Source organism: Pseudophryne corroboree, chromosome 12 (assembly GCF_028390025.1).
Source record: "Pseudophryne corroboree isolate aPseCor3 chromosome 12, aPseCor3.hap2, whole genome shotgun sequence".
NCBI classification, from domain to species: domain Eukaryota; kingdom Metazoa; phylum Chordata; class Amphibia; order Anura; family Myobatrachidae; genus Pseudophryne; species Pseudophryne corroboree.
This window is the reverse complement of record NC_086455.1, coordinates 131,746,210-132,034,567: the sequence shown is the minus strand read 5'-3', so window position 1 is coordinate 132,034,567 and position 288,358 is coordinate 131,746,210. Positions and strand designations below refer to the sequence as shown.

At 47.9% G+C, this 288,358-nt stretch overlaps 1 protein-coding gene across 5 annotated transcripts; it reads left to right on the top strand.

The window, feature by feature from the left end:
• The first annotated feature begins 82,983 nt into the window (after positions 1-82,983).
• On the top strand, positions 82,984-271,895 carry ARHGAP11A (Rho GTPase activating protein 11A). Of its 5 annotated transcripts, XM_063948033.1 has the most exons (13): positions 82,985-83,780; positions 104,621-104,691; positions 105,896-105,992; positions 112,805-113,061; positions 159,262-159,422; positions 189,576-189,713; positions 215,560-215,634; positions 216,186-216,356; positions 229,118-229,256; positions 229,544-229,652; positions 232,401-232,523; positions 258,855-258,942; positions 269,932-270,019. In XM_063948033.1, the coding sequence occupies exons 1-12, from the start codon at positions 83,643-83,645 to the stop codon at positions 258,891-258,893; spliced, it is 1,518 nt and encodes a 505-aa protein (XP_063804103.1). In that variant the 5' UTR covers positions 82,985-83,642; the 3' UTR covers positions 258,894-258,942; positions 269,932-270,019. The 5 variants fall into 5 exon arrangements, with proteins under 5 accessions (XP_063804101.1, XP_063804103.1, XP_063804105.1 ...); XM_063948031.1 differs by lacking the exon at positions 258,855-258,942 and having other exon boundaries at positions 82,984-83,780; positions 232,401-232,533; positions 269,932-271,895; XM_063948035.1 differs by lacking the exon at positions 258,855-258,942 and having other exon boundaries at positions 82,986-83,780; positions 269,932-270,123.
• Positions 271,896-288,358: the final 16,463 nt, after the last annotated feature.

Sequence of the window (288,358 nt, the reverse complement as noted above, 5' to 3'; positions counted from 1 at the left end):
CGCGTCCCGTTGACTGCGCACAGAATGGAAGGTCAAGCCGCACGAGGCCTGACCACATAGGGGATTCCCTGCTTACCGTCAGTAACCGCCTGTTACTGACTCCACCCACTGCGCTGTGGGCGGGTTCTCGCTGCCACCACCAAACTCCTAACCTGCCGTGGCGTTTGGAACCACGGTTCTGCTCTGTATGTGCCGACGCACTGCTTTACCACACCTGTGTGGTGTTGACGAATCCCCTCTAGCCACTTGCTAGGCCTCTACCGGTAGCTGGCGGAAGGCGGAGCTTGGAGACGTCAGGTGCTTCCCTGGACAGCCGGAGGACGGGGCTAGGTTTGGCCTAACCCTGTTGGTCACAAGATGAAGCAGTCTTCTTGAGGCAAAGGTGTTTATTGCTCAAATAACCTTTAAAAAGGCTCCTCCCTATTGCTAGGGGCAACGGCATACAATCAAGATCTTTTCAGCAGAAGAAGATGTTACAATACACACTCCTATGGGCCAACTGCCCTCCTTTTATCCCTCTCCAAGACCCTCTACCACAGGGGGTAAGCCCGCCCTGTGGTGTACAACCAATCAATGTTTACCCATGAGCTGTGCATGCTCTGGACTCATGCACACCTAACATTGTCCCCAATGGACAGTGGGGAGTGGCCGGTCTCCTTTGTCTCTCCCATCTGGGAGAGCAGGCTACTCCCACGGTGCCGTTCAGTCTGGCTGGGGGGGAAGTTTTCCCTCCTAAACTGACTTCCAGAAACCTGCCCGGGACCCCTTCTCACTGCCTGCAGCCTGGATTTGGGCTCCAGAGCTGGGCAGCCTGGCTCCCCGGTCCAGGTCTCTGGTTCACTACGGCTGATCTCCATGGAGCTCCAAGAAACCCCTCAGCTTGTTCTATAGCTAAGCTGCTCCTCTTTCTCCCTGTCCCCATTGGAACTGTGAGGCTGGATGGGAAAGCATTCCGTTTTTAGGGAAAAGGTCTGGGAGAATCCATCAGCCTGCACAGCTATGGATTCCCCCCTCCTGGGACACACAATCAAGTAAGTGCATTTTATCTTTAAATACATTACATTTTTAAATCACACTGTACATTTCCCTTTGTTAAATATACACTGAGCCTGTGCCCTGCACAGGCTCTACATACTCAGGCACTGCAGTGCCTTCCCTAGCCCTGCAGCCTGGCTGCGAGGGCTCTCTGTGTGCTGGAGGTATGGGGCTGGCTTCCCCCATCCTCCAGCCTGCTTTTCTGCCTCTGGGGTTCCAGGGAGCTGGCTCTCCCTGTCCCCCCAGGGAGGCACTAATCAGTGGCCTCGCCGCACGCAGCGGCGCACCCCCCTGTACCGAAGTCCGGCGGACCGGGACACTTGTCCCGGCCGCCGTGACCCTGGCTTGTTTCAGCGCTGAGGCGCCGGGAGCGTAGCTCCCGGACCCCAGCGCTCACCATCCTGCTGGCCCGCCTAATGTGCCCACGCCGCTAGGGAGCCGGCTAGCCCGGTCCCCCCTGAGCGGTGCCTGTCTTGTGGCCTCGCTGCAGCGTCCGGCGGGGAGCCGGGCTGCAGCGCACCCCCCTCGCCGGCTAGCAGCCCGGGACGTCCGTCCCGGCTGCTGCGGCTGGCCACCCGTGCTGTGCTGAGGCGCTGGGAGCAGAGCTCCCGGCCCCCAGCGGCGGCTCTCACATAGAGCACTGCAGCGGGAGCCGAGCTCCCAGCCGCAGCGCTCACCCTTCTCCCCGGCGCGCACACTCCAGTGCGCCCGGGGCTACACTGACCGCTGCCGGGAGCGGAGCTCCCGGACTCCGGCGGTCAGCGGCTGCCTCCTCTCCCCCGGCGCGCACACTCTGCTGAGCGCGCCGGGGGCTGTCCTCCCTGCCGTGGTCTCCGGAGGGGTCCGGGACCACGGCGCATTCTAAGAAAATACATTTTTATCCATTTATAAAACACGGCGCCTAGCGCCCACATTATATTTCAAATTTGGCGCCAAGAGCCCCTTTGTCTTGGCAAATGGCGCCGGGCACTAGGGATTAACCCCTTCAGTGCCAGGGCGGCCATTTGCCTCGTGGCTGGGGGCTCTCCGGCCACAGGGTGCATGATCGGTAATTAGCCAGAATTCTCGCCCTAACAGGTAATACTTCAGCGGTTCCACTGCCCACTTAATCTCAAGCACTCCTTCTCAACAGTTGAGTACTTGCGTACTGTCACGTCTGTAGTTATTTGTGAATCCAAACTAGGACTAGATACTGAGTTTGGATTTAAGAGCTGAGGTTAGAATTGGTCAGGCTTGTGATATCTCCTACTCATGCAGATGTGGCAGGTTGGCTAACGAGTGTGGAGAGGAGTGTGATAGGTGACCAGCTATGTGGGTACTGGAACACTGGTGAATGGAATCGCCAGTGCAATGTATAGTTGGGATGTCACTGGGATGAGGAGATCAGTAACTGGGAGGATGATGGATGCTCAAGAGCAGGTTAATCAAAAACCTGGGATTGGCTTGACCAGCTATGCAGGTTTTCAGGATGTCGGGATTGGCTTTCCGATAAGTCAGGATTTCAGGAAGTCGGGATTGCCTTTTTGACAAGCCCGATTTTCAGGATGTCAGGATTGGCTTTCAGACAAGGCAGGTTTTCAGGATGTCGGTATTGGCTTTCCGACAAGGCAGGTTTTCAGAATGCTGAACGGAACCAACAAAGCAGGTATTCAAGATCCTGGATGGAACCAGGAAGGCAGGAGTTCTGGATGCTGGACGGAACCAGCAAGGCAGCAGATCCGGATGCTAGAAGGAACCAGCAAGGCAAGTCTTTGGAGTATTGGATGGAACCAGCAAGGCAGGAGTTCTGGAGGCTGGACGGAACCAGCAAAGCAGGTTTTCAGAAGTACTGGATGGGCTAAATCAGCACAGCAGGTTTTCAGAAGTGCTGGATGGGCTGAACCAGCACAGCAGGTTTTCAGAAGTACTGGATGGGCTGAACCAGCAAAGCAGGTTTTCTGGAATGCTCTACGGAACCAGCAATATACTAATGCCACAGAGAAGTTTAAGACAATCCTTTGGGAACACTGGGATGGGATTGCACAAGTGAATCTGGATAATGGGGGTCATTCCCAGTTGATCGCTAGCTGCCGTTGTTCGCAGCACAGCGATCAGGCTAAAAAATAAGATTTTACTTACCGATAAATCTATTTCTCGGAGTCCGTAGTGGATGCTGGGGTTCCTGAAAGGACCATGGGGAACAGCGGCTCCGCAGGAGACAGGGCACAAAAAGTAAAGCTTTTCCGATCAGGTGGTGTGCACTGGCTCCTCCCCCCATGACCCTCCTCCAGACTCCAGTCAGGTACTGTGCCCGGACGAGCGTACACAATAAGGGAGGATTTTGAATCCCGGGTAAGACTCATACCAGCCACACCAATCACACCGTACAACTTGTGATCTAAACCCAGTTAACAGTATGATAACAGCGGAGCCTCTGAAAGATGGCTTCCTTTAACAATAACCCGAATTAGTTAACAATAACTATGTACAACTTATGCAGATAATCCGCACTTGGGATGGGCGCCCAGCATCCACTACGGACTCCGAGAAATAGATTTATCGGTAAGTAAAATCTTATTTTCTCTATCGTCCTAGTGGATGCTGGGGTTCCTGAAAGGACCATGGGGATTATACCAAAGCTCCCAAACGGGCGGGAGAGTGCGGATGACTCTGCAGCACCGAATGAGAGAACTCCAGGTCCTCCTTAGCCAGAGTATCAAATTTGTAAAATTTTACAAACGTGTTCTCCCCTGACCACGTAGCTGCTCGGCAAAGTTGTAATGCCGAGACCCCTCGGGCAGCCGCCCAAGATGAGCCCACCTTCCTTGTGGAGTGGGCCTTTACAGATTTAGGCTGTGGCAAGCCTGCCACAGAATGTGCAAGTTGGATTGTGCTACAGATCCAACGAGCAATCGTCTGCTTAGACGCAGGAGCACCCATCTTGTTGGGTGCATACAATATAAACAACGAGTCAGATTTTCTGACTCCAGCTGTCCTTGCAATATATATTTTTAATGCTCTGACAACGTCCAGTAACTTGGAGTCCTCCAAGTCACTTGTAGCCGCAGGCACTACAATAGGCTGGTTCAGATGAAATGCTGACACCACCTTAGGGAGAAAATGCGGACGAGTCCGCAGTTCTGCCCTGTCCGAATGGAAAATCAGATATGGGCTTTTGTAAGATAAAGCTGCCAATTCTGACACTCTCCTGGCAGAAGCCAGGGCTAGAAGCATGGTCACTTTCCATGTGAGATATTTCAAATCCACCTTTTTTAGTGGTTCAAACCAATGAGATTTTAGGAAGTCCAAAACCACATTTAGATCCCACGGTGCCACTGGAGGCACCACAGGAGGCTGTATATGCAGCACTCCCTTAACAAAGGTCTGGACTTCAGGGACTGAAGCCAATTCTTTTTGAAAGAAAATCGACAGGGCCGAAATTTGAACCTTAATAGATCCCAATTTGAGACCCATTGACAATCCTGATTGCAGGAAATGTAGGAATCGACCCAGTTGAAATTCCTCCGTCGGAGCACTCCGATCTTCGCACCACGCAACATATTTTCGCCAAATTCGGTGATAATGTTGCACGGTTACTTCCTTCCTTGCTTTAATCAAAGTAGGAATGACTTCTTCCGGCATGCCTCTTTCCTTTAGGATCCGGCGTTCAACCGCCATGCCGTCAAACGCAGCCGCGGTAAGTCTTGAAACAGACAGGGACCCTGCTGAAGCAAGTCCCTCCTTAGAGGTAGAGGCCACGGATCTTCCGTGATCATCTCTTGAAGTTCCGGGTACCAAGTCCTCCTTGGCCAATCCGGAACCACTAGTATCGTTCTTACGCCTCTTTGCCGTATAATTCTCAATACTTTTGGTATGAGAGGCAGAGGAGGAAACACATACACCGACTGGTACACCCAAGGCGTTACCAGCGCGTCCACAGCTATTGCCTGCGGATCTCTTGACCTGGCGCAATACCTGTCCAGTTTTTTGTTGAGGCGAGACGCCATCATGTCCACCATTGGTCTTTCCCAACGGGTTACCAGCATGTGGAAGACTTCTGGATGAAGTCCCCACTCTCCCGGGTGAAGATCGTGTCTGCTGAGGAAGTCTGCTTCCCAGTTGTCCACTCCCGGGATGAACACTGCTGACAGTGCTATCACATGATTCTCTGCCCAGCGAAGAATCCTTGCAGCTTCTGCCATTGCCCTCCTGCTTCTTGTGCCGCCCTGTCTGTTCACATGGGCGACTGCCGTGATGTTGTCCGACTGGATCAATACCGGTTTTCCCTGAAGCAGAGGTTCTGCCTGGTTTAGAGCATTGTATATTGCTCTTAGTTCCAGAATGTTTATGTGAAGAGACGTTTCCAGGCTCGTCCATACTCCCTGGAAGTTTCTTCCTTGTGTGACTGCTCCCCAGCCTCTCAGGCTGGCGTCCGTGGTCACCAGGATCCAATCCTGTATGCCGAATCTGCGGCCCTCCAATAGATGAGCACTCTGCAACCACCACAGAAAAGACACCCTTGTCCTTGGAGACAGGGTTATCCGTAGGTGCATCTGAAGATGCGACCCTGACCATTTGTCCAACAGATCCCTTTGGAAAATTCTTGCGTGGAATCTGCCGAATGGAATTGCTTCGTAAGAAGCCACCATTTTTCCCAGGACTCTTGTGCATTGATGTACAGACACCTTTCCTGGTTTTAGGAGGTTCCTGACAAGCTCGGATAACTCCTTGGCTTTTTCCTCCGGGAGAAAAACCTTTTTCTGAACCGTGTCCAGAATCATCCCTAGGAACAGCAGACGAGTTGTCGGCATTAACTGGGATTTTGGAATATTCAGAATCCACCCGTGCTGTTTTAGCACTTCTTGAGACAGTGCTAATCCCATCTCTAGCTGTTCTCTGGACCTCGCCCTTATTAGGAGATCGTCCAAGTATGGGATAATTAATACGCCTTTTCTTCGAAGAAGAATCATCATCTCGGCCATTACCTTTGTAAAGATCCGAGGTGCCGTGGACAATCCGAACGGCAGCGTCTGAAACTGATAGTGACAGTTTTGTACAACGAACCTGAGGTACCCCTGGTGTGAGGGGTAAATTGGAACGTGGAGATACGCATCCTTGATGTCCAAGGATACCATAAAGTCCCCCTCTTCCAGGTTCGCTATCACTGCTCTGAGTGACTCCATTTTGAACTTGAACTTCTTTATGTACAGGTTCAAGGACTTCAGATTTAGAATAGGCCTTACCGAGCCATCCGGCTTCGGTACCACAAAAAGAGTGGAATAATACCCCTTCCCTTGTTGCAGAAGAGGTACCTTGACTATCACCTGCTGAGAGTACAGCTTGTGAATGGCTTCCAACACCGTCTCCCTTTCGGAGGGGGACGTTGGTAAAGCAGACCTCAGGAAACGGCGAGGTGGATCTGTCTCTAATTCCAACCTGTATCCCTGAGATATTATCTGCAGGATCCAGGGATCTACTTGCGAGTGAGCCCACTGCGCGCTGTAATTTTTGAGACGACCGCCCACCGTCCCCGAGTCCGCTTGAGAAGCCCCAGCGTCATGCTGAGGCTTTTGTAGAAGCCGGGGAGGGCTTCTGATCCTGGGAAGGAGCTGCGTGTTGCTGTCTCTTCCCTCGACCTTTGCCTCGTGGCAAATATGAATAGCCCTTTGCTCTCTTATTTTTAAAGGAACGAAAGGGCTGCGGTTGAAAAGTCGGTGCCTTTTTCTGTTGGGGAGTGACTTGAGGTAGAAAGGTGGATTTCCCGGCTGTAGCCGTGGCCACCAAATCTGATAGACCGACTCCAAATAACTCCTCCCCCTTATACGGCAAAACTTCCATATGCCGTTTTGAATCCGCATCGCCTGTCCACTGTCGCGTCCATAAAGCTCTTCTGGCCGAAATGGACATAGCACTTACCCGTGATGCCAGTGTGCATATATCCCTCTGTGCATCACGCATATAAAGAAATGCATCCTTTATTTGTTCTAACGACAGTAAAATATTGTCCCTGTCCAGGGTATCAATATTTTCAATCAGGGATTCTGACCAAACTACCCCCGCACTGCCCATCCAGGCAGTTGCTACAGCTGGTCGTAGTATAACACCTGCATGTGTGTATATACTTTTTTGGATATTTTCCATCCTCCTATCTGATGGATCTTTAAGTGCGGCCGTCTCAGGAGAGGGTAACGCCACTTGTTTAGATAAGCGTGTTAGCGCCTTGTCCACCCTAGGAGGTGTTTCCCAGCGCTCCCTAACCTCTGGCGGGAAAGGGTATAATGCCAATAATTTCTTTGAAATTATCAGCTTTTTATCAGGGGCAACCCACGCTTCATTACACACGTCATTTAGTTCTTCTGATTCAGGAAAAACTATAGGTAGTTTTTTCATACCCCACATAATACCCTGTTTAGTGGTACCTGTAGTATCAGCTAAATGTAACGCCTCCTTCATTGCCAAAATCATATAACGTGTGGCCCTACTGGAAAATACGGTTGATTCGTCACCGTCACCACTGGAGTCATCGCCTGTGTCTGGGTCTGTGTCGACCGACTGAGGCAAAGGGCGTTTCACAGCCCCTGACGGTGTTTGAGTCGCCTGGACAGGCACTAATTGATTGTCCGGCCGTCTCATGTCGTCAAACGACTGCTTTAGCGTGTTGACACTATCCCGTAGTTCCATAAATAAAGGCATCCATTCTGGTGTCGACCCCCTAGGAGGTGACATCCCCATATTTGGCAATTGCTCCGCCTCCACACCAATATCGTCCTCATACATGTCGACACACACGTACCGACACACAGCAGACACACAGGGAATGCTCCTAATGAAGACAGGACCCACTAGCCCTTTGGGGAGACAGAGGGAGAGTTTGCCAGCACACACCAAAAGCGCTATATATATATCAGGGATAGCCTTATAATAAGTGCTCCCCTATAGCTGCTTTGTTATATAAAAATATCGCCATAAATTTGCCCCCCCTCTCTGTTTTACCCTGTTTCTGTAGTGCAGTGCAGGGGAGAGACCTGGGAGCCGTCCTGACCAGCGGAGCTGTGAGAGGAAATGGCGCCGTGTGCTGAGGAGATAGGCCCCGCCCCTTTTCCGGCGGGCTCGTCTCCCGCTATTTTGAGAAATCAGGCAGGGGTTAAATATCTCCATATAGCCTCTAGGGCTATATGTGAGGTATTTTTAGCCTTTATAGGTACTCATTTTGCCTCCCAGGGCGCCCCCCTCCCAGCGCCCTGCACCCTCAGTGACTGCCGTGTGAAGTGTGCTGAGAGGAAAATGGCGCACAGCTGCAGTGCTGTGCGCTACCTTTAGAAGACTGCAGGAGTCTTCAGCCGCCGATTCTGGACCTCTTCTGTCTTCAGCATCTGCAAGGGGGCCGGCGGCGCGGCTCCGGTGACCATCCAGGCTGTACCTGTGATCGTCCCTCTGGAGCTTGATGTCCAGTAGCCAAGAAGCCAATCCATCCTGCACGCAGGTGAGTTGACTCCTTCTCCCCTCAGTCCCTCGCTGCAGTGATCCTGTTGCCAGCAGGAATCACTGTAACATAAAAAACCTAGCTAAACTTTCTCTAAGCAGCTCTTTAGGAGAGCCACCTAGATTGCACCCTTCTCGGCCGGGCACAAAAATCTAACTGGAGTCTGGAGGAGGGTCATGGGGGGAGGAGCCAGTGCACACCACCTGATCGGAAAAGCTTTACTTTTTGTGCCCTGTCTCCTGCGGAGCCGCTGTTCCCCATGGTCCTTTCAGGAACCCCAGCATCCACTAGGACGATAGAGAAAACTGCATTTCTGTGCATGCGTATGCCCCGCAATGCGCACGCACGACGTACGGGTACAAAGCCCGTTGTGGTTGTGCACAGGTTCTAGCAAAGTTTTCAGTCGCGCTGATGGCCGCTAGAAGATTGACAGGAAGGGGTCATTTCTGGGTGTCAACTGACCATTTTCAGGGAGGGTTTGCAAAAATGCAGGTGGGGGGGGGGGGGGGGGGGCGGCATATCATTTGCATGGCTGCTACAACTAGCCAGTGAGCAATCAACTCGGAATGACCCCCATGGTGCGGTGTTACTGCAGTAGTGGCCCTTTAAGATCATCCAGGGAGTCAGGTAGTGCTGGAGATGGATACTGCATTTTGTCTATACCAGCGAGAGATAATAGAGCTCACTACAGGCTGAGAGACAACAAAGCACTGACGGCTTGCCTGTGCTGGGACTGGGAACTTATACCCCATGCTAACTGCTGACTGGATGAGGGTTTCACATGACAAGGAAGTGATTCCAGATTGGGCCCAGTAAGGTCAGCTGACCAGGAACTATCATGGCAACGTCCATAGCTGGTTTTGGAGGGAACTCCGGTGTGGTGTGTGCATAGATGGACAGAGAGCACAGGGAGGTATCTGGTGACCACTGGACTTGTGGATGCATGAAGAGACTTGCTGAATTCAGCATTTACACAGAAGTTTAAACAACACAATTACATCTCGTTACCAACTCTCACTTTCCAAATAGAGAACTCAGCACTCAGGGAACTCATGGTAGTGGTAAGCTGCTTATCCCAGCCAGCAGAAAACAGGCAGGATACAGGACAGATGGCAGAGGTAAGTCACCAAATGATATGATTTTAGTCAGGATTGTGACTTGTGACAGTAAACGTCCCCCCCCACCCCCCGCCGCCCCCCATTGGCATACCTACAAATTTTTCTCCTCCAAGCCAAAAAATACCTCTGGCGCCCCCCTATAATTGTCACAAGTAAAGTGGTGAGTCTACGTGTGCCGGAAAAAGGGGGCGTGGCCTTGCAGAAATGGGCATGTCTTTGCATAAAGGGGCGTGGCATTGCAGGAAAGGACTAACTTATACCCCAATTTTGTAACCTGCACGCCCAGACGTTGGCCACCACAGGAAAAAAAAATAAGAATTTACTTATCTATAATTCTATTTTTCGTAGTCCGTAGTGGATGCTGGGGACTCCGTAAGGACCATGGGGAATAGCGGCTCCGCAGGAGACTGGGCACAAAAGTAAAGCTTTAGAACTACCTGGTGTGCACTGGCTCCTCCCCCTATGACCCTCCTCCAAGCCTCAGTTAGGATACTGTGCCCGGACGAGCGTACACAATAAGGAAGGATTTTGAATCCCGGGTAAGACTCATACCAGCCACACCAATCACACCGTACAACTCGTAATCTAAACCCAGTTAACAGCATGATAACAGAGGAGCCTCTAGAAAAGATGGCTCACTACAGCAATAACCCGATTTTTTTGGTAACAATAACTATGTACCAGTATTGCAGACAATCCGCACTTGGGATGGGCGCCCAGCATCCACTACGGACTACGAGAAATAGAATTATCGGTAAGTAAATTCTTATTTTCTCTAACGTCCTAAGTGGATGCTGGGGACTCCGTAAGGACCATGCGGATTATACCAAAGCTCCCAAACGGGCGGGAGAGTGCGGATGACTCTGCAGCACCAAATGAGAGAACTCCAGGTCCTCCTCAGCCAGGGTATCAATTTTGTAGAATTTTACAAACGTATTTGCTCCTGACCAAGTAGCTGCTCGGCAAAGTTGTAAAGCCGAGACCCCTCGGGCTGCCGCCCAAGATGAGCCCATCTTCCTTGTGGAGTGGGCATTTACAGATTTTTGGCTGTGGCAGGCCTGCCACAGAATGTGCAAGCTGAATTGTACTACAAATCCAACGAGCAATAGTCTGCTTAGAAGCAGGAGCACCCAGCTTGTTGGGTGCATACAGGATAAACAGCGAGTCAGATTTTCTGACTCCAGCCGTCCTGGAAACATATATTTTCAGGGCCCTGATAACGTCTAGCAACTTGGAGTCCTCCAAGTCCCTAGTAGCCGCAGGCACCACAATAGGTTGGTTCAGGTGAAACGCTGAAACCACCTTAGGGAGAAACTGAGGACGAGTCCTCAATTTCGCCCTGTCCGAATGGAAAATCAGATAATGGCTTTTACAGGATAAAGCCGCCAATTCTGACACGCGCCTGGCCCAGGCCAGGGCCAACAGCATGACCACTTTCCATGTGAGATATTTTAACTCCACAGATTTAAGTGGTTCAAACCAATGTGACTTTTGGAACCCAAAAACTACATTGAGATCTCAAGGTGCCACTGGAGGCACAAAAGGAGGCTGTATATGCAGTACCCCTTTTACAACGTCTGAACTTCAGGGACTGAAGCTAGTTCTTTTTGGAAGAAAATTGACAGGGCCGAAATTTGAACCTTAATGGACCCCAATTTCAGGCCCATAGACACTCCTGTTTGCAGGAAATGTAGGAATCGACCCAGTTGAATTTCCTCCGTCGGGCCTTACTGGCCTCGCACCACGCAACATATTTTCGCCAAATGCGGTGATAATGTTTTGCGGTTACATCCTTCCTGGCTTTGATCAGGATAGGGATGACTTCATCCGGAATGCCTTTTTTTCCTTCAGGATCCGGCGTTCAACCGCCATGCCGTCAAACGCAGCCGCGGTAAGTCTTGGAACAGACAGGGTCCTTGCTGGAGCAGGTCCCTTCTTAGAGGTAGAGGCCACGGATCCTCCGTGAGCATCTCTTGAAGTTCCGGTTACCAAGTCCTTCTTGGCCAATCCGGAGCCACGAATATAGTGCTTACTCCTCTCCATCTTATCAATCTCAGTACCTTGGGTATGAGAGGCAGATGAGGGAACACATACACTGACTGGTACACCCACGGTGTTACCAGAGCGTCTACAGCTATTGCCTGAGGGTCCCTTGACCTGGCGCAATATCTGTCGAGTTTTTCCCAACGGTTTATAATCATGTGGAAGACTTCTGGGTGAAGTCCCCACTCTCCCGGGTGGAGGTCGTGTCTGCTGAGGAAGTCTGCTTCCCAGTTGTCCACTCCCGGAATTGCTGACAGTGCTATCACATGATTTTCCGCCCAGCGAAGAATCCTTGCAGTTTCTGCCATTGCCCTCCTGCTTCTTGTGCCACCCTGTCTGTTTACGTGGGTGACTGCCGTGATGTTGTCCGACTGGATCAACACCGGCTGACCTTGAAGCAGAGGTCTTGCTAAGCTTAGAGCATTGTAAATGGCCCTTAGCTTCAGGATATTTATGTGAAGTGATGTCTCCAGGCTTGACCATAAGCCCTGGAAATTCCTTCCCTGTGTGACTGCTCCCCAGCCTCGCAGGCTGGCATCCGTGGTCACCAGGACCCAGTCCTGAATGCCGAATCTGCGGCCCTCTAGAAGATGAGCACTCTGCAACCAACACAGGAGGGACACCCTTGTTCTTGGTGACAGGGTTATCCGCTGATGCATCTGAAGATGCGACCCGGACCATTTGTCCAGCAGGTCCCACTGGAAAGTTCTTGCGTGGAATCTGCCGAATGGGATTGCTTCGTAGGAAGCCACCATTTTACCCAGAACCCTTGTGCATTGATGCACTGAGACTTGGCTCGGTTTTAGGAGGTTCCTGACTAGCTCGGATAACTCCCTGGCTTTCTCCTCCGGGAGAAACACCTTTTTCTGGACTGTGTCCAGGATCATCCCTAGGAACAGAAGACGAGTCGTCGGAACCAGCTGCGATTTTGGAATATTGAGAATCCAATCGTGCTGCCGCAACACTACCTGAGAAAGTGCTACACCGACCTCCAACTGTTCCCTGGATCTTACCCTTATCAGGGAATCGTCCAAGTAAGGGATAACTAAAATTCCCTTCCTTCGAAGGAATATCATCATTTCGGCCATTACCTTGGTAAAGACCCGGGGTGCCGTGGACCATCCATACGGCAGCGTCTGAACTGATAGTGACAGTTCTGTACCATAAACCTGAGGTACCCTTGGTGAGAAGGGTAAATTTGGACATGAAGGTAAGCATCCTCGATGTCCCGAGACATCATGTAGTCCCCTTCTTCCAGGTTCGCAATCACTGCTCTGAGTGACTCAATCTTGAATTTGAACCTCTGTATGTAAGTGTTCAAAGATTTTAGATTTAGAATCGGTCTCACCGAGCCGTCCGGCTTCGGTACCACAACAGTGTGGAATAATACCCCGTTCCCTGTTGCAGGAGGGGTACCTTGATTATCACCTGCTGGGAATAGAGCTTGTGAATGGCTTCCAAAACTGTCTCCCTGTCAGAAGGAGACATCGGTAAAGCCGACTTTAGGAAACGGCGAGGGGGAGACGTCTCGAATTCCAATTTGTACCCCTGAGATATCACCTGAAGGATCCAGGGGTCTACTTGCGAGTGAGCCCACTGCGCGCTGAAATTCATTGAGACGGGCCCCCCACCGTGCCTGATTCTGCTTGTAAAGCCCCAGTGTCATACTGAGGGCTTGGCAGAGGCGGGAAAGGGTTTCTGTTCCTGGGAACTGGCTGATTTCTGCAGCCTTTTTCCTCTCCCTCTGTCACGGGGCAGAAATGAGGAACCTTTTGCCCGCTTGTCCACGAAAAGACTGCGCCTGATAATACGGCGTCTTCTCATGTTGCTTCCAAATGCCGTTTGAAATCCGCATCACCTGACCACTGTCGTGTCCATAACCCTCTACTGGTAGAAATGGACAACGCACTTAGACTTGATGCCAGTCGGCAAATATTCCGCTGTGCATCACGCATATATAGAAATGCATCTTTTAAATGCTCTATAGGCAAAAATATACTGTCCCTATCTAGGGTATCAATATTTTCAGTCAGGGAATCCGACCACGCCAACCCAGCACTGCACATCCAGGCTGAGGCGATTGCTGGTCGCAGTATAACACCAGTATGTGTGTAAATACATTTTAGGATACCCTCCTGCTTTCTATCAGCAGGATCCTTAAGGGCGGCCATCTCAGGAGAGGGTAGAGCCCTTACAAGCGTGTGAGCGCTTTATCCACCCTAGGGGGTGTTTCCCAACACACCCTAACCTCTGGCGGGAAAGGATATAATGCCAATAACATTTTAGAAATTATCAGTTGTTATCGGGGGAAACCCACGCATCATCACACACCTCATTTAATTTCTCAGATTCAGGAAAACTACAGGTAGTTTTTCCTCACCGAACATAATACCCCTTTTTGGTGGTACTCGTATTATCAGAAATGTGTAAAACATTTTTCATTGCCTCCATCATGTAACGTGTGGCCCTACTGGAAGTCACATTTGTCTCTTCACCGTCGACACTGGAGTCAGTATCCGTGTCGGCGTCTATATCTGCCATCTGAGGTAACGGGCGCTTTTGAGCCCATGACGGCCTATGAGACGTCTGGACAGGCACAAGCTGAGTAGCCGGCTGTCACATGTCAACCACTGTCTTTTATACAGAGCTGACACTGTCACGTAATTCCTTCCAACAGTTCATCCACTCAGGTGTCGATCCCCTAGGGGGTGACATCACTATTACAGGCAATCTGCTCCGTCTCCACATCATTTTTCTCCTCATACATGTCGACACAAACGTACCGACATACAGCACACACACAGGGAATGCTCTGATAGAGGACAGGACCCCACTAGCCCTTTGGGGAGACAGAGGGAGAGTTTGCCAGCACACACCAGAGCGCTATATATATATACAGGGATAACCTTATATAAGTGTTTTTCCCCCTATAGCTGCTGTATCTTTAATACTGCGCGTAATTAGTGCCCCCCCTCTCTTTTTTAACCCTTTCTGTAGTGTAGTGACTGCAGGGGAGAGCCAGGGAGCTTCCCTCCAACGGAGCTGTGAGGGAAAATGGCGCCAGTGTGCTGAGGAGTTAGGCTCCGCCCCCTTCTCGGCGGCCTTATCTCCCGTTTTTCTATGTATTCTGGCAGGGGTTAAATGCATCCATATAGCCCAGGAGCTATATGTGATGCATTTTTTGCCATCCAAGGTGTTTTTATTGCGTCTCAGGGCGCCCCCCCCCCCAGCGCCCTGCACCCTCAGTGACCGGAGTGTGAAGTGTGCTGAGAGCAATGGCGCACAGCTGCAGTGCTGTGCGCTACCTTGTTGAAGACAGGACGTCTTCTGCCGCCGATTTTCCGGACCTCTTCTGTCTTCTGGCTCTGTAAGGGGGCCGGCGGCGCGGCTCTGGGACCCATCCATGGCTGGGCCTGTGATCGTCCCTCTGGAGCTAATGTCCAGTAGCCTAAGAAGCCCAATCCACTCTGCACGCAGGTGAGTTCGCTTCTTCTCCCCTTAGTCCCTCGATGCAGTGAGCCTGTTGCCAGCAGGTCTCACTGAAAATAAAAAACCTAAAACTAAACTTTTTTACTAAGCAGCTCAGGAGAGCCACCTAGTGTGCACCCTTCTCGTTCGGGCACAAAATCTTAACTGAGGCTTGGAGGAGGGTCATAGGGGGAGGAGCCAGTGCACACCAGGTAGTTCTAAAGCTTTACTTTTGTGCCCAGTCTCCTGCGGAGCCGCTATTCCCCATGGTCCTTACGGAGTCCCCAGCATCCACTTAGGACGTTAGAGAAATCCTGATTCATGCCCCTTACATTATTTGTCATTTTTCCTCCTTATAGTAATGCCCAGTATACATTATGCCACATACTGCAATGGCCCTTAGACATTATTCCACACATAATAATGCCCATGACACAATATGCCACACACTATAATGCCCCCGACACATTATGCCACACACCGTAATGCCTGTGACACATTATGACAGGCATCGCAATGTCTGTGATACATTATGCCACACACTGCAATGACCCTGAGACATTATACCACAATGCCCGTGATATAGTATACCACATACCGCAATGCCCGTTATACCTTATGCCGTACACCACAATGCCCGTTATACATTTTGCCACACACTGCAATGCCCCTGAGACATTATACCACATACCACAATGCCCGTGATATAGTATGCCACACACCGTAATGCCTGTGACACATACCGCAATGCCTGTTATACCCTATGCCACACACCGTAATGCCCATTATACATTATGCTACATATTGCAATGCCCCTGAGACATTATACCACATACCACAATGCCCGTGATATAGTATGCCACACACCGTAATGTCTGTGACACGACACACACCGCAATGTCCGTGATACATTATGCCACACACCGCAATGCCCATTACACATTAAGTCCTACCATAAGGCTTCTAATTACTTCTAAATTACCTGCTCATTGCTAGAGGTTTCATGCTCTTTGCTCCATGCACGGTGCCTGGGGTTTCATGCTCAGGGTGTCGTACTCAGTGCCAGGGGTTTCATGTGGTAGGTGTTATGCTTATTGCCAGAGGTATCATGTGCTGGGTTTCAAGCTTGTTGCCAGGGGGTAATATTCGTTGCCAGGGGTTTCATGCACTGGGTGTCATGCTCGTTCCTAGGGGGTAATGCTTGTTGCCAGGGATTTCATGAGATGGGTGTTGTGCTTGTAACCAGGGGGTAATGCTTGTTGCTAGGGCTGTGCTCCCAATGCCACATATGCCCCCAGTGCCAGATATTCCACCACAGTGCCAGGTACACATAAGCCCCCAGTGCCAAATATGCTCTCCCCCCAGTGCCAGGTACACATACACCCCCCAGTGCCAAATATGCTCCCCCAGTGCCATATATGCTCCCCTCGTGCCAACTATGCCCCCACCCAGTGGCAGATATGCTCTACCCCCCAGTGCCAAATATGCCTCGCCAAGTGCCAAATATGCTCTCCCTCCAGTGCCAGGTACAACACCCCCTCTCCGGGCTCCCCCGCTGCTGTGCTGGGAAGGAGGGACACGGAGGGCACAGCGCGCGCCTCTCCTGTGACCCTCCTTTATCTCTGGCGGCAGCAGCGTGTTGGTTTAATGAAGTGCCAGTTTGTGAGCCAATCAGAGCTCACGAACGGGCACTTCATTAAACTGACACGCTGCTGCCGCCGGAGACGAAGGAGGGACACAGGTTAGGCGCGCGCTGTGCCCTCCGTGTCCCTCCTTCCCAGCAGAGATCAGTGGCGGCTAGGGCGCCCCGCGCACCTCCAAGCACTCGCAGTGGCTGCGGACCCCTAGTTACGCCACTGACCCCCCCCCTCCTTTATGGATGGACTCCGGAGACTTGAAGAATAACTTGCACAGAAAAGTAGAAACCAGGAGAACGTGAAACAAAATCTAAACTGGATTCCTTAGAAATCTACCCGATCTTCATCTTCCGAACAGGTAGACCATTTATCATTGACAAAACTGAAATCTCCTTCATCTGAAAGGACAGAGGAATAAACTGCAGAGGGATCCTTTCTTGGATCTGAAGTGCGAAAAGATTGGGCTTTTGAAGCTAGCACTCCACTAAGGCTTAAATTAAATCTTGTCCTGAAGCAAGGTTCTTTCATACAAAGGTCTGTAGACTTTGTTGGTAACTCTTGAACCTCCTCATGCGAAAGAGCATAACTGGGAAGAACAGGACCTTTCCATAGCATGATCTAAGTTATCAAGAAATTCAGTGAACGAACAGAGTCAAAGTCCAAGTCTAAGGTTAGCATGGGTATCTTCTCCTCAGGAGTAATGACATCCAAGACATACGATGATTCAATGAACTTGGAGCTATGCAAGGATTCAGGAGTAGAGTCGAAGGAAGCATAAACAACTTTTAAATCAATAGCCTAATGTCTCTGAACTGTCTTTGAAGTCCTCCAATTCTTGTAATTCTTGAAATCTTTGATGTATTTATCCAACAGGGCTTGAGCTTGCTTAGAGAACCATGGATCGGAGAACTGATCAATGGGTGAAATTTCTGTAAGCTGAGGGAATGATGGACCCAAAGTATGGGTACTTACAGAAGGGCTTCAGGTTGATGGAGACAGAGTAGAATATGCAATTCTCAAGTCTGAGGCTAGAGAGTCCTGCTCAAGCAGTGATGCCGCAGAAGACGTAGCTGTAAGCGGGTTCCTGGTTGATTGAGGGAAATGTTTGGATGGTTCCAATCGGACTTACTTTGAAGCAAATTCTTGTTGAACTGCATTTAGGAAGGTTGGAAGATCATTTAATATTGGATATTTGGACTCTATGAGAGGATTAGCCCATGCCAAAGCTTTGCCTCTAAAGAAGAGTAGAAAATACTTAATTGCATTAGCAGGAGTTATACTTGTTGAAGATGCCAACTCTAACCCAGTGAGGTATTGGCGTGCTAATGCACAGAACTGAGTATAATTGCCATCGAAGTAAACAGGTGCTGGAGTATCCAGTGAACAGATTGACAGGAGTCCACTACTTGAATCACTAGATTGAGCAAGACCAGGTTCGGAGGAACTGGAATCGGTAGGAAACGAAGGAGACTTTGGACAGGCAGATGGAACCTGGATTTGTCCAGGGATACTTGGATCAGATTGAACTGAATGAGGCTTATCTGGACTGATGATTGGGACCAGATTTGGTCCAGAAATGCTTGAACCAGCTGGGACCTGAGAAGTATTCGGACTGATAGGTAGATTCAGTTTAGATTCGAATATGCTTGAATCGTCTGGAATCGAAGAAATCTTTGAACCGACGGATAAGACCAGATTGGATCTGCAGATACTTGGATCAGTAGAAGTAGAATCTGGGTGTTCTGGCAGCTCATCTTGAAACTGGACTGTGCTGGATGTACTTTTAGAAGATGATGGACCGAAGTTCATGTCTATATCTGGGGCCTTATGATTCCCACCTGGGAACTTGGCCCTGGATACCTCCCTTGGGGCTAAAACGCTGGAAATATCCCTTGGACCATGCAAATCCAGTGCCCCTTCCGGGGTTTACAGACTAGATCAGAGGTTCTCAAATGAGGTCCTCAAGGCTCCCCAATGGTCCAGGTTTTACAATTATCCATGCTTGGCCACAGGTGACTTAATTAGCACTTCAGTCAATTTGATTTAACCATCTGTGCTGAGCCATGGCTATACCTAAAACCTGGCCCGTTTGGGTGCCTTGATGACCGCGTTTGAGAACCTCTGGACTAGATGCTTCTCATGAGGTAGGAGACTCCGATGCCACTTCTTGAGCCTAAACAATGGATACCCCACCAAGGGACAACAGAATGGATACTTCCTCTGAAGCAACAAAGTCGAACGCCCCTCCTGGGGCTAAACCATGGAACACCCCTTCTGGGGTTAGAATATCAGATGCCTCACTTGAAACTACAGCGTCTATCACCCTTCTGGCTGCAAAAAGTTCAGATGACCCTCCTTGGACTGTAGGCACAGATACCCCATCATGGGCTGAACCCTTGGACACCTCTCCAGAGGCTGCAGGAACAGATGCCCCACTTGGGGCTATGGAGTCAGAGAACTCTTTAGTGAGAAGAGTTTTTAATGACTTTCTTCGGTGCCCGAATTGAAAATTGGGTCTTCCTGTTCTAGGACCCCAATCATAGATTTGAGCCTTTTTAAGGAGGACTTCCTAAATCCACTGTCCAGAACGGAGGACACTGAAGACGAAGAGAGCGCTTGAGCTGATTTGTGGACATGGACACAGCAAGATTGGGATGTGACCTCTTTCTTAGGTTTGCGAAGAGCACAGTCTTTAATGAAATAATAAGTGCTCCCACAATAGAAACAAAGACATAGCTGCCTGCGACGTTTGCGTTCCTCTTCAGAAAGTTTAGGTTGCAGGTTAGACTGGGACTTCTCACTCAATGCAGGTGGTGAAGTCTTCGTTCATCGCAGAAGGAGTAGCAGTTGTTCCCTTAGTGTGAGTGAGCATAGGAGATGTTTTCACTGAGGCAGGAGTGGAGGGGAGTTTTACCATATCAAAAGGGTCACAAAGAAGTTCATAAATATTCTGAATAATACTGAAGAGAAGGTATTGTAACTGCTTCAATGGTGGAATAAGAGTCTTTAATTGTTCATATTTACAGGAAAATTAAATCCGGGTAGGCGAGGAATGATCAAACGAAGGAGTCGACCCCTCTGAAGGAATGCTTCTAACAACAGCACTATAAAGTTCTTTCAGATCGTGTATCTGGATAAAAGGTTCAGATGATGCATCTGGAGTTGATGCTAGAGAACTCAGGCCAAAACATTTGGAGCCTTGAACTGCAGACTGTGGTGTCGACGTAGCCAGAGTTGCCTGGAACCAGTCTTGATGAGCAGAAAGATCCTGTAGGCCGTTTACTATCTTTTGCTGTACTGTCTCGAGTCCTTCCAGACGAGCTACTATAGCTTGCAGCAAGTCTGAACTTAACCCAGCACTGCCTGCCAGATCCATTTGGTCAGTGTTTACTGTCACGGCTGTAGTTATTTGTGAATATGGACTAGGACTAGATACTGGGTTTGGACTTGAGAGCTGGGGGCAGAATTGGGCAGGCTTGAGATATCTTTTACTCATGCAGACGTGGCAGGTTGACTAACGAGTCTGGAGAGGAGAGTGATAAGTGACCAGCTATCTTGGTACCAGAACACTGGTGAATGGAATCACCAGTGCAATGGATAGCTGGGATGTCACCGGTATCAGAATATCACTGGGATGAGGAGACTAGTGACTGGGTACGTGATGGATATTCAGGAGCAGGTTAATCAGAACGCTGGGATTGGCTTAACCAGAAAACCAGGTTTTCCGGATGTTGGGATTTGCTTTCCGATAAGGCAGGTTTTCAGGATGTTGGGATTTACTTTCCAACAAGGTAGGTTTTCAGGATGTAGGAATTGGCTTTCCGACAAGGCATGTTTTCAGGATGTCGGTATTGGCTTTCCGACAATGCAGGTTTTCAGAATGTTGGACAGAACAAGCAAGGCAGGTATTTAGGATGCTGGATGGAACCAGCAAGGCAGGAGTTCCGAATGCTGGACAGAACCAGCAAGGCAGGAGTTCCGGATGCTGGACGGAACCAGCAAGGCAGGAGTTCCGGATGCTGGACGGAACCAGCAAGGCAGGAGTTCCGGATGCTGGACGGAACCAGCAAGGCAGGAGTTCCGGATGCTGGACGGAACCAGTAAGGCAGGAGTTCCGGATGCTGGACGGAACCAGCAAGGCAGGAGTTCCGGATGCTGGACGGAACCAGCAAGGCAGGAGTTCCAGATGCTGGACGGAACCAGCTATTCAGGAGTTCACAGCATTCACACAGAAGTTTAAACAACACAAGTGCAGCTCGTTAGCAACTCTCACTTTAAGTGATCGCAAGTGCTGAGTAGGTTTTGAGCTACTCTGAAACGACACAATTTTTTTTTGCAGGCGCTCTGCGATAAAAACGTTTGCACTTCTGCTAAGCTAAAATACACTCCCAGTGGGCGGCGGTATAGCATTTGAACTGCTGCTAATAAATGCTAGCGAGCGATCAACTCGGAATGACCACCCTAGTCAGGGTTATATAGTACAAGTACCCTGTGCTATACATCCAGTATTTACTGTGCATTGATATATCTATTGATTGCATAGCTGTACTTAGTATTACTTTGTATTGCTAGTCCAGTGCAGTTTTATTGCATGTCATAATTTCTGCATTGTACATGTGACTCTGTGTGTGTGAATATACAGCTGCTGCGTGACTTCCATTTTGTGTATCTCACTCAGATTGCTATCCCTATATCCTGTACCCTGAGGGGGCTTGGTGCGTCAGGGTTATTGTTTAATATAGGTGTTTCACAGGATATACTTACTGTGTATTTTTCTATGTGATTTTCAGTCACCATATACCTCCTGAATTCTATGTCTGTGCTGATGCACTGCACAGGGGGTTCTTGTTAAGGTATTAGGCTGCAATTGTACTGGGTTTCCCGTGAATTGTACTTTCAGATATGTCAGCTGCAAGAGGCGACGGAGCTGGGGCTGATCCCACATTTCGTGGTGGTAATGCTACAGACACATTAGAGGAAAACATAGCAGCAGAGGGTTCAGGTTCTGGTGGTTCCCTGCTCCCCAGTGGAACTGTAGCAAGAGAGGTTCATAACGACCCACCTTGGGCTACTTTCTCCATGTTATTAAGTACGCTGGTAACTAGACTTACGCCCCCTATGGGACCTCATGTGCCGGTTCAACCGCTTATGGTCTCTGCGGTTAATCCGCCATGGGCAGATCATCTGTCCACTCAGTTACAGTAATTGAACCACTTACTGACTAAACAGAAATCTAACCCTCGCCCACCTAAGATGAAGGGGTCCTCTAAGCAGGCCATTATTTCCTCACAATCCACTCACGTCCCAGACACCTCGTCTGATGAGGATGGCGTATATACTGACCCCACAGACACTGATGCAGATACTACTGATAGGGGAATTGGTTTCTCAGATTAGGGCGCTTGTAACGGAGCATCATCCTGATCATACCCGGACCCCGGTGAGGACAGTGTGTCCGGAGTTCTAATATCTGAACTGCTGCTCACAGTCCCCACGCCCATAGTACAACATAGGGGTACTCCTTACAATCATTGGAAGTATTTACCATCGTCACCCGGATTCGGTTTACATCCCCCCCTCCAGGGCCGGTGCTAGGGTGTTCGGCGCCCTCCTGCAAAAAATGAATTTGCGCCCTTCCTCACACACGTAAAAGGGACAGATGCGCGCCTAAGGCACGCACAATTTTTTTTAGGGGTGTGGCTTAATGGGGAAGGGGCGTGGCCACAGAATAGTACCAATTCACATTACAACGCAAAATATAGTGTCCATCAGTCACATTACACAGTGTTACTTATACAATAAAATGAATTACTGAGTTAATAAAGGTCATTTACGACCAAACTGAGCGCTAGTATTTGCACAAATGCTCTGATCCCTTGAGGTGGCAGAGGCGCTATCACCATACTAGTAACTGGATGTATACTGCACTTTCCAATTGCACTTGATAAGCAGATTTCTGCGCACACCTGCACCAATGCAAACACATCATGATGTACCCAAATATCGAGTTCAACCGAATGTTAACAGCTAAAGAAGAGGTCCCAAAGTGAGAATAAGTCAGATTTGTTTTTCATTCTTTCCACCATTTTCAGGTGGACCCACAAACCACACGGGTGCGTCCAGGGGCAATGCCTGGATGCAACTTTGTACGACAGCACCTTTTTACACATTACGGCAGACAGCGTCCCCCTTTTTACACATTACGGCAGACAGCGTCCCCTTTTTACACATTACGGCAGACAGAATAGATAGATAGATAGATAGATACACAGAGATAGATAGATAGATAGATAGATAGATAGATAGATAGATAGATAGATAGATAGACAGACAGAATAGATGATACTTACCATCTCTCCGCGCTGGCACATGCAGTCAGGTTCCTCGTGCTGGCAGATCCCGGGCATGGGAGAAGGTGGAGGAGGGAGGGGTAGGAGGGAGCTGCAACAGTGCAGTGTAATTGGTAGTGGCGCCGCTGCAGCAGTCCCCTCTCCTTCCGCATTGGCTGGCCGCCGCCGCTGTGAATGCTGGGATGAGGGAAGCGCATCCTAGCATTCACAGCAGCACCAGCCAGCCAATGCGGAAGGAGAGGGACAGCTGCAGCGGCGCCACTACCAATTACATAGCGCTGCTGTGGCTCCAGTCCCCCTCCCTCCTTCTCCTCCGGGACCTCCCCTGACGCTGCTCCTCTTCTCCTCCGGTGGCGCACACAGCACAGGCGGCTTGTAATGAGTTCATTTGACTCATTACAAGACGCTGACATAGTTGCTGGCCGTTATCCAGCACGGCGCTTCCCTGCATTGCAGACCTTGCTGAGCGGGTAGCGCCGGCCCTGGTACTATCCCTGCCCCCCTTCCACGCATACTACACTGCAGCTGCTACCCTGAACCACACTCCCCACATACTACATCGCCGCTACCCTGCATCCGCCTCCCCGCACACATTAATATGAACCCTCACCGCAAGCACACATTAATAGGACACCCCCCCTCCCCCAGCACACATTAGTATGACCCCCCTCCTCAAGCACAGAATAGGGCACCCCTCCCCCTCCCACATTAATAGGATCCCCCCCAAGCACAGATTAATTGGACACCCCTCCCCAAGCGCAGAGTAATAGGACCCCCTTCCACAAGTAGATTAATGACCCCCCTCGCCAAGCATACATTAATAGGACGCCCCCAGCACACAGTAATAGGACTTCCTCACCCTCCACAGCACACAGTAACAGGACTCCCCCCTCCCCCTCCCAGCACACAGTAATAGGACCTCCTCACCCTCCACAGCACACAGTAATAGGACCCCACTCCCAGCACACAGTAATAGGACCCCACTCCCAGCACACAGTAATAGGACCCCTCCCCCTCCCAGCACACAGTAATAGGACTTCCTCACCCTCCACAGCACACAGTAACAGGACTCCCCCCCCCCTCCCCAGCACACAGTAATAGGACCTCCTCACCCTCCACAGCACACAGTAATAGGACCCCACTCCCAGCACACAGTAATAGGACCCCCCTCCCCCTCCCAGCACACAGTAATAGGACCCCCCCTCCCCCTCCTCAGCACACAGTAATAGGACCCCCCCTCCTCAGCACACAGTAATAGGACCCCCCCCCCCCTCCCCAGCACACAGTAATAGGACCCCCCTCCTCCCCCTCCCAGCACACAGTAATATATCCCCCCTCCCCCTCCCAGCACACAGTAATAGGACCTCCCTCCCCCTCCCAGCACACAGTAAAAGGACAGTCTCCCCCCTTTGTTTATCTGCTGCAGCTGCACTAACCTGAGCCACTGCTCCTCGTGTGGCTGGCTGTTAGTGCTGCGCTGCTCCTCTCCTCACGCTGCTTCCTCCTGAGGTCAGTGTGTATCACGTGATGGAGAGGGAGGGGAGAGAGCGGGCATGCTGGAGATTGCTGTGCTGTGTCTTCAGGGAGGAGTGAGCAGGAAGGGGGGAGGGCCCTATTGCAGGAGGAGATCCATCATCCGAGATTAAGATCCTCTGTACGGCCGGCGGCGCAGCAGCATGTTACAGTGAGGCAGGCGCTGCTCGTCAGTATGGTTGCGGAGCAGGGAGAGCGCCTCTCTAGCCCAGCGCCTCCCTGCTTTGCAGACCTTGCTGAGCGGGTAGCGCCGGGCCTGCCCCCCTCCCCCTTCCACCATCTGAGTACCGGACCAATAAAGACTAACACGTTTTGGAACTATTTAGGGGCTCCCTTCATTGCACAAGACACTTCATACACAGAGAGGTGGGGCGCCATCCTCTAGTAGACATAAGACTAATCACACTCCCTCTATAGGGACTACAAGTACCAGCAACCCCCCATCTTTTCTTTTTTCTTTTTCTCATTTAGTTCTTTCTATTGCAATTTTCCTATTTCTTTTATCAAGAGCCAACTGTGATTGTTATGTGATTTGTGACATCTAGAATTGTCCGTCTATAACGAACGTAGTAAATAATTTTTTTCCCTCTCTTACAAGTCTTCCAAGCACATCCATATATTCATTGCCTGACAGGCGCAGTTACAATCCATTTCACGGTTAGTATTTTATAGGGAGGTTTTGGGGAAGCCCCATCTTACAATCTTGCTGCCCACAACAATATGCCCGTTTCAGTGAGCGCGAAGTGATATCTTCTAGTCACATTAGTTACATTGCTTACCTGCCTTTATATCACCTGAGATGGTGACTTCTAGATCCCTTTCCTCCTCAATAGTTCCCAGTATAGTGCCATTAATACTATATTTATCCTTTATGTCACCTGAGATAGTGACTCCTAGATCCCTTTCCTCCTCAGTAGTTCCCAGTATAATGCCATTAATACAGGGGCGGATCCAGAAGAAAATGATAGGGGGGGCACCATGGAAGGGGCAAGTACATTTGCGTGCGGCTTCGGTGCATGTGGGGTGGCGCTTCTTATACAATGCCCACAGTTGTAGCGCTCATTATGCAATGTCCACTGTACTGGTAGTGCCCCTTATATAGACCCCCAAGTAGTGGTGCCCCTTTTGCAATGCTCGCATTGCCCCCAGTAGTAATGTTGCCTGTAGTAATGCCCCCAGTCATTATGCCCCCAGTGGTAATTCCCCTGCAGTCATGACCCCAGTAGTTTACCCCTGCCCCCTTTAGTTTAGCCTCCCAGTGGTAATGCCCCCAGTAGTTTAGCCACCAGTAGTAATGCCCCCCTGTAGTTTGCCCCATTGTAGTTTAGTCCCTGTAGTTATGCCCCCTTGTAGCTTAGCCTTCAGTAGTAATGCCCCCAGTAGTTTGGCCCCTGTAGTTATCCCCCAGTAGTTTGGCCCCTGTAGTTAAGCCCCCAGTTTTTTGGCCCCCCTGTAGTTTAGCCCCCAAGTAGTAATGCCCCTGTAGTTACGCCGCCAGTAGTTGGCACCTTTGTAGTTGGCCCCCAGTAATAGTCCCCCAGTAGTTTGCCCCCAGTAGATGCCACCCAGTAATAATGTCCCCCAGCAGTTTGCCCCCAGTAGATACCCCCCAGTAATAATGTCCTCCGGTAGTTTGCCCCCAGTAGTAATGCCCCTTATAAGTTTGCCCCCAATAGATGACCTCCCAGTAGTAATGCCCCCAGTAGATGCCCCCCAGTAATAATGCCCCCAGTAGATGCCCCCCAGTAAAAATGTCCCCCAGTAGCTGCCCCCAATAGATGACCCCCCTGTAGTAATGCCCCCAGTAGATGGCCCCCAGTAAAAATGTCCCCCAATAGATGACCCCTCAGTAGTGATGCTCCCAGTAGATGCCCCCCCAGTTATAATGCCCCCAGTAGTTTGCCCCCCCCAGTAGTAATGCCCCTTGTTGATGCCCCCCAGTAGTAATGTCCCCCGTAGTTTGCCCCCAGGAGATGCCCCCGCTGCATTAAGGAAGAAAAAAACATACTTACCGAGCCCCGTTCCCGCGCCGCTGCAGTCCTCCTCCTCCCTGGGCGTCCGCTCCTCAGCACTATGAGAGAGACGTCATGACTGACGTCTCTCCCATAGCGCACGGCGCACAGTGACAGCGCCGGAAGCCGGAGCTCAGTACTGAGCTTCTGCCTCCGGCTACCGCTGTGCAGGGAGACGAGCGCCCGCTGGTAACACAATCTCCCTGTGCGGCGCCGGGGGAGCGCAGGGGGAGAACGTGGTACGGAGGAGACGGAGGCCAGAAATGACAGGGGGGGCACGGGCCTGAGTGCCCCCCCCCCCCTGGATCCGCCACTGCATTAATACTATATTTATCCTTTATGTCACCTGAGATAGTGACTCCTAGATCCCTTTTCTCCTCAGTAGTTCCCAGTATAGTGCCATTAATACTATATTTATCCTTTATGTCACCTGAGATAGTGACTCCTAGCTCCCTTTCCTCCTCAGTAGTTCCCAGTATAATGCCATTAATACTATATTTAGCCTTTGTTACCTGAGATAGTGACTCCTAGATCCCTTTCCTCCTCAGTAGTTCCCAGTATAATGCCATTAATACTGTATTTCTCTTACGTCCTAGAGGATGCTGGGGTCCACATTAGTACCATGAGGTATAGACAGGTCTACCAGGAGCCATTGGCACTTTAAGAGTTTGAGAGTGTGGGCAGGTTCCTCCCTCTATGCCCCTCCTACCAGACTCAGTTTAGAAAATGTGCCCGGTGGAGCTAGTGGAGCTCTCAGGAGTTTCCCTAGAGAAGTTTTATTTAGAGTTTATTATTTTACAGGGAGGCTGCTGGCAACAGCCTCCCTGCTTCGTGGGACTAAGGGGGGGGGAGTAGTGTTCGCCCTACGGGGTCTGAGCCACTTACTCCGCTGACAGGACACTGAGCTCCTGAGGGGTCAGATCGCTCCCCGCCGCAGGGGATCGCTCGCCCCAGCAGCATGCCGCCCCCTTACAGAGATGAAGAATCGGCGGCGAGTGAGATACCGACCCCCCCCCCCCCTCTAGCAAGCGGGGTTCGGTGTGAAGATGGCGGTAGCAGGGTAGGAGCGCAGTATTAACTGCGCTCCAGGAGGCTCAGCGGTACATGGTGCGGCGCCGTGAGGGGCGCCCTGAGCCAGCGCTACACCCTACACTGGTCCCAAAGCCTGTTGGGGTCCTCGGATCTCAGCCAGCACTCAATCCTCAGCCAGTATAATCAGTGGAAGAGCGGGAAGACAGCGCCATTTTGGGGGCGGAGCTTCTCCTCAGAGCGGACCCAGCAGCGTTCAGTGCCATTTTCCTGCCTGCACAGCGCTGATCAGGAAAAACAGGTCCCTCCACAGCAACTCCAGATATCTGTAAACGGTACCAGGGGATTGTAGAAGGGGGGGAGGGGAGAGGCTGCAATACGACTGTGTATCCTATTAAGGTGCACAGTCAGCGCTGACAAGAGGTCTCCCTTTGGTTAGAAGCGCTGTGTGTGGGTTGGCTCCAATCTCTGTGTCTCTCTTGCCATTCTTGGGGGGGAAACTCTGTCTGCCCTCGTGTGTGTGTGTGTGTGTGTGTGTGTGTGTGTGTGTGTGTGTGTGTGTGTGTGTGTGTGTGTGTGTGTGTGTGGAGTGTTTAGTGGTCTCCTTTAGCTATGTCCAGGGACACTGTGTCATATGCTGCGGAGGATATGTCCTCCCAGGATGATCCCATTCCATGTAATCAGGATAGCACTGATGTAGCACAGATTCCAGCAAGGGAACCTGAATGGTTTTCCTCTTAAAATCTTGGATTTCTCAGATTTCAGACAGGGTTGCATCTGCAACCCAGGTATTACAGAACTCTATGGCAGTATGGCCTGATTCTGGTACCTTAGGAGGCTCTTCTATATACCCCCACAAACGTGCGCTTGTTCATGTCATGCAAGAAGACACGGATACAGATTCTGACACCACAGACGGTAATGGGGATGTGTTACGGGGGTCTGCCTCTCTTGCAAAGGGGGTGCAATTGATGATAGAGGCTATCAGGGATGTGTTGAATATTAATCCAGGAAAAGTGTGGAGGCCCTACCCTACACAGGTCAGGCTCTCTTTGGGGAAGCTTTGGATGCGTGGATATCCACGGCTACAGCGGGTAAGTCTCCGTTTCTTCCCTCAGCTGCACCTGCTCCTAAGAAATACTTCTCTTCATCAGCATCACAGTCCTTTCGGCCTAACAAGCCTAGAAAGGCCAAACTGTCTAATACCTTCTTTAGGGGAGGTCGAGTTAAATCCTAGAAATCCAGGAACAAAAGCCTGTTTCAGGTACGCCAAAGTCCTCCTCATGATGGTGGACCGCGCAGCCTGGAGGTGGGGCCAGTGAGAGCGAGACTCAGACGGTTTAGTCACGTCTGGGTATCATCTGGCCTGGATCCCTGGGTGATAGATATTGTGTCCCAGGAATACAGGCTGGAATTTCAAAATCTCCCTCCTCACTGATTTTTCAAATCAGGCTTGCCAGTTCTACTGGCAGACAGAACTGTCCTCAAGCGGCTTTCCAGAAGTTGGTGGAGGCACAGGTCATTGTGCCAGTTCCTCCTCATTTGCAAACCACAGGTTACTATTCGAACCTTTTTGTGGTACAGAAAAAGGATGGTTCGGTCAGGCCCATTCGGAACCTAAAATCACTGAACCCCTTTCTAAAGGAGTTCAAGTTCAAAATGGAGTCTCTACGGGCGGTGATATCAGGTTTGGAAGAGGAGGATTTCCCGATATCCCTGGATATCAAGGATGCGTACCTCCACATTCCGATTTGGCTGCCGCATCAGGCTTATCTCTGTTTTGTATTACTGGACTGTCATTTCCAGTTCCAGGCCCTGCCATTCGGCCTCTCAACAGCACTGAGGGTGTTCACCAAGGTGATGGCAGAGATGATGATTCTCCTCCGCAAACAACGGGTGAACATCATTCCATATCTAGACGATCTGCTGATAAAAAGCATCATCCAAGGAGAAGCTGTTTCAGTCAATTGTTCTCACAACCAACCTACTCAGAATCCACAGTTGGATTCTGAACCTTCCAAAATCACATTTGGATCCAACCCAGAGGTTGTCTTTTCTGGGGATGATCCTCGACACAGAAGTGCAGAGGGTATTTCTGCCGCAGGAAAAGGCGTTGGTGATACAAATAATGGTCCGGGATGTCCTGAAGCCAGCCCGGGTGTCGGTTCATCAATGCATTCACCTTTAGGGAAAGATGGTGGCCTCTTATGAGGCTCTCCAGTACAGGAGGTTCCATGCTCGGGCCTTTCAACTGGATCTCCTGGACAAGTGGTCAGGATCTCATCTCCACATGCACCAGAGGATTTGTCTGTCGCCAAAGTCCAGGATTTCACACCTCTGGTGGCTCCAATTGCCTCACCTTCTGGAGGGCCGCAGGTTGCGAGCCTTCGGGGCTGGTGCACAGTTACTCAAGGGGAAACCTTCAAAGGAAGGTGGTTAAGTCTGGAAGCCGGCCTGCCGATCAACCTCCTGGAACTAAGAGCCGTCTACAACGGTCTTCTTCAGGCGGCCCATCTTCTAAGAGATCAGGCCATTCAAGTACAGTCGGACAATGTAACGACAGTGGCTTACATAAACCGACAGGGCAGAACAAAGAGCAGAGCTGCAATGTCAGAGGTGACAAGAATCATCCTCTGGGCAGAAAGACACGCATTGGCGCTCTCAGCAATCTTCATTTTGGGAGTAGACAACTGGGAAGCAGACTTCCTCAGCAGACACGATCTCCATCCAGGGGAGTGGGGTCTCCATCTGGAGGTTTTCAAGGAAATAACAGACCTTTGGGGGTTACACCAAATAGATATGATGGCCTCTCGTCTCAACAAGAAGCTTCAACGCTATTGTTCCAGGTCGAGGGACCCACAAGCAGTGGCAGTGGACACCCTGGTGTCTCCGTGGGTGTTCCAGTCAGTGTACATGTTTCCACCACTTCCACTCATTCCAAGAGTTCTAAAGTTCGTTTGGAGAACAAGAGTTCAAGCGATCCTCATTGCCCCAGACTGGCCAAGGCGGGCTTGGTACGCGGACCTTCTGAATCTCTTGCAGGAAGAGCCGAGGCCTCTTCCTCTTCGGGAGGAGCTGTTGCAGCAGGGGCCATTCGCCTATCAAGACTTACCGTGGCTACGTTTGACGACATGGAAGTTGAGCGCCTGATACTTGCTTGGAAGGGCATTCCGAAGAAGGTAATTCCTACCCTGATACAGGCTAGGAAAGGGGTAACGTCTAAGCTTTACCATCGTATTTGGAAGAAATATGTCTCTTGGTGTGAGTCCAAGAAGTTTCTTACGGTGGAGTTTCAACTGGGATGTTTCCTCCTCTTCCTGCAAGCAGGTGTGGATATGGGCCTGAGGCTGGGATCTGTGAAGGTCCATATTTCGGCCCTGTCCATTTTCTATTAGAAACAATTGGCTGCCCTCCCTGAGGTTCAGACCTTTTTGAAGGGAGTTCTGCACATTCAACCTCCCTTTGTACCGTCTACGGCGCCTTGGGACCTTAACGTGGTGTTGCAGTTCCTCCAGTTGGACTGGTTTGAGCCTCTACAGGAGGTTGAGGTGAAATTTCTTACATGGAAGGCGGTCACATTGATGGCCTTAGCTTCTGCTAGATGTGGCTCAGAATTGGGGGCTTTGTCCTGTAAAAGCCCTTACTTGATATTCCACGAAGATAGAGCTGAGCTCCGAACATGTCGGCAGTTTCTTCCAAAGGTTGTGTCCGTATTTCATATCAACCAGCCTATTGTGGTGCCAGTGGATACTGACTCCTCAATTTCGTCAAAGTCCTTGGATGTTGTGAGGGCTTTGAAAATCTATGTGAAGAGGACTGCTCGTCACAGGAAATCAGACTCTTTGTTTGTCCTGTATAATCCCAAAAAGATTGGGTGTCCTGCTTCAAAGCAGACTATATCTCGCTGGATTAGGTTCACTCCCCAGCATGCTTATTCTATGGCAGAGTTGCAGTGTCCAAAATCTGTTACGGCCCACTTTACTCGTAAGGTGGGGCCTTCCTGGGCGTCTGCCCGGGGTGTCTTGGCATTACAGCTTTGCCGAGCGGCAACTTGGTCTGGGTCGAACACGTTTTCTAAGTTCCACAAGTTCGATACTTTGGCCTCTGATGATCTGAAGTTCAATCAATCTGTTTTGCAGGAGCCTCTGCGCTCTCCCTCCCGTTCTGGGAGCTTTGGTACATCCCTATGGTACTAATGTGGACCCCAGCATCCTCTAGGACGTAAGAGAAAATAGGAAAAATAGAGGATGCTGAGAGCCAGCCCAGCGCTTTGTTTTCCTGCAACCAGGGCCGGTGCTTCCACTAGGCCGCTTTAGGCAGCTGCCTAGGGGCGCCAGTACCTGAGGGGGCGGCCAGCTACAGCTATCTGAAAAAGGTAGTGTGGTCCTACCTTTCACAGCCGCCGTAATCCCCCCCGACACTCGTATCTTACAGTAGCTGTGACTGCCAAGTTCCCGTATTGCAGCCTCCAGCTCTTCCTCCACCCGGCACAGGCAGCAACTTTGACAGCTCCTGGAGTCCTGGCTGGGGGTGACATGCGGTGCTGCTCTTCATTCCAGCCTTTTTCCCGGACTACTCAGTCCCATCGCAGCCTGCAGGTAAGGTGGCTGCACAGTGCACTGCCTCCATTTGTTAAGGAAAGTGGGGGAGAGCAGCAGTGTGTGTGTGTGGGGGGGGGGGGGGGGGATGAGCAGCAGGCATGCACACAGATGGTGGGTGGGAATAGAACAGCAGACATTTAACAGAGATGGGGGGAGGGTGTGAGCAGCAGGCACCCACACAGACTGGGGAGATGGGGAGAAGAGAGCAGCCATGCAACAGACTGGGGGTGGGGGGAGACCAGCAGTATGCCATTCATCTGAACGGCGGGTAGGGGGAAGGGGCAATAGGCAGAAGTTTTGCCTAGGGTGCCGAGAAACCTTGCACCGGCCCTGCCTGCAACCATTATCTGGTTCAGTACAACTTTGTTTAGTTATGTACTGTATTGTTACTTGGTATGTAATGTTTCAGCAGTTGCTGAGTTTTTCAAGCTAGATAGCTTGTGGTGCCTTGTATGTGTGAGCTGGTATGAATCTCGCCACTATCTGTGTTACATCTTTCTCTTGAAGATGTCCGTCTCCTCGGGCACAGTTTCTAGACTGAGTCTGGTAGGAGGGGCATAGAGGGAGGAGCTAGCCCACACTCTCAAACTCTTAAAGTGCCAATGGCTCCTGGTATACCCCATGGTACTAATGTGGACCCCATCTTCCTCTACAGACTACAAGAAAAGGATTTACCGGTAGGTAACCAAAATCCTATTTTATCCTTTATATCACCTGAGATAGTGACTCCTAGATCCCTCTCCTCCTCTGTAGTTCCCAGTATAATGCCAATACTATATTTATCCTTTTATGTCACCTGAGATAGTGACTCCTAGATCCCTTTCCTCCTCAGTAGTTCCCAGTATAATGCCATTAATACTATATTTATCCTTTATGTCACCTGAGATAGTGACTCCTAGATCCCTTTCCTCCTCAGTAGTTCCCAGTATAATGCCATTAATACTATATTTAGCCTTTGTTACCTGAGATAGTGACTCCTGGATCCCTTTCCTCCTCAGTAGTTCCCAGTATAATGCCATTAATATTATATTTATCCTTTATGTCACCTGAGAAAGTGACTCCTAGATCCCTTTCCTCCTCAGTAGTTCCCAGTATAGTGCCATTAATACTATATTTATCCTTTATGTCACCTGAGATAGTGACTCCTAGATCCCTTTTTCTCCTCAGTAGTTCCCAGTATAATGCCATTAATACTATATTTAGCCTTTGTCACCTGAGATGGTGACTCCTAGATCCCTTTCCTCCTCAGTAGTTCCCAGTATAATGCCATTAATATTATATTTATCCTTTATGTCACCTGAGAAAGTGACTCCTAGATCCCTTTCCTCCTTTGTAGTTCCCAGTATAATGCCATTAATACTATATTTATTCTTTATGTCACCTGAGATAGTGACTCCTAGATCCCTTTCCTCCTCAGTAGTTCCCAGTATAATGCTATTAATACTATAATACTATATTTAGCCTTTGAATATTTGAGACCCAAGTGCATGATTTTGCATTTTTGGGCATTCAACTGTAATTGAGGAGGTAATGGAGAGAGGATGAGATGAGGAGGTGTAGGGTAAATGGGATTGGAGCAGCAGAAAGGGCAGTTGGGTATTAGAGGGGTAATGGAGGGAGAATTCTAGAATAGTTGTGTGGTAAATGGGATTGGAGAAGCAGAAAGGGCAGTGTGGTATGCTGATGACGGGATTGGAGCAGCAGAAAGGGCAGTGTGGTATGCTGATGACGGGATTGGAGCAACAGAAAGCGCAGTGTGGTATGCTGATGACACCCAAATCTATCTTTCCTCTCCAGACCTCTCCCCTGCTCTCCTCACTCGCATCTCCAACTGTCTCTCTGCTACCTCCTCCTGGATGTCCCAGCGCTTTCTTAAACTTAACATGTCTAAGACCGAGCTGATCATCTTCCCTCCCTCCCGCATAACCTCACCTCCTACAATCTCATTATCTATTGATGGCACTACTATCTCCTCTAGCCCCGAAGTGCGCTGTCTTGGAGTAATCCTTGACTCCTCCCTCTCCTTCATACCACACATTCAGCACCTCTCACAAACCTGCCGTTTTCATCTAAAAAATATTTCCAGGATCAGAACCTTTCTGACCCAGGATGCTACTAAGACTCTTATCCACTCACTGGTCATCTCCAGACTGGACTACTGTAATCTCCTCCTGACTGGCATTCCTGACAAACACCTCTCTCCACTCCAATCTATCCTCAATGCTGCTGCCCGGCTCATTTTCCTCACCAAATGCACTACGTCTACCTCTCCTCTCCTACTAGACCTTCACTGGCTCCCCTTCCCTTTCAGAATCCATTTCAAGCTTCTCACACTCGCTTACAAAGCCCTCACCCACTCCTCTCCTACCTACATCTCTAACCTTATCTCCCTTTACACTCCCACCCGTCCTCTTCGCCAGTGGCGTAAGTTCATTCCCGTCGCCCGGAGGCAAGTTAGAGTTTTATGCCCCCAACCTCGAAAAAAGTGCCAGGACAGAGGTGTCAGGGACAGTACTGAGATGAAAGGGAAAGTCCAGTCGGACCAGGGCAGACTAAGACGGAGGGGACAGGCACAGGACAGAGGTGACAGGGCCAGGACGGAACAGAGGGCCAGGAAAGATGGGTGACAGGACACGACAGAGGGGACAGGGAGAGTACAGGGATCAGTGGCGGTTCTTGCCACGGGCAAGCGGTACTTTTGCCCGGGGCGCCGCCTTCCGGAGGGCGCCGGCGCCATCCGGAGGGCGCCGCACCAGGGCAAGATCCGCCACTGCCCCCCGCAGTGCCCTGCTGTGCCCCCCCCGCTTTGAAGGGAACCAGACGCGTAGCGTCTAGTTTCCCTTCATTGAGAGGACTTTAGTTGTGCGGTGCGCGATGACGTCATCGCGCACCGCACAGCAAAGGTCCTCTCCATGAAGGGAAACTAGACGCTACGGTCTAGTTTCCCTTCATGTAGAGGACCTTTGCTGTACGATGCGCGATGACGTCCTCGCGCACCGCACAGCATAGTGGCACAGACACTAGGGGTCATAATTGACCTCTAGTGTCTATGCTGTTCTATGGGAGAGACGTAATAACGTCTCTCCCATAGATCGAGCGGCGCCGCCGGCGGATGGGGGTCTGGATCAGGAACGGGGATGGTAAGTATACGTTTTATTTATTTATTTTTTCTTTCAGCATCGTGACCACGCCCATTCAAAGCCACGCCCCCATATTTTGCCCGGGGCGCCACAATACTAAGAACCGGCCCTGACAGGGATGACAGGTCCATGACAGAATAGAAGGGACCGGAGAGAAGGGCGTCAGGGACAGGACAGAGGTGACTGGGCCAATACAGCAATGACAGGGACAGTCCAGTGGGGAACAACAAAAATGACGACCAAGATAGAGGTGACAGGGATAAGAGAGAGGTGATAGGACCAGGACATAGGTGACAGGACCAGGGCAGAGAGGACAGGGACAGGACAGGGGTGACATGGGCAGAACCAGGACAGAGGTACCAGGACAGAACTGAAGGGATAGGAGAGAGGGTTAACAGGGACAGGACAGAGTTAACAGGGTCAGACCAGGGATGGAAGGGACTGGACAGAGGGGACAGAATGGAAGTGTCAGCTGAGAGAGATGACAGGGCCAGTAAGAGGTGACAAGGACAGGACAGGGGTGATAGGAGAGAGGAGAGACAGGGCCAGCATTGAGGTGACAGAGATGGGAAAGAATAGGGTGACAGAGACGGGACAGGCATGATAGCCCAGCACAGAGGTGACAGGTACAGGACAATGCTGACAGGAGAGAGGGGAGACAGAGCCAGGCTTAGGCTTAGTTAAACGACCCTGTGAGCGGTGACAGCAGCAGGTGTTCTGTCTTCCCCCTCACATGTCCCCCCTCTCCCAAAAGGGCTTGTACTTACATCGCTCCTGACTGTGAAAGCCCCGCTTTCCCCGGTGCCACTCTCTCCGAGTCCTGGCGGCTGCTGCTATGTGTCCTGGCGGGCGGCGGCTCTGGGTCCCGGAAGGATGTCACGTGACACCCGTGACCCAGGCCTGAGAACAGCAGCAGAGAGCACAGAGAGAAGGAGCGAGCGCCGTTGATGCTGATAGGCGCTGCGCTCGCTCGTCGGCTCCTCTAGCAGCTCCTGCTGCACTACAGAAATTAATCATGTGGACGGAACGGGGGACAACGGAGCAGGTGCCGTGCCCCCTTCAGGGCCAGGAGCCCGGCAGCAACGGACTCCGTTGTCTCTGAGAGTTCCGCCCCTGCTCTTTGCTCTGCTAATGCACGACGACTCTCCTGCCTATGGATTACGTCCTCCCACTCCTACCTCCAAGATTTTTCACGTGCTGCACCACTTCTCTGGAATTCCCTACCTCTCCCCCTCAGACTCTCCACCTCTCTACAAAACTTCAAACGGGCTCTCAAGGCCCACTTCTTCACCAAACCCAGCCAAATCTCATCCTAAACCTCTGTTCCACATTCTCTATGTACACCATCTGTGTCACCCCTGTCTGTCTACCCCTCCCCTTTAGATTGTAAACTGTCACAAGCAGGGCCCTCTTCCCTCATGTGCTTATCCTTTGTCTTACTTTAATAATCTTCAACTGTACCACATCCAGCAGTCTTCTGCCACCTGATACTTATTCCAGTGTCATCTGCTGATGTAACTATGTTTATTTACCCTGTACCTGTCCTATACTGTCATCAACTGTAAGCTGCTGTTTTCCTGTTTGATTATTTATGTACTCTGTAATTGGGCGCTGCGGAACCCTTGTGGCACCATATAAATAAAGGATAATAATAATAATAAAGAGGGGTAATGGAGGGAGAATGATATAATAGTTGTGGGGTAAATGGGATTGGAGAAGCAGAAAGGGCAGTGGGGTATTAGATGGGTAATGGGGGGAGAATGATATAATAGGTGTGGGGTAAATGGGATTGGAGCAGCAGAAAGGGCAGTGGGGTATTAGATGGGTAATGGGGGGAGAATGATATAATAGGTGTGGGGTAAATGGGATTGGAGAAGCAGAAAGGGCAGTGTGGTATTAGAGGGGTAATGGGGGGAGAATGATATAATAGGTGTGGGGTAAATGGGATTGGAGCAGTAGTAGAAGGGAATTGGGCTCGGTAACATCAGGGAAGGGTAATGGAGGAACTAGAGAATGGGTCTTGGATTTTATGAAAGATGAATAAGGGAAATTGAGACAGCGGGACATAGGTGGTAAGAGTGGAGCCATGAGAGTATCAGAGGGAGTACATTGGGGTAATAGAGTAAGGCGGATGATGGTTTCCTGAGGGTGGGGGATAGGTGTCTGGAACAGGAATGGAGGTAATAAAGGATGAAGGGATAAGAGAAGGATGGGAGGTGTAGTGGAGTGGTAGAGGGTAATTACACTTTTGAGGTTAGTACAGGGGACAGGAGTGTAAAAGTAATGAAAATTGGGGTAATAGAGGGTGGGTGGATGAAGGAAGCAAACTGGCGATAATAGAGGGAGGGTGAGGTGATTGGTAGTGGGGTTGTTAGAGGGAGGGGAATGGGGGTGATTGCGGGTGGAAGGGAGAGCTGTCTGTGTACAATAGGTGGTCTGGAATGATAAGGGAGGAGAATGAGCGAACTAGAATAGGGGGCTGTGGGCTTAGTGAAAATGGAGGGAAGATAGCGGAACTGGAGCACCGGGAGGGTGAGAGTTGTACAGGGCAACAGTGCATGCTGGCGCTATATAACTGCATTGGGGGTCTGGGCTTGTGGCCCCCTATCTCTATTAGTTGTGGGGGGTTGTTCTGCTGAATAGTGGGTGCACTGTCCGTGTCCATCTGAAAAGCCCCAGCAATTCTGTGATATATGTATTACTACCTCCATACTATGTCCATGCTGCTCTCTGTGGGGCTTATATGATGTGATGTCCTGACGGCTGGTGTCTCTCTTCCAGGCATGCAGATGAAGAGCTCAGAGTGGAAGCAATGCAAGTCTAATGCTCAGGTGTGGAGAACCGGGGGTATGGAGGAGTCCCAGTGGAAAGTAAAGGGATCGGTGACTGACCAGTTCCATCCAGAAGGTTGGGACCATCCACTATCTGGGTGTGTAGGCTTGTCCATTACTCTGTATCTTCCTGTCCATTATACCTCCCTCTCTGCAGGCCTTTCCCTCTTCAGATTGGCTGCTTTATGTCATTATAGAGGTGTTCCCCGTAGCACCATAGGTGCTGTGACCATGTTATAGCATAAATCAGGGGGAATGCTTCAGTTACCTGCTTATTCCAGTTACCAAATTCTCCAATATGTGTTCATGAGAATACACCTACACCACCCTGACATGTGTCCCACGTACCTGTATATCCCGTACGGCACTGTCTGCAGTGCGTCACCTGTAATCCCAGCAATCTCACATATCATTGTACCGTGCCCCTCACATACCCATCACATACACAAGGTTCCAATATGTGTCAGTGAGAATACACCTGTACCCAGGGCCATAACTAGGTGTGTGCGTAGGGGGTAATTCTGAGTTGATCGCAGCAGCAAGTTTGTTAGCAATTGGGCAAAACCATGTGCACTGCAGGGGGGGCAGATATAACATTTGCAGAGATAGTTAGATTTGGGTGGGTTATTTTATTTCTGTGCAGGGTAAATACTGGCTGCTTTATTTTTACACTGCAATTTAGATTTCAGTTTGAATACACCCCACCCAAATCTAACTCTCTCTGCACATGTTATATCTGCCCCCCCTGCAGTGCACATGGGCCCTCATTCCGAGTTGATCGGTCGCAAGGCGAATTTAGCAGAGTTACACACGCTAAGCCGCCGCCTACTGGGAGTGAATCTTAGCTTCTTAAAAATGGCGACCGATGTATTCGCAATATTGCGATTACTAACTACTTAGCAGTTTCAGAGTAGCTTCAGACTTACTCTGCCTGTGCGATCATTTCAGTGCTTGTCGTTCCTGGTTGACGTCACAAACACACCCAGCGTTCGCCCAGGCACTCCCACCGTTTCCCCGGCCACTCCTGCGTTTTTTCCGGAAACGGTAGCGTTTTCAGCCACACGCCCCTGAAATGCCGTGTTTCCGCCCAGTAACACCCATTTCCTGTCAATCACATTACGATCGCCGGAGCGAAGAAAAAGCCGTGAGTAAAAATACTTTCTTCATAGTAAAGTTACTTGGCGCAGTCGCAGTGCGAACATTGCGCATGCGTACTAAGCGGATTTTCAATGCGATGCGATGAAAAATACCGAGCGAACAACTCGGAATGAGGGCCATGGTTTTGCCCAACTGCTAACAAATTTGCTGCTGCAATCAACTCAGAATTAGGCCCTTAGCGCTGCAGGGTAGGGGACGCTGTTGACAGCACTTATCAGTTATAAATGATCTAATTAATTTCACTTGCAGCTTCCACCCTTTTTGAAGCCCAGCATCTACTGACCGCCCTTGTCTCCTACCCCCCACCCCTATTGTCGCTGCTACCTATACAGCATTTATGGACTTGACTGGAGAGCTCCTTGTTGTTCAGTCGCACTGTCCTTTATTACATTTCAGGATGCTGATGTGCCCAGGATACAAACCCATTGCCTATGACATTGCAGTCAGACACACTATTCATTGAGCTATCTGCCCTTGCATAGAAAGCTAGAGAATTCCAAGCTGGAGAGTTCTAACAATTTGAAGCATACCTTGTACTTTTTGTAAAGGGGTGATAAGCGTTACCTGTAATCCCAGCAATCGCCCATATCATTGTACCATGCCCCTCACATACACATCACCCTGTCACCTTACCAGACCCCTGTATTTATACCCAAATAACATAGTGGCAATTGGAGCCTATACCAGCATACATGGTAGTAACGTCACAAAGCATAAACACACAAACACGATTGTAGTTGTTATTTTAGTTTATTGCTGTTATATAAGTTGTTATATTATAGTTGTATATAGATGTTGTTATAGTACAATATAGTATAGTACAACTTATAGATGTTATTTTTTGATGTTAAACAGTTGGTATATGAGGATGGTAAATAATAAGTCCGTTGTTACTTACATCTGGAAGATGGTGAGCTGATGTAAGTATCTCGCTGTAAGCGTGTTAGTCAGATCTCTTTGGTTTTCTGCCCAGCTTTGCTCTTATCCACTGGAAGACATTTCTCTTGGATGTTTTCTCTGTGCTGTGGGCATTCTCAGTGTCTTCCTTCTTACATCTCCTCCCCAGCTTGCTCTGTATCCAGGTCCTGACATTGTATTTGGCCTTATAATTTATAGCACCAGTGGTGGTTTTGTCAGGAGTGTGGCAGGTGCTTGTGTGCGGCTCGGCCTCTTCTATAATAGTGAGGCCGGGATGTCTTTTCTCACCTGGAGATGTTTTCTGGGTGGTAATGTAAGGACATTCATGGCAGATGAGATTAAGGCTGGAAGGCCTTCTCCAACCTAGAGACGTTTTCTGGGTGGTGTTATCCAGAACGTCATGCCAATCATTTATTTGTGGCTCAGTGTCTTTTATGTGAGTGAGGCCGGGAGGTCTTTTCTTGGCTGGAGATGTTCTCTTGTTGGTGTTATTCAGCCATCCATCCCACACATAAAATGTCACCTTAGGGTAGTAATAATCTGCCTCAATGAAGTCTTCCTCATCGCTGTCATCGAGTATGATAACGGTGTCACAGGTCTCAGTATTGCAGATGTCTTCTGCACTGGTGTCATCTGTATCCCCATCAGGTGTATCTTCCTCTCTGCCATCATCCTCATCATTATCATCACCAGTATAGATGGTTGGGTAATAATAATTATCGGAGCACGTCTCACTGGTGGCATCATCCTCCTCCTCTTCTTCCTCCCCATTGTAGTATACCACATTTGGGGCATCTTCCATTTCAGCACTGACATACGATGTTACAATTTTGCCGAACGTCACAGCGTGGTAAGTGACCATTTGTAAGTAAATGTCATCGTTCATGTCCGCCTCTTTTATTAGAGTGAGGCCGGGCGGTCTCCTCTCACCTAGAGACATCTTCAGTCTCAGGCTGATAATTCGCTATATTGAATTTCTCTCTCTCTCTTCAAAGCTCCTTCACCAAGCAACTCGTATTGAGAAGTGAGGTTCCAGAGGCAGCAGCAGCCGATTATACAGTGTTTGTGATGTCACAGTGTACTGGCTGACTGACATCATCACCAGCCATCAGCACCAGCCTGGAGAAATGTCCAGCTTGTTTATGTCATCAGTCCATACAGGTGAAGGTATCCGTTTTGATGCATAATTACATACAACCTTCCTACATCATATCCTTCTGGGAGATTTAAACAAAACCACATAAACCCAGTTTTAAGAATGATTAAGTATACAAATATATATATATATATATATATATATATATATTACACTTCATGAGTGTCCTGGTTTAAAGAGTTGTATGGTGGCCGATACATAGATATGAGTGAATTAGGTGTAAAACATGAAGTTTCTCTTCCCTGTAGCTGCTAACACTGTCTCTCCTTCACTGGAGGTCCTGCTGCCACTTAGATAAGCTCCGCCCCCAGACTGTACCGGGAGCTGCTGCTGCAGGAAGCCTGGCAAGTGTAATGGCTTCTTGATTAATGTATGTATACTGTTTGTGTGGTGTGTGTACTGCATGTATATGTGTGTACTGTGTGTGTGTGTGTGTGTGTGTGTGTGTGTGTGTGGTGGGTGTGTGTATAGTGTGTATTGTGTGTGCGCATGCATAGGTGGATCCAGGGGGGGGCACACGGGCCCGTGCCCCCCCTGTCATTTCTGACTTCTTTTTTTCAAAAGGAGAACAGCAGCTGCACTACTGCTATTTCCGTCAGTCAGATTTGATAAAAGAGCCGGCAGGCACTAGGACCCGCCACTGCTCTAACAGCAAGTCCGTGTGGTAACCAATGGGGAGGCTGGAGCTGCAGCTCCAGCGTCCCCCTGCTCACACTGCAACATACCACCCCCACAGCCAGCAAGCCAGAGTCTAGCCCAGACGCAGGGTTCAAATGCCAGCATCGAGTAAGACTGTTACTTATGATGGCGCAGAAGGCTTCATTAGCCCTCACTGCACCGCACAGTTTCCCAGCACTTCCTCCTCCACTTTCTTTACCACCATGCTAGGTGCAGACACACTCAGCCTCAGCTTTGAGAAGGTGGCCCGTGTGATTGTGACAGGGCTGTCCTGCAGATGTCTTATGCTGCTTGTTGGAGATCCAGCTGGCTGCTTCTGCTGATCAAAGATGGGCAGTTCGTGTCCTGTAGCCTGAGTCTCAGTGCAGTGCCCACATCAAGGTATCTGCCACCACCAACTAAAAACTATAATAATTATTTTGTGCTGGGGTGCCTTCCAGGCTCCCATAACTAATGGAACAGGTGACCAACATTTCAAGGCCCAATCAGCCTTTTCATCAGGGTGAAACATTGGCAATAAACCAGGATGCGCGCCTACAACCAATCATTACCTGATGGCGTATTTTGTGAGGCCACGCCCCCTGTGATACCACTCCTTTTATCTGGGAGCACGCGTGCCTTAGGTGCATGTAAATATAACTATTACCGTTCCTCTATCATGGTGCCCCCCCTTCCATTTTCTCCTGGATCTGCCCCTGTTCGCATGTATATATGTGGTGGTGGTGTGTGTGTGTGTGTGTGTGTGTTATGTATGTATGTATGTATGTGTGTATATGTGGTAGTGTTTGTGTATAGTGTGTACTGTGTGTGCGCGTGTGATTATATATGTGGTGTGTGTGTGTGTGTGTGTGTGTGTGTGTGTGTGTGTGTGTGTGTGTGCGGGGTGTGTGTGTATATTGTGGTGGTGTGTGTGTGTTTATATAGTGCGTACTATGTGTATATATGTGGTGGTAGTTGTGTGTATAGTGTGTACTGTGTGTGTGTATATATGTGGTGGTGTGTGTGTGTGTGTGTGTGTGTGTGTGTGTGTGTATATGTGGTATTGTTTGTGTATAGTGTGTACTGTGTGTGCGCGTGTGTTTATATATGTGGTGGTGTGTGTGTGTGGGGGGGGGGTGTATATTGTGGTGGTGTGTGTGTGTTTATATAGTGTGTACTGTGTGTATATATGTGGTGTTAGTTGTGTGTATAGTGTGTACTGTGTGTGTATATATGTGGTGGTGTTTGTGTGTACTGTATGTTTTTGTATATGTGGTGGTTGACGTGTGTACTTTGTGTGTAATGCATACTGTGTGTGTATATGTGGTGGTGTGTGTGTGTGTGTGTGTGTGTGTGTGTGTGTGTGTGTGTGTGTACTGTGTATGTGGAGGGGGTGTTTGTGTGTACTTTATGTGTGTGTATATGTGGTGGTGGAGATATGTGTGTATATATGTGGTGGTGAGGGTGTGTGTGTACTGTCTGTGTGTATATGTGATGGTGGGGGTTTGTGTGTGTATATGTGGTGGTGTGTGTGTGTGTGTGTGTGTGTGTGTGTGTGTGTGTATATGTGTTGGTGGCTGGGTGTGTGTGTACTTTGTGTGTGTATATATGTAAGGGGTATGCTGTGTGTGTATATGTGGTGGGTTTGGGTGTACTCTGTGTGTGTAGTTTGTATTGTGTGTGTGTATATGTGGTGGTGGAGATGTGTGTATGCGTATATATGTGGTGGTGAGGGTGTGTGTGTACTGTCTGTGTGTGTATATGTGATGGTGGGGGTTTGTGTGTGTATATGTGTTGGTGGGTGTGTGTGTGTATATGTGTTGGTGGGTGTGTGTGTGTACTTTGTGTGTATATATGTGGGGGTATATACTTTGCGTGTGTGTGTAGTGTGTACAGTGTGTGTATGTGGTGGGTTTGTGTGTGTGTGTGTGTGTGTACTTTGTGTGTGTAGTTTGTATTGTGTGTGTGTGTTTATCCCAGCCAGCAGAAAACATGCAGGTTACAGGACAGATGGCAAAGGTAAGTCACCAAATGATATGATTTTAGTCAGGATTGTGGCATGTTCTCTGGGCAGCAATTTCCAGCTAAGGGAGAGGATGGGTTTCTCTTTCCCATGTGTCTTACATTTAGGTTTAGGCAATATGAGGACCGCTTCTACCTTACTGGGCTGAGGTTTAACACTTTTCCTGGTTAGCGGTGAAGCTATGTGCTCGTAGGGACTGTGTCAGTTACTCTAACTTTAGAAGGTATGACTCCAAGTCCGCGCTAAAAAATAGGATTTTTATTACCTACTGGTAAATCCTTTTCTCATAGTACGTAGAGGATGCTGGGGTCCATTTTAGTACCATGGGGTATAGACGGTTCCGCAGGAGCCTTCGGCACTTTAAGACTTTAACAGTGTGAACTGGCTCCTCCCTCTATGCCCCTCCTCTAGACCCCAGTATAGGAACTGTGCCTGAGGAGACGGACAACTTTGAGAGAAGAATTTACATTAAACTAGTGGCGAGATTCACACCAGCTCACACCATACAAAACATGCCGCCTAACATGGCCTTTAACATAACCCATGCTAACGTGCATGCATAACGCAACAGCTGTGAACATCTTAATGAGAACCTGTGTAAAAAGATAAAATTTAATTCTGCAGGAAAAATGAGCACTGGGCGGGCGCCCAGCATCCTCTACGGACTACGAGAAAATAAGAATTTACTTACCGATAATTCTATTTCTCGTAGTCCGTAGTGGATGCTGGGGACTCCGTCAGGACCATGGGGATTAGCGGCTCCGCAGGAGACAGGGCACAAAAGTAAAAGCTTTAGGATCAGGTGGTGTGCACTGGCTCCTCCCCCTATGACCCTCCTCCAAGCCTCAGTTAGGATACTGTGCCCGGACGAGCGTACACAATAAGGAAGGATTTTGAATCCCGGGTAAGACTCATACCAGCCACACCAATCACACTGTACAACCTGTGATCTGAACCCAGTTAACAGCATGATAACAGCGGAGCCTCTGAAAAGATGGCTCACAACAATAATAACCCGATTTTTGTAACAATAACTATGTACAAGTATTGCAGACAATCCGCACTTGGGATGGGCGCCCAGCATCCACTACGGACTACGAGAAATAGAATTATCGGTAAGTAAATTCTTATTTTCTCTGACGTCCTAAGTGGATGCTGGGGACTCCGTCAGGACCATGGGGATTATACCAAAGCTCCCAAACGGGCGGGAGAGTGCGGATGACTCTGCAGCACCGAATGAGAGAACTCCAGGTCCTCCTCAGCCAGGGTGTGCCCCTGACCAAGTAGCAGCTCGGCAAAGTTGTAAAGCCGAGACCCCTCGGGCAGCCGCCCAAGATGAGCCCACCTTCCTTGTGGAATGGGCATTTACATATTTTGGCTGTGGCAGGCCTGCCACAGAATGTGCAAGCTGAATTGTACTACACATCCAACTAGCAATCGTCTGCTTAGAAGCAAGAGCACCCAGTTTTTTGGGTGCCTACAGGATAACAGCAAGTCAGTTTTCCTGACTCCAGCCGTCCTGGAAACCTATATTTTCAGGGCCCTGACAACATCTAGCAACTTGGAGTCCTCCAAGTCCCTAGTAGCCGCAGGTACCACAATAAGCTGGTGCAGGTGAAACGCTGACACCACCTTAGGGAGAAACTGGGGACGAGTCCGCAGCTCTGCCCTGTCCGAATGGACAATCAGATATGGGCTTTGTGAGACAAAGCCGCCAATTCTCACACTCGCCTGGCCGAGGCCAGGGCCAACAGCATGGTCACTTTTCATGTGAGATATTTCAAATCCACAGATTTGAGCGGTTTAAACCAATGTGATTTGAGGAATCCCAGAACTACGTTGAGATCCCACAGTGCCACTGGAGGCACAAAAGGGGGTTGTATATGCAGTACTCCCTTGACAAACTTCTGGACTTCAAGAACTGAAGCCAATTCTTTCTGGAAGAAAATTGACAGGGCCGAAATTTGAACCTTAATGGACCCCAATTTGAGGCCCATAGACACTCCTGTTTGCAGGAAATGCAGGAATCGACCGAGTTGAAATTTCTTCGTGGGGCCTTCCTGGCCTCACACCACGCAACATATTTTCGCCACATGTGGTGATAATGTTGTGCGGTCACCTCCTTCCTGGCTTTGACCAGGGTAGGAATGACCTCTTCCGGAATGCCTTTTTCCCTTAGGATCCGGCGTTCCACCGCCATGCCGTCAAACGCAGCCGCGGTAAGTCTTGGAACAGACATGGTACTTGCTGAAGCAAGTCCCTTCTTAGCGGCAGAGGCCATGAGTCCTCTGTGAGCATTTCTTGAAGTTCCGGGTACCAAGTCCTTCTTGGCCAATCCGGAGCCACGAGTATAGTTCTTACTCCTCTACGTCTTATAATTCTCAGTACCTTGGGTATGAGAAGCAGAGGAGGGAACACATACACCGACTGGTACACCCACGGTGTTACCAGAACGTCCACAGCTATTGCCTGAGGGTCTCTTGACCTGGCGCAATACCTGTCCAGTTTTTTGTTCAGGCGGGACGCCATCATGTCCACCTTTGGTCTTTCCCAACGGTTCACAATCATGTGGAAGACTTCCCGATGAAGTCCCCACTCTCCCGGGTGGAGGTCGTGCCTGCTGAGGAAGTCTGCTTCCCAGTTGTCCACTCCCGGAATGAACACTGCTGACAGTGCTATCACATGATTTTCCGCCCAGCGAAGAATCCTTGCAGTTTCTGCCATTGCCCTCCTGCTTCTTGTGCCGCCCTGTCTGTTTACGTGGGCGACTGCCGTGATGTTGTCCCACTGGATCAATACCGGCTGACCTTGAAGCAGAGGTCTTGCTAAGCTTAGAGCATTGTAAATTGTCCTTAGCTCCAGTATATTTATGTGGAGAGAAGTCTCCAGACTTGATCACACTCCCTGGAAATTTTTTCCCTGTGTGACTGCTCCCCCGCCTCTCAGGCTGGCATCCGTGGTTACCAGGACCCAGTCCTGAATGCCGAATCTGCGGCCCTTTAGTAGATGAGCACTCTGCAGCCACCGCAGAAGAAACACCCTTGTCCTTGGAGACAGGGTTATCCGCTGATGCATCTGAAGATGCGATCCGGACCATTTTTCCAGCAGATACCACTGAAAAGTTCTTGCGTGAAATCTGCCGAATGGAATCGCTTCGTAAGAAGCCACCATTTTTCCCAGGACCCTTGTGCAATGATGCACTGACACTTTTCCTGGTTTTAGGAGGTTCCTGACTAGCTCGGATAACTCCCTGGCTTTCTTCTCCGGGAGAAACACCCTTTTCTGGACTGTGTCCAGAATCATCCCTAGGAACAGCAGACGTGTCGTCGGAAACAGCTGCGATTTTGGAATATTTAGAATCCACCCGTGCTGTCGTAGAACTACTTGAGATAGTGCTACTCCGACCTCTAACTGTTCTCTGGACCTTGCCCTTATCAGGAGATCGTCCAAGTAAGGGATAATTAAGACGCCCTTTCTTCGAAGAAGAATCATCATTTCGGCCATTACCTTGGTAAAGACCCGGGGTGCCGTGGACAATCCAAACGGCAGCGTCTGGAACTGATAGTGACAGTTCTGTACCACGAACCTGAGGTACCCTTGGTGAGAAGGGCAAATTGGGACATGGAGGTAAGCATCCCTGATGTCCAGGGACACCATATAGTCCCCTTCTTCCTGGTTCGCTATCACTGCTCTGAGTGACTCCATCTTGATTTGAACCTTTGTATGTAAGTGTTCAAATATTTCAGATTTAGAATAGGTCTCACCGAGCCGTCTGGCTTCAGTACCACAATATAGTGTGGAATAATACCCCTTTCCTTGTTGTAGGAGGGGCACTTTGATTATCACCTGCTGGGAATACAGCTTGTGAATTGTTTCCAATACTGCCTCCCTGTCGGAGGGAGACGTTGGTAAAGCAGACTTCAGGAACCTGCGAGGGGGAGACGTCTCGAATTTCCAATCTGTACCCCTGGGATACTACTTGTAGGATCCAGGGGTCCACTTGCGAGTGAGGCCACTGCGTGCTGAAACTCTTGAGACGACCCCCCACCGCACCTGAGTCCGCTTGTACGGCCCCAGCGTCATGCTGAGGACTTGGCAGAAGCGGTGGAGGGCTTCTGTTCCTGGGAATGGGCTGCCTGCTGCAGTCTTCTTCCCTTTCCTCTATCCCTGGGCAGATATGACTGGCCTTTTGCCCGCTTGCCCTTATGGGGACGAAAGGACTGAGGCTGAAAAGACGGTGTCTTTTTCTGCTGAGATGTGACTTGGGGTAAAAAAGGTGGATTTTCCAGCTGTTGCCGTGGCCACCAGGTCCGATGGACCGACCCCAAATAACTCCTCCCCTTTATACGGCAATACTTCCATGTGCCGTTTGGAATCTGCATCACCTGACCACTGTCGTGTCCATAAACATCTTCTGGCAGATATGGACATCGCACTTACTCTTGATGCCAGAGTGCAAATATCCCTCTGTGCATCTCGCATATATAGAAATGCATCCTTTAAATGCTCTATAGTCAATAAAATACTGTCCCTGTCAAGGGTATCAATATTTTCAGTCAGGGAATCCGACCAAGCCACCCCAGCGCTGCACATCCAGGCTGAGGCGATCGCTGGTCGCAGTATAACACCAGTATGTGTGTATATACTTTTTAGGATATTTTCCAGCCTCCTATCAGTTGGCTCCTTGAGGGCGGCCGTATCTGGAGACGGTAACGCCACTTGATAAGCGTGTGAGCGTCTTATCCACCCTAAGGGGTGTTTCCCAACGCGCCCTAACTTCTGGCGGGAAAAGGTATACCGCCAATAATTTTCTATCGGGGGAAACCCACGCATCATCACACACTTCATTTAATTTATCTGATTCAGGAAAAACTACAGGTAGTTTTTTCACACCCCACATAATACCCTTTTTTGTGGTACTTGTAGTATCAGAAATATGTAACACCTCCTTCATTGCCCTTAACATGTAACGTGTGGCCCTAAAGGAAAATACGTTTGTTTCTTCACCGTCGACACTGGAGTCAGTGTCTGTGTCTGTGTCGACCGACTGAGGTAAATGGGCGTTTTAAAGCCCCTGACGGTGTTTGAGATGCCTGGACAGGTACTAATTTGTTTGCCGGCCGTCTCATGTCGTCAACCGACCTTGCAGCGTGTTGACATTATCACGTAATTCCCTAAATACGCCATCCATTCCGGTGTCGACTCCCTAGAGAGTGACATCACCATTACAGGCAATTTGCTTCGCCTCCTCACCAACATCGTCCTCATACATGTCGACACACACGTACCGACACACAGCACACACACAGGGAATGCTCTGATAGAGGACAGGACCCCACTAGCCCTTTGGGGAGACAGAGGGAGAGTTTGCCAGCACACACCAAAACGCTATAATTATACAGGGACAACCTTTATATAAGTGTTTTCCCTTATAGCATCTTAATATATAAGCATATCGCCAAATAAGTGCCCCCCCTCTCTGTTTTAACCCTGTTTCTGTAGTGCAGTGCAGGGGAGAGCCTGGGAGCCTTCCCACCAGCAGTTCTGTGAGGGAAAATGGCGCTGTGTGCTGAGGAGAATAGGCCCCGCCCCCTTTTCGGCGGGCTTCTTCTCCCGTTTTTCTGACAACCTGGCAGGGGTTAAATACATCCATATAGCCCCAGAGGCTATATGTGATGTATTTTTAGCCAGTATAGGTACTTTCATTGCTGCCCAGGGCGCCCCCCCCAGCGCCCTGCACCCTCAGTGACCGTTGGTGTGAAGTGTGCTGAGAGCAATGGCGCACAGCTGCAGTGCTGTGCGCTACCTCATGAAGACTGAGAAGTCTTCAGCCGCCGATTTCTGGACCTCTTCTCTCTTCAGCATCTGCAAGGGGGTCGGCGGCGCGGCTCCGGTGACCCATCCAGGCTGTACCTGTGATCGTCCCTCTGGAGCTAGTGTCCAGTAGCCTAAGAAGCCAATCCATCCTGCACGCAGGTGAGTTCACTTCTTCTCCCCTAAGTCCCTCGTTGCAGTGAGCCTGTTGCCAGCAGGACTCACTGAAAATAAAAAACCTAATAAAACTTTTACTCTAAGCAGCTCTTTAGGAGAGCCACCTAGATTGCACCCTTCTCGGCCGGGCACAAAAACCTAACTGAGGCTTGGAGGAGGGTCATAGGGGGAGGAGCCAGTGCACACCACCTGATCCTAAAGCTTTTACTTTTGTGCCCTGTCTCCTGCGGAGCCGCTAATCCCCATGGTCCTGACGGAGTCCCCAGCATCCACTTAGGACGTCAGAGAAAAGGATTTACCGGTAGGTAATTAAAATCCTATTTTCTCTTACGTCCTAGAGGATGCTCGGGTCCATTTTAGTACCATGGGGATGTACCAAAGCTCCCAGTATGGGCGGGAAAGTGCTAATGTTCCTGTAGAACTGACTGACCAAACTGAAGTTCGTCAGCAGCCAAGGTGTCAAACCTGTAAAATTTAGCAAACGTGTTTGCCCCTGACCAAGTAGCTGCTCGGCAAATTTGCAACGCCGAGACACCCCGGGCAGTCGCCCAGGAAGAACCCACTTTCCTTGTAGAGTGGGCCTATACAGAACTCGGTAACGGCAATCCTGCCGTGGAATAAGCGTGCTGAATGGTACCTCTGATCCAGCACGCAATAGTCTGCTTAGAAGCAGGACCCCCAATCTTGTTGGGGTCATAGAGGACAAACAAAGATTCTGTTTTCCTTATCCGAGCTGTTCTTGCAACATAAGTCCTCAACGCTCTGACAACATCCAAGGACTTTTGAAATGGCTGAGGTGTCAGAAGCCACTGGCACCACCACAGGTTGGTTGATATGGACACAACCTTTGGAAGAAAATGCTGACGCTTCCGCAGTTCAGCTCTATCTTTATGAAAAATCAAATAAGGACTCTTGTGTGACAGAGCCCCTAATTCAGGCACTCATCTGCCTGAGGCCAAGGCCAACAGCATGACCACTTTACAAGTGAGAAACTTCTACCTCTTGCAGAGGCTCAAACCAGTCCGATTTAAGGAACTGCAACACCACATTAAGATCCCATGGCGCCGCAGAAGGCACAAAGGGAGGTTGGATGCGCAGAACCCCCTTCACGAACGTCTGGACCTCAGGAAGAGAAGCCAACTGTTTCTGAAAGAAAATGGACAAGGCCGAAATTTGGACCTTGATAGACCCTGATCTCAAGCCAGCATCCACACCCGCCTGTAGAAATAGGAGAAGACTTCCTAATTTAAACTCCACCGCAGGAGACTTCTTGGATTCACACCAAGATACATATTTTCTCCAAATACGATGGTAATGTTTGGACGTTACCCCTTTCCTGGCCAGAATAAGTGTGGGAATTACTTCATTGGGAATACCCTTACGGGCTAGGATCTGGCACTCAGCCATGCCGTCAAACGCAGCCGCGGTAAGTCTTGATAACCAAACGGCCCCTGCTGAAGCAGGTCCTCACGAAGAGGAAGAGGATCTTCCAGTAACAACTCATGAAGATCTGGATACCAAGCCCTCCTTGGCCAGTCTGGAGCAATGAGAATTGCTCAAACCCTTGTTCTTCTGATAATCTTGAGAACTTTTGGTATTAGTGGAAGTGGAGGGAACAGATACACCGACTGAAACACCCACTGGGTCACCAGTGCATCCACTGCTATTGCTTGTGGGTCTTTTGACCTGGAACAATATTTCTGAAGCTTCTTGTTGAGACGTGATGTCATCATATCTACTTGAGGAATGCCCCAATGATCTTCTACCTCTGCAAAGACTTCTGGGTGGAGGCCCCATTCTCCTGTATCTTTGTCACCTCTGCCATTGCCGCCCTGCTTTTTGTTCCGCCCTGGCGGTTTATGTTAAGCTACTGCCGTTACATTGTCTGACTGGATCTGTATGGGACGACCTTGAAGAAGGTGTGCCGCTTGATGAAGGCTGTTGTACACAGCTCTCAATTCCAGAATGTTTATGTGAAGGAGTACTTCTTGACTTGACCATCGTCCTTGGAAGCTTTCCCCTTGTGTGACTGCTCCTCAACCTCGGAGGCTTGCATCTGTGGTAACCAGGATCCAAGTCTGAATCCCGAACCTGCGTCCCTCCAGGAGGTGAGAACTTTGAAGCCACCACAAGAGTGAAATTCCTGCTTTTGTTGACAGGATTATCCACCGGTGCATGTGTAGGTGCGATCCGGATCACTTGTCTAGTAGGTCCCATTGGAACACCCTGGCATGGAATTGGCCAAATTGTAGAGCCTCGTAGGCCGTTACCATCTTCCCCAGCAGGCGGATGCACTGATGAATCGATACGCGTGCTGGATTTAAAACTTGTTTGACCATCCTCTGGATCTCCAGAGCCTTTTCCACTGGTAGGAATACTTTCTGTGCTTCCGTGTCCAATATCATTCCCAGAAATGATAACCTCATTGTGGGTTCCAATTGTGATTTTGGAAGGTTTATGATCCAACCGTGCTGTTGAAGCACCGTCAGGGAAAGTGCAATGTTCTGCACTAGTTTCTCCCTGGATCTCGCTTTTATGAGGAGATCGTCCAAGTATGGGATGACTTTGACTCCTTTCTTGCGAAGAAGAACCATCATCTCCACCATCACCTTGGTGAATATTCTCGGAGCTGTGGAGAGCCCGAAAGGCAATGTTTGGAACTGGTAGTGGCAGTCCTGCACCGCAAACCTCAGGTATGCCCTATGCGGCGGGTAGGTGGGAACATGTAAATGAGCATCTTTGATGTCCATCGATACCAAAAATCCCTTTTCCTCCAAGCTGGAGATCACCGCTCTCAGGGATTCCATCTTGAATTTGAACCTTTTCAAATAAAGGTTCAGAGTCTTTAGGTTTAAAATCGGTCTGATCGAGCCATCCGGTTTCGGCACTACAAACAGGCTTGAATAAAGGAAATTACATTGTCTTGACATAATTTCTGTATTACGTTCAGCACTTTTGCTCTGTCCTGAACAGAAGCTGGTAAGGCTGATTTTAAAAATCGGCATGGTGGAAGGTCCTGAAATTCCAATTTGTACCCTTGGTGTCACAACTGAGGGCCTGAGCTGACGGGAGGCAGCCTCAGTTGTAGGGGCTGAGATGTACCGGAACCTGGGAGGTTGTATCAGACCCCTGGACATGTAAGTAACATGAATAATAACTGCCCGAAGGCGTGACCACGACAACTTGGATAAAAGTCAATGATGTTTATTATGACAACTCCGCAACACAGCAGCAGTAAAAGAAAACGTAAAAGTCAGCAAAGAATAAATACAGTTCCTGGGTACTACAGGATGGCAGGAGCCACAGGGCACTGGTAGTGTGAGATAGTTCTTATGATCTTCTAGATGGAAAGTCCTTACCAGGCCCGACTGTAGCAATGGAGATAACCCAGGATTGTGCCAGCTGGTGTTCCAGGAAAAGCTGGGTTGCTGAAGATAAAACAGCTGCTGTGGATACTGGCTGGAACCAGACTGTTGTTAGCACGGAGTGGATACTGGCTGGAACCAGTTAAATAATAAATGAACTTGGGAGCGATGAAATATGAACTGAAATGTAGAACTTGAGAGCGGAGAAATAATAATACCGGTGGAGAGTGGTAAAGTGTAGAAAGGACACCGGCCCTTTAAGGGAAGCTGTACTCTGCTGGAAGCTGAGCTGGAAGCAGGTAATGTTGTAGCTGGAAACAGATGAATCCACAATGGATTGGAGAGTCAGGCTACACCGCAGGTGGAATGCTGGTGCGGGTCTCTATGGTGGAAGTCTTGAGACAGGAGCTGGAACCTGGAAGACAATCACAGGAGAGAGACAAACAGGAACTAGGTTTGACAACCAAAGCACTGACGCCTTCCTTGCTCAGGCACAGTGTATTTATACCTGCAGCAAGGAAGGGATTGGCTAGGCAATTATGCAGATTATCAATACTGAGAACAGATTGGTGGAAATGATCAGCTGACAGAATCCAAGATGGCTGCGCCCATGCAGACACTTGGAGGGAAGTTTGGTTTGTAATCCATGTGGTAATGAAAACAGTAATGGCGGCGCCGGACACCGGAGACAGGAGGCGCCAGGCTGACAGATGCACATCCAACCACGCGGACACAGCGGAGGCCGCGGCTGACGTAATCGCCACTCAGACACTCTGCATGCAGAAGTTCAGGGACGGCGGCGGAGGCCGCGGGAGACGCCATGCCAGGTGTAATATGGCGTTTACTGTGACAGCGTCCCAGAGTGACAGGAGAGGATACAGGAATGTACACATCAGGATAACAGATGGGATCCGGTCCTGGAGCGCTGAGCCAGCCTTAGGAGGCATCTGATGGGTAAGAAATGGCGTCCAGATACTCGGATCGTGACAGCACCCCCCCCTTTAGGAGTGGCCCCAGGACACTTCTTTGGCTTTTGAGGAAACTTGGAATGGAATCTCCGGACCAAGGCAGGAGCATGGACATCAGAAGCATTGGTCCATGAACGTTCCTCAGGACCATAACCCTTCCAGTCAATAAGATATTGTAGTTGACCGTAACGGTGACGTGAGTCCAGGATCTTGGCCACTTCATACTCAACGCCTCGTTGAGTTTGGACTTTCGGAGTTGGAGGAAGTGAGGAATGAAACCGATTCAAGATCAGCGGTTTCAACAGGGAAACATGGAATGTCCTGGGTATTTTTAAGAAGGGAGGCAACTGGAGTCTGTAAGCAACAGGATTGATGACTTGTTCAATCTTGAAAGGACCGATATAGCGAGGTGCAAACTTCATACTGGGAACTCTTAACCTCAAATTCTTCGTGGATAACCATACCCGATCACCCACCTTGAGAGCAGGAACTGCTCGACGCTTCTTATCCGCAAACTTCTTGTACCTGAACGATGCCTTGAGCAGAGCTGATCGTACGCTCTTCCAGATATTGGCAAACTGATGCAAGGTGATATCCACTGCGGGAACAGAAGTTGCTGGAAGCGGTTGGAACTCAGGGACTTTAGGGTGGAATCCAAAGTTAGTGAAGAATGGTGTTGAAGCAGATGAAGAATGATACTGGTTGTTATGACAGAACTCGGCCCAGGGAAGTAATTGAACCCAGTCATCTTGAGAGGAGGACACATAGATGCGGAGGAAGGCCTCCAAGTCCTGATTCACCCTCTCGGTTTGACCATTGGTCTGAGGATGGTAAGCCGTGGAAAACTTTAGCTTGACTTGGAGGACTTGACATAAACTTCGCCAGAATTTGGCTGTGAATTGAACTCCTCGATCTGAGATAATTTCTTCAGGAAGACCGTGGAGTCGGAAGATCTCTTGTATGAATACTTGAGCCAACTTGGAAGCTGACGGAAGACCGGTGAGAGGAATGAAGTGTGCCATCTTGGTGAACCGGTCAACTACCACCCAGATGGTATTGAACTTGTTGCACATGGGTAAGTCTGTAATGAAATCCATCGACAAGTGGGTCCATGGTCGACGGGGAACGGATAGTGGAACCAGTTGCCCCGCAGGCGACTGGCGGGATACTTTATGTTGGGCACACTTTGGGCAAGATGCAATAAACTCCAAGACGTCCTTTTTCAGAGTTGGCCACCAATAGGACCTAGAGATAAACTCCAGGGTTTTTTGGATACCTGTATGTCCGGCAAAACGGGAAGCATGGGCCCAATGCATGAGCTTCTTCCTTAGCATCGGCTTCACAAAACTTTTCCCTGATGGGGGCGTAGAGTCCATCCCTACCGTGGAGAATGCCAACGGATTTATAATAGGATGCTTGTCTGAAGACTCTGACTCATTTTCTTGCTCCCATGAGCGGGAAAGGGCATCGGCCTTGCGATTCAGAGAGCCCGGACAGAACTGGAGTTTAAAGTCGAACCTGGAAAAGTGCCCATCTGGCCTGACGAGGGTTGAGACATTGTGCGCCCTTCAGGTATAAAAGGTTCTTGTGGTCTGTAAGTATGGTGATTGAATGAGAAGCTCCCTCCAACAGATACCTCCACTCTTCTAGAGCGAGCTTGATGGCTAGCAACTCCTGGTCGCCAATGGCATAGTTGCGCTCAGCTGGGGAGAACTTCCGGGAGAAGAAACTGCAAGGGTGTAAATGGCCATCTTTAGCCCTCTGAGATAACACCGCTCCTACTCCAACGGAGGAGGCATCCACCTCTAAGATGAAAGGAGAGTCGATGTCAGGCTGTTTCAGAACAGGCGCAGAGATGAACCTTTGTTTTAAAAGATGAAATGCTTGCATGGCTTCTTCAGACCACTTGGACGGGTTAGCACCCTTCTTAGTGAAAGCAGTAATAGGCGCCACAATGGTGGAAAAGTCTCGTATAAACTTTCGGTAATAGTTGGCGAACCCTAAGAACCTCTGGACCCCTTTGAGGGTTAAGGGTACCGGCCAATTTTGGATTGCTTGTAGTTTCTCAGGATCCATCTCTAGTCCGGAACCGGACACAATGTACCCTAGAAACGGAATGGACTTGACTTCAAAGACGCATTTTTCTAATTTGCAATAGAGATGATTGACACGGAGACGGGACAGAACCTCTTTAACCCAAAAACGATGTTCCTCTAAATCGTTGGCAAAAATGAGGATATCGTCTAGATAGACCACGACATGACGGTATAGAATGTCTCTGAAGATCTCATTGACAAAATGCTGGAAGACAGCTGGAGCATTGCTCAATCCGAAGGGCATGACGAGGTACTCATAATGTCCGTCACGGGTGTTAAAGGCGGTCTTCCACTCGTCACCCTCACGGATCCGGATGAGATTGTATGCACCTCGCAAGTCCAGCTTTGTAAAGATGGTAGCTCCGCTAACTCTGTCAAAGAGCTCAGTAATCAGGGGTAAAGGATAACGGTTCTTGATGGTAATGTCGTTCAAACCTCTGTAGTCGATGCACGGCCGCAGACCACCATCTTTCTTTTTTACAAAAAAGAAGCCTGCGCCGGCTGGAGAAGAAGAAGGTCGAATGAACCCCTTTGCTAGGTTCTCTTTAATATATTCCTCCATAGAATGCGTCTCAGGCAGAGACAACGGATAAGTTCGGCCTCGAGGTGGAACCTTCCCTGGAACGAGATCAATCGGACAGTCCCATTCTCTATGAGGAGGAAGGATATCAGCAGAAGCTTTACTGAACACATCCGTGAAATCTTGATATGGAGGAGGTGGAACATCAGACGACCTGGGGGAGGAAGAACAGACAGGCAATACTTTAAACAAACATGTCTCAGCACAGGAGGAACCCCATGCCAGGATTTGCGTAGTCGTCCAATCAATAGTAGGATTGTGAAGACGGAGCCATGGAAGGCCCAGGACCACAGGATGTGTGGCTCTTGGAATCACTAAAAAAGAAATAAGTTCGGAATGAAGAACTCCCACTCTCAGACGAACTGGTAGAGTCCTTAAAGAAATAACTGCATCAACGGCAGTTAAAGAAATGGACGAAGGAAGTCTCTCGGTGGGTAGGGACCACCGTTTAACATAGGCTTCGGTAATAAAGTTCCCAGCTGCTCCGGAATCAAGGAGGGCAATGACGTTCCGATAACGTTGAGCAACTTGAAGCGAGACTGGGAGATTACAACCTTGAGGAGATGGAGAGGAGATCATTACTCCTAGCCGGCCCTCTCCTTGGCGAGCTAGGATTTGGAGTTTCCCGGACGTTTGGGACAGGCATTAATGGTGTGAGACGGAGCTGCACAATAGAGACAGAGAAACTCGGAGAGACGTCTTCGGCGCTCAGCAGGAGTTAAACGGGAACGGCCAAGTTGCATGGGCTCATCTTTAGATGGTGACAGTTGACGAGGAGGAGGAGCAGAAGATTTTGGAGCAGATGATCTTCCACGCTCAGTTGCTCTCTCTCTGAAACGTAAATCAACTTTCGTGCAGAGTGAGATTAGCTCATCTAACTTAGAAGGTAAGTCTCTGGTAGCTAACTCATCTTTAATACGCTCAGATAAGCCATGCCAGAATGCAGCATACAGGGCCTCGTCGTTCCATGCCAGTTCGGATGCCAGGATCTGGAACTGTATCAGATATTGTCCTACAGTACGTGACCCCTGGCGTAAACGGAGAATCTCGGATGAAGCTGAGGTTACCCGGCCTGGCTCGTCGAAGATGCGCCTGAATGTTGACACGAAGGCAGTGTAGGAAGATAGCAGGGTGTCGGACCTCTCCCATAACGGTGATGCCCAATCAAGGGCTGAGCCACTGAGAAGAGAAATAATGTAGGCAATTTTTGTACGGTCACTGGGAAAATTGCCAGGTTGTAGCTCAAACTGAATCTCACACTGGTTGAGAAATCCCCTGCAGAATCTTGGAGATCCGTCAAATTTTGCTGGCGTTGGAAGATGAAGACGTGGAGCAGAAATGGGTAAGGTGGGTGGGGTTATAGCTGGAGTCACTGTGGTTGACGCACCAGACGCGCCTGATCCACGGAGAGTTGTCTGAATCCCATCCAGCCGAGTAGAGAGATCCTGGAGACAGCGGATGATGTGGCCCTGTGCAGCCTCCTGATGTTCTAGTCGGGCTGCCAGTTCTTGCATCGGCCTGGCCGCTTGATCCTGGTCTCCGGCTGGATTCATTAGGTCAGTGCTTACTGTCACAACTGAGGGCCTGAGCTGACGGGAGGCAGCCTCAGTTGTAGGGGCTGAGATGTACCGGAACCTGGGAGGTTGTATCAGACCCCTGGACATGTAAGTAACATGAATAATAACTGCCCGAAGGCGTGACCACGACAACTTGGATAAAAGTCAATGATGTTTATTATGACAACTCCGCAACACAGCAGCAGTAAAAGAAAACGTAAAAGTCAGCAAAGAATAAATACAGTTCCTGGGTACTACAGGATGGCAGGAGCCACAGGGCACTGGTAGTGTGAGATAGTTCTTATGATCTTCTAGATGGAAAGTCCTTACCAGGCCCGACTGTAGCAATGGAGATAACCCAGGATTGTGCCAGCTGGTGTTCCAGGAAAAGCTGGGTTGCTGAAGATAAAACAGCTGCTGTGGATACTGGCTGGAACCAGACTGTTGTTAGCACGGAGTGGATACTGGCTGGAACCAGTTAAATAATAAATGAACTTGGGAGCGATGAAATATGAACTGAAATGTAGAACTTGAGAGCGGAGAAATAATAATACCGGTGGAGAGTGGTAAAGTGTAGAAAGGACACCGGCCCTTTAAGGGAAGCTGTACTCTGCTGGAAGCTGAGCTGGAAGCAGGTAATGTTGTAGCTGGAAACAGATGAATCCACAATGGATTGGAGAGTCAGGCTACACCGCAGGTGGAATGCTGGTGCGGGTCTCTATGGTGGAAGTCTTGAGACAGGAGCTGGAACCTGGAAGACAATCACAGGAGAGAGACAAACAGGAACTAGGTTTGACAACCAAAGCACTGACGCCTTCCTTGCTCAGGCACAGTGTATTTATACCTGCAGCAAGGAAGGGATTGGCTAGGCAATTATGCAGATTATCAATACTGAGAACAGATTGGTGGAAATGATCAGCTGACAGAATCCAAGATGGCTGCGCCCATGCAGACACTTGGAGGGAAGTTTGGTTTGTAATCCATGTGGTAATGAAAACAGTAATGGCGGCGCCGGCCACCGGAGACAGGAGGCGCCAGGCTGACAGATGCACATCCAACCACGCGGACACAGCGGAGGCCGCGGCTGACGTAATCGCCACTCAGACACTCTGCATGCAGAAGTTCAGGGACGGCGGCGGAGGCCGCGGGAGACGCCATGCCAGGTGTAATATGGCGTTTACTGTGACAGCGTCCCAGAGTGACAGGAGAGGATACAGGAATGTACACATCAGGATAACAGATGGGATCCGGTCCTGGAGCGCTGAGCCAGCCTTAGGAGGCATCTGATGGGTAAGAAATGGCGTCCAGATACCCGGATCGTGACACTTGGGATACTATCTGCAATACCCAAGGATCCAGATCTGAGTAAACCCAGGACTGGCTGAAAGACAGTAGACTTGCCCCCACCCGATCGTACTGCCGCAGGTGAGCACCAGCATCATGCTGAGGTTTTAGCAGAAGTAGCTGTTGACTTCTGCTCCTGCGAGCCTGATGGTGTTGTAGATTTTTTTACCTCTTCCTCACCCTCTTCCTGCGAAGAAGGGGGTACCCTTTGCCTTTTTGGACTCGTTGGGCTGAAAGGATTGCATCGTATGATAATTAAATCCTTTCCTAGGTGGAGCAGCTGCGGAAGGCAGAAATGCTGACTTGCCTGATGTAGTTGTTGAAATCATGGCATCCAGCTTGTCTCCAAAGAGGGCTTCTCCATTGTAAGGAAGCGCCTCAATATTCTTTTTTGATTCCGCATCAGCATTCCATTGGCGGATCCACAGCGCCCTGCGGGCTGAAATCGCCATAGCGGAGGATCTTGAACTCAGCAACCCAATATCCTTCATAGCTTCAACTAAGTAACCTGCAGCATCTTTGATATGGCCGAGAGTTAGTACTATTTCATCCCTGTCAACTGTGTCTATGTTAACAAGCAAGTTGTCAGACCATTTTTCTATAGCGTTACACACCCATGCACAAGCAATGTTGGGCCTGAGCACCGTTCCATTAGCCGTATATATGGATTTCAGGGTTGTTTCTAATTTACGGTCAGCTGGATCTTTTAAGGTGGCTGAACCAGGGGCAGGCAAAATAATGTTCTTAGACAGCCAAGAAACTTAGGTGTCTATCATTGGGGGAGTCTCCCATTTGTGCCTGTCTTCCTCAGAGAAAGGGTACGCTACACGTATCCTTCTGGGAAGGGTAAATTTCTTCTCAGGGTTAGCCCAGGATTCTTCAAAGAATGCATTCAAATCCTTTGATGGAGGAAAAGTCACAACTTTTTTATTTAATTTAAAATAATCCTTTTCCTCAGGGACCAGTGTTGTTTCAGGAAACTCCAACACTTCCTTTATAGCAACTATCATACATTGTATGCTTTTGGCGTCTACCCCTCTCAAATCCCCAGTGTCGACGTCAGAGTCAGAATCTGTGTCTGTGTCCCCTTGCATTATCTGGGACAGAGACCTTTTCTGGGAACTGGATGGGACCCAAGTGGATGATATGGAGGGTCAGTAAACAGTAGTGATGTGCACCGGAAATTTTTCGGGTTTTGGTTTTGGATTTGGTTCCACGGCCGTGTTTTGGATTCGGACGCGTTTTGGCAAAACCTCCCTGAATTTTTTTTGTCTGATTCAGGTGTGTTTTGGATTCGGGTGTTTTTTTACAAAAAACCCTCAAAAACAGCTTAAATCATAGAATTTGGGGGTCATTTTGATGCCATAGTATTATTAACCTCAATAACCATAATTTCCACTCATTTCCAGTCTATTCTGAACACCTCAAATATTATTTTTAGTCCTAAAATTTGCACCGAGGTCGCTGGATGACTAAGCTAAGCGACACAAGTGGCCGACACAAACGCCTGGCCCATCTAGGAGTGGCACTGCAGTGTCAGACAGGATAGCACTTTAAAAAAATAGTCCCCAAACAGCACATGATGCAAAGAAAAAAAGAGTCGCAATGAGGTAGCTGTGTGACTAAGCTAAGTGACCCAAGTGGCCGAAACAAAGACCTGGCCCATCTAGGAGTGGCACTGCAGTGTCAGACAGGATGGCAGATTAAAAAAATAGTCCCCAAACAGCACATGATGCAAAGAAAAAAAGAGGCGCAATGAGGTTGCTGGATGACTAAGCTAAGTGACCCAAGTTGCCGACACAAACACCAGGCCTATCTAGGAGTGGCACTGCAGTGTCAGACAGGATGGCAGATTTAAAAAATAGTCCCCCAACAGCACATGATGTAAAGAATAAAAGAGGTGCACCAAGGTCGCTGGATGACTAAGCTAAGCGACCCAAGTGGCCGACACAAACACCTGGCCCATCTAGGAGTGGCACTGCAGTGTCAGACAGGATGGCAGATTAAAAAAAATAGTCCCCAAACAGCACATGATGCAAAGAAAAAAAGAGGCTCAATGAGGTAGCTGTGTGACTAAGCTAAGCGACCCAAGTGGCCGACACAAACACCTGGCCCATCTAGGAGTGGCACTGCAGTGTCAGACAGGATGGCACTTCCAAAAATAGTTCCCAAACAGCACATGATGCAAAGAAAAATGAAAGAAAAAAGAGGTGCAGGCATCGCAACCGACACAATTGGACTCTCCTTGGGGATTTGTGATTTAGAAAAACACACAGGCCCTCATTCCGAGTTGTTCGCTCGCAAGCTGCTTTTAGCAGCTTTGCACATGCTAAGCCGCCGCCTACTGGGAGTGAATCTTAGCATAGTAAAATTGCGAACGAAAGATTAGCAAATTTGCGAATAGACACTTCTTAGCAGTTTCTGAGTAGCTCCAGACTTACTCGGCATCTGCGATCAGTTCAGTGTTTGTCGTTCCTGGTTTGACGTCACAAACACACCCAGCGTTCGCCCAGACACTCCTCCGTTTCTCCGGCCACTCCCGCGTTTTTCCCAGAAACGTTAGCGTTTTTTCACACACTCCCATAAAACGACCAGTTTCCGCCCAGAAACACCCACTTCCTGTCAATCACATTACGATCACCAGAACGAAGAAAAAACCTCGTAATGCCGTGAGTAAAATACCTAACTGCATAGCAAATTTACTTGGCGCAGTCGCACTGCGGACATTGCGCATGCGCATTAGCGACTAATCGCTCCGTTGCGACAAAAAAATAACGAGCGAACAACTCGGAATGAGGGCCACAGTTCTTTGCTGTGCTTTTGCCATCTTAACTCTTTTAAGTTTTCTAGCAGGAGGATGAGTGCTTCCATCCTCATGTGAAGCTGAACCACTAGCCTTGAACATAGGCCAGGCCCTCAGCCGTTCCTTGCCACTCCGTGTCGTAAATGGCACATTGGCAAGTTTACGCTTCTCCTCAGACGATTTTGATTTAGATTTTTGGGTCATTTTACTGAGCTTTATTTTTTTGGATTTTACATGCTCTCTACTATGACCTTGGGCATCGGCCTTGGCAGACGACGTTAATGGCATTTCATCGTCTCGGCCATGACTAGTGGCAGCAGCTTCAGCACGAGGTGGAAGTGGATCTTGATCTTTCCCTATTTTACCCTCCACATTTTTGTTCTCCATTTTTTAATGTGTGGAATTATATGCCAGTAATATATCAATAGCAATGGCCTACTACTATATATACTGCGCACAACTGAAATGCACCACAGGTATGGATGGATAGTATACTTGACGACACAGAGGTAGGTAGAGCAGTGGCCTTCTGTACCGTACTGCTATATAGTATATACTGGTGGTCAGCAAACTGTGCAAAACTGAAATGCACCACACGTATGGATGGATAGTATACTTGACGACACAGAGGTAGGTAGAGCAGTGGACTACTGTACCGTACTCCTCAGGCACAGTTTCTATACTGAGTCTGGTAGGAGGGGTATAGAGGGAGGAGCTAGCCCACACTCTCAAACTCTTAAAGTGCCAATGGCTCCTGGTGGACCCATCTATACCCCATGGTACTAATGTGGACCCCAGCATCCTCTACAGACTACGAGAAAAGGATTTACCGGTAGGTAACCAAAATCCTATTTTATCCTTTATGTCACCTGAGATAGTGACTCCTAGATCCCTTTCCTCCTCTGTAGTTCCCAGTATAAAGCCATTAGATGAGGAGGTGTGGGGTAAATGGGATTGGAGCAGCAGAAAGGGCAGTGTGGTATTAGAGGGGTAATGTAGGGAGATTGATATAATAGGTGTGGGGTAAAGGGGGTTGTAGCAGTACTAGAAGGGAATTGGGCTCTGTAACGTCAAGGAAGGGTAATGGAGGAACTAGAGAATGGGTCTTGGATTTTATGAAAGATGAATAAGGGAAATTGAGACAGCGGGACGTAGGTGGTAAGAGTGGAGCCATGGGAGTATCAGAGGGGAGTACATTGAGGTAATAGAGTAAGGCGGATGATTGTTTCCTTAGGGTGGGGGATAGGTGTCTGGAACAGGAATGGAGGTAATAAAGGATGAAGAGATAAGAGAAGGATGGGAGGTGTAGTGGAGTGGTAGAGGGTAATTATACATTGAGGTTAGTACAGGGGACAGGAGTGTAAAAGTAATGAAAGGTGGGGTAATAGAGGGTGGGTGGATGAAGGAGGCAAACTGGCGATAATAGAGGGAGGGTGAGGTGGTTGGTAGTGGGGTTGTTAGAGGGAAAGGAATGGGGGTGATTGCGGGTGGAAGGGAGAGCTGTCTGTGTACAATAGGTGGTCTGGAATGATAAGGGAGGAGAATGAGCGAACTAGAGTAGGGGGCTGTGGCCTTAGTGATAATGGAGGGAAGTTAGCGGAACTGGAGCACCGGGAGGGTGAGAGCTGTACAGGGCAAAAGTGCATGCTGGTGCTATATATATCTGCATTGGGAATCTGGGCATGTGGCCCCTCTATCTCTATTAGTTGTGGGTTGTTCTACTGAATAGTGGGTGCACTGTCCGTGTCCATCTGAAAAGCCCCAGCAATTCTGTGATATATGTATTACTACCTCCATACTATGTCCATGCTGCTCTCTGTGGGGCTTATATGATGTGATGTCCTGACGGCTGGTGTCTCTCTTCCAGGCATGCAGATGAAGAGCTCAGAGTGGAAGCAATGCAAGTCTAATGCTCAGGTGTGGAGAACCGGGGGTATGGAGGAGTCCCAGTGGAAAGTAAAGGGATCGGTGACTGAGCAGTTCCATCCAGAAGGTTGGGACCATCCACTATCTGGGTGTGTAGGCTTGTCCATTACTCTGTATCTTCCTGTCCATTATACCTCCCTCTCTGCAGGCCTTTCCCTCTTCAGATTGGCTGCTTTATGTCATTATAGAGGTGTTCCCCGTAGCACCATAGGTGCTGTGACCATGTTATAGCATAAATCAGGGGGAATGCTTTAGTTACCTGCTTATTCCAGTTACCAAATTCTCCAATATGTGTTCATGAGAATACACCTACACCACCCTGACATGTGTCCCACGTACCTGTATATCCTGTACGGCACTGTCCGCAGTGCGTCACCTGTAATCCCAGCAATCTCCCATATCATTGTACCGTGCCCCTCACATACCCATCACATACACAAGGTTCCAATATGTGTCAGTGAGAATACACCTGTACCCAGGGCCATAACTAGGTGTGTGCGTAGGGGGTAATTCTGAGTTGATCGCAGCAGCAAGTTTGTTAGCAATTGGGCAAAACCATGTGCACTGCAGGGGGGGGCAGATATAACATTTGCAGAGATAGTTAGATTTGGGTGGGTTATTTTGTTTCTTTGCAGGGTAAATACTGGCTGCTTTATTTTTACACTGCAATTTAGATTTCAGTTTGAATACACCCCACCCAAATCTAACTCTCTCTGCACATGTTATATCTGCCCCCCCTGCAGTGCACATGGTTTTGCCCAACTGCTAACAAATTTGCTGCTGCAATCAACTCTGAATTAGGCCCTTAGCGCTGCAGGGTAGGGTTGACAGCACTTATCAGTTATAAATGATCTAATTAATTTCACTTGCAGCTTCCACCCTCTTTGAAGCCCAGCATCTACTGACCGCCCCTGTCTCCTACCCCCACCCCTATTGTCGCTAATACCTATACAGCATTTATGGACTTGACTTTAGAGCTCCTTGTTGTTCAGTCGCACTGTCCTTTATTACATTTCAGTATGCTGATGTGCCCAAGATACAAACCCATTGGCTATGACATTGCAGTCAGACACACTATTCATTGAGCTATCTGCCCTTGCATAGAAAGCTAGAGAATTCCAAGCTGGAGAGTTCTAACAATTTGAAGCATACCTTGTACTTTTTGTAAAGGGGTGATAAGCGTTACCTGTAATCCCAGCAATCGCCCATATCATTGTACCATGTCCCTCACATAATCATCACATACACATCACCCTGTCACCTTACCAGACCCCTGTATTTATACCCAAATAACATAGTGGCAATTGGAGCCTATACCAGCATACATGGTAGTAACGTCACAAAGTATAAACACTCAAACACGATTGTAGTTGTTATTTTAGTTTATTGCTGTTATATAAGTTGTTATATTATAGTTGTATATAGATGTTGTTATAGTACAATATAGTATAGTACAACTTATAGATGTTATTTTTTGATGTTAAACAGTTGGTATATGAGGATGGTAAATAATAAGTCCGTTCTTACTTACATCTGGAAGATAGTGAGCTGATGTAAGTATCTCGCTGTAAGCGGGTTAGTCAGATCTCTTTGGTTTTCTGCCCAGCTTTGCTCTTATCCACTGGAAGACATTTCTCTTGGATGTTTTCTCTGTGCTGTGGGCATTCTCAGTGTCTTCCTTCTTACATCTCCTCCCCAGCTTGCTCTGTATCCAGGTCCTGACATTGTATTTGGGCTTCTTATTTATAGCACCAGTGGTGGTTTTGTCAGGAGTGTGGCAGGCGCTTGTGCGTGGCTCGGCCTCTTCTATAATAGTGAGGTCGGGATGTCTTTTCTCACCTGGAGATGTTTTCTGGGTGGTGGTGTAAGGACATTCATGGCAGATGAGATTAAGGCTGGAAGGCCTTCTCCAACCTAGAGACGTTTTCTGGGTGGTGTTATCCAGAACGTCATGCCAATCATTTATTTGTGGCTCAGTGTCTTTTATGTGAGTGAGGCCGGGAGGTCTTTTCTTGGCTGGAGATGTTCTCTTGTTGGTGTTATTCAGCCATCCATCCCACACATAAAATGTCACCTTAGGGTAGTAATAATCTGCCTCAATGATGTCTTCCTCATCGCTGTCATCGAGTGTGATAACGGTATCAAAGGTCTCAGTATTGCAGATGTCTTCTTCTGCACTGGTGTCATCTGTATCCCCATCAGGTGTATCTGCCTCTCTGCCATCATCCTCATCATTATCATTATTATCATCATCACCAGTATAGACGGTTGGGTAATAATAACTATCGGAGCACGTCTCACTGGTGACATCATCCTCTTCTTCCTCCTCTTCTTCCTCCCCATTGTAGTATACCACATTTGGGGCATCTTCCATTTCAGCACCGACATATGATGTTACAATTGTGCCGAACGTCACAGCATGGTAAGTGACCATTTGTAAGTAAATGTCATCGTTCATGTCCGCCTCTTTTATTAGAGTGAGGCCGGGCGGTCTCCTCTCTCCTAGAGACATCTTCAGTCTCAGGCTGATAATTCGCTATATTGAATTTCTCTCTCTCTCTTTAAAGCTCCTTCACCAAGCAACTCGTATTGAGAAGTGAGGTTCCAGAGGCAGCAGCTGCCGATTATACAGTGTTTGTGATGTCACAGTGTACTGGCTGACTGACATCATCACCAGCCATCAGCACCAGCCTGGAGAAATGTCCAGCTTGTTTATGTCATCAGTCTATACAGGTGTAGGTATCCGTTTTGATGCATAATTACATACAACCTTCCTACATCATATCCTTCTGGGAGATTTAAACAAAACCACATAAACCCAGTTTTAAGAATGATTAAGTATACAAATATATATATATATATATATATATTACACTTCATGAGTGTCCTGGTTTAAAGAGTTGTATGGTGGCCGATACAAAGATATGAGTGAATTAGGTGTAAAGCATGAAGTTTCTCTTCCCTGCAGCTGCTAACACTGTCTCTCCTTCACTGGGGGTCCTGCTGCCACTTAGATAAGCTCCGCCCCCAGACTGTACGGGGAGCTGCTGCTGCAGGAAGCCTGGCAAGTGTAATGGCTTCTTGATTAATGTATGTATACTGTTTGTGTGGTGCGTGTACTGCATGTATATGTGGTGGTGTGTACTGTGTGTGTGTGTGTGTGTGTGTGTGTGTGTGTGTGTGTGTGTGTGTGTGTGTGGTGGTGGGTGTGTATGTGGTGGTGGTGGTGGGTGTGTGTATAGTGTGTATTGTGTGTGCGCATGCATAGGTGGATCCAGGGGGGGGGGCACTCGGGCCCATGCCCCCCCTTGTCATTTCTGACTTGTTTTTTTCAAAAGGAGAACAGCAGCTGCACTACTGCTATTTCCGTCAGTCAGATTTGATAAAAGAGCCGGCAGGCACTAGGACCCGCCACTGCTCTAACAGCAAGTCCGTGTGGTAACCAATGGGGAGGCTGGAGCTGCAGCTCCAGCGTCCCCCTGCTCACACTGCAACATACCACCCCCACAGCCAGCAAGCCAGAGTCTAGCCCAGACGCAGGGTTCAAATGCCAGCATCGAGTAAGACTGTTACTTATGATGGCGCAGAAGGCTTCATTAGCCCTCACTGCACCGCACAGTTTCCCAGCACTTCCTCCTCCACTTCCTTTACCACCATGCTAGGAGCAGTCACACTCAGCCTCAGCTTTGAGAAGGTGGCCTGTGTGATTGTGACAGGGCTGTCCTGCAGATGTCTTATGCTGCTTGTTGGAGATCCAGCTGGCTGCTTCTAATCAAAGATGGGCAGTTCGTGTCCTGCAGTCTGAGCACCAGTGCAGTGCCCAAAACAAGGTATGCTGCACCTGCCACCACCAACTAAAAACTATAATAATTATATTGCGCTGGGGTGCCTTCCAGGCTCCCATAACTAATGGAACAGGTGACCAACATTTCAAGGCCCAATCAGCCTTTTCATCATGGTGAAACATTGGCAATGAACCAGGATGCGCGCCTACAACCAATCATTACCTGATGGCGTATTCTGTGAGGCCACGCCCCCTGTGATACCACTCCTTTTATCTGGGAGCACGCGTGCCTTAGGTGCATGTAAATATAACTATTACCGTTCCTCTATCATGGTGCCCCCCCTTCCATTTTCTCCTGGATCTGCCCCTGTTCGCATGTATATATGTGGTGTGTGTGTGTGTGTGTGTGTGTGTGTGTGTGTGTGTGTGTGTGTGTGTGTGTGTGTTTATGTATGTATGTATGTATGTATGTATGTGTGTATATGTGGTAGTGTTTGTGTATAGTGTGTACTGTGTGTGCGCATGTGATTATATATGTGGTGGTGGTGTGTGTGTGTGTGTGTGTGTGTGTGTGTGTGTGTGTGTGTGTGTGTGTGTGTGTGTGTGGTGTGTGTGTATACTGTGGTGGTGTGTGTGTGTTTATATAGTGCGTACTATGTGTATATATGTGGTGGTAGTTGTGTGTATAGTGTGTACTGTGTGTGTGTATATATGTGGTGGTGTTTGTGTGTACTGTATGTTTGTGTATATGTGGTGGTTGACGTGTGTACTTTGTGTGTAGTGCATACTGTGTGTGTATATGTGGTGGTGTGTGTGTATAGTGTGTACTGTGTATGTGGAGGGGGTGTTTGTGTGTACTTTATGTGTGTGTATATGTGGTGGTGGAGATGTGTGTGTATATATGTGGTGGTGAGGGTGTGTGTGTACTGTCTGTGTGTATATGTGATGGTGGGGTGTTGTGTGTGTATATGTGGTGGTGGGTGTGTGTGTATATGTGTTGGTGGCTGGGTGTATGTGTACTTTGTGTGAGTATATATGTAAGGGGTATACTGTGTGTGTGTATATGGTGAGTTTGGGTGTACTCTGTGTGTGTAGTTTGTATTGTGTGTGTGTGTATATGTGGTGGTGGAGGTGTGTGTGTGTGTGTGTGTGTGTGTGTGTGTGTGTGTGTATGTATATATGTGGTGGTGAGGGTGTGTGTGTACTGTCTGTGTGTGTATATGTGATGGCGGGGGTTTGTGTGTGTATATGTGTTGGTGGGTGTGTGTGTACTTTGTGTGTATATATGTGGGGGTATATACTTTGTGTGTGTGTATAGTGTGTACAGTGTATGTATATGGTGGGTTTGTGTGTGTGTGTGTGTGTGTGTGTGTGTGTGTGTGTGTGTGTGTGTGTAGTTTGTATTGTGTGTGTTTATCCCAGCCATCAGAAAACATACAGGTTACAGGACAGATGGCAAAGGTAAGTCACCAAATGATCTGATTTTAGTCAGGATTGTGGCATGTTCTCTGGGCAGCAATTTCCAGCTAAGGGAGGGGATGTGTTTCTCTTTCCCATGTGTCTTACATTTAGGTTTAGGCAATATGAGGACCGCTTCTACCTTACTGAGCTGAGGTTTAACACTTTTCCTGGTTAGCGGTGAAGCTATGTGCTCGTAGGGACTGTGTCAGTTACTCTAACTTTAGAAGGTATGACTCCAAGTCCGCGCTAAAAAATAGGATTTTTATTACCTACTGGTAAATCCTTTTCTCGTAGTACGTAGAGGATGCTGGGGTCCATTTTAGTACCATGGGGTATAGACGGTTCCACAGGAGCCTTCGGCACTTTAAGACTTTAACAGTGTGAACTGGCTCCTCCCTCTATGCCCCTCCTCTAGACCCCAGTATAGGAACTGTGCCTGAGGAGACGGACAACTTTGAGAGAAGAATTTACATTAAACTAGTGGCGAGATTCACACCAGCTCACACCATACAAAACATGCCGCCTAACATGGCCTTTAACATAACCCATGCTAACGTGCATGCATAACGCAACAGCTGTGAACATCTTAATGAGAACCTGTGTAAAAAGATAAAATTTAATTCTGCAGGAAAAATGAGCACTGGGCGGGCGCCCAGCATCCTCTACGGACTACGAGAAAAGGATTTACCGGTAGGTAATTAAAGTCCTATTTTCTCTTACGTTCTAGAGGATGCTCGGGTCCATTTTAGTACCATGGGGATGTACCAAAGCTCCCAGTATGGGCGGGAAAGTGTTAATGTTCCTGTAGAACTGACTGACCAAACTGAAGTTCGTCAGCAGCCAAGGTGTCAAACCTGTAAAATTTAGCAAACGTGTTTGCCCCTGACCAAAAGCCGCCCAGGAAGAACCCACTTTCCTTGTAGAGTGGGCCTATACCGAACTCGGTAACGGCAATCCTGCCGTGGAATAAGCGTGCTGAATGATGCCTCTGATCCAGCACGCAATAGTCTGCTTAGAAGCAGGATCCCCAATCTTGTTGGGGTCATAGAGGACAAACAAAGATCCTGTTTTCCTTATCCGAGCCGTTCTTGCAACATAAGTCCTCAACGCTCTGACAACATCCAAGGACTTTTGAAACGGCTGAGGTGTCAGAAGCCACTGGCACCACCACAGGTTGGTTGATATGGACACAACCTTTGGAAGAAAATGCTGACGCTTCCGCAGTTCAGCTCTATCTTTATGAAAAATCAAATAAGGACTCTTGTGTGACAGAGCCCCTAATTCAGGCACTCATCTGCCTGAGGCCAAGGCCAACAGCATGACCACTTTACAAGTGAGAAACTTCTACCTCTTGCAGAGGCTCAAACCAGTCCGATTTAAGGAACTGCAACACCACATTAAGATCCCATGGCGCCGCAGGAGGCACAAAGGGAGGTTGGATGTGCAGAACCCCCTTCACGAACGTCTGGACCTCAGGAAGAGAAGCCAATTGTTTCTGAAAGAAAATGGACAAGGCCGAATTTGGACCTTGATAGACCCTGATCTCAAGCCAGCATCCACACCCGCCTGTAGAAATAGGAGAAGACGTCCTAATTTAAACTCCACCGCAGGAGACTTCTTGGATTCACACCAAGATACATATTTTCTCCATATACGATGGTAATGTTTGGACGTTACCCCTTTCCTGGCCAGAATAAGTGTGGGAATGACTTCATTGGGAATACCCTTACGGGCTAGGATCTGGCGCTCAGCCATGCCGTCAAACGCAGCCTCGGTAAGTCTTGATAACCAAACGGCCCCTGATGAAGCAGGTCCTCACGAAGAGGAAGAGGATCTTCCAGTAATAACTCCTGAAGATCTGGATACCAAGCCCTCCTTGGCCAGTCTGGAGCAATGAGAATTGCTCAAACCCTTGTTCTTCTGATAATCTTGAGAACTTTTGATATTAGTGGAAGTGGAGGGAACAGATACACCGACTGAAACACCCACTGGGTCACCAGTGCATCCACTGCTATTGCTTGTGGGTCTTTTGACCTGGAACAATATTTCTGAAGCTTCTTGTTGAGACGTGATGTCATCATATCTACTTGAGGAATGCCCCAATGATCTGCTACCTCTGCAAAGACTTCTGGGTGGAGGCCCCATTCTCCCGGATGGAGATAATGTCTGCTGAGGAAGTCTGCTTCCCAGTTGTCCACTCCTGGAATGAAAATTGCCGACAGAGCTTTTGCATGTCTTTCTGCCCAGAGGAGTATCTTTGTCACCTCTTCCTTTGCCGTCCTGCTTTTTGTTCCGCCCTGGTGGTTTATGTAAAGCTACTGCCGTTACATTGTCTGACTGGATCTGTATGGGACGACCTTGAAGAAGGTGTGCCGCTTGATGAAGGCTGTTGTACACAGCTCTCAATTCCAGAATGTTTATGTGAAGGAGTACTTCTTGACTTGACCATCGTCCTTGGAATCTTTCCCCTTGTGTGACTGCTCCTCAACCTCGGAGGCTTGCATCTGTGGTCACCAGGATCCAAGTCTGAATCCCGAACCTGCGTCCCTCCAGGAGGTGAGACTTTGAAGCCACCACAAGAGTGAAATTCCTGCTTTTGTTGACAGGATTATCCACCGGTGCATGTGTAGGTGAGATCCGGATCACTTGTCTAGTAGGTCCTATTGCAACACCCTGGCATGGAATTGGCCAAATTGTAGAGCCTCGTAGGCCGCTACCATCTTCCCCAGCAGGCAGATGCACTGATGAATCGATACGCTTGCTGGTTTTAAAACTTGTTTGACCATGCTCTGGATCTCCAGAGCCTTTTCCACCGGTAGGAATACTTTCTGTGCTTCCGTGTCCAATATCATTCCCAGAAATGATAACCTCATTGTGGGTTCCAATTGTGATTTTGGAAGGTTTATGATCCAACCGTGCTGTTGAAGCACCGTCAGGGAAAGTGCAATGTTCTGCACTAGTTTCTCCCTGGATATCGCTTTTATGAGGAGATCGTCCAAGTATGGGATGACTTTGACTCCTTTCTTGCGAAGAAGAACCATCATCTCTGCCATCACCTTGGTGAATATTCTCGGAGCTGTGGAAAGCCCGAAAGGCAATGTTTGGAACTGGTAGTGGCAGTCCTGCACCGCAAACCTCAGGTATGCCTTATGCGGTGGGTAGATGGGAACATGTAAATGAGCATCTTTGATGTCCATGGATACCAGAAATCCCTTTTCCTCCAAGCTGGAGATCACCGCTCTCAGGGATTCCATCTTGAATTTGAACCTTTTCAAATAAAGGTTCAGTCTTTAGGTTTAAAATCGGTTTCGGCACTACAAACAGGCTTGAATAAAGGAAATTACATTGTCTTGACATAATTTCTGTATTACGTTCAGCACTTTTGCTCTGTCCTGAACAGAAGCTGGTAAGGCTGATTTTAAAAATCGGCATGGTGGAAGGTCCTGAAATTCCAGTTTGTACCCTTGGGATACTATCTGCAATACCCAAGGATCCAGATCTGAGTAAACCCAGAACTGGCTGAAAGACAGTAGACTTGCCCCCACCCGATCGTACTCCCGCAGGTGAGCACCAGCATCATGCTGAGGTTTTAGCAGAAGTAGCTGTTGATTTCTGCTCCTGCGAGCCTGATGGTGTTGTAGATTTTTTACCTCTTCCTCGCCCTCTTCCTGCGGAGAAGGGGGTACCCTTTGCCTTTTTGGACTCGTTGGGCTGAAAGGATTGCATCGTATGATAATTAAATCCTTTCCTAGGTGGAGCAGCTGCGGAAGGCAGAAATGCTGACTTGCCTGATGTAGTTGTTGAAATCATGGCATCCAGCTTGTCTCCAAAGAGGGCTTCACCATTGTCAGGAAGCGCCTCAATATTATTTTTTTATTCCGCATCAGCATTCCATTGGCGGATCCACAGCGCTCTGCGGGCTGAAATCGCCATAGCGGAGGATCTTGAACTCAGCAACCCAATATCCTTCATAGCTTCAACTAAGTAACCTGCAGAATCTTTGATATGGCCGAGAGTTAGTACTATTTCATCCCTTTCAACTGTGTCTATGTTAACAAGCAAGTTGTCAGACCATTTTTCCACAGCGTTACACACCCACGCACAAGCAATGTTGGGCCTGAGCACCGTTCCATTAGCCGTATATATGGATTTCAGGGTTGTTTCTAATTTACGGTCAGCTGGATCTTTTAAAGGGGCTGAACCAGGGGCAGGCAAAATAATGTTCTTAGACAGCCAAGAAACTTAGGTGTCTATCATTGGGGGAGTCTCCCATTTGTGCCTGTCTTCCTCAGAGAAAGGGTACGCTACACGTATCCTTCTGGGAAGGGTAAATTTCTTCTCAGGGTTAGCCCAGGATTCTTCAAAGAACGCATTCAAATCCTTTGATGGAGGAAAAGTCACAACTTTTTTATTTAATTTAAAATAATCCTTTTCCTCAGGGACCAGTGTTGTTTCAGGAAACTCCAACACTTCCTTTATAGCAACTATCATACATTGTATGCTTTTGGCGTCTACCCCTCTCAAATCCCCAGTGTCGACGTCAGAGTCAGAATCTGTGTCTGTGTCCCCTTGCATTATCTGGTACAGAGACCTTTTCTGGGAACTGGATGGGACCCAAGTGGATGATATGGAGGGTCAGTAAACAGTAGTGATGTGCACCGGAAATTTTTCGGGTTTTGTGTTTTGGTTTTGGATTCGGTTCCATGGCCGTGTTTTGGATTCGGACACGTTTTGGCAAAACCTCCCTGAAAATTTTTTGTCGGATTCGGGTGTGTTTTGGATTCGGGTGTTTTTTTACAAAAAACCCTCAAAAACAGCTTAAATCATAGAATTTGGGGGTCATTTTGATGCCATAGTATTATTAACCTCAATTACCATAATTTCCACTCATTTCCAGTCTATTCTGAACACCTCACACCTCACAATATTATTTTTAGTCCTAAAATTTGCACCGAGGTCGCTGGATGACTAAGCTAAGCGACACAAGTGTCCGACACAAACACCTGGCCCATCTAGGAGTGGCACTGCAGTGTCAGACAGGATAGCACTTCAAAAAAATAGTCCCCAAACAGCACACGATGCAAAGAAAAAAAGAGGCGCAATGAGGTAGCTGTGTGACTAAGCTAAGCGACCCAAGTGGCCGAAACAAAGACCTGGCCCATCTAGGAGTGGCACTGCAGTGTCAGACAGGATGGCACTTCCAAAAAATAGTCCCCAAACAGCACATGATGCAAAGAAAAAAAGAGGCGCAATGAGGTCGCTGGATGACTAAGTGTTATGCACACCAGTGCCTGCAGGAATGTACTGGTGTCTGAACTGTTATGCACACCAGTGCCTGCAGGAATGTACTGGTGTCTGAACTGTTATGCACACCAGTGCCTGCAGGAATGTACTGGTGTCTGAACGGATAGGGATGCAAAACAAATGAAATCACAGACAGACTGGGGAATATGACATTACGTACACAGAAGGTGATAGGGTAACAAAATAAACACAAAGTGAACAGAGAAGCCCAGAGGCTAAGAAACTGGGTGTCTCCCTATTATTAGGAATGCTCAGATGAAAAAAGCAAGATGTTGTGTTTTAATACGTAGAGAACCCGAAATGCTGTTGCTAAGGGCAACAGCAAAACCCTAAAGGGTTACCAACGGGTGTGGCAGTAAACTCCTTGGTCAGAGATGGAATGATAGACACAAGGAGAGTCTCCACAATCCTAATCCTCACTTGCAGTGCACAGGTTCAACTTACTGCCACTAAACTGAATACCTGAACACCTTGCACAGTGAGACAGGATTTAGGCAGGCAGTCTGAGAATACAGCCGCAAACCTGCTAAGTTCACAGAGTAGCAAAAGAACCCCAGCAGGTTAAACGACTGACTCCAGTCTTACTGCTAGGTCTGGATTGGCAGAGTGTAGTACCAAATCCCCAGGCCTATTTGCAGTAAGCAACAACAAATACAAAGCTACACAGTACTGGCTAACTTTCAGGAACTGACTAACCAACAAAGATTCAGCAGCATCTGCTTAACCTGAGAAGAGGCCTTATAAAGCAGGTGCTGTCCACGCCCCACTCAGACCTCACAGACTGTGAGCACAAAAACCAGCACCGGATCCCCTGCCGTGCACAGAGCCTGTAACCACTGCACAGCAAAAGACCCGAACCGGAGTATCAGCTGCGCTCAGGTTACTCCGCTAGCACTTGTCTCCCGGTTGCCATGACGACGTGGCAGCACAGGGCAGGAGACCCTAACACTAAGCTAAGCGACCCAAGTTGCCGACACAAACACCAGGCCCATCTAGGAGTGGCACTGCAGTGTCAGACAGGATGGCAGATTTAAAAAATAGTCCCCAAACAGCACATGATGCAAAGAAAAAAAGAGGTGCACCAAAGTCGCTGGATGACTAAGCTAAGCGACCCAAGTGGCCGACACAAACACCTGGCCCATCTAGGAGTGGCACTGAAGTGTCAGACAGGATGGCAGATTAAAAAAAATAGTCCCCAAACAGCACATGATGCAAAGAAAAAAAGAGACTCAATGAGGTAGCTGTGTGACTAAGCTAAGCAACACAAGTGGCCGACACAAACACCTGGCCCATCTAGGAGTGGCACTGCAGTGTCAGACAGGATGGCACTTCCAAAAATAGTTCCCAAACAGCACATGATGCAAAGAAAAATGAAAGAAAAAAGAGGTGCAGGCATCGCAACCGACACAATTGGACTCTCCTTGGGGATTTGTGATTTAGAAGAACGCACAGGCCCTCATTCCGAGTTGTTCGCTCGCAAGCTGCTTTTAGCAGCTTTGCACACGCTAAGCCACCGCCTACTGGGAGTGAATCTTAGCATAGTAAAATTGCGAACGAAAGATTAGCAAATTTGCGAATAGACACTTCTTAGCAGTTTCTGAGTAGCTCCAGACTTACTCGGCATCTGCGATCAGTTCAGTGCTTGTCGTTCCTGGTTTGACATCACAAACACACCCAGCGTTCGCCCAGACACTCCTCCGTTTCTCCGGCCACACTCACACACTCCCATAAAACGACCAGTTTCCGCCCAGAAACACCCACTTCCTGTCAATCACATTACGATCACCAGAACGAAGAAAAAACCTTGTAATGCCGTGAGTAAAATACCTAACTGCATAGCAAATTTACTTGGCGCAGTCGCACTGCGGACATTGCGCATGCGCATTAGCGACTAATCGCTCCGTTGCGACAAAAAAATAACGAGCGAACAACTCGGAATGAGGGCCACAGTTCTTTGCTGTGCTTTTGCCATCTTAACTCTTTTAAGTTTTCTAGCAGGAGGATGAGTGCTTCCATCCTCATGTGAAGCTGAACCACTAGCCTTGAACATAGGCCAGGCCCTCAGCCGTTCCTTGCCACTCCGTGTCGTAAATGGCACATTGGCAAGTTTACGCTTCTCCTCAGACGATTTTGATTTAGATTTTTGGGTCATTTTACTGAGCTTTATTTTTTTGGATTTTACATGCTCTCTACTATGACATTGGGCATCAGCCTTAGCAGACGACGTTAATGGCATTTCATCGTCTCGGCCATGACTAGTGGCAGCAGCTTCAGCACGAGGTGGAAGTGGATCTTGATCTTTCCCTATTTTACCCTCCACATTTTTGTTCTCCATTTTTTAATGTGTGGAATTATATGCCAGTAATATATCAATAGCAATGGCCTACTACTATATATACTGCGCACAACTGAAATGCACCACAGGTATGGATGGATAGTATACTTGACGACACAGAGGTAGGTAGAGCAGTGGCCTTCTGTACCGTACTGCTATATAGTATATACTGGTGGTCAGCAAACTGTGCAAAACTGAAATGCACCACACGTATGGATGGATAGTATACTTGACGACACAGAGGTAGGTAGAGCAGTGGACTACTGTACCGTACTCCTCAGGCACAGTTTCTAGACTGAGTCTGGTAGGAGGGGTATAGAGGGAGGAGCTAGCGCACACTCTCAAACTCTTAAAATGCCAATGGCTCCTGGTGGACCCATCTATACTCCATGGTACTTGTGGTTTGTTCTACTTAATAGTGGGTGCACTGTCAGTGTCCATCTGAAAAGCCCCAGCAATTCTGTGACCTATCCGTTTGATAGATAGACAGTGTCTAGTTAGACAGTCAATAGATAGACACCATATATTAGACAGACATTAGGTCGACAGGGTCAAAAGGTCGACATGCAAAAGGTCGACAGGGTCAAAAGGTGGACATGAAAATGGTCGACATGAAAAAGGTAGACACCATGTTTTTTGCATTTTTGTGGTTTGTGTGGATAGTTTTGTCATCTGGGACCCCCAATTGTAGAAAGGCATACCCTCGCCACGCTTCAGGCATGGTGGCTTGCTGCGCTTGCCACAAGGTTTATAACCAACTCTATGCCGACATGGAGAGAGAAAGTATGAAATAGTCCAAAAACATGTTACATAAAAAAAAAAAATACTATATTTTTATGTCGACCTTTTGACCTGTCGACCTTTTGACCCTGTCGACCTCATGTCTGTCTAATATATGGTGTCTATCTATTGACTGTCTAACTAGACACTGTCTATCTATCAAACGGATAGGGAGATGGGGTAAGTTTCTGTAAGACCTAAAGTGCTGATAATGCTGATTTTGATTACCTTATAACCTTCACTATATATGGGTAAGAGACTAAGTACGCAATTGGCGTATGAGGTACCGTAAGGGTACGCACTTAGCGTAGCAGACGCTTAGCCGTGGTCGAGACGCACGAGCGGCACGTTCGCTCACGGCTTAATGCGTAGAGTCAAGCACGCTATAGGCGGGTGACTACCGCAATGCTACGTTACCAGCGTATCGGACGCTCAAGACCACGAGGAGATCACGAGCGGCGCAGATGCTCACAAGATTACAATCAGTAAACCTTGAATGTAACACACAGAAAGGATACTCTTATGCTGTAAACCTTGTACTGAAACACTGTAGCGATATAACGCTGCTTAACCTTGTTAATACTAAAGCTGTTTGAGCGATCGAGACGCTCCTATTACCCACTGCAATGTAATGAACACACGATACCGTGCTAAGGTTCCAACACCTTTACTAACAAGCTTTTAGTTATATCGAAAAGGGGAAACAGTTCACAAGTCATACACTACAAACTAACATATAATTCTAACAGAATATCTAGACAGAAATATACAATAGCGTCACAATCTTATACTATAACGGAGAGAGAGAGAGAATGGCCAATACAAACAAAGAGCGAGTTGATTACAGAGAATTACTTACACACACTGGGAACGATCGCTGTGCTAGTCCTGGTACCAGCTCCAAGTTAGTCAATATGAAAACCGTTTGTGGAGTGAGAGAGTGAGCTGTCCAGGCTGGCTGATCTTATATACACTGCATACAGTACACTACAAAGGGACCTATAATCTCATTGGTAATTGGACACAGGAATGTCTCCTCGCATCATAACAAAAGGTCATAGGTTAGTTTGAACAGGTGGGCTGTGGCTATTTCAAACAGCTCAGGTGGGAGGGAATCTCCGGATTCCCGCCGCATGGATAATGAACTGCAAATATAGGATATGTCCAGAAATTACTAATGGCCATAACTATACGCAGGAGCGTTTAATCTATACCTAACCAACACTGGATTGTTGCTATTAAAATACTCTTCGGTTAGGTACCAGACACCACTGTTCAACCTTAGACAGACCCCTTGTATCATGAAAAGAGGGATTCCCATGTCCATGAGCAAGTCACTTTAAACAAACTTACAGTTATCACTAAGGGGAACATTACCTATAAAACCTGCTATTTGGATTTATTATGTAGCGATTGAGTCGCTCGCTAGACGCACACAAACCCTACCGTAAATGCACACACCATGCGTTCAAGCGCACGCCCGTAGGGGCGCCGTCACGCAACTGCGAATATGTGCACGCACGCCAGAGAAAGTGCATGTGCAGCGGGCAAGCGCATGAGGTGAATATATGGCAACGTGTAGCATGATATTTTTCTGACTTTGACAGGGCCCTACACACTGGCCGATCCACCGCCGAGCTGCCCGACGGCGGATAAGGCCGACGAGCGACCCGGCGGCGGGGGCATTGACTGGGGGAGTGAAGTTTCTTCACTCCCCCCATCACGCGGCTCCATTGAAGTGCAGGCAAATATGGACGAGATCGTCCATATTGGCCTGCATGCACAGCCGACGGGGGACCAGCGATGAACGAGCGTGGGGCCGCGCATCGTTCATCGCTGGAGCCTCCACACTGAAAGATATGAACGAGTTCTCGTTCATATCTTTCAACAAATCGGCATGTGTGTAGGGCCTATTACACTCCTGCCCACCTCACCTTATTTCAGTCAATTCAGCATGCAGCAGCTGAATTTAAGTTTGCTGACCTTATATTGAAGTTCGCTGGCCTACAGCCAGCTCTGAAAAAACTTTCAACACCTCCTCCATATCACCTCGTTATTCCACTTCGTAGACAAACGAAGGTTTAATGAATGCTTTCTGTTGTGCCAGTTTGAGTAAAAAAGCAAACTAAGACAAATTCATCTGTGCACTTTTATCTCTCACTGGTCACTTCACCACAAATAACACACGTGATAAGACAGCTGCTTTCAAGTCACACAGGGAAAAAAAACTTTTAAAGCTTGTGACAAGCTGACAATTTACTTAAGCTGTTCCCTGAGCCATCTGTTGCGTAGCAATAGTGGTCCCTCTTCGGGTGCCAAATGTGAAAAGGTTCACAAAGGGGGGGGGGGGGGAACAGACAAGAGAAGCATCTCATCTGGATGCACTGGAACCACAATAATCAGTTTCAATTAACACTCTTTATTAAATACACGGTAAAATTATTTCTGAGACTGGTGAAATATTAAAATATAGTGTGACAAGAAAATAGTGTGATATTAAAACGACAAAAAAAAAACGTCAAAGTTTCTAAGGGGTCTATTCATGCAGCAGTGAAAAGCCCTGTTTTGCGTTAAACAGGGCTTTTCTCTGCCTACTGCAATGCACAGAACGGGTTACCGTGGAGAAGTCTCTGACTTCTCCAGCGGTACCCCCGCTCTGTGCCTGAATCGCATCACCATACCTTTGTATGGTGAGTGCGATTCATGAAGGTGCGGAGAGCACTGCTTTCCGCTTCTCCATGGAGTTCAGGTTCGCCATCTGAGGACAGCGTAACCTGAACTGTAGTGCAGAGACGTCAGGGAAGCTCAATGCTTCCCTGATCGCTGCTCGGCACCTCGCGCTGGCTCCGCCCCCCGACCTCCCAGCAACCACTGCGGCCTGCCGGGAGGTCACCAACCTACGCATGCGCAAAGGGACCCGCCGCTGGACTCCGCGCATCGCAGGGAGGGACTGCTGGAGAAGACCTCACCGCAGGAGCCCCAGACACCGCAGCGCATCGTCGGAAGGGTGAGTATACATGAATTTCTACTTATTACAGCTATACATCGCATCGAAGAGATGCGATGTATAGTGGTGATAAGTAGCAATTCTGTTTTCGTCTTCTACATGAATAGACCCCTTATACCCCTTTCACATCGCACTGAAAACCCGGTATCGACACGGCATATTGCTGTGTCGAAACGGGTCCGTGTGCGATGTGAAAGGTCCTTTGTTTGATTAGCGGGTCGCCTGACCCGGTAATTCAACCCGGTAAAAAAGAAGGGTTCTTACCGGGTTGATTACCGGGTCAGGCGCAGTGTGAATGGGAGCCGTTCCGATGCGAATCGGCTCCCATTCACAGCATAGGCAGAGGCGGCGCAGGAGATGAGCTCATCTCCCGGCGCCGCCTCCACCCCCGCCCCTGCTGCGCCCTCCGCTGCTGTGGCAACCGACCCGGTATATTGCCGGGTCGGAAAGCCAGCAACGGAGCGCAAATGCCGGATCCCACCCGGTAAGTATACGTTTCTCTTACCGGGTAGGATCCGGCATTTGCGATCTGAATTCAGCACAAGTGTGACTCTTATTACTTGTAATGAAGCTGTTTTGCTTATACAGTCTGTGTAAATTCGAATTCTTTGTAGTGTTGTTCTGCACGTTTATTATTCAACAGCTTATTCTCAGTACACTATGATCTCCACCTCACAGCAAATGTATCATGTTTGTAACATTCCCATTGAGTATCGTGGCCTATTGCAACCAAAGTATCTTTTCTCGTGATATTCTATCCTCAGAGCGATACTTTGTTGTTTCTATATGGCACACATACATATGGTTCGTGTCTGGGACTCCAGGTCGACACCAAAAAGGTCGACACACCTTTGGTCGACACCACTTGGACGGCACACTTTAGGTCGACATGGACAAAAGGTTCGACATGGAAAATAGGTCAAAGTATGAAAAGGTTCAAAAAAAGAAAAAAAATTGTAAAAAAAACTCATGTCGACCTAAGGTGTGTCGACCGAAGGTGCGTCGACCTAAGGTGCATCGACTTGGGAGTCCAGATACCACATGGTTCACCTGTCTTTAATATATCACGTTGGGCCTCATGCATTTGTTTCTATTTTGGGCAGAGAGAAGTTTGTGAGGTGTACACACAGTTACATACCCTCCAACATGACCCGCCCCACTAGGTACAAAATGCTCTGTTTCTGGACTTCCCTTTAAATTTATGATTTCCATCACCTGTGAAGAAACAGCTTTCTTATCATTTAACTAGTTCAACACAGGTGATGGAAATCATAAATTAAGAGGAAAGTCCAGAAACAGAGCATTTTGTACCTAGTGGGGCGGGTCATGTTGGAGGGTCTGCAGTTACTGTTTAGCATTTATTTAATTTATATTATATCTTGCCGATAACATTATTTCTTATCTTTCAGACATATCTCTCAGTGTGGTTGGTATATTACTAATCCGTTGTTATTACCCACAACAGGGGAAACCTGCGAGTGCGGCATATGGGAAAGGTCCTTAGCACGAAGAGAAACTGAACGCTATGTTACCTTCGTGCTAGGGACCTCCTCACCACGAAGAGAAACTAGACGCTACCGTCACACAACGGCTCCCGTGCCGGACGTGTCACCGCTTACCTCACACCCAGCGCCGCCCCTCGCCCTTCGCTTTGGTTTTATTATATTAGTTTAGCTCAGGCGCAGCGCGGGCAGCCCCGTTCCCATAGCAGCCAGGGGCCTGATGTTTGAATCCTCTGCTGGCCAATGAGACTGTAGTTGGGGAGAGCGGGAGGGAAAGAGAGAGACTGTGAGGAAACGGACGGGACAGGACGAGAGAGAGAGAGAGAGAGAGAGAGAGAAGGGGTCGGGATAAGCCCGGGGACGGAGGAGATGTGGGGTAGATGGGAAAGCAAGTGAAGTGCGGGAGTAGGACGTGAAGTGCGGGACTAGGCGCAGGTCTGAGGGAACTGGTGGTGCTGGTCACATGACGGTGGCTGGCAGGGTGAGTGGGGTAGAGGACACGGAGTGTGTAAGTGATTAGTGGGGGCTGTGGAACGTGACATAGGGCCGGGGTCAGTTGGTGATGGGCGCAGGGAGGCGGGTGAGGTGAGTAACGGTACGAGCAGGAGGTAGGTGGCATCTGCCCATGCAGCGAGACTAGACGGAGTGTCAGGCACCGGTAGCGTCAGCATGAAGCCGGCCCCGGACTATGCCAGCCTGGCCAGGCTCACTGTCATCCAGCATCTGCGCTCACATGGAATCAAGATCAAACACTGGAACAGCAAGCAGCGGTCTGAGCCTGGCAAAGGAGCACTGCTGCCCAGCACTGTGAGTATGAGAGCCTGGCATGGGGGTGCTGCTGCCCAGCACTGTATGAGAGCCTGGCATAGGGGTGCTGCTGACCACAGTGAGTATGAGAGCCTGGCATGGGGGTGCTGCTGCCCACAGTGAATATGAGAGTCTGGCATGGATGTGCTGCTGCCCACAGTGAGTATGAGAGCCTGGCAGGGGAGTGCTTTTGCCCACTGTGCGTATGAGAGCCTTGCATGGGGGTGCTGCTGACCACAGTGACTATGAGAGCCTGGCATGGGGGTGCTGCTGACCACAGTGACTATGAGAGCCTGGCAGGGGGGTGCTGCTGTCCAACACTGTATGAGAGCCTGGCTGGGGGCTGCCCTGCACTGCGAGCATGAGAGCCTGGCATGGGGGTGCTGCTGCCCACAGTATTTATGAGAGCCTGGCAGGGGGGTGCTGCTGCCCAGCAATGTGAGTATGAGAGCCTGGCAGGGGAGTGCTTTTGTACTATGAGAGCCTGGCAGGGGGGTGCTGCTGCCCAGCACTGCAAGTATGAGAGCCTGGCAGGTGGGTGCTACTGCGAGTATGAGAGCCTGGCAGTGTGGGCACTGCTGCCCACAGTGATATGAGAGACTGGTGGGGGGTGCTGCTTCCCACTGAGTATGAGAGCCTGGCAGGGGGATGCTGCTTCCCACTGTGAGTATGAGAGCCTGTCAGGGGGGGTGCTGCTGCTCAGCCCTGTGAGTATGAGAGCCTGTCAGGGGGGGGGGGTGCTGCTGCCCAACACAGTGAGTATGAGAGCCTGGCAAGGGGGTGCTGCTGCTCAGCACTGCGAGTACGAGAGCCTGGCATGGGGGTGCTGCTGCCCACAGTGAGTATGAGAGCCTGGCAGGGGGGTGCTGCTGCCCAGCAATGCGAGTATGAGAGCCTGGCAGGGGAGTGCGTTTGCCCACTGTGAGTATGAGAGCCTGGCAGGGTGTGCTGCTGCCCAGCACTGCGAGTATGAGATCCTGTCAGTGTGGGCGCTGCTGCCCACAGTGATATGAGAGACTGGTGCGGCGGCTGCTTCCCACTGTGAGTATGAGAGTCTGGCAGGGGAGTGCTGCTGCCCAACACTGTGAGTATGAGAGCCTGGCAGGAAGGGGGTGCTGCTGCCCAGCACTGCGAGTATGAGAGCCTGGCAGGGGGCTGCTGCTCAGCACTGCAAGTATGAGAGCCTGGCATGGGGGTGCTGCTGCCCACAGTGTTTGAGAGCCTGGCAGGGGGGTGCTGCTGCCCAGCAATGTGAGTATGAGAGCCTTGCAGGGGAGTGCTTTTGGAGTATGAGAGCCTGGCAGGGGGGTGCTGCGGCCCAGCACTGCAAGTATGAGAGCCTGGCAGGGGAGTGCTTTTGCCCACTGTGAGTATGAGAGCCTGGCAGGGGAGTGCTTTTGCCCACTGTGAGTATGAGAGCCTGGCAAGGGGGGTGCTACTGCGAGTATGAGAGCCTGGCAGTGTGGGCGCTGCTGCCAACAGTGATATGAGAGACTGGTGGGGGGATGCTTCCCACTGTATGAGAGCCTGGCAGGGGGGTGCTGCTGCTCAGCCCTTTGAGTATGAGAGCCTGGCAGGGGGGTGCTGCTGCTCAGCCCTGTGAGTATGAGAGCCTGGCAGGAAGGGTGCTGCTTCCCAGCACTGCAAGTATGAGAGCCTGGCAGAGGGGTGCTGCTGCCCAGCACTGTGAGTATGAGAGCCTGGCATGTGGGTGCTGCTGCCCACAGTGAGTATGAGAGTCTGGCATGTGGGTGCTGCTGCCCACAGTGAGTATGAGAGCCTGGCAGGGGGGTGCTGCTTGCCAGCAATGTGAGTATGAGAGCCTGGCAGGGGAGTGCTTTTGCCCACTGTGAGTATGAGAGCGTGGCAGGGTGTGCTGCTGCCCAGCACTGTGAGTATGAGAGCGTGGCAGGGTGTGCTGCTGCCCAGCAATGTGAGTATGAGAGCCTGTCAGGGGGATGTGCTGCTGCCCAGCACTGCGAGTATGAGAGCCTGGCAGTGTGGGCGCTGCTGCCCACAGTGATATGAGAGATTGGTGGGGGGATGCTTCCCACTGGGAGTATGAGAGCCTGGCAGGGGATGTGGTCAAGATGCCGCCGGTCAAAATCCCGACCGCCGGAATCCCGCCATATTCTCCCTCCGTGGGTGTCCACGACACCCATAGAGGGAGAATATAATAGTGTGCCGAGCGAAGCGAGCCCGCAAGGGGCTGCGTTCCGCTCGCCACCCCTGTCGGGATTGTGTGGTCGGGATTCCGGCATCGGTATTTTGACCGGCGGCATCTTGACCGCATCCCCTGCCATCCCGGCGGCATTTAGTACTGATCCCCCTGGCAGGGAGGTGCTTTTTCTCACAGTCATTATAAGAGCCTGGCAGGGGGGTGCTGCTGCTCAGCCCTGTGAGTATGAGAGCCTGGCAGGAAGGGGGTGCTGCTGCCCGGCACTGCGTGTATGAGAGCCTAGCAGGGGGGTGCTGCTGTTCAGCACTGCGAGTATGAGAGCCTGGCATGGGGGTGCTGCTGCCCACAGTGAGTATGAGAGTCTGGCAGGGGGGTGCTGCTTGCCAGCAATGTGAGTATGAGAGCCTGGTAGGGGAGTGCTTTTGCCCACTGTGAGTATGAGAGCCTGGCAGGGGGGTGCTGCTGCCCAGCACTGAGAGTAAGAGAGCCTGGCAGGGGGTGGTAGCTGCTGCCCAGCAGTGTGGGCATGAGCTCTTTCTGGCCACTACAGTCTCTGATTACCAGATACACATTGGGCCTAATTCCGAGCTGATCGCAGCAGCAAATTTGTTAGCAGATTGTCAAAACCATGTGCACTGCAGGGGGGGCAGATATAACATGCAGAGAGAGTTAAGGGCCGTATTCACGGCCTGATTTGGGGAGAGATGTGTGCTGAGCGAACCGCTCAGCACACATCTCTCCCCCCACTCAGCACAGCGCGATGTGTGCTGGGGGGGCACTAATTTCACCCAGCGAGTGAAATGAGTGACCTGCTAGATTGGCCTGCATGCAGGCTCAATCTAGCACCAGCGATAGGGACGCGCAGGGGTTGCGCATTGCTATCGCTGTGGGGGTACACATGGAGAGATCACTGCTTAAAATTAAGCAATCTAGTCAGATTGCTTAGATTTTAAGCAGCGATCGCTCCGTGAGTACCCCCCTTTAGATTTGGGTGGGGTGTGTTCAAACTGAAATCTAAATTGCAGTGTAAAAATTAAGCAGCCATTATTTACTCTGCACAGAAATGAAATAACCCACCCAAATCTTACTCTCTGCAAATGTAATATGTTCCACACCTGCAGTGCACATGGTTTTGCCCAATTGCTAACAAATTTGCTGCTGCGATCAACTCTGAATTACCCCCATTGTGCGCCTGATAGGACCTCTGTGCCATCCATGCTGGGCAGCTACAAGCTGTACTGATGTGTACCTGTGCACTGTCACACTGCTGTGCTTACACTGTGTTATTTATATTCTGCACTTTTATGGCAAAGCAGCATTCTGCTGTAATAAGTCCTTAGGCAACCTTACTGGTTTATTTATGCAGCTGCCTAAAGCAAAGAACTTTCCTTATCAGTATTTCGTGCCTGAGCATGCAGAAAGACAGCGGAGCAGGAATGTGATCACTTCAGATCCTTCTTATACCAAAATCTGGACACTGCAGTCATATTTTTATATAATTCCACTTGTTGAGATCTGTTATCCTGCGACAAGAAGTGTGATTAGACTCCAGGCTTCTGAACATTGCCATAGTGTTAGGTTGCAGTATGTACATGTTCATTTATACCCCTTTTCCACCCATAGCATGGGTCGTAGCCGGGAGCCTGACACGGCTGCGACCTGTGCTACAGCCCCCTCCCCCTTTCCCACAGCGCTCACCAACCCGGCATATTGCCGGGTTGGTGACGCTGCTAGTGACGCGGCAGGGGCGGCGCTGGGAGATCACATGATCTCCCAGCGCCACCCTTCCATACACTGTAAACGGGAGCCGTGTCGCATCGACTTGGCTCCCGTTCACACTACACAGCTTACCGGGTTGAACACGTGTTCAACCCGGCAAGCTACCCGGGTAGGATTCCCGAATCACTTGATCCGGAATTTGCAGGGGGAGCCTTTTATACTAGGAAAAAACACGGGTAAATGCGCGCCCCCGCCCAAGCGCAGCAGTAGCGGAGAAAGGCACCTTGCTGAAGCATGGCGTGCGAACACTGTGCACTAATTGGGGTTCCTGGTCACTGTACCGAGAAATCAACACCAAAAAAACTAAAACTCATGTCGACCTAGTACAGGTCGACCTAGAAGCCATGTCCACCTACTTGACCAATAGTGGTCGACCTAAGTCTAATCTACCTAACATACCACACCCTGTGCAGAGATGCCCACTACAGAGAAAATTGCAGATTTATATTGTAACTTCTAATTTATTGTTGTTGGAAAAATGAATGTTAAGGGAAAATGTAATCTTTAACAAGTAGGGCTCTTGTGTGCACCTGCTCCATAGTTCTCAAGTCTAGTTTGTGTGATTGTGTAACTATGAGGCTATACAACAAATGAAAAGAAACATATCTTAAATGAGTATGTTTATATTTTCATCAGTTCTTTAAGCTTAAGGGCCCTACACACCTGCCAAATTGGCCGGTACGATTTATTGTTCATTTTTGAACAATATCTTTCATGTCGTCCGTCAATATCGCCAAGTGTGTAGGGCCCTTTAGCTCTCGCCAAGGGGGCACTGTCATTGTGTCTATTTTTCTGAGCTGAATAGACTAAACATAAAATGAATGCTGCTTGTCAAATACCCTTGGCATTTATTTATAAAAGTCTGGAATGTGGCAGTGAGAACTATTTCGGTACACTGTGCTGTTCTAATACAGGTTGAGTATCCCATATCCAAATATTCCGAAATACGGAATTTTTTTAATGAGAGTGAGATAGTGAAACCTTTGTTTTTTGATGACTCAATGTACACAAACTTTGTTTAATACACAAAGTTATTAAAAATATTGCATTAAATGACCTTTAGGCTGTGTGTATAAGGTGTATATGAAACATAAATGAATTGTGTGAATGTAGACACACTTTGTTTAATGCACAAAGTTATAAAAAATATTGGCTAAAATTGCCTTCAGGCTGTGTGTATAAGGTATATATGAAACATAAATGCATTCTGTGCTTAGATTTAGGTCCTATCACCATGATATCTCATTATGGTATGCAATTATTCCAAAATACGGAAAAATCCCATATCCAAAATACGTCTGGTCCCAAGCATTCTGGATAAGGGATACTCAACCTGTACTAAAAAACCTGTAAAAAAACTTGCAGCAGTGCCTTGGATTGGTGGTCCAGAACCATTCCAAATTATTTATGGTCAATGTAATAGGCAAAACCAGTGCTGGTGGCTGCTAGTCATAAAATGTGGACAAACAGAAGTACATCTTGTCCCTCACCACACAATTAAACCTAAGGATGACAAATAAACACAACTTACTTTAATATTTGTTTCTAAATTTCTTGATAGGAAACTTTTGACCTATGGGTGCCATGAAAAAAGTTCTGATACTATAGGCTGCCGTGATTCAAAGAAGTTTGGGAACCACTGTCATACAGAATCTATTGGCAGACTAGATGTGCTTAGTGGTTCTAAAGGTGGGTACACACTGATAGATATATCTGCAGATCAATTGATCTGCAGATATATCTATGGACACACTGCCCGATCCGTCAGGGACTGACGTCATCACGCCCGGTTCAGCTGTCAGTCACCGCCGGCCGCCGCAGCATGTGTATGGGCGGCCTGCTGGTTGCCCGTATACACACAGCGATGCGCCAATATATCGGTAGATATATTGGCCGTCGGTTGTGCTGCGGGGCCGACGCGATATGTCTGAACGACAGAGTTCACAGATATATAGTCCGTACACACTGGCCGACGGATCCGCGATATATCGGCCAGTATGTACCCACCTTTAGCTGCCATCAAATTCTGTTACTATGTAGCAAGTGAGTTTAGAGCACCAGCGTTACGGAACATAAGCGAAAAGCCTGAGTGACTGCCAGGACAGGGTGGCATGATCATTTTTAGACAGGGAAGTAGGGAATGACCATGCTGGATTCATTGAAAGATCTCAGTGGTACACTTCCAGTTTATTGACTCGTGTACATCTCTCAATGGAGCAGATTCAATTAGCCGAGGGAATTACCTCACTTCTGCGGCACCCTGGCTTACTGTCCAAACAAGCTATTCAATTGGCAATTTCCACATTCAGTAAGCTCGCTGCTAACACACATTAACGCACAACTACTGAGCTAAGTGCGCAGCTTGCTACAGAGGGTGCACTTAACACAGATTTCTCTATCGTCCTAAGTGGATGCTGGGGTTCCTGAAAGGACCATGGGGGGATAGCGGCTCCGCAGGAGACAGGGCACAAAAAAGTAAAGCTTTACTAGGTCAGGTGGTGTGCACTGGCTCCTCCCCCTATGACCCTCCTCCAGACTCCAGTTAGATTTTGTGCCCGAACGAGAAGGGTGCAATCTAGGTGGCTCTCCTAAAGAGCTGCTTAGAGAAAGTTTAGTTTAGGTTTTTTTCTTTACAGTGAGTCCTGCTGGCAACAGGATCACTGCAACGTGGGACTTAGGGGGAAAGTAGTAAACTCACCTGCATGCAGAGTGGATTTGCTGCTTGGCTACTGGACACCATTAGCTCCAGAGGGATCGAACACAGGCCCAGCCGTGGAGTCCGGTCCCGGAGCCGCGCCGCCGACCCCCTTGCAGATGCTGAAGCGTGAAGAGGTCCGGAAACCGGCGGCTGAAGACTCCTCAGTCTTCATAAGGTAGCGCACAGCACTGCAGCTGTGCGCCATTTTCCTCTCAGCACACTTCACTGGGCAGTCACTGAGGGTGCAGAGCGCTGGGGGGGGGCGCTCTGAGAGGCAAATATAAACCTTATACAAGGCTAAAAATACCTCACATATAGCCCATAGGGGCTATATGGAGATATTTAACCCCTGCCTGACTGGAAAAATAGCGGGAGAAGAACCCGCCGAAAAAGGGGCGGGGCCTATCTCCTCAGCACACGGCGCCATTTTCTGTCACAGCTCCGCTGGTCAGAACGGCTCCCAGGTCTCTCCCCTGCACTGCACTACAGAAACAGGGTAAAACAGAGAGGGGGGGCACATTAATGGCTATATATATATATATATTAAAGCAGCTATAAGGGAGCACTTAATATAAGGATATCCCTTGTATATATAGCGCTTTGTGGTGTGTGCTGGCAGACTCTCCCTCTGTCTCCCCAAAAGGGCTAGTGGGTCCTGTCTTCATTAGAGCATTCCCTGTGAGTTTGCGGTGTGTGTCGGTACGTGGTGTCGACATGTATGAGGACGATATTGGTGTGGAGGCGGAGCAATTGCCAAATATGCAGATGTCACCCCCCAGGGGGTCGACACCAGAATGGATGCCTTTATTTGTGGAATTACGTGATGGTTTATCTTCCCTTAAACAGTCAGTTGAGGACATGAGGCGGCCGGACAATCAATTAATGCCTGTCCAGGCGCCTCAAACACCGTCAGGGGCTGTAAAACGCCCTTTGCCTCAGTCGGTCGACACAGACCCAGACACGGGCACTGATTCCAGTGACGACGGTAGAAATTCAAACGTATTTTCCAGTAGGGCCACACGTTATATGATTTTGGCAATGAAGGAGACGTTACATTTAGCTGATACTACAGATACCGTAAAACAGGGTATTATGTATGGTGTGAAAAAACTACAAACAGTTTTTCCTGAATCAGAAGAATTAAATGACGTGTGTGATGAAGCGTGGGTTGCTCCTGATAAAAAGTTGATAATTTCAAAAAAGTTATTGGCATTATACCCTTTCCCGCCAGAGGTTAGGGCGCGCTGGGAAACACCCCCTAAGGTGGACAAGGCGCTCACGCTTATCCAAACAAGTGGCGTTACCCTCTCCTGAGACGGCCGCACTTAAGGATCCATCAGATAGAAAGATGGAAGTTATTCAAAAGAATATATACACACATGCAGGTGTTATACTACGACCAGCTATAGCAACTGCCTGGATGTGCAGTGCTGGAGTAGTTTGGTCAGAATCCCTGATTGAAAATATTGATACCCTAGATAGGGACAATGTTTTACTGTCGTTAGAACAAATAAAGGATGCATTTATCTATATGCGTGATGCACAGAGGGATATTTGCACACTGGCATCTCGGGTGAGTGCTATGTCCATTTCAGCCAGAAGAGCCTTATGGACACGACAGTGGACAGGCGATGCGGATTCAAAACGTCACATGGAGGTTTTGCCGTATAAAGGGGAGGAGTTATTTGGAGTTGGTCTATCAGACTTGGTGGCCACGGCTACTGCCGGGAAATCCACTTTTTTACCTCAAGTCACTCCCCAACAGAGAAAGGCACCGACCTTTCAACCGCAGCCTTTTCGCTCCTACAAAAATAAGAGAGCAAAGGGCTTGTCGTACCTGCCACGAGGCAGAGGAAGAGGGAAGAGACACCAACAGGCAGCTCCTTCCCAGGAACAGAAGCCCTCCCCGGCTCCTGCAAAAACCTCAGCATGACGCTGGGGCCTCTCAAGCGGACTCGGGGACAGTGGGGGGCCGTCTCAAAAATTACAGCGCGCAGTGGGCTCACTCGCAGGTAGACCCCTGGATCCTGCAGATAATATCTCAGGGGTACAGGTTGGAATTAGAGACGGATCCTCCTCATCGTTTCCTGAAGTCTGCCTTACCAACCGTCTCTTCCGAAAGGGAGAGGGTGTTGGAAGCCATTCACAAGCTGTACGCTCAGCAGGTGATAGTCAAAGTACCCCTATTACAACAAGGAAAGGGGTATTATTCCACTCTATTTGTGGTACCGAAGCCGGATGGCTCGGTAAGGCCTATTCTAAATCTGAAGTCCTTGAACCTCTACATAAAAAAGTTCAAGTTCAAGATGGAGTCACTCAGAGCAGTGATAGCGAACCTGGAAGAAGGGGACTTTATGGTATCCTTGGACATCAAGGATGCGTATCTACACGTTCCGATTTACCCCGCACACCAAGGGTACCTCAGGTTCATTGTTCAAAACTGTCACTATCAGTTTCAGACGCTGCCGTTCGGATTGTCCACGGCGCCTCGGGTCTTTACCAAGGTAATGGCCGAGATGATGATTCTTCTTCGAAGAAAAGGCGTATTAGTTATCCCATACTTGGACGATCTCCTAATAAGGGCAAGGTCCAGAGAACAGCTGGAGACAGCTTTAGCACTATCTCAAGAGGTGCTAAGACAACACGGGTGGATTCTGAATATTCCAAAATCCCATTTAATCCCGACAACTCGTCTGCTGTTCCTAGGAATGATTCTGGACACGGTTCAGAAAAAGGTTTTCCTTCCAGAGGAAAAAGCCAAGGAGTTATCCGATCTGGTCAGGAACCTCCTAAAACCAGGAAAAGTGTCAGTACATCAATGCACAAGAGTCCTGGGAAAAATGGTGGCTTCTTACGAAGCAATTCCATTCGGCAGATTCCATGCAAGAATATTCCAAAGGGATCTGTTGGACAAATGGTCAGGGTCGCATCTGCAGATGCACCTGCGAATAACCCTGTCACCAAAGACAAGGGTGTCACTTCTGTGGTGGTTGCAGAAGGCTCACCTATTAGAAGGCCGCAGATTCGGCATTCAGGATTGGATCCTGGTGACCACGGACGCCAGCCTGAGAGGCTGGGGAGCAGTCACACAAGGAAGAAACTTCCAGGGAGTATGGACGAGTCTGGAAAAGTCTCTTCACATAAACATTCTGGAACTAAGAGCAATCTACAATGCTCTAAGCCAGGCGGAACTTCTCCTGCAAGGAAAGCCGGTGTTGATTCAGTCGGACAACATCACGGCGGTCGCCCATGTAAACAGGCAGGGCGGCACAAGAAGCAGGAGTGCAATGGCAGAAGCTGCCAAGATTCTTCGCTGGGCGGAGAATCACGTGATAGCACTGTCAGCAGTGTTCATCCCGGGCGTGGACAACTGGGAAGCAGACTTCCTCAGCAGACACGATCTTCATCCGGGAGAGTGGGGTCTACATCCAGAAGTCTTCAACATGTTAATAGACCGTTGGGAAAGACCAATTGTAGACATGATGGCGTCTCGCCTCAACAAGAAACTGGACAAATATTGCGCCAGGTCAAGAGATCCACAGGCAATAGCTGTGGACGCACTGGTAACTCCTTGGGTGTACCAGTCAGTGTATGTGTTTCCTCCTCTGCCGCTCATACCAAAGGTATTGAAGATCATACGGCAAAGAAGAGTAAGAACAATACTAGTGGTTCCGGATTGGCCGAGAAGGACTTGGTATCCGGAACTTCAAGAGATGCTCACGGACGAACCGTGGCCTCTACCTCTGAGAAGGGACCTGCTACAGCAGGGTCCCTGTCTTTTTCAAGACTTACCGCGGCTGCGTTTGACGGCATGGCGGTTGAACGCCAGATCCTAAAAGGGAAAGGCATTCCAGAAGAAGTCATTCCTACCTTGATTAAGGCACGGAAGGAAGTCACCGTGAAACATTATCACCGCATTTGGCGAAAATATGTAGCGTGGTGCGAGGATCGGAGGGTTCCGACGGAGGAATTCCAACTGGGTCGTTTCCTACATTTCCTGCAATCAGGATTATCTATGGGTCTCAAATTGGGATCCATTAAGGTTCAAATTTCGGCCCTGTCAATATTCTTCCAAAAAGAATTGGCCTCTGTCCCTGAGGTCCAGACTTTTGTCAAGGGAGTACTGCATATACAGCCTCCTGTGGTGCCTCCGGTGGCACCGTGGGATCTAAATGTAGTTTTAGATTTCCTCAAATCCCATTGGTTTGAACCATTGAAAAAGGTGGATTTGAAATATCTCACATTGAAAGTGACTATGTTACTAGCCCTGGCCTCTGCCAGGAGAGTATCTAAATTGGCGGCTTTATCTTATAAAAGTCCTTATCTAATCTTCCATTCGGATAGGGCAGAACTGCGGACTCGTCCGCATTTTCTCCCTAAAGTGGTATCAGCATTTCATCTGAACCAACCTATTGTGGTGCCTGCGGCCACTAGCGACTTGGAGGACTCCAAGTTGTTGGACGTTGTCAGAGCCTTAAAAATATACATTGCAAGGACGGCTGGAGTCAGAAAATCTGACTCGCTGTTTATATTGTATGCACCCAACAAGTTGGGCGCACCTGCTTCTAAGCAGTCGATTGCTCGTTGGATTTGTAACACAATTCAACTTGCACATTCTGTGGCAGGCCTGCCACAGCCTAAAACTGTAAAAGCCCACTCCACAAGGAAGGTGGGCTCATCTTGGGCGGCTGCCCGAGGGGTCTCGGCATTACAACTCTGCCGAGCAGCTACGTGGTCGGGGGAGAACACGTTTGTAAAATTTTACAAATTTGATACCCTGGCAAAGGAGGACCTGGAGTTCTCTCATTCGGTGCTGCAGAGTCATCCGCACTCTCCCGCCCGTTTGGGAGCTTTGGTATAATCCCCATGGTCCTTTCAGGAACCCCAGCATCCACTTAGGACGATAGAGAAAATAAGAATTTACTTACCGATAATTCTATTTCTCGGAGTCCGTAGTGGATGCTGGGCGCCCATCCCAAGTGCGGATTATCTGCAATACTTGTACATAGTTATTGTTAACTAATTCGGGTTATTGTTAAGGAGCCATCTTTAAGAGGCCCTTTCTGTTGTCATACTGTTAACTGGGTTTAGATCACAAGTTGTACGGTGTGATTGGTGTGGCTGGTATGAGTCTTACCCGGGATTCAAAATGCCTCCCTTATTGTGTATGCTCGTCCGGGCACAGTACCTAACTGGAGTCTGGAGGAGGGTCATAGGGGGAGGAGCCAGTGCACACCACCTGACCTAGTAAAGCTTTACTTTTTTGTGCCCTGTCTCCTGCGGAGCCGCTATCCCCCCATGGTCCTTTCAGGAACCCCAGCATCCACTACGGACTCCGAGAAATAGAATTATCGGTAAGTAAATTCTTATTTTTTCCTCACTGCTTCGGAGGCTGTTTGTAAATATCCACGTTAAATGTCCCCTCGGGCTTACCGCGTGGGGAAGTGAATGGTAATTTATTAGCTCTAGACAGAGCTGCAGTAAGCTTGTGTACACACTATGCCGATGGATCCGCTGACAGTGTCCGAATACACGCGATATATCTGTGAATGACTTATTTCACAGATATAGCGCATCAGCCATGCTGCATGGCAGATGCGATATATTGGCAGTTATTCACATCTACTTGTGTGTGTACAAATGACCGACCCATATGCTGGCCACAGGAACTAGTGAAAATGACGTCACAACTGGTTCTTCCAATCACATCATGTGACTGGTAAGTTTTTATACACACTATCATTTGTGTATAACCGTTACCACATCGTTAGGTCGGTTGAATGGACAGTCCATTGTTTTCCGATTAGAGGGATCTAACAATGATACTTTATCTTCATTTTGGGGCTGATTTGGACCTGATGGCTGCCGTGCGTTTCTGCACAGTGGGCGATCAGGCCTGAACCGCGTATGCACCGCCATGCGCAGGCGCGATGGAATGGTGAGAAAAATCCAATCGCTCCGGCAAACGCAAGGAGATTGAGAGGAAGAGGGCGTTTGGGACCAGACGTTTGGAGGCAGGATTCCTGACGTCAGCTCTGGCCCCCGACCATCGCAGTGGCTGAGTAAGTCCTGGGCTGTGCAGAGACTGCACAAACTTCTGTTTGTGCAGCTCTCCTGCACATGCGATCGCACAGCGATTTCCCCCTCTCCCTGTAGGCAGCAACTACCTGATTACAGGGATGCAAAAAAACGCACCCTAGTGATCAGGTCTGAATTAGCCCCTTAGTACGAACTTGTTCACCTGATCCGTGATGTTTCTTTCTAAGGGAGAAATTTAATTGTTTCAATGGGCGCCTGACAGAGCTGTTCAATATTTGCTCTGATCAGGCGCAACTTACATGGACTCCAATTACTTATTTCAGTTGTCGCACCTATAGCCACTGGTTTTGGTCGTGTAAAGTGGCTAAACCCATCTAAAGTAATGGTTATGGCGCCCCCAAACAATAGTTTGAGTGACCAAAATCACAGACTTTTCGATTATTTGGCAGCAACAACTGAATTGCTCAGTCGGTACCCAAAATAAAACCATTGCATCTCCCACTTAGACCACAAAAGTTCTCCTTTAGTGCCTTTTTTACCACGGTCAGTACTTTAGCTGAATAATATCTTCATTCCATATGTGAACAAAACTGACACTGCCTCAACAAGCAATTTCACATTTTCTGAGTATGGTCTGTAATGTAATATTTTGCTTTTTTGCATAAAAATTGACCGCTACACTGCTGTAGATATACAATGAGTTAGTGTATAAATGTCTAATGGGGTATATAATATCAGGAGAGATACTCGGAGACATTCCTTACTGATTTCCACATTCTGCAAACTTATAGTCTTTTCTGTTGGTTTGGAGCATCTGTGTTTTAGGAAGTGACATCTCTATTGCAGGCCACATCTACAGTTCTGAATGTACTGGTGATACTGATATCTGTATACCTGGCTTGAGCCTATTTGTACCGTAAAATATGTAACATTTTGTACATTTGTTCTTTAGTCAAAAAGGGAATTTAATTATTTGGGTGCCATATTCAATTGTTTTCTGATTGGGCACGAGTGCTTGATTTCTGCTCTCTGCCCCTGAGGTGGCGAGTAGAAATCTGAAAATACGACGTTTAGGCGCGCTAACTTAGGCCTTTGCATAGGTTTAGCATTTGATGCATCTAAGCCCAGTGCATTCGGGCGCAATAAGTAATAGTCATGTCAGAACAGCAAAACCATTAAATAGCTCAGTCCATTACTTATCGCCGCCCAAAAAAACTATTTAATACCCCCCTTAGTATTTTAGGGAAGTTTCTTTGTCCTAAATTTTAACCCCCTACATATTCTTTATTTTTTTTGACTGGATATGCTACAAATTTTGCTTTTAGGCTGCTCTCTACTTTAGGGATGGCCATCAGCCTCAATGGCATGAAACCACTGACTGTAAACAATTGATAACAAAAAGAAAATGGAGACTGAGACTTAACTAGCGCTTCTTGTTCCTGATGATGTTTGTTTTCCACATGCTTCCGTCACTCACTGGTAAATGTCAGATCATTTAGAACTGTGGTTAAACAGTTCTAAAAGCGCATGGGAGATGGTATGGGGATTTCCGGATAATCCCACCACACACACGTTGGTTCTTACTGGATACCGGTCCTTATGTCCGTCCTTCGGCTTGTTAGGAGGTAACCTACGCGTTTCCACCCCGGGCTGGGGTCTTTGTCAAGGTTCAAAAAGTCTGAATGCTCAGACTTTTTGAACCTTGACAAAGACCCCAGCCCGGGGTGGAAACGCGTAGGTTACCTCCTAACAAGCCGAAGGACGGACATAAGGACCGGTATCCAGTAAGAACCAACGTGTGTGTGGTGGGATTATCCGGAAATCCCCATACCATCTCCCATGCGCTTTTAGAACTGTTTAACCACAGTTCTAAATGATCTGACATTTACCCGTGAGTGACGGAAGCCTGTGGAAAACAAACATCATCAGGAACAAGAAGCGCTAGTTAAGTCTCAGTCTCCATTTTCTTTTTGTTGTGCACTTTGTGGGTGAGGGGTGAAGGAAACCTCTAGGAGCCTTTGAGACATTACCAGCTGCTAGTAGACAGTGCGCACGAATTATTCCTATTTTCATTTTTGTAAACAATTGATAGCTTCCACCATTGATGGCTGTTCCTGTTTTGATTGAGAACCATCACTTGCAAAACATTGATGATAACTATCGATGGCTATCCCTACCTTACTACATCCATACTTCAGAACAATTGACCACTGTGTCCACACCATTTTACTTTCCTTGAAAAATGCTAAAAGTAGGGTGACCTCAGAGACTATTTTTAGTATTGTCTGTTAGGACAAATTTACACAACTGTGGTTTTTTTTTCTTCTTTTCTGTGTTAATAAAGATATATACCCACTGGCATATTTCAAATGCATTTCTGCGTAAACTGGTCTGGCACTAGATATCCAGTGGCTTATTTACTTACATTGTACTAGTGTTTTATAGAACTCTAGTTATTCATTGGGGTTCTTTCCTGTTATTGTGCATGTAAAAGCTAATATGAATAAGAGAGTAAAAAGCTAGTGGGTATGATGTGTATGCATTTGTCTTGTTTTGGGTTAGTTGTCATTACAAATATTAAACTGACAGTATTTGGTGTAACAGTGTACATCTATCAGGGTGAAATACCACACTGTGGATGAATAAGAACAGTGCCTATTCTTTAATATGTGTGGTATTGAAGGGATTATAAACATATGTGAATGGGCTTTATAGTTTTATTTGTCATATTTCTCTAGCATCCATAAGGGATATTGGGGAATTTAGTACGATGGGGTACAGAGGGGGACCAAAGGAGCCAGTGCACTTTAAATTTCTTCAACTTGGTGTGCTGACTCCTCCGCTCTATGCCGCCTCCCACAGGTAGTTTAGAAAAAAGTGCCCTCAAGAGAGGATGCACAGCTCTGAGCTCCAGAGAGTTTTCTTCAATTTTCTTTTTTTCTGTTTATTTTTGGTATGCTGTCTGGGCAACATCATACCTGCACCGTGGGAGTTAGGGGAGGGGGGGGGGGGGGTGTCACCGGCCTTAAGAGTTGCAGAGCCGCTTCCCCGCTGCAGGACCACCTTCCTGAGGGTTTGTTGTTCGTCGGGGCACTGCGCCTTGGCTGTCACAACCGCAGTACGCCGCACACCCCTAACACTGCATCAAGGTGACATCGGTGGTGAGTCCAAACCGGGGGCTCCGGTCCAAATTGCGGCTGGCCACGGGCTCGGCATACGGGAACCTCCCGGGGGGGGACCCACTAAGATACCCCGTGTGGAACTGGCACAAAAAGCTTGACAAGCACTTGTTGTGATGTTTTAAGCTAAAAAGGAGACTTTGCCAGTATATATATATATATATATATATATATATATATATATATATATATATATATATATATATATATATTAGTGTAACTCTGGCGCCATTGGAGGGAGCGGAGCTACATCAGAGCGGGACCTGAGGCATTTTGGCGCCTTCTTCTGCTTACTCTGCAGCAATCCACAGCACGCGCAGCGCTTCCTGACTCCTCGGCCACGCTGGATATCTGGTACAGGGTGTAGCATAGGGGGAGAACCGCTTGTGTACACTATCTGGATCCTATTTAGGACAAAAATTATTAGTGTTTACTGTATTAGCGAGCTGACAGCCTCACTGGGGCAGTGCAGCTCAGGGTGTGCTGGTGTTCTTTCTCTCTCTCTCCTCTCACATACAGTAGGGCAGGCTTGCACTATAACTGTGTATGTTTTTGTGCTTACCGTGAAACATGGGTAAACACAAGCTCTGCAGTGTATGTCACACCAGATTCTCTCCATTATCTACGGATACTGTTTCATGTGAATAATGCAGTCAATCTTCACAAATTAGTGAAGGAACTGGTGGAGAGAGTCCAGAGCCCCACTGGTTAGGGTCTCTTAAAACTATGATGTCCGATATGACGTCCCAGCTCACTGCTACTGTGCAGAAGACTCAGCTACTCCAACAAGCTGTTGCAGATTTAGCTGCTAGGGCAGAGGCACAGCCCCCCCCCCATCTCATGCGTGGGTTACTTGCTCTACTCTCATACAGATGATGATATACAGGAGGATGGGGATGACCTGGATCCCGATTCTGCTCATGGGATTAAACCCCTAATTCTGGCTATACAGAACGCGTTAAAGCTCCCTCTAGAGGGCGCTGCGTCACAGCAGTCGTTTTTCTTTGTGTAGAACAAGCCTAATGTCACTTTATCTGACTCTACAGTGTTAGTTAGATGACTTATTCAAACAGGCCTGGAAAAATCCAGGCAAAAAACTCCAAGTGTCCAAAAAGTTTTTGCGCACTTTCCCATTTGCTCCTGAAGGTTGGTAAGGAACCCCCTGGGGTGGATGTATCAGTGTCTCGCCTGTCTAAAGAGGCAGTGTTCCTTTACCATGAAGGATCCTGGGGATAGGAAGATAGAGATTACCCTAAAGTTTATATACACAGCAGCCGGTATATCACAAAGGCCGGTCATTGCGGGCCACTCAAATTCAGGGGGGCCTCTCGGGGGATATGCCCTTAATTACTAAGCTAGCCCTCCTAAAACACATTCAGGACACTACACGTGTCCACTGTGATTCTCTCAAGGAGATGGGGAACATTAATGCTCAGACTTCTGCCATGGCAGTGTCGGCGCACAGAGCCTTGTGGTTGTGTCAGTGTGATAGCAGACGCGGCATCCAAACGTAGTGTGGAATCCCCCCCCCCCCCCCCCCCCCCCCTTTTCTGGGGAATGACTCTTTGGGGTTGAATTTGGATACCTGGATTTCCAAAGTTACGGCTGGGAAATCCATGTTTCTCTCCTCTGGGGCCCTGCCGGTGAGATGCTCCTATCCCTACCATCTGTCCAGTCCTTTCGGTCTCACAGATTTCGATCTAAGGCCAGAAGTGCCTCCAATGCAAACCTGCAAGCACCAGTTCTCAGGCACAGTCCACCGGTTCTGCGTCCACTAAGGCCTCAGCATGACTGTGCCCACCCACCCCGACGGGATCTCGAGGTGGGAGCTCGACTGCGTCACTGCAGCCGCGCCTGGGAGACTTCCTGCCAGGATACCTGTGTCCGAGATCTCATTTCTCAGGGCTACAAGCTGGAGTTCGACAGTACTTCTCACCAATGATTTTTCAAATCAAGCTTACCAGTTTTGGAGGATATGCAAGTTACGTTGCAACAGGACCATCCGAAAGTTGGTCCAGTCCCACGTCATTGTTCCAGTACCAATACTGCAACGCGGCAAGGGGTTTTACTCAAACCTGTTTGTGGTGCCAAAACCAGACTGTTCGGTCAGACCCATTTTGAATTTCAAATCCCTGAATCATTATTTGAAGGTGTTCAAGATGAAATCTTTGCGAGCAGTGATTGCGGGCCTGGAAGAACTGGAATTCGTCCCGAAAAGGGCCAACATGGACAATCTTCTGATAAAAGCACGATCCAAGGAGCTTTTGTTGCTCCATATAGACCGCACTATTCATCTTCTGTCGGACCATGGGTGGATCCTCAACTTACAGAAATCCCACCTGGAGCCAACTCGGATGCTCCTGTTCCTGGGGATGTTGCTGGATACTGTTGCCCAGAAGGTGTTTCTACCAGAGGACAAGGCGAATACACTTCAGGAGATGGTCCGCATGGTACTCGGACCTACTCGAGTGTCCGTTCATCTTTACATATGATTGTTGGGAAAGATGGTTGCCTCATACGAGGCGATCCAGTATGGGAGGTTGCATACCAGAACGTTTCAGTTGGATCTCCTGAGCAAGTGGTCCGGATCGCATCTACAGATGCACCGGATGATTTGGCTGTCACCTCAGGCCAGGATTTCCCTCCTGTGGTGGCTATAGTCCTCCAATCTCCTGGAAGGCCGGAGTTTCGGGATTCAGGATTGGACCCTCCTCATGACTGATGCAAGTGTATGGGGATGGGGAGCTGTCACCCAAAGGGCGCAGTTATCAACATTTTTGAACTTCGGGCGATCTACAATGCTCTGCTTCAGGCCTCTTCTCTGCTCAAGGATCACGCGATCCAGGTACAGTCTGACAACGCCACGGCAGTTGCGTATATCAATCGACAAGGAGGGACAAAAAGCAGACCCTGCATGCGAGAGGTGTCAAAGATACTCCTCTGGGCGGAAAGAAATGCAAGAGCAATGTCCGCAATCTTCCTGGTGTGGACAACTGGAAGGCTGACTTTCTGAGTCGTCACGATCTCCACACGGGGGAGTGGGGGCTCCACCATCTGGTGTTCCAGCAAATAATCAACCGGTGGGGTTGCTCACAAATAGACATGATGGCTTCTCGTCTCAACCAAAAAACTTCTCTGGTATTGCTCACGGACCAGGGACCCTCGGGCAAGGGCAGTGGATTCACTGGCGTAGCCTTACTGGCTGGTCTACCTGTATTCTCTGATTCCATTGCTCCCAAGGTTGCTAAAGCGAATTAGAAATCATAGAGTTCAAGTAATTCTGAATGCCCCGGATTGGCCTCGGAGGTCGTGGTACTCGGATCTTCTGGACATGTCCGTCGAAGAACCTTTTGCCTCTACCACTAAGAAGCTATCTTCTTCAATAAGGACTGTTCAACTATCCGGACGTACGACGACTTCGTTTGACGGCAGGGAGGTTGAGCGGAACATCCTAGCTCAAAAGGGCCTTTCCAAGAAGGTTATTGCTACCATGGTTCAGGCCAGGAAACCTGTGACGTCAAAACACTATCATAATATCTGGAGGAGATATGGCTCTTGGTGCGAGGATCGCACGTATCCGCCTACTGAGTTTCACTTGGGACGTTTTTTACGTTTCCTGCAGGCTGGTGTTGATAAGGGCTTGCGTCTGGGTTCCAATAAGGTCCAGATTTCAGCCCTCTCCATTTTTCTTCCAGAAGAAATTGGCAGTGTTGCCAGAAGTTCAGACCTTCTTGCAAGGGGTACTCCGCATACAACCTCCTTCTGTTCTGCCTATGGCACCCTGGGATCTGAATGTAGTGTTGGAATTTCTACAGTCCTCCTGGTTTGAACCTCTGACGGTAGAAGACAAATACCTCACTTGGAAGATGGTGATGTCACTGGCCCTGGATTCTGCTCGACGTGTCTCAGAACTGGGGGCCTTGTCGTGTAAAACCCCCTACTTGGTCTTTTACAAAGGTTGTCTCTGCTTTTCACTTGAATCAGATTGTGATTCCGTACAGTTCTGGCGCTTCTGATCCTCCGGAGGCATTGGATGCTGTGCGAGCCTTGAAGATCTATGTCAAGAGAACTGCTCGGATCAGAAAGAAGGATTCTTTGTTCGTGCTCTATGATGCATAGAAAAATTAGTTGTCCTGATTCAAAGCAGTCCATTGCTCGTTGGCTTAGGCTTACTATCCAACAGGCCTATGTGTCTGCAGCCTTACCGGTTTCTAAATCTCTGAAGGCCCACTCTAAACGATCAGTGGGTTCTTCCTGGGCGGCTGCCCGAGGAGTCTGGGTTTTGCAGCTATGCCGAGCTGCTACCTGGTCGGGGAAGAACACCTTTATGAAGTTCTACCAGTTTGATACCCTGGCCAAAGAGGATACCCAGTTTGGGCAGGCGGTCCCGCAGAAGTCTCCGCCCGTTCTGGATGCTTTGGGACATCCCCATGTACTAGATTCCCTAATATCCCTTATGTATGCTAGAGAAAATAGGATTTTAATTACCTACCGGTAAATCCTTTTTCTTGTAGTCCATAAGGGATATTGGGCGCCCGCCTCAGTGCGTTGACTTTTCTGCAGGTTCTTTTTATATGGTTACCTGTTCAGCTGCTGCTGTTGTTGCTACCAGCCGTTGCTGGTTGTTATAGGTTAGTGGTATGCTGGTATGTAAATCTCACCACTCTTTTTGTTATCATATTTCCTTCTCTCATATATGTCCTTTCTCCTTCGGGCACGTTTTTACTTATAACTGCCTGTGGGAGGTGGCATAGAGGGGAGGAGCCAGCACACCCAGTTGAAGAAATTTAACTTGCACTGGCTCCTTTGGACCTCGTCTATACCCCATCATACTAGATTCCCCAATATCTCTTTTGGACTACGAGAAAAGGATTTACCCATAGGTAATTTTAAAATCCTATTTTTATACTTCTATATGTTGATGAAAAGATTAAGTTTTACTTTTTTGTTTTGACATTTTCTATAGGGCAAAATCTTTGGAGCCCCTATTTATTCCCTGCCACAGTTATGTGTTCCAGAGTATGGGAATATTCCAATGTGAGTATGCATCATGTATACAGTCTAAATTGATAAGGGTGTTACAATTTCCTAAGACTGATTGAACGAACATACTTAAGGCCGCAGTGTTCTCTTTGGAGGGATTTCTCTCAGGATTTTGGCGGAGGCAGAGAGTGGTGCATAAACACTGGTCTTATTGTCATGCGTGCACACCCTTGCCCAATAACTGTGGAAATGGCTAATTTGAACCCCATAATTTTGTAAGATCTGCTTAAACGTCTTTTGAATTGTGAACTTTGCAAGTGTCAGAAATATTATGTGATTAAATGTAAAAAAAATTCCACACTGATGAAAATAACAGGTGTTACACTCGATGTACCAACCATTGTATGCTACTGTAGCATTAAAGTATAAGTCACTTTCATCGTACAGACGTGGATTATGTATGCGCAAAGGAAAGTGACACACTTACAGCAAATTAAGTTTGCCACGGTAATTAATATAGTATGTACTTTACATATTTAAAATTAAATGAGAAGTAAATTCAGGGCGTAGACAATAATGAATAAAAGAAATGAGCATTGGCTGACCCCCCCCATAAGGCTGGAAAGATCCATTGCGCAGTGCCAGTAACTAGTCTACAATTAACATTGCCATAGCTGTCAGTAGCATTAGTCAGCCTGGTTTTGTTTATGTAATGCCTTACATGGCAGTGTTCTCCCCAGAGTTTTTTGCCAAGCAAAATGCCTATGGGGGGATGGTATGTCACGGTGCGCACGCTTACACATAGGCAAAGGTGAAGGGGGTGGCTCCGACAGGCTGGGTCGAGTTGGCTAGCATTCTCCTTTCGGCTTGGGTCTTTGTGAGCTGCACTATGGCGCGGTGAGCAGCTCCATTTAGCCGGGAGGGGAAAGTGACAGGTGGCAGGGGAGATTTGCTGGCCAGGCAGCCCGAAAAAATAAATCCTTGTGAAAGCACTGCATGGCATAGCACATCTATCCCTAGCAATGACCCGGGCCAGTCTGGTGGAAAGCCATAGAAACATCCCTGGGGTTTCCTGTAACAAATTCATTGTATTTTACAAACAATGTTGATGTGAATGCTGTTCATACAGATCACGAGGTCAGGAACTAAACGGACTGTTTTTATTATTATTATTATTGCACAACTTTGCTTTGATTCTCCCATGCATGAATTGGGAAATAAAATGTTCAGGTTTTACTGACAACATTTTCTGTGGCAGGTTCCTTGTAGAAGTCTGTAATTATTTGGAGACCCATGCCCAGACTGAAGGGCTTTTCAGGAAGTCTGGATCTGTTGTACGACAGAAGCTGCTGAAGGTAGTTTTGTTTTTACACTACGGCGTTTAACCTCCATGTACAGTACATACAGTTTGATATTTCCTAAACACCCTGTCCTGTAATTGCCTAATCGTGGAGCAGGTTTATTGAAAACAGAAATCGTATGATGCAAGATATTGTAATGAGTTAGTGGAAGGTAACAGATGTGTAGTGTCATCAACTGGGTTTATAGTCATTGTGTTGACATTCAGAGTGTCAACATGGATACTAAATGTCGACCATACATGTTAGGGTTTAAATACAGTAAACATTGTGCATGTCGGCATAGCAAGTCAATTAACTGCAATTTTGTCAATTATGCAAATCACATCCACCGCATAGTGAAGAAGAGATGTCTTGTGTGTGCTGGATGGGAGTTGTTTTTCAGAGTATATAATAATGGTATACTGTACGATTAGTATTTTAGTTTTTTGACCTAAGCAGATTTTTCCCTTATTACTCACTGATGCTAAAGTCAATTACAGTAAAATTTACATGGTCATTTTCTCTGACGTCCTAGTGGATGCAGGGGACTCCGTAAGGACCATGGGGAATAGCGGCTCCGCAGGAGACTGGGCACAAATAGAAAGCTTTAGGACTACCTGGTGTGCACTGGCTCCTCCCCCTATGACCCTCCTCCAAGCCTCAGTTAGATCTTTGTGCCCGGCCGAGCTGGGTGCAAACTAGGGGGCTCTCCTGAGCTTCTTAGATAGAAAGTTAGTTTAGGTTTTTTATTTTCAGTGAGACCTGCTGGCAACAGGCTCACTGCTACGAGGGACTAAGGGGAGAAGAAGCGAACCTGCCTGCTTGCAGCCAGCTTGGGCTTCTTAGGCTACTGGACACCATTAGCTCCAGAGGGATCGAACACAGGCCCAGCCTCGGAGTCCGGTCCCAGAGCCGCGCCGCCGGCCCCCTTACAGAGCCAGAAGCAAGAAGTTGTTCCTGAAATCGGCGGCAGAAGACATCAGTCTTCACCAAGGTAGCGCACAGCACTGCAGCTGTGCGCCATTGCTCCTCATGCACACCTCACACTGCGGTCACTGATGGGTGCAGGGCGCTGGGGGGGGGGGGGGGCGTCCTGAGCAGCAATACTGACACCTTGGCTGGCAAACTGGCACCATATATAGCCCCAGAGGCTATGTAGGTGCTTTTTAACCCCTGCCAGAATACATAAAAATGCGGGAGAAAAGTCCGCGAAAAAGGGGCGGAGCTATCTCCGTCAGCACACTGGCGCCATTTTTCCCTCACAGCTCCGTTGGAGGGAAGCTCCCTGGCTCTCCCCTGCAGTTAATACACTACAGAAAGGGTTAAAAAAGAGAGGGGGGGCACATTTTAGGCGCAGTATACAATATATATATATGCAGCTATAAGGGAAAACACTCTTTATAGGTGATATCCCTGTGACATATAGCGCCCTGGTGTGTGCTGGCATACTCTCCCTCTGTCTCCCCAAAGGGCTTTGTGGGGTCCTGTCCTCTGTCAGAGCATTCCCTGTGTGTGTGCTGTGTGTCGGTACGGCTGTGTCGACATGTATATGGAGGATAATGATGTGGAGGCAGAGCGCATGCCTGTAAATATGTTGTCACCCCCTGCGGGGTCGACACCGGTGTGGTTGGACTTATGGAAGGATTACGTGAAAGTGTAAACTCCTTACACAAAAGGTCGACGACACAGAACAGCCGGCTACTCAGCTTGTGCCTGTTCCAGCGTCTCAAATGTCATGGGGGGCTCTAAAAACGCCCGCTACCTCAGATGGCAGACACAGATGTCGACACGGATACCGTCTCCAGTGTCGACGACGATGAGACTAGTGTACCCTCCAAATAGGTCCACCCGTTACATGATTGAGGCAATGAAAAATGTATTACACATTTATGATAATACCCCAGGTACCACATAAAAGGGTATTGTGTTTGGTGAGAGAAAACTAGTAGTAGTTTTTCCTGCATCTGAGGAATTAAATGAGGTGTGTGAGGAAGCGTGGTCTTCCCCCAGTAAGAAATTGATAATTTCTAAACGGTTATTGGCAGCGTACCCTTTCCCGCCAGAGGATAGGTCACGTGGGGAAACACCCCATAGGGTAGATACAGCGCTTACACGCTTATCAGAAAAGGTGGCACTACCGTCTCCGGATACGGCCGCCCTGCAGGATCCTGCTGATAGAAAGCAGGAGGTTACCCTAAAAGATATAGTCACACACTCGAGCATTATATTGCGACCAGCCATTGCTTCGGCATGGTTGTGCAGTGCTCCCGCTGCGTGGTCAGATTCCCTGTCGGAAAATAACTATGGATAGGGACAATATTTTGCTGACAATAGAGCATACAAAAGACGTGGTCTTATACATGCGTGATGCACAGAGGGATATTGGCCGGCTGGCATCGAAAATAAGCGCTAGGTCCATTGCCGCCAGACGGGTGTTATGGACTTGGCAATGGTCAGGCGATGCCGACTTGAATCGGCACATGGAAGTTTGCCCTATAAGGGGGTAAAACTGTTTGGGGATGGTTTTTTCAGACCTCGTTTCCACAGCTACTGCTGGGAAATCGACTTTGTTGCCACAGGTTACCCCACAACAAAAGAAAGCACCGTATCATCAAGTACAGTCCTTTCGGCCCCAGAAAAGTAAGAGGGCTAGAGGCTCATCCTTTTTGCCGAGAGGCAAAGGTAGAGGAAAAAGCTGCAGCACACAGCTAGTTCCCAAGAGCAGAAGTCCTCCCCGCGTCCGGTAGGTCCACAGCATGGCGCTGGGGCTGCTCAGGCGGACCCGGGTACGGTGGGGGCCCGTCTCAGAAATTTCAGCGCCCAGTGGGCTCTCTCACAGGGATCCCTGGGTCCTTCAAGTAGTATCTCAGGGGTACAGGCTGGAGTTCGAGACGTTCTTCCCCCCGCTGTTTCCTAAAATCTGCCTTACCGGCACCTCCCTCTGCCAGGGAGGCGGTGTGGATGGCTATTCAACACTATAATCACAACAAGTGATTGTCAAGATGCCCCTCCTTCAGCAAGGAAGGGGTTACTATTCCACAATGGTTGTGGTACCGAAACAGAACGGTTCGGTGAGACCCATCTTAAAATTAAAATACTTGGATTTTTTTTTATATCAGAAGATTCAAGTTCAAGATGGAATTCGCTCAGGGCGGTTATTACGAGCCTGGACGAGGGGGATTACAGGGTCTCCCTGGACATCAAGGATGCGTACCTGCATGTCCCCATTTACCCTCCTCACCAGGAGTACCTCAGAGGTGTGGTACAGGACTGTCACTATCAGTTCCAGACGCTGCCGTTGGAGTTGTCCACGGCACCGAAGGTCTTTACCAAGGTAATGACCGAAATGATGATACTCCTTCGCAAGAAGGAAGTTTTTGTTATCCCGTACTTGGATGACCTCCTGATAAAGGCGAGGTCCAAAGAACAGTTGGTAGTGGGGGTAGCACTCTCTCGGGAAGTGCTACAACAGCACGGCTGGATTCTCAATATTCCAAAGTCACAGCTGGTCCCGACGACGCGTCTTCTGTTCCTGGGAATGATTCTGGACACAGACCAGAAAAGAGTGTTTATTCCAGTGGAAAAAGCTGAGGAGTTGTCATCTCTAGTCAGAGACATCCTAAAACCAGGACAGGTGTCGGTACATCAATGCACACGAGTCCTGGGAAAAATGGTAGCTTCGTACGAAGCATAATTCCATTCGGAAGGTTCCACGCAAGGACGTTCCAGTGGGACAAATGGTCCGGGTCCCATCTACAGATACAACAGCGGATAACCCTGTCAGCAAGAAACAGGGTGTCGCTGCTGTGGTGGCTGCAGAGGGCTCATCTACTAGAGGGCCGCAGATTCGGAATACAGGACTGGGTCCTGGTGTCCACGGATGCCAGCCTTCGGGGCTGGGGTGCAGTCACACAGGGAAGAAATTTCCAAGGAAATTTCGCTTCACATAAATATTCTGGATCTAAGGTCTATTTACAATGCCCTAAGTCAAGCAAGGCCCCTGCTTCAGAACCAGCCGGTACTGATCCAATCAGACAACATCACGGCGGTCGCCCACGTAAACAGACAGGGCGGCACTAGAAGCAGGAGGGCGATGGCAGAAGCTGCAAGGATTCTCCGATGGGCGGACAATCATGTGATAGCACTGTCAGCAGTGTTTATTCCGGGAGTGGACAACTGGGAAGCAGACTTCCTCAGCAGGCACGACCTCCACCCGGGAGAGTGGGGACTTCACCCAGAAGTCTTCCACATGATTGTAAACCGTTGGGAACGACCAAAGGTGGACATGATAGCTGTGGATGCTCTAGTGACACCGTGGGTGTACCAGTCGGTTTATGTGTTCCCTCCTCTGCCTCTCATACCCAAGGTACTGAGAATTATTCGACGGAGAGGAGTAAGAACTATACTTGTGGCTCCGGATTGGCCAAGAAGGGTTTGGTACCCGGAACTTCAAGATATGCTCACAGATGACCCATGGCCTCTACCTCTAAGACGGGACCTGCTCCAGCAGGGACCCTGTCTGTTCCAAGACTTACCGCGGCTGCGTTTGACGGCATGGCGGTTGAACGCCGGATCCTGAAGGAAAAAGGCATTCCGGAGGAAGTCATCCCTACCCTGATCAAAGCCAGGAAGGATGGAACCGCAAAGCATTATCACCGCATTTGGCGAAAATATGTTGCGTGGTGCGAGGCCAGGAAGGCCCCGACGGAGGAATTTCAACTGGGTCGATTCCTGCATTTCCTGCAAACAGGAGTGTCTATGGGCCTCAAATTTGGGATCCATTAAGGTTCAGTTTTCGGCCCTGTCGATTTTCTTCCAGAAAGAACTGGCTTCAGTTCCTGAAGTTCAGACGTTTGTCAAGGGAGTGCTGCATATACAGCCTCCTTTTGTGCCTCCAGTGGCACCTTGGGATCTCAATGTAGTTTTGGGGTTCCTAAAATCACATTGGTTTGAACCACTTAAATCTGTGGATTTAAAATATCTCACGTGGAAAGTGGTCATGCTGTTGGCCCTGGCTTCGGCCAGGCGCGTGTCGGAATTGGCGGCTTTATCCTGTAAAAGCCCTTATCTGATGACTCGTCCTCAGTTTCTCCCTAAGGTGCTTTCAGCGTTTCACCTGAACCAGCCTATTGTGGTGCCTGCGGCTACTAGGGACTTGGAGGACTCCAAGTTGCTGGACGTTGTCAGGGCCCTGAAAATATGTTTCCAGGACGGCTGGAGTCAGAAAATCTGACTCGCTGTTTATCCTGTACGCACCCAACAAGCTGGGTGCTCCTGCTTCTAAGCAGACTATTGCTCGCTGGATTTGTAGTACAATTCAGCTTGCGCATTCTGTGGCAGGCCTGCCACAGCCAAAATCTGTAAAAGCCCACTCCACAAGGAAGGTGGGCTCATCTTGGGCGGCTGCCCGAGGGGTCTCGGCTTTACAACTTGCCGAGCTGCTACTGGGTCCGGGTCAAATACCTTTGTAAAATTCTACAAATTTGACACTCTGGCTGAGGAGGACCTTGAGTTTTCTCATTCGGTGCTGCAGAGTCATCCGCACTCTCCTGCCCGTTTGGGAGCTTTGGTATAATCCCCATGGTCCTTACGGAGTCCCCAGCATCCACTAGGACGTCAGAGAAAATAAGAATTTATTTACCGATAATTCTATTTCTCGTAGTCCGTAGTGGATGCTGGGCGCCCATCCCAAGTGCGGATTGTCTGCAATACTTGTACATAGTTATTGTTAACTAATCGGGTTATTGTTGTGAGCCATCTATTCAGAGGCTCCTCTGTTATCATGCTGTAAACTGGGTTTCATATCACAAGTTGTACGGTGTGATTGGTGTGGCTGGTATGAGTCTTACCCGGGATTCAAAATCCTTCCTTATTGTGTCAGCTCTTCCGGGCACAGTATCCTAACTGAGGCTTGGAGGAGGGTCATAGGGGGAGGAGCCAGTGCACACCAGGTAGTCCTAAAGCTTTCTATTTGTGCCCAGTCTCCTGCGGAGCTGCTATTCCCCATGGTCCTTACGGAGTCCCCAGCATCCACTACGGACTACGAGAAATAGAATTATCGGTAAGTAAATTCTTATTTTAAACGATTTGTGAATGTGTAGGCTAGTTATACCCCATTATATGGCAGAAAAACAAATGTATTTATTACCCGTTATTTATATAGCGCACACACATTCTGCAGCGCTGTACAGAGAATATTTGCCCATTCACATCAGTACCTGCCCCAGTGGCGCTTACAATCTATATTCCCTATCACATGTACACATTCACTTTAGGGGTTAATTTTTGTTGGGAGCCAATTAACCTACCAGTATATTTTTGGATTGTGGGAGGAAACCGGAGTACCCGGAGGACACTCACGCAAGTACGGGGAGAATATACAAACTCCGCACAGTTAGGGCCATGATTGGAATCGAACCCATGACCTCAGTGCTGTGAGGCAGTAATGCTAACCATTGCACCATGATGTATGTGTGTGTTTGAAACAAAATAGGAACCTGACCTTTGGGATTGGATTGCTCTGCTTGATGTGGGAGTAGCAGAACAGTTCAGTTTGGCCATTTTACTGAAATGGTCACTCATCTGGTTGTTTGGTATTCACGCCATACCCTGTGTGGAAGCTATTAATGTCATTTCTGACCAATATGACATTCTCTGGATGATTTGTCACTTGCCACACTTGTGAAATCAACTCAACTTTGTACTTTAATTTCTTATCTTTGTCTCCTGCACGTTACCACTTATCAGTGCCTTGTAAATCACTTACATTTGTGTTGCATTATTCATGACCGTGCACCCTAATTTTTCTTTTTCTGATTTTTCATTAGTCTAAACTTGATAAAGGAGATAACAGCCTATCCAATGCTCCTCCTTGTGATGTTGCTGGCATTCTCAAGCAGTTTTTCAGAGAATTACCAGAGCCTATACTGCCCGCAGATCTTCAGGATGCTCTGTACAAGGCCCAAAATTTGAGCAGTGATGAGGAAAGGACTTCTGCCACCATGCTCATCTCCTGCCTAATCCCAGCCCAGACAGTACTCATCCTACGATACTTTTTCCGGTTTCTGCATTCTGTATCTATGAGGTGAGTGGGATTAAAAAGCCAATACATTGTTAGGAAGGAGCCCACACTTGCGGATGGCCTGCTGTCACCAACTTACCCTTCCTCTTCTCACCTTTGCTCTTCCAGAAAAAAAACCCTGTAGTTTAGAGAGTTTTTGATCACACGATTGCAGCTATGTCAACAAGATGCTTTTTGAAAATAATGCATACAGGTGTAGGTTATTACTGAGCGTGTTAATAAAATAAAGGGGGTAAAGAATTACCCACGGTCATAGGCTGCGGGTGATTACCAGGTGCTAGCTAACTAGCCCCGATAAGCTGTCTCGAGCTACGGCTTATCAGGGATTTTGTTTCACCTGTCTCAGACAGGCAAAACTAAATCCCCGAAAACAGCCACGTTTTTCATGCAAAAACTGGCTGCGGCCAGCGAATACACATTGGATGTGATATATCATGTGAATACTGCCTTATCTTCCTTCTAAAGTGATCCCCATTATCGCGCATATTTATCAGGTTTAGCTGTGTAAAGTGTTAGGTCGCATCGCTATCCCAGGGGTAACGAGCTGAAATGATGATACCACACCCGTCAGCAGAATCAGAACGGGTGTGGAAGGGGGCGGAAAGAATTGAATACCGCCCATAGGTTTCACTGAACCTGTGTTTTCGTGAGAAGATGTATTGTTTTTAACGAGCAATCTATTTGAATGTAAAAATAAAAACCATATTGGGAAAAATTGAAGCAACTGACATTTCTCTAACTTCCTAGTGGATACTGGGGAATAGTATATTACCATGGGGTATAGATCGGGTCCACTGAAGCCTGGCACTTTAAGAAATCAATAGTGTGTGCTGGCTCCTCCCCTCTATTCCCCTCCTAGCAGACTCCGTTTAGAAAATGTGCCCAAGGAGCCGGGTGCATTCTGTTGCTCTCCAAAGAGTTTTCTTAAGAAATTTCTTTTAGTTTGTTATTTTCAGGCAGCACTGGTTGGCAACCAGTCTGCCTGCGTCGTGGGACTTAAGGGAAGGACCGAACCAACATTCAAAGAGTTAATGGTTTGTAATCCCATTTATCAGGACACTGAGCTGAGGCGCTGTTTCTCACATCCCCTGGTTGTAAGCCCACATTGGCAGCATGCCGCCACCCCTTAACCGATGCCGAAGTCAATGCGGTGAGTGTTACACCGGGGACCCGGTTAGCGGGTCCCCAGTGCAAATTGGCGTCATGAAGGGACCTGCTCCTCCACAGGACCCACTGAATCACCATTGTAACTTTCATACCAGTGGGTTATAGTGAAAGGGGGAGATCATAAACAGTGGTTCTACCGCTGTGTGGAGAATTACACATTTACACATAAGACAGCGAGGTGCTGCTCAGTATGTGGTGTAGTGTGCTGGTTCCAATTTCTCTCTGTGTCACTCCATTCAGGGTAGTCTGGGTTAAGTGTGCATATCTCACTAATACTGCACTGTGTTTTCATACTAATCTGTGTTTCTACTCAAGCATGTTTGCAAATAAGTCTGTGTGTACTTTATGCAAGGCTAGGTTTACACCTTCCTCACAGGGGTCCCTTATGTGTACCCAAAGCTCAATTCCTTCACAAGGTAGTAATGTGCAGGAACCTGAGTGGATGGAATCATTTAAAAACTATGATTTCCAGTATTCAGAGTTAGCTACGGCTAAGCAAGAAAGACAGACCCTGAAACAAACGATGGATATGGTAGCTGCTGTAGACCACAGCTCTTCAGCCCCCCTGTTGATCTCTCATAAACGCACTCTCCCACAATTATTACAATCTGATTCAGAACTACCAGAGTTTGAGGAAGGAGAGGCTGAGGTGGACGAGGATAATTCCCTGTCCCCATGCGTTGATGCCCTTATTTATGTTATTAGAGAGGTGCTCAATATCCCTGATAAGGAGGAAGAGCAGACGGCGGAATTGTTTTTTAATGTGAAACCAAGTCCTCTGCAACCCTCCCGGTTTCTAAGGAATTAGATACCCTGGCTAAGGCAGCATGGATAAATCCTGACAAAAAATGTATTACCCCTAAATGGGTGTTAAGTTCATTCCCTTTCCCTACAGAGGATAGGAAAGACTGGAAAACCCCACCAACAGTGGATACTTCTGTGTCCAGGTTGTCACGTAAGATTGTTTTACCTGTACCTGGTGCTGTTTTCCTTAAAGACCCAGCTTATCGTAAGATTGAAACCACCCTTAAATCAATTAACTCTGCAGCGGGTGTAGCCCAACGCCCTACCATAGTGTGCAGCTGGATTTCTAGAGCCATGGTAAAATGGACTGATGAGATTCTGAAGGTACTGCTTACACTACCTCAAGATGAGATAGTTACATTACTACAACACATCCAAGATGCTGCAAACTTTGAGTGAGGTTGTTAAGGAACTTAGTATCATTAACAGCTGTACCACTGCTATGGCAGTATCGGCGCGTAGAGCCCTGTGGCTGCGACACTGGCCAGCGGATGCTAATTCTAAAGAAGGGGTTGAGCACCTTCCTTTTACAGGTGATGCCTTGTTTGGGTAAGAGCTGAACAAATGGGTATCTCAGGCAACTGCAGGTAAATCTATATTTCTCTGACGTCCTAGTGGATGCTGGGAACTCCGTAAGGACCATGGGGAATAGCGGCTCCGCAGGAGACTGGGCACAAAAAGTAAAAGCTTTAGACTAGCTGGTGTGCACTGGCTCCTCCCCCTATGACCCTCCTGCAAGCCTCAGTTAGATTTTTGTGCCCGAACGAGAAGGGTGCAAGCTAGGTGGCTCTCCTGAGCTGCTTAGAAGTAAAAGTTTAAATAGGTTTTTTATTTTCAGTGAGTCCTGCTGGCAACAGGCTCACTGCATCGTGGGACTAAGGGGAGAAGAAGCGAACTCACCTGACTGCAGAGTGGATTGGGCTTCTTGGCTACTGGACATTAGCTCCAGAGGGACGATCACAGGTTCAGCCTGGATGGGTCCCGGAGCCGCGCCGCCGGCCCCCTTACAGAGCCAGAAGAGCGAAGAGGTCCGGAGAAAGCGGCGGCAGAAGACGTTCCTGTCTTCAAATAAGGTAGCGCACAGCACTGCAGCTGTGCGCCATTGCTCTCAGCACACTTCACACTCCGGTCACTGAGGGTGCAGGGCGCTGGGGGGGGAGCGCCCTGAGACGCAATAAAAACGATATAAAAACCTTATATGGCTAAAAAAAATGCATCACATATAGCTCCTGGGCTATATGGATGCATTTATCCCCTGCCAGTTTCCTGAAAAAAGCGGGAGAAAAGGCCGCCGTGAAGGGGGCGGAGCCTTTCTCCTCAGCACACAAGCGCCATTTTCTTTCACAGCTCCGCTGGAAGGACGGCTCCCTGACTCTCCCCTGCAGTCCTGCACTACAGAAACAGGGTAAAACATAGAGGGGGGCACTATTGGCAGCTAATATATAAATACAGCAGCTATAACAGGGAGTAACACTTATATAAGGTTATCCCTGTATATATATATATATATAGCGCTCTGGTGTGTGCTGGCAAACTCTCCCTCTGTCTCCCCAAAGGGCTAGTGGGGTCCTGTCTTCTATCAGAGCATTCCCTGTGTGTGTGCTGGGTGTCGGTACGATTGTGTCGACATGTATGAGGAGGAAAATGATGTGGAAGCAGAGCAATTGCCTGTGTTAGTGATGTCACCCCCTAGGGAGTCGACACCTGAGTGGATGGTAGTAATTAAAGAATTACGTGACAATGTCAGCACTTTGCAAAAAACTGTTGACGACATGAGACAGCCGACAAATCAATTAGTGCCTGTTCAGGCGTCTCAGACACCGTCAGGGGCGCTAAAACGCCCGTTACCTCAGATGGTCGACACAGACCCTGACACGGATACTGAATCCAGTGTCGACGGTGACGAGACAAACGTAATGTCCAGTAGGGCCACACGTTACATGATCACGGCAATGAAGGAGGCGTTGAACATTTCTGACACTACAAGTACCACAAAAAAGGGTATTACGTGGGGTGTGAAAAAACTACCAGTGGTTTTTCCTGAGTCAGGTGAATTAAATGAGGTGTGTGATAAAGCGTGGGTTTCCCCCGATAAAAAACTGCTGATTTCTAATAAATTATTGGCACTATACCCTTTCCCGCCAGAGGTTAGGGCACGTTGGGAAACACCCCCTAGGGTAGATAAGGCGCTCACACGCTTATCAAAACAAGTGGCGTTACCGTCTCCTGATACGGCCGCTCTCAAGGAACCAGCTGATAGAAGGCTGGAAAATATCTTAAAAGGTATATACACACATACCGGTGTTATACTGCGACCAGCGATCGCCTCAGCCTGGATGTGCAGCGCTGGAGTGGCTTGGTCGGATTCCCTGACTGAAAATATTGATACCCTGGATAGGGACAGTATATTATTAACTATAGAGCATTTAAAGGATGCATTACTATATATGCGAGATGCACAGAGGGATATTTGCACCCTGGCATCTAGAGTAAGTGCGATGTCCATTTCTGCCAGAAGAACGTTATGGACGCGACAGTGGTCAGGTGATGCGGATTCCAAACGACATATGGAAGTATTGCCGTATAAAGGGGAGGAGTTATTTGGGGTCGGTCTATCGGACCTGGTGGCCACAGCAACGGCTGGAAAATCCACCTTTTTACCCCAGGTCACCTCTCAGCAGAAAAAGACACCGTCTTTTCAAACCCAGTCCTTTCGTCCCTATAAGGGCAAGAGGGAAAAAGGCAGCTCGTTCCTGCCCCGGGGCAGAGGAAGGGGAAAAAGACTGCACCATGCAGCCTCTTCCCAGGAGCAGAAGCCCTCCCCCGCTTCTGCCAAGTCCTCAGCATGACGCTGGGGCTCTGCAAGCAGACTCGGGCACGGTGGGGGGCCGTCTCAAGAATTTCAGCGCGCAGTGGGCTCACTCGCAAGTGGACCCCTGGATCCTGCAGGTAGTATCACAGGGGTACAAATTGGAATTCGAGACGTCTCCCCCTCGCCGGTTCCTGAAGTCTGCTCTACCAACGTCTCCCTCCGACAGGGAGGCAGTATTGGAAGCTATTCACAAGCTGTATTCCCAGCAGGTGATAATCAAGGTACCCCTCCTACAACAGGGAAAGGGGTATTATTCCACGCTGTTTGTGGTACCGAAGCCGGACGGCTCGGTGAGACCAATTTTAAATCTAAAATCTTTGAACACTTACATAAAAAGGTTCAAATTCAAGATGGAGTCACTCAGAGCAGTGATAGCGAACCTGGAAGAAGGGGACTATATGGTATCTCTAGACATCGAGGATGCTTATCTCCATGTCCCAATCTACCCTTCTCACCAAGGGTACCTCAGGTTTGTGATACAAAACTGTCATTATCAGTTTCAGACGCTGCCGTTTGGATTGTCCACGGCACCACGGGTCTTTACCAAGGTAATGGCCGAAATGATGATTCTTCTTCGAAGAAAAGGCGTATTAATTATCCCTTACTTGGACGATCTCCTGATAAGGGCAAGGTCCAGGGAACAGTTAGAGGTCGGAGTAGCACTATCTCAGGTAGTGCTACGTCAGCACGGGTGGATTCTAAATATCCCAAAATCACAGCTGATTCCAACAACACGTCTACTGTTCCTAGGGATGATTCTGGACACAGTCCAGAAAAAGGTGTTTCTCCTGGAGGAGAAGGCCAGGGAGTTATCCGAGCTAGTCAAGAACCTCCTAAAACCAGGACAAGTGTCAGTGCATCAGTGCACAAGAGTCCTGGGAAAAATGGTGGCTTCTTACGAAGCGATTCCATTCGGAAGATTCCATGCAAGAACTTTTCAGTGGGATCTGCTGGACAAATGGTCCGGATCGCATCTTCAGATGCATCAGCGGATAACCCTATCTCCAAGGACAAGGGTATCTCTCCTGTGGTGGTTACAGAAGGCTCATCTTCTAGAGGGCCGCAGATTCGGCATTCAGGATTGGATGCTGGTAACCACGGATGCCAGCCTGAGAGGCTGGGGAGCAGTCACACAGGGAAGAAATTTCCAGGGCTTGTGGTCAAGCATGGAAACGTCTCTTCACATAAATATCCTAGAGCTAAGGGCCATTTACAATGCCCTAAGTCACAAGGATTCTCCGCTGGGCGGAATATCATGTGATAGCACTGTCAGCAGTGTTCATTCCGGGAGTGGACAACTGGGAAGCAGACTTCCTCAGCAGACACGACCTCCACCCAGGGGAGTGGGGACTTCATCCAGAAGTCTTCCAAGTGATTGTAAACCGTTGGAAAAAACCAAAGGTGGACATGATGGCGTCCCGTCTCAACAAGAAACTGGACAGATATTGCGCCAGGTCAAGGGACCCTCAGGCAATAGCGGTGGACGCTCTGGTAACTCCGTGGGTGTTCCAGTCGGTATATGTGTTCCCTCCTCTTCCTCTCATACCAAAAGTACTGAGAATCATAAGAAGGAGAGGAGTAAGAACGATACTCGTGGCTCCGGATTGGCCAAGAAGAACTTTGTACCCGGAGCTGCAAGAGATGCTCACGGAGGACCCGTGGCCTCTACCTCTAAGGAAGGACCTGCTCCAGCAGGGACCTTGTCTGTTCCAAGACTTACCGCGGCTGCGTTTGACGGCATGGCGGTTGAACGCCGGATCCTGAAGGAAAAAGGCATTCCAGATGAAGTCATTCCTACCCTGATCAAGGCCAGGAAGGATGTAACTGCAAAACATTATCATCGCATTGGGCGAAAATATGTTGCGTGGTGTGAGGCCAAGAAGGCCCCTACGGAGGAATTTCAACTGGGTCGTTTCCTACATTTCCTGCAAGCAGGATTGTCTATGGGCCTAAAATTAGGATCCATTAAGGTTCAAATTTCGGCCCTGTCGATCTTCTTCCAGAAAGAACTGGCTTCAGTGCCTGAAGTTCAGACGTTTGTCAAAGGGGTACTGCATATACAGCCTCCTTTTGTGCCTCCAGTGGTACCTTGGGATCTCAATGTAGTTTTAGGGTTCCTAAAATCACATTGGTTTGAACCACTTGCCACAGTGGATTTAAAATATCTCACATGGAAAGTGGTAATGCTGTTGGCCCTGGCTTCAGCCAGGCGCGTATCAGAATTGGCGGCTTTATCCTATAAAAGCCCTTACCTGATATTTCATTCGGATAGGGCGGAATTGAGGACTCGTCCTCAATTTCTCCCTAAGGTGGTTTCAGCGTTTCACATGAATCAACCTATTGGTGGTACCTGTGGCTACTAGGGACTTGGAGGACTCCAAGTTGCTGGACGTAGTCAGGGCCCTGAAAATATATGTTTCCAGGACGGCTGGAGTCAGAAAATCTGACTCGCTGTTTATACTGTATGCACCCAACAAGCTGGGTGCGCCTGCTTCTAAGCAGACGATTGCTCGTTGGATTTGTAGTACAATTCAACTTGCACATTCTGTGGCAGGCCTGCCACAGCCAAAATCTGTAAAAGCCCATTCCACAAGGAAGGTGGGCTCATCTTGGGCGGCTTTACAACTTTGCCGAGCAGCTACTTGGTCAGGGGCAAACACGTTTGCTAAATTCTACAAATTTGATACCCTGGCTGAGGAGGACCTGGAGTTCTCTCATTCGGTGCTGCAGAGTCATCCGCACTCTCCCGCCCGTTTGGGAGCTTTATATATAAAGCATAATCCCCATGGTCCTTACGGAGTTCCCAGCATCCACTAGGACGTCAGAGAAAATAAGAATTTACTTACCGATAATTCCATTTCTCATAGTCCGTAGTGGATGCTGGGCGCCCATCCCAAGTGCGGATTGTCTGCAATACTTGTATATAGTTATTGTTACAAACAAATCGGGTTGTTTATTGTTGGAAGCCATCTTTTCAGAGGCTCCTACGGTTATCATACTGTTAACTGGGTTCAGATCACGAGTTGTACGGTGTGATTGGTGTGGCTGGTATGAGTCTTACCCGGGATTCAAGATCCTTCCTTATTATGTACGCTCGTCCGGGCACAGTATCTTAACTGAGGCTTGGAGGAGGGTCATAGGGGGAGGAGCCAGTGCACACCAGCTAGTCTAAAGCTTTTACTTTTTGTGCCCAGTCTCCTGCGGAGCCGCTATTCCCCATGGTCCTTACGGAGTTCCCAGCATCCACTACGGACTGAGAGAAATAGAATTATCGGTAAGTAAATTCTTATTATCTGACGGCTGCCCCGCCACCTGCCAGACGTCCCTATCCTGGACCCTCCCTGCAGTCCTTTCGGGTGGCCAGATTCAGAGACTAAGCCAGAGTTGCCTCCAATTCTGCTAGAGGATCTCGCGGTAAGTCCCCTAAACTAGCATCTACTGGACCTGCGGAACAGGCCTCTGGAGCTCTTCCACGAAGCCCTCCGCGTGACGATTGGCCCCAGCAGGATGGCGACTTTCAGGTAGGTGCTCGCCTTCAGCACTTCACCCACATTTGGGCAGAGTCATGCCGGGATCCTTGGGTGAGGGACCTCATATCCCAAGGATACCGGCTGGAATTCCAGGAACTCCCTCCTCTCTGATTCTTCAGGTCAGCCTTACGAGCTTCCTTACAGGAGGCAGTGCAAAAGCTGCTTTCTATAGGAGTTACTGTTCCAGTTCCTCCTCACCTGCACACAAAGGGATTTTACTCAAGCCTCTCTTGTTGTTCCGTAGCCGGACTGCACGGTTCGACCAATCTTGAACCTCAAATCACTGAACCCGTTTCTTTGGGTGTTCAAATTCAAGATGGAATCTGTAAGAGCCGTGATAGCGAATCTGGAGGCGGCGGAGTTCCTGGTGTCCCTGGATATAAAGGACCCATACCTACATATCCCGATTTGGCCCCCTCACCAAGTTCCTCAGGTTTGCGATTCTGGACCAGCATTTCCAGTTTCTCTAACGTCCTAGTGGATGCTGGGACTCCGTCAGGACCATGGGGAATAGCGGGCTCCGCAGGAGACAGGGCACATCTAAATAAAGCTTTTAGGATCACATGGTGCGTACTGGCTCCTCCCCCTATGACCCTCCTCCAAGCCTCAGTTAGGTTTTTGTGCCCGTCCGAGAAGGGTGCAATCTAGGTGGCTCTCCTAAAGAGCTGCTTAGAAAAAGTTTTTTTAGGTTTAAATCTCAGTGAATCCTGCTGGCAACAGGATCACTGCATCGAGGGACTTAGGGGAGAGATTTCCAACTCACCTGCGTGCAGGATGGATTGGAGTCTTAGGCTACTGGACACTTAGCTCCAGAGGGAGTCGGAACACAGGTCCTCCTGGGGTTCGTCCCGGAGCCGCGCCGCCGATCCCCCTTACAGACGCTGAAGACGGAGGTCCGGAAAGCAGGCGGCAGAAGACTCCTCAGTCTTCATGAAGGTAGCGCACAGCACTGCAGCTGTGCGCCATTGTTGCTACACGTCTCACTGATTCAGTCACGGAGGGTGCAGGGCGCTGCTGGGGGCGCCCTGGGCAGCAATATTAAATACCTTTAGTGGCAAAATAAATACATCACATATAGCCATTAAGGCTATATGTATGTATTTAACCCAGGCCAGTTTTCTTAAAACCCGGGAGAAAAGCCCGCCGAAAAAGGGGCGGAGCTTATTCTCCTCAGCACTCAGCGCCATTTTCCTGCTCAGCTCCGCTGGTGAGGAAGGCTCCCAGGACTCTCCCCTGCACTGCACTACAGAAACAGGGTAACAAAGAGAAGGGGGGCATAATTTGGCGATATTGATATATTAAAAGCGCTTATATCAAAAACAACACCTTCTAGGGTTGTTTATATACATTTATAGCGTTTTTGGTGTGTGCTGGCAAACTCTCCCTCTGTCTCCCCAAAGGGCTAAGAGGGTCCTGTCTTCGATTAGAGCATTCCCTGTGTGGCTGCTGTGTGTCGGTACGTGTGTGTCGACATGTATGAGGACGATGTTGGTGTGGAGGCAGAGCAATTGCCGGTAATGGTGATGTCACCCCCTAGGGAGTCGACACCGGAATGGATGGCTTTAGTTATGGAATTACGTGATAATGTTAGCACATTACAAAAGTCAGTTGACGAAATGAGACGGCCGGAAAACCAGTTAGTACCGGCTCAGGCGTCTCAGACACCGTCAGGGGCTGTAAAACGTCCCTTACCTCAGTCAGTCGACACGGGTACCGACACAGATGAATCTAGTGTCGACGGTGAAGAAACAAACGTATTTTCCAATAGGGCCACACGTTATATGATCACGGCAATGAAGGAGGCTTTGCAGATCTCTGATACTGCTGGTACCTCAAAAAGGGGTATTATGTGGGGGGTGAAAAAACTACCTGTAGCTTTTCCAGAATCAGAGGAATTGAATGACGTGTGTGACGAAGCGTGGGTTAACCCAGATAGAAAACTGCTAATTTCCAAGAAGTTATTGGCATTATACCCTTTCCCACCAGAGGTTAGGGCGCGCTGGGAAACACCCCCTAGGGTGGATAAGGCGCTCACACGTTTATCAAAGCAAGTGGCGTTGCCGTCTCCTGATACGGCCGCCCTCAAGGATCCAGCAGATAGGAGGCTGGAAACTACACTGAAGAGTATATACACACATACTGGTGTTATACTGCGACCGGCAATAGCCTCAGCCTGGATGTGCAGTGCTGGGGTAGTGTGGTTGGATTCTCTGACTGAAAATATTGATACCCTGGATAGGGACAGTATTTTATTGACTCTAGAGCAATTAAAGGATGCTTTTCTTTATATGCGAGATGCTCAGAGAGATATTTGTACTCTAGCATCAAGAGTAAGCGCGATGTCCATATCTGCCAGAAGAAGTTTATGGACGCGACAGTGGTCAGGTGATGCGGATTCCAAAAGGCATATGGAAGTATTGCCATATAAAGGAGAGGAATTATTTGGGGTTGGTCTTTCGGACCTGGTGGCCACGGCAACTGCCGGCAAATCCACTTTTTTACCTCAGACCCCCTCCCAACAGAAAAAGACACCGTCTTTTCAGCCGCAGTCCTTTCGCTCCTATAAAAACAAGCGACCAAAAGGACAGTCTTATCTGCCGCGAGGCAGAGGAAAGGGTAAGAGAGGGCAGCAAGCAGCCCCTGCCCAGGACCAGAAGCCCGCCCCGGGTTCTACAAAGCCATCAGCATGACGCTGGGGCTTTACAAGCGGACTCAGGAGCGGTGGGGGGTCGACTCAAGATTTTCAGCAATCAGTGGGCTCGCTCACAAGTGGACCCGTGGATCCTGCAGATAATATCTCAGGGTTACATGTTGGAGTTCAAAAGGTCTCCCCCTCGCCGGTTCCTAAAGTCTGCTTTACCAACGTCTCCCTCAGAAAGGACGTCGGTTTTGGAAGCCATTCACAAGCTGTATTCTCAGCAGGTGATAGTCAAGGTACCCCTCCTACAACAGGGGAAGGGGTATTATTCCACACTATTTGTGGTACCGAAGCCGGACGGTTCGGTAAGACCTATTCTAAACCTGAAATCCTTGAACCTGTACATACAGAAATTCAAGTTCAAGATGGAGTCACTCAGAGCAGTGATAGCGAATCTGGAAGAAGGGGACTTCATGGTGTCCCTGGACATAAAAGATGCTTATCTGCATGTCCCAATTTACCCCTCACACCAAGGGTATCTCAGGTTCGTGATACAAGACTGTCATTATCAGTTTCAAACGCTGCCGTTTGGTTTGTCCACGGCCCCTCGGGTCTTTACCAAGGTAATGACCGAAATGATGGTTCTTCTACGAAGAAAAGGCGTATTAATTATCCCTTACTTGGACGATCTCCTGATAAGGGCAAAGTCCAGAGAACAGCTGGAAGTCGGTGTAGCACTAACCCAGGTAGTGCTTCAGCAACACGGGTGGATTCTGAATCTTCCAAAATCTCAATTGACCCCGACAACTCGTCTGCTGTTCCTGGGAATGATTCTGGACACGGTTCAGAAAAAGGTGTTTCTCCCGGAGGAGAAAGCAAGGGAGTTATCCGAACTTGTCAGGAACCTCCTAAAACCAGGAACTGTGTCAGTACATCAATGCACAAGAGTCCTGGGAAAGATGGTGGCTTCTTACGAAGCGATTCCATTCGGCAGATTCCATGCACGGACATTTCAGTGGGATCTGCTGGACAAATGGTCCGGATCGCATCTGCAGATGCATCAGCGGATAACACTGTCACCAAGAACAAGGTTGTCTCTCCTGTGGTGGTTGCAGAGTGCCCATCTGTTAGAGGGCCGCAGATTCGGCATACAGGACTGGGTCCTGGTGACTACGGATGCCAGCCTACGAGGCTGGGGAGCAGTCACACAGGGAAGAAACTTCCACGGCGTGTGGTCAAACCTGGAGACGTCCCTTCACATAAATATACTGGAGCTAAGAGCGATCTACAATGCTCTAAGCCTGGCAAAATCGCTGCTTCAGGGTCAGCCGGTGTTGATCCAGTCGGACAACATCACGGCAGTCGCCCACGTAAACCGACAAGGCGGCACGAGAAGCAGAAGAGCAATGACAGAAGCTGCAAGGATTCTGCGCTGGGCGGAGAATCATGTCATAGCACTGTCAGCAGTGTTCATCCCGGGAGTGGACAACTGGGAAGCAGACTTCCTCAGCAGACACGACCTTCACCCGGGAGAGTGGGGACTTCATCCAGAAGTCTTCCACATGATTGTGAACCGTTGGGAAAAACCAAAGGTGGACATGATGGCGTCTCGCCTCAACAAAAAATTGGACAGATATTGCGCCAGGTCAAGAGACCCTCAGGCAATAGCTGTGGACGCTCTGGTAACACCGTGGGTGTACCAGTCAGTGTATGTGTTCCCTCCTCTGCCTCTCATACCAAAGGTACTGAGAATTATACGGAAAAGAGGAGTAAGAACAATACTGGTGGCTCCGGACTGGCCAAGAAGAACTTGGTATCCGGAACTTCAAGAGATGCTCACGGAGGATCCGTGGCCTCTACCTCTAAGAAGGGATCTGCTTCAGCAGGGACCTTGTATGTTCCAAGACTTACCGCGTCTGCGTTTGACGGCATGGCGGTTGAACGCCGGATTCTAAAAGAAAAGGGCATTCCAGAGGAAGTTATTCCTACCTTGATTAAGGCTAGAAAGTAAGTGACTGTACAACATTATCACCGCATTTGGCGGAAATATGTTGCGTGGTGTGAGGCCAAGAAGGCTCCAACGGAAGAATTTCAATTGGGTCGATTCTTACATTTCCTGCAAGCAGGATTGTCTATGGGCCTAAAATTGGGGTCCATTAAAGTTCAAATTTCGGCCTTATCAATCTTCTTCCAGAAGGAATTGGCATCAGTGCCTGAAGTACAAACTTTTGTCAAAGGTGTACTACATATACAACCCCCAATAGTGCCTCCAGTGGCACCGTGGGATTTGAACGTAGTTTTGAATTTTCTCAAATCTCATTGGTTTGAGCCTCTAAAATCGGTAGATTTAAAATACCTTACATGGAAGGTAACCATGCTATTGGCCCTGGCTTCAGCCAGGAGAGTTTCAGAGTTGGCGGCTTTATCATACAAAAGCCCATATCTGATTTTCCATTCGGACAGGGCAGAACTGCGGACACGTCCTCATTTTCTCCCTAAGGTGGTTTCGGCTTTTCACTTGAACCAGCCTATTGTGGTGCCTGCGGCTACTAGCGACTTGGAGGACTCCAAGTTACTGGACGTTGTCAGAGCATTAAAAATATATATTTCAAGGACAGCTGGAGTCAGAAAATCTGACTCGTTGTTTATATTGTATGCACCCAACAAGATGGGTGCTCCTGCGTCTAAACAGACGATTGCACGTTGGATCTGTAGCACAATCCAACTTGCACATTCTGTGGCAGGCCTGCCACAGCCTAAATCTGTAAAGGCCCACTCCACAAGGAAAGTGGGCTCATCTTGGGCGGCTGCCCGAGGGGTCTCGGCATTACAACTTTGCCGAGCAGCTACGTGGTCAGGGGAGAAAACGTTTGTAAAATTTTACAAATTTGATACTCTGGCTAAGGAGGACCTGGAGTTCTCTCATTCGGTGCTGCAGAGTCATCCGCACTCTCCCGCCCGTTTGGGAGCTTTGGTATAATCCCCATGGTCCTGACGGAGTCCCAGCATCCACTAGGACGTTAGAGAAAATAAGAATTTACTTACCGATAATTCTATTTCTCATAGTCCGTAGTGGATGCTGGGCGCCCATCCCAAGTGCGGATTGTCTGCAATACTTGTACATAGTTATTGTTACAAAGATCGGGTTATTACTATTGTTGTGAGCCATCTTTTCAGAGGCTACTTCGTTTTTTGTTATCATACTGTTAACTGGGTTCAGATCACAAGTTGTACGGTGTGATTGGTGTGGCTGGTATGAGTCTTACCCGGGATTCAAGATCCTTCCTTATTGTGTACGCTCGTCCGGGCACAGTACCTAACTGAGGCTTGGAGGAGGGTCATAGGGGGAGGAGCCAGTACGCACCATGTGATCCTAAAAGCTTTATTTAGATGTGCCCTGTCTCCTGCGGAGCCCGCTATTCCCCATGGTCCTGACGGAGTCCCAGCATCCACTACGGACTATGAGAAATAGAATTATCGGTAAGTAAATTCTTATTTTCAGGCCTTGCCCTTCGGTCTCTCCACAGCCCCAAGGGTATTCACAAATGTCATGTCGGAAATTATGCGACAACTGTGCATGAGGGGTGTCCAAATAATTCCGTACCTGGTTGATCATCTGATCAAGGCGGTGTCCAGGGAACAACTACTTCACATTATAGACTTGACTACTCGCTTGCTTACAGATCACGGATGTATACTCAATTTCCAGAAATCTCACTTGGAACTGTCTCAGGGAATTCAGTTCTTGGGGATGACCCTGGATACGGTATATCGGAAGGTTTTCCTCCTCATGGACAATGCCTTGGCTATTCAGTCTATGGTCCGGTGCTGAAACCTCACGTGGTCTCAATTCATCTTTGCATCTGCTTGCTGGGCAAGATGGTGGCCTCCTACGAGGCGATACAGTACTGCAGGTTCTGTGCGTGGCCATTTCAACTGGATTTGTTGGACAAATGGTCGGGATCTCGCATGCATCAGCATATAACCTTATCACCGAAAGCAAGGCTATCCCTGCTATGGTGGCTACAAGTTCCCCATCTGGTGGAGGGTCGGAATTTCAACACCCAGTCATGTTGGCAGCCTCCGGGGTTGGGGGGCTGTGACTCAAGGAGCGCAGTTCCAGGGGACATGGTCGTTTAAGGAGTCTACTCTTCCAATCAATATCCTGGAACTCAGGGCAATTTACATTGCTCTAATACAGGCCTCATCCCTGCTTCAGAATCAGGCCATCCAGGTGCAGTTGGACAACGCCACGGCAATGGTGTACATCAACCGGAAGGGAGGAACAAGAAGCAGGGCCGCAATGCAAGTGGTATCAAGAATACTCCTTTGGGTGGAAGCAAACTCAAGCACTTGAGTCTCAAAAACCCAAAGGCTAAATATAGTATCAAGGGTACTATAATGGAAACTACTGAGGAGGAAGGGGATTTAGGAGTTACTATGTCAAGTGACCTAAAGGCAGGAAAGCAATGCCAAAAATCAGTGCGAAAGGCAAGTCAGATGCTTGGTTGCATAGCGAGAGGAATCAGTAGCAGGACAAAAGAAGTAATAATGCCACTGTATAGGTCATTGTTACGGCCTCCTCTGGAATACTGTGTACAGTTCGGGAGACCATATCTCAAAAAGGATATAAATACATTAGAGATTGTACAAAGAAGGGCAACTAAATTGGTGCATGGCCTACATCACAAAACTTACCAGGAAAGGCTAAAAGATCTTAACATGTATAGTTTGGAGGAGAGAAGGGAAAGGGAGGACATGATATTTTAACTATACCAAGGGTTTTAACGAAGTTCAGGTAGAAAACATTCTTCAAAGGAAGAGGAGTATTAGAACTCGAGGACATACATTCAAACTGGAGGGAGGCAGGTTCAGGGGAAATTTAAGGAAATATTACTTCACAGAAAGGGTAGTGGACAAGTGGAATAGCCTGCCATCAGAGGTTGTAGAGGTTAAGACTGTAGAGCAATTTAAACATGCTTGGGATAGGCATATGAATATCCTTACAAAGAAGTAAGGTTAAAAAAAGGTTGAGATTACCTAAAGGATAAAAAAGGGGCAGACTAGATGGGCCAAGTGGTTCTTATCTGCTTTCAAATTCTGTGTTTCTCATACCTACTTCGGAATCGGGCCATCCAGGTGCAGTCGGACAACACTGCGGCAGTAGCGTACATCAACTGACAGGGAGGAATAAGAAGCAGGGCTGCAATGCGAGAGGTGTTAGGAATACTCCTCTGGGCAGAAGCCAAGACAAGGGCCATCTCAGCAGTTAACATTCCAGGAGTGGACAACTGGGAAGCGGACTTCCTAACATGCACGACCTTCATCCGGGAGAATGGGGCCTCCACCCTCGGGTGTTTCAACAACTTTTTCACCGGTGGGGTTGTCCACAGATAGACCTGATGGCTTCTTGTCTCAACAAGAAGCTCCGACGTTACTGCTCCAGAACGAGGGACCCACAGGTGGTTGCAGTAGACGCTCTGACCACGCCATGGACTTACCAGTTTGTTTACCTGTTTCCTCCAATTCCTCTAATCCCAAGAGTTTTCAAACGATTCAAACAGGAACGGGTTCAGGCAATTCTCATTGCTCCGGATTGGCCTCGACGGGCCTGGTATGCGGACCTCCTGACCCTGTCGTTGGAGGATATCTGGCCTCTGCCGCTGCTCAAGGACCTTCTTCAACAAGGACCGTTCGTCTATCCAGACTTGCAGCGGCTACGTTTGTCGGTCTGGAGGTTGAGAGGGAGGTTTTAACCAGGAAGGGTCTTCCGTCCAAGGAGGTTTCCACTATGGTTCAGGCCCGTAAGGTGGTTACCTCCAAACGTTACCACTGTATTTGGAAGAAATGTTTCTTGGTGTGAGGGTTGAAAATGTTCTCCTGTGGAATTTCGTCTGGGCAGATTTCTACTGTTCCTGCAAGCAGGAGTGGATAAGGGCCTACGATTAGGCTCCATCAAGGTTCAGATTTCGTCTCTCTCTGTCTTCTTCCAGAAACAACTGGCGTTACTTCCTGAAGTGCAGACCTTTCTTAAGGAGGTTTTGCAAATTCAGCCACCCTTTGTTCCTCCCACTGCTCCATTGGACCTCAATGTCGTGTTGACCTTTTCTCCAGTCGGATTAGTTTGAATCCCTGCATAGGGTTGACTTAACATACCTAACATGGAAGACTGTTATATTACTGGCATTGGCTTCTGCTCGGCGAGTGTCTGAATTGGAGGCCTTGTCATGTAAGTGCCTATGCTAGGTATTCCATGAAAATAGGGCTGGGCTCAGAACTTTCCCACAGTATTTGCCGAAGGTGGTGTTGGCCTTTCGTGTAAATCAACCAATCGTGGCTCCAGTCTTATCCGACACTTCCGTTGCTCCAAAGTCCCTGGATGTTGTAAGGGCTTTAAGGATTTACATCAAAAGGACTGCTCGTCACAGGAAGTCTGACTCGCTTTTCGTCCTTTATGATGCTACGAAAATTGGTCATCCTGCCTCCAAGCAGTCCATCGCTCGTTGGCTCAAATTGACTATCCAACAAGCCTAAACTTCAGCTGCTCTGCCGCTGCTGAGTTCGGTTCAGGCCCACTCCACAAGGTCGGTGGGTTCTTGGGCGGCTCGACCTTACTGGTGTAAACACGTTTGTTAAGTTCTACAGGTTCGACACCTTGGTCAAAGATGACCTTCAGTTTGGTCAGGCGGTTTTGCAGGGGTCTCGGCACTCTCTCGCCCGTTCTGGGAGCTTTGGGATGTACCCATGGTAATATACTATTCTCCAGTATCCACTAGGACGTTGGAGAAAATAGGAATTTAAACCTACAGGTAATTACTTTTCTCGTAGTCCGTAGTGGATACTGGGAGCCCGCCTCTTTGCTTCGTTTTCCTGCTTTCCTGGTTGTTAGTGTTATTGGATGGGTTTGCTGTTGCTTCCCTATTACATTTTTGGTTAGCTTTCCTATCCTTCTATCCTTAGAGTTGCTTTCCTCTGTTCTGGTTAGCTCTGCTGTCTTATTGTTTGTGTGTTAGTTCATTACCTCACCGCTTTGTGGTGTTATCCTTCTCTCAAAGTATGTCCGTCTCCTCGGCAGAGTTCCCTAGACTGAGTCTGCTAGGAGGGGCATAAAGGGGAGGAGCCAGCACACGCGATTGGTTTCTTAAAGTGCCAGGCTCCAATGGACCCGATCTATACCCCATGGTAATATACTATTACCCAGTATCCACTACAGACTACGAGAAAAGGAATTACCGGTAGGTATTAAATTCCTATTTTATTACCCAACGTTTTATTGTGAGTAATTGGATACTCCTATCAGTGTTAATCAGAACAATTATATATTTAAACCAGTGTACATTGCTTTTCTATATCTAGTAACTAACCAAAATGGGTGTTTCTCCGGCGGGGTCCACAGGGTAACAATGGGATATGATGAAGCGACAGCGGATTTGCACCAATCGGTAAAAGCTTTCTGGCCTCCCAGGATGCAACGAGCCCGTCCATATATCCCCACCTCCTGGCTCAGTCAAATCATTTTTTTGTTTGGTGCGGCAGGAGCCGGACCATGGTCAGAGGGCTGCTGGTTTTTAGCAGCCGTACGCTTTCTTATATTATTTTTATAGTCTTACTATTTTTCTGAGCATTCTTTTTAAACAGTGTCTTATACGTACCTTAGAAAGAGTCGCTCCAACAACACCGCAGGGTCGCGACAACGCTTACCCACGAGTACAGTGCTGTTTTAGCGGGCGTCTGTGTTTGATATACTAGCAGGTCCAGCAGATGCTACCAGGCTGTGGCCGGAGCACGAGGAGAAGGTAAGGCATCGGTTCTGCTTAGAAGGGGAATACGGACACAGCCGCACTGTTTTGGGAGGAGACTACCAGTTGCTGACGCGACTGCCACCTCGGGTATACCAGAGCTAGGTCTTAGGGATCATAGACTCCAGGAATAGTATGAGGCCGTGATCCCTAGGGTTGATGTCAGCAGCGGGGAGTCAGACGCTCTCCTTGTCACTCCTCCCCCCGCTGTTTCCTGCTTCCGTCTCAGATGCTGTACACGAAGGGGACCCAACCGCAGCTTAGGCGGCTGTGTGACTGGTGCGTCTGTGTTCACCATAGGTTCATGGAGCGGCAGTGTACACTAGTAGCGTCTGGATCCACTCAGCGTTCGCTAACGTACTGATCGGTCCTGGAAGTGAGGCGAGTCTCCCTATTTACCACTCTGAGTATGGGTAATACAGCCCTAAGTCTCTATCTCCCTTTTTGAGTATGAATAGTTAGATAAGTGCCTATTGCATATGAGTCTGTATACATTTACTGTTACTTTCGCAATACGGTAGATCTGTTTAAACATGATTCAGTAATATGTTCTCCTACATACTTGAAATGTAGTTGTAGTTGATGTGCTCATGTTGCTTATTATACTAATGTGTAACATGTGACTGACTGCTAGTGTGATTGCTCACTTCACTATATTTTGTCAGTTTTGTTCTATTCCGATCATCAATGCTAGTGCATGGATAGGGTCGGATTGTGTGTCACTTTAAAAAGCTTAAAGTGATTACAGTCACAAATTGTGTAGTACACTGGAAGTGTTGATTATTTATCATGCCTAAGAGCGGCAAAGTGAGGAAGACGCACAGCAACACCAACACTCATATCCTGTTCATCTTTCAAAGCTCTGTTATCCTCTCAGGATCTGGTTCAGGGTGGTTTGTGTGCAAATTGTTTTAGCTTTCACCAGGGGTTCTTGAAAAATACTAGACCGATTCAGGTGCGAGTTGATCCACCTTGGGCTATGTTTGCACAGACTTTATCCAGTGTAGCTGAAAGGATAATTTCTCCAACTCCTGTACCGGGGATAGGTTACATGATTAACCCTTACATGCAGCTTCCCACCTGTGGTGTATCACTTCCAGCAACTGCCTCTCAAAACAAACAGGCTGATAAGCCGGTGGTAAGTAAATCTTCATCTTCACAGGCTACACATGGTTCAGATGAGGATTCATCGGAGGATGAATGCTCAATTAATTCTACTTTGGCATACGAAGAGGAGGAGGAAGGTCTCAGCTCAGTGGATATAGCTGAGTTATTTAAAGCAATGAAAGCCATTCTATCCTTAGAGGATTCAGCAGAGCCTCTGTTAAAAACCAAGACACCTGTGTTTAAACGTCCCAAAACAGTTAAGACTGAGTTTCCAGGGTCAGATCAGCTGACTGAAATCATGGAAGTGGCTTGGGCTATGCCTAATAAGTTTAGAATTCCTAAGAAATGGAATTCTAATTATCCTCTTCCAGCTGGAGATTGTTTAAAAAGGGAGGTGGCTCCTAAAATAGATACGCATGTGATTTGATTAGTTGGAAAATCTGCCTTACCTTTTGCCTTCAACATCATTAAATGATGTCACGGATAGGAGAGTGGATGGTTTTCTAAAAAACATTTTTTTTCCTGTCTGGGGCAGTCATAAGGCAAGCCATGGCTTCAGCTTGGATAGCAAAGCAGTGGCTGCCTGCGCAGATGAATTGGAGGGGGATTTTTCAATAGCATCTAGAGATCAAAAATCCCATATAGCACATATAAAACAGGCTGCAATGTTCTTGGAAAAAGCAGCATTGGATAAGGGTACTATTGCCTCCAGGACATCGGCTTCAACAATAGCTGCTCGTAGAGCAGTTTGGCTACGTACTGTCAGACTGGTATTTGTTTGTGAATCCGGAGTCAGGAAATGTCTGTGCAAGTACTTGGAGGTGTATAAGTAAGCTGGCAAATACCATCCCCTGGCCGGGAATTGAACCCGGGTCTCGGCAAGAAAATGCCGGATCGTGACCACTAGACCACCAAGGGTTTTGGGGTTGGTGAATGGATGATGTATGAAGAGAGTGTGATAGTAGTAACCAGGCTAACACTGGGATGAAAAAGTAATGATGTACAACACTCTCCTTACTTGTAGCTGCAGTCCAGTATGGTGGAGTGGCTGACCTTAGCAGTGAGGTAACCGGCTTTCAGACTGGATGGTCACTGTAGAACTGGATCAGGAGGCACTCTTGAGATGACTTGGACTGGATGCAAACAGAACACGGAACCGGATGGTAGTTTGTGAATAACCGGAGTGGATCCAGGGAACTGGAACAGGCTGGAATCTCAGGTGCTGGCTGGCACCAGCAGTCAGGAGCTTGATGAGATTACCTGTGCAGCCAAAGGAAAGGCCTGCACAGGTGTAGAGTTGGATAACGATACTGTGCAGCACTTAGGAAAGAAACTGCACCTGCAGGGAAACACAGTTAACTTCACTCAGCTAGAGCTGAGCTAGACAGTGAACTAGCGAAGACTGAGAGCCAGTAACCGGAACATATACCCCTTGGCTAGTTGGGATAGGCTGAGCAGAATCAGATGGTGCAGAGAGATCATACTGGCTAACGATTGGCTGAACCATGGTCAGGTGAGTGGGACTTGACACAGCAGTACTCTAGGTCAGGCTTTGATGTAGCTTGTGGCCTACCAGGCCGGGAAATACTGAAGCCTGTATGTCTTGTAAGTGACAGCGGACACGGGTACTTTGTGATGGAGCGAATCTGCATGCGGCAGGAGGGGTAAGTGACCCATCGGCAGGGCAAACTGGACCGGGTTGTGACACGTACGTGGAAAGTGGATTCAGAATCTGGGTTTTTGGAATCTTTGCCCTTTTCTGGAGATATTCTTTTTGGTAAAGATTTGACAAATATCAGAAGCAGACTCCAGGAAAGTAAAGTTTCCTTCCACATATAATTTCAAACCTAAAGTTCCGTCTTTTCGTCCCTTTCTGTCTCAAGGAAAAGCTAAATGTAAAAGTGATAGCTGGCAGTCCCAATACAACAAGTCTGGTAAGACTAAAAAGCATTGGGCTACCAGAGGACCTGTTGATAAAACAGATAAGCCATCAGCCTGATGATGTGGGTCTACACCTGGGGGATCCCAGGGTGGGGGGCCGACTTCTTCAGTTTGCACAGATCTGGCAGTAGTCTACAACAGATGCCTGGGTGCATGAAGCGCTATCTCTAGGTTATGCTTTTGCCTTCAAGAAGCACCTTCCTCAAAGGTTTTTTCATTTTTATTTTTTTTTGTTTGTTTTTTGTAACAGCCCGTCTTGGGTAGAGACGAAGGCCAGGGTTTTGCAAGAGGTAGTTCAGAAATTGCTTAAGTCAGGAGTAGTCATTCCAGTTCCTCATGCACAACGAGGACAGGGGTTTTACTCCATGCTGTTTTTAGTTCAGAAGCCAAATGGGTCATTTCGGCTCAGTCTCAAAGTGCTGTACAAATACATTTGGGTACCTCTGTTTCACATGGAGACTTTTATGTTCCATCATTTTGGCCATGGAGCCAGGGGATTATATGGTATCGCTCTATATATAGGGTGCTTACCTACATGTTCCTATATCACTATCCCATCAGTGCTATTTCGGGTTCACTATCCTCCAACAGTATTTTCAGTTCCAGGTCCTACCCTTTGGGTTAGCCACAGCCCCCAGAGTCTTTACTAAGATTATGGTGGTAATAGCAGCTTATCTCCGCCAGCAGGGGATAAGAATTTTTCCATACCTCAACGCTCTTTTAATCCTGGCACATTCGCAGGAATTGCTCCTATGTCATCTGCAACAGACAAGAACGTGTCTGCAGAAGCATGGGTGGCTCATAAATTGGGCAAAATAGTCTCTGGTTCCGTCACAGTTTGACTCACTTGGGGACTGTACTGGATTCAAGTCTTCTGAGAGTGATGTTACCTCTGAACAAGATATCCAAGGTACAGTCAAGGATTCAGGACTTGCTACGCAGTCAAAAGGTATCCCTTCACGCAGCAATGTGTGTGATGAGTTTGATGGTGTCCAAAATTCGACATTGTGAAGTATGCACAATTCCACTCAATGCCTCTGCAGTGTCTGATTCTTGCCAAATGGAATGGGTTGCATCAGATGATAAAAACAGACTATGGTTCTTACAATAGAAGTAAGAAGGTCATTAGCCTGGTGGCTACAGACGTCTCATCTGGACAAGGGGAGACCCTTTTGGATATCAGATTGGGAAATTCTGACGACAGATGCCAGTCTCCAGGGCTGGGGAGCAGTGTCAGGAAGGTTGTGTTTGCAGGGGCAATGGACCAAGGAAGACTGTTGCCTGCCAATAAATATATTTGAACATCAGGCCATATACATGGCACTGATTCAGGCAACAGACATTCTTCGGGGAAAACCAGTCCAGATCCGCTCGGACTATGCAACAGCAGTAGCGTACCTCAACTATCAAGGAGGGACTCGCAGTCGAAAAGCGATGGAGGTAAGTCGCATACTAAAGTGGGCAGAACTTCATCATCCAGCCTTGTCCGCAGTGTTCATTCCGGGAGTCCTAAACTGGGAAGCGGACTTTCTCAGTCGACATGCCCTTCAAACAAGCGAATGGGCTCTACACCCGGAGGTCTTCCAGTCTCTGGTAGACAGGTGGGGTTTGCCAGAGATAGATCTCATGGCATTCCGTCTGAACAACAAAGTTCTTGCATATGGGTCAAGAATAGAGGATCCCAGAGCGATCTCTGTGGATGCCTTGCCGGTGAGATGGGACTTTCATCTGGCTTATATGTTTCCTCCAATCACCCTATTACCCAGGGTGGTGAGAAAGATAAAGAAAGGGAAATGTGCCGTGATATTAAGCTCCGGCTTGGCCCAGAAGTCATTGGTACACAGATCTGCAGAAAATGTCGATGGATGCTCCACTTCTGCTCCCTCAACGTCCAGATCTACTGATCAAGGGTTCTTGTTATCACAGACATCTATATACAAGAAGAGAAGGTCGCACAAGTCATCTATTTCTTTGAAACAACCCCCTTAAATATATACCATTTTATTCGTATGAATTATCTTCACTGGGGGGTGCTACCACAGGCAAGATAGAGTAACATGTGTACAAAAAAGAGAGAAAAAAGATTGCCTGATGGTGGTTTACACTAATAATAATAAAATGTAACTTTTAATTAGTATTGTTAAAAACTATTGCGAAATATAGGATAAAATATAAAGGTGAGAAAAAAAGAAAAGTGTTCTAAAATATGACTTCCTGCACACAAGGTGCCCGCAAACTATAAGTTTTATATACCTTTATGCTATGCAGATATCTGTATACTTTATTGTGTTTATTAATAAACGTTGTATGATTCCTAGCAGTGATTCATGTCTTGTTGTGTACTCATTATTAAATGTTATACAATTACCAGCAATCCACGTCTTGTTCTTTATTCCTTATTCTCAATGTAACCAATGAGAGTCTATATATATATATATATATATATATATATATATATATATATATATATATATATATATATATATATAAAACACTCTAGAGGTTTTTAATAAATCAGTGTGGCAACAAAGATCCCTGGGTGATCACTTTCTTTAATTGTACCACATGAAAGTCCAAATAGACACAGTGACCCAATGTTATATGTACTTCCTAAAAAGATTATAATTCAATACTATCAGATATATTAATTGATATAGAGATACATTTCTTTACAGCAAGGTAATTGTAGGTGATTTTATTAAAAAATATATATATATATATATATATATATATATATATATATATATATATATATATATATACACACACACAGTGTATATGTGACTCCTTAAAGTTCATTTATCCCAGTGGACGAGACAGTCCTCACTTGGCTGTGTTCTGAGGGTCAGATAGATATTGTTATATTACCTGTCTGTTCTTTATCTATAATGCACTCACACAATTATTAGCACACTCTATTATGAGACTTAATAAGTGACATATGCACAGAAAAACTTCCTATATGTAATTAGGGAAGGATACATACTATGTTAATCATCTAGGTGGAGCAATTTGCAATAAAGGGGTACATCAATAATCCACACTAACCACACAGAAATAAACTACACTGTGGATTTAAACAGAAACCATGATCCAAGAGCTGTCTGTACTGATAAGAAACTAATCTCACAAAAACAGTTACAATAATGTAACATTCACAGCATTGTATGAGTCATAGCTAGACTGTAGCTGAGTTACCAGTGAAGAACACAGATACAGTGTGACAACATTAATTAACAGCTGCTTATGCTGGTAGGAGCCAACTTTATGAGCAGTGGCTACAATATTGAAACATTTGGAGCCATACATGAGCTGTAGTCAGGCTGTATGAATTGTGCTGCTAATAAAGGACACAAACACTGTATGACTTTCTATCTTCTATTTTCTATCAATAGTTGCCTACATAGAGGAGATTTAACCTCACAAAACGAACCACAGCACTAAAGTATATGTGGCAATATATGAGTTATAGCTAGATTGTGTGAGTGCATTATAGATGAAGAACAGACAGGTAATATAACAATATCTATTAGACCCTCAGAACACAGCCAAGTGAGAACTGTCTCGTCCACTGGGATAAATGAACTTTAAGGAGTCACATATACACTGTGTATATATATAAATTAATAAAATCACCTACAATTACCTTGCTGTAAAGAAATGTATCTCTATATCAATTAATATATCTGATAGTATTGAATTATAATCATTTTAGGAAGTACATATAACATTGGGTTACTGTCTATTTGGACTTTCATGTGGTACAATTAAAGAAAGTGATCACCCAGGGATCTTTGTTGCCACACTGATTTATTAAAAACCTCTAGTGTGTTTTTCATATATATAGACTCTCATTGGTTACATTGAGAATAAGGAATAAAGAACAAGACGTGGATTGCTGGTAATTGTATAACATTTAATAATGAGTACACAACAAGACCTGAATCACTGCTAGGAATCATACAACATTTATTAATAAACACAATAAGGGGGGCGTGGTCTGGCTGCTGAAGGAGGAAGCAGCACGTAGTGAAAGCTCCGGAGATTTGGGGCTTATAAACCCCTTATTACCCTGCACCAGCCTGCTTTTATAGTGCCAAGGAGTCCCCCCTGGCTGACCTGACCCCTTGGGCGAGCCCTGTAGTAGCTGCGGAATCGGGGAGCAGCTCGTGGAGCTCCCGCGGGTTGCGGCCTACAGACGGCCGCCGGACCGGGACCTGGATTTTTCTTTCAAGCCGGCACGCACTTCCGGGACCGCGGGAGGGTGCCGCGCACCTCTCCCCTGCCTACTGGAGCCCTACTCACCGCTAGACCTGCTGGAGGAGCGTCTCCTGTTGCCGCCGGCTGCGACGGGTGTCCGGAATCGCTGGAGGCACCAGGGAGTGACGGAGCCGCGGGGGCCCGGCGGCCATCTTGGAGCGAGCTCTCGGCCGGCGCACGGATCCGGAGGCTCACGGAAGAGGACGGGGGACTGCTGCAGAGGACACCAGAGCTGAATCTACTCTGGTGGGTGAGTGTCCTGCCGTGTGACGCCTCTCCCCCCATTAACACCCATCCACGGCCGCTCCCAGCGTGACACCGACGGCCGAGGCCTCGGCATCATCCACCTGGAAACCGGGGACTACAGTTGAGAGGGGTTCAGGCCGACACAGCGGGCCCCGAGCACAAACCCGCAAACACCTGCTCTGTATATATATGAACCCCCTTCCACCTACCGCAGGCCTGACAAGTGGCCATATCCTTTACATTTTTGCATTATCTCTGTTCAGCAGGCCTATCTTCTATTTTACAGTGGAGGTGCCCTTTGGATTACATATCCTGGGTTGGAGCTCCCCCTAGTGGCTCACCCATATACATAGTTTATATGCGATTCAAGTGCCCTTACACTTACCTGCCAGATTTTGCAAAGAGCCGTGGGCCGCCCTCGGAGAGCCGGTGATACAGTGGTCCTACACCTCCCTCCACATTACCGGGGAGACGGGATCCAATGCCTACGATGAGCCCGATCTATTAATGGCGGAAACTGATTGATGTCGTGTTAATGCCATTCCACGGGGAGTCACCATGCTGTAGGCACTTCACAGCGTAACGAGCAACACCGGGATTGTGCTCATGCCGTCTCTTGCTATCACTTACCTACCTAACTTCTTTTAAACATGGTCAGATCCGGGAAAAAGAAAGGTAATACTACACTACCTAAGGAGACCGCGACCCAACCGGGAATGAGATCGTTCCTACAACCTACTCCTGCAAAGCTTTCTGGAGACCTCTCCCCCTCAAGCCCGTCTTCCTGTCATTCTGCTTCCTCTGCCTCCCCGTTAAGGATGGAGCAATCTACCTCACACTCACACAGCGATACCGCTCTTCAGGATATCCTGCAATTTATGAAAACACTCCCAACTAAGCAGGATCTCCAAGACACCATACGAAGAGAGCTGGCATCCATCAAACAGGATATCTCGCAGCTTTCTGATAGGGTGGACACGCTGGAAGCTCATCGTGATTCTACCGATACCTTTATGGGATCCTTAACAGATGTTATTAAAACCCAGTCAGACGAAATCCGCTCACTGCGGACCCGAGTATTGGATTTGGACAACAGAGGTAGGAGAAATAACATCCGAGTGAGAGGTATCCCTGAGGAGGTTCCCCAGACAGGCTTAGTAGATGCCTTGACGAAAATATTCAACACAGTCCTGGGCAACGACCCAGCTGCCGTCATCACGTTCGACAGAGCCCACCGTGCTCTCAAGCCGAGGGGGCTTTCTTCCGATCGACCCCGAGACGTCATATGTCGACTACATTATTACTCTCAGAAGGAAGAAATTATGAATAAAGCACGTCACATAGATGACCTGGTCTTCAATGACGACCCAATTTCCATCTTTCAGGATCTCTCCTGGCATACCCTTCAACAAAGAAAGATCCTCCGCCCCCTCACGGAAGAACTCCGCAAGCGTCAGCTGAAGTACAGATGGGGTTTCCCCTTCAGCCTACAGGTATCATCTTCAGGAAAGATATACACTCTCCATACCCCATCTGACATCCCCACCTTCTGCTCCGATCTCGGTCTCCCACCCTTGAAGGTCCCGGATTGGGACATCATCCTCCCGGATCTGCACCCGCCACGACCTGCGGGGAGTGGAACGGCATGGCAAGTGGTCGGCAGTTCTCAAAAAAAAAAAACCTCGGGGCCCCTCACTGCACGCCAGGATTCCTCACCTATCTGAAGGTACTGTTCCTCAATACTCTGCCAATTGATCCTTTTCGTTTTCTTCAGAAGGACTGAACACTCTAACCGTGATATGACGGGTGAGGCGAGTTTTATGTGGCTTTATACCACCTCTGCCTCGTCTTGCTGTATCCCCTCCGGTTTCTCCTTCAGCCTTGGAGTCCAGTGATGTGACTTTGCTAGAAGATAGTTACTTGTTACTACCGGTTAATACTGTTGACCATTATTATTTTTCTATAGTTTATATCGGTTTCTTACAATGGTTATGCTACGAAGTGGTGCCTGCAGGGGTGACTCCCTTACCCCAGTCCCGCACACGGCCGTTGTGCCACATGGAGATGCTGGTAAATATACTTACCTGCTTCCCCATTGCGGATGTTTCTATGTTCATGATGTTTCTATTCTCTGATTTTTTTTTTTTCTCTTCTCTTCTTCATTCTTCTCTTCGTTCTCGTTTTCTTTTTTTTCTTTGGTGAACTGTCCGAACGTTATGCTTCCCTATGTTTTGATATGATGTGATGTCTTTCCCAGGTATACTTAAATTCACCTCGATTAATGCAAGAGGGCTTAACACCCCTGAGAAAAGGTCCCATTTACTTCGGACGCTGCGGTCTGACAGAGTAGATGTGGCTCTGATTCAGGAGACACATTTTAAGATTTCTGCTCGTGGACCCTCCTTAGTAAATCAAAGATTTCCCCTTGCTTTCTACTCCAACAATCCTGAAAGTAAATCTAAAGGGGTCGCGATAATTTTTTCCAAAGCCCTCCAAGTGACTAATGTCTCTGCCCATAAATTAGTTCCAGGGAGACTACTAGTAGTCCAATGCAATATATTCTCCCAGACATACACCCTCATAGCCCTTTATGCTCCAAATCAGGGCCAATTGCCCTTTTTTCGATCCCACCTTCCCCGACTTGAGGCCCTTTTGACGGGTATAGTAGTTCTGGGAGGTGATCTAAATTGGTCCATGGACCCCTCCATTGACACCTCCCCACCAGCCCCTAACTTCTCTGAACACAAATATAGACAGGTTAGGAAGGTCTTCCACGAATTTCAACTAGCTGACTCTTGGCGGATCACACATCCCACTGACAGAGACTTTTCATTTTTCTCGCACCCACATCAGGTTTACTCACGACTAGATTATTTGTTCTTGAGCCATAAACACCTCCCCTTAATAGCGGAGGCCTCTATTGGTTCCATTACTTGGTCAGATCATGCCCCTGTATTCCTGACCCTCTTGGCCCCCTCCCGAACACCTGGCCCTTGGACCTGGCGTCTCAATGAATCCCTTCTGTATGATGAATATTGCAAGTCAGAATTAGATAAGGCATTGTCTGATTATTTTGACATCAACGATACAGGGGAACTATCCGAAATTATGATTTGGGAGGCCCACAAATGTGTTATACGTGGTAAACTGATCCAACTAGGCTCCTTTGTAAAGAAGAATAGCCAGGCCTTAATCACCACACTACTGCATAAAATTCACTCCTTAGAGTCCCGCCACAAATCCTCCCTGTCCCCATCGGACTTGGTGGAACTGTCTGAAGCCCGGACACAACTCCGGTTGACCCTCAATAATAAAACCCAAGCCTCCTTGCGTAAATGTAATAGCAAATATTATAAGTGGGGAAATAAACCGGGACGCCTGCTGGCTCAGGCACTCAGATCCCAGAGACTGGCTTCTTTTATTCCCTCAATGAAAAACAGTGCGGGTTCCCTATGTTTTAAGTCCCCAGAGATAGCAGCATGCTTTAAAAATTATTACAATACCTTATACAACCTAGGTGACCCTTCCCAAGCTCATGATCCCCTTTCAAATATGTTGAGATCCAGGAAATATTTAGCTGACGTGGCATTCCCTCAGTTGTCAATGTCTGATCGAGACTCTCTAGAAGCACCTTTCACTTTGACTGAGGTGGAACACGTTATCTCTACCGCACCTCTACGTAAAAGTCCAGGCCCAGATGGCTTCACAGCCACTTATTATAAGACGTTTAGGGAAGCTCTCGCTCCTAAACTACTGCAGGCCTTTAACTCCATCTCCGCTGAAACCCACTTTACCAGACAATCACTTGAGGCCCACATTACTGTGATCCCTAAACAAGGAAAGGACCCCTCAGTATGCTCCAGTTACAGGCCAATCTCCCTGCTCAATTTGGATCTTAAATTTTTTGCGAAATTAATGGCGCTTAGATTAAACGAATTTCTCCCATCACTCATCCACAACGACCAGGTGGGGTTTGTCCCCGGTCGTGAGGCAAAAGATAATACGACAAAACTCCTAAGCCTTATCCATTTGGCCTCTAGCAGCAAGACATCCACTGTGTTGCTGTCTACAGATGCCGAAAAGGCTTTTGACAGGGTAGATTGGGATTTCATGAGGGCGGTGCTGGAGCATATTGGGTTGGGCCCACGAGCCCTCCATAAAATATTATCACTGTACATACAACCATCGGCCAAAGTGCGGGTTAACGGGACCCTTTCTGACAACTTCCTTATAAGTAACGGAACGAGACAGGGTTGCCCCTTGTCCCCCCTGATTTTTGTTCTTTGTATTGAAGCCCTGGCCAGGGCTATTAGAGCGAATAATGAGATTACGGGGCTACAAATAGGTAACATAGACTATAAACTTGCTCTATTTGCAGACGATCTACTGACGACGGTCACACACCCTGCGCTCTCACTTCCCCACCTGATGGGTGAATTGGATGTTTTTGGCTCACTCTCAGGTTTTAAAATCAACACATCTAAATCCTATGCCCTTCATATTTCAACCCCCCAAGCGGTCTTGACTGGTTTGAAAGCCAAGTTCCCTTTCCAATGGCGGGACTCCCACATCACATACCTGGGAGTCCAGCTATCCGGCGACCCTTCACGTCTGCTGTCCTTGAACTTTCACCCTATTCTCCAAGCCATTAGAAATGATTATTGCAGATGGCAATACCAAAATCTCTCCTGGCTAGGCAGAATCAACGTTGTGAAGATGAACACATTACCCAAACTGCTATATCTCCTCCAGACCTTACCAATTCAGATCCCTGACTCCTGGTTCCGGACTGTGGGATCTTTGATCCAACAATTTATTTGGCGTCGTAAGAGACCCAGAATTAGTAGATCCATCCTGACTCGCCCGCCTCAAAAAGGTGGGTTTCAACTCCCAGATATCAAAACCTATTACCAGGCAATCCTCTTAAATAGAGTCTTGGATTGGACCAGGAGCCGGGAGAGTAAACAATGGGTGGTCTTGGAGGGTTTATGTTTGCAGCTATTCCCAGAAATTTTCCCCTGGCTCCCGACCTTGCCCAAACTGCCACACCCTCACCCGACGGTCTCTCCTACACTTTCTTTTTGGAAAGGGATACGGCGAAGATCGTACATCTCCTCTGTTTTTGGCCCCCTCACCTCCTTTTTGAGCAACCCGACCTTCCCACCAGGCCTCTCACTGGGGTATTATCACAATTGGGCGTTAGAGGGACTTTTTAGAGTGGGTCAACTAGTTCACCCGTCTGGGATTAAACAGTTCTCGGAAATACGAGAGAAATGGGAGATCCCACAGGCGGACTTCTGGAAGTTCCTGCAGGTCCGACACTTTCTATACACAGATAATATGTACCGTCAGGCGTCAAGGGAGCTGACCGCGTTTGAAAAAATGTGTGTGGCCCCCATAAATCCCTTACATACTGTGTCCTCCCTGTATAGACTCCTAAATACGTCTGACTCCCCGACCCCTCCCCTCTTCACCCAAAAATGGGAGAAGGATCTGAACATCTCACTCTCAGATAGGGAATGGGACTCTATTTTTCTTAAAGCCCATAAGAGCTCCATATGTATACAGGTCAGAGAAACACAATACAAGATCTTGATGAGATGGTATAGACACCCTACCCTCTTACACGTAATTTCCCCATCTGTCTCACCTGCCTGCTGGAGGTGCCACGGGGACCTGGGTTCTCTATTACACATCTGGTGGACCTGTCCCCTCATTAAAAGTTTCTGGGATGCTGTAATTTCCACTTCCGGTGATATCCTACATGCTCCTGTACCATCTGACCCGGCTTTTTGGTTACTAAACCACTCCACTACCCCAATCTCTACTTATAAGTCATCTTTACTACGACACCTTGGCAACGCTGCACGGGCAGTAATTCCCACTTTGTGGAGGTCCACTAGTCCTCCTTCACGTTGTACCTGGTTCTCCAGACTAGACTATTACATGAATATAGAAGATGTATTATTGAGCGCTGGAGACAGACGCTCCGAATTTATTGCGATGTGGTTGCCTTGGATAGAATACAAGACTTCTGAGTCGTATAAGACTTACATCTCCTCCGCAAAATGAAGCGGGTGATGGGGGCCACTTCGTAGTTCGATATTTGATATAGGTCCTAGACCAGCATGTTTAAATCTATCAATCCACTACACATATTCTACCCTCCTTCTCTCAGCACGCTCGGTTCAGTTCACCTCTCTCCTTTGTTGTTTTCCTTTTCTTGTTCTATACCTATGCTCTGCCATGTTTTTTTTTTTGTTTTTTTTTTTTGTTTTTGTTTTTTTTCCTTCTTCTCAGTTTTAAAATGTTAACACAGACTTTGACCATACTGAAAATTCGGCTATCAATTTGTCTATGTTCAACTTTATCGCTTTATTACGCAGATGATTGACATTCATACATGTTTATAAGCTGTTATGAGTCAGTGTTTGTTTCAATAAAAACAGATTATACAAAAAAAATAAACACAATAAAGTATACAGATATCTGCATAGCATAAAGGTATATAAAACTTATAGTTTGCGGGCACCTTGTGTGCAGGAAGTCATATATTTTAGAACACTTTTCTTTCTTTCTCACATTTATATTATATCCTATATTTCGCAATAGTTTTTAACAATACTAATTAAAAGTTAAATTTTATTATTATTAGTGTGCACCACTATCAGGCAATCTTGTTTTTCTCTTTTTTGTATACATATCACAGACATCTATCCTGAAGTCAAGAGGATTCTCACAACAGGTAATTCAAACTATGCTTAGAGCAAGGAAACCTTCCTCAGCTCGCAAATATCACCGAATATGGCAAACCTATATTCATTGGTGCAGTGAATGGAATATGGACCCGAAGTCTTTCAGAGTTTCCAGGGTGTTTGCATTCCTTCAGGCAGGAATGGATAAAGGTTTGAAGGTTGCTTCCTTGAGAGTGCAAGTGTCAGCATTGACTGTATGGTTCCAAAAGAGAATTGCCAACTTACATGATGTGCGTACTTTTTTCCAGGGAATGCTGCGCAGTCAACCTCCTTTTGGTCCTCCTACAGTGCCTTGGGTCTAGTCCTCAAAGCCCTTCAAGTTGCCCCATTTGAACCACTTAATAAAGTGGATCTTAAATGGTTGACAGCTAAAGTTCTCTTTCTACTGGCTATGGCGTCAGCTAGAAGAGTATCAGATTTAGGGGCATTATCATGCCGTTCCCCATTTCTGATTTTTTTTTTTTTAATCCAGATAAAGCAGTTCTCAGAACTAGATCTGGGTATCTTCCGTAGGTGGTGTCTAAATTCCACCTTAATGAAGAAATTGTAGTCCCGGCTTTCCAGGTACCGGGCTTTTCTGCAGGAGATGTATCGCTGGACGTGGTCCGTGCATTAAGGATCTACGTGGATCGTACCAGTGCCATCAGAAAGACAGATACTCTTTTCTCTGACGTCCTAGTGGATGCTGGGAACTCTGTAAGGACCATGGAGAATAGCGGCTCCGCAGGAGACTGGGCACAAAAGAAAAGCTTTAGGACTACCTGGTGTGCACTGGCTCCTCCCCCTATGACCCTCCTCCAAGCCTCAGTTAGATTTTTGTGCCCGACCGAGCAGGGTGCAATCTAGGGGGCTCTCCTGAGCTTCTTAGAAAAAGTTAGTTTTAGGTTTCTTATTTTCAGTGAGACCTGCTGGCAACAGGCTCACTGCATCGAGGGACTAAGGGGAGAAGAAGCGAACCTGCCTGCTTGCAGCCAGCTTGGGCTTCTTAGGCTACTGGACACCATTAGCTCCAGAGGGACCGAACACAGGCCCAGCCTCGGAGTCCGGTCCCAGAGCCGCGCCGCCGGCCCCCTTACAGAGCCAGAAGCAAGAAGAGGTCCGGAAAATCGGTGGCAGAAGACATCAGTCTTCAACAAGGTAGCGCACAGCACTGCAGCTGTGCGCCATTGCTCCTCAGGCACACTTCACACTCCGGTCACTGAGGGTGCAGGGCGCTAGGGGGGGGCGCCCTGAGCAGCAATAAAAACACCTTGGCTGGCGAATATACATCACATATAACCCCCAGGGCTATATGGATGTATATTAACCCCTGCCAGAATACAGCAAAAAGCGGGAGAAAAGTCAGCCGAGAAGGGGGCGGAGCCTATCTCCTCAGCACACTGGCGCCATTTTCCCTCACAGCTCCGCTGGAAGGACGTCTCCCTGACTCTCCCCTGCAGTCCTGCACTACAGAAAAGGGTAAAACAAGAGGGGGGGGGGCACTAATTTGGCGCAGTAATAATATAAATAGCAGCTATAAGGGAAAAACACTCTTTATAGTGTTATCCCAGTATATATATAGCGCTCTGGTGTGTGCTGGCATACTCTCCCTCTGTCTCCCCAAAGGGCTAGTGGGGTCCTGTCCTCTATCAGAGCATTCCCTGTGTGTGTGCTGTGTGTCGGTACGATTGTGTCGACATGTATGAGGAGGAAAATGATGTGGAGGCGGAGCAATTGCCTGTAATAGAGATGTCACCCCCTAGGGAGTCGACACCTGAGTGGATGGGCTTATGGAAGGAATTACGTGACAGTGTCAGCTCTTTACAAAAGACGGTTGATGACATGAGACAGCCGGCTACTTAGCTTGTGCCTGTCCAGGCGTCTCAAAGGCCATCAGGGGCTCTAAAACGCCCGTTACCTCAGATGGCAGATACAGACGCCGACACGAATATTGACTCCAGTGTCGACGATGAAGAGACGAATGTGACTTCCAGTAGGGCCACACGTTACATGATTGAGGCAATGAAAAATGTTTTACACATTTCTGATAGTACAAGTACCACTAAAAAGGGTATTATGTTTGGTGAGAAAAAACTACCTGTAGTTTCTCTATCGTCCTAGTGGATGCTGGGGTTCCTGAAAGGACCATGGGGAATAGCGGCTCCGCAGGAGACAGGGCACAAAAAGTAAAGCTTTACGATCAGGTGGTGTGTACTGGCTCCTCCCCCTATGACCCTCCTCCAAGCCTCAGTTAGATTTTTGTGCCCGGCCGAGAAGGGTGCAATCTAGGTGGCTCTCCTAAAGAGCTGCTTAGAAAAGTTTAGCTTAGGTTTTTTATTTTACAGTGAGTCCTGCTGGCAACAGGATCACTGCAACGAGGGACTTAGGGGAGAAGAAGTGAACTCACCTGCGTGCAGGATGGATTGGCTTCTTGGCTACTGGACATTAGCTCCAGAGGGACGATCACAGGTACAGCCTGGATGGTCACCGGAGCCTCGCCGCCGGCCCCCTTGCAGATGCTGAAACGAGAAGAGGTCCAGAATCGGCGGCAGAAGACTCCTCAGTCTTCTTAAGGTAGCGCACAGCACTGCAGCTGTGCGCCATTTTCCTCTCAGCACACTTCACACGGCAGTCACTGAGGGTGCAGGGCGCTGGGAGGGGGGCGCCCTGGGAGGCAAATGAAAACCTATTTTGGCTAAAAATACCTCACATATAGCCTCCGGGGGCTATATGGAGATATTTAACCCCTGCCAGAATCCACTAAAGAGCGGGAGACGAGCCCGCCGAAAAAGGGGCGGGGCCTATCTCCTCAGCACACAGCGCCATTTTCCTCACACAGCTCCGCTGGTCAGGAAGGCTCCCAGGCTCTCCCCTGCACTGCACTACAGAAACAGGGTAAAACAAGAGAGGGGGGGCAAAATTGTGGCAAAATTATATTATTAAAGCAGCTATACAGGGAGCACTTATTATAAGGCTATCCCTGTCATATATAGCGCTTTTTGGTGTGTGCTGGCAAACTCTCCCTCTGTCTCCCCAAAGGGCTAGTGGGGTCCTGTCTTCTTTAAGAGCATTCCCTGTGTGTCTGCTGTGGGTCGGTACGTGTGTGTCGACATGTATGAGGACGATATTGGTGTGGAGGCGGAGCAATTGCCAAATATGGGGATGTCACCCCCTAGGGGGTCGACACCAGAATGGATGCCTTTATTTATGGAATTACGGGATAGTGTCACCACGCTAAAGCAGTCGTTTGACGACATGAGACGGCCGGACAATCAACTAGCACCTGTCCAGGCGCCTCAAACACCGTCAGGGGCTGTAAAACGCCCTTTGCCTCAGTCGGTCGACACAGACCCAGACACAGGCACTGATTCCAGTGGCGACGGTGATGAATCAACCGTATTTTCCAGTAGGGCCACACGTTATATGATTTTGGCAATGAAGGAGGCGTTACATATTGCTGATACTACAGGTACCACAAAACAGGGTATTAGGTGGGGTGTGAAAAAACTACCTATAGTTTTTCCTGAATCAGATGAATTAAATGAGGTGTGTGATGAAGCGTGGGTTGCCCCCGATAAAAAAATGCTAATTTCAAAGAAGTTATTGGCTTTATACCCTTTCCCGCCAGAGGTTAGGGCGCGCTGGGAAACACCTCCTAGGGTGGACAAGGCGCTCACACGCTTATCAAAACAAGTGGCGTTACCCTCTCCTGAGACGGCCGCACTTAAAGATCCAGCAGATAGGAGGATGGAAAATATCCAAAAAAGTATATACAGGTTGAGTATCCCTTATCCAAAATGCTTGGGACCAGAGGTATTTTGGATATGGGATTTTTCCGTATTTTGGAATAATTGCATACCATAATGAGATATCATGGTGATGGAACCTAAATCTAAGCACAGAATGCATTTATGTTTCATATACACCTTATATACACAGCCTGAAGGTCATTTAATACAATATTTTTAATAACTTTGTGTATCAAACAAAGTTTGTGTACATTGAGCCATCAAAAAACAAAGGTTTCATTATCTCACTCTCACTCAAAAAGGTCCGTATTTCGGAATATTCCGTATTTCGGAATATTTGGATATGGGATACTCAACCTGTACACACATACAGGTGTTATACTACGACCAGCTATAGCGACAGCCTGGATGTGCAGTGCTGGGGTAGCTTGGTCAGAGTCCCTGATTGAAAATATTGATACCCTGGATAGGGACAATGTTTTACTGTCTTTAGAGCAAATAAAGGATGCATTTCTTTATATGCGTGATGCACAGAGGGATATTTGCACACTGGCATCACGGGTAAGTGCTATGTCCATTTCGGCCAGAAGAAGTTTATGGACGCGACAGTGGTCAGGTGATGCGGACTCAAAACGGCATATGGAAGTTTTGCCGTATAAAGGGGAGGAGTTATTTGGTGTCGGTCTATCGGATTTGGTGGCCACGGCTACAGCCGGGAAATCCACCTTTTTACCTCAAGTCACTCCCCAACAGAAAAAGACACCGACTTTTCAACCGCAGCCCTTTCGTTCCTTTAAAAACAAGAGAGCAAAGGGATATTCATATCTGCCACGAGGCAGAGGAAGGGGGAAGAGACTGCAACAGGCAGCTCCTTCCCAGGAACAGAAGCCCTCCCCCGCTTCTACAAAAGCCTCAGCATGACGCTGGGGCTTCTCAAGCGGACTCGGGGGCGGTGGGGGGTCGTCTCAAAAATTTCAGCGCGCAGTGGGCTCACTCGCAGGTAGATCCCTGGATCCTGCAGATAATATCTCAGGGGTACAGGTTGGAACTAGAGACGGATCCACCTCGCCGTTTCCTGAAGTCTGCTTTACCAACGTCCCCCTCCGACAGGGTGACGGTCTTGGAAGCCATTCACAAGCTGTACTCTCAGCAGGTGATAGTCAAGGTACCTCTTTTACAACAAGGAAAGGGGTATTATTCCACTCTATTTGTGGTACCGAAGCCGGATGGCTCGGTAAGACCTATTCTAAATCTGAAATCCTTGAACCTGTACATAAAGAAGTTCAAGTTCAAGATGGAGTCACTCAGAGCAGTGATAGCGAACCTGGAAGAAGGGGACTTTATGGTATCCTTGGACATCAAGGATGCGTATCTCCACGTTCCAATTTACCCCTCACACCAGGGGTACCTCAGGTTCGTCGTACAGAACTGTCACTATCAGTTTCAGACGCTGCCGTTTGGATTGTCCACGGCACCTCGGGTCTTTACCAAGGTAATGGCCGAGATGATGATTCTTCTTCGAAGAAAAGGCGTATTAATTATCCCATACTTGGACGATCTCCTAATAAGGGCAAGGTCCAGAGAACAGCTAGAGATGGGATTAGCACTGTCTCGAGAAGTGCTAAAACAGCACGGGTGGATTCTGAATATTCCAAAATCCCAGTTAATTCCGACAACACGTCTGCTGTTCCTAGGGATGATTCTGGACACGGTTCAGAAAAAGGTTTTTCTCCCGGAGGAAAAAGCCAAGGAGTTATCCGAACTTGTCAGGAACCTCCTAAAACCAGGAAAGGTGTCTGTACATCAATGCACAAGAGTCCTGGGAAAAATGGTGGCTTCTTACGAAGCAATTCCATTCGGCAGATTCCATGCAAGAATTTTCCAGAGGGATCTGTTGGACAAATGGTCAGGGTCGCATCTTCAGATGCACCAGCGGATAACCCTGTCTCCAAGGACAAGGGTATCTCTTCTGTGGTGGTTGCAGAGTGCTCATCTATTGGAGGGCCGCAGATTCGGCATACAGGATTGGATCCTGGTGACCACGGACGCCAGCCTGAGAGGCTGGGGAGCAGTCACACAAGGAAGAAACTTCCAGGGCGTGTGGTCGAGCCTGGAAACGTCTCTTCCCATAAACATTCTGGAACTAAGAGCAATCTACAATGCTCTAAGCCAGGCAGAACCTCTGCTTCAAGGAAAACCGGTGTTGATCCAGTCGGACAACATCACGGCAGTCGCCCATGTGAACAGACAGGGCGGCACAAGAAGCAGGAGTGCAATGGCAGAAGCTGCAAGGATTCTTCGCTGGGCAGAGAATCATGTGATAGCACTGTCAGCAGTGTTCATCCCGGGAGTGGACAACTGGGAAGCAGACTTCCTCAGCAGACACGACCTTCACCCGGGAGAGTGGGGTCTTCATCCAGAAGTTTTCCACATGCTAATAACCCGTTGGGAAAGACCAATGGTGGACATGATGGCGTCTCGCCTCAACAAAAAACTGGACAGGTATTGCGCCAGGTCAAGAGATCCGCAGGCAATAGCTGTGGACGCGCTGGTAACGCCTTGGGTGTACCAGTCGGTGTATGTGTTTCCTCCTCTGCCTCTCATACCAAAAGTATTGAGAATTATACGGCAAAGAGGCGTAAGAACGATACTAGTGGTTCCGGATTGGCCAAGAAGGACTTGGTACCCGGAACTTCAAGAGATGATCACGGAAGATCCGTGGCCTCTACCTCTGAGAAGGGACTTGCTTCAGCAGGGTCCCTGTCTGTTTCAAGACTTACCGCGGCTGCGTTTGACGGCATGGCGGTTGAACGCCGGATCCTAAAGGAAAAAGGCATGCCGGAAGAAGTCATTCCTACTTTGATTAAAGCAAGGAAGGAAGTAACCGCGCAACATTATCACCGCATTTGGCGAAAATATGTTGCGTGGTGCGAGGATCGGAGTGCTCCGACGGAGGAATTTCAACTGGGTCGATTCCTACATTTCCTGCAATCAGGATTGTCTATGGGTCTCAAATTGGGATCTATTAAGGTTCAAATTTCGGCCCTGTCGATTTTCTTCCAGAAAGAATTGGCTTCAGTTCCTGAAGTCCAGACTTTTGTTAAGGGAGTGCTGCATATACAGCCCCCTGTGGTGCCTCCAGTGGCACCGTGGGATCTCAATGTTGTTTTGGACTTTCTCAAATCTCATTGGTTTGAACCACTAAAAACTGTGGATTTGAAATATCTCACATGGAAAGTGACCATGCTACTAGCCCTGGCTTCGGCCAGGAGAGTGTCAGAACTGGCAGCTTTATCTTACAAAAGCCCATATCTGATTTTCCATTCGGACAGGGCAGAACTGCGGACTCGTCCGCATTTTCTCCCTAAGGTGGTGTCAGCATTTCATCTGAACCAGCCTATTGTAGTGCCTGCGGCTACAAGCGACTTGGAGGACTCCAAGTTGTTGGACGTTGTCAGAGCTTTAAAAATATACATTTCAAGGACAGCTGGAGTCAGGAAATCTGACTCACTGTTTATACTATATGCTCCCAACAAGTTGGGCGCTCCTGCGTCTAAGCAGACTATTGCTCGCTGGATTTGTAGTACGATTCAGCTGGCACATTCTGTGGCAGGCCTGCCACAGCCAAAATCGGTAAAAGCCCACTCCACAAGGAAGGTGGGTTCTTCTTGGGCGGCTGCCCGAGGGGTCTCGGCATTACAACTCTGCCGAGCGGCTACGTGGTCGGGGGAGAACACGTTTGTAAAATTCTACAAATTTGATACCCTGGCTAAGGAGGACCTGGAGTTCTCTCATTCGGTGCTGCAGAGTCATCCGCACTCTCCCGCCCGTTTGGGAGCTTTGGTATAATCCCCATGGTCCTTTCAGGAACCCCAGCATCCACTAGGACGATAGAGAAAATAAGAATTTACTTACCGATAATTCTATTTCTCGGAGTCCGTAGTGGATGCTGGGCGCCCATCCCAAGTGCGGATTATCTGCAATAATTGTACATAGTTATTGTTACCTAATTCGGGTTATTGTTGTAGGGAGCCATCTTTCAGAGGCTCCTCTGTTATCATACTGTTAACTGGGTTTAGATCACAGGTTGTACGGTGTGATTGGTGTGGCTGGTATGAGTCTTACCCGGGATTCATAAATCCTTCCTTATTGTGTACGCTCGTCCGGGCACAGTATCCTAACTGAGGCTTGGAGGAGGGTCATAGGGGGAGGAGCCAGTACACACCACCTGATCGTAAAGCTTTACTTTTTGTGCCCTGTCTCCTGCGGAGCCGCTATTCCCCATGGTCCTTTCAGGAACCCCAGCATCCACTACGGACTCCGAGAAATAGAATTATCGGTAAGTAAATTCTTATTTTTTCCTGCATCTGAAGAATTAAATGAAGTGTGTGATGAAGCGTGGGTTTCCCCCGATAAAAAACTGATAATTCCTAAAAGGTTATTGGCATCATACCCCTTCCCGCCAGAGGATAGGGCACGTTGGGAAACACCCCCTAGGGTGGATAAAGCGCTCACACGTTTGTCTAAACAGGTGGCACTACCGTCTCCTGATACGGCCGCCCTAAAGGAACCTGCTGACAGAAAGCAGGAGAATATCCTAAAATGTATATACACTCACACGGGTGTTATACTGCGACCAGCAATCGCCTCAGCCTGGATGTGCAGTGCTGGGGTGGCTTGGTCGGATTCCCTGACTGAAAATATTGATACCCTAGATAGGGACAGTATATTACTGACTATAGAGCATTTAAAAGATGCATTTTTATATATGCGTGATGCACAGAGGGATATTTGCCGACTAAGTGCGCTGTCCATCTCTGCCAGAAGAGGGTTATGGACGCGGCAGTGGTCAGGTGATGCGGATTCCAACAGGCATATGGAAGTATTGCCTTATAAAGGGGAGGAGTTATTTGGGGTAGGTCTATCAGACCTAGTGGCCACGGCAACTGCTGGGAAATCCACATTTTTACCCCAGGTACCCTCTCAACATAAGAAGACGCCGTATTATCAGGCGCAGTCCTTTCGGCCCCATAAGGGCAAGCGGGCAAAAGGCTCCTCATTTCTGCCCCGTGGCAGAGGGAGAGAAAAAAGGCTGCAGCAAACAGCCAGTTCCCAGGAACAGAAGCCCTCTCCCGCTTCTGCCAAGTCCTCAGCATGACGCTGGGGCTTTACAAGCGGACTCAGGCACGGTGGGGGCCCGTCTCAAGAATTTCAGCGCGCAGTGGGCTCACTCACAAGTGGACCCTTGGATCCTTCAGGTGGTATCTCAGGGGTACAAATTGTAATTCGAGACGTCTCCCCCTCGCCGTTTCCTAAAGTCTGCTTTACCGACGTCTCCCTCCGACAGGGAGGCGGTATTGGAAGCAATTCACAAGCTGTATTCTCAGCAGGTGATAATCAAGGTACCCCTCCTGCAACAGGGAAAGGGGTATTATTCCACGCTGTTTGTGGTACCGAAGCCGGACGGCTCGGTGAGACCTATTTTAAATCTGAAATCCTTGAACACTTACATACAGAGGTTCAAATTCAAGATGGAATCACTCAGAGCGGTGATTGCGAACCTGGAAGAAGGGGATTATATGGTGTCTCTGGACATCAAGGATGCTTACCTCCATGTCCCAATTTACCCTTCTCACCAAGGGTACCTCAGGTTTGTGGTACAGAACTGCCACTATCAGTTTCAGACGCTGCCGTTTGGATTGTCCACGGCACCCCGGGTCTTTACCAAAGTAATGGCCGAAATGATGATACTCCTCCGAAGGAAAGGAGTTTTAATTATCCCTTACTTGGACGATCTCCTAATAAGGGCAAGATCCAGGGAACAGTTGGTAGTCGGGGTAGCACTATCTCAAGTAGTGTTGCGGCAGCACGGTTGGATTCTCAATATCCCAAAATCGCAGCTGATCCCGACGACACGTCTTCTATTCCTAGGGATGATCCTGGACACAGTCCAGAAAAAGGTGTTTCTCCCGGAGGAGAAAGCCAGGGAGTTATCCGAGCTAGTCAGAAACCTCCTAAAACCAGGCCAAGTCTCAGTGCATCAATGCACAAGGGTCCTGGGAAAAATGGTGGCTTCTTACGAAGCAATCCCATTCGGCAGATTCCACGCAAGAACATTCCAGTGGGACCTGCTGGACAAATGGTCCGGATCGCATCTTCAGATGCATCGGCGGATAACCCTGTCACCAAGGACAAGGGTGTCTCTCCTGTGGTGGTTGCAGAGTGCTCATCTTCTAGAGGGCCGCAGATTCGGCATTCAGGACTGGGTCCTGGTGACCACAGATGCCAGCCTGCGAGGCTGGGGAGCAGTCACACAGGGAAGAAATTTCCAGTGCTTGTGGTCAAGCCTGGAGACATCACTTCACATAAATATCCTGGAGTTAAGGGCCATTTACAATGCTCTAAGCCAAGCAAGACCTCTGCTTCAGGGTCAGCCGGTGCTGATCCAGTCGGACAACATCACGGCAGTCGCCCACGTAAACAGACAGGGCGGCACAAGAAGCAGGAGGGCAATGGCAGAAGCTGCAAGGATTCTTCGCTGGGCGGAAAATCATGTGATAGCACTGTCAGCAGTGTTCATTCCGGGAGTGGACAACTGGGAAGCAGACTTCCTCAGCAGGCACGACCTCCACCCGGGAGAGTGGGGACTTCACCCAGAAGTCTTCCACATGATTGTAAACCGTTGGGAAAAACCAAAGGTGGACATGATGGCGTCCCGCCTGAACAAAAAACTGGACAGGTATTGCGCCAGGTCAAGGGACCCTCAGGCAATAGCTGTGGGCGCTCTGGTAACACCGTGGGTGTACCAGTCAGTGTATGTGTTCCCTCCTCTGCCTCTCATACCCAAGGTACTGAGAATTATAAGACGGAGAGGAGTAAGAACTATACTCGTGGCTCCGGATTGGCCAAGAAGGACTTGGTACCCGGAACTTCAAGAGATGCTCACAGAGGACCCGTGGCCTCTACCTCTAAGAAGGGACCTGCTCCAGCAAGGACCCTGTCTGTTCCAAGACTTACCGCGGCTGCGTTTGACGGCATGACGGTTGAACGCCGGATCCTGAAGGAAAAAGGCATTCCGGAGGAAGTCATCCCTACCCTGATCAAAGCCAGGAAGGATGTAACCGCAAAGCATTATCACCGCATTTGGCGAAAATATGTTGCGTGGTGCGAGGCCAGGAAGGCCCCAACAGAGGAATTTCAACTGGGTCGATTCCTGCATTTCCTGCAAACAGGAGTGTCTATGGGCCTCAAATTGGGATCCATTAAGGTTCAGATTTCGGCCCTGTCGATTTTCTTCCAGAAAGAACTGGCTTCAGTTCCTGAAGTTCAGACGTTTGTCAAGGGGTGCTGCATATACAGCCTCCTTTTGTGCCTCCAGTGGCACCATGGGATCTCAATGTAGTTTTGGGGTACCTCAAATCACATTGGTTTGAACCGCTTAAATCTGTGGATTTAAAATATCTCGCATGGAAAGTGGTCATGCTGTTGGCCCTGGCTTCGGCCAGGCGCGTGTCAGAATTGGCGGCTTTATCCTGTAAAAGCCCTTATCTGATTTTCCATTCGGACAGGGCGGAATTGAGGACTCGTCCTCAGTTTCTCCCTAAGGTGGTGTCAGCGTTTCACCTGAACCAGCCTATTGTGGTGCCTGCGGCTACTAGGGACTTGGAGGACTCCAAGTTGCTAGACGTTGTCAGGGCCCTGAAAATATATGTTTCCAGGACGGCTGGAGTCAGAAAATCTGACTCGCTGTTTATCCTGTACGCACCCAACAAGCTGGGTGCTCCTGCTTCTAAGCAGACCATTGCTCGCTGGATCTGTAATACAATTCAGCTTGCGCATTCTGTGGCAGGCCTGCCACAGCCAAAATCTGTAACTGCCCACTCCACAAGGAAGGTGGGCTCATCCTGGGCGGCTTCCCGAGGGGTCTCGGCGTTACAACTTTGCCGAACTGCTACTTGGTCAGGGTCAAATACCTTTGTAAAATTTTACAAATTTGACACTCTGGCTGAGGAGGACCTTGAGTTCTCTCATTCGGTGCTGCAGAGTCATCCGCACTCTCCCGCCCGTTTGGGAGCTTTGGTATAATCCCCATGGTCCTTACGGAGTTCCCAGCATCCACTAGGACGTCAGAGAAAATAAGAATTTACTTACCGATAATTCTATTTCTCGTAGTCCGTAGTGGATGCTGGGCGCCCATCCCAAGTGCGGATTATCTGCAATACTTGTACATAGTTATTGTTAACAATTCGGGTTATTGTTGTTGTGAGCCATCTATCCAGAGGCTCCTCTGTTATCATGCTGTTAACTGGGTTCATATCACAGGTTATACGGTGTGATTGGTGTGGCTGGTATGAGTCTTACCCGGGATTCAAAATCCTTCCTTATTGTGTACGCTCGTCCGGGCACATTATCCTAACTGAGGCTTGGAGGAGGGTCATAGGGGGAGGAGCCAGTGCACACCAGGTAGTCCTAAAGCTTTTGTGCCCAGTCTCCTGCGGAGCCGCGATTCCCCATGGTCCTTACGGAGTTCCCAGCATCCACTACGGACTACGAGAAATAGAATTATCGGTAAGTAAATTCTTATTTTTATCCTTTATGGATTTCACAAGAGAGGATGGCCTGTTGAGAAGCAGACACTGGCAAGGTGGCTTCGGATGATGATTTTAGAAGGATATTCTCAAGCTGATCTCGCTGTTACGGCTAATGTGTCTGCTCTCTCTACTCATAAGGTAGGTCCATCATGGGCAGCACAAAGTGGTGCTTCAGCTGAACAGATATATAAGGCAGCCACTTGGTCTTCCATTAACGCATTCATTAGACATTATGCCATGGACACCTTTGCCTCTCATGACGCTGAATTCGGGCGAAGGATTCTCCTGTCCAATCAGGAGCGTCCCCACCACTAAATTGCTTTGGGAAATCCCATTGTTACCCTGTGGATAACCTGTGGACCCTGCCGGAGAAATATACGTTATGGTAAGAACTTAACATTGATAACGGTATTTCTCCTAAGTCCACAGGGATCCCACCCTGACGCACCTGATTTGAGGATCCTTTTACTCACTAACCTCTTCCTTCTTGTACGGAAGGGTGTGCATGTGTGTTCTTATTGCCTGATTAGGGCTGTCTATATTGCTCCTGCCTTGAGCTTTGGAATACAACTGATTTGCCTGAGCCAGGAGGCGGGGATATATTGACGGGCCCATTGCATGCTGGGAGGCCGGAAAGCTTTGACCAATTTGGTGCAAATCTGCTGTTGCTTCATCATATCCCTTTGTTATCCTGTGGACTTAGGAGAAACACCGTTATCATCGGTAAGTTCTTACCATAACGTATATTTTTCACGTCCCTTGCAGATCTGATGCAAACAAAATGGACAGTAGTAACTTGGCTGTGATCTTTGCTCCTAACCTTCTACAATCGGACGACAGTGAGAAGATCTCTGCCAGCACAGAAAAGAAGCTGCGTGTCCAGGCAACGATTGTGAAAACTCTAATAGATCAAGCAGCCGATATTGGTCAGTTGCCCCTATCAACTGTGTGCTTTCGACTGGTGTCAACCAAGCTGGTGATAGGAACATACAAATAGTAGTGGGGTTTTAGAGATTAAGGTGATGGATTGAACAAGTGAAATGGGATGTAGTTTCTAAATCCCTTTTATTTAAAATGTGTAAAATGCCAACCACCCTTGGTTCCCAATGTGTTATAAAAGCAAATTTAGAATATGCATTAAATTTAAATGAGTTTAATGGAACTTTAGACTGGCAGTTCGAATGAGTTTCCAGGTTTTGGGGATGTAAGATGGGTTGCCAATAAGTTTACAGATGCACAAAAAGAATTATATTTACAAAGTGAACATTTACATTTCTCTAACGTCCTAAGTGGATGCTGGGGACTCCGTAAGGACCATGGGGAATAGACGGGCTCCGCAGGAGATAGGGCACTCTAGAAAAGAATTAGGTCTACTGGTGTGCACTGGCTCCTCCCTCTATGCCCCTCCTCCAGACCTCAGTTAAGAATCTGTGCCCGAACGAGAAGGGTGCACCTTAGTGAGCTCTACAGAGCTTGCTGAGAGAAAAGTATTTTGATTAGGTTTTTTATTTTCAGAGAGCTTCTGCTGGCAACAGACTCTCTGCTACGTGGGACTGAGGGGAGAGGAGCAAACCTTACCAACTGCGGGATAGGTTGCGCTCCTTAAGCTACTGGACACCATTAGCTCCAGAGGGATCGAACACAGGTACTAACCATTGGCGGTCTGATCCCAGAGCCGCGCCGCTGTCCCCCTCGCAGAGCCAGAAGCAAGAAGCACGGCGTGGAGACGAAATCGGCGGCAGAAGACTCCTGTCTTCAGATAAGGTAGCGCACAGCACTGCAGCTGTGCGCCATTGCTCCCACAGCACACCACACACTCCGGTCACTGTAGGGTGCAGGGCGCAGGGGGGGGTGCCCTGGGCAGCAATAAGGTACCTTTTTGGCAAAGTAGGCAGACATACAGGTAGGCACTGTATGTCTGCATGAGCCCCCGCCATTATTTCTCTATCGTCCTAGTGGATGCTGGGGTTCCTGAAAGGACCATGGGGAATAGCGGCTCCGCAGGAGACAGGGCACAAAAGTAAAGCTTTCCGATCAGGTGGTGTGCACTGGCTCCTCCCCCTATGACCCTCCTCCATGCCAGTTAGATTTTTGTGCCCGGCCGAGAAGGGTGCAATCTAGGTGGCTCTCCTAAAGAGCTGCTTAGAAAAGTTTAGCTTAGGTTTTTTATTTTACAGTGAGTCCTGCTGGCAACAGGATCACTGCAACGAGGGACTTAGGGGAGAAGAAGTGAACTCACCTGCGTGCAGGATGGATTGGCTTCTTGGCTACTGGACATCAGCTCCAGAGGGACGATCACAGGTACAGCCTGGATGGTCACCGGAGCCTTGCCGCCGGCCCCCTTGCAGATGCTGAAATAAGAAGAGGTCCAGAATCGGCGGCAGAAGACTCCTCAGTCTTCTAAAGGTAGCGCACAGCACTGCAGCTGTGCGCCATTTTCCTCTCAGCACACTACACACGGCAGTCACTAAGGGTGCAGGGCGCCCTGGGAGGCAAATGAAAACCTATTTTGGCTAAAAATACCTCACATATAGCCTCCGGAGGCTATATGGAGATATTTAACCCCTGCCAGAATCCGTTAAGAGCGGGAGACGAGGCCGCCGAAAAAGGGGCGGGGCCTATCTCCTCAGCACACAGCGCCATTTTCCCTCACAGAAAGGCTGGAGGGAAGGCTCCCAGGCTCTCCCCTGCACTGCACTACAGAAACAGGGTTAAAACAGAGAGGGGGGGCACTAATTTGGCGTTAGAAATATATAAAAAAGATGCTATAAGGGAAAACACTTATATAAGGTTGTCCCTATATAATTATAGTGTTTTTGGTGTGTGCTGGCAAACTCTCCCTCTCTCTCCAAAGGGCTAGTGGGTCCTGTCCTCTATCAGAGCATTCCCTGTGTGTGTGCTGTGTGTCGGTACGTGTGTCGACATGTAGGAGGACGATGTTGGTGAGGAGGCGGAGCAATTGCCTGTAATGGTGATGTCACTCTCTAGGGAGTCGACACCGGAATGGATGGCTTATTTAGGGAATTACGTGATAATGTCAACACGCTGCAAGGTCGGTTGACGACATGAGACGGCCGACAAACAATTAGTACCGGTCCAGACGTCTCAAAAACACCGTCAGGGGTTTTTAAAACGCCCGTTTACTTTAGTCGGTCGACACAGACACAGACAGGGACACTGAATCCGGTGTCGACGGTGAATAAACAAACGTATTCCTTATTAGGGCCACACGTTAAAGGCAATGAAGGAGGTGTTACATATTTCTGATACTACAAGTACCACAAAAGAAGGTATTATGTGGGATGTGAAAAAACTACCATAGTTTTTCCTGAATCAGATAAATTAAATAAAGTGTGTGATGATGCGTGGGTTCCCCCCGATAGAAAATTATGGGCGGTATACCCTTTCCCGCCAGAAGTTAGGGCGCGTTGGGAAACACCCCTTAGGGTGGATAAGGCGCTCACACACTTATCAAAACAAGTGGCGGTACCGTCTATAGATAGGGCCGTCCTCAAGGACCAGCTGACAGGAGGCTGGAAAATATCATAAAAAGTATATACACACATACTGGTGTTATACTGCGACCAGCGATCGCCTCAGCCTGGATGTGCAGAGCTGGGGTGGCTTGGTCGGATTCCCTGACTAAAAATATTGATACCCTTGACAGGGACAGTATTTTATTGACTATAGAGCATTTAAAGGATGCATTTCTATATATGCGAGATGCACAGAGGGATATTTGCACTCTGGCATCAAGAGTAAATGCGATGTCCATAACTGCCAGATGATGTTATGGACACGACAGTGGTCAGGTGATGCAGATTCCAAACGGCACAAAGGTGTATTGCCGTATAAAGGAAGAGGAGTTATTTGGGGGTCGGTCCATCGGACCTGGTGGCCACGGCAACTGCTGGAAAATCCACCGTTTTTACCCTAAGTCACATCTCTGCAGAAAAAGACACCGTCTTTTCAGCCTCAGTCCTTTCGTCCCTATAAGATCATATCTGCCCAGGGATAGAGGAAAGGGAAGAAGACTGCAGCAGGCAGCCCATTCCCAGGAACAGAAGCGTTCCACCGCTTCTGACAAGTTCTCAGCATGGCGCTGAGACCGTACAGGACCCCTGGATCCTACAAGTAGTATCCCAGGGGTACAGATTGGAATGTCGAGACGTTTCCCCTTCACAGGCTCCTGAAGTCTGCTTTACCAAGGTCTCCCTCCGACAAGGAGGCAGTATGGGAAAAAATTCACAAGCTGTATTCCCAGCAGGTGATAATTAAATTACCCCTCCTACTACAAGAAAAGGGGTATTATTCCACACTATATTGTGGTACTGAAGCCAGAAGGCTAGGTGAGACTTATTCTAAATCTAAAAAATTTTTGAACACTTACAAAGGTTCAAATCAAGATGGAGTCACTCAGAGCAGTGATAACGAACAGGAAGAAGGGGACTATATAGTGTCCCGGGACATCAGGGATGCTTACCTCTATGTCCCAAATTTGCCCTTCTCACTAAGGGTACCTCAGGTTCGTGGTGCAGAACTGTCACTATCAGTTTCAGACGCTGCCGTTTGGATTGTCCACGGCACCCCGGGTCTTTACTAAGGTAATGGCCGAAATGATGATTCTTCTTCGAAGAAAAGGCGTCTTAATTATCCCTTACTTGGACGATCTCCTGATAAGGGCATAGTCCAGGGAACAGTTGGAGGTAGGAGTAGCACTATCTCGGATACTGCTACAACAGCACGGGTGGATTCTAAATATTCCAAAATCGCAGCTGATCCCGACGACACGTCTGCTGTGCCTAGGGATGATTCTGGACACAGTCCAGAAAAAGGTGTTTCTCCCGAAAGAGAAAGCCAGGGAGTTATCCGAGCTAGTCAGGAACCTCCTAAAAACAGTGCATCATTGCACAAGGGTCCTGGTAGAAAATGGTGGCTTCCTACGAAGCAATTCCATTCGGCAGATTTCACGCAAGAACTTTTCAGTGGGATCTGCTGGACAAATGGTCCGGATCGCATCTTCAGATGCATCAGCGGATAACCCTATATCCAAGGACAAGGGTGTCTCTCCTGTGGTGGTTATAGAGTGCTCATCTTCTAGAGGGCCGCAGATTCGGCATTCAGGATTGGATGCTGGTGACCACGGAGCCCAGCCCGAGAGGCTGGGGAGCAGTCACACAAGGAAAAAATTTCCAGGGAGTGTGATCAAGTCTGGAGACTTTTCTCCACATAAATTTACTGGAGCTAAGGGTAAATTTATAATGCTCTAAGCTTAGCAAGACCTCTGCTTCAAGGTCAGCCGGTATTGATCCAGTGGGAAAAACATCACGGCAGTCGCCCACGTAAACAGACAGGGCGACACAAGAAGCAGGAGGGCAATGGCAAAAACTGCAAGGACTTTTCGCTGGGCGGAAAATCATGTGATAGCACTGTCAGCAGTGTTTCATTCCGGGAATGGAAACTGGGAAGCAGACTTCCTCAGCAGGCACGACCTCCACCCGGGAGAGTGGAAACTTCATCGGGAAGTTTTTTCCACATGATTGTAAACCGTTGGGAAATACCAAAGGTGGACATGATGGCGTCCCGTCTGAACAAAAAACGGGACAGGTATTGCGCCAGGTCAAGAGACCCTCAGGCAATAGCTGTGGACGTTCTGGTAACACCGTGGGTGTACCAGTCGGTGTATGTGTTCCCTCCTCTGCTTCTCATACCTAAGGTGCTGAGAATTATAAGACGTAGAGGAGTAAGAACTATACTCATGGCTCCGGATTGGCCAAGAAGGACTTGGTACCCGGAACTTCAAGAGATGTTTACAGAGGTCTTATGGCCTCTGCCGCTAAGAAGGGACTTGCTTCAGCAAGTACCATGTCTGTTCCAAGACTTACCGCAGCTGCGTTTGTTGGCATGGCGGTGGAACGCCGGATCCTAAGGGAAAAAGGCATTCCGGAAGAAATCATTCCTACCCTGGTCAAAGCCAGAAAGGAGGTGACCGCACAACATTATCACCACATGTGGCGAAAATATGTTGCGTGGTGTGAGGCCAGGAAGGCCCCACAAAGAAATTTCAACTCGGTCGATTCCTGCATTTCCTGCAAACAGGAGTGTCTATGGGCCTCAAATTGGGGTCCATTAAGGTTCAAATTTCGGCCCTGTCAATTTTCTTCCAGAAAGAATTGGCTTCAGTTCCTGAAGTCCAGAACTTTGTCAAGGGAGTATTGCATATACAACCCTCTTTTGTGCCTCCAGTGGCACTGTGGGATCTCAACGTAGTTCTGGGATTCTTCAAATCACATTGGTTTAAAACCAGTCAAATCTGTGGATTTGAAGCATCTCACATGAAAAGTGACCATGTTCTTGGCCCTGGCCTGGACCAGGCGAGTGTCAAATTGGTGGTTTTTTTTCTCAAAAAAGCCCATATTTGTTTGTCCATTCGGACAGGGCAGAGCTGCGGACTCGTCCCCAGTTCTCTCCCTAAGGTGGTGTCAGTGTTTCACCTGAACCAGCTTATTGTGGTGCCTTGCACCTACTAGGGACTTGGAGGACTCCAAGTTGCTAGATGTTGTCAGGGCCCTGAAAATATAGGTTCCAGGACGGCTGGAGTCAGGAAAACTGACTTGCTGTTATCCTGTATGCACCCAACAAACTGGGTGCTCTTGCTTTTAAGCAGACTATTGCTAGTTGGATGTGTAATACAATTCAGCTTGCACATTCTGTGGCAGGCCTGCCACAGCCAAAATATGTAAATGCCCATTCCACAAGGAAGGTGGGCTCATCTTGGGCGGCTGCCCGAGGGGTCTCGGCTTTACAACTTTGCCGAGCGGTTATTTAGTCAGGGGCAAACACGTTTGTAAAATCCTACAAATTTGATACCCTGGCTAAGGAGGACCTGGAGTTCTCTCATTCGGTGCTGCAGAGTCATCCGCACTCTCCCGCCCGTTTGGGAGCTTTGGTATAATCCCCATGGTCCTTTCAGGAACCCCAGCATCCACTAGGACGATAGAGAAAATAAGAATTTACTTACCGATAATTCTATTTCTCGGAGTCCGTAGTGGATGCTGGGCGCCCATCCCAAGTGCGGATTATCTGCAATACTTGTACATAGTTACAAAAATCGGGTTATTATTGTTGTGAGCCATCTTTTCAGAGGCTCCGCTGTTATCATACTGTTAACTGGGTTTAGATCACAAGTTGTACGGTGTGATTGGTGTGGCTGGTATGAGTCTTACCCGGGATTCAAAATTCCTCCCTTATTGTGTACGCTCGTCCGGGCACAGTACCTAACTGGCTTGGAGGAGGGTCATAGGGGGAGGAGCCAGTGCACACCACCTGATCGGAAAGCTTTACTTTTGTGCCCTGTCTCCTGCGGAGCCGCTATTCCCCATGGTCCTTTCAGGAACCCCAGCATCCACTACGGACTCCGAGAAATAGAATTATCGGTAAGTAAATTCTTATTTTTCACACAAAGCGGGACAGAAGCGCGCCATAAAGGGGGCGGGGCTTCTTCCTCCGCACTCACCAGCGCCATTTTCTCTGCACAGCTCTGCTGGAAGGAAGCTCCCCAGACTCTCCCCTGCAGAATCACTGTAGAGGGGTGGAAAAAAGAGGGGGGGGGGGGGGCGGCACATAAATTTAGGCGCAAAACAGATTATACAGCAGCTACCGGGTAAACACTGAGTTACTGTGTTTTTTCCTGGGTTATATAGCGCTGGGGTGTGTGCTGGCAAACTCTCTCTCTGTTTCTCTAAAGGGCCTGGTGGGGGGACTGTCTTCCAAAAGAGCTTTTCCTGTGTGTTTGGTGTGTCGGTACGCGTGTGTCGACATGTTTGACGAGGAAGGCTATGCGGAGGCGGAGCGGGAGGAAATGAGTGTTGTGTCGCCGACACCGGATTGGATGGATATGTGGAAGGTTTTAAATGAGAATGTTAATTCCTTGCATAAGAGGCTAGATAAAGCAGAAGCCTTGGGACAGTCTGGGTCTCAGCTCATGTCTGATCTTGCTACGCAGGGGCCGTTAAGGTCTCAAAAGCGTCCACTATCCCAGGTTGTTGACACAGATATCGACACAGAGTCCGACTCTAGCGTCGACGATGAGGAGGCCAGATTACAACCTAAAATGGACAAAGCTATACGATATATGATTATAGCTATGAAGGAGGTGTTACACATCTCTGAGGAAAGCCCTGTCCCAGACAAGAGGGTAAATATGTTTGGGGAAAAGCAAGTAGTGACCTTTCCCCCGTCTCATGAATTAAATGAGTTATGTGAGAAAGCGTGGGAATCACCAGATAAGAAACTGCTGATCCCTAAAAGGATGCTAATGGCGTACCCTTTCCCGCCATCAGACAGGTTACGCTGGCAATCCGCCCCGAGGGTAGACAAAGCGTTGACACGCTTGTCTAAGAAAGTGGCCCTACCGTCACAGGATACGGCGGCCTTAAAAGATCCTGCAGATAGAAAGCAGGAGGCTGTCCTGAGGTCCATATACACACATTCAGGTACCGTGCCTAGACCGGCCATTGCGTCGGCATGGATGTGTAGTGCGGTAGCAGCATGGACAGATATGTTATCTGAAGACAGGGAAACTATGGACAAGGACACTATTTTACTGACACTGGGGCATATTAAAGACACTGTCCTGTATATGAGGGATGCTCAGAGGGACATTACCATGCTGAGCTCTAAAATAAATGCTATGTCGATTTCGGCCAGAAGGGACCTATGGACTCGAAAATGGACAGGTGATGCCGACTCGAAGCGGCACATGGAGGTTTTACCTTGCAAGGGTGTGGAATTATTTGGGGAAGGTCTGTCGGACCTAGTGGCCACAGCTACGGCTGGGAAGTAAAATTTTCTACCATTTATTCCATCACAGCCTAAGAAAGCACCGTATTATCAAATGCAGTCCTTTCGTTCACAGAAGGGTAAGAAAGTCCGAGGTGCGTCCTTTCTTGCCAGAGGCAAGGGTAGAGGAAAGAAGCTGCATAGCACAGCTAGTTCCCAGGAACAGAAGTCCTCCCCGGCTTCAACTAAGTCCACCGCATGACGCTGGGGCTCCACAGGTGGAGCCAGGGTCGGTGGGGGCGCGTCTCCGTCATTTCAGCCACCAGTGGGTTTGCTCACAGGCGGATCCCTGGGTTATACAGATAGTGTCCCAGGGATACAGGCTGGAATTCGAAGAGACACCCCCGCGCCGTTTCCTCAAGTCGACTCTGCCAACTTCCCCCATAGAAAGGAAATTGGTGGTAGAGGCAATTCAAAAATTGTACATCCAGCAGGTGGTGGTGGAGGTCCCCCCTGCAACGGGGGAGAGGGTATTATTCCACAATGTTTGTCAGGCCCATTTTGAACTTTAAAATCCCTGAACATTTACCTGAAAAGGTTCAAGTTCAAGATGGAATCGCTAAGGGCGGTCATTGCAAGCCTGGAAGAAGGGGATTTTATGGTGTCGCTGGACATAAAGGATGCGTACCTGCATGTCCCGATTTATCCACCTCATCAGGAGTACCTCAGGTTTGTGGTACAAGATTGTCATTACCAATTCCAGACGTTGCCGTTTGGTCTCTCCACGGCACCGAGGATATTTACAAAGGTAATGGCAGAAATGATGGTGATCCTGCGGAAGCAAGGAATCACAATTATCCCGTACTTGGACGATCTCCTTATAAAGGCGAGGTCCAGGGAACAGTTGCTGTTCAGTGTAGCACGCTCTCAGGAGGTGCTACAGCAACACGGCTGGGTTCTGAATATCCCAAAGTCGCAGTTGATACCTACGACTCGTCTGCCCTTCCTGGGCATGATTCTGGACACAGACCAGAAGAGGGTGTTTCTCCCGCCGGAAAAGGCTCAGGAGCTCATGACTTTAGTCAGAGACTTGTTGAAACCAAGACAGGTGTCGGTGCACCAGTGCACGCGAGTCCTGGGGAAGATGGTGGCATCATGCGAGGCCATTCCCTTCGGCAGGTTCCATGCGAGGACCTTTCAATGGTATCTGTTGGACAAGTGGTCAGGATCACATCTACAGATGCATCGGATGATCACCCTATCCCCCAGGGCAAGGGTGTCGCTCCTCTGGTGGCTGCAGAGTGCTCATCTTCTCGAAGGCCGAAGATTCGGCATTCAGTACCGGGTCCTGGTGACCACGGACGCGAGCCTCTGAGGGTGGGGAGCAGTCACGCAGGGAAAGAATTTCCAAGGCCTGTGGTCAAGTCAGGAGACTTGTCTCCACATAAACATCCTGGAAATAAGAGCCATATACAATGCCCTAAGTCAGGCAGTAAACCTGCTTCGAGACAAATCGGTGCTGATCCAATCGGACAACATCACCGCAGTGGCTCATGTAAACCGTCAAGGCGGCACAAGGAGCAGGGTGGCGATGACAGAAGCTACCAGAATTCTTCGTTGGGCGGAGAATCACGTAAGAGCACTGTCAGCAGTGTTTATCCCGGGAGTGGACAACTGGGAAGCAGACTTCCTCAGCAGACACGACCTCCACCCGGGAGAATGGGGACTTCATCCAGAAGTCTTCACACAGGTCACAGACCGGTGGGAACTGCCACAAGTGGACATGATGGCGTCCCGTCTAAACAAAAAGCTACAGAGGTATTGTGCCAGGTCAAGAGACCCTCAGGCGATAGCTGTGGACGCACTAGTGACACCGTCTGTGTTCCAGTCGGTTAACGTGTTTCCCCCCTCTTCCTCTCATACCAAACCAAAGGTACTGAGAATCATAAGAAGAAGAGGAGTAACGTCTAAGCATTATCACCGTATATGGCGGAAATACGTTCCTTGGTGTGAAGCCCGGAAGGCTCCTACAGAGGAATTCCAGCTGGGCCGGTTCCTTCACTTCCTACAATCAGGAGTGTCTTTGGGCCTAAAGTTGGGATCCATTAAGGTCCAGATTTCGGCCCTATCCATTTTCTTTCAAAAAGAACTGGCAGCGCTTCCTGAAGTTCAGACCTTTGTGAAGGGAGTGCTGCATATATAGCCCCCGTTTGTGCCTCCAGTGGCACCCTGGGATCTTAACGTGGTGTTGGGTTTCCTAAAATCACACTGGTTTGAACCACTAAAAACAGTAGAGTTGAAATATCTCACGTGGAAGGTGGTTATGCTGCTGGCTCTGGCCTCAGCCAGGCGTGTGTCGGAATTGGCGGCTTTGTCACATAAAAACCCCTATCTGGTTTTTCATATGGACAGGGCAGAATTGCGGACACGTCAGCAATTTCTGACGAAGGTAGTGTCATCTTTTCTTATGAATCAACCTATTGTGGTGCCTGCGGCTACAAGGGACTTGGAGGATTCCGAGTTACTGGATGTAGTGCGGGCTTTGAAGATTTGTGGCCAGAACGGCCAAGGTCAGGAAAACGGAGTCGTTGTTTATCCTGTATGCATCCAAAAATCTGGGTGCTCCTGCTTCAAAGCAAACTATTGCTCGCTGGATCTGCAACACGATCCAGCAGGCACATTCTGCGGCAGGGTTGCCGCATCCGAAATCAGTAAAGGCCCATTCCACAAGGAAGGTGGGCTCTTCTTGGGCGGCTGCCCGAGGGGTCTCGGCATTGCAACTTTGCCGAGCAGCTACTTGGTCGGGATCAAACACATTTGCAAAGTTCTACAAGTTTGATACCCTAGCTGAGGAGGACCTTGAGTTTGCTCATTCGGTGCTGCAGAGTCATCCGCACTCTCCCGCCCGTTTGGGTACTTTGGTATAATCCCCATGGTCCTTACGGAGTCCCCAGCATCCACTTAGGACGTTAGAGAAAATAAGATTTTACTCACCGGTAAATCTATTTCTCGTAGTCCGTAGTGGATGCTGGGCGCCCGTCCCAAGTGCGGTTTTCTTCTGCAATTACTTGTACATAGTTATTGCCTAACTAAGGGTTTTGTTATATTACATCAGGTTGTCTGTTGTTTTATGTTTGTTCATACTGTTAACTGGGTTTGGTTATCACGAGTTATACGGTGTGATTGGTGAGGCTGGTATGAGTCTTACCCTGGATTCCAAAATCCTTTCCTTGTAATGTTGGCTCGTCCGGGCACAGTTTCCCTAACTGAGGTCTGGAGGAGGGGCATAGAGGGAGGAGCCAGTGCACACCAGTAGACCTAATTCTTTTCTAGAGTGCCCTATCTCCTGCGGAGCCAGTCTATTCCCCATGGTTCTAACGGAGTCCCCAGCATCCACTACGGACTACGAGAAATAGATTTACCGGTGAGTAAAATCTTATTTTTTTTAATAAATATTCGCCAGAGGAGTCTTTGCAAAGTTGTATGCGTTCTATCCACTTGCTGAAGTAGCTTGACCAGTCCGAAGCAGGTATGTCTTCTGCATGCTGGATGAAGGGCTCTACTGCAGCTTCCAGTCACTCAAAACGAAAGCCACGTATCCTGCGCTTCATTCGCGGGAACACAAAAGTTGCAGGGGGTCAGGTCTGAAATATATGGCAGATGACCAAGCTCCTGAATGCGTTCATGGGCCAGAAGATCCACCAGTTTCCTGGACTTGTGGGCAGGTGATTTGTTGTGATGGAGAAGGGCACCACAAACACAACTCTTACTAGGAACCTGGAATTGGCTTCCAGCATTTGCGGCAGGCATTGGTTGGCGTACCAATCCCCAGTGATGGTGTGTTGCTGCATGAGTGGTACGATAGCTACATGACCAGTCTTGGCCACAACTGCCACCATCTGTTTGGCTGCGCATACGTCGGAACATCTGTGGTGGAACATCTCCTACTGGGATCCACTGGACGGACTGCTCGAAAGTGTAGATTCAGGATTTATCGCCACTGAACTCCTGGATAGAGTTTGTTACCTGGCTAGCATGTTCTGGCGTCAAGTCACCTGAGCCTCCTTTTGCTCTCGAGTTAGCTGATGGGGCACCCATCATGCAGAAACTTTGCTCAGGCCAAGCTTTTTGTGGAGTGTCAAGTGGATGAATCCCGATGAGATGCCTATCCCATCTAACATGGTAACCCTGGCGTCCACCTCAACTGTGGCCCGCACGACAGCAACGTTGTCCCTGGTGATGGCAGAAACAGATCGGCCGCAGCGCTCCTAGTCTTCCCATGCCGATGTTCTGCAAAACATTCAAACTGGTTCTTGACGGTGCTTCCTCCCCAAGAGCAGGTCACACACATTCAAAATTTCGTTCTGTCGCGGACCACTCTTGTAGTCGTAGAAGATAATTGCTCTCCAATGGCCTCTGTTGAGCTCCATATAGAGTTTGTGAAGGCAGCGAACAAGTTGAGTTCTTTGGTCTGCAGTGTTGCTTTATATATACTGTTCTGTGCCTTGACATTTCACAAGAACTTTAGTTCTGCAAAATCTATTGCACACCCCCTCATAGAGTGGAGGAGAAAAACACTACAAACACTTTGGGTATAAATCTGTTATTGCTGGCAGCTGTCCACTGCTGGATGCCCGATGTAGCAATTCAATTGTTGCTACGTTCGGGCATGAGCAGCTGCCAGCACCTGCATTTCAGCTCTCAGCCCCCAGGGGTGACTAGCTGAAAGTGCAAAAAGTGACCCTTTGGGGCGTCCAAGCTGCAATTTTTGCGTAGAACCCATTAGTTTAGCCACAATACGGGGACTTTTCTCAGTCATCCGCTAGGGGACACTGGAATACTAGACAGCTGGGGTGTGACGAATGGAGACCGGAGGTGGCACAATATATGTAAATTAATTGCAATGCACAGCTGGCTCCTCCCCCTTTACGCCCCTATCCCTCCAGTTTGAAAAATTGTGCTAAGGAGGTAGAAGTACATCAGAGAGCTCTGGCTCCTGTGAAGAAATGTAATTATTTTTTTTGTAAGATTGCAGGAATGTAATCCCACTCATCCAAGGGAGGGAACATGGTTTTCTAAGATACTCGTCAGCGTACTGGTGACCAGCGGATCCCTTCCACCGGGATATTGATCACATTTGAGAATCCACAGCGAGTACTACCTAAAGGCCTTCCCCCTCCTTCCCTGCAGCGACAAGGGCGTCCTGAGCCTGCGCGATCATCTCTCCAGAGGGACGGGGGAGCTTGTTACTGCGGGCATCAGCGTACCGTCTCCGGTCAGGGGGTAACCGCCGAAGACGCACGGATCCCAGGCGGCAAACACGGCAGGTAGCGGGGGATTCAGATTACACATCCAACGCTGAGGTAATTTAGCGGGGAAGGAGCGCAAGGGACGCCGTGGAAGGTGAGGTGCTGAGCAGGGGATTATAAGACCGTATGCGGCACTGGCTCCGGCTATTATGACTATGATGTGATTGAAAAATTGTAGCGGTGGCCATTTTAGATACTGTTTAGGCGCGCTTAGGAGCGGGCTGGACTTGGAGGGGGGATTGAGCAAGGGCCAAAATCTCACTGATTCTCATATATAATCTCCCAAAGGATACTACTGACACTTCCTGTGGAGTGAAGCATCAGAAACACCAAGGGAGTTAAACAAACCTGGATCATCCTGCAATAAAAGTTGATGGTGTGGGATTTGTAAACCTAGGGCTGGTACAAGAATTTTTAATTTTTTTTACTACTGATTTTAATAGAAAGAACCAGCTGAGTATCTCCCAAGTGTTCATTGCTCCTTTATACCTACAGGCTGTCGTGTACTACAAACATGGCTTCTAAAGCACCAACCAAAAACACAAAAATTTGTGTGTTCAAAACATGAAAAAAAGAGCGCAAGTGTTCGCGACTCCGGGGTGTGCGACACATATCTAGGACTGGACGCACAGGCCAGGATTAGTGGTTCATCTGGATCTTGGGAAAATGCCTTAGCTGATTTGTCCAGAGAAATGGTGGATTTTCGCAAGCAATATTTAGAATGGGCTGCGGGATTTTCTAAAACTATGGAAGAATTCCTGATTAGACTTAATAATCCTACACAGGTAGAGAAACCTGTCCGAAAATCCATAAAGAGACCCCTTCCTGCTCTGCAAGAGGAAGAAGAGGGTCTCTTGGTAGAGGACGAGGACCGGGAGTCGCAGGAGGAGGTATTTGAGATTTCCGCTCCAGAGGAGGATTCAGAGGTCAAGGGTTAGAATCCCTTATTGAAGAGTTAAACAGGTCCTTAACATCAAGGAGGATGAAGTCAAGGAACCTGAGGTTTTTGACCTGTTTGAGTCTCAAAAGCCACAGACTGCAGCATTCCCCATTCCTAAGACACTTCAGGAACAGATGGGTGAAGCCTGGAAACAACCAGATAAGCATTTACAATTGCCCAAGAAATTTACCGTAAACTATCCCTTGCCTAAAGGGGTCATGACGAAATGGGAGATCCTACCTAATGTGGATGCATCTTTAGCTAGATTGTCAAAAAAGACTCTCTTACCTATACCAAATGTAACTATATTCAAGGATGCTTTGGACCACAAGTTGGACACGGCGCTTATGCTCCAGCTGCCACAAACATGGACTTCACACAGGTTAACGCTTGTGAGTGCCTGGGTCAGTAAGGCTGTTGTGGCCTGGGCTGGTTAAATATTCAGTGCAGTGACAGAAGAGGGTAACCAGGAGGAGATTTCTTAGCGGAGCATATCCGTGAGTCGGCCACTTCTCTTTGCCAAGCTGCAAAAGATGCTAGGATAGCATCACGTATTTCTCTGACGTCCTAGTGGATGCTGGGAACTCCGTAAGGACCATGGGGAATAGCGGCTCCGCAGGAGACTGGGCACAAAAGTAAAGCTTTAGGACTACCTGGTGTGCACTGGCTCCTCCCCCTATGACCCTCCTCCAAGCCTCAGTTAGATTTTTGTGCCCGGCCGAGAAGGGTGCACACTAGGGGCTCTCCTGAGCTTCTTAGTGAAAGTTTAGTTTTAGGTTTTTTATTTTCAGTGAGACCTGCTGGCAACAGGCTCACTGCATCGAGGGACTAAGGGGAGAAGAAGCGAACCTGCCTGCTTGCAGCCAGCTTGGGCTTCTTAGGCTACTGGACACCATTAGCTCCAGAGGGACCGAACACAGGCCCAGCCTCGGAGCTCGGTCCCAGAGCCGCGCCGCCGGCCCCCTTACAGAGCCAGAAGCAAGAAGAGGTCCGGAAAAATCGGCGGCAGAAGACATCAGTCTTCAACAAGGTAGCGCACAGCACTGCAGCTGTGCGCCATTGTTACTCAGGCACACTTCACACTTCGGTCATTGAGGGTGCAGGGCGCTAGGGGGGGGCGCCCTGAGCAGCAATGTAAACACCTTGGCTGGCAAAAATACACCACATATAACCCCCAGGGCTATATGGATGTATTTTAACCCCTGCCAGAACTCACCAAAAAGCGGGAGAAAAGGCCGCCGAGAAGGGGGCGGAGCCTATCTCCTCAGCACACGGGCGCCATTTTCCATCACGGCTCCGCTGGAAGGACGTCTCCCTGACTCTCCCCTGCAGTCCTGCACTACAGAAAAGGGTAAAAAAGAGAGGGGGGCACTAATTTGGCGCAGTTCTAATAATAACAGCAGCTATAAAGGGAAAAGCACATTTTATAGTGGTATTCCTGTGTGTATATATATATATATATATATATATATATATATATATATATATATATATATATATATATATATATATATATAGCGCTCTGGTGTGTGCTGGCATACTCTCCCTCTGTCTCCCCAAAGGGCTAGTGGGGTCCTGTCCTCTATCAGAGCATTCATGGTGTGTGTGCGGTGTGTCGGTACGATTGTGTCGACATGTTTGAGGAGGAAAATGAGATGGAGGCGGAGCAATTGCCTATTATAGAGTTGTCACCCCCTAGGGAGTCGACACCTGAGTGGATGAGCTTATGGAAGGAATTGCGTGACAGTGTCAGCTCTTTACGAAAGACAGTTGACGACATGAGACAGCCGGCTACTCAGCTTGTGCCTGTCCAGGGGTCTCAAACGCCATCAGGGGCTTTAAAACGCCCGTTACCTCAAATGGCAGACACAGACACGGATACTGACTCCAGTGTCGATGATGAGGAGACAAACGTGACTTCCACTAGGGCCACACGTTACATGATTGAAGCAATGAAAAATGTATTGCATATCTCCGATAATACAAGTACCACTAAAAAGGGTATTATGTTTGGTGAGAAAAAACTGCCTGTAGTTTTTCCTGTATCCGAGGAATTAAATGAAGTGTGTGATGAGGCGTGGGTTTCCCCCGATAAAAAACTGATAATTCCTAAAAGGTTATTGGCATCATACCCTTTCCCGCCAGAGGATAGGGCACGTTGGGAAACACCCCCTAGGGTGGATAAAGCGCTCACACGCTTGTCTAAACAGGTAGCACTACCCTCTCCTGATACGGCCGCCCTAAAGGAACCTGCCGATAGAAAGCTGGAGAATATCCTAAAATGTATATACACTCACACGGGTGTTATACTGCGACCAGCAATCGCCTCAGCCTGGATGTGCAGTGCGGGCGTGGCATGGTCGGATTCCCTGACTGAAAATATTGATACCCTAGATAGGGACAGTATATTACTGACTATAGAGCATTTGAAAGATGCATTTTTATATATGCGTGATGCACAGAGGGATATTTGCCGATTGGCATCAAGAGTTAGCGCGCTGTCCATTTCTGCAAGAAGAGGTTTATGGACGCGGCAGTGGTCAGGTGATGCGGATTCTAAAAGGCACATGGAAGTATTGCCTTATAAGGGGGAGGAGTTATTTGGGGTAGGTCTATCAGACCTGGTAGCCACGGCAACTGCTGGAAAATCCACATTTTTACCCCAGGTAGCTTCTCAACCTAAGAAGACGCCGTATTATCAGGCGCAGTCCTTTCGGCCCCATAAGGGCAAGCGGGCAAAAAGCGCCTCATTTCTGCCCCGTGGCAGAGGGAGAGGAAAAAGGCTGCAGCAAACAGCCAGTTCCCAGGAACAAAAGCCCTCTCCCGCCTCCGCAAAGTCCTAAGCATGACGCTGGGGCTTTACAAGCGGACTCAGGCACGGTGGGGGCCCGTCTCAAGAAGTTCAGTGCGCAGTGGGCCCACTCGCAAGTGGACCCCTGGATCCTTCAGGTGGTATCTCAGGGGTACAAATTGGAATTCGAGACGTCTCCCCCTCGCCGTTTTCTAAAGTCTGCTTTACCGACGTCTCCCTCAGACAGGGAGGCAGTATTGGAAGCCATTCACAAGCTGTATTCCCAGCAGGTGATAATCAAGGTCCTTGAACACAAGGTCAATAAAATCCTTGAACACTTACATACAAAGGTTCAAATTCAAGATGGAGTCACTAAGAGCAGTGATTGCAAACCTGGAAGAAGGGGACTATATGGTGTCTCTGGACATCAAAGATGCTTACCTACATGTCCCAATTTACCCTTCTCACCAAGGGTACCTCAGGGTTGTGGTACAGAACTGTCACTATCAGTTTCAGATACTCCTTCGAAGGAAGGGAGTTTTAGTTATCCCTTACTTGGACGATCTCCTGATAAGGGCAAGATCCAGGGAACAGTTGGAAGTCGGGGTAGCACTATCTCAGATAGTGCTGCGACAGCACGGTTGGATTCTCAATATTCCAAAATCGCAGCTGATCCCGACGACACGCCTTCTATTCCTAGGGAGGATCCTGGACACAGTCCAGAAAAAGGTGTTTCTCCCGGAGGAGAAAGCCAGGGAGTTATCCGAGCTAGTCAGAAATCTCCTAAAACCAGGCCAAGTCTCAGTGCATCAATGCACAAGGGTCCTGGGAAAAATGGTGGCTTCTTACGAAGCAATCCCATTCGGCAGATTCCACGCAAGAACCTTCCAGTGGGATCTGCTAGACAAATGGTCCGGGTCGCATCTTCAGATGCATCAGCGGATAATCTTGTCACCAAGGACAAGGGTGTCTCTCCTGTGGTGGTTGCAGAGTGCTCCTCTTCTAGAGGGCCGCAGATTCGGCATTCAGGACTGGGTCCTGGTGACCACGGATGCCAGCCTGAGAGGCTGGGGAGCAGTCACACAGGGAAGAAATTTCCAGGGCTTGTGGTCAAGCCTGGAGTCATCACTTCACATAAATATCCTGGAGCTAAGGACCATCTACAATGCTCTAAGCCTAGCAAGACCTCTGCTTCAAGGTCAGCCGGTGCTGATCCAGTCAGACAACATCACGGCAGTCGCCCACGTAAACAGATAGGGCGGCACAAGAAGCAGGAGGGCAATGGCAGAAGCTGCAAGGATTCTTCGCTGGGCGGAAAATCATGTGATAGCACTGTCAGCGGTGTTCATTCCGGGAGTGGACAACTGGGAAGCAGACTTCCTCAGCAGACACGACCTCCACCCGGGAGAGTGGGGACTTCACCCAGAAGTCTTCCACATGATTGTGAACCGTTGGGAAAAACCAAAGGTGGACAAAAAACTAGACAGGTATTGCGCCAGGTCAAGGGACCCTCAGGCAATAGCTGTGGACGCTCTGGTAACACCGGGGGTGTACCAGTCAGTGTATGTGTTCCCTCCTCTGCCTCTCATACCCAAGGTACTGAGAATCATACGAAGGAGAGGAGTAAGGACAGAGGACCCGTGGCCTCTACCTCTAAGAAGGGAGCTGCTCCAGCAGGGACCCTGTCTGTTCCAAGACTTACCGCGGCTGCGTTTGACGGCATGGCGGTTGAACGCCGGATCCTGAAGGAAAAAGGCATTCCGGATGAAGTCATCCCTACCCTGATCAAAGCCAGGAAGGATTTAACCGTACAGCATTATCACCGTATTTGGCGTAAATATGTTGCGTGGTGCGCGGCCAGGAAGGCCCCTACAGAGGAATTTCAACTGGGTCGTTTCCTGCATTTCCTGCAAACAGGACTGTCTATGGGCATAAAATTAGGGTCCATTAAGGTTCAAATTTCGGCCCTGTCGATTTTCTTCCAGAAAGAACTGGCTTCAGTTCCTGAAGTTCAGACGTTTGTAAAGGGGGTACTGCATATACAGCCTCCTTTTGTGCCTCCAGTGGCACCTTGGGAACTCAATGTAGTTTTGGGGTTCCTAAAATCACATTGGTTTGAACCACTCACCACTGTGGACTTAAAATATCTCACATGGAAAGTGGTAATGCTGTTGGCCCTGGCTTCAGCCAGGCGTGTCTCAGAATTGGCGGCTTTATCCTATAAAAGCCCTTACCTAATTTTTCATACGGACAGGGCAGAATTGAGGACTCGTCCTCAATTTCTCCCTAAGGTGGTTTCAGCGTTTCACTTGAACCAGCCTATTGTGGTACCTGCGGCTACTAGGGACTTGGAGGACTCCAAGTTGCTGGACGTAGTCAGGGCCCTGAAAATATGTTTCCAGGACGGCTGGAGTCAGAAAATCTGACTCGCTGTTTATCCTGTATGCACCCAACAAGCTGGGTGCTCCTGCTTCTAAGCAGACTATTGCTCGTTGGATTTGTAGTACAATTCAGCTTGCACATTCTGTGGCAGGCCTGCCACAGCCAAAATCTGTAAAAGCCCATTCCACAAGGAAGGTGGGCTCATCTTGGGCGGCTGCCCGAGGGGTCTCTGCTTTAAAACTTTGCCGAGCAGCTACTTGGTCAGGGGCAAACACGTTTGCTAAATTCTACAAATTTGATACTCTGGCTGAGGAGGACCTGGAGTTCTCTCATTCGGTGCTGCAGAGTCATCCGCACTCTCCCGCCCGTTTGGGAGCTTTGGTATAATCCCCATGGTCCTTACGGAGTTCCCAGCATCCACTAGGACGTCAGAGAAAATAAGAATTTACTTACCGATAATTCTATTTCTCGTAGTCCGTAGTGGATGCTGGGCGCCCATCCCAAGTGCGGATTGTCTGCAATACTTGTACATAGTTGTTGTTACAAAAATCGGGTTATTATTGTTGTGAGTCATCTTTTCAGAGGCTCCTCTGTTATCATGCTGTTAACTGGGTTCAGATCACAGGTTGTACGGTGTGATTGGTGTGGCTGGTATGAGTCTTACCCGGGATTCAAAATCCTTCCTTATTGTGTACGCTCGTCCGGGCACAGTATCCTAACTGAGGCTTGGAGGAGGGTCATAGGGGGAGGAGCCAGTGCACACCAGGTAGTTCTAAAGCTTTACTTTTGTGCCCAGTCTCCTGCGGAGCCGCTATTCCCCATGGTCCTTACGGAGTTCCCAGCATCCACTACGGACTACGAGAAATAGAATTATCGGTAAGTAAATTCTTATTTTCAGCTTCAGCAGTGTCGGCAAGACGTATTTTATGACTCAGAGATTGGCAGGTGGATTCGGACTCTCAATAAGCCGTAGAGGCTATTCCCTTTGTAGGGGATACTTTGGTTCAGAATTGGACAAATGGATTTCACAGGCCACGGCTGGAAAATCTACTGTCTTGCCTACTACATACCCTACCACCACACTGGCTGTCAGACAAAGTTATTCAGGACCGACCTTCACTTCATTTAGATCTCAATCCTTTCGTGCCAGAGCTGGAGGTTTTGGATGACAGTCTCGCGGAAACCGAGGCAGAGACCGTCCCCAGTCAGCAAACCGAAAACAGGACGCTTAAACCCATAAAAAAATCAGAGACTGTCTCCCAAGGTGGGTGCCTGGTTGACAAGGTTTCAGGAAGTCTGGGCTGAAACCTCTCCCAGATGTATGGGTCAACCATATTGTATCCCAGGGCTATAAAATAGAATTTCACTAGCTTCAATAAGGGATATCAGGGGAAACTAGTACAATGGGTATAGATAGGGGGTCCAAGGGAGCCAGTGCACTTTAAATTTCTTTAACTGGGTGTGCTGGCTCCTCCCCACTATGCCCCCTCCCACAGGCAGCTTAGAAAAAAGTGCCATCAGGAGAGGATGCACATCTCTGCAGCTCCAGAGAGTTTTATTCAATTTAATTTTAAACTTAATATTTTCGGGAAGCTGTCTGGGCAGCAGCATTCCTGCACCGTGGTAGTTAGGGGGGTAACGGTCACCGGCCTTACGAGGTGCAGAGCCGCTTTCCCGCTGCAGGACCACCATCCTGAGGGATTGTTGTTCAGCGGGGTACTGTGGCTTGGCTGTCACAGCCGCAGCACGCCACACACCCCTAACGCTGCCTGAAGGTGACATCGGTGGTGAGTACAAACCGACTGCACCGCTAGGTTGAGTCTCCCAGTTCAAAGTGCGGCTGACCATGGGCGTGGCGTACGGGACCCTCCTGTGGGGGTCCCGCTAAGATCCCCCGTGTAGAACTGACACAAAAGGCTTAACTAGCACTACTTGTGATGTTTTAAGCTATGAAGGAGACTTTGCCAGTATAAATATTCATTATAGCTCTGGCGCCATTAGAGGGGGCGGAGCTAACTCTTCTTGACCTGAGACGTTTTAGCGCCTTCCTCTGCTTACAGCAGCCATCTACAGAACACACAGCGCTTCGTACCTCACAAGACATGCTGGAAAACTGGTACAGGGTGTAGCAAAGGGGGGAGAGCCGCTTCTGTACACTATCCTGCTACTCTGTAGGACTTAAATTGCTAGTGTTTACTGTGTTTAGAAACACAGCCTCACTGGGGCTGTGCAGCTCGGGGTGTGCTGGTTTCCTCTCTGATCTGTGTCTTCTCTCACATACAATAGGTCATCTTACATTATAACTGTGTGTATGTTATTGTGCTTACTGTGAAATATGGGTAAACACAAGCTGTGCAGTGTATGTCACCAGATTCTCTCCATTATCTAATGATTCTGTTTCCTATGAACAATTCAGTCAATCTTCACAAATCAGTGAAGGGGCTGGGTGAGAGGGCCCAGAGCCCCACTGGTTAGGGTCTCTTAAGACTATGATGTCAGATATGTCTTCCCAGCTCATTGCTAATGTGCAGAAGTCTCAGCTACTCCTACAAGCTGTTGCAGATTTAACTGCTAGGGCACATACACAGCCCACCTCGCTCATGCAGGTCCACAGAAACGTGGTTTACCTGCTCTGCTATCGGATTCAGATGATGATATTCAGGATGATGGCGATGACCTGGATCCCATTAGTGGGAATCCTGATTCCACTCAGGGTATTGAACCCCTCATTTTGGCTATAAGGGATGTGCTAAATCTCGCTCTAGAGGACGCTGCATCACAGCAGTTTTTACTTTGTACAAAACAAGCCCAATATCACTTTCCATGATTCTCCAGAGTTAGATGACTTATTCAAACTGGCCTGGAAAAATCCAGACGAAAAATTCCAAGTGTCCAAACATTTTTTGCACACTTTCCCATTTGCTCCTAAAGGTAGAAAATTTTGGGAGGAACCCCCTGGGGTGGATGTCTCAGTCTCTCGCCTGTCTAAAAAGGCTGTGCTGCCTACCCCGGTTTCCTTTACAATGAAGGATCCTGGGGACCGAAAGATAGACTACCCTAAAATCTATATACACTGCAGCCGGTCTTTAACAAAGACCGGACATTGCGGATGGCTGGATGACTCGTGCTATTCATTCTTGGGCCACGCAAATTCAGGTGGGGCCTCTCGGGGGGGAAATGCCCGTGTCCTCTGTGATTCCCTCAAGGAGATGGGGAACATTAACGCTCGGACGTCTGCCATGGCGATGTCTGCGCAGGGCCTTGTGGCTGCATCAGTGAATTGCCGACGCAGAATCCAAGCGTAATGAGGAATCCCTCCCCTTTTCTGGGGAATGGCTTTTTGGGGTTGAACTGGATGCATGGATTTCCAAAGTTATTGCTGGGAAATCCACGTTTCTCCCTTCTGGGGCCCCGCCGGCAAGACGCTCCTATCCGGGACCGTCTGTCCAGTCCTTTCGTTCTCACACATTTCGATTTGAAGGCCAGAGGTGCCTCCAATGCGGCTAGAGGCACCAGAGGTAAGTCCAGAAAACCTGCAACAAAAACAGTTCTCAGGAACAGTCCACCTGTTCTTCTTCCACTAAGGCCTCAGCATGACGTTGCCCACCCCGAGGGGACCTCGAGGTGGGAGCTCGACTGCGTCACTTTAGTCGCATCTGGGAGACCTCCTGCCAGGATGCCTGGGTCAGGGAGCTCGTTTCTCAAGGCTACAAGCTGGAGTTCGACAGTACCACCCTCCAACGACTTTTCAAATCAAGTTCACCAGCTTTGGAGGATATGCAAGTTACGTTGCAACAGGCTATCCGAAAGTTGGTCCAGTCCCACGTCATTGTTCCAGTACCGCTACCGCAACGCGGAAAAGGGTTTTACTCAAACCTGTTTGGTGCCGAAGCCGGACGGTACGGTCAGACCCATTTTGAATCTGAAATCCTTGAATCCTTATTTGAGGGTGTTCAAATTCAAAATGGAATCCCTGCGAGCAGGGATTGCGGGTCTGGAAGAACAGGAATTCATGGTCTCCTTGGATATCAAGGACGCCTATCTTCATATTACGATTTGGCCTACTCATCAGGCGTACCTGCGGTTTGCACTGCTGGCTGATCACTGCCAATTCCAGGCACTGCCCTTCGTCCCTGTCAACAGCCCCGAGGGTATTCACGAAGGTGATGGCGGAGGTGATGTTCCAACTCCGGGTACAGGGTATCAATGTGGTCCCTTATCTGGACAATCTTCTGATAAAGGCAATATCCAGGGAGCTTTTGTTGCTCCATATCGACTGCACCATCAGTCTTCTGTCCGACCATGGGTGGATCCTCAACTTACAGAAGTCCTACCTGGAGCCAACTCAGAGGTTCCTGTTCCTGGGGATTTTGCTGGATACCGTGGCCCAGAAGGTGTTTCTACCAGAGGACAAGTCAAAAACACTTCAGGAGATGGTCCGCATTGTGCTCCGACCTGCTCGAGTGTCTGTAGATCTCTGCATAAGATTGTTGGGAGTGATGGTTGCCTAATACGAGGCATTCCAGTATGGGAGGTTCCATGCCAGAAAGTTTCAGTTGGACCTCCTGAGCAAGTGGTCCGGATCGCATCTGCAGATGCACCAGATGATTCAGCTGTCACCTCAGGCCAGAATTTCCCTCCTGTGGTGGTTACAGTCCTCCAATCTCCTGGAGGGCAGGAGTTTCGGGATTACGTTTTGGACTCTCCTCAAGACGGATGTGAGTCTGAGAAGATGGTGAGCTGTCATCCAAGGGGCGCAGTTCCAGGGCAGGTGGTCAACCCATGAAAGCCTCCTTCCAGTCAACATTCTGGAACTTCGGGCGATCTACAATGCTCTGCTTCAAGCATCTCCTCTGCTCAAGGATCACACGATCCAGGTACAGTCGGACAACGCCACGGTGGTGGCATATATCAATCGACAAGAAGGGACAAAAAGCAGAGCCTGCATGCGAGAGGTGTTACTCCTCTGGGCAGAAAGAAATGCAAGAGCCATGTCGGCAATCTTCATTCCGTGTGTTGACAACTGGGAGGCGGACTTCCTGAGTCGTCACGATCTCCACCCGGAGGAGTGGGGGCTCCAGCATCTGGTGTTCCAGGAGATCGATCGGTGGGGTTGCCCACTAATAGACATGATGGCTTCTAGTCTCAACAAGAAACTTCTCTGGTATTGCTCGTGGACCAGGGATCCTCATGCGATGGCAGTGGACGCACTGGCGTTGCTTTTGGCCGTACCGGCTGGTCTACCTATTTCCATTGATCCCTTTGCTCCCAAGAGTGCTAAAGCGAATCAGGAATCAAGGTGTCCAGGCAATTCTAATTGCCCCAGATTGGCATCTGAGGGCGTGGTACGTGGATCTTCTGGACATGTCTGTCCAAGACCCTTGGCCTCTACCACTCAGAAGAGATCTTCTTCAACAAGGACCGTTCGTCTATCCGGGCTTACGGCGACTTCGTTAGACGGCATGGGAGGCTGAGTTGAACATCCTAGCTCTCAACGGCATTTCCAAGAAGGTTATTGCAACCATGGTTCAGGCCAGGAAACCTGTGATGTCAAAACACTATCCTATCTGGAGGAAATGTGTCTCTTGGTACGAGGACTGCACGTATCCGCCTGCAGAGTTTCACTTGGGGTGTTTCTTACGTTTCCTGCAGGCTGGTGTGGATAAGGGCTTGCGTTTGCATTCCATTAAGGTCCAGATTTCAGCTGTCTCCATTTTCTTTCAGAAGAAATTGGCAGTGTTGCCAGAAGTTCAGACCTTGCAAGGGGTACTCCACATACAACTTCCCTTTGTGCCACCTTTGGCACCCTGGGATTTGGATGTAGTGTTGAAATTTTTACAGTCCTCCTGGTTTGAATCTCGAATGATGGTAGAAGACAAGTACCTCACGTGAAAGACGGTGATGTTACTGGCCCTGGCTTCTGCTCGACCTGTTTCAGAATTGGGGAGCCTTATCGTCTAAATGTCCCTAATTGGTCTTTTACGAGGACAGAGCGGACTAGACAGCAGTTCCTAACGAAGGTTGTCTCCATGTTTCATCTGAATCAACCTATTGTGGTTCCGTCCAGTTCTGTCGCTTCTGCTCCTCCGGAGGCATTGGGTGCTGTGCGTGCTTGAAGATATGTCAAGCGTACAACTCGGATCAGAAAGACTGATTCCTTCTTCGTGCTCTATGATGAACAGAAGAAGGGTTGCCCTACTTCGATGCAGTCCATTGCTCGTTGGATTAGGCTTACTATCCAACAGGCCTATATGTCGGCAGCCTTACCGGTTCCGAAGTCTCTAAAGGCCCACTCTACTAGATCAGTGGGCTCTTCCTGGGCGTCTGCCCGTGTAGTCTCGGCATTGCAACTATGCCGAGCTGCTACATGGTCGGGTAAGAACACTTTTGTGAAGTTCTACAAATTTGATACCTTGGCCAAAGAGGATACCCAGTTTGGGCAAGCGGTGCTGCAACAGTCTCTGCACGTTCTGGAAGCTTTTGGACGTCCTCAATTTTAACACCTACAGGTAAATCCTTTTTCTTGTAGTCCATAAGGGATATTAGGCACCCGTCTCAGTGCGTGGACTTTTCTGCAGGTTCTTTTTCTATAGTTACCTGTTCAGCTGTTGTTACCAGCCGTTGCTGGTTGTATGTTCATGGTGTGCTGGTTGTAAATCTCATCACCCTTTCTGTTATCCTGTTCTTTCTCCTTCGGGCACATTTTTACCTATAACTGCCTGTGGGAGGGGGCATAGAGGGGACGAGCCAGCACACCAAGTTGAAGAAATTTAAAGTGCACTGGCTCCTTTTGACCCCGTCTATACCCATTGTACTAGTTTCCCCCAATATCCCTTATGGGCTACGAGAAAAGGATTTACCGGTAGGTATTCAAATCCTATTTTCTCATACATCCTCACAGTCAGTATTTTACTACGGGTCTACTTCAGTGTCCTCAAAAGGCAAGGGCATTGAAATCAGCTCTCCAAAGGTTGTTTTTATCAGAGGCGATAGTTCTGGTGCCGGTACCACAGAGAGGGATGGGTTTTTATTCAAATCTTTTTGTGGTACCCAAACCAGATGGTTCGGTCAGACCCATTCTAAACCTAAAGGTGTTAAACCAATTTTTAACAGTTTATCGATTCCATCTTGAACCGGTAGTCAGTCATCGCAGGGTTGGAACAGGAATTCATGGTGTGTATGAACATAAAGGACACGTACCTCGATGTTCCAATTTGGACGCCACATCAAGCGTATCTGAGTGGAGAAGGACCCCTACCAATTCAGAGCACTACCGTTCGGTCTGTCCTTGGCTCCAAGGATCTTCACAAAGATCATGGTGGTCATGGTAGCAAAATTACGATCTATGGGGGTAACGGTAATACCATACCTGGACGATCTATTGAACAAGGCCCCGTCTCCGAAAATTTTAATCAGAGATGCAAGATTGACTCATCAGGTCCTGACTATACACGACTGGATGGTCAATTTCAGGAAATCCAACTTACTTCGGTCTCAGTTCTTGTGTCTGATTCTGGACACGACTCAACTACAAGTCTTTCTACCAGAAGACAAGATCTAAGACATCAGGCGCATGGTTCAACAGGTCTTGCAAAATCAGAGGGTGTCTACACCTTTGCATGTGGCTTCTGGGGGAGACTTCACTCAAGAACATTCCAGATGGACCTGATCTCACAGGGTCAGGCATGCATTGTTTCTGAGCAGGAAAGTTTGCCTAACGTCTTAGACCAGAATTTCCCTGATTTGGTGGTCGATCCACAGAAACCTAGCAATGGGAAGCGTTTCAGAATCTGGGATTGGATCATCTTGACGACGGATGCAAGTCTCAGAGGTTGGGGTGCAGTACTGGACAACCACCAATTTCAGGGGAGATGGTCCCAGTAGGAGAGCAGTCTCCCAATAAATGTACTGGAACTCTGAGCTATCTACAATGCGCTTCTTCAAGCAGAGAGTCTAGTACGAGCTCGGCACATGAGTACAATACGACAATGTCACAGCGGTGGCTTATATAAACAGTCAGAGAGGAATGAAAGCTGGATGGGCCCTAAAGGAGGCTACAAAGATTCTGTCTTGGGCGGAAATCTCATCATAATTCTGTCGGCAGTCTTCATTCCCGTAGACAACTGGGAGGCGGATTATATCAGCCACCAAGACATGCACCCAGGAGAGTGGAGTCTACAACCCCAGGTATTCGAGGCAGTGGTAAGAAGGTGGGGGTTTCCACAGATAGACTTAATGGCATCTCTACACAATCATCAACTTCTGAGATATGTGACTAGGGCACAAGATCCAGTGGTGGAGGCAGTGGATGCGCTGTCGATTCACTGGACTTACTATCCGGTATACATATTTCCACCATTTCCTCTATTACCAAGAATGTTAAAGAAGGTAAAACAGGAAAGAGCTTGGGTAATTCTGATAGCGCCGGACTGGCCTCACAGAAGTTGGTACTCGGATCAGAAGGGTCTCCTAGCGGAGGAGCCTTGGAGGTTGCTGCAGAGGGAAGATCTTGAGACCAAGATACAAAGAGAAAGGGCCATTCCCAGTTCAGCTATCCCTAAAATGTGAGCGTCAAGGAAGTCGGTTACTGCGGCACACTATATCATAGAATCTGGAAAAGATACATGGATTGGTGCCAGCCTATGGGTTGGAACCCCAGACAGTTTCGTCTTACCAGATTGTTGCGCTTTCTACAAGCTCGTTTGGACGGAGGTTTGAGGTTGGGATCCTTAAAGGTACAGGTCTCTGCCCTTTCCATTTTTTTTCAACAACGTCTGGCGTCCTTACAGGAAGTACAAGACCTTTTTGCAGGGAGTGTTGAGGCTACAACCACCCTTATGTCCTCCCACAGCTCTATGGGATTTAAACCTGGTTTTAGAATTTTTAAGATTGACCTTTTCGAACCTTTTGAAAGAGCAAACCTTAAATTTGTGTCCTGGAAGACAGTTTTGTTACGTGCATTGGCTTCAGCAAGGAGGGTATCGGAGTTAGGAGCCCTATCCTGCAAGAGTCTTTTTCTGATTTTACGTGAGGATAAAGCGGAACTTGGTTCTAAGGCAGAGTTCCTGCCTAAGGTGGTTTCGTGTTTCACATTAATCAACCTATTGTGGTCCCGTCTTTTCAGGTGTCGGATGGTGACAGTTCTCTGGATGTGGTCAGGGCATTAAGGGTTTACGTACAGGCAACTAGTTTCCTTAGTAAGTCAGATGTTTTGTTTGTATTGTATAATGGTCCAAAAAGAGGTTGGCCGGCTACAAAACAAACTTTGTCCAGATGGATGAGACTTACAATTAGACAAAAGTATGTCTCTAGTGGTAAGAGTTCCGTTTCGTATGGGTGCTCATACCACCAGGTCAGTAGGAGCTTCTTGGGTGGCTGCCAGAGGAGCCTCTACGGGACAACTTTGTAGAGCTGCAACGTGGTCCTCTGCTCACACATTCACTCATTTTTACAAGTTTGACACTTTTGCGGCTAAAGATTCTAGTTTTGGCTGTTGGGTTCTCCAGGCTTCAGACAGCACTACTACCCGTGGGAGTATCTTTGGAACGTCCCCAGCTGTGTAGAATTCCAGTATCCTAGTGGATGACGGAGAAAAGAGGATTTTGGTACTTACCAATAAATCTATTTCTCTGAATCCGCTCGGGGACACTGGATGCCCACCTCGGTGCAGCCTGCCTGCGTGTTCTTGTTAATTTGGTTCAATCAAGTTTTTTGTCAGATAACAGTTTGATAATTTCTTAATTAAGCTTTTATGCCATGGCGTGCTTTGTTCCTTTCTGAATGTTTATTCATGTTCCGTCTTCTCTCTGTACATTTCCCCACCCCCCACCCCGATCACGTGTCACTTTAGATGGGAGCACGGGCACGATAAAACAATTGAACTTCTGCCCTTGATAATCTGAAGATGTATGCCTGCTCCAGGAATGCGCTTCTGCAACAAGCGACTTTATAAGGAAGCAGCATTTAATTATGGAGTAATGGTCAATTTAGGTAATCAGGCATCAACTTGAGGAGGTATCTCTATCTCGTGATCGAGTTCCATACAGGGGTAATATGTGGTTTAACCTCAAAGCTGTAAGGTCGACTTCCGGCTGGACCCCATATCTGAATTAGTTGTTTGAACATCTCTGGATGCGGTGACCACTCTGCTGGGTGGATGGCAATGACTGCTTAAGTAATCCGGCAGCCTGTTTTCCACTTTCCGGGATGAAGGTTGCCAAGAATGCTGGTACATACTTTTTTCACCCCTCTGAGAATCTTTGTTTGCTTCATCGCCATTGCACTGCTTTTTCCGCCTTGATTGATGTATGCAAGTGCTGTTGCATTGTCTGTCTGAATGCGAACTGGATTTCCCTGAAAGACTTTGTGAGCTTGAATTAGAGCTCTAAAGATTGCTCTCCATTGGAAGTTGGCTTTCATCTAGATTCAGTAAGCATGGTAGCAGTGTTCCTCAGACAGTATTCTGTAGTTGTGAAGAATTAATGTTTTATGTATTCCTGCCTAATGGCAGCTACAAGCAGACCAAGTATTTTTTGTGTATTAAACAATTTTCCTGCATTTGCCCATTGTGTGGCACTTTATGGAGGACCAGAAAAGGATGCCATTCTGTGTGTTCTTACTGCACCTCACCCACAACTGAGTCACCCCTTTGGAAATTAGGATAGGTTAAACTTAGTGTTTCAGTTTGATGTTTACTTTTATGTAAGTGTGTGTGTGTTTGTGTGTACGTGTACATAAAAGCCTATGTTCAGTTTTTTTGTTAAGTATTCCATTCTAGTTATTGTTTTTATCATGTTCGTGCTCTGAAATGTTAGGGCTATAAAATCCGACATGAATACATCTTTATATACTATTTTCTCATTTTTTTATTTTCCAGGATGTGTGCCTGACTTCCTCCTTGAGAGAATTCCAGGCATGTTGGGAGTAGATGTGGGTGCTGATACCCCTGGTCCTGAGGAAAGTGATCTAAACTCTTCTGGAGAGAGGAAGAGACGGAGAAGGAAAAGTGTTGGAGGTAATCTTTTCACATTTAATGAGAAACATTGCTGGGTTTTTTAAATTGTTTAACTTGCATTTAATACCTATTTTTTTTTTATTTGCATGGGGTATAAATAAGTATTTTGGTATGCATGTGTTATTTAGCTACTAGAGATGTATAATGCTGTTTTGAAAAAAAAACCACAATAATTGCTAGACTTAAATTTATGCTACACTGTTTTAATATTTGGTGAAGGTAACTTACATATGATCTATGTGCTTACGCAACAACTATATTTTAAAAAGCTGCTTCGATTTTTATTTTTTTTATTATTATTATTTTTTTTGGTCATCTGAGATTAGCTGTGCAAACTGTAGCTTAAAATTTAGGACCAAAACACCTCGCTGTCACTTTAAAAGTGTGTAAATCTGTAAGGGCGACAAATCATTGTTTAGTATTCCAGTGTATTTGGGGTAGACTTATTCTTACTGATGAAAGTCACTTTTAATTATTTGAGGTGCGCTTCCCCCCCCCCCCCCCCCCCCCCCCCCCACAAGATCCCATGGATAAATCACCACTTAAAGAAGTCCCCATTTGCCAAATCAAACAAGATTACATTTGCCCCCATCATTGTTTAAGTGTTAGCTGAAGCTATTTTTTTTTTCTTTTTCCTTCCATAACATTTACTTTGTGAAGCATGGGAGTGTAAGTAAACGTATGATTTCATGTAGATTGCAGACCAATTGCCTCATCTGTTTAACCATATCCTTTGTTGGAGAGTCGAGGTGAATACCCCATAGTTCAACCCTCCAGTACCAGGACCATCACCATTCCTGCTGCTGTGGCAATTTGGGATACCAGTCTGTCTTTGATTTTCTCAGGGGTAGTCCTATAGTTCCTGGTACAGGTTGAGTATCCCTTAACCAAAATGCTTGGGACCAGAGGTATTTTGGATATGGGATTTTTCCGTATTTTGGAATAATTGCATACTATAATGAGATATCATGGTGATGGGACCTAAGTCTTAGCACAGAATGCATTTATGTTTCATATACACCTTATACACACAGCCTGAATGTAATTTTAGCCAATATTTTTAATTTTGTGCATTAAACAAGTGTGTGCACATTCACACAATTCATTTATGTTTCATATATACCTTATGCACACAGCCTGAAGGTCATTTTTTTTTCCAAATTATTTTTTATTTCAATTGAAGCATATCAAAGAATCACATCAAAGTACAATGATAAACATGTTCGATAAAGTTCGTCACATGAACACTGATCTGTTATATATTCGAGATAGAGTAACAGAGTAGTCTATTGTTAGGACCAGAGTACATGTATATATCACAGCGAAGTTTCCTTCAAGTAGTGACAAGTATTAAAAACAAATGAGATAGAATGAGTCCGGATCCATGCCCACACCCACACCCCCCCCCCCCCCCCCCCCCCCCCCACCCCCATGGCAAAGTGTTACAGTCCCCTTTAAATTTAACCGGCCACAAACGAGATTGGGGGGTCCTGTTCATAAACTCTAGTTTCGTACCATAAAGTATTGCGGAAACATTTCCATACTTGTTCCTTTAGTGGGTGGGATAGAGTTTCTATGTAGCTTTCCCATGTTTCGAAAAAAATTTCAGTGAACTTTTCCTTTTGTAGGGAAGCCTCTAGCCATTCCATTCTGAAAATGTGAAAGATCTTCCCTAAAAAAAGTGATAATGGCGGGGCTGTGGGTTGTATCCACATTTGTAAAATGCATTTTTTGGCAGCTGCAGAGATCATCAATAATTTTTTAACACCCCGTGCCATCCTAGTGCCTTCCGGCATCATACCGAATATTGCCCATTCAGAGGAAAGCGGTAAATAGTTAACTAGGTGTTGGGTAACATATCTCCATATTTGGACCCAGAACCTCCGGATTATAGGGCACTCCCATAGGCAGTGAAACAACTCAGCTCGTTTATTACCGCATCTAGGGCAGGACGCGTCTTCCAATAAACCCATTAAATGTCTACGGTGTGGTGACAGATATGTTCTGTGCCATATATTTAAAAAGAGTTTGGTGTAGGATGCGGCGGGTATCAGCCTGATGGACAATTCAAGGTGTTTCAGCAAATTTGTTACAGAAAGGGATGGGAAATGTTCTGTCCATTGTGCTAATCCCGTTGTTGTATCAGTATATTGTAAGGGCGTGTGTAAGAATGAGTACAGGGTAGAGATAGCCTTGGAAGAGGGGTTCCCAGCCAGCAGCAATTTATCTAACGGGTTGTCATAATCCTGTGGGGATAATGTTCTAGAGACAGTAGCCACATAATGTTGAGCTTGTAGGTATGCTAAGGGGAACGTGTTCAGTATTGGAAAAAGTTCCACTGCCTGTGCCAGCGTAAGTGGTTTTTGCGATTCCCTGTGTATAATTTGTCGTATAGAAGTAATACCGTACCGTTCTCAAAGCGTGAAAGGGTGACTCGCGTTACCATCCTGAAAGCGATTATTGCGGACTAGGGGGAGGAAGAGGGACGCATGCGGATTTAGGGAGCATTTACGTCGTAAGATATGCCAAACCTTCCGAGTGGACATTAGCAGTGGATTCGCTCGGACCGAGGTAGGCATCTCTTCTTCGTGTAAGTGCAAGAAGGAGGTTATACTACCACCACCCAGGAAGGCAGACTCTAAGGTCGTATTGGAGTACATATTCCCTCCATGCAGCCAATCTCTCAGATAGCGTAAGTGGGAGGCATAACTATACTCCAACACGTTGGGGAGATTTACCCCTCCATTTTGCCTACGCTGTTGTAATTTTACCAATTCGTGCTCGTTTACCATTCCAAATGAATGTGCGTATTATTTTGTTGATTTCTGTCGTGGCATTTCTAGAGAGTAAAATAGGAAGGGCTTGCAATGGGTATAGAAGTCTAGGAAATAGGATCATTTTCACCAGGTTCACTCTGCCCAAAAACGATACTTTAAGATGTTTCCAGCGTTCAGTATCCTCCCTCATACTGCGTATGATTTGTTTTAAGTTAAGACTGTATAGGTTTGTCAAATTTTTTGGGATCTGTACCCCTAGATAAGTGATCGCTTTAGTTTTCCATCCAACTGTGGCTTCTCTGAACCAGGCCGGGCGCGCATAGCCCGGTTTTAAATATAGAGCCGTGGATTTTTCAAAGTTGACCTCGAATCCCGATACTCCTCCAAATTCCCTAATATGTTCCATCAGCGGTCCCAGGGCCCTCCGTGGCTCCGATAGGAGCAAGAGGACATCGTCGGCAAATGCCGATATTTTTACCTCCTCCACTCCGATACTGATGCCTCTAAATTGAGTCCAATTCTGTAGTACCCGCAACATAGGGTCCAATGCTAGGTTGAAGAGTAGGGGCGAAAGGGGGCAACCCTGTCTCGTCCCTCTGGTAAGCTCAATTTTATCCCCCTTTGTTCCATTAATTAATAATGAGGTATGTGGTTGGGTATAGAAAAATTTTATTAGAGATTGGAACGTTAGTCCAAAGCCCCTCCTCTCTAGTATATCGTGTAGATAGGGCCAGGAGACCATGTCGAATGCTTTAGTTGCATCTAGGCTTAAAAGCATGTTTGGGGTATCTGTTTGGAGATTCGCCGCCATTACTGCAGCTACGGCGGTGCGAATTCCCTTTACTGAGTGTCTGCCTTTGGTAAAGCCCAGTTGGTGGTCTGTGAGCATGGATGCTAAAAAGGATTGGAGCCTATCTGCCATTATCTTGGCTAGGATTTTGAAGTCAACGTTCAACAGCGTAGTGGGTCGGTAAGAGGATGGTAGGGAAAGGTTTTTATTGGGTTTTGGTAGAAGAGTTGTGAAGGCCTGATTAAAAGTGGGGTACGTAGGAAATTCTGATTGGATATGTCTATATAAGGCATGTATTACTGGGATGGCATCATGGTGTAAGAGTTTGTAGTATTCTGTGGAGTAGCCATCCGGTCCTGGTGATTTGTTGAGATGCATAGAAGAGATTGCCTTAGCAATCTCCTCCTCTGTAATTGCTCTCTCGAGGTCTTCCCTTTGTAAGGGTGTTATGCAAGGGAGATTCGCTTCATCCAGTAGTTTATCTGACAAGACCGGGTCATGTGGGGTCGGTGCATAAAGCTGACGGAAATAGTTCTGGAATGTCCGTGCGATGTCCGCAGTTTTAGTGTGTAGGGTGTTAGTGCGACTGTCGAGTATAGTAGATATGTGTCCATGTCGCTTAAAGCTTTTGGTCATATTTGCCAGCAAAGTTCCCGTTTTGTTTCCCCAGCGGAAGTATTTTTGTTTAGTGTAGTCCAGTTTTTGCTGGGCTTGTGTTACTAAGAAACTATCATTTCTCTAACGTCCTAAGTGGATGCTGGGGACTCCGTCAGGACCATGGGGTTTAGCGGCTCCGCAGGAGACAGGGCACAATAATAAAAGCTTTAGGATCAGGTGGTGTGCACTGGCTCCTCCCCCTATGACCCTCCTCCAAGCCTCAGTTAGATTTTTGTGCCCGGCCGAGAAGGGTGCAATCTAGGTGGCTCTCCTGAGCTGCTTAGAATAAAAGTTTAAGTTAGGTTTTTTATTTTCAGTGAGTCCTGCTGGCAACAGGCTCACTGCTACGAGGGACTTAGGGGAGAGAAGTAAACTCACCTGCGTGCAGGATGGATTTGCTTCTTAGGCTACTGGACACCATTAGCTCCAGAGGGAGTCTGAACACAGGTCTCACCCTGGGGTTCGTCCCGGAGCCGTGCCGCCGACCCCCCTTGCAGATGCCGAAGTAGAAGAGGTCCAGAAACAGGCGGCAGAAGACTTTCAGTCTTCATAAGGTAGCGCACAGCACTGCAGCTGTGCGCCATTGTTGTCAGCACACTTCATACCAGCGGTCACTGAGGGTGCAGGGCGCTGGGGGGGGCGCCCTGTGCAGCAATGTATTATACCTTTTTTATGGCTAAAATACATCACATATAGCCCTTGAGGCTATATGGATGTATTTAACCCCTGCCAGATCTCACAAACTCCGGGAGAAGAGCCCGCCGTTTTAGGGGGCGGGGCCTATTCTCCTCAGCAAACGGCGCCATTTTCCTGCTCAGCTCTGCTGTGAGGAAGGCTCCCAGGCTCTCCCCTGCACTGCACTACAGAAACAGGGTTAAAACAGAGAGGGGGGGCACTTATTTGGCGATATTATTACATATGTGAAAATGCTATAAGGGAAAACACTTGTATAAGGGGTTGTCCCTGTATAATTATAGCGTTTTTTGGTGTGTGCTGGCAAACTCTCCCTCTGTCTCCCCAAAGGGCTAGTGGGGTCCTGTCCTCTATCAGAGCATTCCCTGTGTGTGTGCTGTGTGTCGGTACGTGTGTGTCGACATGTAGGAGGACGATGTTGGTGAGGAGGCGGAGCAAATTGCCTGTATTGGTGATGTCACTCTCTAGGGAGTCGACACCGGAATGGATGGCTTATTTAGGAATTACGTGATAATGTCAACACGATGCAAGGTCGGTTGACGACATGAGACGGCCGGCAAACAAATTAGTACCTGTCCAGGCGTCTCAGACACCGTCAGGGGCTTGTAAAAACGCCCATTTACCTCAGTTGGTCGACACAGACACGGACACTGACTTCAGTGTCGACGGTGAAGAAACAAACGTCTTTTCCTTTAGGGCCACACGTTACATGTTAAGGGCAATGAAGGAGGTGTTACATATTTCTGATACTACAAGTACCACAAATAAGGGTATTATGTAGGGTGGGAATAATCTACTTGTAGTTTTTCCTGAATCAGATAAATTAAAGTGTGTGATGATACGTGGGTTTCCTCCGATAGAAAATTATTGGAGGTATACCCTTTCCCGCCAGAAGTGAGGGCGAGTTGGGAAACACACCTTAGGGTGGATAAGGCGCTCACACGCTTATAAAAACAAGTGGCGTTACCGTCTCCAGATACGGCCGCCCTCAAAGAGCCAGCTGATAGGAAGCTGAAAAATATCCTAAAAAGTATATACACACATACTGGTGTTATACTACGACCAGCAATCGCCTCAGCCTGGATGTGCAGCGCTGGGGGGGCTTGGTCGAATTTCCTGACTGAAAATATTGATACCCTTGACAGGAACAATATTTTATTGACTATAGAGCATTTTAAGGATGCATTTCTATATATGCGAGATGCGCAGAGGGATATTTGCATTCTGGCATCAAGAGTAGATGTGATGTCCATATCTGCCAGACGATGTTTATAGACACGACAGTGGTCAGGTGATGCAGATTCCAGACGGCACATGGAAGTATTGCCGTATAAAGGGGCGGTCCATCGGACCTGGTGGCCATGGCAACAGCTGGAAAATCCACTTTTGTTACCCCAAGTCACATCTCAGCAAAAAAGGACACAGTCTTTTCAGTCTCAGTCCTTTCGTACCCATAAAGGCAGGCGGGCAAAAGGCCAGTCATATCTGCCCAGGGTTAGAGGAAAGGGAAGAAGACTGCAGCAGGCAGCCCATTCCCAGGAACAGAAGTCCTCCACAGCTTCTGCCAAGTCCGCAGCATGACGCTGGGGCCATACAAGCGGACTCAGGTGCGGTGGGGGGTCATCTCAAGAGTTTCAGCACGCAGTGGGCTCACTCGCAAGTGGACTCCTGGATCCTACACGTAGTATCCCAGGTGTACATTGGAAATTCGAGACGTCTTCCCCTCACAAGTTCCTGAAGTCTGCTTTACCAACGTCTCCCTCCGACAGGGAGGCAGTATTGGAAAAAAAAAAAAAATTCACAGGCTATATTCCCAGCAGGTGATAATCAAAGTACCCCTCCTACAACAAGGGAAGGGGTATTATTCCACACTATATTGTGGTACTGAAGCCAAACGGCTCGGTGAGATCTAAGAGATTTGAACAATTACATACAAGGGTTCAAATCAAGATGGAGTCACTCAGAGCAGTGATAGCGAACCAGGACGATATGGTGTCACTGGATATCAGGGACGCTTACCTACATGTCCAAATTTTGCCCTTCTCACCAAGGGTATCTCAGGTTCGTGGTACAGAACTGTCACTATCAGTTCAGAAGCTGCCGTTTGGATTGTCCACGGCACCCCGGGTCTTTACCATGGTAATGGCCGAAATGATGATTCTTCCTAAAAGAAATATGGACGCTTTCCTGATTAAGGGCAAGGTCCAGAGAACAGTTGGCGGTCGGAGTAGCACTATCTCAAGTAGTTCTACGACAGCACGAGTGGATTCTAAATATTCCAAAATCGCAGCTTTTTCCGACGACACGTCTAATGTTCCTAGGAATGATTCTGGACACAGTCCAGAAAAGGATGTTTTCTCCCGGAGAAGAAGACCGGGGAGTTATCCGAGCTAGTCAGGAACCTCCTAAAACCAGGAAAAGTATCAGTGCATCATTGCACAAGGCTCCTGTGAAAAATGGTGGTTTCTTACAAAGCGATCCCATTCGGTAGATTTCACGCAAGAACCTTTCAGTGGAATCTGCTGGGAAAATGGTCCGGATCGCATCTTCAGATGCATCAGCGGATAACCCTGTCTCCAAGGACAAGGGTGTTTTCTTCTGCGGTGGCTGCAGAGTGCTCATCTGTGAAAGGGCCGCAGATTCGACATTCAGGACTGGGTCCTGGTGACCACGGATGCCAGCCTGAGTGGCTGGGGAGCAGTCACACAAGGAAAAAATTTCCAGGGAATGTGATCAAGTCTGGAGACTTCTCTCCACATAAATATACTGGAGCTAAGGGCAATTTACAAGGCTCTAAGCTTAGCAAGACCTCTGCTTCAAGGTCAGCCGGTATTGATCCAGTGGGACAACATCACGGCAGTCGCCCACGTAAACAGACAGGGCGGCACATGAAGCAGGAGGGAAATGGCAGAAACTGCAAGGATTCTTCGCTGGGCGAAAAATCATGTGATAACACTCTCAGCAGTGTTAATTCCGGGAGTGGAAAACTGGGAGGCAGACTTCCTCAGCAGGCATAACCTCCACCCGGGAGAGTGGGGACTTCAGCGGGAAGTCTTCCACATGATTGTAAACCGTTGGGAAAAACCAAAGGTGGACATGATGGCGTCCCGCCTGAACAAAAAACTAGACAAATATTGCGCCAGGTCAAGGGACCCTCAGGCAATAGCGGTGGACGCTCTGGTAACACTGTGGGTGTACCAGTCAGGGTATGTGTTCCCTCCTATGCATCTCATACCAAAAGTACTGAGAATCATAAGAAGGAGATGAGTAAGAACGATACTCGTGGTTCCGGATGGGTCAAGAAGGACTTGGTACCCGGAACTTCAAGAGATGCTCACGGAAGAACCGTGGCCTCTACCTTTAAGAAAGGACCTGCTCCAGCAGGGGCCTTGTCTGTTCCAAGACTTATCGCGGCTGCGTTTGACGGCATGGCAGTTGAACGCCGGATCCTGAAAGGGCATTCCAGATGAAGTCATCCCTACCCTGGTCGAAGCCAGGAAGGATGTAACCGCAAAACATTTTCACCGCATTTGGCGAAAATATGTTGCGTGGTGTGAGGCCAAGAAGGTCCCTACAGAGGAATTCCAACGGGGTCGTTTCCTACATTTCCTGAAAACAGGACTGTCTATGGGCCTAAAATTAGGGTCCATTAAGGTTCAAATTTCGACCCTGTCGAATTTCTTCCAGAAAGAACTGGCTTCAGTGCCTGAAGTTCAGACGTTTGTAAAAGGGGTACTGCATATACAGCCTCCTTTTGTGCCCCCAGTGGCACCTTGGGATCTCAATGTTGTTTTGAGTTTCCTAAAGTCACATTGGTTTGATCCACTCACCGCTGTGGAATTAAAATATTTCACATGGAAGGTGAAGATTCTATTAGCCCTGGCTTCAGCCAGGCGTGTGTCAGAATGGGCGGCTTTATCATATAAAAGCCCTTACTTAATTTTTCATTCTGACAGGGCAGAATTGAGGACTCGTCCTCAATTTCTCCTTAAGGTGTTTTCTGTTTTTCACATGAACCAACCTATTGTGGTACCTGCGGCTACTAGGGACTTGGAGGACTCCAAGTTACTTGACGTTGTCAGGGCCCTGAAAATATATGTTTCCAGGACGACTGGAGTCAGAAAATCTGACTCGCTGTTTAGCCTGTATGCACCCAACAAGATGGGTGTTCCTGCTTCTAAGCAGACGATTGCTCGCTGGATTTGTAGTACAATTCAGCTTGCACATTCTGTGGCAGGCTTGCCACAGCCAAAATCAGTAAAAGCCCATTCCACAAGGAAGTGGGCTCATCTTGGGCGGCTGCCCGAGGGGTCTCGGCTTTACAACTTTGCCGAGCTGCTACTTGGTCAGGGGCACACCCTGACTGAGGAGGACCTGAAGTTCTCTCATTCGGTGCTGCAGAGTCATCCGCACTCTCCCGCCCGTTTGGGAGCTTTGGTATAATCCCCATGGTCCTGACGGAGTCCCCAGCATCCACTTAGGACGTTAGAGAAAATAAGAATTTACTTACCGATAATTCTATTTTTCATAGTCCGTAGTGGATGCTGGGCGCCCATCCCAAGTGCGGATTGTCTGCAATACTTGTACATAGTTATTGTTACAAAAATCGGGTTATTCTTGTTGTGAGCCATCTTTTCAGAGGTTCCTTCGTTGTTATCATACTGTTAACTGGGTTCAGATCACAGGTTGTACGGTGTGATTGGTGTGGCTGGTATGAGTCTTACCCGGGATTCAATATCCTTCCTTATTATGCACGCTCGTCCGGGCACAGTATCCTAACTGAGGCTTGGAGGAGGGTCATAGGGGGAGGAGCCAGTGCACACCACCTGATCCTAAAGCTTTTATTATTGTGCCCTGTCTCCTGCGGAGCCGCTAATCCCCATGGTCCTGACGGAGTCCCCAGCATCCACTACGGACTACGAGAAATAGAATTATCGGTAAGTAAATTCTTATTATAGTTGGCGTGATTTAATATAGGTGTCATGAGTGAGGGAAGTAGGATCTGAGATGTATGTTGCCAGGTGTGTCCGCATAGGCCTGAAGGTCATTTAATACAATATTTGTAATAACTTTGTGTATTAAACAAAGTTTGTGTACATTGAGCCATCAGAAAACAAATGTTTCACTATTTCTCACTCAAAAAAGTCCGTATTTCGGAATATTCTGTATTTCGGAATACTTGGATATGGGATACTCAATCTGTATTGATTAAAGCGATCCAATTAAAATCTTATCGTTTCTTCCTATTCTGAACTTAAGGTCTCTAAATATCCATCTTTTGGTTGTGCTGGTTCAAGATGAAGTTTTTGTGGCCTTTTATAAATGGCATGGAAGAAAATGAGTTTGTGGTATCCATGGACATCAGGGCTGGTCAGAAAATGACACCAGTTGCTTCTCAGATAAGCTGTTTAGTCTGATCATTTTACGTTTCAGAGTCTACCTGTTGGCCTGACAACAGCGCCAATAGTGTTCAGAGATTGTAGCATAGGTGGCTGCCCTTCTGTGGTCTAGGCCTGGTGACAGTCGGACCTTACCTGGACGTTCTGTTGATCAAAGCGATCTCCAACCTTGCAGCAGTCTCATATTTAAGAGACTGCCCAGACCCTAGGAACTCATTGGCCGCTCATTAATCACTAGAAAGCCAACAGAGTTTCCCTAGTTACAAGTACTAGTTTCTGTTAGCAGATGTTTTGTAGTCTTGTTTGCTTGAAGGTCTTGTCTTTTGAGGTGGCACATGTTGTTCCATATAGAATTTATTTGGAAATGGAATATCAGTCTTATGACCTGCAGTTAATCAAGCTGTCTTCAAAAACGTTTGATTTGCTCCTCTGGTGGCTGAAGGGCAAGGACCTCAATAAGGGTAGTTCCTTCACCAGCACTTCTGGTGCCTATATGCTGTCACCCTTCAGAACTACTGCCGGACATAAAGATAATTAAGGCACCAAGAACTCCCTTGCTAGAGAGAATCAGCAGATTGATGTGATGGGCACAGCGGAAAGTTACAGCTATTGCAACATAGATCATTTCTAGGTGGAGAACTTGGAAGCAGAGTTTCTCTAACGTCCTAAGTGGATGCTGGGGACTCCGTAAGGACCATGGGGAATAGCGGCTCCGCAGGAGACTGGGCACATCTAAAGAAAGCTTTAGGACTATCTGGTGTGCACTGGCTCCTCCCCCTATGACCCTCCTCCAAGCCTCAGTTAGATCTCTGTGCCCGAACGAGAAGGGTGCACACTAGGGGCTCTCCTGAGCTTCTTAGTGAAAGTTTTAGACAGATGGCAGATATAGACGCCGACACAGATACTGACTCCAGTGTCGACGGTGAAGAGACGAATGTGACTTCCAGTAGGGCCACACGTTACATGATTGAGGCAATGAAAAATGTTTTACACATTTCTGATAATACGAGTACCACCAAAAAAAGGGGTATTATGTTCGGTGAGGAAAAACTACCTGTAGTTTTCCTGAATCTGAGAAATTAAATGAGGTGTGTGATGATGCGTGGGTTTCCCCCGATGATAACGGATAATTTCTAAAATGTTATTGGCATTATATCCTTTCCCGCCAGAGGTTAGGATGCGTTGGGAAACACCCCCTAGGGGGGATAAAGCGCTCACACGCTTGTAAGGGCTCTACCTTCGCCTGAGATGGCCGCCCTTAAGGATCCTGCTGATAGAAAGCAGGAGGGTATCCTAAAAGGTATTTACACACATACTGGTGTTATACTGCGACCAGCAATCGCCTCAGCCTGGATGTGCAGTGCTGGGTTGGCGTGGTCGGATTCCCTGACTGAAAATATTGATACCCTAGATAGGGACAGTATATTTTTGCCTATAGAGCATTTAAAAGATGCATTTTTATATATGCGTGATGCACAGCGGAATATTTGCCGACTGGCATCAAGTCTAAGCGCGTTGTCCATTTCTACCAGTAGAGGGTTATGGACACGTCGGTGGTCAGGTGATGCGTATTCCAAACGGCATTTGGAAGTATTGCTTTATTAAGGGAGGAGTTATTTGGGGTCGTTCTTTCAGACCTGGTGGCCACGGCCACAGCTGGGAATTCCACGTTTGTACCCCAGGTCGCCTCTCAACATGAGAAGACGCCATATTATCAGGCGCAGTCTTTTCGTGGACAAGCGGGCAAAAGGTTTCTCATTTCTGCCCCGTGACAGAGGGAGAGGAAAAAGGCTGCAGAAATCAGCCAGTTCCCAGGAACAGAAACCCTCTCCCGCCTCTGCCAAGCCCTCAGTATACGCTGGGGCTTTACAAGCAGAATCAGGCACGGTGGGGGGCCCGTCTCAATGAATTTCAGCGCGCAGTGGGCTCACTCGCAAGTAGACCCCTGGATCCTTCAGGTGATATCTCAGGGGTACAAATTAGAATTCGAGACGTCTCCCCCTCGCCGTTTCCTAAAGTCGGCTTTACCGATGTCTCCTTCTGACAGGGAGACAATTTTGGAAGCCATTCACAAGCTGTATTCCCAGCAGGTGATAATCAAGATACCCCTCCTGCAACAGGGAACGGGGTATTATTCCACACTGTTGTGGTACCGAAGCCGGACGGCTCGGTGAGACCGATTCTAAATCTAAAATCTTTGAACACTTACGTACAGAGGTTCAAATTCAAGATTGAGTCACTCAGAGCAGTGATTGCGAACCTGGAAGAAGGGGACTACATGATGTCTCGGGACATCAAGGATGCTTACCTTCATGTCAAAATTTACCCTTCTCACCAAGGGTACCTCAGGTTTATGGTACAGAACTGTCACTATCAGTTCAGACGCTGCCGTATGGATGGTACACGGCACCCCGGGTCTTTACCAAGGTAATGGCCGAAATGATGATGTTCCTTCGAAGGAAGTGAATTTTAGTTATCCCTTCCTTGGACAATTCCCTGATAAGGGTAAGATCCAGGGAACAGTTGGAGGTCGGTGTAGCACTATCTCAGGTAGTGTTGCGGCAGCACGATTGGATTCTCAATATTCCAAAATCGCAGCTGGTTCCGACGACGTGTCTTCTGTTCCTAGGGATGATCCTGGACACAGTCCAGAAAAAGGTGTTTCTCCCGGAGGAGAAAGCCAGGGAGTTATCCGAGCTAGTCAGGAACCTCCTAAAACCGAGCCAAGTCTCAGTGCATCAATGCACAAGGGTTCTGGGTAAAATGGTGGCTTCCTACGAAGCAATCCCATTCGGCAGATTCCACGCAAGAACTTTCCAGTGGGACCTGCTGGACAAATGGTCTGGATCGCATCTTCAGATGCATCAGCGGATAACCCTGTCACCAAGGACAAGGGTGTCCCTCCTGTGGTGGTTGCAGAGTGCTCATCTTCTAGAGGGCCGCAGATTAGGCATTCAGGACTGGGTCCTGGTGACCACGGATGCCAGCCTGCGAGGCTGGGGAGCAGTCACACAGGGAAGGAATATCCAGGGCTTATGGTCAAGCCTGGAGACATCACTTCACATAAATATCCTGAAGCTAAGGGACATTTACAATGCTCTAAGCTTAGCAAGACCTCTGCTTCAAGGTCAGCCGGTGTTGATCCAGTCGGACAACATCACGGCAGTCACCCACGTAAACAGACAGGGTGGCACAAGAAGCAGGAGGGCAATGGCAGAAGCTGCAAGGATTCTTCGCTGGGCGGAAAATCATGTGATAGCACTGTCAGCAGTATTCATTCCGGGAGTGGACAACTGGGAAGCAGACTTCCTCAGCACGACCTCCACCCGGGAGAGTGGGGACTTCACCCAGAAGTCTTCCACATGATTAAAAACTCGACAGGTATTGCGCCAGGTCCAGGGACCCTCAGGCAATAAGCTGTAGACGCTCTGGTAACACCGTGGGTGTACCAGTCAGTGTATGTGTTCCCTCCTCTGCCTCTCATACCCAAGGTACTGAGATTGATAAGATGGAGAGGAGTAAGCACTATATTCGTGGTTCCGGATTGGCCAAGAAGGACTTGGTAACCGGAACTTCAAGAGATGCTCACGGAGGATCCGTGGCCTCTACCTCTAAGAAGGGACCTGCTCCAGCAAGGACCCTGTCTGTTCCAAGACTTACCGCGGCTGCGTTTGACGGCATGGCGGTTGAACGCCGGATCCTGAAGGAAAAAAGGCATTCCGGATGAAGTCATCCCTATCCTGATCAAAGCCAGGAAGGATGTAACCGCAAAAACATTATCACCGCAATTGGCGAAAATATGTTGCGTGGTGCGAGGCCAGTAAGGCCCGACGGAGGAAATTCAACTGGGTCGATTCCTACATTTCCTGCAAACAGGAGTGTCTGTGGGCCTGAAATTGGGGTCCATTAAGGTTCAAATTTCGGCCCTGTCAATTTTCTTCCAAAAAGAACTAGCTTCAGTCCCTGAAGTTCAGACGTTTGTAAAAGGGGTACTGCATTTACAGCCTCCTTTTGTGCCTCCAGTGGCACTTTGGGATCTCAATGTAGTTTTGGGTTCCAAAAGTCACATTTGTTTGAACCACTTAAATCTGTGGAGTTAAAATATCTCACATGGAAAGTGGTCATGCTGTTGGCCCTGGCCTGGGCCAGGCGCGTGTCAGAATTGGCGGCTTTATCCTGAAAAAGCCCTTATCTGATTTTCCATTCGGACAGGGCGGAATTGAGGACTCGTCCTCAGTTTCTCCCCAAGGTGGTTTCAGCGTCTCACCTGAACCAACCTATTGGTGGTGCCTGCGGCTACTAGGGACTTGGAGGCCTCCAAGTTGCTAGACGTTGTTAGTGCCCTGAAAATATATGTTTCCAGGACGGCTGGAGTCAGGAAATCTGACTCGCTGTTTATCCTGTGTGCACCCAACAAGCTGGGTGCTCCTGCTTCTAAGCAGACTATTGCTCGTTGGATTTGTAGTACAATTCAGCTTGCACATTCTGTGGCAGGCCTGCCACAGCCAAAAATCTGTAAATGCCCACTCCACAAGGAAGGTGGGCTCATCTTGGGCGGCTGCCCGAGGGGTCTCGGCTTTACAACTTTGCTGAGCAGCTACTTGGTCAGGAGCAAATACGTTTGTAAAATTCTACAAAATTGATATCCTGGCTGAGGAGGACCTGGAGTTCTCTCATTTGGTGCTGCAGAGTCATCCGCACTCTCCCGCCCGTTTGGGAGCTTTGGTATAATCCCCATGGTCCTTACGGAGTCCCCAGCATCCACTTAGGACGTTAGAGAAAATAAGAATTTACTTACCGATAATTCTATTTCTCATAGTCCGTAGTGGATGCTGGGCGCCCATCCCAAGTGCGGATTGTCTGCAATACTTGTACATAGTTATTGTTACAAAAATCGGGTTATTATTGTCGTGAGCCATCTTTCAGAGGCTCCTCTGTTATCATGCTGTTAACTGGGTTCAGATCACAGGTTATACGGTGTGATTGGTGTGGCTGGTATGAGTCTTACCCGGGATTCAAAATCCTTCCTTATTGTGTACGCTCGTCCGGGCACAGTATCCTAACTGAGGCTTGGAGGAGGGTCATAGGGGGAGGAGCCAGTGCACACCAGATAGTCCTAAAGCTTTCTTTAGATGTGCCCAGTCTCCTGCGGAGCCGCTATTCCCCATGGTCCTTACGGAGTCCCCAGCATCCACTACGGACTATGAGAAATAGAATTATCGGTAAGTAAATTCTTATTTTTTCAGTTGGTATGCCTTACTGGTGTAGTATTTGATGATGGCGGTAGGGCTTCCAGCAACCAGCATACCGGCGCTGAAATCCCGACCGCCGGCATACCGAGATCTGGGCGAGAGCACAAATGAGCCCCTTGCGGGCTCGCTACGCGCGCCACGCTATCTATTCTCCCTCTAGAGGGATCGTGAACCCCCAAGAGGGAGAAAAGATGTTGGGATTCCGGCGCCAGTATGCTGGTCATCGGGAGCCTGAAGACCACCCATGCCTTACACCACTGAGTAGTCCCTTCACCTAGATTTTTATAGATTGTGGAAAGATGAGGGCAGTCCGGTACTGACAGGATGGCATCCTCATTTAAACAGTATGCTAAAGCATTTCTACGCAAAGTTTCCACGTGCATTGTTAGATGCCATGTTGATATCTTGAAATGTTCATCTGACTAACCAGTTACCTCAAGTAGGAATACTTTTGTCAGTACTGACAGGTTAAAAGGCAGGCTGCTTTCTCTGGACCTGTTAAAAAAAAATAAAAAAAAATAAAAAAGTGTTCTCAACATGGAAGCAGGGCCACTATGGCTTTGCCATCAATAAGGTTCAAGGAAGCTGCCTTTAACAGTACGCTTGTTGAAACCATGGACCTAGCTGGAAGACCCAGTGGCCCGTTGTGTGGGGGAAGTCCCAGCATTTGCTTCTAGCTATCCGCTTGCTGGGCCTTGTAATAAAATAGAAATATGGACAACACCTTGGGCGCTATCACAAAATAAAATGCATAAATATATGCCAAAGTCAGTGCAGGAAAAAGATCACCTGATCAGTCCAGCAATAGTTCATATGTCTCCCTTTCATTGTAAAAGTTGAAGAGGTCTTCCTTACTGATGAACCAGTCGATTCTTACACTAGATACTTTCCCAAAAGAGTCACACGTCTAAGACAGTCGTAGAATCTCTATACAAAAAGAGGACAAAATATAGTGTAATAAAATCCTTTTTAAAAACGTTGTTACAGTTTATTATGTTCACAAAGCCACCGTTTACAAAACACCTTCGCCGTCAAATGGTTGTTAAAATTGGACTCGTACCTTGTCTAGCCCCTGGCAAGGAGCAGTAGATTGAGTATTAATGGGGGGGTTCCGGATCCCTTCCTTCCTCCAATTTTAACAACCATTTGACGTTGAATGTGTTTTTTTAAACTGTGGCTTTGTGAACATAATAAACTATAACAACGTTTATAACCACTTAAATGACCATTTCCCCCCCCAAAAATGCTCAAATTGTTGGGGGGTTTTATGAGTGAATTAGGTCTAGAACATTATTTTAACTTTTATCCAAAATGATTTTAGTTTAAAAAAAAAGAAGAAAAAGTTATTTTCCTCAATCATCGGAACATCGGTCGGGAAGATAGGTACCATTGCGACGTTACTTTTAACACCACAGTCAGCTGCCAGGTACAAAGAGGTGGCTTGGGAGGGTTGCTTTACACTTTCCCAGCGGCTGCTAGTGTCTTCAGCCGGGGGGTGGGGGGGGGTCCTGCGGTGCTGACCGATCAGCAGTGATCGGCAGCACGGCAAACACTGGGGGGAGGGTGCAGGGAGGCAGAGGGACCTTCCACGTTGTACTTGTGGTGGGTGGGTTCCATCAGGAGAACACCTATGCAGCTCTATTCACATAGTGCCATTGTTTTTTCTCTTTAACGTCCTAGTGGATACTGGGGAACAGTAGATTACCATGGGGTATAGATCGGGTCCACTGGAGCCTGGCAGTTTAAGAACTCTATAGTGTGTTGGCTCCTCCCCTCTATGCCTCTCCTAGCAGACTAGGAGGGGGGGACCGAACCAACTTCCTTAGAGTTACTGGTTCGTATCCCCGCTGACAGGACACTGAGCTCCTGAGGTGATGTTTCTTATACCCCTCGGGTGTGAGCCCACGGCGGCAGCATGCCACCACCCCTAACAGATGGCGAAGAGATACGGTGCGATGAGTGTTACGCCAGGGTCCCGGTTAGTGGGTCCCTGGTGCAAATGGCGGCATAAGGCGACAGCGATCACCTGGCTACGGGCCGCGGTGCCCACTGAGTACCCACACTGGCATCATGGTAAAAGGGGGTTGCGCACTCTTTTACACAAATAACGGGGTAAGCCGGTAAACTGCAGGGACCGCGCGGCATTACGGGAGGGCGGGGCTTCCCGGAGAGCGGGACCAGAGGCTACACGGCTCCATTTCCTGCTGCTGCTGATCTGACAGGCTGCATGCAGAGATTGCTCCTCCACAGGACCCACTGAATGACCATTGTAACTGGTTCCTGGGGTTTATAGTGAAGCGGGGAGTACATAGTCAGCAGTTAAACCGCTGTGTGGACATTTACACGTAAGAGACACCCAGCGGGGCGCTGCTCAGTCTGTGGTGTTGTGTGCTGGTCCCAATCCTCTGTGTCACTCCATTCAGGGTTGTCTGGGATAAGAGTGCTATCGCACTAATACTGCACTGTGTTTCATACTAACTGTTTTCTGCTCAAGCATGTCTGCAAACAAGTCTATGTGTACTTTATGCAAGGCTAGGTTTACACCTTCCTCACAGGGGTCCCTAATGTGTACCCAATGCTCAATTCCTTCACAAGGTAGTAATGTGCAGGAACCGGAGTAGATGGAGTCATTTAAAACCTATGATTACCAGTATTAATTCAGAGTTAGCTACAGCTAAATAAGAAAGACAGACCCTGAAACAAACTATGGACACGTTTATGGTAGCTACTACCGACCACAGAGAGGCTCTTCAGCATCCCCTGTTGGTCTCTCATAAACGCACTCTCCCACAACTCTGATTATGAACTACCAGAGTTTGATGAAGGAGGTGCTGAGGTGGATGAGGATAATTCCCTGTCTCCAGGTGTTGAGGCCCTTATTTATGCCATTAGAGAGGTGCTCAGTATCCCTGATAAGTAGGAAGAACAGAGAGAGGAATAGTTTGTTTATTTATTTATTTTTAAATGTGAAACTGTCCCGGTTTCTAAAGAATTATGGGGGTCATTCCGAGTTGATCGTAGCCCTGCAAATTTTGCAGGGCTACGATCATGTCCATAGACCTGCGGGGGGACGCCCAGCACAGGGCTATCCCACCCCGCATGTCAGTGCCGGCCCCCCCCTTCCCCTGCATAAGTGCAAAAGCATCGCACAGCGGCGATGCTTTTGCACTTTAGGAGTAGCTCCCCGCCAGCGCAGCTTTAGCGTGCTGGCCGGGAGCCACTCGTCGATCCCCGGCCTGCAGGGGCTTCGTGTGACGTTACGCAGCCACTGCGGACCACCAACCCCCCCCCCCCCCCCCCCTCCCCGCGTGCGCGATCCGGCCACGCCCATGAAACGGCGGCCAAACGGCGCCGCTTTGTTATCCCTGCCCAGCGACCGCCTCTGCCTGTCAATCCGGCAGAGGCTGTCGTACCGCAGCGACGGCCTTCGGTCGTCTGGCATGCGCAGTTCTGACCCGATCGCACCGCTGCAATAAACTGCAGCTTGCGATCGGGTCAGAATGACCCCCTATATTCCCTGGCTAAGGCAGCGTGGATAAATCCTGACAAGAAATTTATTACCCCTAAACGGGTGCTAAACTAATTTCCTTTCGCTGCAGAGGATAGGAAAGTCTGGGAAATCCCTACCATAGTATGTGGCTGGATTTCTAGAGCCATGGTAAAATGGTCTGATTAGATTCTAAAGGGGCTGCTTACACTACCTCAGGAAAAGATAGTTACATTACTACAACACATCCAAGATCCTGCAAACTTTGAGTGAGGCTGTTAAGGAACTTAGGGGGTCATTCTGACCCGATCGCATGCTGCAGTTTTTTGCAGCGTAGTGATCGGGTCAGAACCGTGCATGCGCCGGCGCATGGTCGCCCATTGCTGCGCTACGATCGCCTCTGCCTGATTGTCAGGCAGAGGCGGGAGGGAGCCAAACAGCGTCGTGACCGGACCGTGCGGGGAGTGGCTCGCAGCGGGTGCGTGACGTCACACGCAGCCGCTGCTGGCCATGGAGCGATGAGTAGCTCCCGGCCAGCACACTAAAGCTGCGCTGGCCGAGAGCTACTCTTGAAGTGCAAAGGCATCGCCGCTCTGCGATGCCTTTGCACTTCTGCGGGGAAGGCCGGCACTGACATGCGGGGCGGGATAGCCCTGTGCTGGGCGTCCCCCACATGTCTGAGTTTATGATCATAGCTGTGCTAAATTTAGCACAGCTACGATCAACTCGGAATGACCCCCTTAGTATCATTAATGGCCGTACCACTGCTATGGCAGTATCGTCTCGTAGAGCCCTCTGGCTACGACAATGGTCAGCAGATGCTGATTATAAAAAAGGGGTTGAGAACCTTCCTTTTACAGGTGACGCCTTGTTTGGAGAAGAACTGAACAAGTGGATATCTTGGGCAACTGCAGGTAAATCTACGTATCTTGCCATCTGCCCCACCTGCTAGACGTCCCTATCCTGGGCCCTCCCTGCAGTCCTTTCAGATGGCCAGCTTCAGAGGCACAGCCAGAGGTGCCTCCACTGCTGCTAGAGGATCTTGTGGTAAGTCCCGTAAACCAGCAGTTACTGGACCTGCGGACCAGCCTTCCGAATCCTCTTCCACGAAACCCTCTGCGTGACTGTTGGCCCCAGCAGCAAGGCGACTTCCAGGTAGGTGCTCACCTTCACTTCGCCCACATGTGGGCAGAGTCCTGCCGGTTTCCTTGGGTGAGGGACCTCGTATCCCAAGGATATCTGCTGGAATTCCAGGAACTCCCTACTCTCAGATTCTTCAGGTCAGGCTTACCAGCTTTACTGGTAGCAAGAGTTTCCTTACAGGAGGCAGTGCAAAAGCTGCTTTTTACGGGATTTATTGTTTCAGTACCTCCTCAGCTGCATACAAAGAGGTTTTATTCCAGTCTCTTTATTGTTCCAAATGCCGGACTGTTCTGTACGACCGATCTTGAACCTCAAATCCCTGAACCCTTATCTTCGAGTGTTCAAATTCAAGATGGAATCTCTAAGAGCAGTGATAGCAAATCTGGAGGAGGGGAAGTTTCTGGTGTCCCTGGATATCAAGGACGCATACCTGTATATCCCAATTTGGCCTCCTCGCCAAGCGTTCCTCAGATTCACGATACTGGACCAGCATTTCCAGTTCAGGTCTTACCCTTTGGTCTCTCCAAAGCCCCAAGGGTATTCACAAAGGTCATGGCGGAAATGATGTTACAATTGCGTTTGATGGGTGTCAATGTAATCCCGTACCTGGACAATCTCCTGATGAAGGCGGTGTCCTGGGAACAGCTGCTGTGTAGTTTCGACCTGACTACTCGTTTGCTTACGGATCACGGATGGATACTCAATTTCCAGAAATCTCACTTGGAACCATCTCAGAGAATTCAGTTCCTGGGGATGATCCTGGATACTGTGTCTCAGAAGTTTTACCTTTCAATGTACAAGGCTTTGATTATTCAGCCTATGGTCTGGATGGTGCTGAAACATCGCGTGGTCTCAATTCATCTTTGCATTTGCTTGCTAGGCAAGATGGTGGCCTCCTACGAGACAATCCAGTACAGCAGGTTCCATGCGCACCATTTCAACTGGATTTGTTGGACAAATGGTCGGGATATCACTTACACATGCATCAGCATATAATCCTGTCACCGAAAGCAGGGATATCCCTGCTATGGTGGCTACAAGTCCCCATCTGGTGGAGGGTCGGAGTTTCAACACCCAGTCGTGGACGCTGTTGACAACCGATGCCAGCCTCCAGGTTTGGGGGGCTGTGACTCAAGGGGCGCAGTTCCAGGGGACATGGTAATTTCAGGACTCTGGTCTTCCAATCAACATCCTGGAACTCAAAGCAATTTACAATGCTCTAATACAGGCCTCATACCTCAATTGGAATCAGTCCATTCAGGTGCAGTCGGACAACGCCACAGCAGTAGTGTACATCATCCGACAGGGAGGAACAAGAAGCAGGGCCGCAATGCGAGAGGTATCAAGAATACTCTCCTGGGTGGAAGCCAATACAAGGGCCATCTCAGCCGTTGACATTCCAGGAGTGGACAATTGGGAAGCGGACTTCCTAAGCAGGCACGACCTCAATCTAGAAGAATGGGGCCTCCACCCTCAGGTGTTTCAACAACTTGTTCACCGGTGGGGTTGTCTACAGATGGACCTGATGGCTTCTCGTCTCAACAGGAAGCTCCGTCGTTACTGCTCCAGAACAAGGGACCTGCAGGCGGTTGCAGTAGATGCTCTGACGATGCCATGTTCTTACCAGTTCATTTACCTGTTTCCTCCAATTCCTCTCATCCCAAGAGTTCTCAAAAGACTCAAAAAGGAAAGAGTTCAGGCACTTCTCATTGCCCCGGAATTGGCCTTAACGGGCCTGGTATGCGGACCTCCTAACCCTGTCGCTGGAGAAACCCTGGCCTCTGCTGCTTCTCAAGGACCTTCAACAAGCACCGTTCGTCTATCCAGACTTACAGTGGCTACTTTTGACGGCCTGGAGGTTGAGAGGGAGATTTTAACCAGGAAGGGTTTTGCGTTCAAGGTGGTTTCCACTATGATCCAGGCCCGTAAGATGGTCACTTCCAAACATTACCACCGTATTTGGAAGAAATATGTTTCTTGGTGTGAGGGTAGAAAATGTTCTCCTGTGGAATTTCATCTGTTCCGTTTTCTACTGTTCCTGCATGCAGAGGTTAAGGGGTGGTATTCAGTATGCTGGCTGTTGGTATCCCGGCGCTCAGTATACCGACGCCGGAATCCCGTCCACGACCCCCCTGGAGGGAGGATAAATAGCGTGGTGTGCGTAGCCCGCCACCGGGCCCACAGCGTGGGGGAAGCAGCGAGCCCGCAAGGGGCTCATTTGCACTCGCCCAGCTGTCGGTATGCTGGCCGCCGGGATACCATACTACACCTGTGGATAAGGGCCTACGTTTAGGCTCCATCAAGGTTCAGATTTCGGTTCTCTCTATCTTCTTCCAGAAACAACTGGCGTTACTTCCTGAAGTACACACCTTTCTAAAGGGGATTTTGCACATTCAGCCACCCTTTGTTCCTCCCACGACTCCATGGGACCTCAATGTGGTCTTGACCTTTTTTCAATCGGATTGGTTTGAACCCTTACATAGGGTGGACTTAAAATACCTAACGTGGATGACTGTTCTGTTACTGGCCTTGGCTTCTGCTCGACAAGTGTCGGAATTGGGGGCTGTGTCCTGTAAGAGCCCATACTTGATATTTCATGAGGATAGGGTGGAACTCAGAACTTGCCCACAGTTTTTGACGAAAATGGCGTCGGCCTTTCATGTTAATCAACCAATTGTGGTTCCAGTTTTATCCGACACTTCCGTTGCTCCAAAGTCCCTGGAAGTAGGGAGGGCTTTTAGGATTTACGTCAAAATGACTGCTCGCCACAGGAAGTCGGACTCACTTTTTGTCCTTTTATGATGCTACAAAAATTGGTTGTCCTGCCTCCAAGAAGTCCATTGCTCATTGGCTCAAATTGACTATCCAACAAGCCTATACTTTGGGAGCTCTGCCAAGTTCTATTCAGGCCCACTCCACAAGTTCGGTGGGTTCTTCCTGGGTGGCTGCCCGGATGTCTCGGCCTTACAGTTGTGCCAGGCAGCTACGTGGTCTGGTTCGAACACGTTGGTTTAAGTTCTACGGGTTCGACACCTTGTCCAAAGATGACATCCTGTTTGGTCAGGCGGTTCTGCAGGAGTCTCAGCACTCTTCCACCCATTCTGGGAGCTTTGGGACGTCCCCATGGTAATCTATTGTTAACCAGTATCCACTAGGTCGTTAGAGAAAATAGAAATTTAATACCTAGCGGTAATTCTCGTAGTCCGTAGTGGATACTGGGCGCCCGCCTTAATGCTTCGTGTCCTGCTTACTGGGTTGTAAGTGTTCTTGGTAGGGTTTGCTGCTGTTTTCCCTGTTCCTTGTGTGGTTAGCGTTGCTATCCTTCTATAGTTAGCGTTGCTTTCCTCTGTTCTGGTTAGCTCTGCTATCTTTGTTGTTATTGTGTGTTGGCTCGTTACCTCACCGCTTTGCTTTCTATCCTTCTCTCAAAGTATGTCGGTCTTCTTAGGCACAGTTTTCTAGACTGAGTCTGCTAGGAGGGGCATAGAGGGGAGGAGCCAGCACACACTATTGGTTTCTTAAAGTGCCAGGCTCCAGTGGACCCGATCTATACCCCCATGGTTATCTGCTATTCCCCAGTATCCACTACGGACTACGAGAAAATGAATTACCGGTAGGTATTAAATTCCTATTTTCCATTTTTTCCTTATATTGCTGGGGCTTGAGGTTTTATAACATCTTGAGAGCCACAAGTTGTCCAGGTCAGCTTAAGGCTATAAGGGCTTGTTTGAGAAATTTGTGTGTTTGTATGTATGCAACCTCCCTTCATTCTTTCATGGCTCCATCAGGTCTGATATCCGTGTTGACCACTTTACAATATCCTCCTTTCCAACACTTGCATTTACTGGTGTTAAAGTTTCTAAGCTGGAAGAATACATTGTTTTGGCCTTCTCTACAGTACTGAGGGTTGTGGAGCTGGGGTTCTCTGCCTTATAGATTTTATATTTTTTCATGAAAATGGGGCTTTTTTATTTTATTTTAGTAAGCAACCTTTTCAGCTCACAGTGGTCTTAAATTCTATCTCCGTCAGATTACTTCGATTATGGCCTTAGGCCATGGTAGGTTTCCAGAAGAAGACCTGTCGTCTCTTCATTCTCTATTTTGTTTAGGCTTTTTTTGACCTATGTTTATAAGACTTGTGCTGTGCACAAGACGGAGCATTGTTTCTCTAATGCCTAAAATAGAGCCTGGCCCAGCATCTAAGGAAGCAAGCGATTGCTAGGTGGATTTCGTCACTGTATTTTGCCAGGCTGAACTTTGAGTAGGGCACCCTGCTCCAGAAAATGTCAGTGCACATTCTACAAAATTGGTGACTGCATGCTGCCTCAGCTGATCTGCTATGTCAGTGTTGCAAGGTCAACATGTTTGCTAAGTTTTACCAGTTTAAAGTGTATGCATTATCAGGCTGAAAGTGTTTATCACCACTTCTAGTGTGTACCCTACCTTAGAGTACATTGGATCAACTGGGTGCCCACCCCTTTTTGTGCTTCTTTGTATGTTCTTATTGCAGGTGTTGATTGTTCTTTCTCACCCATTTTATTATCACTTCTCTTCTGTTCATTTGGGGTTTGGTTAATAAAATACAGAGGGGAGACTTGGATTTTAACACTGCCAGATGTGCATGGATGCGCTGTGTTTTCACCAGCAGCTAGTAGTAGATGGCTCCCAACAGAGCAATTCAGTTGTCGCCGTGTTTGGGTGTGATCAGCTGGCGGCACCTGCATTTCAGCTCTCCCCCCCCCCCCCTCTCAATCTTCCATCACCTTAGATAGGAGATCGGGAGCGATTAAACAATTGAATATCGCCCTTGGTGTATAATTTTAAAGTGGTTGCACTGCAGATTAGTATGTATGTGTGTGTATATATATATATATATATATATATATATATATATATATATGTGTGTGTATGTATGTGTATATATATATATATATATATATATATATATGTGTGTGTGTGTGTATATATATATATATATATATATATATATGTGTGTGTGTGTGTGTGTGTGTATATATATATATATATATATATATATATATATATATATATATATATATATATATATAATGTGTGTGTGTATATATATATATATATATATATATATATAAATCACATAGCAGAAAACATACTGCGGCACTCGGAGGTTTAAGCGAGTCAAATTATGTTTCATGTTGCTACTTTGAAATATAATTTGACTCACTTAAACCTCCGAGTGCTGCAGTATGTTTCCTGCTATGTGATACCATTGGAACTGAGGGCACCAGAGTCCAGTGTGTTACCTAGAAGTTTTCCAGTGTTACAATGAATAACTTGCAGTGTAGGTCTTAACGTATAGATAGAGTCCCATTGTGCATTCAGAAGAATACCTGTACGGTAGTGGTTCCAAACGCGGTTATCAAAGCACCTTAGCAGTCAGGGTTTTATGTATATCACATCACAGGCTTAATTAGTAACTCAGTCAGTTTGATTATTCCATCCATGCACAAGCAGGGATATCCCTAAAACCTGGACTGTTGTGGTGCCTTGAGGACTGCATTTGGGAACCACTGCTGTACTGTTTTCAGCTTTAGATTCTTATGTGTTTGGTTTGTTTTCGAAGTAAACCCATCCCTTAAAAACTTCTTAGTTTATGTCTTGCATTTCAGATTTTGTTAGTGAAGCATTGAATAAACTTAAAACTAATAGAACACCTTCCTCTACACCCCAGCCAGACAGGACTGGTAGGTATCTGGTATCAAATTGCAAAGGCCATGCTTACCAAGACAGATGCTGCTTGCTTAGTATTGAAGAACCATTACCATAAAACATGACAAGGTTTCAAATACATTTATATATGTTCCATTCTTTTGGAAAAGCAAAACAAATAAAACCTTTTTACTGGACGACTCCCATAAACAATATCCTTACTATGAAGTCATGATTCCTTGCCCAGACTTAATTTAAATCTGAACTTAAATGAAGTCAATTGGGTTTACAGTTGCATCAACTTAGAATTTTTATATGTTAATGTATATATGAAGTCTTATCATGTTTTGGAGCTACTAGACTTTAAACCCCTGATTGCATGGCAATTGAACGACTACTACTTTGTCTTGCAGCTTTTGTTCCTTGCAAATGCTTTTTAACACTTTAAGTTTTTATAAAATTTCTTGCAGAGTGAAGTAAGCTATTAACACATGCTCATGTCTTATATTGTATCGTTGCAACCATATTTTACGTTTTATAACATTCCAAATTTATTTCTTCACCCCTGTATTTTACTTCCTTCCAGTTTTTAGTTCTATGGTGACACCATTAATTCTTACTCCAAGCACCAAAAGAAAGCTCCCTTTGGATTCTGTGCAGGGAATTTCTAATAAGAAGAGGAAATCCATTAAACAAAACCTGACTTTTGAACTTTTGCCGAGCAGCCTGTTTGGTGGTGGATCCACACCAGCCTCTGGTAAACATTGGTCTTCTGTTCTTAATATTGGGATAGAAACTTACTTTAAAGCACTGGCCTCACCTTTTTGTACTAATTTGGTAGGTGCGCAGTGTTCCACATTGAATCATATGTAATACTAAATGGTGTAAAACCTCTTTCTTTGCCTTAGTTAAGTAAAGAGGATTTTTCCCCCCTCTTAATTTAGGTGCTTTTTTTTATATCTTTTAAAGCTTTGTACACACCAGTGTTTATTTGAAAGCACATAATAGGGGTTTTCAAAGTCTATTGAGCACTTTGCTGTTAGTCCCAAATTGTAAGTGAGGAAGTACAGATATGACCTCCTACATCGTTGCTGCAGTCATGCCAAACAGCCTCTCTTGGCATAGCAGGTCGCGTGAATCTTCTAGCGTCAGACATTTTTATTTGCTTCTTCTTTTTCTGAATATGCATCTCAGTTGCAATGCGCCTAGAACTAGGGAGGCGAAAATTGACAGGATTTCAATCCTAGCATTTGAGCCTCCAATCCCAGGGTTAAGGGATTAATTTGCGCATGCACTGTTTAGCTATTTTTAAGGCAGTGCTGAGCACCTGCAGCACTCGGCTTAGCTGCTGTGCGGCATGATGTCGGAGGTCACGCTGTGCAGGCTCATGCCTACCTGTACGCTTAAGGGATGCAGTTTCCAGTTTAGCCTTGCGAAGTGTCAATCTCCGTAATCACAGTATTGAGACTTTTTCAATCCTGGGTCTGAGAAAACGGCCGTGTTTGGTCTCCCTTACTAGGACGCACGAGGTGACTGCTGATTATGCGGTTAGGTCGCACAAGGCTTTGATTAATTTGATATGACACTTGTATATTGTGCGAGTCTGTATACAGACCAGAACAGAACATGTACTACATTGTAGCACTTCATGTACAAACTGTCGCACACGGACAAACAAGTGTCATATATCAAAATAATAACACTTGCATACCTCCCAACATGACCCTCTCCAGGAGGGACACAGTGCTCTGCTTCTGGACTTTCTCTTAATTTAGGATTGCCAGCACCTGTGTTGAACAGGTTAATGGCTAAGAAAGGTGTTTCAGCACGGGTGATGATAATCATAAATTATAAGGGAAGTCCAGAAGCAGAGCATTCTGTCCCTCCTGGAGAGGGTCATGTTGGGAGGTATGCACTTGTGCCTCCTAGCTGCATTGCATTGTGAAAAAGCTGCATTTTCTGCAAAAAAAAAAAGTCTGACATTAGCAGATCTGCTCTCACGCCAGGCATCATGCGCTGCATAGTGTATTAGGGCTAGATGTATGAGGACATCTCTGTACTCTGCTTTAACTAACATTAATTTCTCTAGCATCCATAAGGGATATTGGGGAGACTTAATACAATGGGGTATAGACGTGGTTCAAGGGAGCCGGTGCACTATAAATGTCTTCACTGGGTCTGCTGGCTCGTCCCCTCTATGCCCCCTCCCAAAGGCGGTTTAGAAAAAAGTGCCCTCAGGAGAGGATGTACATCTCTGCAGCTCCAGAGAGTTATTTTCAATTTATTTTAAACTTTTATTATTTTCGGTATGCTGGTTTGGGCAACAGCATATCTGCACCATGGGGGGGTCACCGGCCTTGCGAGGTGCAGAGCCGCTTCCCCGCTGCAGGACCACCGTCCTGAGAGGTTGTTTGTTCAGTGGGGCACTGCATACTAGCTGTTGCAATCACAGCACACTGCACACCCCTGACATATGCCTGAAGGTGACATCTGTGGTGAGCACAAACCGGGGGCCCAGCTAGGGGCATCCCCCGATACAAAGCGCGGCTGAACATGGGTGCGGCATACGGGAACCACCTGGGGAGGTCCCGCTAGAGCCCCCCGTGTGAACTGGCTCAAGGTGGCTTAAACTAGCACTTGTGTGATGTTTTTAAGCATAACAGGAGACATTGCCAATCCAAAATACACTGTACCTCCGGTGCCATTGGAGGGTGCGGAGCTACCTCAATGCGGGACTAGAGGCATTTTAGCGCCTTTCTCTGCTTAATGCAGCAGCAAACAGCGCACACAGCGCTTCCTGACTCAGCAGACACGATGGAAAACTGGTACAGGTGTTAGCAAAGAGAGAGAGCCGCTATTGTACACAACCTGTGTCCTATATAGGACAGAAATCATTAGGTTTCACCGTGTTATAGTTAGCTGACAGCCTCACTGGGACTCTGCAGCTAGGGGTGTGCTGGTGTCTTTCTCTGTGTGTCTCCTCTCACATACAGTAAGGGCAGGCTTGATCAATATACTGTCTGTGTGTATGTTTTCTCTATCGTCCTAGTGGATGCTGGGGTTCCTGAAAGGACCATGGGGAATAGCGGCTCCGCAGGAGACAGGGCACAAAAAGTAAAGCTTTAGGATCAGGTGGTGTGCACTGGCTCCTCCCCCTATGACCCTCCTCCAAGCCAGTTAGATTTTTGTGCCCGGCCGAGAAGGGTGCAATCTAGGTGGCTCTCCTAAAGAGCTGCTTAGGAAAGTTTAGCTTAGGTTTTTTTATTTTACAGTGAGTCCTGCTGGCAACAGGATCACTGCAACGAGGGACTTAGGGGAGAAGAAGTGAACTCACCTGCGTGCAGGATGGATTGGCTTCTTGGCTACTGGACATCAGCTCCAGAGGGACGATCACAGGTACAGCCTGGATGGTCACCGGAGCCTTGCCGCCGGCCCCCTTGCAGATGCTGAAGTAAGAAGAGGTCCAGAATCGGCGGCAGAAGACTCCTCAGTCTTCTAAAGGTAGCGCACAGCACTGCAGCTGTGCGCCATTTTCCTCTCAGCACACTTCACACGGCAGTCACTGAGGGTGCAGGGCGCTGGGAGGGGGGCGCCCTGGGAGGCAAATGAATACCTATTTTGGCTAAAAATACCTCACATATAGCCTCCGGAGGCTATATGGAGATATTTAACCCCTGCCAGAATCCGTTAAGAGCGGGAGACGAGGCCGCCGAAAAAGGGGCGGGGCCTATCTCCTCAGCACACAGCGCCATTTTCCCTCACAGAAAGGCTGGAGGGAAGGCTCCCAGGCTCTCCCCTGCACTGCACTACAGAAACAGGGTTAAAACAGAGAGGGGGGGCACTAATTTGGCGATATGCTTATATATATATTAAAATGCTATAAGGGAAAACACTTATATAAGGTTGTCCCTATATAATTATAGCGTTTTTGGTGTGTGCTGGCAAACTCTCCCTCTGTCTCTCCAAAGGGCTAGTGGGTCCTGTCCTCTATCAGAGCATTCCCTGTGTGTGTGCTGTGTGTCGGTACGTGTGTGTCGACAGGTAGGAGGACGATGTTGGTGAGGAGGCGGAGCAATTGCCTGTAATGGTGATGTCACTCTCTAGGGAGTCGACACCGGAATGGATGGCTTATTTAGGAAATTACGTGATAATGTCAACACGCTGCAAAGTCGGTTGACGACATGAGACGGCCGACAAACAATTAGTACGGTCCAGACGTCTCAAAAACACCGTCAAGGGTTTTAAAACGCCCGTTTACTTTAGTCGGTCGACACAGACACAGACAGGGACACTGAATCCAGTGTCGACGGTGAATAAACAAACGTATTCCTTATTAGGGCCACACGTTAAAGGCAATGAAGGAGGTGTTACGTATTTCTGATACTACAAGTACCACAAAAGAGGGTATTATGTGGGATGTGAAAAAACTACCATAGTTTTTCCTGAATCAGATAAATTAAATAAAGTGTGTGATGATGCGTGGGTTCCCCCCGATAGAAAATTATGGGCGGTATACCCTTTCCCGCCAGAAGTTAGGGCGCGTTGGGAAACACCCCTTAAGGTGGATAAGGCGCTCACACGCTTATCAAAACAAGTGGCGGTACCGTCTATAGATAGGGCCGTCCTCAAGGACCAGCTGACAAGGCTGGAAAATATAATAAAAAGTATATACACACATACTGGTGTTATACTGCGGCCAGCGATCGCCTCAGCCTGGATGTGCAGAGCTAGGGTGGCTTGGTCGGATTCCCTGACTAAAAATATTGATACCCTTGACAGGGACAGTATTTTATTGACTATAGAGCATTTCTATATATGCGAGATGCACAGAGGGATATTTGCACTCTGGCATCATGAATAAACGCGATGTCCATAACTGCCAGAAGATGTTATGGACACGACAGTGGTCAGGTGATGCAGATTCCAAACGGCACAGTATGGCCGTATAAAGGAAGAGGACTTGTTTGGGGTCGGTCCATCGGACCTGGTGGTCACGGCAACTGCTGGAAAATCCACCGTTTTTTACCCTAAGTCACATCTCTGCAGAGAAAGACACCGTCTTTTCAGCCTCAGTCCTCTCGTCCCTATAAGATCATATCTGCCCAGGGATAGAGGAAAGGGAAGAAGACTGCAGCAGGCAGCCCATTCCCAGGAACAGAAGCGTTCCACCGCGTCTGACAAGTTCTCAGCATGGCGCTGAGACCGTACAGGACCCCTGGATCCTACAAGTAGTATCCCGGGGGTACAGATGGGAATGTCGAGACGTTTCCCCTTCGCAGGCTCCTGAAGTCTGCTTTACCAAGTCTCCCTCCGACAAGGAGGTAGTATGGGAAAAAATTCACAAGCTGTATTCCCAGCAGGTGATAATTAAATTACCCCTCCTACTACAGAAAAGGGGTATTATTCCACACTATATTGTGGTACTGAAGCCAGAAGGCTAGGTGAGACTTATTCTAAAAATTTTTTTTTTTGAACACTTACAAAGGTTCAAATTAAGATGAAGTCACTCAGAGCAGTGATAACGAACCAGGAAGAAGGGGACTATATAGTGTCCCGGGACATCAGGGATGCTTACCTCTATGTCCCAAATTTGCCCTTCTCACTAAGGGTACCTCAGGTTCGTGGTGCAGAACTGTCACTATCAGTTTCAGACGCTGCCGTTTGGATTGTCCACGGCACCCCGGGGTCTTTACCAAGGTAATGGCCGAATTGATGATTCTTCTTCGAAGAAAAGGCGTCTTAATTATCCCTTACTTGGACGATCTCCTGATAGGGGCATAGTCCAGGGAACAGTTGGAGGTCGGAGTAGCACTATCTCGGATACTGCTACAATCAGCACGGGTGGATTCTAAATATTCCAAAATCGCAGCTGATCCCGACGACACGTCTGCTGTGCCTAGGGATGATTCTGGACACAGTCCAGAAAAAGGTGTTTCTCCCGGAAGAGAAAGCCAGGGAGTTATCCGAGCAAGTCAGGAACCTCCTAAAAACAGTGCATCATTGCACAAGGGTCCTGGTAAAAATGGTGGCTTCCTACGAAGCAATTCCATTCGGCAGATTTCACGTAAGAACTTTTCAGTGGGATCTGCTGGACAAATGGTCCGGATCGCATCTTCAGATGCATCAGCGGATAACCCAATATCCAAGGACAAGGGTGTCTCTCCTGTGGTGGTTATAGAGTGCTCATCTTCTAGAGGGCCGCAGATTCGGCATTCAGGATTGGATGCTGGTAACCACGGAGCCCAGCCTGAGAGGCTGGGGAGCAGTCACACAAGGGAAAAATTTCCAGGGAGTGTGATCAAGTATGGAGACTTTTCTCCACATAAATATACTGGAGCTAAGGGTAAATTTATAATGCTCTAAGCTTAGCAAGACCTCTGCTTCAAGGTCAGCCGGTATTGATCCAGTGGGAAAAACATCACGGCAGTCGCCCACGTAAACAGACAGGGCGACACAAGAAGCAGGAGGGCAATGGCAGAAACTGCAAGGACTTTTCGCTGGGCGGAAAATCATGTGATAACACTGTCAGCAGTTTTTCATCCCGGGAATGGAAACTGGGAAGCAGACTTCCTCAGCACGACCTCCACCCGGGAGAGTGGAAACTTCATTGAGAAGTTTTTTCCACATGATTGTAAACCGTTGGGAAATACCAAAGGTGGACATGATGGCGTCCCGTCTGAAAAAAAAAAAAAAAAACGGGACAGGTATTGCGCCAGGTCAAGAGACCCTCAGGCAATAGATGTGGACGTTCTGGTAACACCGTGGGTGTACCAGTCGGTGTATGTGTTCCCTCCTCTGCTTCTCATACCTAAGGTGCTGAGAATTATAAGACGTAGAGGAGTAAGAACTATACTCATGGCTCCGGATTGGCCAAGAAGGACTTGGTACCCGGAACTTCAAGAGATGCTTACAGAGGTCTTATGGCCTCTGCCGCTAAGAAGGGACTTGCTTCAGCAAGTACCATGTCTGTTCCAAGACTTACCGCAGCTGCGTTTGTCGGCATGGCGATGGAAAGCCGGATCCTAAGGGAAAAAAGGCATTCCGGAAGAGGTCATTCCTACCCTGGTCAAAGCCAGAAAGGAGGTGACCGCACAACATTATCACCACGTGTGGCAAAAATATGTTGCGTGGTGTGAGGCCAGGAAGGCCCTACAAAGAAATTTCAACTCGGTCGTTTCCTGCATTTCCTGCAAACAGGAGTGTCTATGGGCCTCAAATTGGGGTCCATTAAGGTTCAAATTCGGCCCTGTAAATTTTCTTCCAGAAAGAATTGGCTTCAGTTCCTGAAGTCCAGAAGTTTGTCAAGGGAGTATTGCATATACAAACCCCTTTTTTGTGCCTCCAGTGGCACTGTGGGATCTCAACGTAGTTCTGGGATTCATCAAATCACATTGGTTTAAAACCAGTCAAATATGTGGATTTGAAGCATCTCACATAAAAAGTGACCATGCTCTTGGCCCTGGCCTGGTCCAGGCGAGTGTCAAATTGGTGGTTTTTTCTCAAAAAAGCCCATATCTGTTTGTCCATTCGGACAGGGCAGAGCTGCGGACTCGTCCCCAGTTCTCTCCCTAAGGTGGTGTCAGTGTTTCACCTGAACCAGCTTATTGTGGTGCCTTGCACCTACTAGGGACTTGGAGGACTCCAAGTTGCTAGAAGTTGTCAGGGCCCTGAAAATATGTTCCAGGACAGCTGGAGTCAGAAAATCTGACTCGCTGTTTATACTGTATGCACCCAACAAGTTGGGTGCGCCTGCTTCTAAGCAGTCGATTGCTCGTTGGATTTGTAACACAATTCAACTTGCACATTCTGAGGCAGGCCTGCCACAGTCTAAATCGGTTAAGGCCCATTCCACAAGGAAGGTGGGCTCATCTTGGGCGGCTGCCCGAGAGGTCTCGGCATTACAACTCTGCCGAGCAGCTACGTGGTCAGGGGAGAACACGTTTGTAAAATTCTACAAATTTGATATCCTGGCAAAAGAGGACCTGGAGTTCTCTCATTCGGTGCTGCAGAGTCATCCGCACTCTCCCGCCCGTTTGGGAGCTTTGGTATAATCCCCATGGTCCTTTCAGGAACCCCAGCATCCACTAGGACGATAGAGAAAATAAGAATTTACTTACTGATAATTCTATTTCTCGGAGTCCGTAGTGGATGCTGGGCGCCCATCCCAAGTGCGGATTATCTGCAATACTTGTACATAGTTACAAAAATCGGGTTATTATTGTTGTGAGCCATCTTTTCAGAGGCTCCGCTGTTATCATACTGTTAACTGGGTTTAGATCACAAGTTGTACGGTGTGATTGGTGTGGCTGGTATGAGTCTTACCCGGGATTCAAAATTCCTCCCTTATTGTGTACGCTCGTCCGGGCACAGTACCTAACTGGCTTGGAGGAGGGTCATAGGGGGAGGAGCCAGTGCACACCACCTGATCCTAAAGCTTTACTTTTTGTGCCCTGTCTCCTGCGGAGCCGCTATTCCCCATGGTCCTTTCAGGAACCCCAGCATCCACTACGGACTCCGAGAAATAGAATTATCAGTAAGTAAATTCTTATTATTGTGATTACCGTAAACACAAACTGTAGTGTATGCCACACTAGATTCTCTCCCTTATCTACTGATTCTGTTTCATGTGAACAATGCAGCCAATCTTCACAAATCAGTGAAGGGGCTGGGGGAGAGGGCCCAGAGCCCTCCTTGCAGAAAACTCAGCTACTACAACAGGCTGTTGCAGACTTAGCTGCTAGGGCAGATGTTACACAGCCCTTCACCTCTCATGCAGGTCCGCAGAAGCATGGTTTACCTACCCTACTCTGATTCAGAGGAGGGTGTACAGGAGGATGGGGAGGACTTGGATCCCATTAGTTGGTATTCTGATTCTGCTCAGGGTATTGAACCCCTCATTCGGGCTATATGGGACGCGTTAAAGCTCCCTCTAGAGGACGCTGCATCACAGCAGTCGTTTTTCTTTACACAAAACAAGTCTAATGTCACTTTCCCTGATTCTGCCGAGTTAGATGACCTTTTCAAGTTGGCATGGAAAAATCCAGACAAAAAATTCAAAGTGTCAAAAAAGTTTTTAAGCCCTTTCCCATTTGCTCCTGAAGGTAGGAAATTCTGGGAAGAACCCCCGGGGGGTTGACGTATCAGTCTCTTGACTCTCCAAAAAGGCGGTGCTACCTGCCCCGGACTCCTTTACCATGAAGGATCCTGGGGACAGATGGAGACTACATTCAAATCTATTTACATGGCAGCAGGTGTCTATTTATATGGCAGCAGGTGCAGGAGGCCGGTCATAGCAGGTTGCTGGATGACCTATACGATTCATACATGGGCTACTCAGATTCAGGGGGGCCTCTCTGAGGATATGCCTCTGATCACTATGGTGACTCTCCTCAAGCACATTCAGGACACTACACGTGTCCTGTTTGACTCGCTTAAAGAGATGGGGAATATTAATGCTAGGACTTCTGCCATTGCAGTATCGGCACACAGGGCTTTGTGGTGCGACAGTGAATAGCGGATGCACAATCGAAGCGCAGCGTGGAATCCCTCCCCTTTTCTGGGGAATGGCTCTTTGGGGTTGAGTTGGATACGTGGATTTCCAAAGTCACGGCTGGGAAATCCATGTTTCTTCCCTCTGGGGCTCTGCCGGCTAGGCGTTTTTACCCGGGGCCGCCTGTGCAAACCTTTCGGTCTAACAGATTTCGATCTAGGGCCAGATGTGCCTCCAATGCGAATAGGGGCACCAGAGGTAAGTCGAAAAGACCTGCCACCACCGGTTCTTGGGAACAGAGCACCAGTACTGCTTCCACTAAGTCCTCAGCATGACTGTGCCCACCCACCCCAAAGAGATCTCAACATATGAGCTCGACTGCGTCACTTCAACCGCATCTGGGAAGGTGCCTGCCAGGATACCTGGGTAAGGGAACTCATTTCTCAGGGCTACAAGCTGGAGTTCGATGGTGCTCCTACCCAACGTTTTTCAAATCAAGCTTACTAGCTTTGGAGGATTTGCAACAGGCCACCCAAAAGTTGGTCCAGTCCCATGTCATTGTTCCAGTACCGATACAACGAGGCAGGGGTGATCACTCCAACCTGTTTGTGGTACCAAAGCCGGATGGCTCGTTATGCCCCATTTTGAATTTAAAGTCCTTGAATCCTTACCTGAAGGTTTTCAAGTTCAAAATGAAATCCCTGAGGGCAGTGATTGCGGGTCTGGAAGAACAGGAATTCCTGGTTTCCCTGGATATCAAGGATGCCTACCTTCATATTCCAATTTGGCCACCTCATCAGGCTTATCTGAGGCTTGCCGTACTGTACGATTACTACCAGTTTCAGGCACTACCTTTTGGCCTGTCCACAGCTCCAAGGGTATTCATGAAGGTGATGGTGGAGATGATGTTCCAACTCTGGGTTCAGGGGGTCAGTGTTGTCCCTTACCTGGACGATCTTCTGATAAAAGCAAGATCCAGGGAGATTGTATTGCTCCATATCGATCACACTATCCAACTTCTGTCATGCCATGGGTGGATTCTCAATCTACAGAAGTCCCACTTGGAGCCGACTCAGTGGCTCCTGTTGTTGGGGATGTTACTGAATACGGTGGCCCAGAAGGTGTTCCTTCCAGAGGACAAGGTGAGAACACTTCAGGAGATTGTCCGCATGGTGCTCCGACCTGCTCCTGTATCTATCCATCCATCCATCTTTGCATCAGATTGTTGAGGAAGATGGTCGCCTCCTACGAGGTGATCCAATATGGGAGGTACCATGCCAGAACATTTTAATTGGATCTTCTGAGCAAGTGGTCTGGATCACATCTACAGATGTACCAGATGATTCGGCTGTCACCTCGGGCCAAAATTTCCCTCCTGTGGTGGCCTCAGTCCTCAAGTCTCCAGAAGGCCGGAGTTTCAGGATTCAGGATTGGACCCCCCATCACGACAGATGTGAGGATGGGGTGCTGTCACCCAAGGGGCACAGTTCCAGGGCAGGTGGTCAGCACACGAAGCCCTCCTTTCCATCAACATTCTGGAACTTCAGGCGATCTACAATGCTCTGCTTACGAATCACGTGATCCAGATTCAGTCGGACAACACCACCACAGTTGCGTACATCAGTCAGCAAGGACGGACAAAAAGCAGAGCCTGCATGCGAGAGGTGTCAAAGATACTCCTCTAGGCGGAAAGATATGCAAGAGCAATGTCGGCAATCTTCATTCCGAGTGTAGACAACTGGGAAGCGGACTAACTCAGTCGTCTCGAGCTCCACCCGGGAGAGTGGGGACTCCACCATCCAGTATTCCAGCAGTTCATCCACCGGTGGGGCTGTCTACAGATAGACGTGATGGCTTCTCGTCTCAATAAGTAGCTTCACTGGTATTGCTCTCGAACCAGGGACTCTCAGGCGAGGGCAGTGGACGCACTGACGTCGCCTTGGCCTTACTGGCCGGTCTACTCGTTTCCTCCAATTTCCGTTGCTCCCAAGGGGTGCTCAAGCGATTCAGAAATCAAGGAGTCCAGGCAATTGCGATTGCCCCGGATTGGCCTCAGAGGGCGTGGTACGCGGCTCATCTGGACATGTCCGTCGAAGACCCTTGGCCTCTACCACTAAGAAGCGATCTTCAACAAGGACTGTTCGTCTACCCGGACTTACGGCGACTTTGTTTGACGGCATGGAGGTTGAGCGGAACATCCTAGCTCACAAGGGCTTGTCCAAAAAGGTTATCGCTACCATGGTTCAGGCCTGGAAACCGGTGACGTCAAAACACTATCATCTTATCTGGAGAAGATATGTCTCTTGGTGCGAGGAACGCACGTATCCACCTGCAGAGTTCCACTTGGGACGATTCTTGCGTTTTCTGCAGGCAGGTGTTGATAAGGGCTTGCGTCTGGGTTCTATTAAGGTCCAGATTTCAGCTCTCCATTTTCTTTTAGAATAAATTGGCACTGTTGCCAGAAGTTCAGACCTTCTTGCAAGGAGTGCTTCACATATAACCTCCTTTTGTGCCGCCTACGGTGCCCTGGGATTTGAATGTGGTGTTGGAATTTCTACAGTCCTCTTGCTTGGTTTGAGCCTCTGATGACTGTAGAAGACAAGTACCTCACGTGGAAGATGGTGATGTTACTGGGCCTGGCTTCTGCTAGACATGTCTCAGAATTGGGGGCCTTATCGTGTAAAAGTCCATTCTTGGTCTTTTACGAGGACAGAGCAGGACTCCGGACTAGGTGGTTCCGTCCATTTCTGACACTTCTGCTCCTCCGTAGGAATTGGATGCTATGCGAGCCTTGAAGATCTATTTCAAGCGAACGGCTCGGATCAGAAAGACGGAATCCTTGTTCGTGCTCTATGATGCGCAGACAAAGGGTTGTCTTGCTTCGAAGCAGTCCATTGCTCGTTGGCTTAGGTAACTATCCAACAGGCCTATGTGATGGCAGCCTTACTGGTTCCTACGTCTCTGAAAGCCCATTTTACAAGATCTGTGGGCTCTTTGTGGGCGGCTGCCCGAGGAGTCACGGCCTTGCAACTATGCCTTGCTACCTCGTCGGGGAAGAACACCTTTGTGAAGTTCAACAAGTTTGATACCATGTCCAGAGAGGATACCCAGTTTGGGCAGGTAGTGCTGCAGCAGTCTCCGCACATTCCCGCCTGTTCTGGAAGCTTTGGGACGTCCCCATTGTACTAAATCTCCCCAATATGCCTTATGGATGCTAGAGAAAATAGGATTTTAATTACCTACCGGTAAATCCTTTTCTCGTAGTTCATAAGGGATATTGGGCACCTGCCTCAGTGCGTTGACTTTTCTGCAGGTTCTCTGTTATGTGGTTACCTGTTCAGCTGTTGCTGTTTTTGTTACCAGCCGTTGCTGGTTGTTATATTTTCATGGTGCGCTGGTATTAAATCTCTCCACTCTTTGTTATCATGCTCCTTCTCTCATATATGTCCTTTCTTCTTCGGCCACTGTTTTACCTATAACTGCCTGTGGGAGGAGCCAGCATACCCAGTGAAGAAATTTAAAGTGCACCGGCTCCTTTGAACCCCGTTTGTACCCCATCGTACTAAGTCTCCCTAATATCCCTTATGAACTACGAGAAAAGGATTTAACGGTAGATAATTAAAATCCTATTTTTCAACTCCTGTGTGCAATGGTGTAAAAGGCGAACACTTTGTTTTGCCTATTTGCACTTCGTTCACTCTGAGGCTGTTTTCTATATGCGTAATGTAAAACAATCTGGTAACTTTGTACATTCAATTATCATTGGATTGAAACTGTGAAGAGCTTATTAAATCAGTTATGGTGTGCACGATAGCATATGGCTGCTTCTGACAGTCATTTGTCTGTTCTAATTTCCTACTTGGTGAAGTAGAATGTAACAATTTGCTTCATTTGCAATCATTTATGGTAAATATAGGCAGAGGATGTGTTCTCTCTTTCTACTGTATGCACTTTCGCCATCCAGCTTTATATTGTCCTAAATCTGTATGGTATTAGTCACTAAGTTGCAGATTTTTGTTCTCTTCAAGCTAAGACGGAAGGGAGACCTTGTGTTTCTCTTGAAACATCCGAATCCTCTTTCTCACCATCGGTCAGCAGTGCCAAATACCTCTCTAGCTCTGGTAACCTGAGACGCAGCAAGAGGTGTGAAAACCGGAAGGTGCATAGGTAAAACACTTTGTCGTACCGTTCAGCTTTCTCTTCATTTAGGGCCAAATTCAATTTGCTGTGAGCTGCTGTCAGTACGGTTTCCATCGGCTTTGCAAATTTTTAGCTGATTATATGCTTGTAGCCTATGGAGGTAAGAGCAGATAGTTGCGTGCAGGGCGTGGTACCAGCAGTTGCTCATGGCTTATTGAGTTTGGCCCTTTTAATGTATTCTGGTTTGCCTTGCCATAACATCTTGATGCCCTAGTTTACAGTTACATAATTTATTTTACCATAATTTCTTCTAGAGTGGAGTCTGGTAAAACAGGCTGCTTCTCTCCTAAAATAAGTCGTAAAGAAATGGTGCGCCGGTCGCTTCGTCTTAGATTCAGCTTGGGAAAAAGTAGCAAAGACGTGGTAAGCCATTACTATGAACGTTATGCTGATTCTGTTCTTCATCACTTGTTTAACTGGTATTGTGTATGTGTGATGCAACTTAATTTTCACTTATAAACTGCATAAGTTATATTCTTAACACAGTCATTAAATTTTGCCCTTTTTTTTGCAAAGCATAGTGGGTAGTAATAATGTGACATCCAGGCAAGAAATCATACATTTGATTGATTAAAAACACGGATTAGACAGACTTAAATTGTCATATAAACCAATATTCACAATAATGCAGCTGATCCATTTGCTGGGAACAACTTACATAGCTGAGGTACTTCATGTACAAATATTCATGAGGCTGGCTCCTGCTGAGTTCACAAGATCTTGACGAAGGTCCAGGTTTGGGACCGAAATACTGTGATGTAAATAAAATTATTGATAAGACTGGTGAGTGCACCCCTGGCTATATATGTATACGAGCTGTTCTTGGCACGGAGATTCTGATTTTCATGGTTGTAAATATAAAGGAATGTAAAAAAAATTAGCTAAATCTATAGAGATGTAAATTTGGGGTGTGGTATGGAAGGTAGATGGTAACTAGGTCGACCATTATTGGTCGACAGTAACTAGGTCAACAGGGTCTCTAGGTCGACATGTGCTAGGTCAAAAGGTCGGCATAAGTTTTTTATGGTGTTTTTGGGTGTCGTTTTCTTCGTAGAGTGACCGGGAACCCAATTAGTGCACAGTGTCCCCTTGCATGGTTTGCTTCGCTCCTCACTCCACTACCGCCGCGCTCGGCACAGGTTACTATTCCCAATTGTAGTCCATGTGGATTGTTAAGTATGAAAAGGTTAAAAAAAATTAAATTAAATTAAAAAAAATTGTGAAACTCTCATGACAACCTTTTGACCTGTCGACTTAGAAACCCTGTCGACCAATAGTGGTCACCCTAGATCAGGCATTCCCAACCACGGTCCTCAAGGCACACCAACAGTGCAGGGTTTAGTGATATCCAGGCTTGAGCACAGGTGACTTAATTAGTACCTTAGTTATTTTGATTTAATCATCTGTGCTGCAGCCTGGATATCACTAAAACCTGCACTGTTGGTGTGCCTTGAGGACCGTGGTTGGGAATGCCTGCCCTAGATAGTGTCGACCTAGGGACTGGATCCTGTAAATTTGAGCTGTCTTAATGTAATTAAATATTAATCCATGGTTCTTGGCATTACCCGAGGAGCACCTGTATCAGATACTGTAAAAAGTGACAGGACCGTTTTTGTAGTTTATTAAATTCTATACACTGGAGGTGCAATCCAAATTTTGATCCGATGGTCCGTTTTAATACATTTTTTATTTTAAAAGCATAAAAGGAAACTGGCTTGTTATAACTTGGTTTAATACATAATCCTCACGGCAAACACCAGAACACAGCTGCAGAACTTGATTGGACTTTCAGAATTATTGTGAACCTCTAACAACTGGCAGAGTTGTGTAATATCACCATGACATACCAGAAAAAGATCATATATATACCTTGAAAAGGATAATATATGTGATGAAATCGTACTGTCTGAAAAAAATAAACTATATTCAATTAAGAACATCACAATATTAGCATACACAGGTGCCATGGAACTACCCATGGCACAACCCTTGGTTTGTAAAAAAACATGCTGTCATATATAAAGAAGTTATTATTCAAAATTAATTCAAACATATGCAATATTATTTCAATTTTGCCCCCAGAAAACTCACTTAGTGAGTAAAAAATGTTTCAAAGAGTGTAACCCCAAAGTATGGGGAATAGACATGTATAGATTGACCACGTCAATGCAAACTAACCAACCATCAGCTGGAATACTGGGGAGTACTTGGAGATAAGCTGTAGTGTCTAGTCAAAAAGTAGGCCCTCTTTGTACTAAGGGCTGTAGAACTGAATCCAAAAATTCAGCTAGCGGTTGGAATAGCGAGCCATGTGCAGATACAAAAGCGCATTCGGGTGGAGGGTCTAACCCTTTATGTACCTTGGTTATAGTTAAAAAAAAAATAAAAAAATATGGGGATTACAGGAGAGAGAAGAAAAAAAGTGTGTCTTTGATTTTTTTCATTAATCAGTCTGGCATCACATGCTAATGTTAATTGTTCCGACAGCTGTTTTTTACATACAGCTGATGGATCTCCTGGGTGTCTGCAGTAGACATCTTTATCCAATAATTGGATCATAACCTCCTTGTTGTAATCCTGCAAAACAATTGCGCCCCCTTTGTCCGATTGACGGATAATTAAATACTTATTTTGGGATCAAGATTTTAAGGCATGTCTCTCAATGGGGGTTAAATTTGGATGGACAGTCTTTTGCTTACGTATATTCATTTGGACGTCTGATTCCAAGATACGATTAAAAGTCTATAGATTATAATTGTTTGACACTGGGTCCAATTTAGATTTAGGGCAAAAAAAATTAAATTGGTAATTTGTATATTTGAATGTTTCCGTGTACAGCAAGTTCAGCTGTATATTATGCTACGGTAGCTTTGACCTTGCTGATTTTTGTTTGTAACCCCATAGGCTGAAAAGTTTTAGTCATTTTGATTTCAAGCATGCACCAGAGAATGTTGAATATATTCCACTTTTTAAAATTGCCACTCACTGTGCAGCGTTCGAGTATGCAGACTACAGTTTACAATTTGATTTACATTTTTACTGATCCGAACTATTTGACTAAATTTGCCACCAAATTCCATTTTAATCAGTATGTTTATGGATTCCTTATAGAATACGGGATTTACTTCCAACATTCGCTCTCAAAATATTGGCTGGAGATTAGCAAACTCACAAGAATTAACAGCTCCTGAAACAAAGTTGTCAGCGCTTTCTTCCTCCATTCAGAGCCCATGTGTAAGTGCAGGTAAGAGTCAGGTTTCCATATACAATTATAGGGTTCATTTGATTAAACCTGGAGCAATTTTTAAGTTTTTAGGCTTTGTGTCTTAAAATATGTGGTACCGGCATATAATAGTGTTTATGCTAGGCTTTTTTTTTTTTTTTTTTTCCCCCCTCAATTTTTTATTGGTTTAAACAAAGTGAAAGCATGACATACAGTGAATATGATATCCAATTTCACGATGACACAAAAAAAGCATCATAGGCATAAAACTCCATATGTAACCGAACAGAAATATCGACGGACAAACCTAGAGAGGGTTGACACAAAAGGGCAAGACATAGACAGACAGGGAAAGACAGTGGAAGTACATCAAAAGTACCAACTATATACAAAATACATGAAAATCAACACAGTTCAAGAGTCAGAATCATCTCCATGGGAATGCAGAACAGTGAGATCTACAGGCTCACTATATATTGTGAGCTGTCCACGACTCCCTGTATTTGCTCTACTTAAACCACTTCATATCTGTTGGAGAATAATTACAGTTGGCGGTTTCAAATAAAAAATGCTTGAGTCATGAGACGTATATTAGGCACAGAAGCCGACTGCCACAGTTGTGCTATAGCATCTTTGGTGGATATTAAATTATGACCTAAAATATAGGCATCTCCACAAAGCAGTGTCTGTCTGGGCAGAGTGGTGAAATAAACTAAAGGATCAGCAGGCACAACTACATTCAGTACAGCATGTATAAGATAAAATATTTCAGACCAGAGCAGCCTCAGAACAGTACATTCCCAGAATATATGATAAATAGTCCTGACAGAACCACAATTCCTTCAGCTGTGCCGATAGGTGATGGGCTATATGTTGTGTTGCCTCTCTGGCATAAAATACACCATCTGACAAAGTTTATAAAACATCTCAGAATGGCTCAAGCATTTGGATAGTTTAAAACAAGAGTGAGACATAGAGTCCCATTCATCTTCTCGAAGTACTCTAGCCAAGTCTCCTTCCCACTTAACATGAGCTGGTAGTATCCTATTTTTAAGGTTCAGCACCATATACTGATACCACTTTGATATACCACCTCTGTGAGAAGGTGAAGTCAGACTAGAATGTAACAATTTAGGGAAGTGGGGGGAGAGCAAGCGCTTTTTCAAGGTGAGAGTTCAACCAATGATGTAGTTGCAGACACTTGTGAAAGTCATGTGTAAGGACGTTAAATTGTGTCTGAATTCAGGAAAAGGAAGCTAAGATTCCCTCAAAAACATTTTGGAGATTTGAAAGGCGCAATGCAATCCACGAGTCAAGTTTCAAGTCAGGAATGAGCCGTGCAGTAGTTAGAAAAGAGTGGTCTGGAACAGGCAGCTGAATATCCGTGTCAGTAGAAACAATCCAATGCCACACATCAAGATTGTTTTAAATCTCATCTCCCGGGCCACACCACTTAGGCATAGCTTGTTGCAGGAGCCATATCAGATCTGAAAGAACTAAAGGACTCGCAAAAGAACGCATAATCAGCACTCAAGGTTTTGTTGAGTTGCCTACAAACCAATCTCTGACTTTGGATGCGGCCAGTCAGATAAACAGCGTTAGCAGCGGCAGGGAAGGGAAACTTCTTTCCGCTTCTGCTGTCAGGCGGATGGTCCGTCCACCTCCCTTCATTCTCCCCTACTGATTACCGAGCTGCCGATCACTGCTGATTGGTCAACACAGCAGGACCCCCCCACCCAGTGGCTATGGACATACTCCGTCCCAAGCCACCTCCAGACCCCCCATGTATACCTGGTGGCTGTCCTAGCTTTCAAAATGAAAGCCGCAATGGTCTCGATGTTCTCCATCGATGCTTGGAAAAGAAATGGAGAATTTTTTTTTATAGATAGAGATATATATAGATAGATAGAGATATATAGATAGATAGATAGATAGATATATAGATATATATATATATAGATATATATATAGATATAGATAGATATATAGAGATAGATATATAGAGATAGATATATAGAGATAGATAGATATATAGATATATATAAAATAGAGAGAGAGATATAAATTGTGTATGGGCCGGCACTCATCCCAACTGCCTTGGCTTACCCTGGGTTCCTCCTAATGCAAGACAATGCTAGACCTCATGTGGCTGGAGTGTGTCAGCAGTTCCTGCAAGACGAAGGCTTTGATGCTATGGACTGGCCCGCCCGTTGCCCAGACCTGAATCCAATTGAGCACATCTGGGACATCATGTCTCTCTCCATACACCAACGCCACGTTGCACCACAGACTGTCCAGGAGTTGGCGGATGCTTTAGTCCAGGTCTGGGAGGAGATCCCTCAGGAGACCACCCGCCACCTCATCAGGAGCATGCCCAGGCGTTGTAGGCAGGTCATACAGGCATGTGGGTGCCACACACACCTGACCCTCATTTTGACTTGTTTTAAGGACATTACATCAAAGTTGGATCAGCTTGTAGTGTGTTTCTCTGACGTCCTAGTGGATGCTGGGAACTCCGTAAGGACCATGGGGAATAGCGGCTCCGCAGGAGACTGGGCACAAAAGTAAAGCTTTAGGACTACCTGGTGTGCACTGGCTCCTCCCCCTATGATCCTCCTCCAAGCCTCAGTTAGAATTTTGTGCCCGGCCGAGAAGGGTGCATTCTAGGAGGCTCTCCTGAGTTTCTTAGAAAAAGTTTAGTTTTAGGTTTTTTATTTTCAGTGAGACCTGCTGGCAACAGGCTCACTGCATCGAGGGACTAAGGGGAGAAGAAGCGTACCTGCCTGCTTGCAGCCAGCTTGGGCTTCTTGGCTACTGGACACCATTAGCTCCAGAGGGACCGAACACAGGCCCAGCCTCGGAGTCCGGTCCCAGAGCCGCGCCGCCGGCCCCCTTACAGAGCCAGAAGCAAGAAGAGGTCCGGAAAATCGGCGGCAGAAGACATCCAGTCTTCACCAAGGTAGCGCACAGCACTGCAGCTGTGCGCCATTGCTCCTCAGGCACACTTCACACTCCGGTCACTGAGGGTGCAGGGCGCTAGGGGGGGGCGCCCTGAGCAGCAGTAAAAACACCTTGGCTGGCGAAAATACATCACATATAACTCCCAGGGCTATATGGATGTATTTTAACCCCTGCCAGAATATAGCAAAGAGCGGGAGAAAAGTCCGCCGAGAAGGGGGCAGAGCCTATCTCCTCAGCACACTGGCGCCATTTTCCCTCCCAGCTCCGCTGGAAGGACGTCTCCCTGACTCTCCCCTGCAGTCCTGCACTACAGAAAAGGGTAAAACAAGAGAGGGGGGCACTAATTTGGCGCAGTTTGATAATATCAGCAGCTATAAGGGAAAAACACATTATATAAGTGGTATCCCTGTGTATATATAGCGCTCTGGTGTGTGCTGGCATACTCGCCCTCTGTCTCCCCAAAGGGCTAGTGGGGTCCTGTCCTCTATCAGAGCATTCCCTGTGTGTGTGCGGTGTGTCGGTACGATTGTGTCGACATGTTTGAGGAGGAAAATGATGTGGAGGCGGAGCAATTGCCTATAATAGAGATGTCACCCCCTAGGGAGTCGACACCTGAGTGGATGGGCTTATGGAAGGAATTACGTGACAGTGTCAGCTCTTTACAAAAGACAGTTGACGACATGAGACAGCCGGCTACTCAGCTTGTGCCTGTCCAGGGGTCTCAAAGGCCATCAGGGGCTCTAAAACGCCCGTTACCTCAGATGGCAGACACAGACGCCGACACGGATACTGACTCCAGTGTCAACGATGAAGAGACGAATGTGACTTCCAGTAGGGCCACACGTTACATGATTGAGGCAATGAAAACTGTATTACATATTTCTGATAATACAAGTACCACTAAAAAGGGTATTATGTTTGGTGAGAAAAAACTGCCTGTAGTTTTTCCTGCATCCGAGGAATTAAGTGAAGTGTGTGATGAGGCGTGGGTTTCCCCCGATAAAAAACTGATAATTCCTAAAAGGTTATTATCTTCATACCCCTTCCCGCCAGAGGATAGGGCACGTTGGGAAACACCCCCTAGGGTGGATAAAGCGCTCACACGCTTGTCTAAACAGGTGGCACTACCCTCTCCTGAGACGGCCGCCCTAAAGGAACCTGCCGACAGAAAGCAGGAGAATATCTTAAAATGTATATACACTCACACGGGTGTGATACTGCGACCAGCAATCGCCTCAGCCTGGATGTGCAGTGCTGGGGTGGCTTGGTCGGATTCCCTGACTGAAAATATTGATACCCTAGATAGGGACAGTATATTACTGACTATAGAGCATTTAAAAGATGCATTTTTATATATGCGTGATGCACAGAGGGATATTTGCCGACTGGCATCAAGAGTAAGTGCGCTGTCCATTTCTGCCAGAAGAGGGTTATGGACGCGGCAGTGGTCAGGTGATGCGGATTCCAAAAGGCATATGGAAGTATTGCCTTATAAGGGGGAGGAGTTATTTGGGGTAGGTCTATCAGACCTGGTAGCCACGGCAACTGCTGGGAAATCCACATTTTTACCCCAGGTAGCCTCTCAACATAAGAAGACGCCGTATTATCAGGCGCAGTCCTTTCGGCCCCATAAGGGCAAGCGGGCAAAAGGTTCCTCTTTTCTGCCCCGTGGCAGAGGGAGAGGAAAAAGGCTGCAGCAAACAGCCAGTTCTCAGGAACAGAAGCCCTCTCCCGCCTCTGCCAAGTCCTCAGCATGACGCTGGGGCTTTACAAGCGGACTCAGGCACGGTGGGGGCCCGTCTCAAGAATTTCAGCGCGCAGTGGGCTCACTCGCAAGTGGACCCCTGGATCCTTCAGGTGGTATCTCAGGGGTACAAATTGGAATTCGAGACGTCTCCCCCTCGCCGTTTCCTAAAGTCTGCCTTACCGACGTCTCCCTCCGACAGGGAGGCAGTATTGGAAGCCATTCACAAGCTGTATTCCCAGCAGGTGATAATCAAGGTACCCCTCCTGCAACAGGGAAAATAAGATTTCTCTTTCATCCACTAGGGGACACTGGAGTCCTATACAGTAGGGGTGTGAAGCCTTGAACCGGAGGTGTGGCACAATCTTAAATTAGCATTGTCTGCACAGCCGGCTCCTCCCCCTTCACATCCCTCCTCCCTCAGTTTGAAGAATTGTGCTGGAGGCACAATACGTGGAGCACTTGAGCTCCTGACAGAAATATCTAAAAGGGGCTGCGTAACCCTAATAAAGGGGGGACAAAGCTGCCTAAGATCAGAGAGACAAAGATCCCTATTGAAGGGACCTGCATCTCTCCACAGGAGATCCTCAAATCAACAAATAGTGAGTACTGGTAAAAGCTTAGGCTAGGGATCCAGTTAGAAAGGATATTTACTTTTATTTTTTTTATTTTTCTCTCTCTATAAAACCTCTACTGCAAAGATTGTCTAAACTCCCTTTTATACAGCTAATCAGGGAGGATGGGCATGGCGGCGCGTGGGAGACTTAGTGCGGCGCGGGACTAAACAGCCTGTCTTCCCTGTAGCAGGGGGGGACGGCAGAAGCGACGCGCTGCACAGCAAGAACAGAGCGGAGAACGGGCGCCGCTACGGGAGACGGACCCGTCGCGCGCGCCAGCCGGCGGCCCCTGGGCGACCTGCAAATGCGGGGACTCGTGTGCGGAGAGCATGGGCACCGCTGCGGAAGACGGACCCGTCACGTGCGCGCCAGCCGGCGGGTCCGGAGCGCGCTGTACAGCGGCAGAGGGGGTGATAAATGTTAAAAACAAACAGCACAGAGAACCACACATATGAACTTACATAGTGGGGATCAAGTTTGCTCGTTTTGGCGCCAGGATGAGGTGAGGGATGGGTCCTCCCCTTCCCCCACCAGTAGTGTACAGAAGCAATAACTCCCCCTGCTGCTCGGCCTGGTTAGTACAGGCATAAGATAATAGAGAGCGTTAGGAAACAGCTCCCTCTGCTGGGGAAATGTGTGTGTGTGTGTGTGTGTATATGTGTATATATATATATATATATATATATATATATATATATATATATATATATATATATGAGGATCTCCTGAAAAATTAAACTTTACAAATTATATTTTCAAGGGACGTCTGTTCAAAGATCCCGGAGAAAATACACAGAAGCAAGCCAACTCTAACATCGTAGCTGAATTACAGTTGGGGTGTGAGGGTTGAGAGTCGGCTGGTGTTTTAAATTTTTTATTTTTTTAAATTTTTTGACCTGTTCCTTTTATAAAGAAATGGGGACATGTAATTCCAGCCGGGTCCAATACCTTTGCTTCCGTCATCCCCCAGTCTTTCTCTTCCTAGTTTAAAGGGTGAAAGCGCTGCGTAATACCCTGGTAAGGGGTGTTAAAAAGAAAAACAACATGTCTAAGGCTACCAAGACCTCAAAGACCTGCTATGTTTGTACGAAATGTAACAAGAAGAGCACGCGGGTTGGCAGCTTCGGGGTGTGCGACTCCTGCTTAGACAAGGACGCTCAACCTGGGAGCAGTGCTCTGCCTAAGGCTTGGGAAGACAACCTTGCCAATAGAATCTCCAAGGAAATGGCAGAATCCCGCAAGCAGCAATCAGAATGGGCTGCGGGATTCTCAAAGACAATGGAGGAATCTCTCATTAAGTTAACACCGCCCGCACACGCAGAAACGAGTGTGCGCAAGGCTGTTAAAAGAACTCTTCCTATTATACCAGAAACTGAGGAGGAAGAGTTTTCTTCTGGATACGGAAGAAGGTGAGTTAATTGAACCTAACCTAAACGCTGATTTTCCTGAAGAAGACTCGGCGATCTCTGGTCTGGATTCCTTAATTGACGCGGTTGAGGACATCCTAAGCTTTAAGGAAGAGGAAGTCCGGGAGCCGGAGGATTTCGATTTGTTCGAATCCCAGAAGCCGCGTTCAGCAGCGTTCCCCATTCCTAAATCCCTCCAGTCTCAGATGGAGGAGGCTTGGAAACAACCTGACAAACGTTTTCAATTTCCGAAACGTTTTCAGGTAACTTACCCCCTACCTAAGGGTGTAATGGACAAGTGGGAAAACCCACCGGTAGTGGATGCTTCACTAGGAAGGTTGTCAAAGAAGACAATCTTGCCAATTCCTAACGTAACTACTTTAAAGGATGCGTCCGACCGTAAGGTTGAGACTGCGTTAAAATCAATATTTGTAGCAGCAGGTGCAGCGCAGAGACCTGCGATCATCTGTGCTTGGGTCAACAAGGCCATGGGTGCATGGTCCGGCCGTATTGTACAAGCTATTGAGGAGGAAAATAGCTTAGAAGAGATTACACAGTTGGCGGAACACATTCGAGAATCTGCTACATACTTGTGTCAGGCTTCTAAGGATATTAGCAGAATAGTTAGCGCATATCTGCATCGGCCATATCGGCTAGGAGGATTTTATGGCTCAGAGAATGGCAAGGAGACTCTGACACCAAAAAGGCGGTAGAATCCATCCCCTTTGGGGGTGAAATGCTGTTCGGATCAGAGTTGGACAAGTGGATTTCGCAGGCTACAGCGGGGAAGTCCACTTTTCTGCCTACTCCTTATACGAGAACCGCTCCACAAACTAGGAGAGGTTATTCGGGACCATCGTTTACTTCATTTAGATCACAGTCCTTTCGAGCCCGAGGTAGAGGTTTCGGTACACAAGCACGCGGGGGCAGAGGTAGAGGCCGCTCGCAAGCAGCAACCAGAAAGCAGGATAAACCTGCTGACAAGACCGTGGCATGACGGCCTCCCAGCTCACCTGGGGTCCCCCTTGGTGGGCGGCCGACTGGAAGGTTTTCAGGACATTTGGGCCAAAACCTCACCAGAGCTTTGGGTGAACAACCTTAATCTCTCAGGGATACAAACTGGAGTTTCAACAGAGGCCTCACAGTCAGTTTTTTACAACAGGATTGCCTCAGTGCCCTCAGAAAGCAAGGGCACTACGGGCAGCAATTCAAAAATTACTACAAGCAGAGGTCATTATTCCGGTTCCCGCTTCTCAGAGAGCAACAGGGTTCTATTCCAATCTTTTTGTCGTGCCAAAACCAGACGGGACAGTCAGACCAATTCTCAATTTAAAAGTTTTCAACCAGTTTTTAAGAGTCTACAGATTCAAGATGGAATCAATCCAATCGTTATTGCAGGCTTAGAACCAAGCGAGTTCATGGTATCCATGGACATAAAGGATGCATATCTGCATATCCCAATCTGGGCTCCTCACCAGGCTTACTTGCGGTTCGCACTGGTGTCGGAGCACTACCAATTCCGGGCCTTGCCGTTCGGTCTAGCGTCAGCCCCAAGAATTTTCACAAAGATCATGGCGATCATGGTGGCAGGACTAAGACTGTTGGGGGTCACGATTATACCTTATCTGGACGATTTACTGATCAAAGCTCCATCTCAGAATCGACTGATCAAGGATGTTCAGACATCCCATCAATTTCTAATTCAACATGGATGGATTGTCAATTTCAAAAAGTCCAACCTCATACCGACTCAACGGATTCAATTCCTCGGTCTCATCTTGGACACGGTCCTATTACGTGTGTTCCTACCAGAGAACAAGGTACAGGACCTACAGAGATTAGTGGCTCAGGTACTGAGGACGCAGACCGTTTCTCTGCACCTCTGTGTGAAACTTCTCGGGAAGATGGTGGCGTCGTTCGAAGCTCTCCAGTACGGCAGACTTCATTCACGACCATTCCAAATGAACCTCATTGCTCAGGGAGCAGGCTCACACTGGCTTCTCCAACGGAAAATTCGACTTCAACCACAAGTAAGGGTCTCCTTGATATGGTGGTCTTTACACAAGAACCTTACAGCCGGCAAGAGATGCGGCATTTGGGATTGGAAGATCTTGACGACGGACGCCAGTCTCAGAGGTTGGGGAGCCGTCCTAGCCGACCATCAGTTTCAGGGACGATGGACGCTACAGGAAAGCAAATTACCCATAAATATCCTCGAACTAAGAGCAGTCTACAATGCTCTTCTCTTAGCAGAGGACCTAGTCATGAATCAAAACATCAGGATTCAGTCAGACAATGTCACGACGACGGCTTACATAAACCGTCAAGGAGGAACAAAGAGCAGGATGGCGTTAAAGGAGGCCACAAAGATCTTGTTGTGGGCAGAAAGACGAGACATCATTCTCTCCGCAGTGTTCATTCCAGGGGTGGAGAACTGGGAAGCAGATTACCTCAGTCGCCAGGACATGCATCCGGGGGAGTGGTGCCTTCATCCACGGATTTTCAACATGATTGTGAGAAGATGGGGTCTACCTCAGGTGGACCTAATGGCGTCTCGACAAAACCATCAACTGCCCAGATATGTGTCAAGAACTCGAGATCCAGCAGCAGAAGGAGTGGACGCATTGACACTTCCGTGGTGTTACAGAAGGGTTTACATATTTCCACCATTCCCACTCATACCCAGGGTTCTGAAAAGAGTAAAGCGGGAACGAGTGTGGGTTATTCTAATCGCACCAGATTGGCCCCGCAGGAGTTGGTACACCGACCTGCGAGGGTTACTGGCGGAGGATCCTTGGAGGTTACCTCAGAGAGAGGACCTGCTATCTCAGGAACCGTTCCTGCACCCCGACCTAAACAGGCTGCGTTTGACGGCGTGGCTATTGAAACCCGGATCTTAAGAGACAAAGGGATCCCACGAACGGCCATTCCTACAATGATTGCCGCTAGGAAGCCGGTCACAGCCAGGCACTACTACAGGATTTGGAGACGGTACATGGCTTGGTGTCAGGAACGGGGATGGAACTCATCAAATTTCCATTTATCGCGACTTCTATTGTTCCTTCAGGCCGGTCTAGAAGGAGGACTCAGACTGGGCTCTTTGAAGGTTCAGATTTCGGCTCTCTCCATCCTTTTCCAACAGCGGCTAGCATCCTTGCCAGAGATTCAAACCTTTTTACAAGGGGTTCTGAGGATTCAACCCCCTTTTCGTCCTCCCATGGCACCATGGGACTTAGGTTTGGTGTTAGAATATTTGAAGTCACCGGCCTTTGAGCCGTTGACAAGTACAGACCTGAAATATATTTCTTGGAAGGTCACGTTATTACTAGCCTTGGCTTCGGCTAGGCGGGTTTCTGAGTTGGGAGCTTTATCCTGTAAGAGCCTTTTCTTAGTTTTTCATGAGGATAGGGCGGAACTCCGTACAAGAGCAGACTTCCTTCCGAAGGTGGTGTCGGGGTTTCATGTAAACCAACCAATAGTGGTCCCGTCTTTCCAGGGTCTCACAGATGAGGACGTGTCATTGGATGTTGTCCGAGCTTTACGGGTATACGTACAGGTTACGTCGTCCTTCAGAAAGTCGGACCATTTGTTTGTTCTTTATGATGGGCCAAAGAAGGGTTGGCCGGCCTCTAAACAGACCTTGTCCAGATGGATTAGACTTGCTATTCGGCAGGCTTATATTGCCTGTGGCAAACAGATTCCGGTTCAGACCGGTGCTCATACTTCCCGATCAGTGGGTGCCTCGTGGGCGGCTGCCAGAGGTGCTTCCACTACTCAACTTTGCAGAGCGGCGACGTGGTCTTCAGCCCACACGTTCGCAAGATTTTACAAGTTTGATACTTTTGCGTCCGGAGAATCTAAGTTCGGACGTTTTAGTTTTGCAGGCACTCCCTCCCTGGGGGAAAACTTTGGGACGTCCCCTACTTTATAGGACTCCAGTGTCCCCTAGTGGATGAAAGAGAAAAGAGGATTTTGGTACTTACCGATAAATCCATTTCTCTGAATCCTCTAGGGGACACTGGACGCCCGCCTCGGTGCTGTCAGCCTGCTGTGTTCTAAGTTCTTGTTTTAAACAGTTCGTGCAAACAGCGTTAGTTGTTCGGTTAAGAGTTCTTGGTCGCTGTTTGATATGTTGTACGGTTCGGTTCCTCGCCATGGGCTATAGTGTCATGTCCGATTCTCTCAGTCACAATTCTTCAAACTGAGGGAGGAGGGATGTGAAGGGGGAGGAGCCGGCTGTGCAGACAATGCTAATTTAAGATTGTGCCACACCTCCGGTTCAAGGCTTCACACCCCTACTGTATAGGACTCCAGTGTCCCCTAGAGGATTCAGAGAAATGGTTTTATCGGTAAGTACCAAAATCCTCTTTTTACTTACCGGTAAATCTATTTCTCGTAGTCCGTAGTGGATGCTGGGAACTCCGTAAGGACCATGGGGAATAGCGGCTCCGCAGGAGACTGGGCACAAAAGTAAAGCTTTAGGACTACCTGGTGTGCACTGGCTCCTCCCCCTATGACCCTCCTCCAAGCCTCAGTTAGGATACTGTGCCCGGACGAGCGTACACAATAAGGAAGGATTTATGAATCCCGGGTAAGACTCATACCAGTCACACCGTACAACTTGTGATCTGAACCCAGTTAACAGCATGATAACAGAGGAGCCTCTGAAAAGATGTCTCACAACAACAATAACCCGATTTAGTTAACAATAACTATGTACAAGTATTGCAGATAATCCGCACTTGGGATGGGCGCCCAGCATCCACTACGGACTACGAGAAATAGATTTACCGGTGAGTAAAATCTTATTTTCTCTGACGTCCTAGTGGATGCTGGGAACTCCGTAAGGACCATGGGGATTATACCAAAGCTCCCAAACGGGCGGGAGAGTGCGGATGACTCTGCAGCACCGAATGAGAGAACTCCAGGTCCTCCTCAGCCAGGGTATCAAATTTGTAGAATTTTGCAAACGTATTTGCTCCTGACCAAGTAGCTGCTCGGCAAAGTTGTAAAGCCGAGACCCCTCGGGCAGCCGCCCAAGATGAGCCCACCTTCCTTGTGGAGTGGGCATTTACAGATTTTGGTTGTGGCAGGCCTGCCACAGAATGTGCAAGCTGAATTGTACTACAAATCCAACGAGCAATAGTCTGCTTAGAAGCAGGAGCACCCAGCTTGTTGGGTGCATACAGGATAAACAGCGAGTCAGATTTTCTGACTCCAGCCGTCCTGGAAACATATATTTTCAGGGCCCTGACAACGTCTAGCAATTTGGAGTCCTCCAAGTCCCTAGTAGCCGCAGGCACCACAATAGGTTGGTTCAAGTGAAACGCTGAAACCACCTTAGGGAGAAACTGAGGACGAGTCCTCAATTCCGCCCTGTCCGAATGGAAAATCAGATAAGGGCTTTTACAGGATAAAGCCGCCAATTCTGACACGCGCCTGGCCGAGGCCAGGGCCAATAGCATGACCACTTTCCATGTGAGATATTTCAAATCCACGGATTTAAGTGGTTCAAACCAATGTGACTTTAGGAACCCCAGAACTACATTGAGATCCCAAGGTGCCACTGGAGGCACAAAAGGAGGCTGTATATGCAGTACCCCTATTACAAACGTCTGAACTTCAGGGACTGAAGCTAGCTCTTTCTGGAAGAAAATTGACAGGGCCGAAATTTGAACCTTAATGGACCCCAATTTCAGGCCCATAGACACTCCTGTTTGCGGGAAATGTAGGAATCGACCCAGTTGAAATTCGTCCATCGGGGCCTTACTGGCCTCGCACCACGCAACATATTTTCACCAAATGCGGTGATAATGTTTTGCGGTTACATCCTTCCTGGCTTTGATCAGGGTAGGGATGACTTCATCCGGAATGCCTTTTTCCTTCAGGATCCGGCGTTCAACCGCCATGCCGTCAAACGCAGCCGCGGTAAGTCTTGGAACAGACAGGGTCCTTGCTGGAGCAGGTCCCTTCTAAGAGGTAGAGGCCACGGATCCTCCGTGAGCATCTCTTGAAGTTCCGGGTACCAAGTCCTTCTTGGCCAATCCGGAGCCACGAGTATAGTTCTTACTCCTCTCCGTCGTATAATTCTCAGTACCTTGGGTATGAGAGGCAGAGGAGGGAACACATACACTGACTGGTACACCCACGGCGTTACCAGAGCGTCCACAGCTATTACCTGAGGGTCTCTTGACCTGGTGCAATACCTGTCCAGTTTTTTGTTGAGGTGGGACGCCATCATGTCCACCTTTTGGTTTTTCCCAACGGTTTACAATCATGTGGAAGACTTCTGGATGATGTCCCCACTCTCCCGGGTGGAGGTCGTGCCTGCTGAGGAAGTCTGCTTCCCAGTTGTCCACTCCCGGAATGAACACTGCTGACAGTGCTATCACATGATTTTCCGCCCAGCGAAGAATCCTTGCAGCTTCTGCCATTGCCCTCCTGCTTTCCGACTGGATCAACACCGGCTGACCTTGAAGCAGAGGTCTTGCTAGGCTTAGAGCATTGTAAATGGCCCTTAGCTCCAGGATATTTATGTGAAGTGATGTCTCCAGGCTTGACCATAAGCCCTGGAAATTCCTTCCCTGTGTGACTGCTCCCCAGCCTCGCAGGCTGGCATCCGTGGTCACCAGGACCCAGTCCTGAATGCCGAATCTGCGGCCCTCTAGAAGATGAGCACTCTGCAACCACCACAGGAGAGACACCCTTGTCCTTGGTGACAGGGTTATCCGCTGATGCATCTGAAGATGCGACCCGGACCATTTGTCCAGCAGGTCCCACTGGAAAGTTTTTGCGTGGAATCTGCCGAATGGGATTGCTTCGTAGGAAGCCACCATTTTCCCCAGGACCCTTGTGCATTGATGCACTGAGACCTGGCTTGGTTTTAGGAGGTTCCTGACTAGCTCGGATAACTCCCTGGCTTTCTACTCCGGGAGAAACACCTTTTTCTGGACTGTGTCCAGGATCATCCCTAGGAACAGAAGACGAGTCGTCAGAATCAGCTGCGATTTTGGAATATTGAGAATCCAACCATGCTGCCGCAACACTACCTGAGATAGTGCTACTCCGACCTCCAACTGTTCCCTGGATCTTACCCTTATCAGGAGATCGTCCAAGTAAGGGATAACTAAAACTCCCTTCCTTCGAAGGAGTATCATCATTTCGGCCATTACCTTGGTAAAGACCCGGGGTGCCGTGGACAATCCAAACGGCAGCGTCTGAAGCTGATAGTGACAGTTCTGTACCACAAACCTGAGGTACCCTTGGTGAGAAGGGTAAATTGGGACATGAAGGTAAGCATCCTTGATGTCCAGAGACACCATATAGTCCCCTTCTTCCAGGTTCGCAATCACCGCTCTGAGTGACTCCATCTTGAATTTGAACCTCTGTATGTAAGTGTTCAAAGATTTTAGATTTAAAATCGGTCTCACCGAGCCGTCCGGCTTCGGTACCACGAACAGTGTGGAATAATACCCCTTTCCCTGTTGCAGGAGGGGTACCTTGATTATCACCTGCTGGGAATACAGCTTGTGAATGGCTTCCAATACTGCCTCCCTGTCGGAGGGAGACGTCGGTAAAGCAGACTTTAGGAAACGGCGAGGGGGAGACGTCTCGAATTCCAATTTGTACCCCTGAGATATCACCTGAAGGATCCAGGGGTCTACTTGCGAGTGAGCCCACTGCGCGCTGAAATTCTTGAGACGGGCCCCCACCGTGCCTGAGTCCGCTTGTAAAGCCCAAGCGTCATGCTGAGGGCTTGGCAGAAGCGGGAGAGGGCTTCTGTTCCTGGGAACTAGCTGTTTGCTGCAGCCTTTTTCCTCTCCCTCTGCCACGGGGCAGAAAAGAGGAACCTTTTGCCCGCTTGCCCTTATGGGAACGAAAGGACTGCGCCTGATAATACGGCGTCTTCTTATGTGGAGAGGCGACCTGGGGTAAAAACGTGGATTTCCCAGCTGTTGCCGTGGCCACCCGGTCTGAAAGACCGACCCCAAATAACTCCTCCCCTTTATAAGGCAATACTTCCATATGCCGTTTGGAATCCGCATCACCTGACCACTGTCGTGTCCATAACCCTCTTCTGGCAGAAATGGACAGCGCACTTACTCTTGATGCCAAGTCGGCAAATATCCCGCTGTGCATCACGCATATATAGAAATGCATCTTTTAAATGCTCTATAGTCAGTAATATACTGTCCCTATCTAGGGTATCCATATTTTCAGTCAGGGAATCCGACCACGCTAACCCAGCACTGCACATCCAGGCTGAGGCGATTGCTGGTCGCAGTATAACACCAGTATGTGTGTAAATACATTTTAGGATACCCTCCTGCTTTCTATCAGCAGGATCCTTAAGGGCGGCCGTCTCAGAAGAGGGTAGAGCCACCTGTTTTGACAAGCGTGTGAGTGCTTTATCCACCCTAGGGGGTGTTTCCCAACGCACCCTAACCTCTGGCGGGAAAGGATATAATGCCAATAATTTTTTAGAAATTATCAGTTTTTTATCGGGGGAAACCCACGCTTCATCACACACTTCATTTAATTCCTCAGATTCAGGAAAAACTACAGGTAGTTTTTTCTCACCGAACATAATACCCTTTTTAGTGGTACTTGTATTATCAGAAATGTGTAAAACATTTTTCATTGCCTCAATCATGTAACGTGTGGCCCTACTGGAAGTCACGTTTGTCTCTTCACAGTCGACACTGGAGTCAGTATCCGTGTCGACGTCTGTATCTGCCATCTGAGGTAACGGGCGCTTTAGAGTCCCCGACGGCCTATGAGACGTCTGGACAGGCACAAGCTGAGTAGCCGGCTGTCTCATGTCATCAACTGTCTTTTGTAAAGAGCTGACACTGTCACGTAATTCCTTCCAACATTTCATCCACTCAGGTGTCGACCCCCCAGGGGGAGACATCACTATTACAGGCAATTGCTCCGCCTCCACATCATTTTCCTCCTCATACATGTCGACACAAACGTACCGACACACAGCACACACACAGGGAATGCTCTGATAGAGGACAGGACCCCACTAGCCCTTTGGGGAGACAGAGGGAGAGTTTGCCAGCACACACCAGAGCGCTATATATATATACAGGGATAACCTTATATAAGTGTTTTTCCCCTTATAGCTGCTGTACAGTTAATACTGCGCCTAATTAGTGCCCCCCCCCCAGTCTTTTTTACCCTTTTCTGTAGTGCAGGACTGCAGGGGAGAGCCAGGGAGACTTCCTTCCAGCGGAGCTGTGAGGGAAAATGGCGCCAGTGTGCTGAGGAGATAGGCTCCGCCCCCTTCTCGGCGGCCTTTTCTCCTGCTTTTTAGAGTAATCTGGCAGGGGTTAAAATTCATCCATATAGCCCTGGGGGCTATATGTGATGTATTTTCGCCAGCCAAGGTGTTTTTATTGCTGCTCAGGGCGCCCCCCCCTAGCGCCCTGCACCCTCAGTGACCGAAGTGTGAAGTGTGCTGAGGAGCAATGGCGCACAGCTGCAGTGCTGTGCGCTACCTTGGTGAAGACAGGATGTCTTCTGCCGCCGATTTTCCGGACCTCTTCTTGCTTCTGGCTCTGTAAGGGGGCCGGCGGCGCGGCTCTGGGACCGGACTCCACGGCTGGGCCTGTGTTCGATCCCTCTGGAGCTAATGGTGTCCAGTAGCCTAAGAAGCCCAATCCACTCTGCACGCAGGTGAGTTCGCTTCTTCTCCCCTTAGTCCCTCGATGCAGTGAGCCTGTTGCCAGCAGGTCTCACTGAAAATAAAAAACCTAAAACTAAACTTTTCACTAAGAAGCTCAGGAGAGCCCCTAGTGTGCACCCTTCTCGTTCGGGCACAAAAATCTAACTGAGGCTTGGAGGAGGGTCATAGGGGGAGGAGCCAGTGCACACCAGGTTGTCCTAAAGCTTTACTTTTGTGCCCAGTCTCCTGCGGAGCCGCTATTCCCCATGGTCCTTACGGAGTTCCCAGCATCCACTAGGACGTCAGAGAAAGGGGTATTATTCCACACTGTTTGTGGTACCGAAGCCGGACGGCTCGGTGAGACCGATTTTAAATCTAAAATCTTTGAACACTTACATACAGAGGTTCAAATTCAAGATGGAGTCACTCAGAGCAGTGATTGCGAACCTGGAAGAAGGGGATTATATGGTGTCTCTGGACATCAAGGATGCTTACCTCCATGTCCCAATTTACCCTTCTCACCAAGGGTACCTCAGGTTTGTGGTACAGAACTGTCACTATCAGTTTCAGACGCTGCCGTTTGGATTGTCCACGGCTCCCCGGGTCTTTACCAAGGTAATGGCCGAAATGATGATACTCCTTTGAAGGAAGGGAGTTTTAGTTATCCCTTACTTGGACGATCTCCTGATAAGGGCAAGATCCAGGGAACAGTTGGAAGTCGGGGTAGCACTATCTCAGGTAGTGTTGCGGCAGCACGGTTGGATTCTCAATATTCCAAAATCGCAGCTGATCCCGACGACACGTCTTCTATTCCTAGGGATGATCCTGGACACAGTCCAGAAAAAGGTGTTTCTTTTTCATCCACTAGGGGTCACTGGAGTACTCTTGGGATATGGACGGCTTCCACAGGAAGTAGGCATTGAATAAATTAATTTTGGAACTATACCTCCCCTCCATATCCCTGAGTACCTCAGTGTTTTTTCTGTGCTCGACGCAGTTAGTAGGCTTGTGGCTTTGCTGCCACAGAGGTCCACATTTCATTGGATTTTTTTTCTAAGTTTTTCTTTTTTCAACGATTTACCACATCCCATCCTCCTTTCCAATAGGCGTGGGTCAGGGATAGTGAAGGCTGCTTTAGCAGCTGTGGTTGTCGGACCTCTCTAAAAAGAGCTCCCTCACTACCATGTGCAGGACTAAAACCTGCAGTAAAGGCTGGACGGAACTTACAGAGAAGGCCCGTCATAGCCCTCACCACAGGGTCCAGGTATGTTGAACGGGGCGGTCAGCTCACGCTGCCGCCCCACTGTGTGGGATACTGTGTGTATGTGTGTGTGTGTGGCCCAGGCCCTCGATGCCGCTTTGGGCTCCCTCTCCACCATAGCCCGGCTCCGTGTATAGAGAACGGTATACGGAGCATGGGGGGGCACACAAATGAGAGTCAAAAGGCAGGTTTCTTATAGTGAGTAACTTTGCTGCCACAGTGATGTTCCCTGCACACAGAAATGTCAGGGTCACTGGATGAAATCTCATGATTCAACTCTTATTGATAAGGGAATACAGCAGCGCTGCATATGTATTACAATAGGCTATGAAGTCTTTGTTAAAACAAGATTAACCATGTTTCCTGTTGTATTTCCAGAATTTCCTGTGTACATCTCTCCTCCATTGAAGGCGCAGGGGTGTTAAGGGGAATTTGGGAGCAGGCATATGGCTGGCGTGCATTGCACTTGGCCAGATATATATTTATAGAGACAACTTAGTGCTATAATTACTGAGTCGTGCAAGTTGTCTGTCTTTGTTTTTGTTTTGTTTTTGTATTGTCTGTCTGCATGAGTAAGACACCAGCAATTACTAATAAGCAGTTTCCTTGCCATGTCTAAAACATGGATATACATAATTATTTATATCATAACTGTTTATAATGATATTATCCTAAAGACTGCAAATCTGAATTATGGTTGTGGCAGCCAAATACTGGCTTTGTTCATTGTGTAAAGTAAGATATGTTATAACATTTGGTCAGCACATGGTGCTTATAAAACAGTATCTGTGGAGCAGTATGAGTTCAGGTCTCACCTGCAGCAGCTTTGGCTTAATTCACTTGGCCACACCACACTGGATACGCCCAATCTCATCTGATTTTGGAAGCTAAGCAGTGTTGGGCCTGATTAGCCACCTGGGAGTACAAGGTGCTGTAGGTATTTTTAATCTACAACCACACCACACTGGATACGCCCAAACTCATCTGAGCTTGGAAGCTAAGCAGGGTTGGGCCTGATTAGCCACCTGGGAGTACAAGGTGCTGTAGGTATTTTTTAATCTACAGCCACACCACACTGGACAAACTCATCTGAGCTTGGAAGCTAAGCAAGTGTTGCATACTGTTTTGCCATCTGGGGGAATCTGGTGATCCAACTACCAGTGATACATGCTAGTATCATGTATCACCAGTGATCACCTACATACATGTATCACATGTATCACCAGTGATCACCTACATACATGTACCACAGGTATCACCAGTGTACTACCAGTGATACATGCTAGTTTAAACTGTTAAAAATAGCTCAGTTTGGGCTTACACTATCAATATAAACCTACCATAGGTTTTACAGTCAGGATAGCTCTCCAGAGCGCACTCCCGGCGCCGGCCACTAGAAGGGCCCATTAACTAAGCTGTGGTCAAGCAGCAGTCATCTCAGGTTTTAAGCCTGTGTGAGGTCACATTTAGTTTCAGACTTGTAAAAATGTGTTATACCGGTGTATATGTGTATATATATATATATATATATATATATAGTGTGTATGTATGCATATATATATATATATATATATATTTATATATATATATATTAAAGTCTGAATATGTGTGAATATACATTGTTGTATGTATGTGTGTATGTATATATATATATATATATATATAATATGCTGACATTAAAAATCTATTTTGCAGTAAGCAAGAATAATTGGTCAGCACTCAGTGCTTATTAACAGTATCTGTTGAGCACTGCAAACATGGCCACACCTGCAGCAGCTTTGCTTATTGTTTTACAGGTGGCTCTGTAGCCAAGTGGTTAGGTTTCCGGCCACAGTGAACATTGTGTTTGCATGGACACTGGTTCAGATCCTGGTTTAACAGGTGTTTAAAAAAAAAAAAAAGCCATGGTAGGACCATTTTTGCTTTTAATGTTACTTCCTGGTTCTTTCTCGGAAGTTGCTGCCCTACAACACTTAGACTCTGGAGGAGCGGGGTGTTGTTAGGAGTTTAATTTATTAATTGTTTTGTACAGCATGACTCTACAGGAAGATTCACTATTGCTGGTAACCACATGCACGGTAATGCAGGTTTATACACACGTTACTTCCGTGGTGTACTTACTGGTTGGAGTACATGATCACTAAGTCTAAGGCATAATCAAACAAGCAGCTTCGCTGCAAAGTCGGTCACACAGTGTGTCGGACAAATACGAATCTGGGCCAGTGGCGCAATGTATAACGCATCTGACTATGGATAACAGGATTGTAGGTCGTCTCCTACCTGGCTCGTTTAAGTTGCCGTGATCGTATAGTGGTTAGTACTCTGCGTAAAGCAGACAGTTTCAGTTACATTGTTGCGGTCGATTTGCCGCCAGCCCTCATAGCACCAGGCCAGTACGTCAGGTTCTCAGCGAAGGCTGAACAATTTCCAATCAGAGACAATTGCAATTATTGGGTGTTTTACTACATATCGGAGTATACCCTACACAGCAGTAGGGCTGTTGCTTCGCCCTGCTTTGGTAGGGGATGAGGTAACAAGGCTGTAGTGGCAGGGCATTCCAGTTCAGGTTTGCCCTAAATAAAGACCACCTTACACTTCTTGCTGCCTACAGCTTCTTTGGACGTTGGCAGTTGGTTCTTGCGTTTTCAGCTTCGCTAGTAGCGCATAACGTCCACTTTGGCTACGTTCCTAACAGGCGGAGTCCGATTCCAAACGAGATAGATCGCAGACCATTTGGGGAGGAAAAATCTGATTTCCTACCATTGTCTACGCGAATTCCTGATTGATTCCGTCTCAACGACTTCAATTCCTAGCTATGATTCTCAATACGGTAAATCAAAGAACTTACATACCCGAACAGAAAGTACAGGTAATTCGTCATCTGGTACAATTAGTGCTCAAGCCACGCACAGTCTCGGTTCACTTGTGCATTCGCCTATTAGACACAATGGCGGCTTTCGAAGCGCTTCAGTTCGGAGGACTTCACTCACGTCCTTTTCAATTGGATGTGTTCGCACAGTAGTGGGCTCGCATCTGCAGATTTACTGCAGAAGTGAGGTTGTCTCCAAGGGCCAGAGAGTCTCTACTCTGGTGGCTCAAAGTACAGAATCTAACCGCAGGGAAACGGTTCGGTGCCTGGAATTGGATAATTCTCACGGCGAACGCAAGTCTCAGAGGTTGGGGAGCTGTAGTTCAAAATTATCAGCTCCAGGGTCTCTGGGCGGATCACGAAAGATTGCTGTCTATAAATGTCCTGGAACTCCGGGCAATTTACAATGCGCTATGACAAGTAGTGCACAGGCTGCAGGCTCAGGCTGTTCAGGTGCAGTCAGACAATGCGACAGCAGTCGCATACATCAACAAACAAGGAGGAACGAAAAGCCGTATGGCAATGCGGGAAGTACAGATGTGTCCACATACATCTTTACTATATCCCGTCATGTATGGCACAGTTTTGCATGCTATATACTCGGAGATTTAGTCATGTCTTGTGTTTTTTTCTTAAATTTGCTTCCTTAATATGTTACTTTATACATATTCTTTTATGGCAAACAAAAATTTTTAAATTCATCCACTCGCTTTTCATGAAAAACAGTTTAGCTGTGTTTTGCATGTTGTGCCAAATTTGTAAAAAAAAAAAAAAAAAATGCGAAGATGTAAGTTGTCACATCTGTAGCTTGAATCCTCTATTGGGCCAAGTATCACCAAATGATATTGTCGGCAGTAGTCATTCCGGTAGTGGACAACTGGGAGGCGGATTATCTCAGCCGTCTGAATTTTCATCCAGGAGAATGGGCATTAAATCCAGAAGTATTTCACATGCTGGTCCAGAAGTGGAGTTACCCGCAGGTGGACCTGATGGCATCTCGCCACAATCATCAAACGCCCCAGGTCGTGTCCAGAATGAGAGATCCAAAGGCAGTGGCGGTGAATGCTCTCACAATCACGTGGCCATACAGTCTCGTGTATCTATTTCTACCGTTTCCGCTGCTCCCTCTGTGGCTAAAACGGATCAAAGGGAGTCCGTCACAGTTATACTAGTGACGCCTCTTTGGCCTCGGAGAGCTTGGTTCTCGCATCTCCGCGGTCTACTCGCAGTCGGTCTTTGGCCGCTCCCACTACGTTCTGACCTGTTACAGCAGGGTCCTTTCCTTTTACCCGATTTTAGCGCGGCCGCGTTTGACGGGGTGGCTGTTGAGACAGCCCTCTTAAGAAGAGAGGACATTCCAGAATCGGTTATTCCAACCATGTTACGAGCTAGGAAGCCGGTTACGGCAGCTCATTATTACAGAATTTGGCGTGCCTAGGTTAGATAGAGGTCTGAATTTATCCACACTAAAAGTGCGGATATCTGAGTTGTCCATTTATTCTCATAGTAGATTGGCCCTATTGCCGTCGGTTCACACCTTTTATGCAGGGTGTCCTCAGAGTTCAGCCTCCATTCACTCTACCTACTGCGCCATAAGACTTGAATCTAGTTTTTAGATTTCTTAGTCTTTTTATTATGAACTCTTACAACAAGTGGATATTAAATTTCTCACTTGGGAAAATAATGTTTCTTTTAGCCTTAGCGTCAGCAAGGCGTGTTTCAGATTGGGTGCTTTGTCGTGCAAACCACCGTATTTAGTGTTTCATGATGACAGAGCGGAATTCCGAGCGAATTCTGCTTTTCTACCAAAGGTAGTGTCATCTTTTCACATCAATCAACCAATAGTAGTTCCTATGTTAACAGGAGACTCTGGTAGGTTGGATGTGGTACGCGCTTTACGCATTTATGTATCCCGAACGTCGACCGTTCGTAAGACGGATACGTTGTTTGCTCTCTATGATGCTGCCAAGATGGGTTGGCCAGCTTCTAGGCAGACCTTATCCAGTTGGATTAAAGTGACCATACGTCAGGCTTACCTTCATGCTAGGTTACAGCCGCCTACATCGATAACAGCTCATTCCACACGTGCTGTGGGAACATCATGTTCAGCGAGTCGTGGAGCTTCTACGACACAGCTTTGCCGGGCGGCTACATGGTCTTCGGTGCACACGTTTGTGCGCCTCTACAAGTTTGATACGTTTGCGGCATCAGCATCTAGCTTTGGCCGCCTAGTGTTACAAGTGCCAAACAGCTCTCCCGCCCGCGGGGGGAAACTTTGGTACGTCCCAAGAGTACTCCAGTGACCCCTAGTGGATGAAAAAGAAAATAGGATTTTGGTACTTACCAGGTAAATCCTTTTCTTTGAATCCATAGGGGGCACTGGACGCCCACCCAGAGCAGTTTACCTGGTTTGTGGTAGGTTCAGTAGATCTTATGGTAACACACTTTCACCGACTGGTTCAGATTAACAAGTTATGGTGTCAACTGTTTAGTTGTCAGTAATGTTGGGTCAACTTTATTGTTGTCAGTTATGTTATATGTAATGCTCCATTGTCAACCTCTCTATCGCTCCTGTTCAGCTCAGTAAAAAACACTGAGGTACTCAGGGATATGGAGGGGAGGTATAGTTCCAAAATTAATTTATTCAGTGCCTACTTCCTGTGGAAGCCGTCCATATCCCAAGAGTACTCCAGTGCCCCCTATGGATTCAAAGAAAAGGATTTACCTGGTAAGTACCAAAATCCTATTTTCTCCCGGAGGAGAAAGCCAGAGAGTTATCCGAGTTAGTCAGAAACCTCTTAAAACCAGGCCAGGTGTCGGTGCATCAATGCACAAAGGTCCTGGGAAAAATGGTGGCTTCCTACGAAGCAATCCCATTCGGCAGATTCCACGCATGAACTTTCCAGTGGGATCTGCTAGACAAATGGTCCGGATCGCATCTTCAGGTGCATCAGCGGATAACCTTGTCACCAAAGACAAGGGTGTTTCTCCTGTGGTGGTTGCAGAATGCTCATCTTCTAGAGGGCCGCAGATTCAGCATTCAGGACTGGGTCCTGGTGACCACTGATGCCAGCCTGCGAGGCTGGGGAGCAGTCACACAGGGAAGGAATTTCCAGGGCTTGTGGTCAAGCCTGGAGACATCACTTCACATAAATATCCTGGAGCTAAGGGCCATTTACAATGCTCTAAGCCTAGCAAGACCTCTGCTTCAAGGTCAGCCGGTGTTGATCCAGTCGGACAACATCACGGCAGTCGCCCACGTAAACAGACAGGGCGGCACAAGAAGCAGGAGGGCAATGGCAGAAGCCGCAAGGATTCTTCGCTGGGCGGAAAATCATGTGATAGCACTGTCAGCAGTGTTCATTCCGGGAGTGGACAACTGGGAAGCAGACTTCCTCAGCAGGCACGACCTCCACCCGGGAGAGTGGGGACTTCATCCAGAAGTCTTCCACATGATTGTAAACCGTTGGGAAAAACCAAAGGTGGACATGATGGCGTCCCGCCTCAACAAAAAACTGGACAGGTATTGCGCCAGGTCAAGGGACCCTCAGGCAATAGCTGTGGACGCTCTGGTAACACCGTGGGTGTACCAGTCAGTGTATGTGTTCCCTCCTCTGCCTCTCATACCCAAGGTACTGAGAATTATAAGACGGAGAGGAGTAAGAACTATACTCGTGGCTCCGGATTGGCCAAGAAGGACTTGGTACCCGGAACTTCAAGAGATGCTCACAGAGGACCCATGGCCTCTGCCTCTAAGAAGGGACCTGCTCCAGCAAGGACCCTGTCTGTTCCAAGACTTACCGCGACTGCGTTTGACGGCATGGCGGTTGAACGCCGGATCCTGAAGGAAAAAGGCATTCCGGAGGAAGTCATCCCTACCCTGATCAAAGCCAGGAAGGATGTAACTGCAAAGCATTATCACCGCATTTGGCGAAAATATGTTGCGTGGTGCGAGGCCAGGAAGGCCCCAACGGAGGAATTTCAACTGGGTCGATTCCTGCATTTCCTGCAAACAGGAGTGTCTATGGGCCTCACATTGGGATCCATTAAGGTTCAGATTTCGGCCCGGTCGATTTTCTTCCAGAAAGAACTGGCTTCAGTTCCTGAAGTTCAGACGTTTGTCAAGGGGGTGCTGCATACACAGCCTCCTATTGTGCCTCCAGTGGCACCTTGGGATCTCAATGTAGTTTTGGGGTTCCTCAAATCGCATTGGTTTGAACCACTTAAATCTGTGGATTTAAAATATCTCACATGGAAAGTGGTCATGCTGTTGGCCCTGGCTTCGGCCAGGCGCGTGTCAGAATTGGTGGCTTTATCCTGCAAAAGCCCCGATCTGATTTTCCATTCGGACAGGGCGGAATTGAGGACTCGTCCTCAGTTTCTCCCTAAGGTGGTGTCAGCGTTTCACCTGAACCAACCTATTGTGGTGCCTGCGGCTACTAGGGACTTGGAGGACTCCAAGTTGCTAGACGTTGTCAGGGCCCTGAAAATATATGTTTCCAGGACGGCTGGAGTCAGAAAATCTGACTCGCTGTTTATCCTGTATGCACCCAACAAGCTGGGTGCTCCTGCTTCGAAGCAGACTATTGCTCGTTGGATTTGTAGTACAATTCAGCTTGCGCATTCTGTGGCAGGCCTGCCACAGCCAAAATCTGTAAATGCCCATTCTACAAGGAAGGTGGGCTCATCTTGGGCGGCTGCCCGAGGGGTCTCGGCTTTACAACTTTGCCGAGCAGCTACTTGGTCAGGGGCAAACACGTTTGCTAAATTCTACAAATTTGATACCCTGGCTGAGGAGGACCTGGAGTTCTCTCATTCGGTGCTGCAGAGTCATCCGCACTCTCCCGCCCGTTTGGGAGCTTTGGTATAATCCCCATGGTCCTTACGGAGTTCCCAGCATCCACTAGGACGTCAGAGAAAATAAGAATTTACTTACCGATAATTCTATTTCTCGTAGTCCGTAGTGGATGCTGGGCGCCCATCCCAAGTGCGGATTGTCTGCAATACTTGTACATAGTTATTGTTAACTAAATCGGGTTATTGTTGTTGTGAGCCATCTTTCCAGAGGCTCCTCTGTTATCATGCTGTTAACTGGGTTGTACGGTGTGATTGGTGTGGCTGGTATGAGTCTTACCCGGGATTCAAAAATCCTTCCTTATTGTGTACGCTCGTCCGGGCACAGTATCCTAACTGAGGCTTGGAGGAGGGTCATAGGGGGAGGAGCCAGTGCACACCAGGTAGTCCTAAAGCTTTACTTTTGTGCCCAGTCTCCTGCGGAGCCGCTATTCCCCATGGTCCTTACGGAGTTCCCAGCATCCACTACGGACTACGAGAAATAGAATTATCGGTGAGTAAATTCTTATTTTTTCCACTTTAATTTTGAGTGCGACTCCAAATCCAGACCTCCGTGGGTTAATAAATTTGATTTCCATTGATAATTTTTGTGTGATTTTGTTGTCAGCACATTCAACTATGTAAAGAACAAAGTATTTAATAAGAATATTTTATTCATTCGGATCTAGGATGTTATTTTAGTGTTCCCTTTATTTTTTTGAGCAGTGTAGTTTATCAGTGTGGGCTGGCTACTCCTTCTATGCCCCTCCTGCCAGACTCAGTTTAGAAAATGTGCCCGGTGGAGTCGGTCACAGCTAGGGGCGCTCCGAGGAGTTCTATTGGTTTTTTTATGTTAGGAGTTTTTAGTTTACAGGTTTACAGGGAGGCTGCTGGCAACAGCCTCCCTGCTTCATGGGGTGGCAAGGGGGGGATAGCAACCAAATCTATAGGTTAATGGTTCTCTATCTCCGCTGACAGGACACTGAGCTACTGAGAGTGCTGATCGCAAGCCCGTAAGGCGAGAGCTCACGGCTGCCACCCCCTAACAGAGCCAGAAGATGGAGTGGTGAGTATGACACCGGTGCCCCGGTAAGCGGGCCACCGGCAGGACATGACACCTCTGATAGTCTGCGCTCCGGAAGGCTCAGCTGTACTTGTAGTGCGGCGCTGTGAGGGGCGCACTGGGCCAGCGCTCATACCCTACACTGGTCACAGATGCTAACAGGGGCTAATCCCCCTGTTAGCAACCAAATCACCTCAGGCCAGTATATACACTGAAAGCGGGAAGATGTGCCATTACAGGGGGCGGGGCTTCTTCCTCAGAGCGGATCCAGCACTCACCAGCGCTATTTTCTCGCTGCTGATCACACTGAAGAGACGCTGACAGCGAGCGCTGCCCTCCACATAACTCCAGCTTACCTCTGCGGTACCAGGGTGTGTTAGACAGGGGGGGAAAGCGAGATATTAACTGTTTAATCTATTAAGGTTTTTTCTCTATCGTCCTAGTGGATGCTGGGGTTCCTGAAAGGACCATGGGGGATAGTGGCTCCGCAGGAGACAGGGCACAAAAAGTAAAGCTTTTCCAGATCAGGTGGTGTGCACTGGCTCCTCCCCCTATGACCCTCCTCCAGACTCCAGTTAGATTTTTGTGCCCGGCCGAGAAGGGTGCAATCTAGGTGGCTCTCCTAAAGAGCTGCTTAGAAAAAGTTTAGCTTAGGTTTTTTATTTTACAGTGAGTCCTGCTGGCAACAGGATCACTGCAACGAGGGACTGAGGGGAGAAGAAGTGAACTCACCTGCGTGCAGGATGGATTGGCTTCTTGGCTACTGGACATCAGCTCCAGAGGGACGATCACAGGTACAGCCTGGATGGTCACCGGAGCCGCGCCGCCGGCCCCCTTGCAGATGCTGAAGTCAGAAGAGGTCCAGAATCGGCGGCTGAAGACTCCTGCAGTCTTCTAAAGGTAGCGCACAGCACTGCAGCTGTGCGCCATTTTCCTCTCAGCACACTTCACACGCAGTCACTGAGGGTGCAGGGCGCTGGGGGGGGGCGCCCTGGGAGGCAAATGTAACCTATATAAAGGCTAAAAATACCTCACATATAGCCCCCAGAGGCTATATGGAGATATTTAACCCCTGCCTGGATTCACTAAATAGCGGGAGACGAGCCCGCCGGAAAAGGGGCGGGGCCTATCTCCTCAGCACACGGCGCCATTTCCTCTCACAGCTCCGCTGGTCAGGACGGCTCCCAGGTCTCTCCCCTGCACTGCACTACAGAAACAGGGTAAAACAGAGAGGGGGGGCAAATTTATGGCGATATTTTGATATATATAAAGCAGCTATAAGGGAGCACTTATTATAAGGCTATCCCTGTTATATATAGCGCTTTTGGTGTGTGCTGGCAAACTCTCCCTCTGTCTCCCCAAAGGGCTAGTGGGTCCTGTCTTCGTTAGGAGCATTCCCTGTGTGTCTGCTGTGTGTCGGTACGTGTGTGTCGACATGTATGAGGACGATATTGGTGTGGAGGCGGAGCAATTGCCAAATATGAGGATGTCACCCCCTAGGGAGTCGACACCAGAATGGATGCCTTTATTTATGGAACTACGGGATAGTGTCAACACGCTAAAGCAGTCGTTTGACGACATGAGACGGCCGGACAATCAATTAGTGCCTGTCCAGGCGACTCAAACACCGTCAGGGGCTGTGAAACGCCCTTTGCCTCAGTCGGTCGACACAGACCCAGACACAGGCACTGACTCCAGTGGTGACGGTGACGAATCAACCGTATTTTCCAGTAGGGCCACACGTTATATGATTTTGGCAATGAAGGAGGCGTTACATTTAGCTGATACTACAGGTACCACTAAACAGGGTATTATGTGGGGTGTGAAAAAACTACCTATAGTTTTTCCTGAATCAGAAGAATTAAATGACGTGTGTAATGAAGCGTGGGTTGCCCCTGATAAAAAGCTGATAATTTCAAAGAAATTATTGGCATTATACCCTTTCCCGCCAGAGGTTAGGGAGCGCTGGGAAACACCTCCTAGGGTGGACAAGGCGCTAACACGCTTATCTAAACAAGTGGCGTTACCCTCTCCTGAGACGGCCGCACTTAAAGATCCATCAGATAGGAGGATGGAAAATATCCAAAAAAGTATATACACACATGCAGGTGTTATACTACGACCAGCTATAGCGACTGCCTGGATGTGCAGTGCTGGGGTAGTTTGGTCAGAGTCCCTGATTGAAAATATTGATACCCTGGACAGGGACAATATTTTACTGTCGTTAGAACAAATAAAGGATGCATTTCTTTATATGCGTGATGCACAGAGGGATATCTGCACACTGGCATCACGGGTAAGTGCTATGTCCATTTCGGCCAGAAGAGCTTTATGGACGCGACAGTGGACAGGCGATGCGGATTCAAAACGACATATGGAAGTTTTGCCGTATAAAGGGGAGGAGTTATTTGGAGTTGGTCTATCAGATTTGGTGGCCACGGCTACAGCCGGGAAATCCACCTTTCTACCTCAAGTCACTCCCCAACAGAAAAAGGCACCGACTTTTCAACCGCAGCCCTTTCGTTCCTTTAAAAATAAGAGAGCAAAGGGCTATTCATATCTGCCACGAGGCAGAGGTCGAGGGAAGAGACAGCAACAGGCAGCTCCTTCCCAGGAACAGAAGCCTTCCCCGGCTTCTACAAAAGCCTCAGCATGACGCTGGGGCTTCTCAAGCGGACTCGGGGACGGTGGGTGGTCGTCTCAAAAATTACAGCGCGCAGTGGGCTCACTCGCAGGTAGATCCCTGGATCCTGCAGATAATATCTCAGGGGTACAGGTTGGAATTAGAGACAGATCCACCTCGTCGTTTCCTGAAGTCTGCTTTACCAACGTCCCCCTCCGAAAGGGAGACGGTTTTGGAAGCCATTCACAAGCTGTACTCTCAGCAGGTGATAGTCAAGGTACCTCTTCTACAACAAGGGAAGGGGTATTATTCCACTCTTTTTGTGGTACCGAAGCCGGATGGCTCGGTAAGGCCTATTCTAAATCTGAAGTCCTTGAACCTGTACATAAAGAAGTTCAAGTTCAAGATGGAGTCACTCAGAGCAGTGATAGCGAACCTGGAAGAGGGGGACTTTATGGTATCCTTGGACATCAAGGATGCGTATCTCCACGTTCCAATTTACCCCTCACACCAGGGGTACCTCAGGTTCGTTGTACAAAACTGTCACTATCAGTTTCAGACGCTGCCGTTCGGATTGTCCACGGCACCTCGGGTCTTTACAAAGGTAATGGCCGAGATGATGATTCTTCTTCGAAGAAAAGGCATATTAATTATCCCATACTTGGACGATCTCCTAATAAGGGCAAGGTCCAGAGAACAGCTAGAGATGGGATTAGCACTGTCGCAAGAAGTGCTAAAACAGCACGGGTGGATTCTGAATATTCCAAAATCCCAGTTAATGCCGACAACTCGTCTGCTGTTCCTAGGGATGATTCTGGACACGGTTCAGAAAAAGGAAAAAGCCAAGGAGTTATCCGAGCTTGTCAGGAACCTCCTAAAACCAGGAAAGGTGTCTGTACATCAATGCACAAGAGTCCTGGGAAAAATGGTGGCTTCTTACGAAGCAATTCCATTCGGCAGATTCCACGCAAGAATTTTCCAAAGGGATCTGTTGGACAAATGGTCAGGGTCGCATCTTCAGATGCACCTGCGGATAACCCTGTCTCCAAGGACAAGGGTGTCTCTTCTGTGGTGGTTGCAGAGTGCTCATCTATTGGAGGGCCGCAGATTCGGCATACAGGATTGGATCCTGGTGACCACGGACGCCAGCCTGAGAGGCTGGGGAGCAGTCACACAAGGAAGAAACTTCCAGGGAGTATGGACGAGCCTGGAAACGTCTCTTCACATAAACATTCTGGAACTAAGAGCAATATACAATGCTCTAAGCCAGGCAGAACCTCTGCTTCAGGGAAAACCGGTGTTGATCCAGTCGGACAACATCACGGCAGTCGCCCATGTGAACAGACAGGGCGGCACAAGAAGCAGGAGTGCAATGGCAGAAGCTGCAAGGATTCTTCGCTGGGCAGAGAATCATGTGATAGCACTGTCAGCAGTGTTCATCCCGGGAGTGGACAACTGGGAAGCAGACTTCCTCAGCAGACACGATCTTCACCCGGGAGAGTGGGGACTTCATCCAGAAGTCTTCCACTTGCTGGTAACCCGTTGGGAAAGACCAATGGTGGACATGATGGCGTCTCGCCTCAACAAAAAACTGGACAGGTATTGCGCCAGGTCAAGAGATCCGCAGGCAATAGCTGTGGACGCGCTGGTAACGCCTTGGGTGTACCAGTCGGTGTATGTGTTTCCTCCTCTGCCTCTCATACCAAAAGTATTGAGAATTATACGGCAAAGAGGCGTAAGGACGATACTAGTGGTTCCGGATTGGCCAAGAAGGACTTGGTACCCGGAACTTCAAGAGATGATCACGGAAGATCCGTGGCCTCTACCTCTAAGGAGGGACTTGCTTCAGCAGGGTCCCTGTCTGTTTCAAGACTTACCGCGGCTGCGTTTGACGGCATGGCGGTTGAACGCCGGATCCTAAAGGAAAAAGGCATGCCGGAAGAAGTCATTCCTACTTTGATTAAAGCAAGGAAGGAAGTAACCGTGCAACATTATCACCGAATTTGGCGAAAATATGTTGCGTGGTGCGAAGATCGGAGTGCTCCGACGGAGGAATTTCAACTGGGTCGATTCCTACATTTCCTGCAATCAGGATTGTCTATGGGTCTCAAATTGGGATCTATTAAGGTTCAAATTTCGGCCCTGTCGATTTTCTTTCAAAAAGAATTGGCTTCAGTCCCTGAAGTCCAGACCTTTGTTAAGGGAGTGCTACATATACAGCCTCCTGTGGTGCCTCCAGTGGCACCGTGGGATCTCAATGTGGTTTTGGACTTTCTAAAATCTCATTGGTTTGAACCACTAAAGAAGGTGGATTTGAAATATCTCACATGGAAAGTGACCATGCTTCTAGCCCTGGCTTCGGCCAGGAGAGTGTCAGAACTGGCAGCTTTATCTTACAAAAGCCCATATCTGATTTTCCATTCGGACAGGGCAGAACTGCGGACTCGTCCGCATTTTCTCCCTAAGGTGGTGTCAGCATTTCATCTGAACCAGCCTATTGTAGTGCCTGCGGCTACAAGTGACTTGGAGGACTCCAAGTTACTGGACGTTGTCAGAGCATTAAAAATATATATTGCAAGGACAGCTGGAGTCAGAAAATCTGACTCGTTGTTTATATTGTATGCACCCAACAAGATGGGTGCTCCTGCGTCTAAGCAGACGATTGCTCGTTGGATCTGTAGCACAATCCAACTTGCACATTCTGTGGCAGGCCTGCCACAGCCTAAATCTGTAAAGGCCCACTCCACAAGGAAGGTGGGCTCATCTTGGGCGGCTGCCCGAGGGGTCTCGGCATTACAACTTTGCCGAGCAGCTACGTGGTCAGGGGAGAACACGTTTGTAAAATTTTACAAATTTGATACTCTGGCTAAGGAGGACCTGGAGTTCTCTCATTCGGTGCTGCAGAGTCATCCGCACTCTCCCGCCCGTTTGGGAGCTTTGGTATAATCCCCATGGTCCTTTCAGGAACCCCAGCATCCACTAGGACGATAGAGAAAATAAGATTTTACTTACCGATAAATCTATTTCTCGGAGTCCGTAGTGGATGCTGGGCGCCCATCCCAAGTGCGGATTATCTGCAATAATTGTACATAGTTATTGTTAACTAATTCGGGTTATTGTTGAAGGAAGCCATCTTTCAGAGGCTCCGCTGTTATCATACTGTTAACTGGGTTTAGATCACAAGTTGTACGGTGTGATTGGTGTGGCTGGTATGAGTCTTACCCGGGATTCAAAATCCTCCCTTATTGTGTACGCTCGTCCGGGCACAGTACCTAACTGGAGTCTGGAGGAGGGTCATAGGGGGAGGAGCCAGTGCACACCACCTGATCTGGAAAAGCTTTACTTTTTATGCCCTGTCTCCTGCGGAGCCGCTATCCCCCATGGTCCTTTCAGGAACCCCAGCATCCACTACGGACTCCGAGAAATAGATTTATCGGTAAGTAAAATCTTATTTTCGAAAGCGCGGGCTGTTTACTGTATAAACTGCCTACTGGGGCGCTGTGTGGCTGGCTCCTTATACTCTGTGTCTCTCTGAAGGTACTCTGGGGAAAACTGTGTCTGCATTTTCCTGTGTGTGTTTGTATAGCTCACATAAACATGTCTAAGAACTCTGTAATGAGACTGAAACACAGGTTTTGAAAAAGCATGTTGAGGTTCTGTCATATTCAGCTCCCACTACCTCTTCAAAGACCCCAATTTACCCTAAGGAGCGTGCTCTTGCCCAGATAATGCAAGTTGACACAGATACCGACTCTGATACAGGGGACAGTGATGGGGATATACAAGGGGAGATGCATCCCTTGCTAAAGGGGTGCAATTTATGATTGAGGCTATTAGCGACATTTTACACATTACTGATAAGGTGCCTGAGCCAGCAGAGGAGACTTACTTTACTGATAATAAGAAATCCTCTATTACATTCCCTCATCTAAGGAATTAAATGCATTGTTTGAAAAATCCTGGGAAAACCCAGAGAAAAAATTCCAGATCCCAAAGAGAGTTCTCATTGCTTTTCCTTTACCTAAGGAGGACAGGAAAAAGAGGGAAATTCCACCTGTAGTAGACACTTCTGTGTCTAGGTTGACTAAAGTGGTTTTACCTGTCCCAGGGTCCACCGCTTTAAAAGAGCCGACTGACCGTAAGATTGAGACTACACTCAAATCATTATACACAGCTACTGGCATAGCTTTAAGGCCTACTATTGCTTGTGCGTGGATTTTTAAAGCCATAGTAAAGTGGTCAGGCACATTACTAGAGGAGTTAGATTCTATGGATAGAAGTGACATTGAATTGTTCTTACGTGACATACAGGACTCTGCAGGTTTCATGGTGGAGGCCACAATGCAGTCCTTTCGGACCGCAAAAGTTAAAAAGTCCAAACCCCCTTCCACTTTCTTTAGAGGAGGTCGGGGGAAATCCAGAAAACCTGCACCAACAGGTTCACAGGAACAGAAACCTGGCTCTGCTTCCTCAAAATCCTCGTCATGATGGTGGACCTCACAACATGGAGATCGGGCAGGTGGGAGCAAGATTAAGGAATTTCAGTCATGTCTGGGCGTCATCATGTCTATACCCCTGGGTACAAGATATTGTTACCCAGAGGTAAAGACTGGAGTTTCAAGAACTCCCACCTCACAGATTCTTCAAATCGGGCTTGTCATCTTTGCTGACAGAAAGTGCTATCCTAAAGGAAGCCATTCAAAAATTGCTAAAGTCAAATGTCATTGTTCCAGTTCCACCTCATTAAACAAACAGAGGTTATTACTCAAACCTGTTTGTAGTACCGAAACCGGATGGTTCGATCAGGCCAATATTGAATCTAAAGTCGTTGAACCCCTATTTGAGGGAATTCAAATTCAAGATGGAGTCTCTGAGAGCAGTGATCTCCGGTCTGGAGGAGGGGGAATTTCTGGTATCCCTGGATATCAAGGATGCTTACCTTCACATTCCGATCTGGCCACCTCACCAGGCTTATCTCAGATTTGCGCTACTGGACTGTCACTCCGTTCCAGGCACTGCCATTTGGCCTCTACACGGCACAGAGGGTGTTCTCCAATGTCATGGCGGAGATGATGCTACTCCTCCGCAAGCAGGGTGTGAAAATAATTCCTTATCTGGACGATCTGCTGATAAAAGCGTTTTCTAGGGAGAAGCTGTTACTATGCATTGCTCTTTCGACTCAACTTCTCCAGGATCATAGATGGATCCTGAATCTTCCAAAGTCTCATTTGGAGCCGACACGGAGACTGTCCTTCCAGGGGATGATCCGCGGACGTACAGAGGGTGTTTCTACCAGAGGAGAAAGCGTTGGTGATGCAAACAATGTTCCGGGATGTTCTGAAGCCTGCCCGGGTATCTGTTCATCAGTGCATTCTACTTCTGGGAAAGATGGTTGCCTCCTATGAGGCTCTACAGTACGGAAGATTTCGTGCACGGTCCTTCCAACTGGATCTCCTAGACAAATGGTCGTATCTCATCTTCACATGCACCAGAAGATGCGTCTGTCAGCGAAAGCCAGAATATCGCTCCTCTGGTGGCTGCAAACTTCTCACCTACTAGAGGGCCACAGGTTTAGGATTCAGAATTGGATCCTCCTAACCACGGATGCAAGTCTCAGAGGTTGGAGAGCAGTCACCCAAGGGGAAATCTTCCAAGGAAGGTGGTCAAGTCTGGAATCCATCCTTCCGATAAACATTCTGGAACTAAGGTCCGTATACAATGGTCTTCTGCAAGCCTCACATCTTCTGAAAGATCAGGCCATTCAAGTTCAGTCGGAATAATGTAACAGTGGCTTACATAAACCCACAAGCCGGAACGAAGAGCAGAGCTGCAATGTCAGAGGTAACAAGAATCATCCTCTGTGCGGAAAAGCACGCAGTGGCGCTGTCAGCATTCTTCATTCCGGGAGTGGACAACTGTGAAGCGGACTTCCTCAGCAGAGACGATCTCCATCCATGAGAGTGGGGCCTCCACCCAGAGGTGACAAGTATTTTGGACGTGCTTCACATAGACATGATGGCCTCAACAAGAAGCTTCGGAGGTACTGTTCCGGGTCGAGGGACCCACAGGCATTGGCGGTGGACGCCCTGGTAACTCCGTGGGTGTTCAAGTCAGTGTTATGTGTTCCCTCTATTTTCACTCATCCCAAGGATTCTCATAATAATCAAAAGAACAAGAGTTCAGGCGATCTTCATTGCTCCGGACTGGCCGAGAAGGGCTTGGTACGCGGAACTTCTGGACTTACTGCTGGAAGATCCGAGGCCTCTTCCTCTTCGAGAGGACCTTCTGCAACAGGGGCCGTTCGCTTCTCAAGACTTACCGTGGCTACGTTTGACGGCATGGAGGTTGAACGCCAGATCTTAGCTCGGAAGAGCATTCCGAACAAGGTTATTCCTACCCTGATACAGTCTAGGAAAGGAGTAACGTCTAGACACTACCATCGAATTTGGAAAAAGTACGTCTTAGTGTGAATCCAAGAAGTTTCCTACGGAGGAGTTTCAACTGGGGTGGTTTCTCCTCTTTCTGCAAGCAGGTGTGGTTGTGGGCCTACGTTTGGGCTCCATAAAAGTCCAGATTTTGGCCTTGTCCATTTTCTTCTAGAAACTATTGGCGGTCCTGCCAGAGGTTCAGACTTTTTTGAAAGGGGTTCTTCACATCCAACCTCCGTTTGTGCCTCTTACGGCACCTTGGGATGTTAATTTGGTGCTGCGGTTCCTGCAGTCGGGATTTGTTTGAACCTTTTGCAGGAGGTTGAGGTCAAGTTTCTTACTTGGAAGGCGGTCACACTATTGGCATTGGCATCTACTAGACGTGTGTTGGAATTGGGGGCATTGTCCTGCAAGAGCCCCTACTTGATTTTCCATGAAGATAGAGCTGAGCTCAGGAGGCGTCAGCAATATCTTCTGACGGTTGTGTCGGCTTTTCATATCAACCAACCTATTGTGGTGCCAGTGGCTACTGACTCCTCCATTACTTCAAAGTCCTTGGATGTTGTGTGGGCTTTAAAGATTTATGTGAAGAGAACTTCTCGTCACAGAAAGTCGGATGCTCTGTTTGTCCTTTATTATCCCAACAAGATTGGGTGTCCTGCTTCTAAGCAGACCATTTCTCACTGGATCAGGTGTACTATCCAGCATGCTTATTCTACGGCAGGCTTGCTGTGTCCAAAATCTGTTAAGGCCCACTCTACTCGTAAAGTGGGTTCTTCCTGGGCGGCTGCCCAGGGTGTCGTCTCGGCTTAGCAACTTTGCCGAGTGGCTACTTGGTCAGGATCGAACACGTTTGCTAAGTTCTACAGGTTCGATACTTTGGCCTCTGAGTACCTACAGTTTGGTCAATCTGTTCTGCAGGAGCCTCTGCGTACTCCCTCTCGTACTGGGAGCTTTGGTACATCCTCATGGTACTAATGTGGACCCCAGCAATCCTCTAGGACGTAAGAGAAAATAGGATTTTAATTACCTACCGGTAAATCCTTTTCTCATAGTCCATAGAGGATGCTGGGCGCCCGCCTGGCGCTTCGTTTTCCTGCATTTGTTACTTTAGTTATGTACGGTGTTCCTTGGTTAAGTACTGCATTGTTACTTGGCAAGTAATGTTTCAGCGGTTGCTGAGTTTCAGGCTAGTTAGCTTGGTTTGCCTTGTATGTGTGAGCTGGTATGAATCTCACCACTATCTGTGTATAGTCCTTCTCTCGAAGATTTCCATCTCCTCGGGCACAGTTTCTAGAGTCTGGTAGGAGGGGCATAGAGGGAGGAGCCAGCCCACACTATTAAACTCTGAAGGTGCCCATGGCTCCTGGTGGACCTGTCTATACCCCATGGTAATAATGTGGACCCCACTTTCGCACTACGAGAAAAGGATTTACTGGTAGGTAGTTAAAATCTTATTTTCAGTATGAACACACCCCACCCAAATGTAACTCTCTGCACATGTTATATCTGAACACACCCCCCCACCTGCCGTACACATGGTGTTGCCCAACTGCCAACAAATTTGCTGCTGCTATCAACTCTGAATTAGCCCCTTTCTTCTGCTGGTAAAGTCTCATCTCTATCTGTGGCCTCCAGCTCCTAGTAGTATGCTGATCACTCATTTGCTACTTACATCTAAGCTGTATTATGTTTTGAGAATTGTGGTGCTCTTTGTTACTTGTACTCTATTTTTGTTATTTTTTTTACTGTAATGTTAAGTTTTGTCTCCCTGTACAGGCCTTGGTACGGCGCTGCGAAACACTTGTGGCACCTTATAAATAAAATGTAATTCTAACAACTTCTGACTTCATGTATTTTGTCCATGAATTGCTTTCGTTATGTATACAATTAGAGTCCTGTACTGCTTTCCCACAAGTTACTATTTATGATTCTTTACAGGCTCAAAGAAAATAAGCAAATCTGAAGACAATCTCCTAACTCCGCAACATTCGGATGAATTAAGTCATCGTATGTCCTGGACTGGACCTCATCCCCTAAGTGAGGCATGTGATGGTGGAACACCTTTAGCTGCATATCTCTATGCTACAAACTGCTACTCTGAGCCTGCTCTTGTAGCTGGAAAACCCCCCGCCATGCCAAAAACGCTGATGTTGCTCCCTGTAGAGTGCCAAGATGATCAGAAGAAGATTGAAGACTCCCTTTGTGAAGAAGAAAACACTGAAGCTCAGATCACAGTACGGAGAATCACAACAGCGTTTTCAGAATCAGGAAGTGACCTTCATGTGGTGGTTGGATGTGCAAAGTCTCCAGAAGAGGACTGTTCTGATCTTTTTATTTCTGAGGCTCAAAAATGCCCGGAAATCCAGGCCAGTAGTTTAGCTAATGACCTTGATGGTGTTGTAGATGACGGTACATCTAGAGGAGAGTTCTACACACAAGGATATATTGTAAATAAAGAGGAGAACAGCACTGCAGGCTCCCCAGATAATCGCTTGGAATTTATTCCACATGTCGCACACCCTCAGCCTGTATTAAAGATTGAGGAAGAAAACGACTCTTCAGACACCACAGTATCTGCACGCCACAGGCAGGAATGTAACATGGAAGTGCTTACATGCAAAACTGGTCACTTGTCAAAGGCCATCTGTCCTGCTGGAGAAGCAGCTGACCTACCTGCCATGTCAGAACCTGCGTTGCAGAAAATGGTCTTGCCAATGTCCAACAAAGGGTCTACCGTACAGAGCTGTCAGGATTCTATACCAACGGCCGTGCCAGTTCGCAGAGCTACTAGGGTTTCTGACCACATACAGCACTTTAATAAGCTCTGCTTAAGTGACCGAAGTGCTGTCCAAAATAAGTCACCCATCAAATTTCAGCGTACACCTGTGCGCCAGTCTGTTCGTCGCATCAATTCGCTTTCAGGGATGAGAAGAGAAGTGGAAAATATGCACTCTGCTGGATTGCCAATGGTGAAATCTGTTAGTTGTGATGAATTTCCATCCCCAGCAATGCCTCTGACTAATGTCAGTCAGGCATCTTTATCTACCAGTAGTCGGGTAACCTCAGCATCCCGTGATCAGTTACCTGCGCGTCCCTTGCTAGGATCAAATTCCAGGGTTGCGAATCAGTATTTCAGAAAACCCCAGAGTGCTCTAGCTTGCACTTCACTACCAATAAAGTCTGTGTTTGAAGACCTAACAAATAGGGAAATTTCCAAAGCAACATTCACAAAATCTGATCTCTCTGCAATCACACCGAATAATGCAAGGCGCCATATTCTGTCTGTCAGGGAGCCTGTTCGTTATAAAGGGTCACCAAAGAACCCAATAGCAAAGGTAACATTACTGCCAGCTACCAAGCCTTTAGAATTGTGAGGGATGGTCAGCTATTGACATAGCTTGTTCTCTTTTTTTGGACTTTGCGTTTTAATTCTACTGCTGGTTAAAGCGGATTTGGTTTACAAGAATGTTACCTTGCAAGTCAGACCACCTAACAAATGCTGTACTCTATAGCTCATCCTAGAAGCACCTTGCACACATTTTAAGCTGTTTTAAAATTGTTACTTCCGGATTAATTCAGGAGCTGGAGAAGGTTTTTATCTGCATTTTTAGTCATGAATAATGTAGCGCTTTCTACACAATGAACAGAGATTAAAACCTTTTGACTTGAAACTTCCTGAGCTCTACTGTGCTGGAAATTTAAGCTGCCTTGCAAAAGCTGTTAATGCGTGACTGGACCTTCTGTGTTCAAAAGCCAACCAAACTTGAGACTTGTGTCTTTCTATCATACTGTACACACGGGTAATCCATCTTGAATTTACCTTTTGGGAGCTCTATTTCCTCAGTGTTTAATAGACTCTTTATATTAAAATGTCTGTAGAATTGACTCAAGATAGTAATTCAGCACCAGCATTTTATTCGGTTTTAATTATATTTTTATTTTTTTAATGGAAAATATTAGGTTGTTGTGTGGGGGAGAGAGGGTATCTGTTGCCTCGGGTCTTAATTTTTATCTCTGGCTTTTTATACTGAACTGTAGTCAGAGGAGTTTACAATTTGGGTGCAGCTTTTACCTGTAAATTAAAACTATTTAAAATATTTAGGCTTAAATTGGAAAAGAATGCTGGACAAATGTAGTTTATGTTGAGCGATTGTTTAAGTGATTGTTACTTGTATCTTTCTGTCTGTATATACTTAGGACTTGAAGTTCTATGTCTTTTGGGGTACAATGCCTGAAATGTGCCATTAATGGTCAGGAACAGGTGAAACGTGTTAATATATTTGGGAGCAGGCAACTAGCTCTAAATAGCAGTGCATGGTCCCATAACTGGAACCATGCAGTCAGTGACTGCTTTGGGTTCTAAGTAAGTAACCAGGAACTTGTGCTTCCAGGTCACACGATCATTGTTGTAGTTCAGTGGTGAATTCTGAGAATCACAGGAAATGCTGTGATGTCACCAAAAAGATATATTTATAGCTTTTATGGGATGACCTGGCAACTGCAGCCTCTGATCTCCCCTGTGAGTGAGCACTGGAAAATACTGTGTAGATTCAGATCACAAATGCCGGATCCCACCCGGTAAGAGAAACGTGTCCTTACCGGGTGGGATCCGGCATTTGCTCTGCTATGGTGGCTTTCCAACCCGGCAATATACCGGGTCGGTTGCCATAGCAGCGGTGGGGCGCAGCAGGGCGGGGTTGGAGGTGGCGCTGGGAGATGAGCTCATCTCCTGCGCCGCCTCTCCCTATGCTGTGAATGGGAACCGTGTCGCATCGACGCGGCTCCCATTCACACTGCGCCTGACCCGGTATTCAACCCGGGTATAATCCTTCTTTTATACCGGGTTGAATTACCGGGTCAGGCGACCCGCTAATTCCCGCAGAGTGCTTTCACATCGCATACTGACCCGTGTCGACACGGCAATATGGCGTGTCGATACCGGGTTATTTGTGCGATGTGAAAGGGGTATCAGATTACTCTAAATCTGTCAATAATAACAATAGAGGGAGAGGGAAACCTGAGATGGGCTCCCTTGTTGAACTTACAGTAGAACTTGATAAAATGTATGTTTGTGTAATTAATCCAGAATATTCTACACATATGCATTGGTTTCACTATACTTGTGGAAATTAGACAATATAAGGGTGACTTTACATGTTTTAATTAAATGAAAAAATGTTTCTGTAACAATCATGGAGACATGCATTTATTTAATTTGCCTTTTTTTACCTGCAAAATAGACTATTAAATTCACTATGCTAACTAGAGAGCCCTACCTTCCCTGGAAACAAGCTGCCATTTACTATACTAAATAAAGAAATGTGGGGGAAAATTGTGGTTTAATAATAAACAGTGCAAAAAATGTTAAATGCATTGTGTTTGTGAAGGTAGGACAGGCCCAAGCCTTCACCCTCATACATTGGGTAGCGGGCTTCTTTATAATAGCTACCCAATGGCATAATAGCTGTATGGAGAAAATTATTGTTAGTGTCCGTATGGATAGAAAGGAATGATGTGGGGGGGGGGGGGGGGGAGCAGAGAATAGAGAAGTCTGTATGCTTTTACAATATTGTGTTTTCAGAAGTGCAATCTAGATTGTTACCCAACTAATTATCATTTTCAGGAGTCATAGACTATTGCAGAAACGCCAAATCCAATCGGTCACCGTTTTGATGAGTAGCTATAAAATCTAGAGTAATTATATGTGTCTTAGCTCTTTGCCATGTATGGTTGTATGTGCTTTGTGATACAGCCCAACCATATGCGTGTTTCAGCCAAGTCTATTAGAAAAAAAGTTTAATATTAATTTGTTACTGTACCTTAACCAGTTTCATTTGAGATATTTCTGAGAACTTGTATGCGATTTTATTCCTCTAACTAAAGACTTATTTTACAGATCAGAAAATCTTTACAAGTGTTTAGTGTCAGGAGAAGCTAGCTTTTCATATTTCTGGATGCTGTACAGTGGTTTAATCAGTCTTTAGGTTAATTGGTACTGCTACAATTTGATGATCAAATGCCACATTTTGCTTTTCAGTGACTCGGAGACTGAGAGGGAAATAATAAAAAAATGAAAAAATTGGCTGAAGTTTTTCATTTACTTTCATTTCAATGATTTAAACAAAAAAAAATTGGTTACCAGTTGTGGAACACATGTAATGGTAAAAGCAATTTACAAAGTGGCTTGGCTATCTTATGAGAAGTTCAGATTATTTCTAATAAATATTTAAAATGCCAGCATTAATATATGCTGCGGAAGCAAGGTGCATCTTATTACCATATACGATAAAAGTGCGCTGTACGTTGCAAACACTACATCCCTTAAGACAGGCATGTCCAAACTGTGGCCCTCCACCTGTTGAGAAACTACACATCCCAGCATGCCCTGACACAGCTTTAGCATTCTCTGACAGCAAAACTGTCAGGGCATGCTGGGATATGTAGTTTCACAACAGCTAGAGGGCCGCAGTTTGGACATGCCTGGCTTAAGAGAAAACAAGTACTCGACACATTGTATGAGGTCCAACGCTCAGAGATGTATATATTTGATATTAAAAGGATATGCATACAATATATCACATGTACAGTATATATCATTCAGTTCTAATGTTACAATTACACAAGAAGCAGATAGTTACAAAAGAATCCATTACAGCCAGCATATATACATACATACATTACCTTTTCCCATAGAACATTTCCTCCCTCTCTCCCTCACAGCAAGCAAAAGCAACTAACCCTCTAAGTCCTAGAAACTGCCTATATCAGAACAGTGGGAGTTAACAGGTTGTTGGTTTCGGGCTCCTTCCATTGGTACAGGAGAGCGAGGGGTCTCATTCATGATGTGTCATTGGTCAGTTCATATGCAAGCAACGTCCAGCCTTGAAGAAGACCTCATAGGGGTTGGCCACTGGGATCCTGCCCACATGCTTTCTCAAGAATGTCCTTTGTTCTCAGAATTGTGGCTTCATATTCATACATTCAATCATAACTAATTGTTGCAATGTGCTACAATCTAACCACTGCCATCAAACCAACACATTCATTCCCTTGATCATTTTGACACCAAGCATGACATGTGTATCTTGTTCCGTTACAATAATACATATATACATGATGTTATACTCTTATATAAATACCATATAATACAAGTCTGTTGCTGGACATGTTTTTTCTATGTGTAATTTATGTGTTGTATGAAATAAGTGTCTGCGTGCGTCTTTATGGCGTTTCTCAGTGATTGCGCCTTTTACCGTATATACACCCACCATGCTGCAATGGGCAAGGCTCGCGAACCAGTGTACGTAGCGTGCATGCATGTATGCGTATGCACGGTGAGAATGCACACGACCAGTGGCCACCTTGTGTGGTGTTTGCACGTGGAGTGTGTGTGTGTAATTTTTTTGACTTCGACAGTCATAACTGTCACACTAAGCATAATTACCAAAAATATATTTCAATCAATAATCGGTGACCTAGACACACGTATGTATTCATTTTGCAAATCAGACATTGACTATATTTGGGGAAGACAGGGAGGAGGACGGGACATTCTCTATATGCACTCGGCGGTCACGGGACCACGGGTTCGGTGTGGGACGACATTCAACCTATAGAGTATGCTGGGACAGTGCTATGGCCTATGATGTCTGATTTGAACGAACGTTGCACACATACATGCACCTACGTCTTTGTACACTGATGTTCGGATTCGATAGAGGTTTTGCTGGGTAGAGGGAGAAAACACACAAACAAATCGTGAAAGAGCCATATCAAATTTTCATGGTATATATTACTAACATTATTTCCATTTCTGGAACGTATACTAGGTCTGTTTCATCATTGAACAAGGGTTAGTAGTAGTGTCCTTCCTAGATAACCTAAGCCTACGAAGTACGGGGAGAGCCATTCGTAAACTTTTCTTCCACATATATTAATGAGCTCTTTATCTGCTATGTGCGAATAGGCATTGTCTGATTGTTGCTGATTACCTCCCAGTTTCCTGAAACTGGTGAGATCTTAAACATACCAGGGATTTATCTGGTACTGGTGGATCTTAAGACTAGGGGGTCTAGTTATATTATATTCCTTGTCCACCGGTTCTCCCCCCCCCCCCCCCCCCCCCCCCCCCGTGTAATTCAAGTACCTCAGCTAACTCTAAACAAGGTGGCACTAGTCCTGCATTATTTTATCTTAGAAGTACCTGTGAGCACATCCAACATTCCGTTTGGTTTAAGACCTTACCCACTAGTGAGTGGTAATCACTCAAGGGATGTCTGTCAAATGCTGCCTTATTGCTAGACTGACATCTCTGGATGCACTCATCTTCAATTATAGGGTCCCAATAACAACAAAATACAGTATTCCTCAGACAATAGCCTATCACATTACCTCCGAACTCCTAGACCTTTGATTTTCTCTGGCTTTAACAAAGTTATAGGTTGATCCTGGGATCCTATAAAGACATCACTCCTTTCACCAGTTCCAGTCCCACACTCGAGTCCTCATGAAAACCTCACAAAAATAGAATATCCTGAAAAAAAATGTCAACATGAAGAAAGAAAAAAAAAGAACAAAACAAGTCTTGCCCATAGCAAATCCATTATAAAGACTGGTCTTTCTGTAATCCTTTAGTATGCTCAGGTAGTATTCAACAGTGTCGCCTCTCAGTCTTCACGGAACAGACTCTTGGGTGATTCTTCTGCGATCTCACTCCCTTTACGAGTTCCTTCCGGACTACCGATTTTCCTGCGATGGGAATCGTGGACCCAAGTCTCTCTCTCGGCTGTTTTCACTGGGATCGTGCTGTCAACAAAACTTAGTACGGTCCTTCCCACCTGTCTGTTAGGCAACCTGAGCGTAAGAACAATCACACAGTCTTAGTTCACAATCAAGACAGTAGTTGGCATATCAGGAATCAACAGTTTCAAGTTCTTTTGTCAAGTTCTCCAATGCTGGCTCATCTCGATAAGGTACTGTACTGTCACCTCATTGGTGTATTTATGATCATGGTGCGGATCGATCATGACATGAGGTTGTCTACCAAAAAAAAAAAAAAAAAATTTAAAAGAGGGTGATTCGTTAAGTGGGGATCTGGGAGTGGTTCTGATGCTACGTAACACCTAGTGGCAGTGTCTATGACCACAATAGTCCAGTTTCGAGCTATCACTTTGCTCCTACTCCTAAGGATACCGTATCTACACACAAATTTCTGCACAATTTTCTTTGCGGTAAACAGCAGTATTTGTGGCAGCAGGAAATGCCTCTACCCAGTTTGAGAAAACATCAGTGTACACCAATACATATTTCAAATTACTACAGGGTGTTAACTGTACGAAGTCGATTTGTATTACCTGAAAAGGTCTGTCTGCAGGAGTATGGGATGGCTCTGTTAGTACTGCCTTACCAAATGTTCTTCCTCATGCAAGTAAGACAGGTCATTGCTTGCCTGAGAAGAGAACCCTGGTACTCGCCAGTACGCTCTTACCAATTTGCACATACCTTCCTTACCCTAGGTGAGTCAGACCATGTGCCGCCTCAGCTAGGCTTGGGAGATACGTCCTGGGGGCCACTGGCTTACCTTGTCCATCTCTCCAGCGTCCTGAGGACTCCTGACCATACCCCTTCGCCTCCCAGACCTCCTTTTCCTGTAGGGAACACAAATTTGCATCTCAATTTAATTGTTGTGTGTTTGCAAATGTAGAGTACCATGAGCATCACTCAAAAAAGAAAGAAAAAACATCTCTAGAGGGAAAAAAATATCAGGTCTGCGTTCACCAACGGGCTGTCATTTATGTCTGGTCTCGTAGTAAAGGTCTGATTCAGATATTCCATACCATCATGCATATCTGTCTATACAAAATTTCCCTTCACCAGTATTCTCATCCTCCACCCTTTGTGCATGACAAGGCACATGCAGTAATATACTGGTGCCATCGTGCTGGTGAGTTATACCGGGTTCGGTCAGAACTTTGAAGGACCAATACGGCATGTGTTTGAACTGTCAAATCATGTACCAGTACTATGTCCCAGGTATTTGACCCTTGTCCTACACAACTGCGGTTTATCCCTTGAGACCTTTCGTCTGCCAGGGACGACTCAAATGATTCAGCGCACAACAATAAGTCATCAACATATTGTATCAGCACTGACCCACTCTCAGGCTGAAAGGACTGTAAACAGTCATGTAGGGCTTGGGAGACAATACTCAGGCTGTCACTCGAAACCTTGGGAGAGACGGGTCCATGTATTGTACCCCCTTTGTGAACGCAAAAGATGAAGAGGAAACAGAATAGAGGTTGGTGACAGATAGTTTGTAGAGGTGGAGAGGATTTTATTAAAATGACAACTGGATTGGGCAGTACGGGGAATTGATTCTTAAATACTTGGTCTACCCCCCTTAAAGCTTGTGCTTGCTGTGTCACTACTGGGACTACCTCAACCATCCTGTGTCATGTCTATCCTAAGTTCATAGGGAACCCGGTATCTGTGAGATGATTTCCTCTACCTGTGATGTACATGAATCTAGAACAGTGGAATGCAACATTAGTCTTTGAGGAGTATCTTACATGCCTTGTACTTCCTGAGCAGGAGTACAATATATGTATTTCACATTTCAATTTACATAACAAAATCTCTGTTGAATAAGTTAGTCAGGGGCCACTGCTGCTAGGGAAAAAAAAAAGAAGGGTTTAGCATCATAGAGGCCCAATCGTAATTTCAGCAGGTTTTGTCAAAGGGTAATGTTGCACTTCTCTCTCATTCCTCCCATTTGTCGAATTAGTGTTTACCAGTGGTCTTATCCTGATGGAGAATTTTCTAGTACCGCAAAAAAAAAAAAAAAACAAGCTTCTAGGTTATGCGAAGTATTCATTCAATCCTTCTCATCTCGTATTAAGCGTCTGTACATGGTCCAACAAACATTTCCGAGCTTATCTAGACAAGGGCATTCCTAGAAATGAATACTACTTATGTGGTAATTAAAAATAAATACCCGGGAGTTACCCTATTTCTGTCCATTTTCCTAGTGGGAAATACTAATGTGCGGACAGGATATTCTCCATTTATGACGGTACTTTCTTGATTTTGTTTTATCTTTGGGTTTTACTATATATGTACTTGAATGGCTCCATACTTACCACTTCCACTGGTCTCAGCCACTTCCCCTGCAGGCTACAGCTACTCTTTTACCGGCTGGATACTCTTCTGAGTGCATGAGAAATGGCTGAAACCAGTCGGGTCACCTTCTCCTTCTAAATAAAACTTTGACATTCATCAGTACATATATATGTTACATTCATATTTCTCTGACGTCCTAGTGGATGCTGGGAACTCCGTAAGGACCATGGGGAACAGCGGGCTCCGAAGGAGGCTGGGCACTCTAGAAAGATTTCAGACTACCTGGTGTGCACTGGCTCCTCCCACTATGACCCTCCTCCAAGCCTCAGTTAGAATTCATGCCCGGCTGAGGTTGGATGCACACTAGGGGCTCTCCTGAGCTCTTAGAAAGAATAGACTTAGGTTTTTTATTTTCAGTGAGACCTGCTGGCAACAGGCTCACTGCAGCGAGGGACTAAGGGGAGAAGAAGCGAACTCGCCTGCTTGCAGCCGGATTGGGCTTCTTAGGCTACTGGACACCATTAGCTCCAGAGGGATCGACCGCAGGCCCAGTCCTTGGTGTTCGGTCCCGGAGCCGCGCCGCCGTCCCCCTTACAGAGCCAGAAGCAAGAAGATGGTCCGGAAAATCGGCGGCATGAAGACTCTGTCTTCACCAAGGTAGCGCACAGCACTGCAGCTGTGCGCCATTGCTCCTCTCACACTTCACACTCCGGTCACTGAGGGTGCAGGGCGCTGGGGGGGGGCGCACTGAGGCAGCAATAATAACACCTTGGCTGGCTAAAATACCTCAATATATAGCCCCAGAGGCTATATATGAGGTAAATGGGGCCCTGCCAGAATTCCATAAAAAGCGGGAGAATAGGCCGCGAAAAAGGGGCGGAGCCTATCTCCTCAGCACACTGGCGCCATTTTTCCCTCACAGCTCGGCTGGAAGGAAGCTCCCTGGCTCTTCCCTGCAATATACAGTAACAGTAAGAGGGAAAAGAGAGGGGGGGCATTAAATTTGGCAGTATATATACATATATTATATGAAAAGCAGCTATTAGGGACATAACTCAGTTAGTCCCTGTATATATATAGCGCTCTGGTGTGTGCTGGCATACTCTCACTCTGTCCCCCCAAAGGGCTTTTTGTGGGTCCTGTCCTCTGTTGAGCATTCCCTGTGTGTGTGGGGTGTGTCGGTACGGCTGTGTCGACATGTTTGATGAGGATAATGAGGTGGAGGCGGAGCAGATGCATTTTGAAGGGACGTCACCCCCTGCGGGGCAGACACCCGAGTGGATGAACTTATGGAAAGAAATGAGTGCACGTATAGATTCTTTACATAAGAAATTTGACGACATGCCAAATGTGGGACAGCCGGGATCTCAGCTCGTGCCTGTCCAGGTGCCTCAGGGGTCGTCAGGGGCTCTAAAACGCCCGCTACCTCAGTTTGCAGACCCGGATGTCGACACGGATACTGATAACAGTGTCGACGACGATGAGTCAAACCTAATGCCTGTCAGGGCCATTCACTGCATGATTGAGGCAATGAAAGAGGTGTTAAACATTTCTGATTTACATCCAGGTACCACAAAAAACGGTATTATGTTTGGGGAGAAAAAACTACCTGTAGTTTTTCCCCCATCAGATGAACTAAATGAAGTGTGTGAAGAAGCGTGGCTTTTCCCTGATAAAAAATTTGTAATTCCTAAGAAGGTACTAATGGCGTTCCCTTTCCCGCCAGAGGATAGGTCACGTTGGAAAACACCACCTAGGGTGGATAAAGCGCTCACACGTTTGTCAAAAAAGGTGGCACTACCCTCTCAGGATACGGCCGCCCTTAAGGAGCCTGCTGATAGAAAGCAGGAGGCAATCCTGAAGTCTGTATACACACACTCAGGCATTATACTTAGACCAGCTATTGCGTCAGCTTGGATGTGCAGTGCTGCCGCTGCATGGTCAGAAAAACTGTCAGAAAATATTGACACACTAGACAGAGACACTATTCTGCTAACGATTGACCATATAAAAGATTCAGTCTTATATATGAGAGATGCACAGAGGGAAATTTGCCGGCTGGCATCTAAAGTAAGTGCATTGTCTATCTCTGCTAGGAGATGCTTATGGACTCGTCAGTGGACGGGAGATGCAGATTCCAAGAGGCACATGGAAGTTTTGCCTTATAAAGGGGAGGAATTATTTGGGGATGGTCTCTCCGACCTAGTTTCCACAGCAACGTCTGGGAAGTCAGCATTTTTACCCCATGTTCCCTCACAGCCTAAGAAGGCGCCATTTTATCAGGTTCAGTCCTTTCGGACCCAGAAAAGCAAGCGTGGAAAAGGAGGGTCTTTTCTGTCTAGAGGCAGAGGTAGGGGAAAAAGGCTGCAACAGACAGCAGGTTCCCAGGAACAAAAGTCCTCCCCCGCTTCCTCTTCCAAGTCCGCCGCATGACGGTGGGGCTCCACAGGTGGAGCCAGGTACGGTGGGGGCCCGCCTCAGAAATTTCAGCGATCAGTGGGCTCGCTCACAGGTGGATCCCTGGATCCTTCAAGTAGTATCTCAGGGATACATGCTGGAATTCGAGGCGGCTCCACCCCACCGGTTCCTAAAATCTGCCTTGCCGATTGCTCCCTCAGACAGGGAGGCGGTGCTAGCGGCAATTCACAAGCTGTATTCCCAGCAGGTGATAATCAAGGTACCCCTACTTCAACAAGGCCGGGGTTACTATTCCACACTATTTGTGGTACCGAAGCCGGACGGTTCGGTGAGACCCATTTTAAATTTGAAATCCTTGAACATGTACATAAAAAAATTCAAGTTCAAGATGGAACCGCTCAGGGCGGTTATTGCAAGCCTGGACGAGGGGGATTACATGGTTTCCCTGGACATCAAGGATGCTTACCTGCATGTCCCCATTTACCATCCTCACCAGGAGTACCTCAGATTTGTGGTACAGGATTGCCATTACCAATTCCAGACGCTGCCGTTTGGACTCTCCACGGCACCAAGGGTATTTACCAAGGTTATGGCGGAAATGATGATACTCCTTCGAAGAAAGGGAGTTTTAATTATCCCGTACTTGGACGATCTCCTAATAAAGGCACGGTCCAAAGAACAGTTGTTGGTGGGAGTAGCACTATCTCAGGAAGTGCTGAACCAGCACGGCTGGATTCTGAATATCCCAAAGTCACAGCTGGTCCTGACGACACGTCTACTGTTCCTGGGGATGATTCTGGAGACAGTCCAGAAAAAAGTGTTTCTCCCGGAGGAGAAAGCCAGGGAAGTTGTCTTCTCTAGTCAGAGACCTCCTGAAACCAAAACAGGTATCGGTGCATCACTGCACGCGGGTCTTGGGAAAGATGGTAGCTTCTTACGAAGCAATTCCATTCGGCAGGTTCCATGCCAGAATCTTTCAGTGGGACCTGTTGAACAAGTGGTCCGGATCGCATCTTCAGATGCATCGCTTGATAACCCTGTCTGCAAGAACCAGGGTGTCTCTTCTGTGGTGGCTGCAGAGTGCTCATCTTCTGGAGGGTCGCAGATTCGGCATTCAGGACTGGGTCCTGGTGACCACGGATGCCAGCCTGCGAGGCTGGGGGGCAGTCACAAAGGGAAGAAACTTCCAAGGACTATGGACAAGTCAGGGGACTTCCCTTCACATAAATATTCTGGAACTAAGGGCCATCTACAATGCCCTAAGTCAAGCAAAATCCCTGCTCCTACACCAGCCGGTGCTGATCCAGTCAGACAACATCACGGCAGTCGCCCATGTGAATCGACAGGGCGGCACAAGAAGCAGGATGGCAATGACAGAAGCCACAAGAATTCTCCGATGGGCGGAAAATCATGTACTAGCACTGTCAGCAGTGTTCATTCCGGGAGTGGACAACTGGGAAGCAGACTTCCTCAGCAGACACGACCTCCACCCGGGAGAGTGGGGACTTCATCCAGAAGTCTTCCAAATGATTGTACATCAGTGGGGTCGTCCACAGGTGGACATGATGGCGTCCCGCCTAAACAAAAAACTAGAGAGGTATTGCGCCAGGTCAAGAGACCCTCAAGCGATAGCTGTGGACGCTCTGGTGACACCGTGGGTGTACCAGTCAGTTTGTGTTCCCTCCGCTGCCTCTCATACCAAAGGTATTGAGAATAATAAGAAAGCGAGGAGTAAACACAATTCTCGTGGTTCCGGATTGGCCAAGAAGAACATGGTACCCGGAACTTCAAGAGATGATCTCAGAGGACCCGTGGCCTCTGCCGCTAAGACAAGACCTGCTACAGCAGGGGCCCTGTCTGTTCCAAGACTTACCGCGGCTGCGTTTGACGGCATGGCGGTTGAACGCCGGATCCTGAAAGAAAAGGGCATTCCGGAGGAAGTCATTCCTACGCTTATTAAAGCCAGGAAAGAGGTTACAGCAAATCATTATCACCGCATATGGCGGAAATATGTTGCATGGTGTGAGTCCGAAAAGGCCCCAACTGAGGAATTTCAACTAGGTCGATTTCTGCATTTCCTGCAAGCAGGAGTGAATATGGGCCTAAAACTGGGTTCCATTAAGGTACAGATCTCGGCTCTATCGATTTTCTTTCAGAAAGAACTAGCTTCAGTACCTGAAGTTCAGACATTTGTAAAGGGAGTGCTGCATATTCAGCCCCCATATGTGCCTCCTGTGGCACCTTGGGATCTCAACGTGGTGTTGAGTTTCTTAAAATCACATTGGTTTGAACCACTAAAAACCGTGGATCTGAAATATCTCACGTGGAAGGTGGTCATGTTATTGGCCTTGGCTTCTGCCAGGCGAGTATCAGAATTGGCGGCTTTGTCTTATAAAAGCCCTTATCTGATTTTCCATATGGATAGGGCAGAATTGAGGACTCGTCCCCAGTTTCTCCCTAAGGTGGTGTCAGCGTTTCATTTGAACCAGCCTATTGTGGTGCCTGCGGCCACTAGGGACTTGGAGGACTCCAAGTTGTTAGACGTGGTCAGGGCCCTGAAAATATATGTTTCCAGGACGGCTGGAGTCAGAAAATCTGACTCGCTGTTTATCCTATATGCACCCAACAAGCTGGGTGCTCCTGCTTCTAAGCAGACTATTGCTCGTTGGATTTGTAGTACAATTCAACTTGCACATTCTGTGGCAGGCCTGCCACAGCCAAAATCTGTCAATGCCCATTCCACAAGGAAGGTGGGCTCATCTTGGGCGGCTGCCCGAGGGGTCTCGGCTTTACAACTTTGCCGAGCTGCTACTTGGTCAGGGGCAAACACGTTTGCAAAATTCTATAAATTTGATACCCTGTCTGAGGAGGACCTTGAGTTCTCTCATTCGGTGCTGCAGAGTCATCCGCACTCTCCCGCCCGTTAGGGAGCTTTGGTATAATCCCCATGGTCCTTACGGAGTTCCCAGCATCCACTAGGACGTCAGAGAAAATAAGAATTTACTCACCGGTAATTCTATTTCTCGTAGTCCGTAGTGGATGCTGGGCGCCCATCCCAAGTGCGGTTTATCTGCAATACTTGTACATAGTTATTGTTAACTAAATCGGGTTATTGTTGAGCCATCTGTTGAGAGGCTCAGTTGTTTCATACTGTTAACTGGGTTTCATATCACGAGTTGTACGGTGTGATTGGTGTGGCTGGTATGAGTCTTACCCGGGATTCAAAATCCTTCCTTATTGTGTACGCTCGTCCGGGCACGGTATCCTAACTGAGGCTTGGAGGAGGGTCATAGTGGGAGGAGCCAGTGCACACCAGGTAGTCTGAAATCTTTCTAGAGTGCCCAGCCTCCTTCGGAGCCCGCTATTCCCCATGGTCCTTACGGAGTTCCCAGCATCCACTACGGACTACGAGAAATAGAATTACCGGTGAGTAAATTCTTATTTTTTATTTCTCTGACGTCCTAGTGGATGCTGGGACTCCGTCAGGACCATGGGGATTAGCGGCTCCGCAGGAGACAGGGCACAAAAATAAAGCTTTAGGATCAGGTGGTGTGCACTGGCTCCTCCCCCTATGACCCTCCTCCAAGCCTCAGTTAGGTTTTTGTGCCCGTCCGAGCAGGGTGCAATCTAGGTGGCTCTCCTAAAGAGCTGCTTAGAAAAAGTTTTTAGGTTTTTTATTTTCAGTGAGTCCTGCTGGCAACAGGCTCACTGCATCGAGGGACTTAGGGAAGAGAAGTGAACTCACCTGCGTGCAGGATGGATTGGCTTCTTAGGCTACTGGACACCATTAGCTCCAGAGGGATCGAACACAGGCCCAGCCATGGAGTCCGGTCCCGGAGCCGCGCCGCCGACTGCAGATGCCGAAGATTGAAGAGGTCCAGAAACAGGCGGCAGAAGACTTTTCAGTCTTCATGAGGTAGCGCACAGCACTGCAGCTGTGCGCCATTGTTGTCAGCACACTTCACACAGCGGTCACTGAGGGTGCAGGGCGCTGGGGGGGGCACCCTGGGCAGCAATGTATAATACCTTTCTTATGGCTAAAAATACATCACATATAGCCCTTGAGGCTATATGGATGTATTTAACCCCTGCCAGATCTCACAAACTCCGGGAGAAGAGCCCGCCGAAATAGGGGGCGGGGCTTATTCTCCTCAGCACACAGCGCCATTTTCCTGCTCAGCTCCGCTGTGAGGAAGGCTCCCAGGACTCTCCCCTGCACTGCACTACAGAAACAGGGTAAAACAGAGAGGGGGGGGCACTTTTTTTGGCGATATTACTATATTTAAGCTGCTATAAGGATACAACACTTATATAGGGTTGTTCCCATATATATTATAGCGCTTGGGTGTGTGCTGGCAAACTCTCCCTCTGTCTCCCCAAAGGGCTAGTGGGGTCCTGTCTTCAATAGAGCATTCCCTGTGTGTCTGCTGTGTGTCGGTACGTGTGTGTCGACATGTATGAGGACGATGTTGGTGTGGAGGCAGAGCAATTGCCGGTAATGGTGATGTCACCCCCCAGGGAGTCGACACCGGAATGGATGGCTTTGTTTATGGAATTACGTGATAATGTCAGCACATTACAAAAATCAGTTGACGACATGAGACGGCCGGCAAACCAGTTAGTACCTGCCCAGGCGTCTCAGACACCGTCAGGGGCTGTAAAACGCCCTTTACCTCAGTCGGTCGACACAGACCCAGACACGGACACTGAATCTAGTGTCGACGGTGAAGAAACAAACGTATTTTCCAGTAGGGCCACACGTTATATGATCACGGCAATGAAGGAGGCTTTACATATCTCTGATACTGCAAGTACCACAAAAAGGGGTATTATGTGGGGTGTGAAAAAACTACCTGTAGTTTTTCCTGAATCAGAGGAATTGAATGATGTATGTGATGAAGCGTGGGTTAACCCAGATAGAAAAGTGCTAATTTCAAAAAAAGTTATTGGCATTATACCCTTTCCCGCCAGAGGTTAGGGCGCGCTGGGAAACACCCCCTAGGGTGGATAAGGCGCTCACACGCTTATCAAAACAAGTGGCGTTACCGTCTCCTGATACGGCCGCCCTCAAGGATCCAGCTGATAGGAGGCTGGAAACTACCCTAAAAAGTATATACACACATACTGGTGTTCTACTGCGACCAGCCATCGCCTCAGCCTGGATGTGCAGTGCTGGGGTGGTCTGGTCGGATTCCCTGACTGAAAATATTGATACCCTGGATAGGGACAGTATTTTATTGACTTTAGAGCAATTAAAGGATGCTTTTCTTTATATGCGAGATGCTCAGAGGGATATTTGCACTCTGGCATCGAGAGTAAGTGCGATGTCCATATCTGCCAGAAGAAGTTTATGGACGCGACAGTGGTCAGGTGATGCGGATTCCAAACGGCATATGGAAGTATTGCCGTATAAAGGGGAGGAATTATTTGGCGTGGGTCTATCGGATCTGGTGGCCACGGCAACTGCCGGGAAATCCACCTTTTTACCTCAGACCCCCTCCCAACAGAAAAAGACACCGTCTTTTCAGCCGCAGTCCTTTCGGTCCTATAAGAACAAGCGGGCAAAAGGACAGTCATATCTGCCCCGAGGCAGAGGAAAGGGTAAGAGAGGGCAGCAAGCAGCTCCTTCCCAGGAACAGAAGCCCTCCCCGGGTTCTGCAAAGCCCTCAGCATGACGCTGGGGCTTTACAAGCGGACTCAGGAGCGGTGGGGGGTCGACTCAAGAATTTCAGCGCGCAGTGGGCTTGCTCACAGGTGGACCCCTGGATCCTGCAGGTAGTATCTCAGGGTTACAGGTTGGAATTCGAGAAGTCTCCCCCTCGCCGGTTCCTAAAGTCTGCTTTGCCAACGTCTCCCTCAGACAGGGCGACGGTATTGGAAGCCATTCACAAGCTGTTTTCTCAGCAGGTGATAGTCAAGGTACCCCTCCTACAACAGGGAAAGGGGTATTACTCCACGCTATTTGTGGTACCGAAGCCGGACGGCTCGGTAAGACCTATTCTAAATCTGAAATCTTTGAACCTGTACATACAAAAATTCAAGTTCAAGATGGAGTCACTCAGAGCAGTGATAGCGAATCTGGAAGAAGGGGACTTTATGGTGTCCCTGGACATCAAGGATGCTTACCTGCATGTCCCAATTTGCCCTTCACACCAAGGGTACCTCAGGTTCGTTGTGCAAAACTGTCATTATCAGTTTCAGACGCTGCCGTTTGGATTGTCCACGGCACCTCGGGTCTTTACCAAGGTAATGGCCGAGATGATGTTTCTTCTGCGAAGAAAAGGCGTATTAATTATCCCTTACTTGGACGATCTCCTGATAAGGGCAAGGTCCAGAGAACAGCTGGAAGACGTAGTAGCACTAACCCAAGTAGTGCTGCAACAGCACGGGTGGATTCTGAATTTTCCAAAATCTCAATTGAACCCGACGACACGTCTGCTGTTCCTGGGAATGATTCTGGACACGGTTCAGAAAAAGGTGTTTCTTCCGGAGGAGAAAGCCAGGGAGTTATCCGAACTTGTCAGGAACCTCCTAAAACCAGGAAAAGTGTCTATGCATCAATGCACAAGAGTCCTGGGAAAGATGGTGGCTTCTTACGAAGCGATTCCATTCGGCAGATTCCACGCACAAACTTTTCAGTGGGATCTGCTGGACAAATGGTCCGGATCGCATCTGCAGATGCATCAGCGGATAACCTTATCGCCACGGACAAGGGTGTCTCTTCTGTGGTGGTTGCAGAGTGCTCATCTGTTAGAGGGCCGCAGATTCGGCATACAGGACTGGGTCCTGGTGACCACGGATGCCAGTCTGAGAGGCTGGGGAGCGGTCA

What these genes read in the sequence shown, in the direction of transcription:
- ARHGAP11A (XM_063948031.1), top strand. Translation starts at nt 83,643, where the DNA reads ATGAAGCCGGCCCCGGACTATGCCAGCCTGGCCAGGCTCACTGTCATC. An exon ending in GAGCACTGCTGCCCAGCACT is followed by an intron (nt 83,781 to 104,620) that starts GTGAGTATGAGA and finishes CATTTTCTATAG; the next exon opens with GGCAAAATCTTTGGAGCCCC. An exon ending in TGGATCCACACCAGCCTCTG is followed by an intron (nt 216,357 to 229,117) that starts GTAAACATTGGT and finishes GTTCTCTTCAAG; the next exon opens with CTAAGACGGAAGGGAGACCT.